Consider the following 288,358-nt stretch of genomic DNA (forward strand, 5'->3'; position numbering starts at 1 on the left):
GTTTGTATGGCCTCTCAACAGATACCCCTCTGTTGTGGTTGCACCTATGGTACAGCTATCTGTACCGCTGAGGCACACAAGCCTCCCCACCAATAGCAAGGTCCATAGTTCATGGGTGGGGGTGAGGTGGTGGTGGGCGGGGTGAAGTACCAATTACAAATGCCTATTAGGCCAACTACAAGCAAAAAGCTTTATGTCAGAAATAGTTGCACATTTCATTCATACGTTCCAGCTTCTCAAACATGATTTCGAAAAGTAGTAGTACGAAATTTTTATATAACTTTGAAATCATGATATTCTTCCATAATTTGTGTGCTGTCCCCGTTTCTTTCCCTTCCTCGTTCGAACAAACAATCTTGTAGTTACTAATTCTGTAACTATTCCTCCTAGTGTCAAAACTTATTCTCCAGTTAGCTTCACTAACCCAGCCAGAATCAAGGGTTTAGTTATTCCGTGTTTATTCTCTGGTTAGACGTTATTACATGTTCGTGCAACGCGTTTTTCGCGCTACTCCCAGAATAGAAATTAAGCGGCTGTTACTGGGAACTGTACAACTGGTCCTTACTAGTGTAGCGGTCTGGCCAAACATTTTGTATCAGAATTTCATTTTCTTGGATATGCCGCGAAGATAACATAATCCTTCTTGCCTGTTACTCCTGTTAGTCATTTATTACCACTCTGGTAGTCTGGATATATGGATTTCTGTAGTAATTATAACAATGCTGATCATTCACAAACCCAGTCAACCACATAAACAAACAGCGATTGGCATTCACTGGTGCGACTTAGTTCTGCTCAGTTCGTATAGCCACTTCCCGATCCATCTGCAGGAAAGTTTACATCTAGATGCAACAGGGATGACATAACGTACACTATGAATGCACTAAAAATCAATTAATCATTCATTTAGAAATAAACTTAGAATATGTTCAAAAACCAACAGGGGTGCATTTCAAAATCATATGAACAATTGACAGACCAACATACGCTGGATACTAGGCACTTTGTGAAACAAGGTTTTTTTCCTGAAGAATATGAATTTGGTGTTCCCCCCCCCCCTCCCGCCCTACCGAAATTGGCAGCTGGCGCTGATAAAAGTCCCAGTTAGCCCACAGTGAATCTTGCAGCCTGCGGGCAACAGTAAAAATTTTCTGTGTAGCATCTTGCTGCTACTGCTTATACAGCTAAGAGCTACATTTCTGTAGCCAGAGAAGGTACTACACATGCCCGACTCAACTGCGCATGCGCATGAGCCCGCTCGCAGTTGCTCAAACGAATCTATAGCCTAGTTTACACGACGACACAAGGTTGCATGCAATTGCGCTACTGGCCACGGCGGATGAGCGCCGCGCAACTCGTCTGTGAAACTAAACACTTTCGGCGTGTTCCAACTTTGGCGACACTAGTTGCATGAGTTTTGAGGTTATGTGTGTTCATAGAGTGAAGACAAACTGAAATATGCAGTGAGAAATGGAGAATAATGTTCGCGTTTTGGATACCTATGCTTTGCATAGGTGATTGTGAGATTTCAGTGAGGCTGATTACAAAAATAAGCAATATACTGCTGCTCCTGAGACCTTCACGTGTGACCAAAACAGAAAGTTTGACAATATCTGAGCGGCAGGGCAAAATTTATTGACTTAGAAGCAGATATACAACCGAATTAATAAAAAGTCAACAAATATAATTCTAGCTGTGGAAATGCTCTCGTCTACAAGACTAAAACCCCACTCTTTCAGTTGGCCGATTTTTTTTTTTTTTGTTGACGAGTATTGTAGACAGGGGGGAAGCCTATACAAATCAAGAAGCTGCATTCTTTATTCAATATTCATCTATTTAACACGTCGCTCCCCATTCACACATGTTTGTAGTTTGAAATACTGTCACTGTACAGATCTTCAAGAGAGTAGTTTGGAAACCATTCTCTTGTTAATGCCCCCTGTTCGAATAATTACTGCTGTTAATGTTAATAATTATTACTGTCAATGTTAATAATTATTGGTGTTAACGAAAAAGTGTCATCACCAACAAATTCGCATCTTATTATAGCATGCCGAGTGTTCTCGATGGTAATGCACGCAATGTGATATGTAATTTCAGCTCTGGCGACAGCGCTTCATGCGTTACAGTACCTTTATTGCTTATCGCATAATTAACTCTATTTGGAAGAAACGTGAATAGTTCTGGTGACATTCTATGGTAATTATAAGAACTTCTTGGATATTCCGTTATAAGTTATTTCAGCAAGGATGCTGAGCAACCGAATTGACGTCTCATCCAGTCACGAATCGAAATACTTTTATTATTTTTTGCTTTTGCAGCGATTCCACGTAACAAGCTTTAACACCATCACAACTACTGCGACGTGCAGCTACCAAAACGTTCGCTTCAGACACGACTCAGCGAGCCACAAAACGACGAAACTGAAGTGTATACTGGTGTCGCCGTAGCTACAGTCATATATGAAACCACTTGCGTGCAACTCATTCCACGGAACGAGTGGCGCCACCCAATGTCCTTGTGAAAAGTAGGCTTAATGTAAACAGTTGTGACATCACGCTCATTGGGGGCAATTTGTTGTTATGGATCATTGTCTAGTCTTCCGAAATCCTTTGACACATTTTGCTGTTGGCAGATGCTTCTATGAACACTGTGTTTTGTTGTTCTGTGTTTTATTGCTGCAGTATTATTCTGCAGTAGCAGGAAACAGTAACATCCTTTGTTAGAGTATTGTTTCTTACAAGTCAAAATTACAAAAATTTAACTGAAAACTAAAACAATAAAGTTCCCGGAATTCTAGAAAATTCCCAGGTTTTCTCCTGGAAGAAAAAATTCCCGGGCTTTTCCCGGATCTCCCGGTTGTTCTGGGTCGTATACACCCTGTTGATGTATAGAGAGGCAGCATCAACAGTGGTGAGTAGGCACCCAGGAGGTAAAGGGGTGGAGATGGTGAGGGGATCGTGAAGGAAGTGGTTAGTATCTTTGATGTGGGAGGCTAGATTTTGAGCAATTCTTTGGAGATCGTTGGCCAACGACAGCAGAAATTCTTGCAATGGGAGCACAATAGCCAGCTACAACAGTGCATCCAGAATTGGTGCGTTTATGGATGTTGGGAGCATGTAGAAGATGGGTGTGTGGGCTGTCATTGGTGTGAGGAGGGAGATGACGGAAGAAACTGTGGATTTCAGTAACCATTGGAAGTTATGTTGGATTTCTGGGGTGGAATCAGTCTGGCAGAGTTTGTTGATGGAGGTGTCAGGCAGTTGACGAAGGTCTACTGCCAGGTAGTTACTGCGATTCATCACAACATTGGTGAAGCCTTTGTCTGCAGGGAGAGTGATTCGGTCAGGGTCTATTTTAAGGTCATGTATGGCTGACCTTTATTGTGCTGAAAGGTTAGTTCCATAGAACGAGGCCTGGGGGAAGATGGTTTAGGCAATTAGAGGTAAGGAATTCCTGGAAGATGACCAGGGATGGTTTGGTGGTCGGAGGTGATGGTCACAGTTGGATGGTTATATAAAGAGGCAGATGCAGGGTTTAATGTTGTGATTAGATTGACCCTGATTGGAATGATTGGTAGCAAAGAAATGTTTCCGCCATAGGGAATCGGGGAAGGAGAGTAGGTCTTTGACAAGTGTTTTGGGTTTGCTCTAGATTTTCTGGAGTATTGGGAGGGAGATTTGGAGGATGAAGTAAATTGATAAGGTTAGCTATGAAGGGTCTGGGTGCTGTCAGCAGTTGAGAAAGGGGATTCACATTGCATATGATGGGTACTGATGATTAGTGGTGCCCCAAGGCAGGAGTAAGATGTCAACAGGTTGGGCAACTTACGGAGGTAGTCTCTGGAATGTTTTCCAGGTGTTGGACTGCAACGTTTTCATTTTTTGGAGATGGGACTTGTGTTGTGAAGACTGCACAGTGATAGTATCTTGTGGAGGAAGTAAAGGTGGTTCTGGGACACCTGTGCCAAGGAAGTGTTGTTTCTGAAGGACCAGGTTTGGGAGGGGCAGGGTCTGGCAGAATCTGAAAAGGTGATATTTGCTGTGAAAGGAGGGGATTTTTATGATTAGGCCACTGGACAGAATTCCATGGCTTAGGCATTATTTGAGGAACAGGATGTGTGATTAAGTTTTATCCAGGGAAGGGGATACTTTTCTGAAAAGGTGAAGGTAGATGGAGCAAGGGTCAGTTGGCGGTGGGGATGGTGTTAGGAAAATGGGAAACAATGCAGGAAATATGAACATGAAAGTGTTATTTGATTATAAGGGAAACTGGATAATAATCCATGAGTTTGGTGAGTGAAATGGATGGAAGAAATTGTGCTGTGATGAATAGGATGGTTTTGTGGCATGAGGAAATTTGATCGACCAAATGATTATCATATGACGGAAGAAAATGGAAAGGCATAAGTTTCTGACAGGAGCAATGTATGAGAAATGTTGGGTGGACTCAGAGGTCAAATATAGTAATTAGTTGCTGGGAAGTATTCAACTGTGATCCACTGAACAGGTGTTACGTAGAAGAGCATGTGATACAATCGTAATGGCTGCAACTGGTGCAATAGAGTGCCACACAAGTCATGCTCAAATCCGAAACACTGTTGTCAACCTTTCCACCAAAAATCTCAGTCCTACAGAAGTTTCAGTTCTATACAAGGGATCCACTGTCAGCCATGAATCCAAGTTAACCTACTCTCATTCTCCTGATCCTTACAGTGAAAACACTTTTTTGCCACCAATCCCTTAAGCCAAAGCCAACCTATTCCCAACACTGCCTCGCCCCTTTCATAAATCATCCAACAGTTATTCTCCCCCCCCCCCCATACAACTAACCAACCCTGGTCACCTTTTAGTAATTCCTTACCTCCAAACTGGCTGCACTATCTTTCCCCAGGTGTCTTTGCAGGAACACTGACCTTTCAGCACAATACAAGACACACAATCCCGACCTAATCATCCTCCCTGCAGACAAAGGCTCCATCACTGTAATCTGGCTTCCATCAACTGTCTGACTCTTCCATCAGCAAGCTCTGCAATAAATATCCCATCTTAGGAGTCCAATATAACTTCCAATCACTATTGAAATGCATATGTCCTTCCCAGAACCTCTCCACTGAACCCATCTCCCTCCTCATCCCTGCAATCCGCACACCCACATTCTACATGCCCACCAAAATCCACAAACCCAACAATCCTGGATGCCCTGTTGTAGCTGGCTGTTGTGCACTGAAAGAATTACTGCTCTTGTTGATCCACATCTTCAACCAATGTCCAAAATCTAACCTCCCACCTCAAAGATATTAACCACTTCCTTCACTGTCTCACCACCATCTCTACCCCTTTCCTCCCTGGGTGTCTGCTCATCACTGTTGGTGCCACCTCCCTATACACCAACATGCCTCATGCCCTTGCCCTTGCTGCTATCAAACATCACCTCTCCCAACATCCGTCAGACTCCAACCCCACTACCTCATTCCTTACACACTTTAACAACTATGTCATGACACACAACTACTTTTCTTTTTAAGGAAAAGTACACAAACAAATCTGTGGTGCAGCCATGGACAACAAAGTTGCACATTCTTATACAAACCTGTTTATGTTTCATACAGATGAAAACTTCCTAGCCTATTCTGGGTCTTGTGCATTGGCAATATCTTCATTGTCAGAGTCCAAGACAACCTATCATCATCCCTTCACAACTTCAACACCTTCTCTAACACCCACTTCACATGGTCCACCTCTCTGATGGCTCCAGTCACACCTCTGTGCACAATGTACCCACAAACCACACAGAGTACCTGCATTTTAACAGCTGCCATTCCTTTCACACCTCAGAATCCATCCCATACTGCCTGGCCACCTACAGACAGCAACGAAAACTTTTTTGTCCAGTATGCTGAAGATCTCAAAAGGCCTACACAGACAAGCACTACCACCAGGTCTAGTCCACATGCAGATTTCCCATGCCATATTCTCACACATCCCCATTCTTTCTACCAACTCCAAGAATCAGTTCCAAAGCACCACCCCCTCGTCACCTGATATCATCATGGACTCGAACAACTGAGCTTTATCCTTTGTCAGGGCTTTGGTTATCTCTCATCATGGCCTGAAATGAGTGACATCCTACACAATATCCTTCACAGCCCTCCTAAAGTGGTGTTCTATCACCATCCCAACATACGCAACATCGTAGTCCATCTCTAAATCACTTCCAATCCCAACCATTTGCCACAGGGATCATATCCCTGTGGAAGACCAAGATTCAAGACTTCCCCAATCCACCTATCCAGCACTTCCTACTCCGGTCCTGTCACTGTCTTGTCTAGCTCGATCTGAGTCCATGCCACATGTGAAAGTAGCCTTGTCATATACCAACTCTGCAGCAAATACTGTACAGATTTTAATGTTGGTATGGCTACCAACCAGCTGTCCTCAAGAATGAATGGTTACAGCTAAACTGTTCCAAAACAAAATTTCCTCTTCTTCTGTCCTGTCATGCCCTCCCAATACACACCCATGTGCCACTCCCAAAATTCTCAGACAACCCTGCTCCACGTGCTTAGCTAGTGTAACGGACACCACTCCCTCCAACATTCCTAGGCAGAAAACCAGCAGCCTCCCTCTGAGCTGCTAACCACCCACCCCCAAAATCTCTTCTGCCTCTCTCCTCCTTTACTCACTCCATGTGACACAAACCCTACCACAACTTAGTCCACTTGCTGAAATGCAGCACTGGCTTTGTGTGCCCAGTTAGCACCCTATAGCAGCACAGACATGTGTGTGTGTGTGTGTGTGTGCGTGTGTGTGTGTGTGTGTGTGTGTGTGAGAGAGAGAGAGAGAGAGAGAGAGAGAGAGAGAGAGAGAGAGAGAGAGAGAGAGAGAGAGAGAGAGAGAGAGATATCTACCAGAACTTTGCTACAAAATTATACTTCCATATTTCTACAGTTGACAGATTCCTCAACTTGACATTCATGGTGAATGTGATTTATGAAACATGGAGTACTGGTAGGCTAATGGCGACTTGTAAGTAGCCATAAAAAAGTTCAGTTTCTGACATTCTTTTTAAAACCTTCATAATACAGACTTTTAAATAATTTTCTTGAAAGAGAAAATACTGAATATACTAAATTTTTCCTTTCTTTTTCCCTGAGAGTTGGGGAGCTTTCTTCTGGGTACAGGCACTTGTGACTGCTGATTACCCACTTACTCATTTAATTTTACTATCAATTTACAGATGAAATGACTTTCAGCTCGGGTATTGTTCCATGTATTCCTGCAGGACGTATGTAATTAGCACTGCTAGAAAAAAATAGCAGCGCCAAGAAGGAGTTGTGCAACATAAACAAAAGTTGGTAGGCAACTTTTTACACCTGAAAGATGATATCTATTCAAATTTTGCGCCAGTCACATAAGAGTGGTGCTAGTAGCACCACTATGAGAATCCAAATCAAGTTTGCTTTAAATGCATGCTATAATGATCATGAGTGTTAGTTACCTTTGAGATTGGACATGGTGAATTAATATTAATCTTAAATGTCTTTAAGGTAATGAAGAATCATTATCAACACCTCATTGAGTTTGAATGAGGCCATTTAGTAGGGCTACAAGAAGCTGGTCATTGCTGCTGTGATTTTGCAGATAGACTTGGCTGGACTGTAGCCACTGTACATGATTGCTGGTAGTGGTGGTCGTTGGAATGTTTAGTAACAAGAATACCAGGCTCTGGACAGCCACGTGGCACTACTGAGAGGAAGACAATCATGTTCATCTTATGGCTCTGGTGCATCATACTGCATTTGCAGCAGCAATTTGAGCAGCAGGTGGCACCACAGCGACACAACAAACTGTTACAAATTGGTTACTTCAAGGACAGCTCTGAGCCAGACGCCTTGTAGCATGCATTGCATTGACCCAAAATCACAGACTTTCATGACTTCAGCGGTGTCAAGTGAAAGTTGATTGGAGGGCAGGCCAGAGATCAGTTGTTTTTTTCTGATGAAAGCTGATTCTGTATGCCGTTTGAGGGCCTGTAACCAACTCATCTGCATCATAGACACACTGAACCTACACTTGAAGTTGTGATCTGGGGTGTAGTTTTGTATGACAGTAAGAGCACTCTTGTGGTTATTCCATGCACCCTGACTGCAAATTTTACACCACTCTGGTGATTCCATCTGTTGTGCTGCCATTCGTGAACAGCATTCCAGGTGGTGTTTTCCACAATGCTTGCCCACATACCACTGTTGTAACCCTACATGCTCTACACAGTGTTGCTATGTTGCTTTGTCATGATCATTCACCAGCTCTGTCTCCAATTGAGCACACATATAATCAGACTTGTCCAGCATCATCCACAAACAACATTAACTGCACCTGTATTGAAATAGCAAGTGCCGCAGGCATGGAACTCCATCCCACAAACTGACATCCAGCACCTGTACAGCAAAATGCACCCACATTTGCATGCTTGCATACAACATTCTGGTGGTTCCATCGGTTATTAATGTCCTAGCATTTCACATTTGCAGTGGCTTATCTCATACTTACACTAATCTGTAATCTTGTGATGTTAACCACTTAAATACGTTGCCTAGAAAAATGTGTTCATAAAATCTCAATAATTATTTTTTGGCATTGTAATTTTTCTTTGTATCAGCGTATTTATCCAGAGAACTTATTCTGGATCAGTGAATCAAAATATTAGTTTTAGTAACTTATTCATTGAAGGATCATTTTACAATTTTATTATTTTTTGACAATGTACCTCATTGTACATAATAATGTAAATTCTTCTTCTTTGCTGATACTTATTGATAATACATTAGACCAATAATGAGCACAATTAACACTAACGGTCTTCCTGTTAATTACAGTAACACAAGCTTTATTCCATTTCACACAACCTCTACAGATGAAGAAATGTAGAAAAATTAGGTGACCCGCAGACAGCTAGGGTGGATACTTCAAAATATCTGGACTTACATACTGACAGTAAACTAAACTGGTCAAACCAAATCCTGGATCTGTGCAAAAGATTGTAGGTATTCTGCAACTTATGCTTTACTCATTGTTCCCACAAATGTATGGAAGCCATTAATTCAAATTATCATGGTTATTTCTGGAATTTGGGATCTTATGGAAATTAGCCACTGATTAGATAGCTGCTATCTGCACAGAAAAGAGCCGTAAAATTCATGATTATGTGTCACCAACGAAATCGACACCAACATCGATATGCATTCATCTTTGGACTCTAAGCATTATTTTTGGCTGTTCCGCCATGTTCAGTTGAGTTCTTTGTGATCCTTGTATGTGTTAAGGTTAATAAATGAACTATTGCTAAATGGATGTGATTATTGGTGCAACCAACCCAGTAAAACTCCTCACTGGTGACCCCGAGTTGTAACGCCTTCCGTTTTCGCCGTTTTACTGTGTCCACGACCTCTGCATCGGTTATTTTAGCATGTATTTCATCAACACAGCATTCGAATAACAACTTCGGCCCAGCGCTTAACTCTGGATTTTGTGATCAACATACATCGTGTTGCGGGCGATGTACACTCGCCAGGACTGCAACACGATGCCTTTCACTCGATGATTTCGCCGGACGTTTTCGAGCCTGTGACAATAAGTGAGGTTAGGAGTGCGCATGACTCTGGATATCAAACGCCTTTGTTCCTGCCACATGTGCCTTCCCTCATCGACTGTCCAGTTACCTCTTACGGATCTCCGTGCAGTGCGGGACCAATGCCGATTTCTACAACTGCTTTGTAGGACAGCCTAATACCGCCAGGACAACGATTTGCCACGCCGCAATTCGTGCAGTACCATGCAGATACCTGCCACGTGGCCGGAACTGCTTCGTTCACAGGTCTACCTCCTCAGCATCCGACCACACCCGCGCCTGCCTCGGTTCAGCATCAGCACGTGCCTTCCTACTTCCATATCTTGGCCTGCAACAGGAACAATAGCTTGTTATCTGTGCCTGACGTCCACCTCTGTCCCCCTCAGTGTTTTGTGCCACGACATTCACCTTATACACACACCATTTTGAGTAGAGTGACTATGAACAGTGAACATTCACACATTCCGTCCCATGTTCAACATAATTTCCCATACTGTGCTTCTGGACAGCCCGCACCTCCGCAGTCTCCCTGCAACACAGGTCGCCCCGGCTTTGATCATACGTCGAGCTTTCCGCGGGCTAACACGTGTTCTCAAACTTTTTCTCACCTGTCGCCCCAGGACCAGCTCCAGTCGAGCTTCCGCTACCATTCTTGGCACATCTCAGTGCGTCATCCGCATCAGACTTCTGAGACGCGTCAATCCAAACACACCCGTAAAATGCTGAGCTTCGGCAATTGTAATCGACACATTACAGTGTCTCACCCACGTCTGCGTTCCGCATCGAAACGTATCACGCTGAACCGCAACATGTCACCTTCACACTGCCACCTGAAGAGCTGTCGTTGCCACATCCCCTGGAGGCACTCTCTCCTGCAATACTACAGCAACAACAGCTCGATTCAGGCAGTGCCCCAAGGAACTCAGCCACGGCCTACCTGACAAGTCTCAGGTTTAGGCTCATCATCCTGCGGCTGGACACGGCTGGGCCATACTGTGCCGACTGTTCTGCTCGCTTCAGGAAGCAGTAAACAACCAACCGGGACTTCAACGGGAACCACTCACGGTCACGCCCCCTCCTGCAACCGAACCTGCTGCGGCCACCGAATCTCGGCCGCCGCCACTGGCAACGAACTTTCTGCAGGAAATGCAACCGCACTACCCATACTGTTACTTCCACACACAGTTTGGTGAGGCGGCACTGAACTGCAGACGACCTTGCTACTTCCCAAACGCCAATCGCAGGTAGGTCTGGGTGCCGCCTCCTGCACACAACATGACAGGCACCCCCAGTGCTCCATTCTGTCTGGGAACGATCGGATAATTGGGGACGACTTTACATTAAAGACATTTCGTCGGGATACCTTTTCCTAGTGGACACAGGCGCTGATGTTTCGCTGCTGCCTACGTCCTTAGCGTCGTTGAACATCCACCCTCATCATACTTCACTACAAGCCGTGAATTCAACTAAACTACAATGCTAGGGTTCAACTTCCCACGTCGTCTCACTCTCTTGAAACTGCAAACTCGAGTGGACTTTTTTTAGTGTGCGAAATTGACGAACCTATACTAGGCATTGACTTCTTGTGGCACCACAAACTTTCACCGTACCTAGTTTGAAACACCGTGTTTCATCATCCATCCAAGACTCACGTCCCTGTGCTCCGTCGAGCAACCCCCTCCCCCCCCCCCCCCCCCCCCTCCGTGACACATCAGTCCAGGCTCCTCTAATTCGTACATGCTCGTCTCTGTTGGCGATGTTACAAGAAACCATGCACAAGTGCCTTGTCGAGATTGAACGTGTCGCTCACCTACACAAGGAAAACTTCGAGCTCTCCCTCTGGCTCCAAAAAACACAGCTCCAGCAAAGGAATTACAGACACTACATCAAGGTCAGTAAGTGCAGCGAATCTGCTTGCAATCCCAGCAATCGAGCCTCCGTGTGTTTACCTCCCACTACCCCTCAAAACTGTGCTGCTGCCATAACATGTATTGACAGTTCCACAGGACCACACACTCCTAACACGGCTGTGTTTTACACTTGGCTGGACACAAGTGCGCATGCGTGATGAGTGTCACGTGTTCCTGAACTGACAGCTCCTACCCCGCCCCTCCCAGACAGCACCTCAGACAATGTAACTTCGGCTCCTGTGCGCCACCATGCCACCGTCACTGACAACACGAACAGTGCACTTCTGCCAAGCATTTTCCCCATGACCATGCTGCCACAGGTTGCGCCCTCGAACAATGGACTCACTAAGGCTCTCAAGACCTACCGAGCTCACCCGACCACGGTGCTACTGCTTCGGGCCGGCGGCCATTTTGTCACGTTGACTCTTGGGACACTTCCCCGCCTCGGCTCCCGTCGGATCCGCTGAGTGGCTCCGAACACCACGATCACACCTCGCCTGCCCCGCCCGCCACACATTATAAACAAACCGTCTCCCGTGCCGCCGGCAACATTTCTGTCGTCACCAATGGCACAGTTCACAAGCTTTGCCTCACGCCAGGTCCCCTTATCTCCAGTAAACCACATCGACTTTGTCCCGAGCGCCTCTCCGACCTTAAAAATCAGATTTCTGAACCACTAAGCTCTGGCGCCATTGAACCCTCTGCCAGTAGCTGGTCTACGCCCATACATATGACACCCAAGAAAGATGGGTCCTGGAGCATATGAGGAGACTACCGTCGACTAAATGCACGAACAATTATGGACACCTACCCCATACTCAACATTGGCGACTTTACCAGTTCCCTTGCACGTGCGACCATGTTGTCTGTCATTGATTGCAAACGAACCTACCACCAGATCCCCATGGCACCTGAAGACATCGAGAAGACAGCAGACACCACCCCACCAGGGTTATTTCAGTTTCGATTCATGCCCTTCTGTCTGAAAAACACAACCCAGACCTGGCAACACTTCATCAACGAAGTGCTACTCGACCTAAAATTCTGCTTTGCATATCTTGATGACATTCTTGTGTTCAGCTCCTCCTTTGAGGACAACATTCGACATGTGCAAACTGTTATGAACACTCTTGCGGCAGCAGGCATCGAGACCAACAAGGACAAATTGCAGCTACAACAAACCCCTGTCACTTTTCTTGGTTTTCGGGTCTCTGCCGACGGCATTTCACTGCCCCCTGAGAAAGTACAAACAATACAAAACCTACCCAGACCTTTGTCATTCAAAGAGCTCCAGCACTTTCTGGGGACGGTTAATTATTATCGCCGACATCTACATTGGGCTGCGGAGTTTCAGGCTCCACTGATGGGCGCCTTGGCAGGCACCAACACTTCAGGATCTCAGCCCGTTCCATGGACCGCTGCTATGACTGACTCTTTCACTGCCTTCAAAAATCTTCTTGCCGAGGCCTGAATCTTCGCGCATCCTCAACCCAATGGGCAACTTTTCATCACCACAGGCACGAGCGATACTACCATCGGCGCTGCCCTTAGCCAGGCAATCGACGGCCAAACTTCGCCTCTGCAGTTCTTCTCACGCAAGCTCTCCACTGTACAACGAAAATATTCCACATTTAACAGGGAGTTGCTCGCGGTCTACGAAACGATTAAGCATTTTAAGACTGACGTTGAGGGATACCCCTTCTATGTTTTAACGAAGCACAAACCCATGGCTGTGACCATTACAAACCCGCCAGCTGACCTGCCTCCTCGCCACTTCAGATACATGGACTTCATATCACAGTTCACCACCGATGTCAGACACATAAAGGTTGCTGAAAATATAGTTGCTGATTTCCTTTCACGAGGCGACGCCATCCATTCACTGTTAGACCTCTCTGAACTGCCTAACCTCCAATCCGCTGACGAGGAAACACAAAACCTGATTACAGACTCTACTTCTTCACTACACTTCGTCTGCATCACCTTCTGTACTGGTAGATAGGACAGCTTGGTTGTGGAAGTGGAAGGATAGACCACAACATAGACAACAGTATTCACAATTACAAGCCCCCAAGCTTTAATGATCTTCCAGCAATAAAGGCTCTTAACAAATCTCAATTAAGCAAGGACATAAACTTGGTTACAAACATATGTTAACCTTCAACCAGTAAATAACTCCCATAAAGAATTACCAATCAGTAAAACGTAGATAAAGGACTGCTTTGCAAGAATGCTTACATTAAGTAAAATCATGAACGCTAAGGTACAAATTTTATGTTAAGCTTCAACAGGTGGATAACCCCAATAAAGAATTATCATTTAAATAAAACATAGATAGGAAAATGCCTTACCAAAATGCTTGAATTGTGTAAAATAACGAAAAGCTGAGTTACAACTTTTCTCACAAACTACTTAGGAATTTACAGCAAATAAACAAGTTTGATCTGTTTAACCAGAAGGTAACTGCCAAGTGCAAGCCACCGAAGCCACTCAGAACGAACGACCGCCCCAAGGCTGGTCATCAACCGACATCGTCACGGCCCAGTGGCCACCGTGCCGAAACAAACCAACGTTTCGGTAAGCGACCGATAGCAACACCAGAGTAACAGTGGCTGAAAGTCGGCATTCGCCTTACGAAACTCAGCACACCCTGAAGCGGGAGCAGGCACAGCTGACTAGCGGCCATACAACCGCGAGCACACAAATCTCACGCCGCCCGTACTAACGCGGTAAATGATAGCGAGCGACAAGACGCCACGCACAAAGCAGCAACCGTGCCTACCCCTCAAACACAGAATCTACCCTGTCTCCTTGTCTATGGTAATACAATTTATAGCACACAAGAAACGATTTAATAGTGGCATTAGTTCAACGCAAGGTCAGTTAACAGTTTGATCCAGTAAAGATTTACCCACGCATTTACCTTCAAACCAACTTCCGGAGCACAGGCGGAAATTAGTAAACTTGGCGTAAGTTTTTACCATACCGATAAACAAGAAATCAAATTAAACAGTAGCCAAAATACAGTCATGATACGCAAGCCCTTCAAGACCTTGCTATCTTACAGTTATCATTAACGGCGAAACATACACAAATGAATGACAAGATATTCACCATTGAAAGCAAAAAACAACACACCACAAAGGTTAAATTAATTAATTTGCAGACGAGCCAGTCACTGAAAGCTCAGTTCCACAAGATTAGGACTAACCTCACTCGGCAGCAATACATTTGTGTGTGCGATAACTAGGTTGCCCAAACAGGACTCCAAAACCCAAAACAACAGGTCACACGTTAGCTGTCTTGTTCTCGGATACTAGCCACCAACGGGCTAAGACCATCGCAAAGAAAAAATCTGAAATTACAGCTGCCTGCAGCAAAACAAATGAGTCAGCGTGCATGAACGTAAAGCACAAGGCACTGTTCCAGCCGGAGCGTAACCTTTTCAATGCACATACGGACAGAACAACACACGTGGGCATAAAGGGAGCAGCAGATGCGTACCAAGCAAACTATACTACCACCCACAAACCGGAGCAGTGCTGCCGGAGCTGGTGTCTGCTCGCTGGACTGCCGCAACTCTCTGTCCCCCGGAAAGCGATGCTGACTGCCGCCTTGCTCAACGCTCCCTTCACGGCCGTGCACAACAACCCTTCTCTTGTCGCCACAGAGTGCCGCCCCAATGTCCGTTCTCCCCTGCTGTCCGCCCCAGACTCCCGTACTCCCACTCACTCCCTCGTTAGGACCCGCTCCGACAGGAGCATTTAGTGCCACTTAGTGCCACCCTCAACCAGAGGAGTAATCGATAGCGTCTTGCGCCCGAGAACCGCGCCACGGCTCACCTTCCCTGGCATTTCTGGTGATATCTGTTGTGACGACAGTACGGGCACGTTACGCCCCCTCATCCCAGCCACGCTCCGTCAAGCTGTCTTCAACGCATTGCGTAATTTAGCCCATCCCGGTGTTCGTGCGTACGCCCGCCTCTTAGCGGAGCGCTTTCTGTGGAGAAATGTCAGCATGCACTGCCACCAATGGGTACGTTCCTGCGTCGCGTGCCAACGCTGCAAAGTACACAAGCACACTTCAACGCCCATCGGCGCCTTTTCAATCCCTCCTGGGCGTTTCCAGCATATTCATATTGACATTGTCGGCCTCTCTCCCCCTCTAGCGGCTTTCGTTGTGTTCTCTCGTCTATCGACCGAACAACTCACTGGGTCGAGGCTGTCCCCAGTATTACGGCAGAAACTGTTGCTCGAGCTTTCGTCGACTCATGGGTATCGCCTTTCGGATGTCCAGCTGTCATCACGACTAACCAGGGCAGACAATTTGAGTCGGCCCTGTTCAACGGGATAGGTAACATTTGCGGCATCAGGCGCATCCGTATTACAGCATATCACCCGCAAAGTAATGGGCTAGTCGAACGCTGGCACCGCACTTTCAAGGCGGCTCTTCGATGCCACGACTCTCTGTGGACGGAGGCCCTTCCCTTTGTGCTACTTGACATTCGTGCGATCTATAAGGAAGACCTCAAAGGCACAATATCGTAAGACAATGCTCGAGCAAAATTCGTCTTGCTACTTTCAGTAGGCCTACCCCATAGTGTCAGAGCGAAAACCTTATGGTACTACAAAATTCATAATGCCACTTTTGTTTTCTGCTGACATATTTTTCGTTGTTGTGAATACATAATTTTATCTACGAACTGTCACATTTTCATAATACTTGAGTATGGTACAGGACATGAACTAAATAAGACCTTCTCGAAGTAAAAAAAAAATGGCTCTGAGCACTATGGGACTTATATAACTACTGTGGTCATTAGTCCCCTAGAACTTAGAACTACTTAAACCTAACTAACCTAAGGACATCACACACACCCATGCCCGAGGCAGGATTCGAAACTGCGACTGTAGCGGCCGCCCGGTTCCAGACTGTAGGGCCTAGAAACGCTCGGTCATGCAGGCCGGGATTCTCGAAGTCAGAAGTCAGTAATATCCTACTAATTCGTGTTAAAATAGGCACAATTGTCTTATAGACACTTCATGCTTTATTAAGATAGACTGTCGTCATAATGTTTCTATAGTAAATTGAATGTAATTTGTATTAGTACGGTGAGTATTTTAATTGCATTTTCCACTACTTTATTGAATATAATAGTAATCATCAGAAAGAAATTAAACAGCAACAGTATATTCTTTCAAAATATCTAAAACAATCTCACAATGCTACAGTAGTTTGCAAATTCTACGCCTGTAGAAATCTACTGGTTCTAACGATGTCATTAAACCAGTGTAGTTTGAAGAGCATTTTTGTCTAGAAATGAGTTGCTTTGGTGGTTGATCGATCAGAAGTAAGAAAGGTAAAAGTTTACGGGTATGCGATCAGAGGAACAAGTGCCTGAGAGATGGCTCCCCTTTCAATCTCCTGGATAGTTTTGTTTTTCAAATCAACAGAGTGCTTTATCATGGTGTAAGTAGCACACGTGATGTAGGTTTGTCGGTCGATTTTCTTGCACTGTGACCAAAGGTGTCTCAATTGTTGGCACGAAATTCTGGCTGTGATGGACACATCCTTGGGGAAGGATTTTTAGCGCAAAACACACTTTTGTAGCTATCGGATGGTAATTATTATGTTCACACTACTCTTTGCTTGAGTTTAGATCTTATGATAGGAGTCGGCCCTTCATGTCTTCTTAGGAAATTAACGATAAAGGCATCATAACTCGTCACCAGCAACAGTATTGCATAGGAATGCTCAGTGAGCGACCTCATGACGTTCAAGCAAAACTGCAATAAAAATAACTTTGTTGATTTTTGTTGTTTCGAGTTAGAGGGTACAGTACTCCTACGCCAGACTTCTGAACCTTGCCTGTTGAATGCAAATGTCGCATGATAATTAAACGGTAATCCATCACTTATATCAGTAGTTGAGACTTCCTTAATGTGGAAAATTATTCATACAGGAAGGATCTTTGTTAAAACAAGAATATCTTTTCTTGGCGTATTTTTGCCAAAAGCGCTCGCGCTACACACAGTTCACATCTTTCGAGCTGCTGCTTTTGCATTTACCCCTCTAATATACCAAAAGAAAATACTGTTGCAGATGATGCACCTTTTCTTCACTTGCGAGCCAATTTTACAATGCTTAACCGTACCTTCATGATTTTAAACTATGCAACCTCCAATCTTTAACTGCAAGATGGTAACTAGAACTTTAAATTCGAAAATGACAGCTGATACACACACTGACAGCATCGCACTACGTTCACCTGGAAGGCGCCCTATTCCAGGCGGCGGGCGGCATTTGGCCGGTGACCGGTGCAGCGCGAGGAAACGCTCGAGTATAAGCTGTTCTGATCGCGGCACAGCCACGAGCTGTCCTGCGAAATTGCTTCAGGAAGTATTTGTTATTACTGGTGGGTAGAATGTGAAGCGAACTATGTTTGATTTTCTATCAGACTCGTAACTGTAGACGAGGGCCGAAATGTAGTTAAAAAAAAAATACATACACTTGGATGCGAACACGCATTTATAAGTTTAAAATGGACGACGATTGCCACTAGACCAGGGGCTCAGATAACACGTCAGCATCTCGGAATTAGCCAACACTTCCTCCTGACACGTCCACATCTTACCGCGTCGCCAGATTGTGCAGATGCCCGTTCATACCGTTGTCAAGGGCGGTCAGTCCTATTGGCCACTCTAAGTGAACGACTCGGACTTTGTCTCTGTGGTGGCCGGCCGCCGGTCACTTTTTTTGTCTAAGACTGTATATGGCATGCAAAGAACTCCTTGAAAAACAGCCAGCTAATCTGTATCCTGGTAAAGAAGCTTGTGAATTGTCAAATTATTTAGAGTCAAATAATTTAGAGTCAACATCTATAAGCAGTTCACTCAAAAAATGGCTCTGAGCACTATGCGACTTAACTTCTGAGGTCATCAGTCGCCTAGAACTTAGAGCTAATTAAACCTAACTAACTTAAGGACATCACACATATCCATGCCCGAGGCAGGATTCGAACCTGCGACCGTAGTGGTCACTCTGCTCGAGACTGTAGTGCCTAGAACCGCACCGTCACTCCGGCCGGCGTAGTTCACTAACTTTATCTCTAATACCTCTTATATTTTGATGAAATATGCTAATTCCTTCTCTGCTTGGAAACATGATGTCCTCTGAAGGTGAGCCCTTAGTTAGAGGGACTTCCTTTAAGCAGGTATACCTATCAGCTGACTTCAATCTAAAAAAGGTTGAAGCTCTAACACCAACTACTACAGAAATTTTTTTCCATGAGTGATCCCACCACCACCCACTACACTGTCACTTATAAGCTTTGCCAGCCTCCCCTTCCCATATCTATTGAGGTGCAGGCCATGCTGAGTGAAACCTGATCTACTGATAGACTCAACTGTCACCACTGAAATGTGACCCACGCCCTCTGCTATCAGTGCCTTCTCCAGCCCCATGTTAACATGCCTGACAGCCGCATGAAGATGAGGCCAATCATGATGCTGAAACAGTTGCACTAAATGCACATTAGTGTTTCCAGTTTGAGTAGCTATCTTACCAGGTCACCACCTACATCATATTCCCCATTTCTATCAAGACTGTTCCCTGTTCCACCCACTATCACTACCTAATCCTCCTCCGTAAAATTCCTACATAGCTCCCCTATGGTGTCAGTCACCTGAGCCAACCCTGCACTAGGCTTCACAATGCTAGTGACCTGGTTCTCACTCCCCCACACTTCCTGCAACTGCTGACCCACACCTCTACCGTTCAAACTATCTAGCAGCAGAACCTTCTTCTTTCTATTAGACTTTGCAACTGACATAAGCTTCTAACTCCTGAGGACTGCTGCATGTTCCCTACACCTACAGCTACAAGAGGCTCCTCTACACTCAACTCTGACAGTTGGTTAAATCTATTGCATATATGCAAGGTATAACTGTCTGAATACCTCCTCTTCCTAGCTGCCTTCTTGCCAACTGCCAGTTCCCAGTTCCCATTCCCCAGCACCCTTCACCCTCCTCATCTTATCTAGTTCCTCCTTTGTGTGTTATAACTGCACCTGAAGGGCACAGATCTTATGCTCCTGCTCCTCTATCAAGGTATTTCTACTTCAGATTCTACATTACCAGGAGACGATCTCACTAGAATTCCCACTGGCTTCCCCACTGCATTCCCCCCAATGAAAATACTTTCAACAAATCCCACACCAGAACCCATTACTCACAAACCTATGACAGAGCCCACACTTACCACTCATGGTAAAATTTTACAGTTACTGAAAAAAACTATAGGGCTACATTACCTAAGTTCAGTTGCACCAGTAGAATTATTTATAGAACTAACAACAGCGGTCTCAAAATTATCTCTCTACTAAGAAAGCAACCACTTGTATTAATACTACTAAACCACAACTAATACCACTACCAACAAAATTTCACAAAATTATTAGCTAAAACCAAACATTCAAGAGGCCACTGGAACACTCAACGAAGTTAGAACACTGAATGAAAATTTTACTGAAATATTTCACTAGAAACAATAAGAAATATCAGCTGAAAACTAAAGGTGAATAAAATAAAATGACTTCAACTTGAGCAAACCACAGTACCAGGTTGTGAGGCCAGAAGGGTGGTAATCATATGGTGAGCCTGAAACAGCAGGGTTGGTTATTGCTGAATTTTCCTCATCCTGCTATAGCACTACCTCTAATTTGTACATAAGGCAGGTGTATACCACATTAGGGTCACCAATTTGGCCACAGGGTTGAGTATTGGCCCGTCCTACCAGTTAGCTGCTTAGTCCACAATAAATAATGTACAAACAACATCTCCTTTGCTGGGATGACAAGGAATTTATTCATTTGTAGGTCAAGTCATGTAGAACATCTTTTAGACACAGTGGTCCTGGCAGCTAGGGTAGAACTAATTGGATAGAATGAAATCAAACACTCGCATGAAACACTCATGCACTACACTGTACAGAACTGCTGGCTGTGGTTGGTACACGCTGAATATCGTGTGCTTTGCCTGCAACATTCCTTCTGGCTACATATCACATGATGTAGTCAAAAATGTTTACTTTGCCCAGGCAGAATTATAATTACAACATGGTGCAATATTATCTGAAAACTCACCTATCGGCATAGTGTGTTTCACATTACAAATAAGAATTGTGTTGCTGTTGTCTTCAGTCTGAAGACCGGTCTGATACAGTGTTCCATGCTAGTCTATCACTAACCAGCCTCAGCCTCTTCATCTCATGTGGCAGCTTGTGTCAGTTTGAACCCACTTACTGTAATCAAACTGTAATAAAAAAATAATGTTTACTGCCGCATTTCCCTCTAATACCAAATTGGTGATCCCTTGATGACTCAGAATGTGTTCTAAAAATCAACTCCTGTTTTTAGTCAAGCTGTGTCATAAATTTCTTTTCTCCTCAGTTTTGTTCAGTACCTCTTCATTAGTTACCAGATGTACTGCTCTAACCCTCAGCATTTCTCTGTAGCAGCACACTTCAAGTTTCTGTTCTCTTCTTTTGGAACAGTTTATCATATAGCTGTCACTTACATACAAGGCTACACCCAACATGAATAATTTCAGAAAATATCTCCTAGATTAATCTTTTACTTGTTAACAGATTTCTCTTTCTCAGAAATGCTTTTTGTACTATTACCAGACAGATTTTATTCCTTCTACTTTGGCCATTGCCGATTATTTTGCTTCCCAAATAGCATATCTGTATCTGCATTATTACTACACAGTTCACAATTAAGTGCTTGGCAGAGGATGCACAAAACCCCTTTTAGACTATTTCTCAACAGCTCTACTCTCAAATATAATGTGGGAAAATGAACAACTAAATCATTCCATGTGACTATAATACACCATCTTCTGTGTCAATGTTATTTATTTATTTAAGAAATGTAAACAAGAATCTCCAAAAAGTTATGCAGATGACCTTTTTATTGTTAAAATATTTTTACTAGTTATATCACAAGGAACAGAACTTGCTTGTGAGTTGGCTTAATGCTCTTAGAACTCTAGCACTACTCTGTAGAGTTTGTCCTTGCTATGGTAGTATCAAGAATAGTCTCACTTTTGTCTTGTGCTTTGACTTCAAAGAGTATGTGTATCTGCATTAGCCTCACTTTGTGGAGTAATCATATTGTTGCTGGCAGCCATTAAAGTTTGTCAGAAGTTGATTTAATTTCAATGGCAAAATTAGTGTCAGCAAGTTAATACTTCACCTCCAAACTCATGAAAAGGACTCAAGAATATATGTTCTTTAGTGAAAAGATATAAACACTGTCAAAGGCCTTAGAAAGGTCACAGAATATACCAACAGAGATAATTTATTATTGAAAGACTCTAAGATTTGATGGGTGAAGGAGAAAATAGCTTGTTCTGTTGATACACCCTGGGTTTGAAATCCGAACTGGCTACTGTTTAATACCTTATAATGTGTGAAGTGTTCAATAAGTCTTTTCGTAACCAATTTCTCAAGAATTTTAGAAAAGGTTGTTAAAAGGGAGATAGGCCGATAGTTGGTAATGTCGGCTTTTTCACCTTTTTTAAAGAAAGGATTGGCAATAGCATACTTCAGTCTCTCAGGAACAATCCCATGCTGGATGGATTCATTGAATATGTGAAATAGTATTTTGCTTATCGACTTATAGCACTCCTTCAGTAATCTTGAAGAGATACCATCTATGCCAACAGAATTCTTGCTCTTCATCTCTCTAATTATATTCTCAATTTCATGTACTGTAACAGGAGACACTTTAATCTGATTGGTTTTTTTATTAATAGCTTTTTGAAGGGATAACATGGCTTCATTAACAGAACATGTTTTTCCAGTTTGTACTGCTGATGCCAGGAAGTGGTTGTTAAAAATGTCAGTGATTATTTCAACAGTGTCATGAATGGTATCACTTGTTTTAATTTTTATTGTGTTTTCTGCAGCACAGATTTAACTGTTTCCCTTTTTATTATGCCCCACATGGTTTTAATTTTGTTATTAGAGACATCAATTTCTGATTTTATAGAAATACTCTTTGCCCTTCTTAGAACTTTTTTAAGGATAGAGCAGTATAGTTGTAATGTTTTTCCTTTCCTACATTATATCTGGATTTGAGTGAGGCATACAGATTCCTTTTCTTTCTGCAAGATGTTTTAATGCCCAGAGTTAGCCAGTTTTTACTAGAGTAGGTCTCGTGTTTGGATTTGACTGTCCTTTTAGGAAAGCCCGCTTCGAATAGGCAGATAAATTCATTTAGAAAAGCATTGTACTTGTCATTAACATTGTCAAAGATCTCAATCTGGTCCCAGTCTACTTCTTGTAGGGAATTACAGAAGCTATTGATAAGACTGTGTGTTTATTACTCTGAAAGTTTTACTTACTATGTTTTAATGATGTCCACTCCAGACACATATCATATCCATGACACTCTCTCCTCTGTTTCATGATAATACACAATGAGCTGCTCTTCTTTGAACTATTTCATTGTCCTCCATCGTCCACGAGGTAAGGATCCCATACCATGCAGCATTACTATATCAGAGGGCAGAGTAGGCAGTCTCTTTAGTAGATTTGTTGCATCTCCTAAGTGTGCTACCAATCAAACACAGTCTTTGGTTTGCCTTCCTCACAACACTTTCTATAGGATGGTTCCACTTTAAACTGTTTGTTATCATAATCCTTAGGTTTTAATTTAGATTGACAGCCTTTAAATCTGTGTTATTCATCATGCAACCAAAATTTAACAGATTCTTCTTGGTACTCATATGAAGGACTTCACATTTTTTATTGTTCAGGGCCAATTGCCACTTTTTACACCACACAGATATCTTGTCTGAATCATTTTGTAATTTGTATTGATCTTCTTATGACTTTACTAGCTGGTAACCAGTCTGAGAGGGCTGTGTGCATTGTCTCCTAAATTTTTCACATAGATTAGAAACAGCAGAGGGCCTATAGCACCTCCTTGAGTAATGCCAGATGTCATTTCTGTTTTATTTGATCACTTCCCATCAATTACTATACACTATGTCTTTTCTGCCAGAAAATCACAAATCTGTTCAAATAACTGAGATGATACTCCATGGGTCAGCAATTCGATTAGAAGCTGCTAGTGTGGAACACTGTCAGAAGCCTTCTGTAAAACTAGTAACATGGAATCAACTTGAGATCACTTGTCAATAACGCTCATTATTTTGTACAAATAAAAGACCAATTGTATTTCACAATAATGTTATGTTCTGAATCCAAGCTATATGTCAAAACTCATCTATTTCCTATGTGTCTCTAAGTTTCCTATCACCATTTATTGTACTTGTTTCCCTGTTTCAGTCAGTTGTTGCCATATGCTGCCTTTCAAACTCTCAACAACTCTCTGACTCCTTCAATTTATTCAACTGCTCTTCCTTTAATCAATATTTCATAATACAAAAGTAAATAAAAAATGTGAAGGCCCAAAAACCCTGAAACAAGGCACAATATGATCGAGGGAGTTGTATAGTGTGGTAGCCCTCTACCGCCCTCCATGAAAAAGGTTCCCATTTTTACCTGAAGGGGGTGCTTTTGAAGCTGTAAGAGGTGGAAAATTTTGCCCTCTAGAAAGTTGTAGAATATTGCAGAACATTCAAGAGGATTCAAGAACATTCCATAACATTCCAGAATGTTCTGGAATGTTCCAAAATAACACGGGATGTTGTGGAATGTTTGGGAATAGTCTGGAACATTCAGGAAGATTCCAGGATGTTCAGGAACATCCCAGACGATTCTACATCATTGTGGAACACTCCAGAACACTCTTGAATGTTGTGGAATGTTCTGGAACATTGTGCACCATTCAATTCCTTTTTGGTATGTTCTGGAATTCCTCACTGATAGTGTTACCCATTGGTATGGATATATAAATCAAGACCCATCATGGATTTGAAGGTCAGTTTCTTATCAGGGACAAAGGAAGATACCGAAAAAGCTGTACAGTGAGTGAATGAAAACAAATAGTGGAGTGTGAGTAGTTAGAGTGATACAGTGACTGATCATAATCTAAAATAAAGTGTGTAAATTGTACTTGGGAAAGTCCAGGATGGAATATAACAATATTAAGAAAAGGAAAGTTGCTACTCACCATTTAGCATGAGTCGCAGATAGGCAAAACAAAAATATTGTGACAAATAAATAAAGCTTTTGTCCATTAAGGCCTTCATCATCAACAACACACACACACACACACACACACACACACACACACACACACACACGACAACAGTCTCTGGCAACTGAAACCACACTTTGAACTTCAGCAACAGTTCATGATGGGAGTGGCAACATGGCAACTGGGTGGGGATAAGGAGGAGGCTGGGGCAGGGAGGGGGAGGGATTGTATGGTGGAGGTGGCGGACAATGAAGTGCTGCAGGTTAGACAGTTTGTGTGATGGTGGAATGACGGCTGTGTAGTGCTGAAATGGGAATAGGGAAGGGGCTGGACGGGTGAGGACAGTGACTAACAAAGGTTGAAGCCAGGAGGGTTACGGGAACATAAGATGTATTGCAGGGACAGTTCCTGCCTGCGCAACTCAGAAAAGCTGGTGTTGGTGGGAAGGATCCATACGGCACACGCTGTCAAGCAGTCATTGAAATGAAGGATATTATGTTTGGTAGCGTATTCAGCAACAGGGTGGTTCAGCAACAAGGTGGTCCACTTGTTTCTTGGCCACAGTTTGTCGGTGACCATTCATGTGTACAGACAGCTTATCAGTTGTAAATAGTCTTCATGGGATTGCTCCCGAATCACGTTGTACAAATTCAACAATATATCCATAGAGCAACTGTCTGACATCTTCAGGTGGTTCAGCCTTGCTCGTGGCTAGGTACGACTGAAGGAATGTGCATATCGACGCCCCGTTTTTAGAACACGCATGCGAAGAAAGTGTGTATGATGCTGATGTTCATCACAGCATTCTTCTACTGTGTGGCATGTCTGGCCTATATACGTTGTCCCACACTGACAAGGAATCTTGTTCACATTGCATTTCCTCAGTCCAAGGTCATCCTTAACTGAACCCAACAGGTTTCTCAGTTTTTCAGATGGTTGAAAAACACACTTAATTCCATATCTTCCAAGGACCTTCTGATTCTTGACAACATGGCACCAAAATACAGCAAAAAGGCCAAAATGGTGGGTGTCTTTGTATCTTCGTTCTGCTCCATACATTGAACTCGCCTGGCCCTGAATGCATTATGTATCTGTCTCTCAGAATAACCGTTTTGTTGGAACACTGTCTTCAAATGTTGTATTTCACTCAACTGGCTCTCAGGATCAGATACCACATGTGCTCTATGAACTAACGTACATAATGCTCTACCGCATTGTGCAGGATGAAGGCAGATTGTGGCGTGCAGATATAGATCTGTATGCATTGGCTTGTGGTAGATGCTGTGTCCCAAGGTTCCATCTGCTTTCCTTCATACCAAGACATCAAGGAAAAGTACCATCTTTTTCTGGTTCTATTGCGAAGTTTATATTCAGATGGAGCGAATTCAGATGATGAAGAAATGTAGGCAGAGTATCAAGTCCATGTGACTACACCACAAATGTATCGTACACATACTGCAGAAAACCAGAGTGTTTGAGAGTGTCTAACTTTTTCTGCGATGTCCTGCATAAAATAATTGGCCACCACAGGAGACAGAGGGCTTCCCATGGCGACACCATCCACTTGTTGAAAATATTGGTCTTGAAATAAGAAGTATATTGAGGTAAGCACGTGTTTGAAAAATGCTACTATGTCCTATGATCCGGACCCAGAAGAAAACTTTGGAACTCATCAGGAAGAGCTCAATTCCAGCGAAATTAGTTAAGGGTTTGCGTCAACAGGCTGCAGTTCCTCCAAGACTCTACAGTCTACCCAAGAGCCATAAGAATGGGGTGCCTCTCCGTCCCATTGTAAGTAATATAGGAGCACCTACTTAGTTTGTTGCCAAATACCTGACATCACTATTGCGACTGCTTGTAGGCAAGTGCGACCATGTCATTCAAAACTCTGAAGATTTCATAGGTCGCATGAAAACCCTTAGACTGCAGTCATCAGAGCTGTTATTAAATTTCGATGTTGTCTTTATTTGCAAAGATGCCCTTGCAGGACTCTTTGGAGAGCTCATTAGCGACAAGTTTGAGGAGGACATAGTAGCATTATTCAAACACGTGCTTTTTTCAACATACTTCTTATTTCAAGATCAATATTTTGAACAAGTGAACAATTAGGCGGTGTCACACTGGGAAGCCCTCTGTCTCCTGTGGTGGCCAGTTATTTTATGAAGGACTTTGAAGAAAAAGCACTACAGTCAGCCATTCTCAAACCCTCTTGTTTTCTGCAGTATGTGGATGATAACATTTGTGGTGTGGCCACATGGACTTGATACTCTACCTACTTTTCTTCAGCATCTGAATTCACTCCATCCGAATATAAACTTCACAATGGAAGTAGAAAAAGATAGTGCTTTACTTTTTCTTGATGTCTTGGTACGAAGGAAAGCAGATGGAACCTTGAGACACAGCATCTACCGCAAGCCAATGCATACAGATCTATATCTGTAGGCCACAAGCTGCCTTCATCCTGCACAATGCAGTAGTGCATTATGTACGTTAGTTCATAGAGCACATGTGGTATCTGCTCCTGAGAGCCAGTAGAGTGAAATACAACATTTGAAGACAGTGTTCCGAAGAAACGATTATTCTGAGAGACAGATACGTAACGCATTCAGGTCCAGGCGAGCTCTATCTATGGAGCAGAATAAAGATACGAAGACACCCGCCACTTTGGCCTTTTTGCCGTATTTTGGTGCCATGTCGTCAAGAATCAGAAGAGTCCTCAGAAGGTACAGAATTAAGTGTGTTTTTCAATCATCTACAAAACTGAGAAACCTGTTGGGTTCGGTTAAGGATGACCTTGGAGTGAGAAAATGTGGTGTGCACAAGATTCCTTGTCAGTGTGGGACAGCGTATATAGGCCAGACATGCCACACAGTAGAAGAATGCTGCGATGAACATCAGTGTCATACATGCTTTCGTCAACTGGAAAAGTCGGCAATTGCGGAACACTGCCTGAATACAGGACATTGTATGATTTATGAAAAGACGGAAGTTTTATCCCCGGCATCTTTCAGGGACTGCGTCATTAAGGAAGCAATACATATCTGTACAACCGATAATGTCATCAACAAGGATCCGGGATTTCAACTGAGCACAGCCTGGAACCCTGCATTGGCTGCTATTAAATCACAATGCGAAAATCAAGATTATTTGATAACAGGTCCATCATAACACTGGCCTAGAACGGCCATTGGTGAGTAACATCTGGGCACGAGAACCACTGTGCGATTTTTGGCAGAGGGAGTTTGAATATGGAAAATCACTGTACATGCGAGACTTCTGCGGCTGCGCATTCTTCGTGCGCGTATTCTAAAATTGGGGCGTCGGTGTGTGGATACAGTCACTCGTACCTAGCCTCAAGCAAGGTTGAACCACCTGAAGATGTCGGACAGTTGCTCTGTGGAAATGTTGAGGAATTTGCACAACGTGATCCGGCAGCAAACCCGTAAAGACTATTTACAACATATCCGTCGAGCAAGCTTGAAGAGTCACAGCTTGTTGGTTGTCATGCCCATATAGAATGCAGCACAGTGTTTGCAGCTTAGCTTGTAAATTACTGGTTTCACATATAGCCCTGCCTTTGATGAAACAGGTGATGTTGGTGACCAGATTGGAGTAGGTGGTGATGGGAGGATGTAAGGGACAGGTCTCGCATCTAGGTTTATTACAGTGGCATGAGCCGTCAGGTAAGGGGTTGGGAGCAGGGTTTGTGTAAGGATGGATGAGTATATTGCTTAGGTTCAGTGTATGGTGGAATACCACTGTGGGAGGGGTGTGAAGGATAGTGGGCACGACATTTCTCATTTCAGGGCAAGATGAAAGATAGTAGAAACCCAGGAGGAGAATGGAATTCAATTGTTCCAGTCCTGGGTGATACTGAGTTACGAGGGGACGCCTGTGTAGTGCTCGAATGGGAACAGGGAAGGGGCTGGATAGGTGAGGACAGTGACTAACGAAGGTTGAGGCCAGGAGGGTTACGGTAATGTAAAATGTATTGCAGGGAGAGTTCCCACCTGTGCAATTCAGAAAAGCTGGTGTTGGTGGGAAGGCTCCATATGGCACAGGCTGTGAAACAGTCATTGAAATTAAGGATCTCATGTTTGCAGCGCGTCCACTCATTCTCTTAACTTCTCTACTTTTCTGCTACTACCGCACCCCCAAAACCTCTCCCCTGCCTTCCATCTAACATGCAGCACTTCACTGTCTGCCATCCCCACCATACTAACCCTCTCCCTTCCTGTCCCAGCCCCCTTCTTACACCCACCCAATCACCACTTCCATTATGCACTAGTGCTGCTGCTCGCAGTGTGGTTTCAGTTGCCTGAGACTGTGGTAGTGTGTGTGAGTTGTGTGTGTGTGTGTGTGTGTGTGTGTGTGTGTGTGTGGTGTGTGTGTGTGTGGAGAGATAGATAGAGATAGAGAGAGAGAGAGAGAGAGAGAGAATTTGGTCCTATCTGGCAATTCAGCATCTCCGCTACATGGGGGAGTAGCAACTTTCCTTTTCATAGTACTGTAAAGTGTACTTAGTGCATTTGTTAATAAAAAGTTGATTTGATTTATATTATAGATGATATCCAAACATAAAAGAGGAGGAGATCTTGCCAGTTCTGACGCAAAATGGCAAAAACAAAAAGAACAGTGAAAAAATGAACCAGGCAGACAGTGCAAAGCATGTTCAAGTTTCCAACAAACGAGAATGAGCATCCTGAGAAGCAGATGAACTGAAAAACAACAAAATGAATGTATTGAAGAATTAAGAATTGTAAAGAACTTGTGCAGTGAGTGGATAAAAGCAAACAGTCAAGTGTGAATAGTCAATGTGACACATTGACTGCATATGAATCAAAAATAAAGTGTGAAAAGTTTGTAAAGTGTACTTAGTGTATTTGTTAGAAAAAAATTAATTTGATTTATATTTTAGACAATCCAAAACATAAATGCAGAGGAGACCTTGCCAGTTCTGAAGCAAAATGGCGATAATAAAAATAACAGTGAAAAAATGAAAGAGACGCAGAGCGAGAATGAGCACCTTGAGAACTACCACACAATCTCATATCAATTCCCTGACTGAAGCTGGGTACACCAGCTAGTTTTCGGTATTTCTACAACTTTTAATCCATAGTTTATAACCAACTAGCAACCTACTGAGGCTTTGCACAGGTAGCACTAAGTATCTATGACTTAATTATTTGTCTGGTATAGTTTTATGGCCCACTGCAGAGAGTTATGATTAAAATTCAGAGAATAACTTTAGGAAACTTAATATTATAATTTTCATACAACTTAAATGACTAAAGCAATGCAGGCCAGGAACGTTCTCAGGAAATAATCAACAAACATCATCACAGTTTAACCAACTTGCACAAAACATTTAAAAATATTATACACAAATCTTCCTCTCAAATCAGGCTATTTACTCTTGAAAACTGAATCAAACCCCTACAGCAGCCCCTGTGATTAGTCTTCTCATACATACTGGAGGCCTTTAATTTTTAATTTATGGTGATAATTTATGCTCAGAGTCCACATCTGCCTCTGGAAATATTTTCAGGTGAAAAATCTACTTCCAAAATCTTGGTCCCCTAATTAAATAATCTCTTTCAAACATTCCAGTGTCTCAGGTCTCTCCCATCTATACAAACATGAGTGCTGGGTGTATTACCATGACCCCAAGGCAAAGGAGCAAAGCAAGCAGTGGAAAAATGCAGATTGATTGGTGCCAAAGAAGGCAAAGAACCAACCACCAAAAGATCGGGGGATGCTGAGTGTTGTCGTCGTCCCCCCCCCCCCCCCCCCCCCTTCCTCCCAGACAGTGATTGTGTGATGCTAATAGATTACACTCATGAGGGAAAACTCTCACATTAGCATAAACCTGAATGTCCTGACAAGATTATAATAGGATGTCAATATGAAGCATCATAGGAAACTGTCCAAGAGGCTGTTTTTGATCCATGATAAACCCTAATTGCATTTCACACAGGTCACAGTCAGACATGTTGCTTCTTTGGGATATAAAAGTTTGCCCCCCCCCCCCCCCCCCCCCCCGCCCTCCTTCCTTCACAGCACCCAGGGATTACTTTTTTCTTCAGATGAAGAAACTATCATGCAACATTCCCAGAATGATGACAAGCTGATTTTCGATGCAGCAAGTTGTCCACAACCAGGTAGCGCCAGTGAGCTGTCCGTCACAATTTCACTGCAGCCAATGACAGCAGTGGAGGCTGTGCAAGCCAGACAAACCATGCCCAGCAAGACAGAGGGTGCACTACCTGTGTGCGTGTGTGTGCTGGTTGTGCAATGCTGGAAGTGTGCAGTGTAGTGGAGACATAGTCCATACACTTTGCACTGGCTTAATTTGAGACAGATACAGCCATAGGCTATACCAAATGTTGTGCCTAGTGCTTGCCCATTTCTGTCATATGAGATACTGGTGGCAACCAGAAGGAAAGGGACCATTATTCTGGATTGTATGGTGAGACCCAAACCACACCAAATTTTAAAAGGAGGCATGAGAAGTGAGGTAGTAGGCATCTGGATTAAGGTGGTAAAATGAATGACAAAAGGTTAACTGCCGAAACACTGAACTCTGAAGAAGTTTATTTCCGAAAGAGGGTATACAACGGTTTTTAGAGGAGGGGAGAGGTGACCATAGGAACGCAAAGTTTAGCTCATAGAAGTCTAACTGATGGCATAGGGGAGCAGAAAAGGAACATGTTAGCAGTACAAGAAGTAGTGGGCAAGAGAGAGCAGTGTCTTTGCATAGTCCCTTGCACATCCGCATCAGTGCGACCTAGTGACTGCTCTTATGCCATCCTGTTGGTCATGGAAGTTTAACAAAATTGTCTGAAGGTGTCTCTTGTTCATCACCCCTCACTGTGACAACTGTAGCACATCAGCATTCCATGCTGAAGGTGTGAGACCATGGGCAGCTGCCCAGAATTCAAGCTAGCTAAAATGTCTCAATAAATAGAAAATACTTTTATTTTTAAAAAATCTGTCATGTCTATCCTGTCCAAGCAGGGGGCACCCACACAAAAATCTATACAGACTTGCAAATATTCCAACTACGTACAAAATACAAGTTTGAACAGTGTTACACATTGATAAAATACTAACATAACATTACATTTTATATTCTGCACAAACTAGAATAGCAACTGCTAGTCACCAGACTGTCTTTATTTTCTCTTCCTGCTTGAGTACTATGTTATTCAAATAATGGCTTTATAAATGTTATTTCATAAAATAAACATATATATTTGAAAACCATGGTATAAGAAAGTCATGCAGTGGCTAAACTGCCCTGAGCTAAGAGTTTCAAGTTTGTCATTGAGATATAACACAACTGCTTTTTTATCTAGTTTACCAAACATATAAAACTTTCTATTTATTTTAGTTGCCCTGTGTACTTTGGTAATCATTGTTGCTACAGCTGTCTGGTCACTGATACCATATTCGATGTGTACATACTCAAAGAGATCAGGTCTGTTTGCTGTCATTGGCTCTGATATATTTCCATCCTGAGTGGGGTTCTGAACCATTTGTTCTATGCAGTTTGCAGAGAAGGCATTTAGTAATGTTCACAGGATGTCTTGTGACAGCTACCACTAACAAAAGTTTAACTATTTGATTGTTGGATGATTAAAGTCTCTTCTGATGTTTTCAGTATGATTGGGGAACTAGCATTGAGGTTTTCACTAACGAAGTGAGTCTGGTACTCAGTAAAATGATACAATTGCAATTTTATGCCCAACCCTGATACTGAGGCTTGCCATAAAAGTCTTGCATGTAGCTTCAATTTTTGTCTCAGTAGGTTTTTCTTGTATACTGCATCAAATACACCAGCTCTGATTCCTGTTAGCCTTTCCATTTGATATAAGGGGTTTATCTAGAAAGTAATTTGCTGCATTTTCCTTTTTTTAAAATTTATTGTTTGGATAGGTTCAGCTAGTTAAAATTCTTTGAAGTATGACCCTTCTGCATCAATACATTTTTGCCAGTGCAGTTTCCATGCATCATAAACTTACTGGCACTCTTCAATTGGGATTCCCTCAATATGCTTTCCTTTGAGGCCCCTTTTCAGCTGAGGAAATAATAAAAAGTCCACCAGGCCTAGGTCAGGGCTGAAGGTTGGTTGTGGCATTATTGACACGCCAGTATGGCTCAGGTAGGCCATGACAACAGAGTCAGTGTGCTGTTGCGATGCAGTTTCCACAATGCGCGGGACTCCTTTTGGAAGTGGGTGTCCCTAGTCTCTATGATTGTATCTGGAGCACTGCCTTGCAAAACAGAGCACTGACAGTCTTGCCAGGAGGTATGAACTCATGGTGCTATCTCCCATGCATTTAAAATAAAATAAAATAAAAAACAATGGGCCTGGACCTCATCCAAGATTTGCTCATGTGAACCTTCTTCTGGACCTCTGACAACACTGTGTGCCATTTTGCATTCTGCCTCTTTGAATTTACTATAAGATCCATGGCTCACTCTCAGTGATCACATTGTCCAGCAAATTGGGATCAGCTTCATTGAGTTGCTTGATTTCTTCACACACTGCCACTCGGTGTTGCTTTTTCACACCAGTCAAAAGTTTGGGCACCAGTTTTGCGCAAATCTTCTGCATGGACAACCCTTCCAATAAAATCCCACACATAACCATTTTGAATAATTCCAATGTTTCTGACATCAAGCAAAGACTCATTCAATGATCTGAATTCAGTGACTGGGACACAAGAGTTTCATGGTTGTCAATTCACAATGTTAACAGGTGTCTCGCTAGAGCCTTGTCAGTGATCTCCTCCTGACCTTCTCTAAACATCTTGTGGCACCTGTTTGACTGTGATCTGCAAATGCAACCATCACCAATGACTTTCTTAAGCAATCCAAAAGTTTCCAGCAGCATCTTGTTGAGCTTCAAACAAAACTTTACTCCATAGCATTGCTCTAAAGATTTCTCCATCATAATTTTCATGTGGCCACTATGTTGAAGTTCACAGAAGAAGCTGTCCTAGACCTCCAACGGTTTGGAGACAATTGAGCAACCTACTGCTGGAAAGCTAAGGGTTCCCTTCACTTTCCCCAACTGGTCAGAGCACTCAGCAATGTATAGTTCCATCACAAAAAATTGTGATCCTTTACTTTTTGGACACATCCTGTATGACAAATTTTCCCCCAAAATTCACTGCTGTCAACTTCAGGTTTCAAACAACTTTCTGTATCTTGTGTTATGTGACTTTCACTGCATTTTAGGAACAGTTCAAATTCTGACCCTTTGCTGCCAGTACTCCGGCAGTCAACCACTGGGATTTCAATACTCTTTCCAGTGCAGGGTGTGGCTCACAAAATAGAGAGAGATATTGTTTGTCAATAAAACATTATCAAGTTAAGGAAAAGGGCAATGAAAACCTGGTGATAAAAAATGAAATCAAACAGGCTTGAGACAGAGTGACATATCAAAAAAGGTAAGCTACAATAACACAATAAAAATACTGTTATTCTACAAATCAGTGATGACATCTTACTAGTTTTGGACAAATAGTATTTGATCTATTTTTTTATTAGCATTTTTTTCTGAGCTTAAACCATATGCAATAGAAAGAATGGTGCTAATTACCACATTAAATTATTACACTGTTTTTCATGCTGCTTGAATAACTGTGATAATGAAGAGTTCACCACATATTTTAACACTAATCAGCTCCTCTGCAGCTCTTGGTTGATGAACTGAAGCTTCTTCACAACCATCTTGGCATCAGTATCTGTTATGCTGTTATATGTTACCAGACGTATGTGCTCAGTGTCCAAAGACAAAGCTTTGACAATTACTGCTTCCTTTCCTAAATACTCTGCCTCTTCATCAGTAACCTGAAAAATAACGTTTTACAATGAGAAGCAAGTGTGTACTAAAATATCATTGCAGCCTTAAATAAGTGAGACTATGATGTGGCTCATTGGTTGCTGAAAGTATTTTAATTGCTATCACTTTGACAGTACAACATCAGAAATGATGTCCCTTTATAAAAATCAGTTTCTTTGTAGCTTCAAGCACAACTGGCTACTATATCAGGTCTTCCATTGAAAAAAGATCCACTACTAGGCAGTGTAAAACTTGCTACATACTTTGAGTAGCTTTATCAGACAATATTTTAACTGTTCTATTAGTATGACTGTCTAAGCATCATATGTTAATAGGAGGGTGATCTTCAAGTGCCACCAACTACACTCCTGGAAATGCAAAAAAGAACACATTGACACCGGTGTGTCAGACCCACCATACTTGCTCCGGACACTGCGAGAGGGCTGTACAAGCAATGATCACACGCACGGCACAGCGGACACACCAGGAACCGCGGTGTTGGCCGGTGAATGGCGCTAGCTGCGCAGCATTTGTGCACCGCCACCATAAGTGTCAGCCAGTTTGCCGTGGCATACCTAGCTCCATCGCAGTCTTTAACACTGGTAGCATGCCGAGACTTCGTGGACGTGAACCGTATGTGCAGTTGACGGACTTTGAGCGAGGGGGATAGTGGGCATGCGGGAGACTGGGTGGACGTACCGCCGAATTGCTCAACACGTGGGGCGTGAGGTCTCCACAGTACATCGATGTTGTCGCCAGTGGTCGGTGGAAGGTGCATGTGCCCGTCGACCTGGGACCGGACCGCAGCGACGCACAGATGCACGCCAAGACCGTAGGATCCTACGCAGTGCCGTAGGGGACCACACCGCCACTTCCCAGCAAATTAGGGACACTGTTGCTCCTGGGGTATCGGCGAGAACCATTCACAACCGTCTCCATGAAGCTGGGCTAGGGTTCCGCACACCGTTAGGCCGTCTTCCGCTCACACCCCAACATCGTGCAGCCCGCCTCCAGTGGTGTCGCGATAGGCGTGAATGGAGGGACGAATGGAGACGTGTCGTCTTCAGCGATGAGAGTCACTTCTGCCTTGGTGCCAATGATGGTTGTATGCGTGTTTGCCGCCGTGCAGGTGTGCGCCACAATCAGGACTGCATATGACCAAGGCACACAGGGCCAACACCCGGCATCATGGTGTGGGGAGCGATCTCCTACACTGGCCGTACACCTCTGGTGATCATCGAGGGGACACTGAATAGTGCACGGTACATCCAAACCGTCATCGAACCCATCGTTCTACCATTCCTAGACCGGCAAGGGAACTTGCTGTTCCAACAGGACAATGCACGTCCTCATGTATCTCGTGCCACCCAACGTGCTCTAGAAGGTGTAAGTCAACTACCCTGGCCAGCAAGATCTCCGGATCTGTCCCCCATTGAGCATGTTTGGGACTGGATGAAGCGTCGTCTCACGCGGTCTGCACGTCCAGCACGAACGCTGGTCCAACTGAGGCGCCAGGTGGAAATGGCATGGCAAGCTGTTTCACGGGACTACATCCAGCATCTCTACGATCGTCTCCATGGGAGAATAGCAGCCTGCATTGCTGCGAAAGGTGGATATACACTGTACTAGTGCTGACATTGTGCATGCTCTGTTGCCTGTGTCTATGTGCCTGTGGTTCAGTCAGTGTGATCATGTGATGTATCTGACCCCAGGAATGTGTCAATAAAGTTTCCCCTTCCTGGGACAATGAATTTACGGTGTTCTTATTTCAATTTGCAGGAGTGTATAAAAGGATGACACACTGTGCATACCTGTTACTGTTTCATGCATACAACAGAACAGCTCTGGAAGTGAAGCATGTCTTGAGGAAAATTTTGCATTGGGCATAGGATAGTACCAAACACTGGGAACTCCAGGTACAAATATCAACAATGTAGGAAAAGACAAATTGCTACTTACCTTAATTGACATGTCAAGTTGCAGACAGGCACAATTTTAAGGCACTTAGCACTTACACAAAGATTCTTACCACAGCCTTCATCAAAATACACACACACACACACACACACACACACACACACACACACACACACACACACACACACACGACTGCCAATTCCAGCATCTCGAGCTGGAATGGTTTGTGTGAATTGTGTTTGTGTGTGTCTCTTTTACTGATGAAGGCTGTGGTAAGAAATAGTGCCTTAAAATTGTGCCTGTCTGCAACTTGACATGTCTTCTTTAAGGTAAGTATCAATCCGTCTTTTCCTACATTGTGTGTAGTATATTATATTTGAAGTGACAACATAATAGTACAGCATGACTTCTTACAAGCCATCTGATGCACTGCAAAACACAACAGTCATACAATTTTGACAGCTGCATGGCAGCAGAAGCAATAAAACTGAGAAGTGTTTAAAGACTGGAAATGATTGGAAGTGTTTAAAAACATAGAAATAACTGGAGGATATGTTATTAAAGTTTGTTCACTACAGCATGTTTACTACCCTACATTGTAGAAGCTATGATATGTTGTACAAATCACAGTAACAGAAACTGTATGGTTTAAAGTAACTGTTGTTTGAAACTTGTGTAGACTTGTTCCCATGTGATAAACCTGTCCATTGTGCTGCAAACACAAGAGAGTGCTTTATTCAGACCACCATCAGCTTCAGCTTACTTTCATCACTTCAATTGTTACAATTAATAATGCTATCTTTTATAGTTTCATAGCTTATCAATTAGATTTAAACAACGAAACCTATAAAAGCCAAGCTTACAGCAAAGGTTATTAACTTGAAAATGCTACTTTGGATAAGGGGAAGAACTGTGTAGAGAATATTTCTCATTTGCTTTCTGAACTGAATAGGAGGCAACTTTCCCTGATACACATTCTTCTTTCCAAGAATGTGCTTGCCGTCAATCTCTGCTTGCCTCTTTTCTTCACCTGCCTATCCATCCATCTCTTCCTACACCATTCAACCATCTTTCCTCATTTGAACTCCTTACACCTTTTGCTACACTTCTTCTCCATCCAAGCTCAATCACTGAAATCTTTCCTTCCTTTGCTCCCCTAACTTAACCAATGCATGCACCTACTTGTTCCACTCCAACATGGTCTTTCCTGACTCTCTCCAATTCCACTGTTCTCTCTTCTCTATCTGTGACCCTTTCATTTCCCCACCATCTACCCCAGCCAGGATCATTACTCAGCCCAGCCAGGGAGCAGCATCATGAAACAACAGTTACTGTGTGTGTATGTTAGCCGTGAAAAAAGACTTTGCATGAAGATATGAAATTTTCCATTTTTCCATGTGCCTTCCTGCTGCATAATGCCTCCTATTTTGCAAACAGTGATCTCTCCTCAAATACATATCATCTCTAAATCTGAGATATTTATACTTATGTGACAATTAAAAGCTGGTATTTTGGTTCATTCAACATTCATTGCACAATTTCAGAAATATAACTACAGGTTTTGAAATTAAACTTTATCACCTTCAATTTAGGTACCCTTATAATCAGTGAATAATTTTAGTTTGTTACACTTTAATTAAAATACTTTGTGACATACTTTTCAATGAGTCAAGTTGTAAATAGCAGGTGTGCTGCCTATCTTGCAGGCAGAAGCTGCTATGCAAGCTGCATAATATTGGGGGGAGGAGAGGGGGGGGGGGACTAGGGAAGCCAGACCACACACAGTAGTGGGGAGAGGATTGGAAGGAAAGGAGAGCCAAATACACACTGCCATCTCTACAGCTGCCTGTGGCTACCACCACTGTCCTTCCCAACACCAATGAAGATGGTGACAAGAATCGTTAAGTACTTTTTTTCATGCACACACAACTATCGATCATGTGAGCTCATGGCATATTGTGTACAAGCTGGCAATTAGTCTCCCTACTACTCATACCTGTCTGTCACCTTATACAAATAAAAATGGTGAAGTCCCAGAAATCTTCTCAAAAGAAATAAGAAAAGCTAAAAATGAAATGCAGAATGCCAAAGCAGCGGGTCATGATGGCTTGATGTTTCAAATATGTAAGCTTGTTGGTGATGAACTAGAACTTCTGACTAAAATGTTTATTGCTTTTATACAAAAAGGCACCGTGTCCATCTCATGGAATAAAGCAAAAACAATCCTCTACACAAAAAGGGAGCACTCACAATAACTGTCCTGTTGGTGTATTCACTGTTATCTATGAAGTTTTGACAAATCAAATCAATGCTGTTGTAGAAGATGCACAACATATAGAGCAAGCTAGATTCTGCAGTGGTTGTACATCAATTGACCATACACACACCAGAGTGAAGTAATTAGTCAAGCCAATAAATATGAAATGCCACTATGTGTGGCTTTCACAGACTTTGAAAAGGTTTTTGGTTCTGTTGGGCTCATTGCAGTTATACAAGCATTGACTCAACATGTGGAAATAAAGTAAAGTACATAAATATATTATATAATATCCATGGCTTCTGACAGCATAGGGAAACACATGAGGAAGCTGTGGGACCCAGTCAGGATACATTTGAGCCAAGTGAAATTGTATTCAGCAAAGAAACAGTGAAAACTGATATTTTGCAGTTAGTTTTGGTAAAGATAGAGGAAATGGAGACAGATAACAATAGTAAATTGAATAGGGTGCAAGACCAAATGGATCAACTTGGTAATCAAGTTTCAGAGTTGATGTTTTAGAAAATAAATTTATTGTTTTCGAAAATGAGCTAGTAAGTGAATTGGCAAAATGATCAAAGAATGTTAATGATGTCAGAGTTGAACAGAAGACCGTAGCAGAAAAAATGGAACAAAACATCACCAGTTTATACCAAAAAATTTTAAATGTTGAAAACAATATGCAGAGTAATATAAATGTTTTAGACAAAGAAACTTCAGCAGTTCAGGAAAATTGCATTCACAAAAATCTGTATTCAAAGAATGGTATTATGTGGTCCAACACTCCAATCAAGTTTTCCATCAGACAATTTACATCCAGTGGATTTTTTGCACCACTGTAGAGATAGTTTTGTCTTAGGCATGAGTGGCCATCAGAAAACTAAATTTGTTAAAAGTTAATTAGTGCTGAAAATCTAATTTGTATATAATAATAAAGTGTGATTGTGGTTAGTACAACTATGATTGTTACAAGAAGACAAAGCTCTATCATGGATAAATTTAAATTTAAATCAGTGGTAAACATATAAAGTTTATAAAAGAGTTTTTTAAATAAATTTTTATCTGAAGTTGGACAGAGGAGAATTAAAAGTAAAATTTTTAATGGCCCTAATTATACAAAATAGAGGCAGTACTTTGAAAGAGTTTTGTAAGAATCAACTTATAAAACTAACACACTTTGTCAAACCATATTCCAAAATGACATTTATTGATGCATTTAAAAGGAGATCTTCAGAAAGGTTGCAGTGGGATTTACTACATGGACTTGATGATTGTCTTCAACAATTTTTACCATATGTTGACAGGCTCAATAGGGCAGTAGAAAGAAATATGTACCAGAACAGTCAGAATGATAGAAATCACAATGGGAATAACTACAGAAACAGAGATAATGGTACCTTCTGTTGTTGTTGTTGGGGTCTTCAGTCCAGAGACTGTTTGATGCAACTCTCCATACTACTCTATCCTGTGCAAGCTGCTTCATTTCCCAGTTCGTACTGCAGTCTACATCCTTCTGAACCTGCTTAGTGTATTCATCTCTACAATTTTTACCCTCCACGCTGCCCTCCAATACTAAATTGGTGATCCCTTGATGCCTCAGAACATGTCCTACCAACCGATCCCTTCTTCTGGTCAAGTTGTGCCACAAACTTCTCTTCTCCCCAATCCTATTCAATACCTCCTCATTAGTTATGTGATCTACTCATCTAATCTTCAGCATTCTTCTGTAGCATCACATTTCGAAAGCTTCTACTCTCTTCTTGTCCAAAATATTTATCATCCATGTTTCACTTCCATACATGGCTACACTCCATACAAATACTTTCAGAAACGACTTCCTGACACTTAAATCTATACTCGATGTTAACAAATTTCTCTTCTTCAGAAACGATTTCCTTGCCATTGCCAGTCTACATTTTATATCCTCTCTACTTCGACCATCATCAGTTATTTTGCTCCCCAAATAGCAAAACTCCTTTACTACTTTAAATGTCTGATTTCCTAATCTAATTCTCTCAGCATCACCCAAGTTAATTCGCCTACATTCCATTATTCTCGTTCTGCTTTTGTTGATGTTCATCTTATATCCTCCTTTCAAGATGCTTCTATCAAGATCGAAATGTTAATAGAGAGAAAAATTTTGAAGACATGAATAATGGAAATACCCACGGGCATTTTAATAGGAAAAACAATTATAGCAGTAACTACTTGGGAAATCGCAGTTTGCCTCAATGGAGGTCCACAGTTTTGGGGTGAGGAAACACAACAAGCACAGGACCCCAAGTTGCACTTGCAATTAGACAATAATAACAGTGTTAATGATATGGCACAGGTATCTGAAGTTGATCAGAAGGAATATCAGATTTTTCATTTATGTTTTGATCAAAAAGTTTAGGCATACTATGTTTTATTATGGTGATGTAGGTACTAATTACGAATGAGAATGTGTGAGTAGTGAGAATTTTGATGTGGTATGTACTAATGATTTCTACTCTTGGTTGGAAAACAGCGTTATTAATGTTTGTAAATCAGGTGATGAGTGTATTGGATCTGAATTTGATGATATTTTTGATGTAGATGTGAATGAGAGCTGTGAAATGACTGAGGTTTGGTAAGTCTGAGGCTGGTAGCTTATTGAAAATGAATGTAGGTGAGGCAAGTGACTTTGATGGAGATAAGACTTATGTTGTTGATGAAGTAATTTTGGAAGAATATGATGATGGTGAGTATCAGGTATTTGTGGAGTTTAAGAACAATGAAGTTTCAGGATTATTTGTGAATGATGCTGATAATACAGATAAGTGAGTCATGGAATACCAGTCCAGTCAAAGCAGTTTTTTGTTAATATCATGCAGAGTAATGATCCAAGCAGTAACAGGGTGTATACGCAGAAAAGGGGGAGGGGGAAAAAAAATGGATTTCCCAGTTAAAAATACACTTTTTCCCGAGTGAAAATATACTTTTTCCTTGTTAACTGACAGTGTATTTTCTCTTGGAACTGTATAGCTTATAAGCCCTTTGAATGATTATGGTTTTATACACGGGCGTAGAATTTCGCGGCGCTTTAGAAAACTAAACACAGAAAAAAACGTGTTTTGGAAAGATCTTTGATGTGCAGCAACATCTACGCTGCATATTTTTGTATTATGAAAGTATAAATTCGAATTCCACCAAACACCGCACTTACTTTCCGAAGCATTGAAATTGAGATTGTGATGCGCCTTTGTAAGCCAGTCATGGCCATGTCACGTGATCTCGCTAGCCGATCACAGCAGGTATTCAGTGCTTGGGACACATGTTGTCAACGAATAGCAACATCACTGTTAAGCAGCGTGAACACACAAACAGAAAAAGTTTAAGGTTTAAATTAATATACATAGTGTTGCTACACAAAATGCAAAGCTTTCACATGTAATATTGATCTATAAGATTAATACGATGCAAGAGCAGCTAAGCTTTCACATACAATGGCGGTCTTTTATGCACATATTACAATTTAAGATATATCACACACAGGTGCCAGTAAAATTTTTAATAATGTAAATGTCTAATATTCTGGGCTTGAAATTCGTCTAAATGGCTCATCATCAAAGAGATGACTTTTAAATGAGAGTCAAACACTCTGTGATTTAAGAAATTCATTGTACATTATCGCACATAGTTACAGTGTAACTGCCAGAATAGGAGGCCAACTTTGATGGTAACAGTTTTCAAACCATCATTCGGAATATTTTCCCGCGACCTGTTAGAAACAGGTTTGTTTCTGCATTTGCCAGAGTGTGCCAGATGATGACAGGCGTCGCGGTGCTTGCGCAGCTACGATGTCGTAGCCAGCCTGTATGTTCATAAATGTAAAACATTAAAAGATCTTACATTGTGTCATAAAAGAAACAGACATCAGAGGATACTCTGAGAGGATAGGAAATTCGTGACCCATATCAAAATGTACACATTTAAAATGCACATTTGTATGTCCAGATTCCCAGTGAAGCAGACCACGACCTGATGTTAAGCTTTTCAATGTGCTTTTTGGGATGTAAATTTTCTTGGAGTACCAGTACTGTATTATCTCGTGTTTGGTTCTTTATTGTGGCATAATGCCAAATGTGATAGAAGTTGAAAATGTACACTTGAAATGCAGTGAACAGTGTGTGGAATTAAAAATAATTTGTTTCAAATATATTGTCTGCCTCAGCGGAAAAGATTAATAGAAGAAACTTTCTTTGCTAAACCGACAAAAATAACTCCATTGTTCTGCAAGGCAATTAATGTTTGACTGTCAGAAAAGCGGGAATAAAATAAAATCTGTAACTAATAACACATTTTAGCCTTCCGTAATTATGTGAATGTATTGTAATTCACTTGGTAGCTCCCAGCCACAGGAATCTGTTTTGTTTTCATTTGATGTGAGAGCAGTAAACGAAGAGGAAACAGCAAAATCACAAAATGTAAACACGGGTCATGTGGAGACTACCCACTTCCTCACTATAACTCAGACTGCTCTGCACATCAGCACAGATCCATGATATTTCCGAACCTGGGCAATACCCCGCCACTCTCTCGAGCGTTTGAGATAGGACGTCAAAAAATTGAATTTTCAAAAATATGTTCATCTTGTAGCGCACATCTTTCTGAAGAGTCTGATGCATAAAACATATGCGTTCAAGGAAATGTAAGACATGTTATTTGTCTTAAGTGTGCCAAAGTGCAGTGCCTTGTCTCCTCACACAGGATTCTTCTATTGCACATCACTGTATTTCACTATTTGGAATTGAAACGTGAATATTCTGTAATGGATGCCATCAAACCATATTCAGGACAGTGGAAATTAAAGTGTCCTGTGGTGCCTCTCCTGCACCCTTTGTTTCCTATCAGCTCACAACTTGCTGCTTTGTGTGACATAAAATTAAATACAGGATACAAAAAAAAACAATAAAGACATGAGACAAGCAAGAAAGTACACATTTCTTCAATCCTTAGCTCCTAGCATTTTTTCTCTCTTTCCTTTCTGTGAAAGAATCTATTACCTCATCAAAGTTCGTCAAACATTTTACTACATGAAAAGTCGAAATGTCGTTGTCTAATACTGAAAAAGCTGTTAATACAAATAGGACCCAAGACTGCTGTGGTTTCCCAATCTGATTACATCTATTTTGTCTCTGTTTCCTAGATAAAACAAAATAGGACTTTCTAATACTGCAACAATTGTAATACACACAAATAAACGACACTGTTTTGGCACAAACGGTCTTTTTTGTAATGACAGAATATAATTCACAAAGCACCAATATCAAATGCCTATTAGGCCTACTACAAGCAAAAAGCTTTACATTAGGAAATAGTTTCACACTTCATTTATACGCTCCAGTTTCTGAAGCGTGAGATTGAAAATTAGTAGTACGAAATTTTTATACCTACTTGGAATCGTCACATCGTTCCATAATTTGTGTGATGTCCCTGTTTCTTCTCCTTCCTCATTCTAACAGTCTTGTTGTCACTAATTCTGTAACTATTCCTGCCAATGTCAAAGCTTATTCACAGGTTAACTTCGCTAACTCTGCCAGAACCACCGGTTTAGTTATCCTCCGATAATTCTCCGGTTAGGCATTGTTACATGTTTGTTCAATGCATTTTCCATGCTTCTTCCAGCATAGAACTTAAAGCGGCTACTAGCCGTGGACTGTACAACTGGCCCTTACTAGTATAGCGATCTGTCCAAAAATTTTCTGTCAAAATTTCATTTTCTTGGATGCACCGAGAAGGTAATATGTAATCTTTCTTACCTGTTATTCATTTATTTCCACTCCTGTAGTTTGAATCTATGGATTTTGCTAGTAATTGTAACAATGCTCATCATTTGCAAACTCAATCAACCACACAATCAGACAGCGGTTGATATTCATCCATTCGGCCTTACTATGCTCAGCTTGTATAGCCCCCTTTGTAGAAAAGTTTGTTTCTACATGCGACGAGGATTCCCCTGACAGAGACATGTACACTATGCACGCATTCACAAATCAATTTACGATTCATTCAGAAATCAACTTAGAATGTGTTCAAAAACTGACAGGGAGGCGTTTCGAAGTCATATGAATAATCGATTCTCTAACGTTGGCTGGATGCCAGTCGCTTTGTGAAACAAGGTGTTTTCCTCAAGAATATGAATTTATATTCCCACTCACATCTGCGTATATTCTTCTGGTCTGTGAACATTGTTGTGAATTTTTCAAGTCAGCTCACTCATCGTACACTTCAACTCTCAATATTTTCTCTTCTGTTTTGAAAATTTTGAAGCTGTGCCTTTATGGATGTAAACTTGCAATGTGTGATTCTAGTAGGTTTATATTGTCACTGCAATTATAGTATAGTGTTGTAATGTTGTAGTTTTGACTTTGTATCAATTGTCTTGTGACAGAATGTTCCACAGTTCTGAAAATCTGAATGCCATGCCCTGATATATGTATAAATTGTGACTTGTATACTAGATATTTTTCTGTAATATGTTATGTAACAGATACTTCAATACACCTGTATTCCATCTTTTGGCATCATTTTGTACACCATTTGGCAAACTTGATAGTAAGTCACAAAATATTGCAAACATATTGTTTCAATATTTTGTGAGGGGGATTTTGTAAAGGGACACCTTCCTCTAGCATTACCTTTCCTCAACAGAAGTAATCGATACTAAAAATATTTTTTTGAGTTTTGAATAGGTCCTAAAAAAAATCTCATGATTTTCTGCACACTGTGTTGTAATGCAAGCTACAATACCTAAAAAGAACTTACTTCATTTTCTTTTTGTTACAATCAATATGTACTAGCTCCTAATGTAGAGTTGAAATTATTTTCTATTAGAAACATGTGAAATTATGGAATATTTGTCACATTTAAAATTTCTATTATTAATTACAAAATTTAGTGCAAGTTATTAAATTTATTTCTGAATTCATTTGTAATTTAATAGAAGGTCATTTGTCAAGAAACTTTGTAAACCCTTTGGAATATTGTTAGTACCACAGAGTAACAGCGGGTATGCCTCTGATGTCATCGGAGGTGTTTTTGGTTTTGGAAATATCAATGTAATTTTCCATTTTGTTGAAGTGGAAAATTGTAAAGACAGTGCGATACAGAAAAATGTGAGACACTAAAAATTTTCAAGTAAAACAAAAAATATAGCAGAGGATTACTTTGAAGTTATTACTTCAATTGGAACCATGAGAACCTATAATGTCAAAAATTTCAGCTTCAAGAAAAAGCTTATTAAAAGAGTTAACCATAAAGACAGTGACAATCAACAAATGATGTGAGGGAGGGGTAGATTATAGACCTATATAGGTAACTAATGCAAAATTTTGCACACAGGACATCAGTAGTAGCAATGCATACAATAATAAGTATTTGTATTTTATATTAAATTATAGGCTACATGGGTGATGCTATATTTACCTGCTCTAATCGACTGCATAGTTCTGGTGCTTTAATTTTTCTTTCAACATTGACCATAATAATATTTGTGTGGACACTTGCTGGGTCAATATGGATATATTTGCTTCCAAACTCTGATACACCTGTAAAACAGGATCAGAAACAAAGTGATTTAAAATGATATTACAGCTCAATCCTTAGGATACTCTAATGTGATTCAATAAACAACAACCACTTAAGGCAGATGAGTGCCATAAATGCTATTGTGAAATGGAGTATCAATTTTTTACTTTCAATTTCTCTAGTTCCTATATTTTGTTATTATATGCAAAATCCAGGATGGAATGTAACAACGTTATGCAAGGGATAGTTGCTACTCACCATATAACAGAGACACCAAGTCGTGCATCGGCTCAACAAAAAGACTGACACAAAGTGAGCTTTTGGTCAACAAAGCTTTTCTCAAAAACATACAACATACACTCACACATTCATGCAAACACAACTCTCACACACACATGACCACAGTCTCTAGCTGCTGAAGCCAAACTGGCTGTCTGTGACTCAGTATCTCTGCTATATGATGAGTAGCAACAATCACTTTCATAATATTTTCATTAGATGAAGCATATTATGTCTAACTATTGGGTGCATTTAGCTTATAAAATTGACATTCAGCAAAAGAACTGTGGAAGGGAAAATCATTTTTGAGCCGGTTTCAAGTTTCTCCATGATAGTAGGATGTTACTTGAAACAAAGGTTATATTTTAAATAAATTTCACGTTAAAAGTATTCTGGGATAAATGAAACACAATGTTTGTTTCTAAAATGATGTGAGAGAAAGATTGTAATAGCTTTTGGTCTCAAATAATAATTAATAAAACCAATATTTGGATGTAAATTAAAACAAAATGACATTATTGCATTACATGCTGTTTTTACAACAAATTTATTTCAAATGACAGAGGTAATACATATGAGGTATTCCTAAAGCAATAAATTACAAAAATGCTACAAAATAAATTAGTTCTGTTATGTAGATACATGAAAATTAACTGAAAGAACAGAAAAAAATGAAAAAGTGGGGGTTACACAGGTACAGTACAATGAAATCATACATTGTCACTGCATATTTATTATAAACATGAAAACTAAATGTTAGGAAGTTCACACTTTCCCAAAAGTTCTGGTAAGCTATATTGTCCCCTTTTTCCAAACAGTGCTTTCACATCGCACAACAATATCATCAGCATTTGTGACTCTTACGTCAGTTTCAGGTGTAAATATACAAATGCTTTGGAAGACTTCCTCATTGTTCCAAGGGGGTGGGGGAGTGGATGGGGGGGGGGGGGGGTCAGAATCCTTTGCAACTTGTGATGGACTGCAGTATTTCAGGTATCTCAGTCAGAGAATTGTCAGCACTAAGTTATGTTTAAGCCTCAGAATCACAAAACACCAAAATTTGAGGTGTACCACTATTGAAATAAAGCCTTCATACTAAAATTTATTAACAATGATAAAATCAAAGTCCAGTTTTTGAGAAGAGTAACACACAAGTCAAATTATTTTCATTTCCCTAACATTAATGACACTACTGTAAGGTCATTTCATGTCAAAGCACCCTTCATAAGAAAATATAAAGTTTAAAAGATCTTAAAATGTGGCATATTTTTCTGTAGCCAAAAGGTCATGGAAGCAGAAATTAATGTCAGCTTTCATTATATCCTGGCTTGAAAGGTGTAAAACAGTTACAAACTTACTATTAATGTCAGGGAAAAAAATTGTAAAATTTAATGTGAAATGTTGGCAGCCCTACAGACTAGTGTCTTTGAAGTTGAATGTGCATGTGTTGTGCATATTCTCTCTGGATAATTGTGAAGCTGTAACTATGGTTTTACATTTATAATACAGGTAAATAAGCTCTGAATCTTAAAAAAAAAGAAAATATGGAATTTCTATCACACCTGCTACACAGAAATAGACATTTATTTGTTTATCAGTTTAGTTTCATGTTATGTAAAGTTGAAAGTATGTAAAAGTGAGGTTAGTTACATGGGCCTTTTTTTTAGTGCTCAGAGCCATTTGAATCATTTTTTTTGTAGGAACACACTATCATGTCAAGAAATGCATTTCGGGTGTGACATGTCAAAGTGTTAGAGCTGTTACCGTGATACCAGAACTTTGTAACAAGTAAATTTTACTGTAACAACAGACACAGTTATTGTTATTGTTGATATTATTGTTGTGATTGTTATCATTATCAACCAGCTGAAAATATTATTCTTGTAATTTATTATAGGACAAGCATATCATCCACTGAAAGGTGCCGCAGGTTTAGGGAAAAACTGGAGCAATCTCCAATTTAGTATCAGGCAATGTTAGAAAAGGATTGCAAAAGAGATAAGTTACATAGAGAAAACAATAAAACTGCCTTGCAGGATGATCAAAAGAAACTTACACTTAAATGTACACAAGATAGGGAAAGACAAAGCAGGCATCGAGAAAAGAATAAAATTTCTGCTCAAACTCCCATTTCGCCTTGCATTTTGTCACCCTCTAAATCATACATTTCCAAAAGACCACTTGGGAAGGCATTAAACAAGATGAAGAAAAGCTTACCATGCAGCCCAAGTTAACAAAAGGATGTAGTGACAAAGCTGCCTGAAGTTGCAAATAAACGTAAAAAAGATATGTACAAGAGAGGGAGTAAGTTTCTGAGTGCAGGTACAGACAATAAAATTAAGAACTTCTACCTTCATGATGACATAAGCTGTAAAGAACCAGCAAGAGAAGATGTGGTTTGTGTCAAGAACCCTGAAACTGGAGACCGAGAACAGAAAATGATGACAATATCTGAAGCATATGAACAATTTATTCTTGAATATCCAGAGTGTCAGATAAAAAAATCAAAATTCTTCTCTCTTCGTCCACCTTTTGTATACCCTGTGTCATTTATGCCACATAATGTGTGTATTTGTCAATACCATGCAAACATACAGTATTTGGTTGAAAGCATTGCAAGAGAAACCAATGCATTTCCAAGTAGAGCACAAGATTTAGTTAGCATTCTTGTTCGTAACACAGAAAATTATAAGTGTATGTCCAGTGCCTGCGAAAAGTGTAACACTTAAAATGCTAAGAGCCTTGTTGATGAAGAAGTACTGAACAATGAGCTTGAATGGACTCAAGGAAAGATGTTGAAGGTCGCCCTCAGTGTATAAAAACAGTTAGGACAGTTTTGAATGCCCTTAAAGAAATAGAAAAACAGCTTCTGGGATTCAGACTGCACTGTTATGTTAAAAAGAAACAGTCAAAGTACTTTGAGGAAGCAAAAAGTAAATTTCAGTAATCAAGATTTGCTTTTGCAGGTTGACTATGCTAAAAATTATACTTCTGTTTGTCAGGGTGGGATCCAGAGTGCTCACTGACACCAACAGCTGTGGCCTGGATTAAAGATGGCACCATACTCAACTATGTCATTGTTAGCTATGACTTGTCCCACAATAAATATTCAGTTTGGACAATGCTTAAGCTGCTTTTTCAGGACCTAAAGAGAGAATTTCCTTATCTTCAAAAGGTCAAGGCTTTTTCCGATGGTTGCACAGCACAATTCAAGAATCACTTCTCTTTAATAAATGTTACATATTTACAAGCTGACTTAAGCATTACTGGTGACTGGATTTTTTTTGCCAGTTCTCACGGTAAAGGTGCAGTTGATGGCATTGGTGGTACCGTGAAAAGAACAGTGTGGAGAACTGTAAAATCATGGAGGGTTACTATTAACACTCCTTATGATTTTTAAAGTGCTTCAAGGAGAAACTGAAAGGGATTACAACCCTCTACTTATCATCTGAAGAAATTAATTCAGCAATGGCTATGTTGGATAATCGTTGGAAAGACTTACAGCCTATTCCAGGATTGCACAAACTCCATTGCATTATAGCAGTTAAAGAGGGAGTTATAAGGGTTTCTGCTACATCTGCCCAAGAGATTACAACAGTGATATCACTTCATAACCATGAAAATTCACACAATTCGATTTGTAGTGCTGATAGTGAAGAATCCTTGAAACTTACTATAGGAGACTTTGTACAGTCAGAATTGACTGTCACTGGAAAGTCCTGTTTGAAGAAGAAATACTTTGCAGAAGTTCAAGTTGATGAACAAGCTGAGCAGGTCTTGCTGAAGTATATGCAGCCCAATGGGAAATGCTGGATTTGGCCCACAGAAGAAGACATATCTTAGGAAAATATTTCAGTAATCTCATAGAAAGTAAATCCATCCAAGCTGTTGATAACAGGGGACAGTTTGTTTTTCAGTAGTATATTGATGTATCTATATGTCACACCCGCAACATGAAGGAAAAAAATAAGTTGTCTTTTGGAAGTGTCTGGGAATAAGTTATCATATCTTGCATTTTATTACTCCTTTCTTCATTGTGTAAAAAATTATCCACCATTCTGATTCAAAAGTAGAAGTCGAAATAACTAAAGAACACGGCTATGTGCAAATGAAGGATAAAGTTCTGTCACACCTGCAACACTTCTTCACAATTTTTTTAGCAGGTTGAGTGTAAAATTAAGAGCTAAAATTTTTACAGGCACTTAATAACATGCTATTCCATTCACTAAATTAAAGTTAGCCTTACTCTGACACCTGAAGTACAAATAAATATAACTTTATGTGTGAAAAATGTGACAAAATGTCAGACCCTTAACAGTGGAATGACCCTGTAGTATTTTACAACTTCTTTGAAAATTATCTAAACCAGTTGAAACCAAGCAATCACATCTTGTCTCTAAAATAATTGTTTTTGTCACATTTTTGGCACTGGATGTTCATTAGCATCATGCATATGTACATTTAACGCTAAATTATTTTGCTTTTCATGATTAATACACTGTATTCCAGTAATTGCTATTTTGTTCATGTGTACATAGCTTATTTTCACATTTTGGCATCTCTAGGTCAAATCCCCTTTACCATGGGTCAAAACTCCCATAATTCAGGAGCTTTGACTTATATGTCAGCCACTAGACTAAACTGATCTAAAGTTGTTTCTGAACAATGGAGAACATTTTTATAAATCAGGTAGGTACTGGGCATATTCAGGAATTTGAATTCAGTATTAGACAGAAATCAACTTAAAACAAATAGACTTACAAAATGCATTTTAGAAAGTTTGTCGAACTTCCCTTAAGTCCCACATTGTTTTTATTATAGACTGATGATGTTAATGCAGAATTAACTTCCAAGCATACTACACTATTTACTGATTACATAATATAATGTTGTCACTAATTATCACACTGTTGTGTACTTAACATAAATAAAATGAATGAATAACATAAAAATAAGACCACCTATGCCTCCAGTAAGTGAACTGTTCAATAAGAACAATATTGTCATATATGTATAAAGAAATTGTGTCAATTTCTGCCTCTCATCACAAAAGTTATATAAAACAAGGAAGAGCTATCAAATGCAAGCACTATAAAAAGTTAAGTGTATACCGTAGCTAAGAGAAAATTTTGAGTAGAATACACATGTAAACTACGTCTCTTGTAAGCTGTCAGCTGCAAGTTCTATTCTAAGGGGCCTCATCAAATCAGCCAGTAACTTTGCTTCACTTCTACCATATAATTCTTACTTTCACTCAATACTAGAATATGAAATTATATATGGACAAATGCATCCTAAAGTACAAGCATTCCAGAATATAGCATGTAATTTGAGATAAGATGATAGCTGTTCAGGAAATTTCATATCATTACTCTACAGATTGTATTTTTTTTAAATTGTGATTTATTCATTTCACAATGTATATTTACTATCCATATTATTAGGGTACAGAAAACACATTAAATCTAAAACATAGCTTCACTGTTATGGAACCACACCTAATGAGGGGCAACAACATCTCAATAATAATGTAAAATACTTATTTTCAACCAATAAAGACTAACGAAAAACTTAATTTTGTCAAGTTTATCATTTATCAGTTCCTTCTCTCTCCTGCATGCAAAAGATCTGGCTTCATGTTTGGAATGTTTTGTTCTTGCTATTTGATGTGGATTTTCATCCCCATACATTGAATGGTTTGCACATTTAATTTTAAAGAATGAGTGGAGAGCATAAAATTATCTTCATTTGTTTGTTATGCAAATAGTTCAAGCAGTTCTTAAATAATTCAGATTTGCTGTAAACAAACATGACTATTTCATGATGCATAAAGTTGCTGGTTCAAAACAGAAATTGATAGCAGTGAGATTTCTGGGGAAATTTTAGGTATACATTGAAAGGTGATGTTATTTATCACAGCAGGCAAGAAATTCCAGTCCACTGAGACAGAAATTGCAGCTGCATGTCAGACTGTTTGGACAAGACTCAGACGTCAGGAGTGGGGATAAAATGATAACTGGATCCTTCTACACTCGCCAGACTCAATTTCTGATGTAACTGAAAACATTAGAGAAAACCTCAGTTCACTTATATGTAAGTTCACCAGTCATTTTGTAATCACTGATGGAGACTAACCATCTAACAATTAGTTGGGAAAATTACAGTTTTGTTAGTGCATAATAAGACATCCTATGAAACTTTGCTAAATGCCTTCACTGAAAACATGTAGTTAGAAACCCCACTCATGATGAAAATATGTTGGATCTAATGCCAGCATATAGACCTGATCTCTTTGACGATGTTCACATTGAAACTGGTATCAGTGGCCAAGATGCAGTTGTGGCAACAATGATTGCCAAAGTACAAAGGACAAGCAGAAAGATACACATGTTCAGTAAACTGGATAAAAAATCACTAGTATCACATCTCAATGAGAACTTGAAACATTCAGCACAGAGCAGGTAGTATGTAGAGGAACTATAGCTCAAGTTTAAAAAAAGAGTCAGCCAAGCACTGGGTAGATATGTACCAAGTAGAACAGTTCATAATGGGAAGGAACCTCCATGCTACACAGTCACTGTAAAGAAACTTCTAAAGGAACAGAGATTGCTGCATAATAAGTACAAACAAAAGCGTAGGACTATAGATAGAGAGATGATGAATGAAATGAGTTTGGCTGTCAAGAGAGTAATGCATGATGCCTTCAATGTCTACCATAGCAGAATTTGGACAAATGTTCTTTCACAGAACCCAAATAAATTGTAGTTGTATGTAAAGGCTGTTGGTGGTACCAAACTTAGTGTCCTGTCCCTAGTGAATGAGGGAAACTGAGATGGAGGGTAGCAAGGCAAAATCCGAAATCCTTAACTCCATTTTCAAATGTACGTTTACAAAGGAAAACCCATGAGAACCGCCCCAATTTAATCCTCGTACCACTGAAAAGATGAGTGAAATAGAAATTAGTGTAAGCAGTGTTGAGAAACAGCTGAAATCATTACAATTTAACAATGCTTCTGGACATGGTGGAGCACTGTTAGATTCTAAACTCAATTTGTGGCTGAAAGCCCCTCTTCTAACTATCATAGATCCCTCAAACAAAAAATTGTGCCCAGTTCTTAGAAAAAATCACATGTCACACACCTCTACAAGAAGGGCAGTAGAAACAATCCAAAAAACTACCATCCAGTATTGTTGACATTGATTTGTTACAGAATCTTAGTACATATTTGGAGCTCAAACATATTGACCTCTTCAGTGCCAACCACCATGGATTCCAAAAACATCAATCATGTGAAACCCACCTTGCAAGCTTTTATGCTTACAGTCAAAGGTATAATCTTTTGAGGTATCAAGTGAAATTTGTGACTGGATTGAGGACTTTTTGTTAATGAGGACACAGCATGTTATCTTGGATGGAGAGTCATCAGAAGTTGAAGTTATTTCAGATGTGCCCCAGCAATGTGTGTTGGGACCCTTTGTATTCATATGTATACTAATGACCATGCAGAAATATTAATAGTGAAATCACAATTTTTGAAGACAGTTTAACTGTCTATAATGAAGTACTGTCTGAAAGACGCTGCATAAATATTCAGTCAGATTTCAAATCTGTGCAAAGATTGGCAGATTGCTTTAAATGTTCAGAAATGTAAAACTACACACTTCACAAAATGAAAAAATTTAGTATTCTATGACTACAATATCAATGAGTCACTGTTGATATTGGCCAACTCATACAAGTACCTGGGTGCAATATTTTGCAGGGATATTAAATGGCATTATCACATAGGATCAGTCATGGGTGAAGCAGGTGGTAGACTTCAGTTTATTAGGAGAATATTGGGTAAGTGCAAGCAGTCTATAAAGGAGATAACTTACAAATCACTTGTGCGACCAAGTTTACAATATTGTTCAAGTGTGTGGGACCCTTACCCCATGGAACTAACAGGGGATATTGAACATATACGTAGAAGGACAGCATGTATGATCACAGGTTTGTTTAATCCACGGGAGAGTGTCACAGAGATACAGAAGATACCAAACTCTTGAAGATACATGTAAATTATCTCGAGAAAGTCTGTTAACAAAGTTTCAAGAATCAGCTTTTAACGGTTGCTCTAGAGATATACTACAACAACCTATGTGCCACTCACATGGCGATCATGTGGATAAGATTAGAATAATTACTGCACACACAGAGGCATTCAAACAATCATTCTTCTCTCACTCTATTTATGAATTGAACAAGAAAAAACCCTAGTAACAGGTAGAATGGGATATACCCTTTGTTAGGCACCTCACAGTGGCTTGCTGAGTATAGATGTAGGTATACATATAGATGCTACTGGTAAGAATTTTTAATTAGTAGGTGATATAGTTTCCTTCAACGTGCAGCACATATGTGCCTAAGGATTTTTTTCTGGCAGTTTCAATATGTGAAAGATGTTTGTTCTGGCATAACCACAAGGGCCAGTATGAAGAAGATGCAAAATGCAAGAGCAGAGAGGGCGGTGAGGAAACAATGGCCAATGATGTGCAGAATTGGACCGTGCCGCACCAAGGGTGACACTTGGAAGAAGGGAATATAAATGCCACTCCCGTTAGCCTTGGCCTCTCAGATCAGCATTGACTTGCAGGTCTTAGTTATCAGTGACATGTGTCAACTTGCCTGGACATTTCACATATCAAGGACTCTAAATTATATTGCCAGTCGCACCTCATTTGCGACTACTACTTGCAAATCTCCAAAGTTAAGTATTGTCAATTGCTTTATAGAAATAAAACTACTAATGTCATTTGTTTGAATTGTTGTACAGCATTCTGAGAATGCTGCAACCCATGGGCACCCTATTAGCAATGAGTGGGCAAGACCCCACAATGTTGGTTTTCGCCAAAAACCAATACTGTCCTTTCTCATATACACATGGCATAGCCTTGTCATACAAAATGTGTAAGTTCACCAAATTTGCTGACAGTACTAATATTGTGGTAAACAACAAACATTCCACCAATCTAGAGGCTCATGCTACCAAATTACTCCTTGAATTCCTAACCTGTTTCAAAGTAAACTCACTTTCTATTAAGTCTAAACAAAACTAATGATATCCAGTTCAGCTCCAATTACAAAATCACTCAAGATATACTTATTGTACATGACAGTCAGTAAATACAAAGTGTACAGTGCACCAGATTGTGAAGCCTTCATGCAGACAGCAAGGCCATTTGGGAACATCATGTCCTTCGGACCTTAAAAAGGTTGTCCTCAGCTATCTTTGTCATTAGGACAGTCTCACATATTGGAGACATTAGTGTCACAAAGTCCACTTGCTTTGGGTACTTCGAGTCAGTTATGTGCTATGAAACTATCTTCTGGAGCAATTCACACATATCAAAGAAAATTTTCATTCTACAGGAAAAGATCATCTGAATTACTTACAGAGTTTCCCTGAGAACATCCTGCCATAAACCTTTTACGAAACTAGGGATACTTACCATTACTTCCCTTCCCAATACATTTATTCCACAATGAGATTCGTGGTAAACAATCCTGTGCACTATGAAATCAATTAAATTTGCTAAAATCACAACACAAGAAGATAGGCTGACTTCCTTTGTGATTTCAAAAATCTAACTCAGTTACAGAAAGTTATACAGTATTCCAGTATTAAAATTATTAATTGCCAAATAACATAAAAATTATATGTGAATTAACAGTGCATTATTTAAAAATAAAATAACACTGTACCTACTTGATACAACTTTTTATTTATTGCATGAATTTTTAACATAGGCATAATAGACTCCCTAGATTTTCATTTTTATAGTTTGTTATGTATTGTTACAGATACAGTAACTTCTGTTTGTTTCTAATTCTATGTTTTTATTTTTCCCACAACTACACTCCTGGAAATGGAAAAAAGAACACATTGACACCGGTGTGTCAGACCCACCATACTTGCTCCGGACACTGCGAGAGGGCTGTACAAGCAATGATCACATGCACGGCACAGCGGACACACCAAGAACCGCGGTGTTGGCCATCGAATGGCGCTAGCTGCGCAGCATTTGTGCACCGCCGACGTCAGTGTCAGCCAGTTTGCCGTGGCATACGGAGCTCCATCGCAGTCTTTAACACTGGTAGCATGCCGCGACAGCGTGGACATGAACCGTATGTGCAGTTGACGGACTTAGACCGAGGGCGTATAGTGGGCATGCAGGAGGCGTACCGCCAAATTGCTCAACACGTGGGGCGTGAGGTCTCCACAGTACATCGATATTGTTGCCAGTGGTCGGCGGAAGGTGCATGTGCCCGTCGACCTGGGACCGGACCGCAGCGACACACGGATGCACGCCAAGACCATAGGATTCTACGCAGTGCCATAGGGGACCGCACTGCCACTTCCCAGCAAATTAGGGACACTGTTGCTCCTGGGGTATCGGTGAGAACCATTCGAAACCTTCTCCATGAAGCTGGGCTACGGTCCCGCACATCGTAAGGCCGTCTTCCGCTCACGCCCCAACATCGTGCAGCCCGCCTCCAGTGGTGTTGCGACAGGCGTGAATGGAGGGACGAATGGAGACGTGTCATCTTCAGCGATGAGAGTCGCTTCTGCCTTGGTGTCAATGATGGTCGTATGCGTGTTTGGCGCCGTGCAGGTGAGCGCCACAATCAGGACTGCATACGACCGAGGCACACAGGGCCAACACCCGGCATCATGGTGTGGGGAGCGATCTCCTACACTGGCCGTACACCTCTGGTGATCATCGAGGGGACACTGAATAGTGCACGGTATATCTAAACTGTCATCGAACCCATCGTTCTACCCTTCCTAGACCGGCAAGGGAACTTGCTGTTCCAACAGGACAATGCACGTCCGCATGTATCCCGTGCCACCCAACGTGCTCTAGAAGGTGTAAGTCAACTACCCTGGCCAGCAAGATCTCCGGATCTGTCCACCATTGAGCATGTTTGGGACAGCACGAACGCTGGTCCAACTGAGGCGCCAGGTGGAAAAGGCATGGCAAGCCGTTCCACAGGACTACATCCAGCATCTATACGATCGTCTCCATGGGAGAATAGCAGCCTGCATTGCTGCGAAAGGTGGATATACACTGTACTAGTGCCGACATTGTGCATGCTCTGTTGCCTGTGTCTATGTGCCTGTGGTTCTGTCAGTGTGATCATGTGATGTATCTGACCCCAGGAATGTGTCAATAAAGTTTCCCCTTCCTGGGACAATGAATTCACGGTGTTCTTATTTCAATTTCCAGGAGTGTATTTCTGTGAATTAACTGTACTCATTTGACACCCTAGCTTCTCACACACATTAACAGATCTACAAAATATGCACATAAAAATAAATAACAGAAGATATAATATATTAGAGCATCCTTGTCAGTAGCAGTGGCTGCTTCACAACTTATTAGACAGATACTCGCCAAGTTTATTCTAGCCTAAATTCTTATCTAGATTTAATCCCAGCAAGGAATATCAGTGATTCAGGAAAAGACAGACTGCTATGACACATCAAGTTGCCGACAGGTACAATTAAAAGACACTCACATATAGCTTTCGGTCATAGCTTTCTTCAGTAAAAGAGGCACACACACGCTCCCACATGCACACATGTTCCCACAGCAAGTACACCTCATGCACACATAACCACCAACTCCAGTACCTAGGGCAGGAATGTAACATCATGTGGTATACAAGCAAGGGAAAGGAAAGGGATAGTAGTGTATGGGTGAGGTGAGAGATGGACACTGTCTGGTGAAGTGTGTATGGGCAAGACTGCCAACAGGCGCAGTTTCAGGAGGTTGTGGGGCACAGAGGTGGGGAAAGAAGGACCAAAAAAGGAGAGTAATGGGGAATGAATTGGCAGAGGGCTACAAATAAACAGAGTGGTAGATGAGAATGGGGAGGGGGTGTCAAGACAGAGGGGGTGGAAATTATTGGGTGGAGGGTGTGGGGACAGTATGTTACAGTAGGTTGAGGCCGGGATTATTATGGAAGCGGAGAATGTATTGTAAGGGTAACTCACATCTGCACAGTCCAGAAAAGCTGGTGGCGGAGGGAAGGATCCAGACAGTTCGGGTAGTGAAGCAGCCATTGAAATCAAGTGTGTTATGTTCAGCTGTATGCTGACCCACATGGTGGTCTACTTTCCTCTTCACCACAGATTGGCGGTGGGCAACTGGTTGGTGGTCATACCAATATAAAAAGCGATGCAATGAGTGTGCAAAATGGCTAAGCAGGTATGGCTAGAGGACAAATATAAGGATGTAGAGGCTTATCTCACGAGCGGTAAGACAGATACTGCCTACAGGAAAAGTAAAGAGGCCTTTGGAGAAAAGAGAACCACTTGCATGAATATCAAGAGCTCAGATGGAAACCCAGTTCTAAGCAAAGAAGGGAAAGCAGAAAGGTGGAAGGAGCATATAGAGGATCTATGCAGGGGCGATGTTCTTGAGGACAATATTATGGAAATGGAAGAGAACGTAGATGAAGATGAAATGGGAGATAGGATACTGCATGAAGAGTTTAACAAAGTACTGAGAGACCTGAGTCAAAACAAGGCCCCGGGAGTAGACAACATTCCATTAGAACTACTGACGGCCTTGGAAGAGCCAGTCCTGACAAAAATCTACCATCTGGTGAGCAAGATGTATGAGACAAGCGAAATTCCCTCAGACTTCAAGAAGAATATGAAAATTCCGATCCCAAAGAAAGCAGGTGTTGCCAGATGTGAAAATTACTGAACTATCAATTTAATAAGTCACAGCTGCAAAATACTAATGCGAATTCTTTACAGACGACTGGAAAAACTAGTAGAAGCCAACCTTGGGGAAGATCAGTTTGGGTTGCGTAGAAATATTGGAACATGTGAGGCAATACTGACCCTACGACATATCTTAGAAGAAAGATTAAGGAAAGGCAAACCTATGTTTCTAGCATTTGTAGACTTAGAGAAAGCTTTTGACAGTGTTGACTGGAATACTCTCTTTCAAATTCTGAAGGTGGCAGGGGTAAAATACAGGGAGCGAAAGGCTATTTACAATTTGTACAGAAAGCAGATGGCAGTTATAAGAGTCGAGGGACATGAAAGGGAAGCAGTGGTTGCGAAGGGAGTGAGACAGTGTTGTAGCCTCACCCCGATCGTATTCAATCTTTATATTGAGCAAGCAGTTAAGGAAACAAAAGAAAGATTTGGAGTAGGTATTAAAATCCATGGAGAAGAAATAAAAACTTTGAGGTTTGTCGATGACATTGTAATTCTGTCAGAGACAGCAAAGGACTTGGAAGAGCAGTTGAACGGAATGGACAGTGTCTTGAAAGGAGGGTATAAGATGAACACCAACAAAAGCAAAATGAGGATAACGGAATGTAGTCGAATTAAGTCAGGTGATGCTGAGGGAATTAGATTAGGAAGTGAGACACTTAAAGTAGTAAAGGAGTTTTGCTATTTGGGGAGCAAAATAACTGATGATGGTCGAAGTAGAGAGGATATAAAATGTAGACTGGCAATGGCAAGAAATGTGTTTCTGAAGAAGAGAAATTTGTTAACATCGAGTATTGATTTAACTGTCAGGAAGTCGTCTCTGAAAGTATTTGTATGGAGTGTTGCCATGTATCGAAATGAAACATGGAAGATAAATAGTTTAGACAAGAAGAGAATAGAAGCTTTCGAAATGTGATGCTACAGAACAATGCTGAAGATTAGATGAGTAGATCACATAACTAATGAGGAGGTACTGAATAGAATTGGGAAGAAGAGGAGTTTGTGGCACAACTTGACAAGAAGAAGGGATCGGTTGGTAGGACTAGTTCTAAGGCATCAAGGGATCACCAATTTAGTACTGGAGAGCAGCATGGAGGGTAAAAATCGTAGAGGGAGACCAAGAGATGAATAAACTAAGCAGATTCAGAAATGTGTAGGCTGCAGTAGGTACTGGGAGATGAAGAAGCTTGCACAGGATAAAGTAGCATGGAGAGCTGCATCAAACCAGTCTCAGGACTGAAGACCACAACAACTACAACAACAACAACATGCAATGATTGCAGCTAACTGTTAAATGACATGGCTGCTTTCACAGGTGGCCGAGCTGCTGACAGGGCTGGGACAGGAAGTACTGTTATGGGTGGGTGGAATGGGCAGGCTTTGCACCTGGGTCTTCCACAGAGATATGATCGTTGTGGCAGGGAGTTGGGATTGGGAGTAGCATAGTGATGGACTAGGATGTTGTGGTGGTTGGGTGGGTGGCAGAACACCACTCACTTTAGGTGGGGTGGGAAGTTTCTCAGGTAGGATGTCTCATTTCAGGGCACAACAATAGTTAATCAAAACCCTGGTGAAGGATGCGATTCAGTTGTTCCAGTCTCGGGTGGTACTAGGTGATGAAGAGGCATCCCTTTGTGGCTGGTTCTTGGGGGTGGTGGGAGGATTGTGGATATGAGGGAAACAGCATGGGAGACCTGTTAGTGGACTAGTTCAGGGGATTGTGGTTATCTGTGAAGGCTTTGGTGAGACCCTCAGCATACTGAGTAAGGGTTTTTTTTCATCAATGAACCTGAAGTAGAGTATGGGTTTGGTGTTTTGGGAGACTAGGAAGGTTTCCTCTAGATAGCCCATAGAAAGGTTGGAGTAGAAGGGTGCCACATGGGTGCCTACGGCTGTGCTGTGGTACTGTTTGTATACCTTCCCTTCAAATGAGAATCAGGTGTAGATTAGGATAAAATTAGTTAGGTATATGAGGAATGACGTAGTGGGTTTGGAGTCTGAAGGATATTGAGAAAAGTAGTGTTCAACAGCGGTAAGATGATGGGCATGAATGATGTCGGTGTATAGGGAGGTGGTATCAACAATGACAAGTAGGGACCCAGGAAGCAAAGGGGTAACAGTAGTGGAGAGTTGGTGAAGGTAGTGGTTGGTGTCTTTGGCATGGAAGGCTAGATTATGGGCAATTGTTTGGAGGTGTTTGTCATTAAGGATCGAAATTCTTTCAGTGAGGACACAATAACCAAAGACAATGGGGTGTCCAGGACTGTTGGGTTTGTGGATTTTGGGGAGCGGTGGGTGTGTGAGGTGTCTTAGTGGTGAGGAGGGAAATGGATTCAGGGAAGATATTCTGGGAAGGGCCTAAGGCTTTAAGCAGGGATTGGAGTTTGGCAGAGTTTATAGGTGGAGGAGTCAGATAACTGGAGGAGGCCATCTGCCAGTTAGTCACTGCAATTCATAACAGCAGTGGTGAAATCTTTGTGTGCAGGTAGGATGATTAGGTCAGGATTTGTTTATTTCTTCTACTGAAAGGCTGGTGACTTGGGGAAGGATGGTGAGGCTGATTTGGAAGTAAGGAAGTCCTGAACGGTGACCAGGGAGTGGTTAGGTGGGAGGGGGAGGATCATGGTTGGATGGTGGTATGAACTGGAAGAGGCAGAGTTCAGTGTTTAATTAGGGTGGTTGGGGTGGAGGAATTGATGGCAAAGAAGTTCTTCCATTGTAAGGATCAGGAGGAGAGTAGGTCTTTGACAATACCAGAAATATGTTTATGTTGCTACATCTTTTGCTGAAAGCTAAATATTAAGCAACGTCAGTGCGTTAACATAAAGTGATCTGCCAGGATAGCCGAGAGCACTAACGTGCTGCTTCCTGGACTTGGGTAGGCGCGCCGGCCCCGGATCGAATCCACCCAGAGGATTAACGACAATGACTGGTGTGCCGGCCAGTGTGGATGTGGTTTTTAGGCAGTTTTCCACATCCTCCTAGGTGAATACCGGGATGGTCCCCACGTCCCACCTCAGTTACACAACTCGCAGACATTTGCAACACGTCCACACTATTTCAGGATTTACACTAGACGCAGACACCTGGGGTACACTAATTCCGTCCTGGGGGGATATGGGATGGGGGCAGGAAGGGTATCCAGCCACCCCTTAAAATTAACCATGCCACATCTGTACTTAACCCTGCTGACCATGCGCACAATGTGGGTTAAAGGCAGTAGCAAAAGTGCATTAACATAAAGTGCACATTTTTCTCATTAAGAAACGAAGAACCATAGTAATCTAATCTACACATAAGAGAAGGCAGAGCAACATGCCACCAATAGTTCATTCTGAATGAATGTTGGTGTTTAGTGCATGACATGGAAGCTGAATGCAACAGGGTATCCTAAAAACTCAAGGAGTCTGTTTGAGGTTCCTTCTAAAAGACTGCCAGACTGTTGTATTTGTGGACTAAGTGCAGTTCTGTTTTAGAATTACCACATCCACAACCACACCACATTTTCTAGAGAGGTTAAAATCCTCTTCTTCCATTTTCTTCCTCTATAACATATTTCAACATGTCACTTTTTCCATTGGTATGAACACTTATTTCACATATGTCAGTAGGATAACACACATCTTTGTCATCCTTCATCTGAGCTACCAGCCAAATCTGAAATATAACTCACCAACAGTCACTATTCCCTTACATGTATTTCCCTCTCTGCTTCATATTCCAAAGACAGTATACAACAGTCAGATGGAATTATTAAAATTATCATAACTTTTGTCCTAATACCTTGAAAGTGACCAAGACCTCATCTACCAGTGACTTGCTTATCATACCTGTAATACCCACAACACTGGTAACACTGGGAAGTAGCATCTCCTATAACTGCCTTCAGTTAATGAATGACCATAAGACTTGTGTTGCTCCCAAGTTCTACTAAAATGTCTATCAATTCCTTGCATGTTCACCATTGTCACAAGCTTGTAACAAACAAACTTTCTTCCAGTAGCTCTTCCCTCACATTAGTGTTTCAGTCAAAAGCCATTATTTCTGTTACTATGGACTAATTCCGTACACCTATGAGTATTATGTCCCCTCTCAGAAGCCAGTTGCTTCCCTTATGACTACCCTTTTATACAGTTATTTTTGTCTCATATTCTACTTTTGGTTTTTATTTTCATCTTCCAGTTTGGATATTGAATATTCATTTCTAGCACCACTGAAATCCCTTCAGTGCAGTGAATTATTACCACCATTCTCTCCTTTACATCTGTTCCAACCTCCTACATTTTCAAAAAATTTTTCTTTTGTTTTCTTCCATTTTTTGTAACATGTCCAGTTGCAAAAGGAAATCTAACAGCTTATCAGCTTGAAAACATTGTCCCAATAATTGTTCTCACAGTTTTGGAATAATCATGAGATAACAACCTCATTTAAACATCCACACTTTAAAAGTTCATCAAATATTGCAATTTTTTAAGATCATACCATAAGAATCTCCTACAAACACCCCACTGAAGACCACATGGCACTAAAGTTAACAATTAAAGGCACAATTTCTTTTTCACTCCATATGACCAGTATCTGACTTTAAATGACATTTCAAACTGATTATAAGTTTTGAACTCTTCAACTTTTATCAAATCCAACTGCTTCCCCTTACTGTGGTCTACTATGAATCTTCTACTCCTTTCTTTTTTCTCCTATTCTGCATTTCAAAATTCTGTCTAGGTTTCTTTAAAAGCTTGTAAAATTAATACTGGATGAGGTTCTCCTTCTGGTTTTAAAGTAGGAAGTATTAGGATGCTTATATGCCAGAATCTGATTGTTTTAGAAAGTGATTGTCTCCCACTAGTTACTTTTAGGAGGGATGTCCAACACCCTTTCTTCTACTTTTATGGTGATGATCTTAACTATATCATGATTTAATGTTCTCCTCTACAGCCCATATGTAATTACACCCAATCTGGTAATATACTGATTAACATGGGTTACTTGTCTACTTTCATCCATATCTAGTCTACCTTCAACTCATCACCGTGTCCTCTTTTCAAACTTTCTGCATGATAATTTGCAGTCATGCTTCTCTTCCAGCTAACACTGCTGTGTTCTCATCTACTTATAATAATAATAATAATAATAATAATAATAATAATAATAATAATAATACTATCGTATTTAACATCAAATGATTCACTGCGTAAGTATAAAAACAGCAAAGAATACAATTCTTGATAGACAACATGATAATACATTCTTCTGAAAACATCATTGTTAAAATACAATAAGATTATACATAAATGGTTTATTGTTATTTACATTTTATAAACTCTTCTTACTCTGCGTGTAACTATGATATTATTCTAATGTGCAGAAAGGGTTTTATAAAAGGAAAGTAGGGTGCAATTCTTCCTTGAGAATGGTTACTTTTGGCAACTATGTGTTCCATACTTCTAAATGGGCCTCCAAACTCACTCAGAGAAACTGATTCTGCTTTTTGTTTCTAATTTATCCATATGTCCAGTTAACTGAATTTGATCTGCAGAAGTAAGGCTGTGGGTACCGGGTGTGAGTCGTGCTTTGGTAGCTCAGCTGGTAGAGCACTTGCCCATGAAAGGCAAAGGTCCCGAGTTCGAGTCTCGGTCGGGCACACATTTTTAATCTGCCAGGAAGTTTCATAGCAGTGCACACTCCACTGCAGAGTGAAAATCTCATTCTGGAAACATCCCCCAGGCTGTAGCTAAGCCATGTCTTCGCAGTATCCTTTCTTTCAGGAGTGCTAGTTCTGCAAGGTTCGCAGAAGAGCTTCTGTAAAGTTTGGAAGGTAGGAGATGAGATACTGGCAGAAGTAAAGCTTTAGGTACCAGGCGTGAGTTGTGCTTCGGTAGCTCAGTTGGTAGAGCACTTGCCCGCGAAAGAGAAAGGTCCCGAGTTCGAGTCTTGGTCGGGCACACAGTTTTAATCTGCCAGGAAGTTCCCAGAACATTATTTCTGGGTCTGAAAGTTTACTTTAGTTGCAATATACTGTTTATTTAACTTCTTCAAATGTCCACCTTTCTTCTGTGTGCAGTGGTCCTGATCTACATGGCAGTACATTTTAATGACTGTTATGCACTTTCTGATCTTGTTGCTCAAAGTTTCTATTCCTATACATTGATACATGTCCTTTGATAATAATGCCCAAATTCCTTTAATAGAATTCCAAGTTCAGTAATATGTATATTTTTCTACTTCCCCCTTCTTCCTTAAAACGTTTTGCTGTCCTTGGATTCCAGAATAAAACATGTTATAACTTACTTAATGAGCAAAAATTTTCAGGGAACTTTCCCTCTTTGAACAATAGTTTCCTACTGTTCCTTCATTTTCAAGTAATTTACTATTATTGTCAAGTTCTGTATCTTCTTGATTAACAATCACTTCTGTTCAGGATGTATTATGCAGTTATCTAGATGTCTACTGTTTTTATTTCCATATTTTCTGATACACACTTCCACCATTTTTCACTGTATCTTTCTTATTACTCTCCTTTCTCAGTAGGTGTTACAAATTTGGTGACCACATATGCAGGTTGATCTTAGATTTTCAGTAGCGTGTGAATCTTCTTTTTCTTCTTCTTCTTTTGCTTGTGCCTTACTCCCATGTTTCACAGGGTTGGCATGGTTAGGTTCAGACTTGGCAAGGTTAACATGAAGGGGTGGCCATATACCCTTCCTGTCGCCACCCCATACCCCATGGGATAGAGTTAGTGTACCCCATTGCTCTGCGTGTAGTGTAATCCATGGAATAGTGCAAATGTGCAGATGTCTGCAAGTCATATAACGGGGGCGGGATGTGGGGACCAGCTCAGCAGTCACCTAGTGGTAGGTGGAAAACTGCCTTAAAACCACATCCAGGCTGGCTGGCACACAGGCCTTCATAGGCCACCTGGTGGGTGGATTCTATTCAGGGCTGGCACGCCTAACCAAGTCCAGGAAGCAGTGCATTAGCACTCTCGGCTACCTTGGCGGGTTCAGTGGCATGTGAATCAATATTTAATATTGACCTTAAATGCCATGATGTTCTATAAGACTTACTTCTTCACCAAAAATTGTCCTTCTAGTTCATGACATGCTTTTATAAATCCTTCCACAGATATTATATGGTTTTGTGTACAATAAAGTCCACATTATTCAGGAGATATTTTCTTTTAAATTGAATCAGTAGACAGCACTTTGTGTATCCAAACAATGTTTATTAATGTGGAAGGAATAACAATTCTCTTTATGTGCTTCAGATGGTCATTGATGTGATTCACATTTCAAGAAGTCTCCAGCAAAAGTGTCTCAATAACATGCATCTAGAGTTCTTTCAAATACAGAAATTAATATAACATAGCATTAAGTTTTTCAACATTAAAATCAGTAACTCTTGTCTGATGCTAGGTTTACCTAATTACAGAGATGACTCAAAAGCCCTTTCAGAATATGCAAACAAAATTTTCTAACCAACATATTGTACCATTTCTAAGTACCATTATACAATAGTGGAAATAAGTTGTAAACAAATTTTCACTCCACTACAGATAGTAACAGAGAACAATAGATCATAGTGATTTTTATAACAAATGTCAATTCAACTATAGACAAGATCAAACAACATTAGATTAGAGGAAACAGCAGTCCATAAAGCTACAGGCAGTAAAAAAATAAAAAACACACACACACACACACACACACACACACACACATCATTCTAAATTGCTGCTGCATATAAACACATTTAATTCACCACAGAAGAGTTATAAGTACCATTGGCAATGAGAGCTGCATTAGCATGGTCTTGTGTAAGTCTGTCAGAGGCAGTATCCAGTGCCACAAGGCCTGCTGCTGCTAGCACACCCACTTGCCGCATTCCCCCTCCAAGGGCTTTCCGTAGGTACCTTGCTCTGAAACACAAAATATGTTGCTCAGAATACAGTTTTTAATGACACACTAAAGCATTATTTTAAACAGTTCTCAGTATTGTATCCAGTTTGAGACTGAAAGCATTTTACTAATACTCACATCAGAAAACAGGTAAGCCAACATTTGAAAATAATTAACTATTTTTAGTTTTATTTGGTTGAGCTCAGGAACTATTGGAGGGTTTTTGATACAGCTTTTAGTGATGGACTGATTCATGAGGTAACTTTGTGTATACCACTAGATATTACAAACAAGTCATGGGACCATGTTCATGTGAAGTTGAGACAGGTCACTAATGACAAATAACCTTTCCATTTCCCATAAGAAAAATTTGTCAAATTTCAGAGCAAATGCTTACAGAATTGCTAACTGTAAGTGGTTGGCACTGGGACTGCATCAGTGAATTTGATGAGAAAATATCACATTGAAAAAAGTGTGAATTTCGTTATTACATTGCGGCAACTTTGTGACAAATGATAAGAAAATCACTCAATTGTCAATAAAAATATTTTGAACAGGTACTCTACTGCCAGGATCACAAAAAAAACTTTCTGTGTAACTGGGATTCAGTATCACCAGATGAAGTCAAATACAACAGATGGATTATAAAGTTCAAAAGATATGAAGTATCTGAGAGGATTCAATAACAACTGAGCTGTAAAAACATACTAGGTCACAAATTATGAATAAATTACAACAGTTGGCACAAGAATTCTGGAGTCCAGTGACAAGAAAAGCACATCAATACAGTCACTAATTTAAAAGTGTTGTTAATACCTGTAGAGGCACCTCACTTCAGTCAGAGATGTACAATATATTCTCAATGATACATTTGTTGCAGCGAGAGGGGCAAATATACTGTAGAACAAGTAAATATCAGGTTATTTTCCAAAGAGGATGATTCTGTATAGGACAAAACATATCTCCATCCATTAACAAAGGCCAGAGCTGTAAGAAACTAGAAATGTGTACTGCTATATCTGGACTCCAGAAAAGCTTGGGGCCTCTAGGGGAACAGATTAAGATATTACTGAAAACATCAGTAAGCATAACATCAAAAGTTAAATTTAATTTTATCCTTTTCTGACAGTGTTGCTTCTGTGGCTATATTATTTTGTAAAGTAAAAAACAAATCACTTTCAGACACAAATAAGGATTTTTATTTCAATGGACATTTTGAGCCCTGGCGGCTCACCTTCAGGTGCTTGACCCATCTACATTGTTTCTCAACTTCAGGTTAATACTGGTCCTGTTGAGATTACATAGGTATATTACAAAGTTGCCCACTGAAACTACAACCACTACCTCACTTAAAAACCAGATAACCACTACAGGAAACAGTACATAATTTTTTGGTGTTTTCTTAGTTTTGCAAAAAATGCAGTCACACAATGTGCTACCTTGCAATATATGTATGTTCCCTTAACAGCACCAGTATAAGCATGAAGTCAGAAAATGATGTAGACTGATCAAGCACCTTGCAACAGTTCTTTATTTCTTCATTTCTTGTCCTTGGTGTCAACATGCAGCATTGATACACAGTCTAAAAATGGGTTGTGGAAGTACAACACTGACTAATTTAAATGATGTAGCCAAAAGGTGCACATTTGCGTTTCACAGTACTTTACTTTCACTGTTCACAATCCCCCAGTAATACATAGTTATATGTGGCCTATGCACTATTGTTTAAACTTTCCATAAGCCTCATTAATAGTTTGCAGGTGAACCTCCACATACTGCTACAATAGTTTACTATTGATCATCTACAAGCAATAAAACCTAACCACAAATTTCACAGTACTTGAAGAATAGAAAGGTACATATGGAGCACAAACTGTCGTTGTTTTAACACCTGGCCTGATTGTATTACACTTGTTTCATGGATGCACTGTTGTTGATCTAACCAATAACAGTTTCCTTGTCTGAAACTCGGCCATGGACTGACTGTCTTGGGACCAAAAATCAGGCATTCAAAGTCTTTGCCATGTAATTCCTGGTGCATAGAAATATGGTACAGGTGCAATCAGTGTTGATGTAGCATTCTCAACAGCAACGTTTTTGAGATTCCCGGTTCTTGCACAATTTGTCTGCTACTGATATGAGGATTAGCCAAGACAGCAGCTAAAACATGTACTTGGGCATCATCATTTGTTGCAGGTCGTGGTTGACGTTTCCACATGTGGCTGAACACTTCCTGTTTCCTTAAATAATGTAACTATGCGGCGAACGGCCCGGATACTTGAATGATGTCGTCCAGGATACCGAGCAGCATACACAGCACACGCTTGTTGGGCATTTTGATCACAATAGCCACACATCAACATGGTATCAACCTTTTCTGCAGTTGGTAAATGGTCCATTTTTACACGGGTAATGTATCATGAAGTAAATATCATCCACACTGGCGGAATGTTACATGATACCATGTACTTATACATTTGTGACTATTACAGCACCATCTATCACAAAGCAAAAAAAGAGGTCCAACTAAAACGTTCATATTTCTTTACGTACTACACAAATGTGTAATAAAAAATGAGGGTTCCTATTTTTAAAAAAATGCAGTTGAGATCCGTTTGACCTATGGCAGCGCCATCTAGCAGGCCAACCATAGCGCCATCTGGTTTTCCCCCTTGAAGCTAGATGAGTTTTGTTCTTTGTAGTTTTTTTGTTTGATTCTTATTTCATGAGGTATTTAGCCTGGTCTCTATAAACGTCCGCAGCTCATCGTCTTGTGGCAGCGTTCTTGTTACCCGCACATGGGGTCCCGGATTCAATTCCTGGTGGGGTCAGGGATTTTTCCTGCCAGAAAATGGCTGGGTGTTGTTATGTCGTCTTCATCATCATCATTCATCCCCATTATGGTCGGAGGAAAGCAACGGCAAACTACCTCCACTAGGACCTTACTTAGTACAGTGGTGCGGATGTCCCGCATCGTCCCCTATGCTCCTCGGAGTACGGGACATCCTCATCATCACTATCAATGGACCACTCTGTATATCCTCACAATAACAATAAGTGCTGAAACTACACATTGTTCAAAGTTAAATTTATAGAAATTACAATGAAAATTTAAATCATTAATTTTACTGAATACATCGAAAAATTCATTCCTTTCTTCTACTACAAGGTTTAGCCCAAATTATTTGTTTAAATGATAAAATTAACATATATAGTTACACAAACAATACTTTTGACAAAACTGTTAATTATTTTTGAATTAATTAAGGGATGGCTTTGCTAACACGTTTTTGAATAGATCCCAATAGATCCTTTAATGTTTATAATTAGTACAGAATTTATATTTGTTTATATGTCAACAATAGAATTTAGGTTAGGAAACAATTACTGATTTCACCATGTAGCAAAAGACACTAACTAGGCATAATTGAAATAAATTAGAAAACCAATTACATGCATAAAACTATGCACAAAATTAGATCTGCTGTTATATTTTTTAAGACTAAGGGACAAGATTTCTCTTTTATAAAAATGTAGATTATATTCAAGTATGTTAATGGTAATTAGTTAAACCTGAAAAAACGAATGTAAAGACACAGATGGCAAAACAAGAGGGGAAATAAAAATATCCCAGCTAGATTCCTACCAACCTGAAGGGCTCCCAGGGCTTGAAATGCATTGTGCATTGGAAGAAAAATCACGATTTTAGAGGGTTGTTTGTTTTTTATTTCACAAAAGTTAAATTATTAGGTGAGATTCCAGAACCATTTGAATTGAAAACAGAGAAATAAGGGATATACTGTGGCCAAGATACAAGTGGACCACCCTGTTGCTGAACATGCTGCAAAACATGATATCCTTCATTTCAATGACTGCTTCACAACCTGTCATATGGATCCTTCGCACTAACACCAGCTTTTATGAATTGCGCAGTCTCCCTGCAATACATCTTATGTTCCTGTAACCCTCCTGGCCTCAACTTTTGTTAGTTGCTGTCCTCACCCATCCAGCCCTTTCCCTGTCACCATTCCAATACTACACAGCTATCATTCCACCTTCACACTCAGTCTTTTTACTTCTCTACTTTTGTGTTATTTCTACCCCCCCTCCCCCCTGCCCACTATCTAACCTGCAGAACTGCACTGTCCACCACCCCCACCAAACAGTGAAAGTAAAGAACTGTGAAGTGCAAATGTGCACCTGTCAGCTCATCATCTAAAGTAGTCTGTGTATGAGGGTGGAGGCTTCCGATAAATTTTGTACTGAAAGTAGAGTTAAACTTGAGAACCAAATTGATCAGATTACAAATGATTTAAAAAGTGGGGTAGAAACCAAGTGTGCAGTAGTGATAAAGGAAAAACTGGAAAATTAAATGAAAATGTAGATTCAAAATTGACTGAAATGGAGATAAATGTGGAAGAGGTCCAAAATCTAAAGCATAGAGAAAGTGACAGTGGGTCTGATTCTGACAGTAGTTGTAATGATGATAGCAATGATAAATCCAGTAGCGATCTGGATGGGGTATTTGAATTTATTATTGATAATGATGGCAATGTGGTAAGTAAAAAGTAAGTGTGGCACTCTGTAATACGAGGGCTATTCAGAAAGCACGGAACATTTCCATCCGAGGTCACTAAGCACCCGCCGATTGCGTATATTTTGGTATGTGCATGCTCGGCAGCTCAGTCTGCATCCATCCGTGGCAGCGCAAACATCTCTGCACATCTGGTATTTTTCGGTATTCGAATTTGAAATGTGTCGATATTCGAATTTGAAATGTGCACTGCAATTGAAAATGACACCAGTTGTGAGGTGCGGTCTGTGATAGTTTTTTTGGCAAAAAACCTAAAATCTATTGAAAATTCTCATGAACTGTGCAAAGAGTGCGGAAACAACATAATGAGCGAATGTTCCATCCATAAATGTTGCATTCAGTTTAAAAATGGCAGAACCAACATTCATGATGAAGAGAGGAATGGATGCCTGAGCATTGTGACTGACGATCTTGTCACTGAAGTTGGTGAAATGATTCGTGAAAACTGTCGCTCCACAATAAAGAAGCTTTTGCTTTCTTTTACACAAGTTTCATGGACTTTGTTGTTGAAATTGTCACTCAAAAGCTAGGCTATCACAAATTTTGTGCACAAAGGGTGCGTGGCTCACTGGCTGAAGTCTTAGGCGGCAAAATTTTATGACGAAGGTATTTCAAATCTCATCCACTGCTATGATAAGTGCCTCAATGTATATGGTGACAATGTGGAAAAGTAGTATGTCAGTCACTCTTTCAGATGTATATAATGAAATGTATTTATTGTCTTAGTTTTTTTATGCCAAAACATTTCCTACTTTCCAAATAGCCTTCGTAACAGCAAGTGTATGAGGTATATATGTTAAGTGTTTACTGGACATTGGTAGTGATTTGAATGGCATTTCACAGGCATTTTTTTGAATATGTTAAGAACACAGAGGTTATAGTGATGATGCTTGTGTCTGGAATGAAAATTATTGGTGCTACTGTTAAGTGATCAAAGAGCGTGAAACAAGAGGTACTATTAACTGTGGAATTGGCAGGGCAGCTGCTGGAGTGCATTTTTGTGGTGATTCAAAATCTCAGCATTGAGGCAATATTTGGGACTAATTTCTTGTGAAAATAGCAAGTAGTAGATAATGCTTAGCCCAGCTGTTTGTCTCATTTTCATGTTTCCTGAGACAGTCAAACTCTTTTCCTCTCCTATCTGTAGTTTTTAGGTGAATCAGATACATTCTATCTTTGACTTTCATGTGATTTTGTGCAGGAGGATGATTTAGTAGAGGAATATTTTAGACAAGATTTCTCAAGTATTATTCATATACATTATGTTGTGTTAGTTATAAGTAAGGGAGTAAAAGGATGGAAGAAAGTAAAGTGGTACCATGGTTAGAGAATTACTGTCAAACAAAGAGATAAGGTAAACAGAAAATGAAAGGTGTCAGCATGTGTGGGGGAGAAGGTGCAGATTATCTGAAAACTGTAACTAACATCTGAAGTAATCAGCTCGTTGGTGCAGCAGCAGAGGCAATATACAGTAAGAACCATCTTGAATATTAGGTCTTAATATTAATTCTGGTGTGATAGAAGTGTTTGCTTTCACTGCAATTAGTAGATGGAGATAACTATCTACCTGTGTCATGGCACAGCCTTTTCTAACACTAAGTAATTCCAACTATAAACTTAGTTGCCTGGAGTAATGTGTGTGGAAAGAATAAGCAAGGTTTGTATGTATATTGCCCTTCAGGCTGCTATCTTAAGCAATTTGATGGAATAAAGTGAAATAATAGTTTTTCTAAGTGATAATTTTGTCTGACTGGTAATGAGAGTTAAGTTTGCTTTAGCATAAGGACCTGTTACTGTGGAGTGTTTTTCAGTAGAATCAGCTTTGCATTAGATAAGCAGGGCAGGTGTTTATGTATTAGTTAATGAGGTAATAATGAAATAATAATGTAATGAAAAATCTTAGGGTCTTAATGGTTAGGGAGCCTGTCTCTGATGTACTGATGTTGTATAAGAATGCCCTCCACTAGCTAACAAGGGAAGAAAGGTAAGTAAAATAATGGAGCTGACAGATATGATTAATGAAAAAGATAAATGTATACAAACAAATGTGGTGTAACTATATTGGTGATCTAATTTTGAACTAGACAACATTGGGTACTGTGTACATTGTGCAATTCGCGACACTGCAGCTGGGAATGAGAGCGTAACAGAAAGAGCAATATTTTAGTGAGGGAGAAGTCATATAATGCTGCATTATTGGATCTATAGGTTATCTGAAAACTTCTGTTTGTGTCCTGGGGAATTATGAGCGTGGAATGGTAATACTGGAACGAAAAAAAGTAATTTTGCTGATTAACTGATAACTGAAGTGCTAGAATGATGTGAATATTCTGACAGGTCAACTATTTGGTAGCATTTTGTAATGATTTAATTTTCTGGTTGAATGAGAGTAGTGCTCAGAGTTGAGTAGAGGAGTGGGGCAATGATTTGGTACAACTTCCATCCCCTTAATTCTGAATTGAGTAGTAATTAAGTTATGTGGTGGTGATTCTATTCTTTTTTATAACACAATGATTAGTAAAATTATGCTACAGCACATCTTGAGTTTTTGGTATTTTGAAAATGGAAAAGAAACAAAAGTCTTTCAAGTTTGACCAGTTTCAGACACAGTTACGACTTAGAATAATGTTTTGTATTGTAATGTGCACTTGATTTTAAATTTTTACTAGTCACCACCTTCTGTACTACAGTCAATTTTAGTGCTAATTATTGTGATGTTATGAGGGCTGTGCAACGTACCTATTTATGAAGAAATGAATATCATTTTTAGTGTGAAACATTTTTTCTTAGAAGTTAGAAGTAAAAGTAAGTGTACTAAAGTAAGGTATTTTGTCTAATTTTTTCATGTACTGTGGCAGAGGAGAAAGACCTCCAAGGTAACTGATATCAGTGCAATTCCTTACTAACTGCCACTTGGACCTGTTGAAGGTGTGGACAACTTGGTGAGAAAACATGTAGAAGCTCAAAAATCTGAAAGTGCTTGTGAAAAATACTAAACATTTAGCAAGTGAAATTTTCTGCCTACAAGTAAACTGCAATGCACAGTGTAATTTAACTTTTTGCAACCCATAAGGATTTATTCTTTTAAGCAAGAAAGGAATTGTACAAAGTGATACGTATCATAGAATGTAATCTTTGTTTATGCAAAAAGGACATCACTTATGATGAAGATGCCTACTTTAATTAAAAGTATATCTTGTGGATATTTTGTGCCAGCGTACAATACAATATATGTAAATATTTTGTATGGGGATTTTCATATGGCCAGTTCATATAAGTATAAACTTGAAAAACCATATGTACTGCACTTTTGATAAGATTTTGTAGATAATATTTATTGTGTGTAGATTGTTAAACCCAATGCCAGGGGTCACTTGTCATCATTGAACTGCCCAGTTAGCTACTTCTAATATCTATTTGGTCAGTCCAATGAGGGGGTGATGTGATGAAGCTAGCTGGAATTTTTCGGAGTAGGTATTAAAATCCATGGAGAAGAAATAAAAACTTTGAGGTTTGCCGATGACATTGTAATTCTGTCAGAGACAGCAAACGACTTGGAAGAGCAGTTGAACGGAATGGACAGTGTATTGAAAGGAAGGTATAAGATGAACACCAACAAAAGCAAAATGAGGATAATGGAATGTAGTCGAATTAAGTCGGGTGATGCTGAGGGAATTAGATTAGGAAATGAGACACTTAAAGTAGTAAAGGAGTTTTGCTATTTGGGGAGCAAAATAACTGATGATGGTCGAAGTAGAGAGGATATAAAATGTAGACTGGCAATGGCAAGGAAAGCGTTTCTGAAGAAGAGAAATTTGTTAACATCGAGTATTGATTTAACTGTCAGGATGTTGTTTCTGAAAGTATTTGTATGGAGTGTAGCCATATATGGAAATCAAACATGGGCGATAAATAGTTTAGACAAGAAGAGAATAGAAGCTTTCGAAATGTGGTGCTACAGAAGATTGCTGAAGATTAGATGGGTAGATCACATAACTAATGAGGACATATTGAATAGAATTGGGGAGAAGAGGAGTTTGTGGCACAACTTGACAAGAAGAAGGGATCGGTTGGTAGGACATGTTCTGAGGCATCAAGGGATCACCAATTTAGTACTGGAAGGCAGCGTGGAGGGTAAAAATCATAGAGGGAGAACAAGAGATGAATACACTAAGCAGATTCAGAAGGATGTAGCTGCAGTAGGTACTGCAAGATGAAAAAGCTTGCACAGGATAGAGTAGCATGGAAAGCTGCATCAAACCAGTCTCAGGACTGAAGACCACAACAAGAACAACAACAACAACAACAACAACAAGGTAAAATTATATTGATTGTCTTCACAATATGCAACTGTTCTTCTATACAAAGTGATTTGACAATAATAACAAAAAAATTAAAAATAATATATGTGCCTACTGTATTTTGAAGTACTGTTTAACATAAAAAAGTTATGACTGGAACTTACATCCACTTACCAGCATTCCTGAACAATTTGCCAGGATGAGCCATTGAAAATTTCTTCAAACTTGCCAGGCTATGCTAATTTTTGCCTGTAAACACCACTGCTCTTTTAAGTGACTGAGTAACTGGGTGGAGCAGTGCATCCTATCACAGCCATCAATCACATTTAACATAATTTTGTAAACAGAACTGTGAATAGCAACTCTCTATTTGTGTGTGTGAGTCACTGGAGTGAATGGTAACCTACTAATATCAGTCTGCATTTACAATGGCTACTGCAGTCCTATGTTGTTACTTTGTGTATTGTTTCTAAGTTGAATTTGGCAATAATCAGAAAAAGATCAATATTGGCTCAACTTGCACCAGTTTCTTTGCTCTCAATACCATGCAATGAGAAGCTCTAGGTTACAGTGCACATATGATTAACACTTCTAACCTGGTCACAAAAGTAGTATCACCAAGCAGTAGAGAACCAACTGGAGCACCGAGACCTTTGCTGAGACAGAGTGACACAGAGCGGCAGCCGCTGGTCAGCACAGCAGGGTGCACACGCATCTTTGTCGCTGCATTTAGCAAACGAGCACCATCCACATGCACAGGTATGTCACGCAGGGCTGCCTGCTTCCACAACTGTGTGTACACACAATGGTAGGAATTACTATCAGAAACACAATAACTTTTTGTGTTAAGTGACAAGCTACGATACTCTATTGGAAAATGAAAAAAATAACACCTCTAAATGCATAACACAGAGAAACTATAACTGCATAGACACTGATAACAGGAAGTAAATGTGGTGATTTAAATGCAGTGCTGTGAATGTAACACATAATGATTGTGAGAATACTAAGGTCTGTCTGGTTTTATCTGACTTCATGACCACGTTTATTTGTTTATTCAACCTGATCACATTATGATCTTCAGGTCCTCTCTCAATTCAAACCAGGTCTTACAGTTACAAATTGTTTCATATTACAATATAATTAATAATAATAATAATAATAGTACAATAGGAGTGAAAGGATAATTTGAACCAGATTTCTAAGTACCTAATATAGAAAAAAATTCTAACATTAGTCAGCTTGAATGATTAATCTTGTTAATGCTGTTCCTTTTTCAGTGCTGTGAAAATAAGTGTTTCCGTCTTTCCTGTGGTGAATTGTGTGAATTATGTTGGATTTTATTCATCTCATGACCTTCATTTGCAATCCATTTGGTTTGCATACAGGAGACATGTCAAAAATGTATAATACAGTTACAATTGTTTTACACTAATATATAACAGCACTACAATAAATAATAACACTATAAGGATTTCCAGTTTGTCCTGCATGAATTCATCCACTGAGTAATAACATTTCAGTGTCAGTACCTCATATAGCTTTCTTTTAAGTAGACCTAAATTCACCTGCATCAATTTATTCCCTTTTAATTTATTACAAATTTTCATTCCAATGTATTGAGATCTTTGTGCATACAGTGTGAGGCAGTGAGTGGGGAGCATACAATTTTCTTTGCTTCTAGCATCATATGACAGAAAAAATGGTTTCCCTCAAATAATTCATCTCTGGTGTAAAAAATATAATAATCTCATATATGTATGGGGATGGCAGAGCTGATATTTTAAGTTTTCTAAAGAATTGATGACATGGTTCTTTATTATTTGCAGTGCACATATTTCAAATGATTTTTTCCTCTCTATTTTTTAGTATCTACACTACTCTTGTCAATTTACCTGAAAAAACAATATCATACCTAATAATAGATTCAAAACAGAGTATATGATACTTTTCATTTGTCCATTGCAAATGCAAAGCTGCTCAGTTGGTTTGCTAGATATTCGATGTGCGCCTGCCAGCTCAAAGTTTTATCTACATTTAAATGTAAGAATTTGGCTGAGTTAACTTCTTTTATATCTTGGTTGCTGTGAACAATCTTAACCTGCTCACATTTTGACTGTCTGGTATTGAATTTCATCATGCGTGTCTTAGAAATGTTTAGATTCAACCCCACTGAAACCAAGTCTCTGAGGCACTGATCACAGATTTTGAATTTTTTTTCTGAATCCTGATCTTCAACTAAGACAGAAGTCTGGTCTCTGAATAGAACTGATGGGGAACTGATATTTAATGGTAAGTCATTAAAATAGAAGATAAATAGGAGTGAGCCTAATATGGAGCCTTTGGAACAGCTTGAGATATTTTTTTCCCAGTCAGAAAAATAATATGCACCATTTAAAGAGGTGCCAACTCTTTGCTTTCTGTTTTGTAAGTAGGATTTAAGCCATTGTAGGGCACTGCCACTAATGCCATACTTCTTAAATTTGTAAATAAGCAATGCATGGTTTACAGAATCAAACGCCTTTGAGAGATTTTCAGAAAAATCCTCCCACCTTATTTCTCTTGTCTAATGATGTACTTATTTCCTCAATGAAACTATTCACTGTATCTATGGTGTTTTTCTTATGCTGAAAACAAAATTGATTGTTTAGAATAAGAGAATATTTTGCAGAGAAGGTTTTGATTTGGGCAACAGCATGTTCTTCAAATATTGTAGATATTACTGGGAGAACTGAGATAGGATGATAATTTCCCATGGTCTCTTGTAATCCCTTCTTGAAGAGTGGTTTGACTTCAGAATATTTCAGTACCTCTGGGAAACAGCCCTCTTCAAAATATTAATTTATTATTTGAGCTGTATTATTGAGCTATATTATTTAAGCTACTATGATTTCCTGTGCATTTGTAACTGCACATTATTTTCGAATATCTATTATAGGCCATTCTTTCACCATGATTTCTTGGCATCCATTCATTTTTCAATTTCTTCCAGTATACCCTTTAGACCTAATCTAGCCCCATACCTTTATTTTTAATGCAGTCAGCTCATGTGTATCTTACAGCTAACTATAGATTATTCATTTTTTGTGCCTGGATTCTTTGTTTTTGTTTTCCTGTCAGGACCCAACACTCTGTTCCATAAACAATTGTAGGGATTGCTCTGGTTCTATAAAATTTTTGTAACTGACTCAACTCTGGCTCTAAAGTTCTTTAAACTGTACTGCATAAATTAAAAAAAATGATTTAATTTTGCAGTCAGTGTCATTGCAATTGTCCATGTCAAACTACAACTATGGAACAGATTTATTCTAGATATATGTCTTCAACTAACAAGGGAATGGTCCAATGGGACATGTCAAAACCTAACCTGAAATTTTTTATACAAGAAGAAGACAACGAAAGAAATGTACTGCCAACATTTTAGCTGCTAAGAGGCACTGTAAGTATTTTGTAAAAAATGTTGAAGTTACACATTTTTTCCATGCAAAGAACAGCTTATAACAGCAGTCTGTACAGCCCTGCCCACCTGGCACATGACTCAGCGAATCGCTCACACAGTGCCATGTAGCAGAATTATCCAGAGTTCACAGACACCAATTTTAAGCACCTGAAGCTTGGTTTACAAGGGAGCAAATGGAAACAAAAGCGTGCAAATGAGCAGTTGCAGAAAATTCACTACTATTTGCTTGTATATGGGTAGAATTCTAGAGGGAATGGAAGAGAACACAATGTAGCAAACATTGCCTATGAATGCTTTGTTACCAGTTTTTAGTTTTTGCAGCTAATATTTGGCGTACAGGATGCAACTTTATCATGTTAGAGTGACAATGTGAAACTTTGCTATTCAGTGAGGATTATTATGCAAGGCAAGTGCACTGTTGTAGATGGAGTATGCCATATGGGGCAGGGAAGGAAGAATTTAAGTGTCTAAATTTTTATGGAAGCATAACATATGTGAAGATCACGCACTTTACATGTAACTGCATCTCCATCTCTCCTCAGCACTGGTCCAAACTTTTCCTTATATGCCAGCTGCCATTTTTCCCTGGTTTCTCATTACCATTAGGGGAAATTTATAGGCAGAACACTAATTACCAACATTGAGCATCATCTCAAGAGGGGCCACAGCTAGGATTTCCACTATGTGTGTATGGTCTAATGGTCATTTTCTTTTTTCCGCCTAAAACAAAAATATTCTAGTGGCAAAGCATGCACTTCATGATCCAGAGAGCGTGGGATCAAATGTCATTCAGACCACAACTTTTTCACTATGATTTTTAACTGAACATTCACTTGTCACAGATGCTGGAGTGGCCATAAAAGACAAATGGTTTAGATTCCACATTAAACTGCAGTTCCAAATAGGTAACTGGGGAAGGTAAGGGAGATGTAAGGAGCTGCAGTGGAGTCCAGTTGAAAGAGCTGCATGAGGCCTGCCAGGTACACCAGACAAAATTCACGTTTGCTCACACTTGTTAGCTTGTTTGCTCTGGTGAAAACCTGGCTTAAACTTTACAAAACAATTTTTGAATAGTTTCACATCAACAGTTCAATTCTTGCACATGTAATTCTGATAAAAGTGGCTAGCAGAGAATATAAAATCATGGCAGTGTTTGATGTCTCCGATGACTTCCATCAATGAGGACTTGTAATTTGTTGAAATGAAATGTATCTTGCAGTACTACATGTTATAACAATTCCTGTAGGTCCATTCCTTATAATAAAGTTCGAATATGTACATTTGAGTATAAGTAAAACAGTTCTTTGTTTAATCTCTGTGTTGTTGTTGTTGTGGTCTTCAGTCCTGAGACTGGTTTGATGCAGCTCTCCATGCTACTCTATCCTATGCAAGCGTCTTCATCTCCCAGTACCTACTGCAGCCTACATCCTTCTGAATCTGCTTAGTGTATTCATCTCTTCGTCTCCCTCTATGATTTTTACCCTCCATGCTGCCCTCCAATACTAAATTGGTGATCCCTCGATGCCTCAGAACAGTTCCTACCCACCGATCCCTTCTTCTAGTCAAGTTGTGCCACAAGCTCCTCTTCTCCCCAATTCTATTCAATACCTCCTCATTAGCTATGTGATCTACCCATCTAATCTTCAGCATTCTTCTGTAGCACCACATTTTCTTCTTGTCTAAACAATTAAAATCGCTCAAAAGAGGAAAGGCCGCTGGTCCTGATGGGATACGAGTTCGATTTTACACAGAGTATGCGAAGGAACTTGCCCCCCTTCTTGCAGCGGTGTACCGTAGGTCTCTAGAAGAGTGAAGTGTTTCAAAGGATTGGAAAAGGGCACAGGCCATCCCCGTTTTCAAGAAGGGACGTCGAACAGATGTGCATAACTATAGACCTATATCTCTAACGTCGATCAGTTGTAGAATTTTGGAACACATATTATGTTTGAGTATAATGTCTTTTGTGGAGACTAGAAATCTACTCTGTAGGAATCAGCATGGGTTTCGAAAGAGACGGTCGTGTGAAACCCAGCTCGCGCTATTCGTCCACGAGACTCAGAGGGCCATAGACACGGGTTCACAGGTAGATGCCGTGTTTCTTGACTTCCGCAAGGCGTTTGACACAGTTCCCGACAGTCGTTTAATGAACAAAGTAAGAGGATACAGACTATCAGACCAATTGTGTGATTGGATTGAGGAGTTCCTAGATAACAGAACGCAGCATGTCATTCTCAATGGAGAGAAGTCTTCTGAAGTAAGAGTGATTTCAGGTGTGCCGCAGGGGAGTGTCATAGGACCGTTGCTATTCACTATATACATAAATGACCTGGTGGATGACATCGGAAGTTCACTGAGGCTTTTTGCAGATGATGCTGTGGTGTATCGAGAGGTTGCAACAATGGAAAATTGTACTGAAATGCAGGAGGATCTGCAGTGCATTGACGCATGGTGCACGGAATAGCATTTGAATCTCAATGTAGACAAGTGTAATGTGATGCGAATACATAGACAGATAGGTCCCTTATCATTTAGCTACAAAATATCAGGTCAGCAACTGGAAGCAGTTAATTCCATAAATTATCTGGGAGTATGCATTAGGAGTGATTTAAAATGGAATGATCATATAAAGTTGATCATCGGTAAAGCAGATGCCAGACTGAGATTCATTGCAAGAATCCTAAGGAAATGCAATCCGAAAACAAAGGAAGTAAGTTACAGTATGCTTGTTCACCCACTGCTTGAATACTGCTCAGCAGTGTCTGATCTGCACTAGATATGGTTGATAGAAGAGATAGAGAAGATCCAACAGAGAGCAGCGTGCTGCGTTACAGGATCATTTAGTAATCGCAAAAGCGTTACTGAGATGATAGATAAACTCCAGTGGAGGACTCTGTAAGAGAGACGCTCAGTAGCTCGGTTCGGGCTTTTGTTAAAGTTTCGAGAACATACCTTCATGAAAGAGTCAAGTAGTATATTGCTCCCTCCTACGTATATCTCGCGAAGAGACCATGAGGATAAAATCAGAGAGATTAGAGCCCACACAGAAGCATACCGACAATCCTTCTTTCCACGAACAATACGAGACTGGAATAGAAGGGAGAACCGATAGAGGTACTCAGGGTACCCTCCGCACAAACCGTCAGGTGGCTTGCAGAGTATGGATGTAAATGTAGATGTAGATTTATCGTTCACATTTTACTTCCATACATGGCTACACTCCAATCAAACACTTTCAGAAACGACTTCCTGACACTAAAATCTATACTCGATGTCAACAAATTTCTCTTCTTCAGAAACGATTTCCTTCCCATTGCCAGTCTACATTTTATATCCTCTCTACTTCGACCATTACCAGTTAGTTTGCTCCCCAAATAGCAAAACTCCTTTACTACTTTAAGTGTCTCATTTCCTAATCTAATTCCCTCAGCATCACCTGACTTAATTCGACTACATTCCATAATCCTCATTTTGCTTTTGTTGATGTTCATCTTATACCCTCCTTTCAATACACTGTCCATTCAGTTCAACTGCTCTTCCAAGTCCTTTGCTGTCTCTGACATAATTACAATGCCATCGGTGAACCTCAAAGTTTTTATTTCTTCTCCCTGGATTTTAATACCTACTCTGAACTTTTCTTTTGTTTCTTTTACAGCTTGCTCAATATACAGATTGAATAACATTGGGGATAGGCTACAACCCTGTCTCACTTCCTTCCCAACCACTGCTTCCCTTTCATGTCCCTCGACTCTTATAACTGCCATCTGGTTTCTGTACAAATTGTAAATAGCCTTTCGCTCCTTGTATTTTACCCCTGCCACCTTTAGAATTTGAAAGAGAGTATTCCAGTCAACATTGTCAAATGCTTTCTCTAAGTCTACAAATGCTAGAAACATAGGTTTGCCTTTCCTTAATCTTTCTTCTAAGATAAGTCGTAAGGTCTGTATTGCCTCACGTGTTCCAATATTTCTAAGGAATCCAAACTGATCTTCCCCGATGTCGGCTTCTACCAGTTTTTCCATTCGTCTGTAACAAATTCGTGTTAGTATTTTGCAGCTGTGGCTTATTAAACTGATAGTTCAGTCATCTGTCAACACCTGCTTTCTTTGGGATTGGAATTATTATATTCTTCTTGGAGTCTGAGGGTACTTCGCCTGTCTCATACATTTTCCTCACCAGATGGTAGAGTTTTGTCAGGACTGGCTCTCCCAAGGCCGTCAGCAGTTCTAATGGAATTTTGTCTACTCCCGGGGCCTTGTTCTGACTCATGTCTTTCAGTGCTCTGTCAAACTTTTCACGCAGTATCATATCTCCCATTTCATCTTCATCTACATTCTCTTCCATTTCCATAATATTGTCCTCAAGAACATTGCCCCTGCATAGATCCTCTATATACTCCTTCCACCTTTCTGCTTTCCCTTCTTTGCTTAGAACTGGGTTTCCATCTGAGCTCTTGATATTCTTACAAGTGGCTCTCTTTTTTCCAAAGATCTCTTTAATTTTCCTGTAGGCAGTATCTATCTTACCCCTGGTGAGATAAGCCTGTACATCCTTACATTTTTTTCTCTAGCCATCCCTGCTTAGCCGTTTTGCACTTCCTGTAGATCTCATTTTTGAGATGTTTGTATTCCTTTTTGCCTGCTTCATTTACTGCATTTTTATATTTTCTCCTTTCATCAATTAAATTCAGCATTTCTTCTGTTACCCAAGGATTTCTACTAGCCCTCGTCTTTTTACCTACTTGATCCTCTACTGCCTTCACTACTTTATTCCTCAGAGCTACCCATTCTTCTTCTACTGTACTTCTTTCCCCCACTGCTGTCAATTGTTCCCTTATGCTCTCCTTGAAACTCTGTACAACCTCTGTTTTAGTCAGTTTATCCAGGTCCCATCTCCTTAAATTACCACCTTTTTGCAGTTTCTTCAATTTTAATCTGCAGTTCATAACCGATAGATTGTGGTCAGAGTCCACATCTGCCCCTGGAAATGTCTGTCTTACTATTATATAATCTATCTGATACCTTTTAGTATCTCCAGATTCTTCCATGTATACAACCTCCTTTTATGATTCTTGAACCTAGTGTTAGCTATGATTAAGTTATGCTCTGTGCAAAATTCTACCAGACGACTTCCTCTTTCATTTCTTACCCCCAACCCATATTCACCTGCTATGTTTCTCTCTCTCCCTTTTCCTACTCTCGAATTCGTCACCCATGACTATTAAATTTTCATGAATAATTTCTTTTATCTCATCATACATTTAATCAATTTCTTCATCACCTGCAGAGCTAGTTGGCATATAAACTTGTACTACTGTAGTAGGCATGGGCTTTGTGTCTATCTTGGCCACAATAATGCATTCACTGTGCTGTTTGTAGTAGCTTACCCAAATGCCTATTTTTTTATTCATTATTAAACCTACTCCTGCATTACCTCTATTCGATTTTGTATTAATAACCCTGTATTCACCTGACCAAAAGTCTTGTTCCTCCTGCCAGCGAACTTCACTAAATCCTACTATATCTAACTTTAACCTATCCATTTCCCTTTTTAAATTTTCTAACCTACCTGCTCGATTAAGGGATCTGACATTCCACGCTCCGATCCATAGAACGCCAGTTTTCTTTCTCCTGATAACAACGTCCTCTTGAGTAATCCCTGCCCGGAGATCCGAATGGGGGACTATTTTACCTCCGGAATATTTTACCCAAGAGGACGCCATCATCATTTAACCATACAGTAAAGCTGCATGCCCTCGGGAAAAATTACGGCTGTAGTTTCCCCTTGCTTTCAGCTGTTCACAGTACCAGCACATTACGGCTGTAGTTTCCCCTTGCTTTCAGCTGTTCGCAGTACCAGCACAGCAATGCCGTTTTGGTTATTGTTACAAGGCCAGATTAGTCACTCATCCAGACTGTTGCCCCTGCAACTACTGAAAATGGTGCTGTCCCTCTTCAGGAACCACATGTTTGTCTGGCCTCTCAACAGATAACCCTCCATTGTGGTTGCACCTAAGGTACGGCCATCTGTATCGCTGAGGCATGCAAGCCTCCCCACCAACAGCAAGGTCCATGTTTAATGGGGGGGGGTGTAGTCATCACAAAAATGCAAATTGTCTATTCAGTGACAAAAACAAGCGTTTTTCTTGCACCAGGCCCACTGGACAAAGGAAAAACTGATGCGGTCAGATGCTTCACAGTAACCACTAGTTTTATTTAGATGGAACTGGGATGGAGTCAGAAATGGTCCCAGCTGTTATTCTGCATACTGTGCTGTATACCAGGAATACTTGATCAAATTCATAAAGCATGGCAAAGAAAACTGGTAATACACAAATTAATGAAGCTGATGAATACTTTTCTGCTTATAAACCTGAAATGAGAGAGTGGTATCAGAAATTATGTTGTCTGATAATTTCCTGAAAAATGCTTTCCACTATCAAAAAAACTCGTTATCGAGAGGTTGAATCATCCTAGTAGTTCCAGGTGGATTCCACGTTACATCTACAAATTTTTTGTCATCCTCCACAAAAACAGAGGTTGTGTCATGTTTGGACCATGAATCCAACAAAAGCAATAAATTAGTCTCTGCAGCTGGTAGGAATACATTTCGAATTAAATGTTGAAAATTATTCTTTTTCATTTTTCCAGCTTTTTGCAACCAAACAGTACATTTTTTTTAAATTTTTGGTCCTAATTTACCTTGCAGTTCTTAAGACAGATATCCAGCTGTGGAAACAGTAAACTACTCATACTTATCAGTGGCATTATCATATATGAATATGTTGTTGCATTCATTAATTGGGCAAACAACTCTGCCATCCCTCCTCCCCTCTCCCCCCACCACAAAATGAAGTGTGGTTTGCATGCAGTTCTTTCATGAAACCTGAATGATCAGCATTATAAACAGCAGTTGCGGGGATAACAGCAAGTTTCATCTTTATGTCAGCTATGAATTTCTCTATACTATTGTCTATCACAGGCAGCTGCTCTAGATGTTTACATGACATAAACTTGCCAATTTTGTGACTTCCTATTCTGTACGATTTCTGTGTAGCCAGGTTGATGAAGCCTGGAAATTACCAGTGTCCATGTCAGATGCAATTTGGATATCCCAGCCTTGTACATCTCCATCGGTAATGGTGGATAGCCTCTCAGGAGTAGTTCTAAGGCTTTTGAACAGTTTTTGATTCAGATGGTTTTGGGTTTCTATTTGGCACATATTTCTTACTTCATATAATTCATTCATCCATTTGTACAGTTCATGCTCCAATTTTATGAAACAAAAATGCCTTTGCTCACTGCATAACTTCAAGCATTTTTTCCCCTTCTTCATTTAACTAATATTTTGCTGCCTTTTCTTTGTCACTGAAAGCTGCTACAGCATGTGATTCTTTGAGGCTTTGAAGGTAATCTTCTTCAGAACTGTTACTGGCACAACTGATATCATCTGAACCATAATTCATGGAATTGTCACAGTTATTTCTTATTTCTACCAGCATATCCACAATTTCAAATGAAATGTCAATATCATTAGAATGTATGTCACAGAAATCAACTAACAAATGACACATATGTACGTCCTCAAGAGAAGTAGGGGATTTCGACTGGAAACCACATTCTTCACATTTCATCATTGCTAAATTGAGAATGTTAATTGGATTCAACATTACTGTGAAACTGGAAGAAAAAAAGATACTATTAGTATGCATGCCTTATGAAAGTACTATAAATATTAATTCAGCTTTATCTGTATTGTCAATACTTACCAATACTGCAAAAAGCAACTGATAATTTGTAATAGATGTTAATAGAGTGGCTAATTTGAAAATAATAACTGTGTACTGTAGTGACAGAAAAACTATCAACGAACAGTAACCTGAAACATCCTTTACAAATTACAATAGGATTGTGACAGTTTCCTGTTTACAAATGTACTGCTGACCTCAGCAGTGTGCCTACCTAGTTGTGCATGTGCAGTTCCTACAGCATCAGAGTTAGTAGTAGTTTTATTCATCCGTAGACCTCTTTTTACAAGGATATAGGACATGTCAAAGTATTTACAAGTGTAGACCAATTTAAAATAAGACACATACATTTACAGACTTCAAGTTAGAGACAATCATTAGATTTACTCCTGGTATACAATACCTTTTTTACAAACACTTACAAACACACACACACACACACACACACACACACACACACACACACACACACACACACACACACACACACTAGTGATCTCTGGGCCATTTTCTGTACCACAACTTCCCATTTTCTATCCTGAAAAACTGAGTCAGCATCCCTCTATAATGAGTGAGATGTTGAGCTCAGAAAGAGGAAGAGGCGTTAGTATTGTGCTATGCATAGCTTGGGGGTAAGTATTTCCAGAAAGAAAAAAAGAAGGAAAAAACATAATGTGAAGGTGTTATGCGGCATGTTGGATGTTTTACAATCATTATTATTATTATTTATTTATATAACATTTTATTATGAAACACCTACTCCATTTTATCTAAGTAATCCCTCAAAGTATAAAATGTATGCATAACAGGTACTTTTTAGCTGCCTTTTTAAATAAGTGTATTTTTGCAGTTTCTTCAGTCTCTTTTGATAATTTATTGTATAGTTTTATTCCTTGGTAGAAAATGCTGTTTTGAGTTTTATGTTTATTTTTTCTTGGTAAATGTAAATTGAGTCTAGCTCTTGTTGCATGGTCATGGACAGAGCTGTTTGCGCAGTAATTAACAATGTTGTATTTGATGTGTACAACTGACTGGTAAACGATGAGATTCCAGATTGTGTTATAAACCAAACAAGATATTATATTGTAGAATCTCTGAAGCAAATTGTTAATCACTCCTTTTCCACAGGAACCTTTCCAGATCTTCTAAAGATTGCAAAAGTAACCACCTTGCACAAAAAGGGAGCCACAGACAATGTTAACAATTAAAGACCTGTAGCACAACTTAGTGGCTTCTCAAAGATCTTTGAGAAGTTCTTTTATAATAGGTTGCTACAGTTTGTTAACAAAAACTCAGCATGGCTTCAGGCAATCTAGATCCACAACCACAGCAGTCTATTAATATTTGCACTCCATTCTAAAATCTGTAGATGAAAAGGAAATGGCTACTGGAATATTCCTGGACCTATCCAAAGCATTTGAAATTTTAGATCATGGTATCCTACTACGTAAGGTGGAAAGAAAGGGAATTAGAGGTATTCCAAATGAATGGATTTGATCATATCTTACTACCGGCAACAAAAAGTTGTTCTGAAACAAGACACAATAACTGAAAACATTTCAAGAAGAACAACATACACATCAGAAAAACTACCATCAAATATGGTGTGGCACAAGGATCAACATTAGGTCCTATCCTCTTTCTTTTGTTTATTGATGACATGAATGACACTGTCCATGCCAAACAGAAAACTTTATTTGCAGGTGATACCAGTATTTTGATTACAGGGCCAGACCAAAAAGAGCTTCAATTAACTACAGATACATCATTGCTGGAGCTAACACACTGGTTTGAAAAAAATAGACTTACAATTAAAAAAATAGACTTACAATTAACACCGGGAAAACAGTGGCCATGAACTTTCATACATCCCACTATAAACAACAAAATGAACATGCATTGAAAATAAATAACAAAACTGTAAAATTAGTTGATGATGTTAAGTTCCTAGGAATGTATCTGCAGAGTGATCTCAAGTGGAATACACACATGAAAGCTCTTACAACCAAGCTATCGTCAATCTGTTACATGCTATGGATACTAAGCACAAGCTGTGATAGTATAGAAATAGTAATACGGGCATGTCACACACATTTCCAGTCAGCGATGTGATATGGAATATTTTGGGGGAATGCACCCTGTAGTCAATCTTCCTTCTTGGGTTAATGGAGCAGTTTCCTTATCTAATAAAACATAATCTATTAGGACTAAAGGAGAACATAACCCCCACTCCCTTCCATGCCTACACACACACACACACACAAACTGTGCCCCTACATTGTACCAGTTGGACAACAATGCTAGGATTACATTAGTGTGTGATGCAGGCAAAACACCCACAACTGGCACTACATAGTGTCATGAAAGCTGGTCGTGACCATGCTGTTTGGGATTTGCGAAGCATCTGAGTAACAAAGGCAAGAGGGCAAATGTAGCAAAAGATGCAGATGGCCAATAAAGGAGAGACAAAGTAGGTGTAATTCGTGAGATAGTAACAAATGACAGACAATGGAAGGCAGCCACTAAATGCTACAAATATGTAGGAGTGTTCTGGGAGAATGTAAATAATTTAGGAATAAAGGAGACCATTCACTGAATAGCAGAAGCATTGAGTCATTAGTCAAAAGAAAAAATAAAACTTGCTACCTTACAAAATACACTAATAGTCTTGTCGCAGTGGATACACTGGTTCCCGTCAGATCCCAAAAGTTAAGCCCAGTCAGTTGTGGCTAGCACTTGGCTGGGTGACTGTCAGGGATGCTACACCCTGTAGGTAAGCAAGGTGTGGTTAGTCGTTGTGAGGCCAATTTAGAAGCTACTTGATTGAGAAGTAGTGACTCCAGGTCACAAAAACTAGCTACAGCTAGGAGAGTGGTGTGCTGACCCCATGCTCATCATTATGTGGATCTAATAGCCTGAGGATGACATGGCATTCAGTCAACACCATTGGGTCTTCTGAGGCCTGTTCAGACACAGTTTTTCGGAATACATGCGTGACTTTTGTGATACGTTGTAGTACTGATCGAAGCTGCTTAGACTGTGTCCAATGCTAATGCAATCCTGGCATTTTTGTCACACTGGCATAATGTAGGCCACAGGTGTGTGTGTGTGTGTGTGTGTGTGTGTGTGTGTGTGTGTGTGTGTGAACAGCTCAATTAAGTATATATTCTGAAAACCAGCAAGTTTTCTTTCTCTTTTGTGTGTGCCTATTGGCGAGTCTATGCTTCTGCTATTCCTTTTTTATGCCTAAATTATTTACATTTCACCAGAACTTCCCTACAAAATGTAATCTATTATAGACCCGTTCATTTTTATGTCCCTTAGTGTTAATGTATGTTTTTATATTTATAGAAGCTACTAGTAACTCTAAAAGAGTTGTTTGTCATGTAGTCTACAAAAATTTGTCCACTAGTGTTATGTCTTGCTTCTTAGTTCTTTCCTAAAAAATTTTAGCTGTTGTTTTCCAGTTCTTACACTGAAGTCTCCCAAAACAATAAAACTATTTTTTATGAGTTTCATTTATTGTTACCTGAAGTTTTTCATAAGCTTCTGTTGTTCCTTCATTTCTTTCTTTTTCAGGTGCATATATGGCAGCTAAAATCATCCATACTGTTAATTAACTGTAATTAAATGTTGTTATTCTTCCACTTGAGATGTGTGACGTATTTTCCATTCCTTCTATATTACAACTGTAACACCTGTTGATGCTTACTTCATACTGAATTGAAGTTTCTTTAATTCTTATTCTAATTCCCACTCTTTGTTGCCAAGTCCTCCTAGTTTTTGTTTTTTTATCAATTTGAAAATTGCTTAGCCTTTCTTGTTTGTTACTTTAGTGGAATTCCCAAAGTCAGGCTGCCTATTTTTTTTATTCCTTGAAGTTTATAAGTTGGTTAAACGTTCCTCAGTCACATTATCAGTGCTACACAAAGTAATAAAAATGGTGTGATCTTTGGTCATTTCTACAAGATCTATTTGCATATTACCCCCACAAAGCAGGACTTTATCTTCCACCACTTCATTTATTCAACAATGTCTGCCACTGAGGTATTCACTGTCACTCTCGCAAGAGGCCCTTACAAGGTACTACTAGTCAGGCCAAATGGACCATGAATTTTTTTGAAGAGGTCACTATCACTACCCACTTTGTCTTGGTTTGTGATGGGCCCAGATTGCAGGTTGTTAGTGTTAGTGATAGTAATACTAATACTACTACTACTAATAATAATAACAATAATAATATGTCGGTGAAGCCATACAAGAGAACGGACTGGAGAAAGTTGCTGTGGGGGACCAGATCTCAAAAATGGAGAGAGCTTAGGGATAACTAAAAACATTTACAACAAAAAGTGCATCTCTTGGAATGACAAAATGAAGAATTACAATGCCGTGGTAAAAACAGAGTGCCTGTATGGTAGCGAATACCTCTCATGAATTACAAGTTAGAAAAGCTGGAGAAACTAGAAAGAAGAATGTTACAGAACATCATGGGTCCAACCCAGGTTGAAACTGGCTGGAAACTTCGGAGCAACGATGAAATTTACAAAAAGGTGGGGAAAATATCTCAGAGACCATGGAAAAGAGGACGTTATCATTTCTAGGACACCTGTACAGAATGGACAAAACCAGACTAACAAAAAGGATACTCGACTACCTGTGGGAAAAGAAGACAACAATGATATGGATTAAGGAAGTTTGTAAAAATTTAGAAAAGTTCAACATTTTTGGAAGTTCAGATGTTCAACAGGGATACATTTTGGACTATGATTCAAAATTTGGAAGGATTTCAAGCCGAAAGAACTAAGAAGACTGGAAGAGCCTGGATGCATGAACAGAAGCAACAGTGCAGTGTTCATATGAAGGAGTACTGAAGAAAGAGGAAACTTCAGACAAAGAAGAAATGAAATTGTAGCATGATCCTAAGTGGTCAATTCATAAATAAAAAAATAAAAAAATAAAAACAAAGAAAACTGTGAATTATTAGCTAAATATTTCGAGAAACTATTAAACTGCAACAAACCAAAGGAGAGGCTTCACACCTCAACTGCTGAAATGAAGCCTCCTGAATCAAGGCCATCAGATAAGGAAGGATTTTTCAACATATGACGAACAGAAGAAATTCCAGGGGATTTTAAGCTTGAATTAATTTATTCTTTACATTAGAAAGGAGATAAAACTGATGTTGACAACTACAAAGGAATATTACTGCCACCAGTTACATACAAGATTCTTTCTACAGTGCTACATAATAGTCTAGAGAAGCTGGTAGGTGACATGATTGGTGAACATCAAGGAGGATTTCAGAATGGAAAGTCATGTGTGAAGCAAATCCCGAGTCTTACGCTCGTAATCTGAGACAGAATATTAAGATGCATATCCCATGTCACTAAGTTTGTGGACTGTAAACAGGAGTATGACGCTGATGACGGAGGACCTCTGCTTTAAATATTAAAGAGTTTAATGTGGATGATAAAATAAAAAAGCATAATTTGCCAAACATTAATCTACATAAAATTTAAAGTTAAAATTTTAGCTGAAATATCTGAAGGTTTTGAAGTACAAACAGGCATTAGAGAAGCAGATGCTGTATCCCCTATTTTGTCCAACAGTATTCTTGAACACTTTGTCTGAGAATAGCAAGAACAACTCAGAAGGAATAGAGAAAATGACCACATGCAATTCGGTTTAAAAAGAAGAAACTTAGAAATTAGCTTTTGTTGATGACCTTGCAATATTGCCTGGAGTCATAGCAATGACAACAAGAAAAATCAATATTTTGAAAAGAAATGCAGAGAAAAACAAGCCTTCAAACATCTCAAGCAAACCAGAATATATGACAAACATAAAAATGCTCTAAATTTCATGAACACAGATTACGGAAAAATACTAATAGTCAATAATTTCAAATATCTCAGTCAGATAATACAGATGAATGGCCATGATGATGAGAGACTAATAAACTCTGTGCAAGGGAGATCGAAATGGCCTTTCAGTTAACTAAAGTTCTGTACAATAAGAACTCTTATCTCCTCTCAAACAGTTACAGCACTATTCTCTATTAATAATATCAGAATATTTCCAAGCAGCTGAATGCCTGGATTTGACTAAGGCAAGAAAATAGAAAAAGTGGAAAAGAAAAGAGTAAAATCCCAAGAAAACTTTGCAGCCAATAAAACATGAAGTGAAGACAAGAACTGGCACAATGAAGATCTGCACATGAAAATGGAAGAACTAAGTGTAATGGTGAGAAAATGTAGAATGATGCTTTATGGCCATCTGCTCTGAATAAAAACATGATACGCAAGAAAATTTCCAGACATGTCAACCACAAAAAACCTCCTAGCTGCAAGTGGCTCAAAGAAATCAGAAGTGATCTGAAAGAGATGAAGATTGAGAAACATGACATTGCAAAAAGAATTATGTGTCAAAAGAAAGTTTTAGATTCCCATCTCCAGAGAAAACTGAAAAAGAAAAGTGGAGCAAAGAGCTCAAAAGTTTATAAACAACAGCACTTTGATTGAATGAAAAAGTATTGGAAAACATGGATGTTGGTTGGTTCTTTACATGATCCACAGAGGGTCAAAATCGAGAAGAAAAAGAGCTGTGCCTGCAGAAATGCTAATGTAAACACAAGAAAGGGTACATAAGTATAGTGAGTTACAGGAAACAGAAGTTCAGGTTGACTTATCCCGAAAGGGGCTTTGGAATATGGGAAAGATCTGGTGGGAAAGGAAGGTAGTCAGTTGTGATTGGGTAAAAGATGCATTCAAAATCAAAGGCAGACACTACTGTTGTTTTAGGAGAGAGATCATTAACTGTTATTTTAAGCCAGCACTGTGATTCAGTTTTCTTATACATTGAGGGAGATAATTTCAAAATCACGTTCATGCTACAGAAATAGATTGACAGATGTGTTGGTTGGTTAGTTTGGAAATAAAAGGGACTAAACTGACAGGTGTGTAATAGTGTGATCATCTATAATGACCTTGTTGTTGATGTGATGTTAAATACTAATCCTCTTCTCATCTGTGTGACAGTATGAAATGAAAGTATTTTGCTCTGCTGGAACATGTGTATCTGCAATGGTGAACACACAGGAAAGTTAAGGTTGAAGAGAAGTAGGAGGGACTGTATATTTTTTATGGTGGTAGAACAGACAGAGTATGCACTGATAATTGATCATCTCTGTACTCATCTGCAGGTGACTGGGAAATCTGTGCATAAGATGGTGAGATATTATCAAAATTACAAATGTCACAGACATAAGCACATTAGATAAAACAATTAGTTGCTCCAAAAAATATCAAGCTGATACCATGTGACACTGCTGGTAGCCTAGGTGTTTTGCCACCCTAGATGAGAACTGAAAAATTGTGTACCCCCTTTTTTACTCCCCAATATCATCTCCCTCTCTACCACCACCAACATCCAGCAGCACAACAATGCAGATCTGCGAGCCTCAGACACCCAGAGACAGACATATACAACTCATTTTTGTATTTGGGATGACAAACTGCACTTTTACTCCCTTTAGATATACTGAAAAAGAAGTACAAAACCTAGCTTGTGAATAAGTGGTAGACTATCCACAGCAAATAATAAGAGAACTAAAAACGTCAACAGAATCACTCAGTACAACTGCTGCTTGACAAATGATCTGCAGAGAGAAAAAAGGAGGGAGTTGGGACTGAGGGAGGTACAGTATCAAGTCACAACATGATTGTAAGCCAGTGTATGTGCCCAGCTCCAGTGCTTGATGGTGATAAATCAAGGTTGTGTTTGTTTTCATTTCATACTCAGTAGCAGCTGTTTCAGTTTTGAAGTAGGCAGAGACAATGTGTTTGCATTCATCAGAGTAAGTAAAAACTTATTAAGTAACTGTTCCATCTGCTTTTGAAAACAATTCAGTGTTTTAATTTTTCTTATTTTTCAGTTTTTCCTCCTCATTTGCTCAATTCTTGCGCAGTTTGGTTTGAAACTAATTTTTTCTGCTCTTTGCTGCCCCTAAAATTTTGCTGCTCTAGGCAGCTGCCTAATCTTGCCTATTGGTAAAAAAGCCCTGGCCTCTTATTTTCCCTAGATATGCTGTATCAGCTGAAACTGCTCATTGATGAGTAGATCTTGTAGAGCTACCAAATTATGAAGATGTAAAGTGCTATGTTTCACCCACTGTTCCAAATAGTTCCAGATGTTTTCTATCAGATTAAGATCAGGTAGCTTAGTGAGGCAGTTAAGGTTCAATAGGGTATCTGAGAGTTTGTCAGACTAGAAAGATATGAATGGAATGCTGGATGTTGTTATCTTGGAAGTGTTCACAGCTTACTCATTATGAAGATGCAGAAAAACCAGCCTGAACTACACGTCCAGCCTGAACTACACCATCCACACACAGTGGGTTCATCATCCCCATCTACAGACAAACTCTGCAAACAAGTGTTAAGTGCATGGAGACAGTTCTCACCGTACCACTTATTGGGGATTAATTCCATTCCATTCATATATGGAGTATGGGAAGAACAACTGCACACTAGGCTATTGATGTACTTGACACCTTGCTTTGTTTTAAAAAAAAGCAAGGAAAATTGTAACTAGTCAAAGTAACTACACACCTCTAGTCAGCTACTGTTCAGTTCATGTGTTTTTTGAAGACATGTAGTTTTGTGTGCCAGTCTCACCTGACTCTCAAGAGTCCACTGCATGCAGTTCCATGAGCAATGTTTGCTTGGAAACTAATTGAGATGAACCTATATTCACTGACAGCAACAGTTCATGTTAGATTTGAAACTGATTGTCATTGACAAAGTGTAACACTTGTTTTCGGTCCTTGTCAGATAAGATCTTTTTACAATCATTGTTCTTACACCATGTTATGTGCCTTCAAGTGGCTCACTATTCCTTGTAGACACTTTCAACAGTCCTTATTGACAAACCAACAAATCTGGCAACTGGTCATGGACCATACTGTCTAAGGCCATGGAGAGAACGAGAAGAAGAAAATGGAGCAGTAGTCAGCAGGTAACAACAGAATGTACTTCTTAAGTAGCTGCCCTATTTCCAAGCTGCTGGCTAAACACTTGTGGTCAATGGATGGTGAAAGATACCTGTCAATGCAGGCTGTAACTAATCAATAATAAGCTTGACCAAAAAGCCACATTTTTGTATGTGGTACAATAATGTTATTAGTAAAGTGCAACACTGGGTCAGTTAGTGACAGGAACAATAAATTCATCTGCTGCATTTACTTTACATACCTCTAGACCAGGGCTTAACGAGCCACTGACTTCGAGTGTGAATACTTATGCCTGCTCAGGGTCCTACCTGTGAGTAGGTAGTGGGGAGTGAGGGAAATGCATGTGCACATTGTGTTTGCAACAAACACAGGAGAAGAGGAATGTGGGAGGGTCAGTTTTAACAGTGACATGGCCTAACAACAATAACAGAGCAACGAGCATTGTGTAACACTGACAATGTCTTCACACTTCAGTGTGTAGTAGGAGGAATATTATCTTATGAAATACAGTTCATTTTTCAAAATTGTCTTCACTAAAGGGCTTCTGTATTAACTTACACTTCAAACGCTATCAACATATTCCACATAAGCAAGAATTTCAGTTTTGATTTAACAATGTAACAGCACTATAGGGCAATTTTCATCCGTTTTTCTCTCCATATTGAGTGAATATTGATTATATTCACACTGATCTGCATCTTGAAGTGAATAATCTGTGATGTGACAGGGAGCAGGGAGACAAACTTAATAACAAGAGAAAATTCTATATTTCTACAAGAATTTCCCTCAGGATCACTTTCATCATTTATAGAAGAAGGCTGCTGGTGTAATATCAATATTTGGCTCCACATATACCTGTGAACGACTGTTTTCAGTGATGAAGAACAATAAAATGTTTGTAAGAATTCACTATCCCACTGTAAACTGAACTGCACACTTCTGTACAATGAACGCAAACAATTACACTGAATATATATGTTCTTGTAAAATGGAAAATGACCAAAAAGATTTAATGCGCAAAAGTTGATTAAAATTATCTCTAGACCAGGGCCCAACAACCCATTGATTTTGAGTGTAAGTACTTACTCCTGTTCAGACTCATATCTGCAAGAAGAACAGCAGTGGCCTGGTGGGGAGTGAGGGAAATGTGTGTGCACACTGTTCTTGCAACTAACACGTGTAATGGCTGATTAATTAATATAAGAAATGTGCAACTATTTAATAATAAAATTATGTGGCAGCATTATGCTTTCAGTTAATTTATTTAACTTATGACACTGATATGCCTCTTACTGTGACTTAAATGTTTCTGATTGCAAAATTAACTAGCCTCTCACAAGTCTCCACATAGCTCCCCACTATCTACCCTGTGCAGTAACAACGGAGGGGTGAGGGGCTAAGGTACTTGAAGCCCTAGACTATGCAAATAGGACAGCTAGTCTGTGTTAATCTGTTGATGTATGACCATATCTAAGTTTAGAATTCCTCACAGATTTACTGTCTGTGTCTTTCACCCACTTTTAGGTAATATGATATTCTAGGTTGGGAATAAATTGTGTGTTGTGTGTGCTGTGTCCATGAGATACATATACCATGTTTAGCTCATCTGTTGGCCAAGGAAAATATTTTCTTCTAATTTTTCTGGTATTTTGGGAGGATATTTGTCACACAGTCGAGCAAGTGTATCAGTAAGTCCAGTTTGTTTGTTGTTTGTGTTCAGAGAAGGCACAAAAGTTGTCTTCCAAACTATTTCTTGTGCTTCAAACATAAGTTCAGACATACTGATGCTCCTATCTACATGATAAACATAACCTAATGATGCGTCTCTGCAAGTAGTTGGAAGTGTTTTATTTCTTAGGCACACAAATGTGTACATCATGGAAATTATGTAATTCTATGATAAACTACATAGTTGAAGCAAAATGCCTAAGCTATGATGAAGATGACAAAAAACAATTTTGATTTTGGCATTGCAAGCCACATACTTATCTTTTTTGGAAAAGGGGAGGGAGTTATGAGAAATCAAATGGAAAGAGTAACACAAGTTCTACAAGAACAGCAAACTAAAGACAGTAAGATAGATGAAAACCTTACTCACCAAGAAATTGCAATAAGAAACACTTACAAAAGATACAGAAAAATGTGAGCTTTTGGAACCAGTAGCTCCTTTTTCTGACAGAATGGTTCAGTGGGTGGGAAGAGGGAAAAGGACTAGTAAGGTTTAGGAAATGGGAAGAGTTGTAAAAAAGTCATCCCGGACCTTATGTCAGGGAAGACTTCTCATTCCATCCAGTATGCCACCTCTGAGCCAAGGTTTAGGGAAAATTTTCCATAACTTTTCCTATTTCATAAAACTGGCCAGTCATTCATTTCCTTTATCCCTCTTTGTAACACTTCAACTCCTCTTGCAGAAGATAGAGCCACTGGCTCTGAAAGCACATGTCTTTCTGCATCATTTTTATATGTTTTTTTCCTGCTGCCACTTGACAAATAGATTATTATCTTCCCTATTATAATACATTTTGAAAGATTGATTATTTTCAGTTGTATAAACTAAAAACTGTGTATCAAAAATTAATATTAGTGCATCAAGTAATTGCCCAAGTTAACATTTAGTTGACAGTTATTGGGGAATATGTGTGGTTGTCATGATGCAGTACCCTGATGCAGAAGACCAACACTGAAGTTCTCAGAGTTATGACAAAAGTTCCAAAATAATAGTATTTTTAGTTTTAATTATGATAATATAGGAAACATATCAGGTGTGGGTATATTGGTGAGCTTCCACCAGATGGCTGCACTATCCAGCAGTGAACACAATAGTACCCCAAGCATTTCTCATGCTTGTTAGGTGCAACTATAAGTTGCTGTACATTATTTTTGAACAAAAATATGTTATTATTATTTAAAAATTCTCATTTCAGTACTCATTAGTTTTATGTAAATGCTCTCTGAATTGAAAGAAATGCCTATTACTCACCAAACTTGCACTTACATGAACAGTATCTTTCTTACTCTAATCATTCTCCATTACAATATACATCCCTTCATCTACCATTACAAACATTAAATATCCAGTAACACAACTGTCAATTTTAAACACTTTACCAAGCAAAGATACTAAAACATTCGTACATTATTTCACCATTAGTAACAGTATTGTACTAGAGGTTCTTAGTGGTCATCAGCTCTTAAATTCTGAATGAAAGGGAAGGTACAAGTAGTAACACTACTGTTCTGTGATCACTTGCTGCTTCTACCTTGTTATTCAAGTGCTTTTCAGTCATGTAAACATTATGTAACAGAAACAAAATAAAAATAAAATTACCAACTCAACTGAGTATTTAAACTGAGCAGAAAGCATTGTATTTCTACTACTGTGTCTAACTCATTTTAATATTTGCTTAAAAACAGTTCACACAAAGTCCATCCCCCTTTTATTCTCTGAGAGGTTCATCATTTGTAGAGTCTGAAACTGTATACTGCAGACATTGGCAAGGTACAAAAGAGGACAACCTTACAACAGAACCTTTGAACAAACTTCTCAGTGAAGGATACATTAATCGTTGTTGTTGCCTCAAACGACATTGAAAAAACTCTGAAAGAATTACAGAGGAATATGATGGGTTCACAAGAAATGCATACTGAAACTAATACAAAATGAATGTAATAATTCATCCAATACCTCTTAGCATGATTCCCAAGACCTGAGTTGAAAAATGAAATTTGTCAGTCACGTCATGTTAGATAAAACCAATACTGCTACAAATGTGTGAAGGAAGAGAGTATCTGTGAATTTTGAAACTGCATAATTTTCAAAACTGCATGATTGGAAAGTAACAAATATGCATCTCACAGACTCCATCTAAACAAATGAGGAACAATCCACATTTGAAACAGGCTTGCCTCTTTCAAACACACTGTGAAAGTATAAAAACCAAGTATAGAAATAAAACAGACACAAACAGACAAACAGGTAAAAAGCAACTGTCTTGAAGTGAAAGTGCCAAACAAAAAAAGACAGACATTATGGACCAGTACCAGCATATAAACAGAAAAAGAAAGAATCAGCAACACACTTACTGAGCTAAATTTGAAACCAACCAAGACAGTCATTAATGACCATATGGATGAAAAACGACTGTAATAAAGTGAAAATTGGCATCATCTCAACAGAAGACAGGCAGATTCCAACATCCAGTGAACCAAAAAGCCACAAGTTGAATACCAAGAATACCATCCGTGAAAAAAAATGAGCTAAGTGGTCTAGCAAGAAATGATATAATCACTGCTCCTAATTTCAAATTGCTCCATCCGAATGTTCAGTCACTGTGCAATAATCTTAATGAAATATAAATAATGTTAAATGATCTGAATGATATTTCTGCCCTATGCCCTGCCAAAGACTGGCTTAAACAAGATACATCCTAAACGAACGAATTTCAAGCCTACAATTCATAGTCAATAATTTAAAAAGGGAAATAGCTGGACTGAAGAAAGAAATCGGCGAAGTACAAACAGTGAAAAATTCGTGTGAGGTGAAACAAGATACACGTCATAAATCATCCGAGAGGATAGGAGTGTCGCAAAAAGTTCGGTCTCAAATCACGAAAACTGTTAAAAGTGTTACTTTCTTAGACAAAAATAAATATGATGTCTTGAGTCATAACGAGTGTACAACTGATCGTGACATTGTAAAAACCTGCAATTCGGACACCAACAGTAAACTTGGAAACAGTGGTAAGGGCAAAAACGTATCATTAAGGAAAAAATGTGGTATTCTCTTGCTTGCCGACAGCCACGGCAGAAAGCTATCAAGCATGCTCCGAGAGAAAAATTGAGAAACGGCAGTGACTAGCATAGTGAAACCTGGAGCGGGAACACACCATGTCGTTGACACCGATCTTCAGATGAACACAATACAGGATAATGACTTTATAGTATGTATAGTGGGTTCGAATGACATAGCTAAAAATGAAGCTGATGCCTGCATTAAAACGCTACAGAACTTTCTAGAAGTGAATAAATCTAGGAACACAATAGTAGCCACTGTGCCTCATAGACACGACCTAATCTACAGATCATGTGTTAATAAAGAAATTAGGAAAACTAACATCAAAATTAAGAAACTGTGTGCTGAATACGCAAAGTGTGATGTACTGGACGTAAGTAAACTACATCGAAACCTACACACCAATCACGGAATGTACCTTAATTACAACGGTAAAAGTGTTATGTGCGATCACATCAGTGAATTAATTAAAGAAAGACTATTACGAAATAGATCTGTCTATCAGCTTCCTGAAAGACTTACAGTTACAGGCAAAAATGAGGAAAGCAAATTCGACAAGTAACAAAAATCTAGCACCAGTAATAGAAAATCTAAGTAAAAGTAAATCATATAGTGTTCTAATATGTGGTGACTGTAATATAGATTTTCTCTCTGAAAGCTCTAGCCATCTAAGCATTAAAATATTTATGAACAACTAGAACCTAGACCTAATGGTTAACACTCCAACCAGGATAACAAATCACAGTACCACTTGTCTGGATCAAGTGGCAAGCAATATAAATTGTACTGTATCATCTGTCAAACTAGAATTTTCAGACCACAATGCATTAATTATGCAGGTCTGGTTGCAAAATAACAGTCATGAACACAATAAAATCACTGTACAGAGGAGAAACTTCAATAAAACCCACATGCATACTTTCCTCTTTGATATACAAAATGAAAACTGGCAAAATGTATATGAGGCTCAAACAGTAGACAGCAAATATGAAGCATTCTTGAATATTTTCTGTTATTATTTTAATTGCCACTTTCCCTTACAAACAAAATGTATCAACAAAGATAGGAAACTCTCCAGCTGGATCACCCCAGGAATCATTAGATCATCACAAAGAAAAAGGGAACTTTTTTTACATTAGCAAATCCAAACTAGGCAGTAGTGAAGCATTTAAGTCATACTTTACTCTATATAAAAAGATATTAAGGAACGTAGTAAATGCAGCCAAAAAGCTACAGAATGATAAGTGCCTCAAATTGTCATCAAATAAGAGCAAAAGCATGTGGCAACTTATTAATATGAATACTAATAGAGGAAAACAACTACAAAGTGATATTAGCTTAAAAATAAATGGAAAATTAGTCTCCAGTGGGAAAGAAACAGCAGAGGAATTCAATAACTACTTTACAGAAACAGTAGAAAACCTGGCTAACCATCTTAAAAATAGCTGTCCCTTACAACTAGAACCAAACTTACGCTCTGAGACTCTATTTTTAAGACCTACATCTGAAACTGAAATAGAAAAGACACTTCACAGCAGAATTTAAAAAAAAATCATCTGCTGGACAAGAACAAATTCCATGCTTCCTCCTTCACAATTGCAGTAACTTTATCAGTAAACCCCTAGCCCATATAATAAACTTCTCATTCCTGAATGGTGCATTTCCTGGTATGCTCAAAATTGCAAAAATTATACCTGTCCACAAAAAAGGAAGCAGAGAGGATCCCAGTAATTATCGACCCATTGCACTGCTTTCAACTTTTAGTAAAGTATTTGAGTATATAATGGCCACAAGAATCATGTCCTTTCTAGACAAAGAAAATATCCTGTCACCTGCTCAGTTAGGCTTCCAAAGTAAGAAAGCTACAACTGATGCAATACAAGAATTTCTAGATCATGCACTGGAGCTTGTGGACAAAAAACTCCCAGCCATAGGTGTCTTCCTAGATCTAACAAAGGCCTTCGACGTGGTTAATCATAGTATAATTTTGCAAAAAATGCATTCCTATGGAATAAGAGGAAATGCCTATGACTGGTTTAAAAGCTATCTGGAAGATCGACAGCAGTATGTCGAATTAAATGAAACTAAGCTCTCAGGTACAGCTAGCACTGTACATTCCTCCATGCATACCATAAAGCAAGGCGTTCCCCAAGGCTCCGTTCTGGGCCCCTTGCTGTTCTTACTTTACATAAATGACCTTCCTCACAGCCTACCAAACACAAAAACCCTTTTGTTTGCTGATGACACCTCTATACTCATATCTGCACCCGAACAAATTCTCCAATCTCATATAGATAGGACCACAGATCAAATAAGTCGATGGCTTCAAAGTAACAGGCTGCTGCTAAATGCAAAAAAGACAATTGGAATAACCTTCCACACGGCCCAAAACAGAAATCCATTACTACCAACTATGTCACTGGAAAAAAATAATGTTAAACTTGAAAATGAAATAAAATTTTCGGGCGTCACTATTACTGAAAAGCTCACATGGAAAAGGCACATTGATGTTACCACCACAAAACTTAGTAAAGTATGCTTCATGATTAGATCAATAAGGAATGTCACTAACACAAGTACCCTAACCACAATGTACCATGCACTCTTTCATTCTGTACTTAGCTACGGAATCATCTTCTGGGGCCAAAATTCTGAATCAATTAAGATATTCAAACTGCAGAAGAAGATAGTCAGAACAATTATGTTCAAAAAACAAAGAGACACTTGTAAATCATTATTTAAGAAACTAAATATTTTGCCCCTCCCATGCCAATACATACTAGAATTATTATTCTTTACCAAAAAAAGTATCAACAAAATTAGCAAAAATATGAATTACCACGATTATGACACAAGATCAAAAACCTCTCTAAGAATACTTACCCACTCAACAAAACTGTACAGTGATGGTGTCAAGTGTATGGGAATAAAATTATATAATCATCTTCCAACTTTTATACAAGAAATCCAAGAAATAAATAAATTCAAACAGACAGTGAAGTCTCTTTTAATAAAAGACTGCTTTTATACCATCCAGGAATACTTGGAATCAAAATTGTCTTAGTGCATGATAATGTATCAAAGCTGAATGTTGTTAAGTCAATTTTGTCACATCATGTAACAATTCTCTGTAAAGCCGTAACTTTAAGTAACATAATTTTGTAAGTAATGTAAAATAATCATTCTTCTGTGTTCTTGTTTACTGTTTTAGACTCCTGTAAACTGTATATTTGTATTGACTTATCCCATATCAGTTGTACAAGCCATTGTACTGATTTGATCTATGGGACAAATAATAAATAAATAAATAAATAAACATTAAAGACAAAATACCTCTCTCAGCTCAAACTTGGAGGCATGTTTTGTAGGACAATGTAAAGTCATGGTGTTTTCTATAGATATATGAAAAAATATTGAATTGAACAGTATTACCAAATAGCATATTTTTTCCAGTGCAAAAGATATAAAACTCTATATAGTTGGATTACCAAGGCAATATACAATTACTATTTGCATTTACAGGTCACCAGAAGGAAATAAAAACTGTTTCATAATAACATGGTGAAACTTTTGGAAGAAATTCGCTCTCCTAAGAAAAATATAACTCTATGTGGTGACTTCAATATCGCTTTCTCAGAAACCAATAAATTCAAAGATGATATTATAAATTTACTACAGTCACTCAGTGTAAGTTCAACTGTAATTGACCCAACTCAAAAAACAACAACCTCTGCATCTACCACTGTCCACATTTTGACAAAAACATGCAAATCTGCTTTTAACATACAAGTAGAAAACTCAGTATTATGAAAAGGATAGACTGCTGCTCACCATATAGCAAAGATGTTGAGTCACAGACAGGCACAACACAAAGACTACTAAACACGTAAGCTTTCAGCCAGAAGGCCTTCTTCTGTAGTAGACAAAAGCCCCTTGCACACATAGCCAATTTATCATTCAGTGAAGGAGCTTTTCCAGAAAGGCTGAAAATTTCAAAAGTGAAGCCATTACTTAAAAACAGCGACAAGTATAAGGTAAAAACGATTGCCCAATATCTCTCCTCCCAGCATTTTCAAAAATATTAGAAAAACTGACAAAGCACCGAATCAACAAATATCTAAATGACCATAATTTACTAAACAGAAATGAGCATGGCTTCCAAGCACGTGAAAATACCGAAACAGCAGTAATGTGCTACACTGAACAAATAGTCAAAAATCTAGAAAAAGATTATAGTGTAGTAGGAGTAAATGTAGACCTCTCCAAAGCTTTTGACACTGTGAACCAGGAGGTTCTTTTAGAAAAATTGGAAGTGTTGGGTATACATGGGATAAGAAAAAACTGGTTTGAATCATACCTAAAAAACAGAACACAGGTTGTAGGACTGACATCAACTTACTCCAACCACAAAATAAATTCAGTATCAGAGGCAAAAAATGTAGAAATAGGAGTACCACAAGGCAGCATCCTAGGGCCCATATCGTTTCTTGTCTATATAAATGATTTTCACACCTCAGATGATGCAGCCAAAGCAATAATATTTGCAGATGATACTAGTGTGATAATAAGTGCACCAAAGCAATTGCTACCAAAAACTCCTGATAAAGTACTAAATTACATCCACTCTTGGGTCAGTGCAAACAGGTTGACATTGAATGTAAATAAAACAAATTATATGCAGTTTGGGAAAAGATGTCAAAATGTAAATCTTGATCTGGTGTGGGGTAACAAAGCCTTGGACAGAGTGACATCCGCAAAATTGCTAGGGATTCATGTGCACGAAAACTTAAATTTTAATGACCACGTAATGAAACTTGCAAGGAAACTTAATTCAGCCTGTTTTGCCCTCAGAATTATTGCAGACGTTTATACCTCAGAGGGTGCCAGAATGCCATATTTCAGCTATTTTCAATCTCTTGCCACATACGGAATAATATTTTGGGGTTCCACAAAAGGGCGCCTAAATCAAATTTTTTTGTTGCAGAAGAGGGCCATCTGAATAATAACTCACAGTCATCCACAGACACACTTCAAACCCATATTCAAAAAACGTACTTACAATACCATCATTATACATATACAAATGTGTATTGTATGTCAGGACCCACATTGCAGATTTTCAGACAAATGCCGACTTTCATAACTACAATACCTGTAATAGTGCAGCACTCCATACTCAGCGAACAAAAAGAACGAATACACAAAGGCATGTGAGCCATATCGGGCAAAACTGTACAACACACTGCCAGTCAACATCAGGCAGTTAGAAGATGATAACAAATTTAAAACAGAATTTAAAAAATTTCTAGCAGAACAATGTTTTTATTTTGTAAAGACTATGTAGATCAATAAATTTTTTCTGATGACATTTATAAAGGCAAAATGGAAAATTCTCTACCTGTATCTAATCATTCATTACATTTACATACTTAAAGGACAGCTGCTGTGTGGTGTAAGTACATACTTAAGCAGTGTTGTGTATATAAGGACTTGCTGTTTAGGGAGGAAAAAACTAAAGCCTTATGAAAAAAAGACTATGCATTTAAAATAATAAGCAGGGATGTATATAGGTTATATTAATTTCATTGTATTATTATTAACTTCATTGTATTATTATGTTTTGTACTTTTTACGTATATATTGTTTGAGTCCCAATATTTTTAAATGGCTTACATGTACCCTTGACGAAATCCAAACAATACTTATTGTCAACGGATGGATAAATAAAATAAAATAAAATAAAATAAAATAAATTGTTGTTGTTGTTGTGGTCTTCAGTCCTGAGACTGGTTTGATGCAGCTCTCCATGCTATTCTATCCTGTGCAAGCCTCTTCATCTCCCAGTACCTACTGCAGCCTACATCCTTCTGAATCTGCTTAGTGTATTCATCTCTTGGTCACCCTCTACGATTTTTACCCTCCATGCTGCCCTACAGTACTAAATTGGTGATCCCTCGATGCCTCAGAACATGTCCTACCAACCGATCCCTTCTTCTAGTCAACTTGTGCCACAAACTCCTCTTCTCCCAAATTCTACTCAATATGTCATCATTAGTTATGTGATCTATCCATCTAATCTTCAGCATTCTTCTGTAGTACCACATTTCAAAAGCTTCTATTCCCTTCTTGTCTAAACTATTTATCATCCATGGTTCACTTCCATACATGGCTACACTCCATACAAATACTTTCAGAAATGACTTCCTGTCACTTAAATCAATACTCGATGTCGACAAACTTCTCTTCTTCAGAAACGCTTTCATCCCATTGCCAGTCTACATTTTATATCCTCTCTACTTTGACCATCATTAGTTATTTTGCTCCCCAAATAGAAAAACTCCCATACTACTTTAGGTGTCTAATTTCCTAATCTAATTCTCTCAGCATAGCCCGACTTCATTCGACTACATTCCATTGTCCTCATTTTGGTTTTGTTGATGTTCATCTTATATCCTCCTTTCAAGACTCTGTCCATTCTGTTCAACTGCTCTTCCAAGTCCTTTGCTGTCTCTGACAGAATTACAATATCATCGGCAAACCTCAAAGTTTTTATTTCTTCTCCATGGATTTTAATACCTACTCTGAACTTTTCTTTCATTTCCTTTACTGCTTGCTCAATATACAGATTGAATAGGATCGGAGAGAGGCTACAACCCTGTCTCACTGCCTTCCCAACCACTGCTTCCCTTTAAAGTCCCTCGACTCATAACTGCTGTCTGCTTTCTGTACAAATTGTAAATAGCCTTTCACTCCCTGTATTTTACCTCTGCCACCTTCAGAATTTGAAAGAGAGTATTCCAGTCAACATTATCAAATGCTTTCTCTAAGTCTACAAATGTTAGGAATGTAGGTTTGCCTTTCCTTATTCTTACTTATAAATAAGTCATAGGGTCAGTATTGAATCATGTGTTCCAACATTTCTACAGAGTCCAAACTGATCTTCCCCGAGGTCGACTTCAACCAGTTTTTCCATTCATCTGTAAAGAATTCGCTTTAGTATTTTGCAGGTGTCACTTATAAAACTGATAGTTCGGTAATTTTCACATCTGTCAACACCTGCTTTCTTTTCTCCAAAAGTCTCTTTAACTTTCCTGTAGGCAGTATCTATCTTACCCCTCATGAGGTAAGCCTCTACATCCTTACATTTGTCCTCTAGCCATCCCTGCTTAGCCATTTTGCACTTCCTGTTGATCTCATTTTTCAGACGTTTGTATTCCTTTTTGCCTGAATCATTTACTGCATTTTTATATTTTCTCCTTTCGTCAATTAAATTTAGTATTTCTTCTGTTACCCAAGGATTTCTACTAGCCCTCGTCTTTTTACCTACTTGATCCTCTGCTGCCTTCACTATTTCATTCCTCAAAGCTACCCATTCTTCTTCTACTGTATTTCTTTCCCCCATTCCTGTCAATTGTTCCCTTATGCTCTCCCCTGAAACTCTGTACAACCTCTGGTTCTTTCAGTTTATCCAGATCCCATCTCCTTAAATTCCCACCTTTTTGCAGTTTCTTCAGTTTCAATTTACAGTTCATAACCAATAGATTGTGGTCAGAGTCCACATCTGCCCCTGGAAATGTCTTACAATTTAAAATCTGGTTCCTAAATCTCTATCTTACCATTATATAATCTATCTGAAACCTGTCAGTATCTCCAGGATTATTCCATCTACACATACTTCTTTTATAATTCTTGAACCAAGTGTTAGCTATGATTAAGTTATGCTCTGTGCAAAATTCTACCAGGCGGCTCCCTCTTCCATTTCTTAGCCCCAGTCCATATTCACCCACTATGTTTCCTTATCTCCCTTTTCCTACTCTCGAATTCCAGTCACCCATGACTATTAAATTTTCGTCTCCCTTCACTACCTGAATAATTTCTTTTATCTCATCATACATTTCATCAATTTCTTCATCACCTGCAGAGCTAGTTGGCATATAAACTTGTACTACTGTAGTAGGCATGGGCTTTGTGTCTATCTTGGCCACAATAATGCATTCACTGTGCTGTTTGTAGTAGCTTACCCAAATGCCTATTTTTTTATTCATTATTAAACCTACTCCTGCATTACCCCTATATGATTTTGTATTTATAATCCTGTATTCACTGGACCAAAAGTCTTGTTCCTCCTGCCACCGAACTTCCTTAATTCCCACTATATCTAACTTAAACCTATCCATTTCCCTTTTTAAATTTTCTAACCTACCTGCCTGGTTAAGGGATCTGACATTCCATGCTACGATCCCTAGAACGCCAGTTTTCTTTCTCCTGATAATGATGTCGTCTTGAGTAGTCCCTGCCCGGAGATCCGAATGGGGGACTATTTTAGCTCCAGAATATTTTACCCAAGAGGACGCCATCATCATTCAATCATACAGTAAAGCTGCATGCGCTCAGGAAAAATTACGGCTGTCGTTTCCCCTTGCTTTCAGCCGTTCACAGTACCAAAACAGCAAGGCCATTTTGGTTAGTGTTACAGGGCCAGATCAGTCAATCATCCAGACTGTTGCCCCTGCAACTACTGAATAGGCTGCTGCCCCTCTTCAGGAACCACACGTTTGTCTGGCCTCTCAACAGATACCCCTCCTCTGTGGTTGCACCTACAGAACGGATATCTGTATCGTTGAGGCACGCAAGCCTCCCCACCAACGCCTGGTTCATGTGGGGGGGGGGGGGGGGGGGGGGGCAATGCAGCTCACACACGTGACCAGTGTCTCTGGCTGCTGGGGTGAGACTGTGAGCAACTGATCCCAATCTTATTATCCTACCTGCTGATAAATGCTCCATCATTGTTGTTTTTAATTGCTAGTATTACGTGGCAGAAGGACCCCGCCAGCAGTCAGATTTGTCTACCTACGAACCCTATCACAGTGACATCATTCCAGAAATTCAGTAGGATCTCCAGTTCTCCAGTCTCTCCTCAAATCCTGGATCACTGTAATATTTTTTAAAGGTTGTTGGTTCTAATGTTAAAGCAAAAGGAAATTTTTAGCTAATTTAGAATTTCAGTAATTACATTTAAATATTTTGAAATATTTTTATATTCATAATACTTTTGCATGATACTAATGTTTCAAAGATGATTGGTTTTAATGTTTTAAGAAAAATAGTGTGCCTGCATAAACTAAGTAAACCAGTAAATGTTCAGCTATGTGCTCAGCTGCTTACCACACCAGAACCATTGTGTTCTAGCTTGACCAGCTTCAAAGATTACCTTTCCCTTTTGAATCCTTAAGAGATGGTATCAATATCCCTGTAGTACAGTTAGAAGCAATACCTGTGCCATACATCCTCCCACCATCACCTACTCCAGTCCAGTAACAAGAATTACCTATCGCATCAAAGGCAGGACTATTTGTGAAACCAGTCATATGATCTACAAGCTAAGCTGCAACAATTGTGTTTCGTACTTTTCTTGACAACCAACAATGTCCGCTGACAAACTGTTGCCAAAGAAAGGCTGGGCCACTCAGCTGCTGAGCACATAGCCCAACACAATGTTCTTCATTTTAATGACAGCTTCACAGCCTGTGCCATCTGGATCCTTCCTACCAACACCACCTTTTCTGAATTGTGTAGGTGGGAACTGTCCCTGCAATATATCCTGCATTCACATCGCCCTCCTGGCCTCAACCTTTGTTAGTCATTGTCCTTCGTCCGCCTATCCCTTTCTCTGTTCCCACTCCTCAGCCCTCTATTCTACAAGTGCACCCACAGTATCTTTACTTCCCTCCTTTTCTGCTGCCCCCCCTCCCCCTCCTGCCCTCTGAGCTCAGTACTGCACCTAGCTGCCATACCCTCTCCCCACCTTGTCTCTGTATGCTCCAACAAGCAAACTGTACTGCCTCACACCTTCCACACACACACACCCTTCCCACAGGTATCCCTCCCCCTCCCTGCCCTAGCCTCTTCTTTACCTCCACCACCCAGATATTACTACTCCCAACATGCTTAGTTGCTCACAGTCTAGCTGTGACAGCCGGAGACCGTGGCCATGTGTGTGTGAGCTGTGTTGCAATGAATGTGTGTGTGTGTGTGTGTGTGTGTGTGTGTGTGTGTGTGTGTGTGTGTGTGTGTGTATGTGTGTTTGTCTATTTCAGCAGAAGCTCTTCTCGATGAACTGGATTTTTCAAATGGACTGCCTAATAAATTTTCTGTGGATACTGATGAGTTACCAGATGCTATCATCAAAGCTAGTACAACATTTATTGTAGAATCTCTAGCAAACATAGTAGATTCATGATTTGAAAGTAGTGTATTTCCAAAAAGTCTTAAAACTGCAAAAGTGACACCTAAAAGGGTACAAAATGTGAAATTTCTAATTATATGCCAGTTTCAGTTTTATCAGGCTCCAGAAAAGCCATGAAAAAAGTGTTTCTTAGAAGATTAACAGGCTTCTTAAATAAATAAAGGTTGATAAATGACTCACAAGATGCGTTCACAGCTGTAAAAACAACCCAGCCAGCAATCTTTACCTTTTTAAATGAAATATTAGAAGCAGTGGATGATAAGCAACATGTATCTGGATTATTTACTGATCTTAGAAAACACTTTAGTGCTACTAATCTTGAAATTCTTTTGCATGTGTTAAGTAATTATAGAATTAGAGGTCAGCCTGAGAGATGGATCCCATTACACTTCAATAATCATCAACAAATTACAGAAATGAAATAGAAAGATAGTGGTGAAAAATGTGGTTTTTGTAGAAATGAGTGAAAATATGGAGCCTAGGACCAGTCCTATTTCTGCTGCATGTAAATGAGTTGGCTGATAAAATACATGATGGAACCACAGTACTCTTTGTAGATGACACAAATATTCTACGTAAATCACACAGTGAGGAAGATCTGCATGAAACTGCAACGCTGGTTTGCATAGCTTAGCACAGTGGTTCAAGCCCAATGGACTCATTGTAAAATTTGAAAAAAAACCGTGGAAGTTAACTTTCACATCATGTAAAACTTCCATTCTGTGAAACAAGTTTTTGCCATTGGAGGAAAAATGTCTCAAATGTCAGTCATACAAAATTTTTAGGCATGCATCTCCAGGAGGATTTGAAGTAAGAGATACATCTTACCAATCTGGAGAAAAAACTGAAAACACTAACAAATGCTGCAAGGATTATCACTCAAAACATAAGCTGCTCATTAATGGTGACAGTGTACCATGGCAATATGTAGCCACTGCTGATGCATAGAATGATTTTCTGGTGAATTTCAAAATTTTTTAAAAACATTTTATTTATAGAAAAAGATAATCAGGGTGATAATGAAAGTTAAATGCAGGGGCTGTCTTATTTGTATTTATATGAAATGCTAAATTTTTCAAAATGGAGCATCTTAAAAAAAGAAATCCTATTCAAATGTAACTATGATATATATGCTTATGAAACTAGGCAGAAGCTGAACATCTTAAAAAAAGAAATCCTATTCAAATGTAACTATGATATATATGCTTATGAAACTAGGCAGAATCTGAACCTCCACATAAACACAATAAGCACAAACTTATACAAACAGGCATATGTTATACTAGAGTTATGTCATATAACCATATGGCTTCTTAGTTAAAATGCCTACCAACATTAAATACATTGAGTGTGAAGTTGAAACATTCTTGCCTGACCATTCCTTCCACGTTGTTTGTGAATTTCTGGAAAATCATAATAAACTTCATTTACCAAATATTGTTAATATTGTGTTATGGTATTATGTCATTCCACACTATAATTTAGTTTGTGTTTATCATGCTGTCTCACTTACTAACCTCTTCTTTCAAACTTAGAAGAAATTTAATATGTCAATTTGTCATTTTTTACTACCATGCACTTTGTGTTGACCATGTAGTCACAATGTCTACTGAAAATGTAAACTATGTTTACCTTTGTCCTATATCATGTGTACAAATGATGTACTAAAAAAAGTGATTCTGTTCAAGCAAACCAGTTTTATTGATATATTTCATGATAATATCTGATTTTCTTCTGATTGAATGCTTCTCCTTAAGACTAAGCTCAAGAATTTGGTTGTGAGCATTGTTTAGAAGCATGTTATCTGGATATAAATAACGGATGTTTTACAAGATATTGCCAGGTGTCGTCAGATCTCCAAAGGCCAACGTACACCAACTTCATTGTGACTGCCTTACAGCAATTCCTATCTGCTGCCTGTTAAGGAAATGCAGTAATGCACATGAACAGAACTATACTTGCTAATTTTCAACTCAAAGTCATAAAGATTCACCTAGGGAAAGCAATAATGAAACCGTAATTTAAAGGAGCAATAATTCCAGTCAACAATATAATGAAAAGCACAGTCACTACTCACCGTATAGCGGAAATGCTGACAAAGGCCTTGTTGGCTGAAAGCTAGTTGTGTGACAGTCTTTTTGTTGTGCCTTTCTGTGACCCAGCATCTCTGCTACTTCTTGAGTAGCAACTATCCTTTTCATTACATTGTGACATTCCATCCTGGATTTTCAATTGTTCGAATAATTTCATTCAGTACAATGAGAAAGTTTCAAAATCTTAAGCATTAAAAAGCAATGTACGCATCATTGTAGAGTACTGAATCGGGCCATTATAGTAAAATTTATCTGTAATCTATAGTATATGATTCACTGAAAATAACAGTAATTATTATGTAAGGCAGTTGACTTATCACATCCTTTTGTATATAATTAATTGAAAATGCTATACTCAAGTGCAAGGGTCAAATAAAATATTGGTTAGTTGACATTTAATTTTATAATCCCATGGTCATTCAACAAACTACAGAACTGAACCTTTCAGCATACAGCTCCAACCTGTATTACAGCATAAGTACAAAGATATATACCTCATCGAGCCATTCCATCGGTAGAACTTTCCCACCGCATAAGTTGTGAGTATTTTCAATACAGATGAGAGCAGTGACTGGCTCATGGATGTCTTCATTCCTTATTTTCATCTGCATTTCATCCAAATCAAAAGTTCCATCTGGTTTATTTTTAACTGTTGTCACTTGAACCCCTGCAATCTGAAAGATATTATTCTTAAAGTGGTAAGAAATAAAGATGTCAGATTATGTTTGAGTGGTGGCTTTTCCAGCACAACTGAGACTGAGACGTCTTTCCGGCAGATGAGAATATACAGGAAAATAAACTTTTTTTCCAAATTTCTCAGTCTTCATCAAATCTGTGATGCTGTATTCAGCTGAAAGGTTGACACAGACCCAGCTTCATATTCCAAACATTTCATACACTATCAAGCATGAAAATTGAAACATCCTTTTCTGTTTACATAAAGTATTCTAAAATGTGCATCAGTAATTTTTAGAGCAGGCATTTTTTATTGTTTCAAAACTGGGCAGTCTTGTCAATAGGGAGTAGGCCATGGTCCATCTATAAAACACAATTTTTCTCATTCTATTAATTGATGTGAATTATTTACAATAAATGCTGATTGACAGTTTGAAAAAAGTGTATTTTCTATTTTTTATTGTCCTGAACACTTAATCATTCAGATGTATAGGACATATGTAGACAAATTCACATAAAACAAAAAGTTCAGCAACAGAAGTAAGATAATATTTTTGTGCTAAGTTACAAGTTTAAAAATTAAAATCCTTCTATAAATAAAAGGTGTTGCCCAAAGGGAATTTTTTTCAGCTTAGCTTTGATATCTATCAGTCCCCTATCACTGGTTAAGTGATCGAAGATTTTGGTAATCACATTATTCATCCTTTCTGACCTATTATCAATTTCAGTTAAGAGTACTGAAGAACCATTTTTCCTGGTATCGTGATTATGGATGTCACTACTGCTTCTGTACTCTTATTATTTACAATAAAATTAAAGAGAAAAGCTATGGACTATAATGCTATACTTAAAATATCATCATGATGACCTAAAGAAAATACTGCTGGCTTATTCTCCATATTTTCACCTGTACTCTCTTATGGAATTGTCTCTTGAAACCTACAGTAAATAAAATGTTTATTCAGCAGAAATGATCAGTAATAATATTGTGTAAAGTAGATAATAACACATTTTTCAGAAGCCTTTTTAAGGCTCTTGTACTTTTTAAACAATACACTTAGTCCTTAATGTTTTTTGCTGCTCACAAGAAAACCATTTCCAGCTGAACTGTGATTTGGACAATCACAGTATAGACACAAAAATAATTTTCGAATAGATTTTGCCTTCTTGATTATAGTTCAGAATGGAATTATGTACACTGATGGGAACATCTTCAACAAGTTGCTGTCTAAGATAAAATAAGAAATTGGGAGTCCCTATGAAACCAAAAGAAAATTAAAACATACCTCATTGGCCACACTTTGAACAAACTATCTGAGTACCTAGATTCAAGGATTTAAAAAACTTTTTTTAGTTACATTGCAAGTAGGAGTGTTTGATGTAAAGCTGCATGACATGTAGTAATATATGAGGTATAGTACAGTGTTTCCTGATGCACGCAAATTTTCTTTGAATAATATAATTGCAAGTAAATATTAAGCAACCAATAACAGATGAACAGCAGTTATCTGGTATAATCAACAAGGCAACAGGGCATTTTCTTTGTAAGAAATAAAATACAATAAGAAGTAAGAAAAATAGAAATAAAAAAAAAAAGTAGTAGCTTTCTTCCTCATTTACTTGGTTAAATTCATGTGGCGTAAATATGAATAGTGAAAAGTGATATAGTGGTAGAATATTGAACATATAACTTGTATTTCCAGATTGATGCACTACAATATGGAATAGAACTTAAGCTGGAATAAACATATTGACTTCCTATCAGATAAACTAAACAGTTTTGCAATTGCAATGCAAATATTAGCAAATTCCACTGACTTAAGTACAGGATAAATTGCTTATCATAGTTATTTTGAAACTGTCATTATATATGAGTTAATTTTTTGGGAAGTTCAAGTAGTGTATCTCGAATACTGAAACTGCAAAAGAAAATTGTCTAATACATATGTACCACTCAGCACACAGTCTTGTTACCCATTATTTTGTAAACTACAAATCCTCTTTCCTCCATATAAATTTATGAAATGATAGTCTTTCTACACAGCAGACAAAAATTATGTGAGACAAATCATATTAACCACACATATAACACCTAAAATACAAATAATTTTATGCTACCCACACACCAGTTGAAATTATATGCGCAGACTCCACAGTATATAGTGATGGCGACATATAACAATACAATGGGCCAAAACATATTTAATAAGAAGCCAAAAATTTTAGAAACAAGGCTACAGCAGATTCTCTGGGGGAAATGCTACTATTCAGTAGAAGACTTCATAGAGGATAAAATGATAATTTGAGCAATGGGTAATTAATTGTTCGATTTTATTGTATGTATGTATACCAAAATTGTATTATTATGATGGTGCTGTTTGTTAACATCAGCTACTACTACTACTACTACTACTACTACTATGGTGAAATTTTACCACAGTTGATGTATCATCTGAATCAAATGATTTAGATACTGTATGTTATGAGACAGGTAAACCACAAATCACAAACACATAGAGAATCATGTAAGTATAACAGAAAACAATTTCTTTTTCCCATTGCTAGTAAAGCAATAAAAAATTTCACACCAAATCTCAAACAATGGAAAATCCAAGATGGAATGTAACAATATTATGAAAAGCAAAGTTGCTACTCACCATATAGTAGGGAAACTGAGTTGCAGATATGCACAAGAAAAAGACTGAGGAAGTGAGTTTTCAGCTGACAAGGCCTGCATGGAAAACACACATTTCCATTTGCATGAGTGTCTATGTGTATATGTCATCTATTTTTCATTAATGCCTTGTTGCGCAAAAGCTCACTTTCTGAGAGCCTTTTTGTTGTTGTTGTGGTTGATGATGATGATGATGAGGATGATGATGATGTTTGGTTTTGTTGGGTGCTCAACTGTGCGGTCATCGGTGCCCGAGTCTTTTTGTTGTGCCTATCTGCAACTCAGTATCTCTCCTATTTGCTGAGTAGCAACTATCCTTTTCATGCTGTTGTTGTCGTTGTGGTCTTCAGTCCTGAGACTGGTTTGATGCAGCTCTCCATGCTACTCTATCCTGTGCAAGCTTCTTCATCTCCCAGTACCTACTGCAGCCTACATCCTTCTGAATCTGCTTAGTGTATTCATCTCTTTGTCTCCCTCTAAAATTTTTACCCTCCACACTGCACTCCAATACTAAACTGGTGATCCCTCGATGCCTCAGAACATGTCCTACCAACCGATCCCTTCTTCTAGTCAAGTTGTGCCACAAACTCCTCTTCTCGCCAATTCTATTCAGTACCTCCTCATTAGTTATGTGATCTACCCATCTAATCTTTAGCATTCTTCTGTAGCACCACAATTCAAAAGCTTCTATTCTCTTCCTGTCCGAACTACTTATCATCCATGTTTCACTTCCATACATGGCTACACTCCATACAAATACTTTCAGAAGCGACTACCTGACACTTAAATCAATACTTGATGTTAACAAATTTCTCTTCTTCAGAAATGCTTTCCATGCCATTGCCAGTCTACATTTTATATCCTCTCTGCTTCAACCATCATCAGATATTTTGCTCCCCAAATGGCAAAACTCCTTTACTACTTTAAGTGTCTCATTTCCTAATCTAATTCCCTCAGCATCGCCCAACTTAACTTGACTACATTCCATTATCCTCATTTTGGTTTTGTTGATGTTCATCTTATACCCTCCTTTCAAGACTCTGTCCATTCCGTTCCACTGCTCTTCCAAGTCCTTTGTTGTCTCTGAAAGAATTACAATGTCACATTTCTTCTCCATGGATTTTAATACCTACTCTGAACTTTTCTTTCATTTCCTTTACTGCTTGCTCAGTATACAGATTGAATAACTTTGGGGAGAGGCTACAACCCTGCCTCACTCCCTTCCCAACCACTGCTTCCCTTTCATGTCCCTCGACTCTTATAACTGCCATCTGCTTTCTGTACAAATTGTAAATAGCCTTTCGCCCATTGTTTTTTACCTCTGCCACCTTCAGAATTTGAAAGAGAGTATTCCAGTCAACATTGTCAAATGCTTTCTCTAAGTCTACAAATACTAGAAACGTAGGTTTGCCTTTCCTTAATCTTACTTCTAAAATAAGTCGTAGGGTCAGTATTGAATCACGTGTTCCAACATTTCTACAGAATCCAAACAGATCTTCCCCGTGGTCGACTTCAACCAGTTTTTCCATACATCTGTAAAGAATTCGCTTTAGTATTTTGCAGGTGTGACTTATAAAACTGATAGTTCAGTAATTTTCACATCTGGCAACACCTGTTTTCTTTGGGATTGGAATTATTATATTCTTCTTGAAGTCTGAGGGAATTTCGCCTGTTTCATACATCTTGCTCACCAGATGGTAGAGTTTTGTCAGGACTGGCTCTCCTAAGGCTGTCAGTAGTTCTAATGGAATGTTGTCTACTCCGGGAGCCTTGTTTTGACTCAGGTCTTTCAGTGCTCTGTCAAACTCTTCACACAGTATCATATTTCCCATTCCATCTTCATCTACCTCCTCTTCCATTTCCATAATATTGTCCTCAAGAACATTGCCCCTGTATAGACCCTCTATATACTCCTTCCACCTTTCTGCTGTCCCTTCTTTGCTTAGAACTGGGTTTGCATCTGAGCTCTTAATATTCATAGAAGTGGTTCTCTTTTCTCCAAAAGTCTCTTTAACTTTACTGTAGGCAGTATCTATCTTACCCCTAATGAGGTAAGCCTCTACATCCTTACATTTGTCCTCTAGCCATCCCTGCTTAGCCATTTTGCACTTCCTGTCAATCTCATTTTTCAGGCGTTTGTATTCCTATTTGCCTGCATCATTTACTGCATTTTTATATTTTCTCCTTTCATCAATTAAATTCAGTATTTCTTCTGTTACCCAAGGATTTCTACTAGCCCTCGTCTTTTTACCTACTTGATCCTCTGCTGCCTTCACTATTTCATTCCTCAAAGCTACCCATTCTTCTTCTACTGTATTTCTTTCCCCCATTCCTGTCAATTGTTCCCTTATGCTCTCCCCTGAAACTCTGTACAACGTCTGGTTTAGTCAGTTTATCTGTGTCCCATCTCTTTAAATTCCCATCTTTTTGCAGTTTCTTCAGTTTTAATCTATAGTTCATAACCAATAGATTGTGGTCAGAGTCCACATCTGCCCCTGGAAATGTCTTACATTTTAAAACCTGGTTCCTAAATCTCTGTCTTACCATTATATAATGTATCTGAAACCTGTCAGTATCTCCAGGCTTCTTCCATGTATACAACCTTCTTTTATGATTCTTGAACCAAGTGTTAGCTATGATTAAGTTATGCTCTGTGCAAAATTCTACCAGGCGGCTTCCAATTTCATTTTTAGCCCCAATCCATTTCACCTACTATGTTTCCTTCTCTCCCTTTCCATAGTGTTGAATTCCAGTCACCCATGACTATTAATTTTTCGTCTCCCTTCACTACCTGAATAATTTCTTTTATCTCATCATACATTTCATCAATTTCTTCATCACCTGCAGAGCTAGTTGGCATATTAACTTGTACTACTGTAGTAGGCATGGGCTTTGTGTCTATCTTGGCCACAATAATGCGTTCACTATGCTGTTTGTAGTAGCTTACCCATATTCCTAATTTTTTTTATTTATTATTAAACCTACTCCTGCATTACCCCTATTTGATTTTGTATTTATAACCCTGTATTCACCTGACCAAAAGTCTTGTTCTTTCACTGTCTGACTGTTTTATGTAATTTATATGATTAGGGAAGTCTTATTGATCATTTCTGTTCTATAATGGTTTACTGAAAGTTTCTGTCACATAATTGTGTACCAGACTAGGAGTCAATCTCAAAACCTTCACTTTCATGGGCAATCTCTTATCAAATAAACTAGTTAAGACCATTTGAATTTTCTCATTTTGAGATGACAGAAGGAGCGAACTGTTTTACTTGCTAAAAACTTTATACAGTCCAGATCACATAAATATTTCTTCATTTAAAATGACTGGTTTTGACAGACTTTGCTGTCATCTTTAGATCTGTAAGGAAGTGCATATGCATGGAATGTGCCTCATAACATTAGTTAATACGTAATATTTGAGGTAAAAGTTTTAGTTTGGTATTACAAAAAACAGAAGTGGAACTGTATGCTTACATACATTGAAGAATCTTTTTGTTATGAAACCTTTTATACTGTGCTGTTTTTTATCCACATGACAACTTTGTATGAGGTCCAACTTAAAATGGACGCATTTTGAAACAAAAAAGTTATTTTATGGTGCATAAATGTAGTTCCACTTCTGCTTTTTGTAATGCCAAACTATAACTTTTATCTCAAATGTTAGTTCTTAACTCATGTTATGAGACATATTGTTTTGTTTGTCTGGAATTTACTATGTAAGATGTTGTGGTTTTTAAAGTTTTGTCTTATCTATTGACTGAGTTAAAATCTATGATATACCATATAGTTGCATTCTGTAATGGATTAGTAGTTTAGTATTTGATACATACATGCCTTGAGACTATATGAATAGATCCTTTTTCGATATTGAAATAGGAGAATGTTCATAATTTTTAATGCAAAAATTAGGAACTTTATCTTAGCATACGTGTGTGTATTACCTTATTAGTCCATTCTTTTCATTGCATTTAACTCTGAATATTAATGTTTCATATGTGAACACTTTGTAATTTCACGTGAAATAAATCCCATATAATTGATTTTAGAATGACTAAGGAGAACATATCTCAGGTGATGTGAAGGAGATATTGAACAGCAGATTTAGTGCACAAAACAATGTTTCAGGATTTGATGTGAATGCTAGACAGGAAGTTACCTATCCGTTCGAGCGTGTGATGAGAACTCTAGGGAGGGAGCTGAAAGATGTGGACAGATCCACTCCCCACACTACTGTATGACTGTACCCTGCTGGACCAGTCAAACAAGAGATTGTGGGTGCTGGGTAACATACTTCAGCAGCTGTCAACTGGATCTGTGTTGACTGATATTTGCGAATTGTTAGCCAAGACTGTTAAAGACAGTGTTATTCAGCATATATGCATGTAGGGAGATTGACTTTCCAGTAATTATGTAACTTTACATCAGTATGTATTCTTTTTTATCATTTGTAAATGAATCTTCTCGGTTTTTATGTATGTAGATTGGTTCTATGAACAATTAGTAAATAGTAAATTTACTAGTATTTACAATATAACAAGAAGTATACATGTCTGCTTTCATACTCTGACTTTGGTTCACAGGCTACTGGATTGTGTCATCATTCAAAACTAAGTTACTCTCTGCATATAATTGGACTTATTGATATGATTATGAGCTTTATCCATTTTGTTGTGTCGAAACTTTTTTGCCGGTTTGTATCCACTGCGGTTCAGATTCATGGGTCGGTCTCCACATCGTAAACTCAGGCCCTGGTATTTTTCCATTATTTTTTCTCTCATGAGTCAACATAGCCTTGAATACTCTGGTTTATGTGGCTGATTGATTTTGTACTATATGCATACCTATGTTAGAGTAAATTTTTGCTGGTCTGTACCCATCATTGCGAGATTTTTGAGTCATCTCACTTGTCATACACTTAGGCTCTGAAATTTTTTCTCTTCTCTTTTGAAGATTTTGAAGATTTGTCAGTATAGATCTTAACTTAAAATTTATAAGTTCTAGTAATTTACACAGTCTCTGCAATTATTTCTATAGTTTAGTGGTGTAATGTTGTTTTGACATTATATTATTTGTCTTGTGACAGTATGTTCCACAGATCTGAAAATCTGAATGTCATATCCTGATATATGTATAGATTATGATTTGTATAGGAGATATTTATCTTATGTTTTCCGTAGTATGTTATGTATCAGATACTTCCATACATCTATCTGATATCCTGGGCATTGTTATGTAAACTGTTTGACATACCTTGCAATCTGTCACAAAAAAATTGTAAACACCCTGTTTCCAAATTTTGTGAGGGGGTATTGTAATGGGTCACCATCCTCTAACACTAACCAATACCATGTATACTCTCAAATCTGGTATAAGTGAACATTCTCAGCTGTTTAACAGTTAAAAATATAATTGATACACTATATAGTTTAAAAATAGTTCCTCAAAATATAAGAAAGAAGAGCTGCTGCTTTCTCTGTAAGAAACAGCTGACACAGACGGAAATATTCCTGATGTGCTCTGCTTAAGTGAACATCACATGGAAGCTACAGAAATTAATCAGCTACATTTAAATAGTTATAAAATTGGTTCTTCCTACTGTTGGAGCAACTTAAGACAAGATGGAGCAGCAAATTACATACACAGTACTATTAGGTCACAAGTTATAGATGTATCTAAATACTGTATTGAACAGCACTTTGAATGCTGTGCAGTCAGATTAGAGCTTGGAACACAGTTCCTGATCATAGAAACAGTTTACAGGGCACTTGTGGGAAACATTCAAAAATTTCTCTCTCAGCTAGAAACAGTTCTCACTATTTTATAGAAACAATAGTAATGTCATTGCACATGGTGACTTTAACATAAACTTACAACAAATAACAATCAGAAACTATTAGAACCACTACTGTCAACATTCAGTCTGCTCCCCATGATCTCCTTCCCAACAAAAGTATATGGGCACAGCAAGACAGTGATTGATAATTTGTTCCTAGATCCCACAAATTACAATGAGGTAATGACACAGGCAGTAACAAATGGACTGTCTGATCTAGACGGTCAAATGACAACCCTAAAACTTGCCAGCAGAAAAACAGCACATGGCCATTCTGGCCAAGTTAAACATGTTAGAACAATAAACGCTAAATCTACTTGCTTGTTCAGAAATAGTTTATGCTATGAACAATGGGAGGAAGTATACCAGGCTGACACAGTGAATGAGAAGTTCAACTCTTTCCTGAACTTATTCCTTAAACATTTTGAAGCTTCTTTCCCACAAAGACAGATTAAAATCAAACCAATCTGTAGTAAAAGAGTGGCTAACTACTGGCATAAAAATATCATGTAACAAAAAGAGAGATCTGTATGTACAACAGAGGGCTAGTACAGACCCTGCAGTAAAGTTACATTACAAGAAATACTGTAAAATTCTAACAAGTGTAATAAAGAAGCCCAAACAGTTGCATTATGCACAAAAAATTAGCAACTCAAACAATAAAATAAAAACCATATGGCACATCATAAAAAGTGAGACAAATAGGGACATAAAACCTGACAATAAGAACCACAAAGTTGCAGCCTCAGATTTCAACAATTTTTTGCTCACTATAGCGGAAAAAACAGTGAACCATAATAAACAGTCTCACACAGAAGGTATTGAACTACTTGACCACATGCAAACAACATCTAAAGTGGCACTTCACTGTAGAAGTACAACTCCTAAAGAAATTGAAAAAAACATAAAATTTCTCAAAAACTCAGATTCCTGAGGATACAGTGGCATATCAAGTAGAGTCTTAAAATCATGTGCAGACTTAATCAATTATATATTGTGCTATTTGTGCAACCAATCTATGGAAACTGGTGTGTTCCCAGATAGATTAAAACATGCAGTAGTGATGTCAATCCACAAAAGTGGAGCAAGGGATGAAACATCCAACTATCGGTCCATCTCTCTGCTGCCAGTGTTCTCAGAGGTATTTGAGAGAATAGTGTATGATGGGATTTATAGTCACACTACACAAAATGGCTTACTGGCTCCTACACAGTTTGGTTTTCATAAGGGCTCCTCCACAGACAGAGCTACATTTAACCTAACAGATGAAATTTTATGTGAACTAAACTACAAAAGGTATCCAATGGGGATATTTTGTGACTTTGCCAAGGCATTTGATTGTGTAGATCACAATAAACTCTTAAAAAAGCTTCCACATTATGGCATTAAAGACAAATCTTTGGCTTGGGTAGAATCATACTTACAAACAGGAAGCAAAGGGTCATCTTAAGGGGGACCGAAACAACATTAAAATCAGACTGGGGAAATATAAAGTATGGAGTCCCACAGGGCTCGATTCTTGGGCCACTAATTTTCCTGATCTACATTAATGATCTACCAATCACAATTAATAACAGAGCAAAAGTAGTAATATTTGCCGATGATACAGGTATCCTCATGAAAGGACCCAACTCCACAATGCAGGATACCACCATGACAGTCTCTACTCAAGTACACAAATGGTTCATTGCGAAGAGCCTAACCTTAAATCTTTCAAAAATCAATATGATACATTTTCTAACAAAAAATTAAAAAAAAGAAAGTTCCTGAAATACATGTTAACAATCACACAATTAATGAAACCACACATACAAAATTCCTAGGTATACAGACAGACAGTCACCTGAGATGGAAAGAACAAAATGATCAGCTGGTCAAGAAACTTAGCTCATCGTGCTTTGCACTAAGAGCTCTCCATCAGTTAGTAGACAGAGAAATAATGTTGTAGTCATATTTTGCATATTTCTATTATGTACTCTCCTATGGCATAATCTTTTGGGGAAATGCTGCAGGTTTTGAAAAAGTCTTAAGAATACAGAAATGAGCAGTGAGACTAATATGTGGGTTCCCTAATGAGGCATCTTGCACAGGTCTCTTCAAATTTCTCAGGATACTTACCATCACAGGACAGTATATATACTCACTAATGTTATTTGTAGCCAACAACAGGGAATTGTTTAAAAAAAATTGTGACATCAACAAGCATGACATAAGCCAGGTGAAAATTTTTCAAAAAGGCTCTACAACTCTCACTAAAGTACACAGGGGAGTTACAGAGTCAGGTATAAAGGTCTTCAATAAGCTCCCAATCAATATAAAAAAGGAAATAAATAATGTACAGGTTTTCAAAAGGAAACTAAACCTATTCTTCATTGAACAAACTTTCTATAAAATGAACGAATACTTATAGTTATAAGGTATAAGAGTGGGGGAAACTGCCTAAGAAAAGCACTCCCTTGAAGATAAAGTGTGATGCTGTTACTTGTAGTTTACTGAAATTGTGGTGATAAAATGTAAATTTATCTATGTCATTAAGAGAAAATGTGAACTCGCATGTATACCACACTCTTGAGCATTCACTTAAACCTCTTCTTAAGGAATGCAGTTAAAATTTGTATTTAATCCAAACCATAACCATGAAGCAAAATCACCTGTTTATATATGTCAGTAGCATAAAAATATGCACTGTTACTTATTCTACTATTTTAAACAGTCACCTACATTGTTTTTGGCATAATGCAGACTTTAATACTGCATGGAAGTAATTGTTCTTGGTAAATAAACAAATGTCTGTGCAATGTGATGTATAAATGTTCATGTACTACTGTATTGTATCAATTGACTTGTCCTATAACACTTTCACACTGTTTGTACAATATATAATCAACAGGACCAAATAAATAAGTAAAAATAGACTTCATATGATTTTCTATATGATGGGTTATGTTTCAGGCAAAAATATGTAAAGAGAAATTAATTTGTCAGTACTCTGTATGTACAGTTAAAATTACTCTCCTTTTAAAAATATTTGAAATTACAAAATTTCTGGCATACTTAATTTCATATTATTAATTGCACAATCTAACATTAATTATTAAATTTATTTCTGGATAAAAAAATAGTAAATGTTGTGTGACTAGGGCCTCCCATCAGGTAGACCGTTTGCCAGGTGCTAGCACTTCGGTGACTTGTGTGTTGATGGGGGTGAAATGATGATTAGGACAACACAACACCCAGTTCCTGAGCAGAGAAAATCTCTGACCCAGCCAGGAATCGAACCCAGGCCCTTAGGATTGACATTTTGTCATGCTGACCACTCAGCTACTGGGGGCGGACATTTCTGGATTAATTTATCCGGTAATTATATATTATGGTTAAGATTCTTCTTTGATCAAGAAAGTTTGTAAACTCTTTTGCTTTGTAAACTCTTTGGAATATTCTGAGTACAGCAGTATGTAGGCAGCAGAATGATATGGTATTTATGCCAGGGCCAAGCCGAAACGGTATTTGTGTAGATGAATTTTGAATCTTGTTAACAACAATGTGAATTCATGTTCTGAAGTGGAATTGTGAAGTCGGTGTGATACAAAAGAATGGGATAAAAGAAAAGAATATTCAAAGCAACAGGCAAACCATCAGTTATTCAGTTCAACAAGAACCCACAACATTATAAAAATTACAGCCTCAGGAATGTACCCTAGACGCAGAACTTGGAGCCAACAACAATGATATAATGAAGGTAAGTAAAAAGTTTTTCTTTCATAATCTTATGCCTCTTGAAGCTTTCAAAATTTGTGCAAAGACAGACAATTTTAATAGTGATGTTTGGGAGGGTAAGATTACGCACTCCATTAATGAAATCCATGATAGGTACAGTGTGTGGTGTATTAGCTAAATTCAGTCCCTTATTAACAGGTTGATGACAGTGCATGCTGTTCCATGAGATGACACCAATTTTTGTATGGTTGCAAGTTTCTCAAATTTCTTTGTTGTACTATTGTATTGCTATTGTGAAATTGCAGTTATACAGGGTGAACATTAATAAAACCAATCAACTGAATGGATGGATTACTGACTGGAAATAGAAGGAAAAAGGTCCCATAAACATGTGTCCAGAAATGTATCGTTGCTATGGTAGATGGTGCTGGTGGTGCCACCATGCCCTTAGTAGCATAAACGTTGTGGTGAGTATTTCTGTCTATTCTCCGCATCAAGAGCTCACTTCCATTCACCACAAAGATTATATCTGCTGTCATGGTTGGAGGTCTTCTCATATAATCTTATTTCCACAGATTCTTTAATTAGAGAATGCCAGTGATAGAAGCCTGGGACAAAATTTTTGCTTTGTCAAACAATATTTTGTGTCTGTATGGCTGCACTCAGCAACTGCAGATTTCTCCACTTTTTGATTTGTAATATACCATTGATGATCTGAACAGTACAGGTGGACTGACTGATGTAATTGCTTTTGCACTCACAAGGAGTGTTATAAATCCTAGTCTAAGACTATCCTTAACAGAGCATAGCATCTCCTATATCTTCTTAGGAGGTCATAAAATAGGTCTGACACCTGTTGCCCTGTAAAGGACAGTCCTGACCTCGAGGTCCCTGGATTTGCAACATTCCTTGTGAGCTTGCAAGCAATTACAATGGTCAGTCAATCTGTAACATTTCCAATCACTATGCAGAACATCAACAGTACCTCAAAAATTGAGAATGGGAGAAATCTGCAGGTGCTGAGCATGGCCTTACACACAAACACAAAATATTTTTGACCAAATAAAAGTGCTTTCTCAAGTTCCTACACAATGGGATTCTGTAATTTAAGAGGCTTTACGAATAAAAATGTTTGAGAAGAACTTCAACTGTACAGCACACATGATCCTAGTGGAGCATGGAAGTGAGCTCTCAATGCAGAGAAGAGGCAGAGATATTCATCGCAATATTTACACTACTACGGGAACAGTGGCATGACCTGTACAGACACTGACAACATCTGCACCAGCGTTACACAATTACCGATGGAACATAAGCCATCTATGGGCTATATAATTTCACCACAGCAGATATTTAGACAGCCAGGTGTTCCTGACAAAGAGAATGGAGGTAACCATCGCAAACTCGAAGTTTTGCTCTGAACTGATGGGGCAAGAAGTCCAGGAATGTTTTATACAAAATTATTAATTCTTTTTGCAAATTTAAAATGACATTAAAATGATAATTGAGATTCAGCTTTTGTCTTGTGTTGATTGAGACTTTCCCAATTGATTAGTTGTAGAAATGGTTTTCAGGCGAGACATCAAACATCATCATTAAATCCCCAAAATATTTTGTTAGCACAATTTCATGACATTTTCAGGTATGATGGCCTATGACAGATTACAGTCATGCCCAAGTGACTGCCAACTCCAGCTTCGGGCCGGAATGCAACCATCACATCGCCTGGCCCAAGATGCTGGAGTTGGCAGTCATGTTTACATGAGGTGTGCTTGCTTGTGTGTGTGGAGGGTGTGTGTTTCTCTTTTGCTGATGAAGACTGTGGCTCAAAGCTTTATGTAAGTGTCTTAATTGTTACTGTCTGCAACTTAACATGTCTTCTTTACAATAAGTTGCAATCTATCTTTTCATACATTGTTAACCATGTATATAATTAGGGAATATATGTATTGGTATGTCAGCTTTACGCAATTTTCTTCCTGAATTCTTCTGTAGAATGAGTCACATTGCCACATGGGATTAAGCCACAGGACAATACTGAGTGCAAAGCACACTAGCTGTTGCATCCGCAGGCCATTACAATGAGAGAAATTTCTAAGTGCAAAGCAGCAGAGCTGAGCTTTTTGGTCATATGCTGCTGTCAACTCAGTTTGTTATTTATCTGCACACCAAGGAATTTCAAACATGGAATTTCATTTATTGTGAATTTCTGGTACCTGTAATTCATTTCTTTATTTGCATTAAATAGTTTTTGTTTATCTTCTATTGGTAGTTCAATAATTACTTTAATACACTGGAATTTTTCGATGAAAATAGTTGCTTGCATCTGTAACAACAAAGCTCTGTTTACAAAACACCACTCTATGGCATACGGGTTTACAATGAACACTGCTGCTTGCCCTTTAGTTAACATAAAGTGTGGCTAATGAGGTATTTTTTAAACTTTCTTTTAAATTGGTATGGCTTCCCAATCTAATTACCTTATCCTGAACACTTTGCAATTTTCTGCATATCAGTCACTACAACTTATGGTGTATCTTTACATAACAGATGGTGATTCAATGAGAGGACATACATGTGCTGCTGATCCCTGCTCATATTTGTAAATATGAGACTTGTCACCAGCTATGAGTTCAGTTCCTCTTCGACTGCAATGAACCATAACTGAAACACGAAGGAAGTATGCAAGCAAAAACACATGAACTGTCAAATGGTACAAAAATGTATGTCCTCAGACATTACGCACAAACTTTTATTGAACTTACTTGCAAGTAGATTGGCCATAGTACCACTGGGGACAAATAGTCCAGCTTCTTTCCCAAATAATGCAGCTGCTCTTCGTTCCAAAGCTGAAAGTTTTAAAATTTCTGTGATTTCCTATCTACATCATTTTTCACAGTACTAACATAGAAGTCTGCTTGCAGGAAAATACACGAAAATAGTTGCAATGGCAAGTAGGTCGATTGAAATATGAGTAACTCAAAATCAACAATTACTGTAACACTCATACTAAGTTTAATAGAAATCCAGAAAAGTTATTTGAAGTACAACAAATTAATCTCCACTTGTGCTACATGTTGCAAATGAACCAACCAGAATGAAAGGGAGCATCCTGTGTGCTTCACCACCTGTAAGGCTCATTGTACAAATCCACTCTCAACAACATACCACAATTACTTCACTGAAATTTGGAAAGTCAGTTTACCACAATGTTGCATACAAAGCTCCAGTTCCTCATATGTACTATTGTTTATTGGAACTAGATATTTCTGCAAAGCTCTATGTCCTTTTGTCAGACTGTGTAGCTGTCTTCAGAGTCATATATATTGGCTTACTTTCAGCAATAAGAATAATCCTACTCCAGGTCACATTAGTACTGCAACATTCAAAAACTTATTTGATATGATGATGTACACAAATCTACAGGCCCTGGGATTTAGCACCAATTTTTGTAAACATAGCCACTTCCTATTTTTTGTTACTGTTTCTATAATAGCATGATACTGTTTCTATTACAGCATGATACTTTCATCCATGTAGATCTATCTGTTCAATTTCTGTAATTTCAGAGCAGTTTTCTCAGAAATTTAACACATCTGCTTTCAGATGTAATTGTATTTATTGTACAACTCTGTCTTTCAGAAAAAAACTCTACTGGAAAAGAATGGAAATCACCATGTTACTATGTATACTGTTTTGGTCAAATTAGATCCTATTATCATATCTACATGCAAGTAACAGCTTATTTAAAAGCAATCACATACAGACCAACCCAAACATAGTGCAGCTAAATGAGGGGTGATACATTTGTCAAACACAGCTATAAATGCTTGTCTTTCTAGAGCAACTCTCTTCACTCTCATTTATTTGTACCACATGATGTTACATCCAAAACTTTTTAAGCACACGATTTTCTCACTAATGTGAGGAGAATTCTCACCAGTATGCACAAATGATTAATTTAACTTCATTACCCATTGTTACCTACACTCTCAATTGTAATTACATTTTTACATTTTTTGACAGGTGACATTCCTGAGCTCTGTACATGGATTAAAAATACAAATTAACATTCCTAATAATTGATGTCCAGAGTACTGGACCAGTTCTAAAATTTTACTTTCATGACCATATGTGTATCAGAAGTACAAAGTGACTGACAGCTAGCTGCTTACAGGACACCTACCATAGCAACAACTAATCAGAGCACAGTTATCAATCACTCTGCTACCTCTGGTGCTGGTTACCTGTCAGCTGCAGACGAAAATTGCTGTCTATAACACAATTGTTGTGGTTTGTTCTTATATGTTTTGTTTCTTCGTGTCATATATCTCCTTTAGTGAATTAATGAAGTTAATAGCATAATTGCTAATGAAGACTATTATGATCTTGCAACAAGAACAGAATACCAAACATCCTGCTATAGCACTTAGCAATGAATTTCTTGCAAATAAACTTTCAGATTTGCCAGCGGATAACACTGTGCAAGTCCCACAATATTTCATTGACCCAACTGTTTGACATATTCAGGAGGCGGTAGTTGCTGACATCACTGCTGCAAAATAAAACTGGTGCAATTGTGTAGTGGCATCAAAATTTATCAGGCCAAAAGCAGGAATTAAACATGCTCTGTTGGATGGAAATTATGGTCTTAGTGCCCCCAGCTGGGAGCCAGAGAGAGATTCCCCGCATGTGCACTGTGGGAAAGATTGTGCTGCTGGACATGCCAACAATTAAAAGTTCTATTAACTCCTGGCAATGCGCCTTGTCGGGTAACAAACGCATCAGAGGATCTTGTCTCTCCTGTTTCAATATAATGACAGCCAGTGCTGGATACCAGGCAGTGCTTAGCTGAAATCTGGTATCCATTTTATTAGCACTGCCTGCTGTACAGATATGTATGGCCTCTTGCACAATGTGGTAGAGTCTTACGCTCCCTGGTATATAGAGCACTTGTGGGCTGACATGTAACCTACAACACCTAACAGTGTTCTATCAGAACAGTTATTCTGATAAGCAGATATGCAATGCATTCTGAGATAAGCATATTCAATGTAGGGATGTAAATGAAGATACTGAGGCACCTGGTCCAGTGGTTTCCTTGCCATGTTTTAGCACCATGTTTTCAGGAACAGAAAGATTCTTCAGAGACACAATATAAACGTTTTTTTTGTCCACCAGTGAAACTGAGGACTTTTTTGTGCTCTGTCAAAGAGAATTTTGGCCTTAGAAAATGCAGCTTATGTAAGATCTCATGCACCTGTGGGAAATCTTATACTGGGCTGTTATATTACACTGTGCAACATTGTTGTGTTGAACACCATCAATTTACACACATGGGCCAACCTGATAAATCTGCAATAGCAGAGAATTTCCTAAATACAAAACATTGTATGTTTTACAAGAAGACTCAAGCTGTATCATTCTGAGATTTTGGTTTTTAAGGGGGCCATAAATATCATTCTGGACCAATCCTATCAACAAGGATGTAAGATTTCATCTAAGCACTATCTGGAATACAGCAGTTGCTGCCATTAAATTAAAACAGGAGAAAGAAGATCCTCCAATGTACAACCTGACACAGTGCATTGCCAAGAGTTAATCCTGCTGTTAACCACCGGAGTATTCAGAAACACTGTCGTTGCACACAGTGGACATGTGGAGGGCCTCTCTTTGGTTCCCAGTAGTGGACAATATGAGAGCCTTCTCTTGCATGCATAATCCATGTTCCTGGCTCAATAAATTTTGATGTTGCCATGTGATTATCAACAGCTGCATCTTGCAGCAGTGATTACAGCAACTACCACCATCAGAACATGTTGAACAGTTGGGTCACAAAATATTGTGGAAATTGCGTAACATTATCCAGCACCAAACCTGAGAAGTGTATTCTTAACAGCTCTGTTGGGAAAACCTGAAGAGTCACAATGAATTTCTTGTGCAGCATGTGGAACATGAAGTTGAAGAATCAAAAATTGTAGTAATTGCTTGGAATCAAATGCATGCTGTCATAATGCTACATTTGCAAACAGATGAAAATGGCCACAGTGACCAAAACCAACGGAGGTGATTGAAAATAAAAGTGAAAGTTACTGAAATAATGAGCAACCAGTTGCATGGAAAAAATTTATTTCCTTAACTGGTTTCAGTCACTTTGTGACCTTCTTCAGAAGGTTACAACTATTGTCTTATTTGCAAGTGTCAACAATACGATGCAGGCAGCATATGCTGTGATCATGTTGGTCTTAGCTCCTTTTTCTTTTGATGACTGTTTCAAAAAATACATCTACAGTTGCTGAAGATGGATAAAATATTTAAAAAGTGGAACTGCTGCACAGCTATTTGATTTCAGGGCTTTGAAATGAGTTATTCATGATCTTAATTCTTTCCTTTCCAACCTTTGCTTCCTACTTCTGCTCTTTACTGTCAGACTGCTCCTGTACTAGTTGTGTTGTACAAATACTGTTGCCTATTTCCAAAGCACTCATGACAGATAGCAATGTACAATATGGAGGGGCACCCCACCATTTTCAAGGGCAGAGTATTGGTTGGTGTTGAAGTCATTACACGACTGCAGGTTCTAATGAAGTGATACTGTATTTCGCCACATCTGATGAGTACTGACTCTATGCCACTGTTGTATCAGTAGTCAATACATTGTCAACATTGTGGTAGATGGTGTCCCCTAACAAGAATGGCCCAGGACACAGAGATTATTGCTAGTTCTGTGAACAGAAGAAAATGTTTGATCTGAATTTACCACATCAGCTGTGACTCATAGCTTAGCTCGAGGAGATTACTTCATTCACTCATTCTCCCATCCATTGCATTTCATAAATCCTGTTATGCAGGAGAGCTTTCAGGAATGAGAAACAGGTCAAGTAACCTATAAAAAGGCAATGATGGTCACTGCAAAGCTACTTCTCTATAGTGCATTAAGATTAGCTCATAGCCACAACACAAGCTCAGTTTGTAAGCTTAGACATTTATCAGAAGGACACAAAATTTGTAATTGTAGAAATATACTAATATGTACTTAAATTAAAGACTATTTTTATAAGGCTATGCTGCTGCAATGCATTTCCCAATACCACATACAAAGAAATATTTTATGGTGTAAATATGTTAATATTACTGTAGTTGACATAGGATAAAAATTAAACATTTAAAACCATGAATTTAGAAACAACTACATATAAAAAAAAGTTAACTGATTTTAAAAGCACTTCCATAGCAGAACTCCCCAGCAACAACAACCAGAAAGTAAATCAATAAAAAGAAAGACATTTTAAAGCAAAGGTCAGTAATTCTACTTTTTTTAAAGTCATTTAAAAACATTCAGTCTTTGTCCTGAAAAAATATTCTACATATTGTTGATTACATTTGTGATGAATTTGTGAGTGCATAATATGAGTGACTGTAAGTTTAAGACAATGTTTCTGCAGTGAAACAGCTGCAGACCTATTCAGCTACGATGTGGGTTGAGTCTGGTACAGGCCAAGTAACACGTAAAAGGGCAGCGATGGCCACTGCAAGATACTTTTCTATAGTGCATTAAGATTAGCTCATAGACACAACACAAGCTCAGGTTGTAAGCATAGACATTTATCAGGACACAAAATTTATAATTGTAGAAAAATACCAGTAAGTACTTAAATTAAAGTCTATTTTTATAATGCTATACTGCTGCAAAGCATTTCCCAATACCAAATACATACAAATATTCTGTGGTGTAAATATTGTAATATTACTGTAGTTGAAAAAGGATAAAAATTAAACATTTAAAACCATGAATTTAGAAATAACTACATATAAAAAAAGTAAGTTAACAGGTTTTAAAAGCAATTCCATAGCAGAAGTCTCCAGCAACAGCAACCAGAAAGTAAATCAATAAAAAGAAAGACATTTTAAAGCAAAGGTCAGTAATTCCATGTTTTTTGGAAAGTCATTTAAAAAGCTTTCAGTCTTTGTCCTGAAAAAATATTCTACATATTGTTGATTACATTTGTGATGAATTTGTAATTGCGTAATATGAGTGACTGTAAGTTTAACTGCAATTCTTTCTATCAAGAACATATTGGGGGCATTCCTTCTAGTACTCCTGATTGATGATTTATTCTTCTAAGGTGGGTTTAGAGTGTCCTTAAAGACAATCTGTATCATGTGCACCTCAAATTGAATATAATATGCTTTTCATTCCTTGGGGAATTTGCATGCTTTTATTCTGATGAATTAGCCTTATGTGCATTCCTGCTGCACTATTGCTAGAAACCTTTCGAATGATTCATGAGAATTAGCACAAATACTCTCAACATCACACAGAGAGTGATGCAATACCAGTGCATTGTATGGAAGGTGAGGGCATATGTTGCACCTTGTCTCTCTCTGACTGTTACTGTTGTACAAAGGAATTACAAGGAAACAAAACAAATCACATAATCATATAAAAGTTCTGTCCACGCCGAATCTGTCACTAATTCCCATGACAACAAAACATCGCACACTACTTTCATGAAAATTTTATGATAATGTATCACTTTAAAAAGCCTAAGATTCAGTTACTTCACTGAAATATATGCACATACATACCTTTCACAGTAGGATCTTCTTCATAAACATCATCTCCAACTTCTGCATTGTACATTGCTTCTCTCATTGCCTTAGTAGGTACTGTTAATGTATCGCTCCGCAAATCAATCACATACATATCCTGGAACTTTAAAATTTGTTTTTAACTATGAAAATAGCATTTCATAACAGTAATAGACATTCCAGGAAGAAGCTATACATAAAATAAAGAAAATTAAATCACTCACCTAGAGCAAATTGATGCATGGAGCACAAAGACACATAACAGAAAACAGTAGTCACACTAGCTTCCACACTAGCTCTTTTTCTAGCAAAAGCACACACATTAACAAACACACTACACAGATGTTCAGTTGTTGGCTAATTCTTATTAGTGACAAATGTGTCAGTTAATATGACAGGATCAGAAATCTGACCTATCACATAGCACATAAGTTGTCATGTTGTTGCTCCTATCAAATCTTTGGCAAAGCCAATTCTTAATAATGTTTGAGACATCTGATGATTGATTGCAAACCTGAAAACTAGTTTTGGCACATAAACATTTTATAATGAAGTAAGTCCTTAGAACATCTTTTTCTACCATTGACGAAGAGATCGATACCATAGCATTTTCTTCATATTATAAACACATTTCCAAATTTTGACCAAATCAGGTATACAAACAAACACTAATGACTTTGTCAGTGCAGGGAGGTATAATCCATACTATAATTAAACCAATGTTGTCCCTGAATAGAAAAATGTCATATCTCTGTAAAATAACTTCTCTACAATTTTTGTTTTTATGTTCAAAGGAAAAGTATAATGAATTATAACTTTATTTAAATGTTTATTACTGCATACAAACTGAAGGCATTATTGCATAACCACATTCATGTTTCTAAATCACATCTAATACTCACTGATTCAAAGATTGATTAATAACCAAATCTGAACAGCTTACTTAAAGACATAAAAATGCCAATTTTTCCTATATTTTCAGTTATGTGCATTATTATAAAAACTAAGTACAACTGACCAAAGAGTCATATAATTCCAAGAATCACAGCTATTAAAATAAAATTGTTGAACTGACTAGTAAATGTGGTGTTACCCACATATCGGGAAGAGTCTGGTTTTGTATACAAAGAATGGGAAAATGCTTTGTCAGTAGGTGAGAAAGAGATGTCAGTGGTGGAAGCTAACTGTTCATTATGCTTCGACACTTGGTCATGTTGCACAACAAACTGTCTTTTTACAAATTTTGACATACAGGGTGATCCATTGGTCATGACCGGGCCAAATATCTCACGAAATAAGTGTCAAACGAAAAAACTACAAAGAACGAAACTTGTCTAGCTTGAAGGGGGAAACCAGATGGCGCTATGGTTAGCCCACTTGATGGTGCTGCCATAGGTCAAACGGATATCAACTGTGTTTTTTTTTTTTTTTTTTTTTAAATAAGAACCCCCAGTTTTTATTACATATTTGTGTAGTACGTAAAGAAATATGAATGTTTTAGATGGATCACTTTTTTCACTTTGTGATAGATAGCGCAGTAATAGTCACAAACATATGGCTCACAATTTTAGACGAACAGTTGGTAACAGGTAGGTTTTTTAAATTAAAATACAGAACTTAGGTACGTTTGAACATTTTATTTCAGTTGCTCCAATGTGATACATGTACCTTTGTGAAGTTATCATTTCTGAGAATGCATGCTGTTACAGCGTGATTACCTATAAATAACATATTAATGCAATAAATGCTCAAAATTATGTCCGTCAACATCAATGCATTTGGCAATATGTGTAACGACATTCCTCTCAACAGCGAATAGTTTGCCTTCCGTAATGTTTGCACATGCATTGACAATGCACTGACGCATATTGTTAGGCATTGTCAGTGGATCATGATAGCAAATATCCTTCAACTTTCCCAACAGAAAAAAATCCGGGGACGTCAGATCCGGTGAACATGCAGGCCATGATATGGCGCTTCGACGACCAGTCCACCTGTCATGAAATATGCTACTCAATACTGCTTCAACCGCATGCGAGCTATGTGGCGGACATCCATCATGTTGGATGTACATCACCATTCTGTCATGCAGTGAAACATCTTACAGTAACATTGGTAGAACATTATGTAGGATATCAGCATACATTGCACCATTTAGATTGCCATTGATAAAATGGGGGCCAATTATCCTTCCTCCCATAATGTCGCACTATACATTAACCTGCCAAGGTCGCTGATGTTCCACTTGTCGCAGCCATAATGGATTTTTTGTTGCCCAATAGAGCATATTTGCCAGTTTATGTTACTGATGTTGGTGAATGACACTTCGTCGCTAAATAGAACATATGCAAAAAAATCTGTCATCATCCCGTAATTTCTCTTGTGCACAGTGACAGAACTGTAAGCGACATTCAAAGTCATTGCCATGCAATTCCTGGTGCATAGAACTATGGTACGAGTGCAATTGATGTTGATGTAGCATTCTCAACACTGACATTTTTGAGATTCCTGATTCTCGTGCAATTTGTCTGCTACTGATGTGCAGATTTAGCCATGACAGCTGCTAAAACACCTACTTGGGCATCATCATTTGTTGCAGGTTATGGTTGACATTTCACATGTGGCCGAACACTTCCTGTTTCCTTCAATAACGTAACTATCCAGTGAACGGTACCGACACTTGGATGATGTCATCCAGGATACCGAGCAGCAAACATAGAACACGCCCATTGGGTATTTTGATCACAATAGCCATACAGCAACAAGATATTGACCTTTTCCGCAATTAGTAAACAGTCCATTTTAACATGGGTAAGGTATCACGAAGTAAATACCATCCACACTGGCGGATGTTATGTGATACGATGTACTTACACATTTGTGACTATTACAGCGCCATCTATCACAAAGCGAAAAACGTGGTCCACCTAAGACATTCAAATTTCTTCACATATTACATGAATATGTAATAGTAAATGGGGGTTCCTATTTTTAAAAAAATGCAGTTGATATCCATTTGACCTATGGCAGCGTCATCTAGCGGGGCCAACCATAGTGCCATCTGGTTTCTCCCTTCAAGCTAGACGAGTTTCATTCTTCGTAGTTTTTCCATTTGATGCTTATTTCGTGAGATATTTGGCCTGGTTACTATCAATGGACCACCACGTATGTATATACTGTAGTAATGAGGAGATGGCATAGCTTTTGAAAATAAACAAATGGAAAACATCTTGTTTCCAGTTGAATAACAACGCACCACCAAACTTTTGAAAAAAGCTGGAGAAAGCAGAAGCAGATTGGTGCACCAAACAGTTAAGTATGAGAATTCAAATTCTTCAAGTGAACGTATTTATCTCATCATATAATTACAAGCACTGACAGATAAACAGGTGTACTGTCATCATTGTCAGAAGAGATAGCCAGGATCTAATACTTTTTATATCTCTGAGGGGTTAACAATTTCTAGTGCATCTCATGGTGTATAGAAGATCTCCTTTAATAAAGCTGTGGAGCACCAAGTGTTCAAGATTTTAAGACTAATTACTGATGCTCCATTATTGAAAGCACTTGCCCGAGCTGATGCAGATCAGGAGGGAGTAGGGAAAGAATGCAAGGAAGGGTTAGCGAGAAACAGGAAAGTCTTTGGATGCATGACTATGCAGCTGCAAAACAAGATAAAAAGAGTGGAGATGGCATAGCAAAAAGAGATGTAGGAAGAGGGAGAGGGATAAAAGGACAGAAAGGTGAAGATGAATAAGGAGATATGGAGAGTAGAGAGAAGGGAGAAGGATTTAAAAGGAGGGAGAGAGGGAGGAGGGAGAAAGAGATAGGGGAGGGCAGGAGACAGAGGGAGAGAACTTCGACATGAGTAGGGGGAAGAAGAGTGGAGGGAGAAGGCAGTGCACGATCTGGGTGGAAAAGAAGCACTGTGGACAGAAGAGTGAAGGGAAAAGGTAAAATGAGGCAGTGGGAACACGCTAGCAGGGGGACTGCAAGAGTGCAGGAGACAATTCCCACCTCTATAGTTCAGAGAAACTTATCCTGGAAGTGAATATCCAAATTACCTGCAGAGTGAAGCAGCTATTGAAGGCATTTGTGTTGTGGTGTGCAGCATCTTCAGCAACTGGATGGTCAAGTTTATGGTTTGTCACTGTTTGGTGGTGCCCATTCATGTGAGTAAACAGTTGGTTACTTGTCATGCCCACATAGAATGCTGTACAGTAATTGTAGTGTAGCTGATGTATAACATGGCTGCTGTAGCATGTTGCCCAACCTTTTATTGTGTAGGAAATACCTGTGACTGGACATCAGTAGATATCTGGACCAACCACAAGTGAATGACCCATGGAGTGCAGGACTGGGAGTAGGGCTGGAATTGGGATGGACAAGGTTATTCTGCAGGTTGAGTGGGTGGCAGAACATTACTCTGGGAGGCATAGGGAGGATTTTGTGTAGGATATTCCGTACCCCAGGGTATCAAGAGGTTGTCACAGCCGTGGTACACAATTTTCTAACATAACCTTTTTTTTATAGTAGTAGCTGATATCAGGATTAATCCTGAATCTGGCATAGCTGAAAATTCTTGGCTGTTTCACTGAAAGAATTTCATTTGATTTTGTATGTATTGTATTACATTTCAAGCTAAAATGTATAAAATGAAATTAAATTGTTACAATCTATATGTACTAATGGTTAAAATTATTTTTCTTTTAGAAATATTTGAAATTAGAAATTCTGGCATACTTAAAAGTCATATTATTAATTGCACAGTCTAACACAAATTATCAAATTTATTACTAGACTCATTAATAAAATAATGATATAACTTGAAGATTCTTCTTTTGTCAAACTCTTTGGAATATTGTTAGTACCACAGAATGTAGAGGAGTAGTGGACATGCCTCTGATGGAATCGGTCAGATTTTTATGTTGTGCCATAACACTGTGAATTTGAATACTGAAGTTGGAATTGTAAAGGCAGTGTGACATGCAAAAATGTGACGAAGAATAAATTTTAAGAGTAATACAGGCAAATCTTCAACAGTTATTCAGTCATCTGGAGCCCACTAAGTCAAAATTTCCGCCACAAGAATGTACCCCTAGATGCAAGAACTGGAGCCAACAACAAGAGAAAATGAAGATAAGGAAAAAATATATATATGTTGTATATATTACGCATCTGGAAGGTTATGAAAGTAATGAAGACACTGGAAAACTTAATGGTGATGTGTGGGAGGGTAAGATTACATGTGGTTGAGCTGTTTTTCTGTACTGTTTGTGCTCTTTACTTCTTGTTGAGTGACCATGCAGTAGTCATATGACCAATTAATCAACTCTTTCCTGCTATCCCCTCCTTGCATCCTCCCCACATCCATCAGCTCTGGCAACAGCTTTCAATAATCAAATATCAATAATTAGTCTTGTCGTGGCCACAGGAGTGTGTGTTAGGGAGTCTGTGAGGTTGTGTGTGTGAATGTGTGTACTTTTGCTATAAAAAGAGCTAGTACTCAAAAGCTAGTGTGATTGCTGTTTTCTGTTACATGTTTTTGTGCTCCACACATAGATTAACTATAGATGACTGGTTGGAATCCCTTTAAAAAGGCATTTCATTATTTTTGTAAATTATGCAATTAACTATAGCAAACAAAAGAAAATTTCTAAAGCATTCATCATGCTGGTGTGCATAGTCAGAGAATATACATCATCACACAATGCTGTAGTGAAATAACAGATGTATCTGGACTATATTTTCAGTGCCATCATCACTTTTTGTGTAGTCTGTTTCCCTAGCAAACTGGCTACATTACTCTCATGCTCAATTAATCAGAGACCCTTATGTAGCAGTGTGTCACAGCCCTCACCATTCAGATGACAGCAGCAAAACATGGTGATAAGGACTTAACTGAGACATTTAAAAACTTGGTGGTAAGGCCTTAAATGAGACATTTAAAAGTGTTCTGATCTATGACCTCTCAGCTGATGCTCATGGCTGAGACATGTCAGACTCAATTTCAAGGTGTGTACATATTGCCTGACAAGTGTCCCAGATTTGGGCTCTACCCTAGTATGTACCACGACATATAAGCACATATGAGACCCAATTGTGTGGAACTCATTCAAAATGGGTATAATAGAGGATACTTGTACACAAAGAAGGGTAGGGCGAACGGTGACAAATTTATCTGGCCATCAGAGAGCATCACTGAAATGCTGAAAAAACTGAGCTAAACACTTGACGATAAATGCTACCTTGCTCCAAAAGTCCACTTATGAAGTCCCAAGAAAAACTATTAAGTGAGGAATTTAAGAATGTAATCCTCTTTCATCCTGTCATTTCACTAATGTGATGAAAATGCATTGTTGGATATCTGGAATACAGATGAATTGATCACAGCTTGAAACACACAGTAGCTGATTCTCCTGAGATATCTTTCTGCTCTGCAAAGAACTTTCTTGAATTTCATGGTAAAGTCTAGGTATGTCTTGCTGTGGAGTGGCTATACTTTATCAACCCATTACTGCTCAGCAACAAACATTTCCTATGTCTCCAAACAATTACCAAAACATCTGAATGGCCCTTTATTGTACTTCCAATACTATGGAAATCTGACCTTTTTTTACGATGTCCAAGTATGGTTGCCACGTGTCTGGTTTTAGCCAGCTCTGAACCATGCCTCCCCGCCGCCACCCAAGCACCTGCCCAGTGTGTTGATCAAGATTCAACTCCCCCTCTCACGCCTCTTTGCGCTCGCTCCATAGCCCCACCTGCAGCAGCAGCACTGCCACCTCGAAGCATGCCTCTCTGGCACACTATGGACAATAGACAGCCTCTATGCACACCGCTCATGCCCGCCTCATGCTCAGCACTTGTAAACTGGCTCTGAGCCAGTGTAAACATATCAAAAATTTGACTTTTCTGCAGCCATTCCCTTCTCAAGCAGACAGATACACTGCTTCCAGGCCATGCACCCCTAATAACTCTACCGACACCATGCCCCGCCCATGTGCAGTCATCGAACATTCAGTTAACACCATCATGAACATAACTGTTCATTGCACAATCATGTCCGAGGACCCACCTATTTGCCACAAGGCTCGCCGCCTTAACCCACTCTAGTTACATTTGGCTCACCAGCAAATACAGGAATATCTTGAGGCAGGAATTTTACAGCCCTCCAATAGTAACTAGTCATCACCCACACACCTCACTCCCAAACAGGATGGCTCCTTTTGTATGTGTGGTGATAACAGACGCTTGAACTCTAGAACTGTGATGGTCAATTACCCTATACTGAACAATTCTGACTTCACTCACCTTCTCAAGAGTGCTACAATTTTCAGTGTGCTGGATTGAAAATGTGCTTATCACCAAATCCCAGTTGCATCCGAAGATATTCCGAATACAACAATTATCACTCCCATCGCATTGTATGAGTACCATTTCATGCCAGTGGAGTTAAAGAACACCACCCAGATGTGGCAATGCTTCATAGAGTCTCTCTTGCTCCACGTCAATTTCTGTTTCGTTTACGTTGACGATATCCTGATTTTCAGCAAATCTGTGCAAGATCCCGAACGCCAAATCACAAGGATGCTCTCATCAAATGGAGTCAATATCAACACTGACAAAGTGCAACTGCACCAAAAATCTGTCCAATTCCTGGGGTACACAGTCTCAACCGCCAGTATACAACCCCCTAAATTTAAGGTGCAATCAATCTTATCCATGCCACTCCCTACCTCGTACAAAGAGCTCTGTTGGTTTCTGGGGACAATAAACTACTACCATTGTCATTTGCCTGCAGCAGCTAACACCCAGTTTGCCCTCACTAACGCCCTCACCAGCAAGCAAACTTCAGGGATGCGCACCATTCCATGGATGGTACCAACTCGCAGCCTTCCAGGCCCTGAAAGACACTCTCACAGGAGCTGTCACCCTCACTCATTCAATCTTGGATGCTGAACTCTTTATCACCGTGGATGACAGTGATTCCACAGTAAGCACAGTCCTGCAACAATGCCACAATGGCGTGGTCACACCACTTCAGTTCTTTATGAAGAAACTTTCATTCATCCAACAAAAATACTCAGCCTTCGACTGCAAACTTTTAGCAGTTTATGAGACGGTGAAACACTTCTGCCCCAATGTTGAGGGCTGACCTTTCCACATCCTGACCGACCATAAACCAGTTGCAGATGCCATACGAAACCCTCCTCTTGACCTCCCACCTCTCCCCCCATCACTTTCGGCATTTCGATTTCATCTCTCAGTTTTCTACTGACATCCAACATGTCAAAGGTGTTGACAACATCATTGCAGATTTCCTTTCCCGCATTAGCACCATCTCAACGGTTGTTGAACTTTCCAACCTCGCATCCCTGCAGAACCAGGTTGAAGATAGATGGCAACTTCCTAACAGCTTTTCTTCGCTGTCTTTCACCAAAGCAAAATTTGCGGGCATCTGAGAGGAAGTCTGGTGCGACTCTTCTACTGGCACTCTCCAACCCCTCATCTCCACCCCACCCTCCACCTTTCTCTAGCACACCCCAGAATTAAGTCATTGACACCCCGTGTGTCTGAATGATTCATGTAGTGAGACATGGAACACGATTGTCTGATCTGGGCCCTGAAATGCATCAAATACCAGTGCAACAAAGTCACAAGGCACACTGTTCCACCTCTCCACAAATTCGACATCCCATCCTGTCTCTCCATCGCATGAAACCGGCACACCTCGACCCAGCGTCTTTCGCACCTGGCAACATTATGCAGCCTCCCAGCACTGAGGGCTCGCACTCAAGCTGTGACCCCTCTGAGCTGCAGCTGCAGCCCTCACCCGAACATGCGTCTGCATCACCGTCAATGCTGTTCCTTGGGTTCTTGTCTTTTGTCTCCAACTCCACCTCCATCTCCCTACCCCTCTATTCGTTCTGCAACCAGACATCCCACCCGAACGTGTGGAGAACATCACCATCCTCATCGACGACAACCACATCTTCATCAAGCTGCAAGACAATTCGCCCCCCCCCCCCCCCCCAACCGGGGACCCAGGTTGTCAGACGATCACTGGCTCCCACCCGCTCCCATGTGGGGTCAACCACACACTCCCCAAACTACGGTAACCCCCTAGGGAGGGTTACAGTTCAAATGTTGCCAGCCAATCATGTGGGGGACACAGTCTCTCCCCACACTGCTCCATCCTCACGCACAGGCCGATGCCTCATCCGCCCAAACCACCTACAGGAGTTCTACGTTGACCTCCCAGAGTGGACCCTGCCACAACAACTTCCAGAGATGGACATCCTCATCACATAATTGCGATCTCCCTCACCACCTTCACCACTGGACACGCCCCATTTCCACTGCACTCAAACTCTGCTCCCCACTGCAGGGAGGGGTGGCCTGTGTGGTGTTGACGAATACGAGTGACATATCACTGCCATCGCAAGTTCTTTGACTCTGTTAACCTAATGGCTGATGCCATCTTGCCAATTCAGTTGGCTATACGACATGTTGTAATGTATACGTTTGTAATGAAATGTACTGAGTCTTACAGAAATGAGAGTGTTTCCTTGGCCTACAACCCAACCAAAATCCCACAGTTTTTTTACTTTGTGTAATGAAGAACTTTCAGTTATTTTGTCATTAGATTATCTTATTAAGGAGACTGAGTAATTATATTAAAAACAAAGATTCCAAGACTTACCAAGCGGGAAAGCGCCGGCAGACAGGCACATTAACAAAACACACAAACACACACACAGAATTACTAGCTTTCGCAACCGATGGTCGCTTCTTCAGGAAGGAGAGGGAAAGACGAAAGGATGTGGGTTTTAAGGGAGAGGGTAAGGAGTCATTCTAATCCCGGGAGCGGAAGGACTTCCCTTAGGGGAAAAAAAGGACAGGTGTACACTCGCACACACATACACACACATATCCATCCGCACATACACCTATGTGCGGATGGATATGTGTGTGTATGTGTGTGCGAGTGTATACCTGTCCTTTTTTTCCCCTAAGGGAAGTGCTTCCGCTCCCGGGATTGGAATGACTCCTTACCCTCTCCCTTAAAACCCACATCCTTTCGTCTTTCCCTCTCCTTCCTGAAGAAGCGACCATCGGTTGCGAAAGCTAGTAATTCTGTGTGTGTGTTTGTGTGTTTTGTTAATGTGCCTGTCTGCCGGCGCTTTCCCGCTTGGTAAGTCTTGGAATCTTTGTTTTTAATATATTTTTCCCATGTGGAAGTTTCTTTCTATTTTATAGACTGAGTAATTAAGAAGACTGGGCACTCATCTGCTGCCATAATCACCAAATTATAACACTGTTTACCTTTTTTTTAGTTTAAACAAGTTTAAAATCGATTTCACAAAAAACTGTAATTGATTTATTAATAGAGAAATGAAAATACCCAACTGAGTCTGTTTATATAACATAGGTAGTGTGTGTGTGTGTGTGTGTGTGTGTGTAAATGTAAAAGTAATACTACACCAACATCAATCAGGTAGTAGTGCTCATGTATCATAAATAAAGTGTACTGAAGCACAACTCACATCAAAATTCATAACAAAGACTTCTTCTGAAGGGTTCTGATGGATAAGTTCTGTAAGTTCACGCTACACATTTCTATAAAATCCATCCACTCAAAGGTGACAACTGACACACTCATTCACAGCACACTGGATAGCTGGGCTAGCACATATGTGCACTGCTTGGTAATCTCATTGTATATTTTCACTATTCTAGGGTAGTGACATAAGGGAGAAACTTAGTATGGTAAGACAGTGTTGAAGATAAGTGAACTTCGGAAACAGGATGCAACATTATTAAAGTTTTACAGTGCACCATATCATCACAATTGATATATTAGTGATGAGATTGTACAGACCTGTCATGTTGGGTCTATGGTCTGCCCCTACAGCTCTTACGGAACGTTACTTCTGTCAATCAGTGAATTTTACTGTGACATAGTGGTGTACTGAGTAATTTGTTACAATTTTCACTGTGTCATGAAGTGTTATGTTATAATTTTTGCTGTAACAAAGGGCAAATTATTAAACTTTTACTCATATGGGGCAATCTGTAGCAGTTTCACTGTAACTGGTGACGTTTTTTTGTTTTTTTTTTTTTTCGATTTTTGCTGTCACAGAGGCAGTTTGTTACAAGTTTACAGTAACATGGGGCTTTTCCTACAATTTTTGCTGTAACATGGAGGCAGTTTGTTACAATTTATCTGTAACAAGGTGCATTTGTTACAATTTCAATGGAATGGGGGGGGGGGGGGGGGGGCATTCTGTTGCAGTTACACTAAAACATGGACACTACTAGTTACAATTTTGCTGTTACATGCAGATGCATGAGGTGAAGTGCCATGTAGTTTCCACTGAGCAACACACAAATTGTACAGTTTATTGCAATATTGCCACTTTATACAAAATATTTGAAATCCAAAATAATTCAGAGTAGCTCTCATAAAAGTCAAACTCCGTATGACCGTGGATAAGTCTAAGTTCAACAATTATCAGAAGTATTTCACTACATTCAAAGACATTTCAATGTCCTACAACCCAGCAGGCTTGTAGAACTTATTGAAGTCTGCAAGTGTGGTCATTTCAGAATACATCTCCTGAAACTGTCATGGCCACCAAACACCTCCTGCTCAAGTGTGCTTATTGAAGGGATCATATCGGCATTCATCGAAAAATGATTTACAAATTCAATGCAAGCATTTAAGCTGACAAATAGATGTCCCACTACCCCACCCATTGAATATGAATACAAAAACAAATGGTTCAAATGGCTCTACGCGCTATAAGGCTTAACATCTGAGGTCATCAGTGCCCTAGACTTAGAACTACTTAAACCTAACTAACTTAAGGACATCACACACATCCATACCTGAGGCAGGATTCAAACCTGTGGCCTTAGCATCAGTGCAGTTTCAGACTGAATCACCTAGACCCGCTCAGCCACAGCGGCCGGTGAGTATAAAAACCAATCACATATTGCTCACATTACAGATTTCTCAGCTATCACCATTTAAAAATCAGCTGCAAATTAGCTGACTTATGAATAATGTAAAACACTGTTTATGTGAGGAATCATTTGAAAATCACTTAAAAACGCAATACTAGCCTGGAAACTAGACTGCTTTCTGTTTATAGGATAAATGATAGGACTTTAATTTTCATCTACATTTATATCAAATTTTCATCACCCCAAGACACACCAACAACAAAAATCAGTGTTAGTTGAAGTATAATTCTGAAATACATCAAAAAATGTGTGTGGTTATTTTGGTAGAGTTAGTTGAGACTGTGACATGAATCTGCTACTGTAATAGTACTACCAACACCACCACCACCACCACTACTACTACTACTACTACTACTACTACTGCGGCTAGTTGGGAACCTATTTGAATTTATAGTATGAATCGACTGCTAATGCCTAACTGAATTCATCATGGGAGCTACTGTTTGAATCTATGGAATAGATCTTCATGAACTATTACAGGACATTCTACAACCTTATTACTGACTGTAGAATAAGACTCAAGTCATGCTAGAGTGGTTTGAGGAGCACTCATGTTGATGTCTTAGCCATTAAATTTGTCTGATTTGAATGGGTCTGGGATGCTATTGGACATCAGGTCTATGTACAAAATTTATGGAAAATGTGTTATCACATAATTCTTGAGGGAGCGTACTCTTATATTTGAACAACATCAAATACTGCATAATATACTTGTACTGTAGTCATAAGAGTCACAGACTATGTTAAAAACCCTAAGATGAAAAAATACTAGCATACAGCAAAACATGAACCTACTTCCTTCAACTCCATAATCCATGTCTTTAACCACTATGCTACACCAAAGACATGCACCTTTTTTATACAATGTCATTCATCCTAGTATCTCCTGAAGGCTTTTACCACCAATGCATCATTAACAGATGTTTTAATTATAAGACATTGTACCAAGTGTGACACGTTTGTGATAAATGTTCAGTGGGCTGCTGCCCTGAAATGGCATACCGCAAGTTACAATACAAAAACAGAAAAATATTATTAAATCAATACTGTGTCTGTCATATGTCATTTTGATATCACTTCCCAGTAAGCCAACTGTGAACCTGATTTCTCCCACTGTGGCAGTCTAAATGCTGTCATTATTCTCCTCGCATAGCCACAAATGAAGCTACTTTCTGAAGTTTACATTTATGAAACCACACATACAAAATTCCTAGGCATCCTGATAGGAAGCCAGCTACAATGGAAAGAGCAAACTGATCGGTTGGTCAAAAAACTTCCAAAAAAACTGTAACAAGCATAACACAAGACTCTGCAACTCTCACAAAAGTCCATAGGGGAGTAACTGTGTCAGGAATAAAAGTACATAACAAGCTCCCATGAATACAAAAAAGGAAATTAGTAACAAACAGATATAGAAAAGGAAACTAAAAACATGCCTCAGTGAACAAACTTAGTACAAAATGAATGAATTCCCAGAGTAATAAGACATCCTTTTGAGTAAAAATAGAAGAAACCCTTACATTATATAAAGAAAAGTTCTCTTAAAATAAAATATTTATTTATGTCGTGAAGACAAAATTGTGTATTCGTAACACAAATTATAATGATAAAATGTAAATTTATCTATATCGTAAGTTAAAATGTGCACTACCATTTATGCTACACTGTGTCTACACTATTAAGTATTCACTTGAAATTACTTTACTTATGTGCTGAAGATAAAAATGTTATATTTTAATTTAAATCATAATGACAAAATGTAAATTTAATTATTTATTTGTGGCACTGGGATAAACATGTGTACTTCCATTCATTCTGCTATTTTAAGCATTCACTTAAACTTATACCAGTAAAATGCAGGTAATATTGTCTGCAACCAATCATTCATAGAAAATAAGTATTTGTGTAATAAATAAAATGTTCGAAAAATTTTATATTGTTTCACTTGACTTGTCTTAAATTACTAATACATCTTTTGTACAATATGTAATCAACAGGACCAAATAAAAAATCAAATTACATCAAAGCAAATCACTTCTTCTGCCAGAACAGACCACAACAATGGCCATCAGTGCAACCATTTAGTGGGTATGTCTGTATGTGAGACAGCTCATATACCTGCAGCATTCACCATAGGCAGTGCTGCTAAGTGCTATGTCTAGAGGTGCCCTTAGATGACTGCCAGAGAAGTGTGAAAGGGGCCATACAGACTGCAAAGACAAGATTAGACCTCATGATGGCCACACACAGGCATTTTAGTAGTGTTCCTTACAGCACTCCATGTGTAGATGGGTCAGGAAGAAATCAAATATGTGGTAGGGCAATGGGAAGAACCCTCTGCCATCCACTGCTCAGTGGTTTGCTGCCTATGGGTGTAGGTGTAGGCATTATGAGTCTAACGTACTGTTCTTCATTATGTTTTAATTATGTCCCTGTTCAATTAAAGGCTTACTCTTTTCTGTGTAGTTACTGATACCCCATTCTGGTTTAAGGGGGGAAGCTGAGCTCATTTTGATCGCCAACAAATACTCCTTCTTGATTATGATTAACTTCATTAGCATTATTTAAAGTATCTGCTGATCAGAAAATAATGCACATCACTTAAAGTGTTGTCTGTCCATATAGGGTAGCTGTAAATCATGAACCATTTAAAGGTTTCATTTATCAACATTAAAAAAAAAAGAGGGGGAGAGAGAGAGAGCCTGAGGTGTTAATTGTTATAAACACATACATTCTAAAAGCCATATTGCTTGTGAAAAGACTGCACCCAAACACTTATTCAGATTTCCACCAGTACAATACTAGAAATAAAGAAAGATTTTACATTGGCAGCCACAGAACAGCGCTTTATGAAAGGGGGCCATAGTACGCAGGTATAAAATTAGCTAATGCACTGCCTAGTGCAGTCATGGCTCTTCCTACAATTAAACTGAAACATCAACTTAAGAAATTTTTAGTAAAACACCCTTTCTACTCATTAGAAGAATACCATACTTATATGAAGAACAACAAATGCTTTGTGAAATTATGTGAATAGAAATCAGTAAACATCTTATTGTAATTTTGTTGTAAATTAATGACGTATTCAGAAGAATGTGTCTTGCCTATTGTACAAATAACTTTAATCATTACTGTTTCTTTGTACATGTGCAGTGTACCATTCGATGTTGAATAAAGCTATTATTATTATTATTATTAGAGAGAGACAGAGAGAGATCAGTTCTATGAAATACTTATAACATGCATAGCGACTGTTAGTTTAAATGAGATACAGCAGATGCTGGGAGTGATACACCAGACAGACCATTTGAGAACACAGTGCACATCACAAACACTTGTGTTTGGGGAAACTTCTTATGTTAAAGAAAAGTAAGGTGAAGGGAGGTATATACATGAGAGATTTACGTTTTCACACTTTTTTGCTCTCCAATATGAAGCATTTCATCCAGTTATATCTATCTTATGAGGAGTATTCAATAAGCAATGCCACACATTTATTTCTGAAAGCAGGTTGGTTTTATTCTTGAAAGTAAACCATATTTTTCCTCACTCTTTCGGCTATAAAATCCTATTTTTTGACATAATCTCTATTCGCTGCAACCACCTTGCTGGAAGGGTCTGTACGTCACCACAGTACAACTCTACTGGTCGACATCAGAGTCAATGTCTTTTTGCATCAATAACCTACTCATCATCCACGTACTGCTTCTGGCAAAGTGCATGCTCCATCTGACTAAACAGACTGAATTCAGAAAGTGCACGAACTGGGCTGTAGGGCACATGAGGAAGAACAGTCCATTGAAATTTTGTGAACTTCTCTTGGGTGCATGGACTTGTGTTGACACCTTGTGTTGTCATAGAGAAGGAGAAACTCATTTGTATTTTTGTGATGATGAACATGCTGAGGTCATTTCTTCAGTTTCCTGAGGGTAGCTCAAAACACTTCAGAATTGATCACTGCACAATGAGGGACGTCATCAAACAGAGCAATCCCTTCTTCAAAGTTCCAGAGGAGCATCACCATTGCACTACTGGCTGAAGATGTGGTTTTGAACATCGTATTTGGGGGAGAGATGGCGTGTCACCACTCCACGGATTGCTGTTTTGTTTCTGGTTCAATGTGATGAACCTATGTTTCATCACATGTGATGGTAATTGACAAAAAATTGCCGCGATTCACCTCGTAACGTGAAAGCAAGTTTTCACGGATTGTCCTTCATTGCTCTTTATGGCCTTCTATTAGACAGCGAGGAATGCAGTGGGCAAACACCTTGGAGCACAGACCTGGTGCATGAGTGTGTCAGAACTACCAACGGAGACATCCAGTTGAATAGTGAAGCTTTTGATTGTGATCCGTTGATTACCTTGAAAGACAGTGTCTGTACATTCTGTGTGTGGCCGGCTGGCACATGGGACGAAGGACAAGTCTGTGCGACCTTGCTGTGATGACAGACGCCATTCCCAATGACTCACCAAGCTTTTGTTCACTGCCAGGTCTCTGTAGACATTCTGCAAGTGATTATTAATATCTGCAATCCTCTTGTTCTCCACCAAAAGAAACTCAATGACAGCTCTCTGCATGGTACAAACATCCGTTACAGATGCTATTTTGAAGGCTATAGGCCTATGTTTCGGCATAAAGTCAAGCGCTGGCGGGAACGCAGAGCAGATATGGCTGTGAGACGACATCAGCCAATTGCACCCGGACTGACCACTATCTAGGACAACAACCCGACAGCAGCGCCCTCAACATGGAGAGAACAAATTGCCGCACCGCCAGACCGTGGCCCAGTTGAAGATCAGTAATTCTGTGACTTCCATAGTGACATCAAGAGTAGGCACTTATATAGCAGCGACTTAGGAACTGTATTACGAATTGTATGTACTGAAGGGATTTCTTGTTTGTCTGTTGCCCTTTGCTTGCGACACATCTCTTTAATACAAAGTTAAGTATTGTAATCATTTTAATTTGTAATAAACGTCATTAATACACTCCTGGAAATTGAAATAAGAACACCGTGAATTCATTGTCCCAGGAAGGGGAAACTTTATTGACACATTCCTGGGGTCAGATACATCACATGATCACACTGACAGAACCACAGGCACATAGACACAGGCAACAGAGCATGCACAATGTCGGCACTAGTACAGTGTATATCCACCTTTCGCAGCAATGCAGGCTGCTATTCTCCCATGGAGACGATCGTAGAGATGCTGGATGTAGTCCTGTGGAACGGCTTGCCATGCCATTTCCACCTGGCGCCTCAGTTGGACCAGCGTTCGTGCTGGACGTGCAGACCGCGTGAGACGACGCTTCATCCAGTCCCAAACATGCTCAATGGGGGACAGATCCGGAGATCTTGCTGGCCAGGGTAGTTGACTTACACCTTCTAGAGCACGTTGGGTGGCACGGGATACATGCGGACGTGCATGGTCCTGTTGGAACAGCAAGTTCCCTTGCTGGTCTAGGAATGGTAGAACGATGGGTTCGATGATGGTTTGGATGTACCGTGCACTATTCAGTGTCCCCTCGACGATCACCAGAGGTGTACGGCCAGTGTAGGAGATCGCTCCCCACACCATGATGCCGGGTGTTGGCCCTGTGTGCCTCGGTCGTATGCAGTCCTGATTGTGGCGCTCACCTGCACGGCGCCAAACACGCATACGACCATCATTGGCACCAGGGCAGAAGCGACTCTCATCGCTGAAGACGACACGTCACCATTCGTCCCTCCATTCACGCCTGTCGCGACACCACTGGAGGCGGGCTGCACGATGTTGGGGCGTGAGCGGAAGACGGCCTAACGGTGTGCGGGACCGTAGCCCAGCTTCATGGAGACGGTTGCGAATGGTCCTCGCCGATACCCCAGGAGCAACAGTGTCCCTAATTTGCTGGGAAGTGGCGGTGCGGTCCCCTACGGCACTGCGTAGGATCCTACGGTCTTGGCGTGCATCCGTGCGTCGCTGCGGTCTGGTCCCAGGTCGACGGGCACATGCACCTTCCGCCGACCACTGGCGACAACATCGATGTACTGTGGAGACCTCACGCCCCACGTGTTGAGCAATTCGGCGGTACGTCCACCCGGCCTCCTGCATGCCCACTATACGCCCTCGCTCAAAGTCCGTCAACTGCACATACGGTTCACGTCCACGCTGTCGCGGCATGCTACCAGTGTTAAAGACTGCGATGGAGCTCCGTATGCCACGGCAAACTGGCTGACACTGACTGTGGCGGTGCACAAATGCTGCGCAGCTAGCGCCATTCGACGGCCAACACCGCGTTTCCTGGTGTGTCCGCTGTGCCTTGCGTGTGATCATTGCTTGTACAGCCCTCTCTCAGTGTGCGGAGCAAGTATGGTGGGTCTGACACACCGGTGTCAATGTGTTCTTTTTTCCATTTCCAGGAGTGTACGATTTGCTTGAATTTTTGTCTAGCGATCTGGGAAAGCATGTCATATACGACGAGTTAGCAGGTTACAACGCTATATATAGTGTCGCCATTTATGAGAACTGTAAGGGCTGAAGCAGGAGTATCATGATGTCCCACAGCAAGTTCTCCAATTTTTCAACCGACATTGGCCGAGGAAAAAAGTGTGATGCATTATTAATTGAATGTCTCTGGACCGATCATTGACTGTAAATGGTTATGTTCAGCTACTTGGAGACCATTTGCAGCCGTTGATGTTCCCAAGCATCAATGTCATGTCAGTGGGCCACAATTGTTTGCGATTAGTTTGAAGAACACTGTGGACAATCTGAGCGAATGATCTGGCCGAACATGAATCCTATTGAATGCGTGAATCCTTCAGTGACTACTGGAGCAGAATATTGCCAAATGATCTCTCACAAAACCCAAAGGCTATAAGTGGCGCCAAAGCTAGCGCCCAGTTCCTTTTCAGATGTTCTTTTACAAACGAAAACGCAGCTAAACTGCCCCACCTTATTGCTCGTACCACTGAAAAGATGAGTGAAATAAGGTTTAGGGTCACTGGTGTTGAGAAACGGCCGAAATCATTACAATAGAACAAAGCTTCAGGGTCCGATGGTATCCCTATCAGATTTTATACTGAATTTGCGGCTGTTTTAGACCCTCTTCTAACTATAATCTATTGTACATCCCTCAAACAAAAAGCCGTGCCCAGTTATTGGGAAAAAACACACGTCACACCCACCTACAAGAAGGAAACAGAAGCGATCCACAAAACTACCTTCCAGTGTCCTTGATATTGACTTCTTGTAAAATATAATAATATAGAAATATTTTGAGCTCAAACATTACGAGGTATCTCAAACAGAATGACCTCCTACATGTCAACCAGCGTGGATTCGGAAAACATCAATCGTGTGAAACCCAACTCGCAGTTTTCACACATGATACACTAAAAGCTTTGGATCATGGCAGTCAGGTAGATGCAGTATTTTTTTATTTCCGAATAGCATTTGACTCAGTACCAGATCTACGCTTATTGTCAAAAGTACAATCATATGGGGCATCAAGTGAAATTAGCGAGTGGATTGAGGACTCTTCAGCAGAAAGCCACAGCTTGTTATCTTAATTGGATAGTCATCATCAGGTGTAGAAGTAACTTCCGGTGTGTTTCAGGGAAGTGTGCTGGGACCTTTTCTGTTCATGATGTATATTAATGACTTTGAAGACAATATTAATAGTAAAATCAGGCTTTTTTTTGCAGATGATGCATTTATCTATAGTGAAGTACTGTCTGAAAGAAGCTGCATAAATAATCAGCCAGATTTTCATAACATTTCAAAGTTGTGCAAAAATCGGTAATTTGCTTTAAATGTTCGGAAATGTAAAACTATGCACTTACCAAAATAAAAAAAAATGTAATATCCTGTCACTATAATAACACTGAGTCACAGCTGGAAACGGTCGACTCATACAAATACCTTAGTGTAGCACATTGTAGGGATATGAAATGGAATGATCACATACACTACTGGCCATTAAAAGTGCTACATCAAGAAGAAATGAAGATGATAAACAGGTATTCATTGGACAAATATATTATACTAGAACTGATATATGATTACATTTTCACGCCATTTGGGTGCATATATACTGAGAAATCAATACCCAGAACAACCACCTTTGATACGCCTGGGCATTGAGTCAAACAGAGCTTGAATGGCGTGTACAGATACAGCTGCCCATGCAGCTTCAACACGATACCACAGTTTATCAAGAGTAGTGACTGGCGTATTGTGATGAGCCAGTTGCTCAACCATCATTGACCAGACGATTTCAATTGGTGATAGATTTGGAGAATGTTCTGGCCAGGGCAGCAGTCCAACATTTTCTGTATCCAGGAAGGCCCGTACAGGACCTGCAACATGCGGTCGTGCATTATCCTGCTGAAATGTAGGGTTTCGCAGAGATCGAATGAAGGGTAGAGCCACGGGTCGTAACACGTCTGAAATGTAACGTCCACTGTTCAAAGTGCCGTGAATGCGAACAAGAGATGACCGAGACATGCACCCAATGACACCCCATACCATCATGCCGGGTGATACGCCAGTATGGCGATGGCGAATACACGCTTCCAATGTGTGTTCACCGCGATGTCGCCAAACACAAATGCGACCATCATGATGCTGTAAACAGAACCTGGATTCATCCGAAAAAATGACGTTTTTCCATTCGTGCACCCAGGTTCGTCGTTGAGTACACCATCGCCAAGTGTAATGTGCTGGGAATACATAGAAAGATAGATCCCTTATCATTTAGCTACAAAATAGCAGGTCAGCAACTGGAAGCAGTTGTTAATTCCATAAATTATCTGGGAGTACGCATTAGGAGTGATTTAAAATGGAATGATCATATAAAATTGATCGTCGGTAAAGCAGATGCCAGACTGAGATTCATTGGAAGAATCCTAAGGAAATGCAATCCGAAAACAAAGGAAGTAGGTTACAGTACGCTTGTTTGCCCACTGCTTGAATACTGCTCAACAGTGTGGAATCCGTACCAGATAGGGTTGATAGAAGAGATAGAGAAGATCCAACGGAGAGCAGCGCGCTTCGTTACAGGATCATTTAGTAATCGCGAAAGCGTTACGGAGATGATAGATAAACTCTAGTGGAAGACTGTGCAGGAGAGACGCTCAGTAGCTCGGTTCGGGCTTTTGTTAAAGTTTCGAGAACATACCTTCACCAAAGAGTCAAGCAGTATATTGCTCCCTCCTACGTATATCTCGCGAAGAGACCATGAGGATAAAATCAGAGAGATTAGAGCCCACACAGAAGCATACCGACAATCCTTTTTTCCACGAACAATACGAGACTGGAATAGAAGGGAGAACCGATAGAGGTACTCAGGGTACCCTCCGCCACACACCGACAGGTGGCTTGCGGAGTATGGATGTAGATGTAGATAGATCGCAGGCGCTCCTGTCTGTGATGCAGTGTCAAGGGTAACTGCAGCCATGGTCTCCGAGCTGATAGTCAATGCTGCTGCAAACGTCGTCGAGCTGTTCGTGCAGATGGTTGTTGTCTTGCAAACGTCCCCATCTGTTGACTCAGTGATCGAGACGTGGCTGTACGATCCGTTACAGCCATGCGGATAAGATGCCGGTCATCTCGACTGCTAGTGATACGAGGCTGTTGGGATCCTGCTCGGCGTTCCGTATTACCCTCTTGAACCCACCGATTCCATATTCTGCTACTCATCATTGGATCACGACTAACGCGAACTGCAATGTGGCGATACGATAAACTGCAATCGTGATAGGCTGCAATCCGACCTTTATCAAAGTCGGAAACTTGATGGTACGCATTTCTCCTCCTTACACGAGGCATCACAACAACGTTTCACCAGGCAACGCCGGTCAACTGCTGTTTGTGCATGAGAAATCGGTTGGAAACGTTCCTCATACCAGCACGTTGTAGGCGTCGCTCTGAAAAGTTAATCATTTGCATATCACAGCATCTTCTATCTCTTGGTTGAATTTCGCGTCTGTAGCACGTCATCTTCGTGGTGTAGCAATTTTAATGGCCAGTAGTGTAGATTCAGTTGGGGGTAAAGCAGGTGGTAAGTGTACACTGACGAGCCAAAAATTTATGACCATCGCCAGTGGAACAGAGGCGAATGGGGAATCATTCTAGTGGCGATAAGTGGCGCAAATCCGGAAATCCGCCGACTTAAGCGACTCTGACAAAAGCCAGACCGTTTTGGCCCAGTGCCTAGGAGCGAGCACCTCGGAAATGGCGAAGCTGGTCGGCCGTTCGCGTTCTACTGTCGTCATCATATATGGAAAGTGGTTGAAGAATGCTGAAACATGAGTAGGCGGCAGGAAGTTGGACATCCGTACCTCACCACAGAACATAGGAAGCAAAGCCTTGCCCACTCTCTAAAGCCGGATAGGTGGCGATCTGTGGCAGATCTGACGGCAGAGTACAGTTCTGGTGCAGGTAAAAGTGTTTTGGAGCAGACCGTTCAGGGCACAGTGTCGAACATGGTGTTCTGCAGCAGAGGACTTCTATGTGTTCCCATGTTGACCCAACAACATTGTCATTTGTCATTACAACGGGCACGGGATCATTGAGATCGGACTGCAGATCAATGGAATCGTGTCGCCTGGTCGGACGAATCCCATTTATTGTTAAACCAGGTCAATGGAAGTGGCCAGATACGCCATCCTTCAGGCGGACAGCTACTCGAAACATGCAGCGTGCCACGGACAAAAGCTGGTGGAGCAGTATATGTAATGGAGGCTTCCAAGGGCCCTGCGGTAGTAATCGAAGGCACCATGACAGCTGTGGTCTACGTGAACATTATTAGGGACCACCTGTAATCTCTTATGCTTGATGTCTCCCTCAACAGCGATGGCATTGTCCAGCAGGATAATTGTCAGTACCACAAGGGCAGAATCGTACTACAGTGGTTTGGGGAGCATGAAAGTGAACTCACATAGATGTCTTGGGCATCGGGGCTCCAGGAAATAAATGTAAGGCATGCTATTTAATCTTAAGTGTGCTGAAGTGCAGTACCAGGCCTCTTCACACAGCATTCTTCTATTGCACGTCACTGTATTTCGCTCAGTGGAATTCAAACGTGTGTATTTTGTAATTGAAGGCATTAAAGCTATATCAAGGTCAGTGGGAATTAAAATGTCATGTGGTGCTGCTCATGCTCCCAGTCGGCCGTTTTGACATCCTACCCATATTTTTAAAATAAAATATTTAAAAAATCGTAATTAATACTGGCTGGGAATATTTGTGAACTGAAAATTCATACTTTTATTGCATGCTATCAAATAATATTCTCTTTTGAATGACATAAAATTAAATATAAGAGACATAAAGCCACTAAAGGTAAGAGACAAGCAAGACGGTACACATTTTTCGGTCCTTAGATCCTATCATTTTTTTTATCTCGAATCTTGATACAGCTTTACACGTGGTGCTTCCCTTTCTGCCAAAGAATCTACTACCTCATCAAAGTTCGTCAAACGTTTTGGTACATGAAAAATCAAAATATTGTTGTCTAATACTGAAAAAGCTGTTAATACGAATAGTACCCAAGACTGGTGTGGTTTCTCGACTTTGATTACGTATATTTTGTCACTGTCTGCTAGATAAAACTAATCAGACTTTTCTAATATAGCAGCAATTGTAACAAACGCCAATTAAGCGAGACTGTTTTGGCACAAATGGTCATTTTATGTACCTCATTTACAAAAATAACACGACAGGATACAATTCACTAAGTACAAATATCAACTACCTATTAGGTCTACTACAAGAAAAAAGTTTTATGTTAGGAAATAGTTTCATAGTTCATTTATATGCTCTAATTTCTCAACCACGAAATCGAAAAGTAGTAGTTCGAAATTTTTATGTAAATTTGGAATCGTCTTATTCTTCCACATAATTTGTGAGATTCCCCGTTTCCTCTCATTCCTCGCTCTAATAAACAATATTGCCATCACTAATTCCGTAACTACTCTGGTCATTGTCGAAACTTATTCTCCGGTTAACTTCACTAATCCGACAGAATCACGGATTCAGTTACCCCGCGTTTATTCTCCGATTACGCCTTATTACGAGTTCGTACAGCGCGTTTTCGGCGCTATTTCGAGAATAAAGTTGAAGAGGCTGCTGACCGGGACTGTGCAGCTGGTGCTCAGTAGTGTAGCATTCGGGAAAAACTTGTGTCAATTTCATTTTCTTGGATACAACAAGCAGCTAATATATAATCTTTCATACTGTTATTCCTGTTCCACTATGCTACTCTGAATCTATGGATTTTGCTAATAATTAAAACAACGGTGGTCATTCGCGCACACAACAACCGCGTAGACAAACAGCGATTGGCATTCACCGGTTCGGCTTTACTCGGCTTAGCTATCATAGCCCCGCCTCCTTTTGTCTGCGGGAAAGTTTTTTTTTTATGTCTAGATGTGACGAGGTTTCCCCTGGCAGAGATATCACGTACATTACGCACGCATTCAAAAATCAACTTATGATTCGTCAGAATGTGTTCAAAAATGTTTAAAAACCAACTGGGATGCGTTTCAAAAATCATATGAATAATCGATAGACCAATGTGCGCTGGATGCTAGGCGCGTTGCGAAGCAAGTTTTTTTTTTTCTTCAAGAATATGAATTTGGCGCCCCCTTAAATTGTCGCCCTCCCCCAAGATCCGGGCCTGAGTCCATGTCACACGCTGGGCAAAAGGACGTCCGACACATTATTAGGAGGTATCCCCCACTTTTGCTCCTCAGTGCATACATAGCTCAAAATCAAAATTAGTAAACCTAACAACTGCAGAATTATTATGAAATGAAATTAATGTTTTTTGCTTCACAATTTAATAACGCTGAAGTAAGTATAGCGCAGCTCCTGCAACTCTATTTCAGTTAATAATGCGTTTCATTCATTTACATTGTATTTGTGAATCGTAACATAAAAAGGTCCAAGGGAAAGAAATTGTGGCACCAGCTACATGCTTGAAACCGCGCACTTCGGCACAATGAACAAAGCATGTTACCAATGCCAAAACATTAGTTCGCAAGCTTCTTACTCACACCACCGTACAGTACTTGGCGCTCATGTATTAGATTAAGTGGCTTCAGGGGGCCAGTGCGTGTGAAACGTTGCGCATGAATGTCTAAAAGCTGCACTTTCAGACCGTCGTATCCGCGAATTATAAGACTTATGACCCAAATTTTTGAACGGGATCGAGTTCTGGGGCTGAAACCGTGTTAGTGTGGTTTTTCTTTTCCTTAGAATATGAGCTGAGGTTGGAGATGTGCGACACATAGCGAATTAGTAACATTCTTGGCAAAGAAAATGGTATCTAGGTTTTGCTCTTACCTTGACTTGGCTGTCTCTTATTTTGAGAAATAGTGCACAAACTGCTACAAGCATTGAATATTACTGCGAAGTGCACAATATTTATATATTATGTATCAGGTAGTGCTCTTCAGTTTTCATTTTTGACATTATATAAAATGTAGTTTAATGTCCCACAAGTATTCCCATAGACAACAGCATCGTCCGCGAACAGCCTCACAGTGCCTGCAACCTTATGCACTAGATCATTAACATCAATCGTAAAGAGTAGCGGCCTTGTAACATCCAGTTCGGTACTTGCGAAGTTACCTTTACATTTTTCGATTTTGTTCCGTTAACGACGACCTGTCGACCTCTAACTGCAAAGAAACACTGCGTCCAGTCACAGGTCTGGTCCCGCACTGGGCATGTCCGTACTTTGGACAGTGCGAAACTGCGTCCACATCTACTGGAGCAGATGGGAGATGCTGATTTACCGATCGTGAAATGTTGTGACTAATTGATTTTGGAAACATTTATTAACATTTTAAACGTATTACACACAAATGCATGCTCTCACGGCAATTCCATTAACAAAATATTCTCAGTTTCGAAGCGGCGTCAAGCGGTTAAATGCCTATGAGCTTATTTAAACAAACCCTGACGTCGTCGTATTTTTTACACGGTGGAGAATATTTTAACCGTGCGGACGGCGTCGCGATGGGGAGTCCGTTAGCTTCAGTTATACTCAACCTCCTTGCCTCACTTTGAGGACATCGCCACCGACACGGCTCCTGCAAAACTCAGTTGTTTTTAGCGCTACGTCGACGATACCTTCGTCATATAACCTCATGGACATGAAAAGCTGAAAGAGTTCCTGGAACACATCAACAACATCCACGACCACATAAAGTTCACAATGGATGTAGAGAGGGGCGGCCTTGTCAGCAGTGAAGCCAATGGGAGTCTAGGAGTCCACACGGATCGTCACCTGCTCGCCACCAGAACAGAAATCGTCTATTCTGAGTACCACGGTTTATCGAACTGAAACCACCTCAGACGCCGAAAAACTACTAAGGGAACCGCGCCACTTACGCAAAGTGTTCAAAGAAAACGGTTACAACAACAGACAAATGTCGCAAGCAGTTTCCTTTAAGTCGCGAAAGCAGAAGGCCTCCGAAGAAGACACGAAGAAGATTGCGGTTTTGCCGTTTGGTGGCTCGCTAACCTGGAGGATTAGACGGCTCATAAACAACCATAAAATCGACACGGTCCTCAAGGCCCCAGCAAAGATCCGTAAACTTTAAAGTCTGTGAAAGATGATGTAGGTCTCAGAACACCTGGAATATACAAAATACCGTGTGGGTGTGAACAGTTTTGTCTGACGGACTGTCTGCACTATTGAACAGCGCCGTATAGAACATGAATGATGTTTTCTTCCACATCTACACCATCCCGAAAAATAAGTTGTAGCGTAGCACGACCAACGGCTTCTGGGACAGCGTAATAAATGTAGCAATAGAAATGAAAAATCGGGCACCACCCTCCTCAGTAAAGACGAGGATTCCAGCTGAGTGCAGCCGGCCGCTGTGGCCGAGCGGTTCTAGGCGCATCAGTCCGGAACTGCGCTGCTGCAATGGTCACAGGTTCGAATCCTGCCTCGGGCATGTATGTGTGTGACGTCCTTAGGTTAGTTAGGTTTAAGTAGTTCTAAGTCTAGGGGACTGATGATCTCAGGTGTTAAGTCCCATAGTGCTCAGAGCCATTTGAGAGCGGCCTGTGATTGGGGAGTTGAAGCGAGCCCGGCCGTCGCACCACCAAAACATAGCCATGTGTGGTGCGGGACTGGGCACCAGTGACGTCACTGGCGGCACCGGCATTCACACGACAGTCAACTACTTCACAATGCCAGGGGAGATCTGTGACAGAAGCTCGTGGGCAGTTAACCAGCTGACGCCGCTCGGAACCCGAGGATATTTTATTAACCTGGCTCAGTAGTCCGTACGAATGGCTCCCAAAGCCAAGAAAACAACTGATTATTCCTTTGCAAAAAGCGAAGAACATGTGAAAAAACTGGAGTAAACAATTTACAGCAAGTTATAAATGAGTCAGTTTTCTGAAAACCAATTACATTAATGCTTTGGCTCGAAATCTACCATGTCGCACATTCTATAGACTATGAGCTAGATAAAATTCTGTGTACTAATGTATCAAAAAATGTATCCTATCTTTAAGACAACTGGTGACTGTGGAAAAGGTTTTGCTGCGACTGAAACAAGAACGTTTCCATAACTCCAGAGTGTTGGGTATAATCGGGGGGCAACTCGTTTTAGATTGTGATGCAAAAAGAGACAGCCAGAGTTACAGCTAAAATGGATGTTTATTTAGTCGATGACCAGTTTCGGGCTATGCCCAGTCTCAAAGCAACAATGTTTGCCAAGCAAAATGTCCGTGCCAAATAGCAGTAAATAAATTGCGTGTCATAACGTGTCAATAAACATTAGTTGGGACCATACACATATGCACCCATTTTATTTACTGCTATTTTGGGCAACATTTTACTTGCCAAACATTGTTTGGTTTGAGAATGGGCATAGTCGGAAACCTGTCACCGATTTAAATAAACACCCATTTTAGTTGCAACTCTGGCCATCTCTTTTTGCATCACGAAAAAAGAACACCCCCCGCGGGACAAGTCCAGAGAACTGCCGTGTAAGACTGAGGTCTCCACACGCAGGCTCCGTACCCAACGAGAGCGAGTATGGGGAATCGACAGAAATAAAATGAGAGCTATGTTTTAGCACCGTCCTGTAAAATTTCGCAGGTGCATTGACTTGAGGTCATAGCAAAAACGCACATGCACCAAAACAAATGGTGGGAAAACTCGGGAACTATGTGAGAATCAAACATACGCAAATTCTACAGTAATGTTAAAGTCATAGAGTTTCACACTGTGATCGCGGACAGAATTGTAGACAACCATTTCTGGAAGTGTATGAGAACTCTGTAATGAATGTGAAGTCTGTACTCCAGATTCCAAGGAGGGGGGAGAATCTTCCCTCCTGCCCCCTCCCCCCGTTTTGTGGATGCCTATGAATGATTCACGCTTTGTATCACCGAGCGACACAAACACAGAAAGTGCGACAATCGCCGTTTCTCTATAGGATCAGCGAACATGACGAGGAAGCCCAGTTACGTGTAATGCTACCCGCATAATACAACTTCAGTGCTTTTGCAAAGGATAAAGGGGTTATTAGTACGCGATCGCCGCCTATATCACTTATCAGTGGCTGTGGGGTGGGCGGGCGAGGTCAGGAAATACGACGGGAACCGTCGCCTCTTTGTAACAGGGCAGCCAACACACTGGATTCAGCACTGCATTTACAGTGCCTGCTACAGCACTACGGACTGTTGTATTGTTTAGTGCTGTGGTCGTCAAACTGCTGCCCGAATTAAATATTCGTGCGGCCGGCAGTTTTCAGCCATATTTCATAATAATTTGCATCTAACGCCTAACAGCTGAATCCGGAAACGTTCACTAACCATCAGAGGTTTCGAAGAGCGTAGCTTTCTGCTCAATAATCACTAAAAATATTTGCATTTAGATGTGCTTAATTTTAATTGACATGGGTGAATTCGGCCATAAGCTAAGAAAAGCTGGACGCTTACCTCAGGGGCAGGGCGGTACGTAGCGCGGCCGGCGTCCGCAGGGTTAGAATTCTATCTTCCAGTTCTGACAACTCACAGGCGTGCGCAACTCGTGCCGATCAGCTACTTTTGACACGGAACTAACACGGATTAATGCATGCGCATTACAGGGCATGTCATCATCAAGTGCGGTACTTACTTGCAGCAAGGAGCATTAAATCAGTTAAGGCTTTTAAGACAGTGCAGTGCGTAGAGGAAAACAACTGCCAGCTTGCTGAGGTTGGCATCAATCAGAAACAGACCACAGTCGACACGACGTGTTCCAAACGGTGCCAACATGCCACGATCAGTCCCCTTATAACACTCTAATTTATGTAAGTTACCAATTAATAATTTCATTCGGTACATATGCGGCCCCAGGTGCCGCCCCACAGTATCACTGACGGCTTCTCAGAAAAATAGTCTGACGACCACTGGTTTCGCAGCTAAGCTTGGCAACGGGCGGAAACATTGTGTACCGATTTCCACCGATTCCTTCGCTTCCAGAAAAGAACCAAATAGGTTCCACCAACCGACTGCTCTCTTTCTATTGACGGAATCTGTTTTCGTCGTTAACAAATCTGTTCAAGCAGCATATCTCCTCGTTGCATTAATCTCAGATTCTGTTCTGTTATAGGCAAGCGGAGACCTTTTCGGTGACAGCGAGGCGCTGTGTACCTATATGTTATGGTCAGGGCATGGCGCATGATAAAGATAGTACCCCCCCCCCCCTCCCCCACCCCCTGGCTATTCTGAGTCGAGCCGCTCACGCGGAATCTTTGCCAAGCCAAGCGGGGCTGACTAAGGCTGTGCTCACAGCGCCAGCCACCGACAGCAGCCCCCTCGCGCCGTCGCCAGAGGTCGCACGGTAACAATGGCCGACAGCGTGTGTCAGCGGGATCAAGGACGTTGAAGTTTATCCTCACCCCCGTGGGCGGAATGGATGCCACGACACCTCTCTGGTTGGAGAGCTTTTTCTGTACAGAAATCTTACACCTGGGTGCTTGAGCCTTAATCCGCCCCTTATTAAAACGACCCCGAATTTACGTGGATGAGCTATAAAGGTAAAGTAAAGTTCCGCGTTATGGCTCTGACGGGGCATTCGGTTCCGACCGACCGCCGCGTCATCCTCTTCCAGTGGCGTTATCGATGGCGTTACTGTGAGGGTCGGAGGCCGCATTTGCGGGAGGTGGAGGGGGGGGAGTGCTTGACAGTGCCGGGAAACGAAGCAGCGCTGGTGACTCAGCTGCGGAGGAGGACGAATGAGCTACATCTGTTTCGAGGGGGGTATGGCGTGTACCATGTATTCTTTCCTCAGCTACTGAAGTGCCCAGGCAAGTTTTGTGAATGTAAGAAATGAGGATCTCTCTTCTGTAGCTTATTCACGATGACTCATGCCAACGTTGAAAAAGCAGGATTACAAGCGCTCTGCATAAACGGCCAGGATACCTGAGAGCGCTAACGCGCTGCTTCCTCGACTCAGGTAGGCGCACCGGTCCCGGATCGAACCCGCCCGGTGGATTCCTGACGAGGGCCGGTGTGCTGGCCAACCTGAATGTGGTTTTTAGGCGGGTTTCCACATCCCGCTAGATGAATACTGGGCTAGTTCCCACGTTCCGCCTCAGGTACACGTGTTGAAGACATTTGAAACACACCCACACTATTTCACGAAGGAAGGGCATCCGGCCATCCCTAAAACTAACCTTGCCAAATCCGTTGTAACCACGCCGCCCTGCGATCGCTGCGGGACTATGGCGTAAGCGAAAGCAAGAAAGAAACAAGCGCTCTGCATAGATTCAAATAAATTCAGCAAGGAAGGCGTGTGTAGTGGTATCGCGGCCCGAGCCTGTGCGAGGTTCAGCAAGGCGGACATACACTGAAGTGCCAAAGAAACTGGTCGAGGAATGCGTATTCAAATAAAGGCGCTGCGGTCCGTATAAGACAACAAGTGTCTGGCGTAGTTATTAGATCGGTTACTGCTGCTGCAATGGCAGGTTATCAAGATTTAAAAGAGTTTGAAGGTGGCGTTATAATCGGCGCACGAGCGATGACACAGCATCTCCGAGGTAGCGATGAAGTGGGGATTTTTCCGAACGAACATTTCACGAGTGCACATTGAATATCATGAATATGCTGCCAGAATAAGATTCTGCAAGAACGGGACCAACGACGACTGAAGAGAATCGTTCAACCTGACAGAAGTGCAACCCTTCCGCAGATTGCTGCAGATTTCAATGATGGGCCAACAGCGTGCGAACCATTCAACGAAACATCGTCGATATGGGCTTTCGGAGCTGAAGGCCCACTCATTTACCCTTGGTGACTTCACGACACAAAGCTTAACGCCTCGCCTGGACCCATCAACACCGACATTGGACTGTTGATGACTGGAAAGATGTTGCCTGGTCGGACGAGTCTCGTTTCAAATTGTATCGAGCGGATCGACGTATAGCGGTATGGAGACAACCTCATGAATCCATGGACCCTGCACGTCGGCAGGGGACTGTTCTAGCTGGTGGACGCTCTGTAATGGTGAAAGGCGTGTGCAGTCAGAGTGATATGGGACCTCTGATACATCTAGATACGACTCTGGCAGGTGACACGTACGTAAGCATCTTGTCTCATCAACTGCATCCATTCATGTCCATTATGCATTCCGACGGACTTGGGCAATTCCAGCAGGACTATGTGAAACCCGACACGTCCCGAATTGCTACAGAGTGGCACCAGGAACCCTTTTCTGAGTTTAAACACTTCTGCTAGCCACGAAACTCCCCAGACATGAACATTATTGGGCATATCTGGGATACCTTGCAACATGCTGTTCAGAAGAGATCCCCACCCCCTCGTATTCTCACGGATTTACGGACAGCCCTGAAGGATTCACGGTGTCAGTTCCCTCCAGCACTACTTCAGACATTAGTCGAGTCCATGCCACGTCGTGTTGTGGCACTTCTGCGTGTTCGCGGGAGCCCTACATGGTATTTGGCAAGTATACCAGTTTCTTCGGCTCTTCAGTGTATGTTGAAGTATCACGGCCCGGCCCTGAGTTATTCGCGGTATATTGCTGTTCGTTAAAGTTGAGCCGATCAGCGGCCTCTCAGTTGTTAAGAATATCGTCTATCTACTTTGTGACAAGGTAGATTAAGAATATTATCGTTACTCGATTCACTTGCAGCAGTTTAAGCTGTCTTTTTAGATGACTCCAACCACCCACTCGGAAGTCATTAAATATTCGGAAATAAAGAGACAAATATTAGAAAGAAGAAATAAAAATTTTATTGCAGATCGTTTTAGTCATAGCATTTCAAGTTGTATTCTTAAGTTACGATCTTACCACACACTCGGAAATCGCCACATATTCGGAAATAAAAGAGTCAAATATTAGTGAAAAGGCAAAATATGAATTTTTTTGCTTATCGTTTCAGTCTCAGCAATTAAACCTGTACTCATAGGTTCCAGCCTAACCAGACGCTAGGAAAACGCCACACATTCACAAAAAAAAACAGCGAAATGTTTTTGAAGAGGAAGAATATGAATGTTAATCCTCCTCATTTCACTCGCAGCAATTTAAACTTTCTCTTAGGTCCCCGCCTAACCACACACTCGAAAGTCGGCACACATTCACAAATAAAGAGCCAAAAATTTATGAGACGGAAGATTATGAATTTTATTGTTGCTCATTTTAGTCGCAGCAATTTAAGCTGTCCTCTTTGGTTTCTGCCTAACCACGTACTCGGAAATCACTAAATATTTATTTCATCCAACGTTCTCAGATCAAACTAAATGTAAATGACATCCAGTATTGCAGAACATAATTGTATTACATTCATGAGGAAGAAACAGAAAGTATTAACAACGCTAACGTGAAAAAATTGCGTATAACAGGATGCGAACAAACAAGTTTCGACGCTAAAAACCGTGACATTATTCATTACGCTAGCATTTAACGATGTGACGTTAAACTCCGGTCTTAGTTATCATATTCTATCTTGAAGGCTTGTATGATCACACGTTATTAAATGACATTTAATGATAACGTGAAGGTTGGTGATAAATTTTCAGTGCTCCGCTACTCTGAAACGGCAAACTGCAAATTATAAAACAAGTATGTATCATTCTTGAATTGCAAACTATTAACGATAATAACTCACTCCAAGAGAGCACTCTATATGAAGGCATCAAGCGTCAATGAATCATTACACGACATTAATTATAATAAATATAATTATATTTATAATTATAAATATAATTCCAGGAACGACGCGTTTTTGTAAATCTGCGGTACGCGCGCATGAAATCTTGTGAGAGGCCTGTATCGAATGCTAATGAAGGTCGATAGCCGTTCATGCGGTCAAAATGACGTCACATTTGGGGGAACTGTTGTGAAACGAGCGTTACCCGGATCGCTTAAGTTAAAAATTAGCTAACAACGAGGACTCGGTTACGAGAGAGACTATCGTAGATCTGTATATGATTCTGATGCTAATAACTGTCTATTTTTAGAAATAGGTAGGATCTGAGAGTTAAAGAAGCCATTGGCGTAAGTCTCAGCGAGAATATACTGATATGTTAGAAGTAATTCTACCAGTCTCAATTATTTCCAGAGGTTTAATTTGTGTAAAATGAGTTTGTGCCAAGCTTCTATATAGGAACTTCGGACGTTTGGTTAATGATGTTTGATGCTGAATCTGCAAGTACGGTTGAGAAAATTCGGGAAATATTTCCTGCAATTAAGATAAATCTTCTTTAGGGCTATACATCATATAACCAAATGCGAAATGAATATCACCGAATCAGGATCCGAGGATTCTATATAAATTCCTGTTTATGAACAGTAAATTCAAACACGACAGGAGATCACAGGCGGCTGCTTCTGCACTACGAGATCGACGAGTTTCCAAAAATGCAGTTTTGCTATTGTTGGCAGGTCACAATTTTATTTCAGCACAGTAGGCCTCGCTACATTAGCCTGGACTCTGGTTAATTAACGAGAATAATTTCACTTAGTTGCGAGGTTAATTTTTATCAGTGTAGAAGTAATAGCCAGAAGACGTTGCAATTACATATCCTTAGTACTCCAAAGTTTAATTACTTCAGTCAAACATTAAGTGTACCTTTAACATATCACATACATAGCACCATACAAGCTAGTGTGACACTTGAATGTCAATCAGCCTTCAATGATTGTCATTCAGCATATGTGCGAAAGACCAACATAAATTTTAGAATAAGATACTCTTACCACTTAAAGCACTGAAACGTGGAAAAACACGCCCTACATTTGCAAACCATCTCATCTAACATAATCACCACTCTTCTGGTATAAAACACCAGTAAGCAGCACTAATTACTCGTAGAAAGCTGATGCTCACCTAACGACAAACCAAAAAAGATCCACTACAGGCACTTCCAGCATCATAATGGACATAAGCCCCATTTCTCACTAGAACACATATTTTTTTTTAGGTTATAATCTAGGCCTAAGATTACCGATACAGATTTTGCAGCCGGCAGCGGTGACCGAGCGATTCTAGGCGCTTCAGTCCGGAACCGTGCGACTGCTACGGTCGCAGGTTCGAATCCTGCCTCGGGACGCCCAACACGACTGTTTCCAAGAAGAATCTCGCGCTGCTGGAAAAACTCTTTTATAAGAACAGTTACCGTGCGCCAGTAGCCCTGCAGAAGTTCGGACGCTTCAGGGTATTAAAAAAGGCATTGGTCCGATGTCTAGTAAGGGTCTGGAGAAAATTATTACAAAATTAGGAAAGACAAGTTCTTTTGAAGTTCTGTACGGCAGAGGAAGGTTAACAGTTGATCTGATGTCTGTCGGATATGTGGTCACAGCATTGCACGATGGGTCGACGGTGGTGTGCAAACATGGAGTGCACAGGGAATTGCTCGAACGTTGGACAGGCCTGCGACTACGGTGCATAAAATCCATACAAAATCACTCATGTTCAGGAGTTGCTTCCTGTTGACCTGCCAGCAAGCCAAACGTTCTGGAATCTCTTACTCGCGTGGAAGAAGACAATGAAGGGCCATGGAAAATTCTGTGGTCAGATGAAGCCCATTTCCTTCTCCAAGGACAAGTCAGTACACAGAACTACAGAACATGGGCAACGGAAAATCCACACGCACGTCAGCCGGTGCCACTTCATTCTGCAAAAATGACTGGGTGGTGTGGGTTGACAGTATCGTTTCTCCAACTTTGCACAGGTAGTGAAGCGGCTGTTGGTTCAAATGGCTCTGAGCACTATGGGACTCAACATCTTAGGCCATAAGTCCCCTAGAACTTAGAACTACTTAAACCTAACTAACCTAAAGACATCACACACATCCATGCCCGAGGCAGGATTCGAACCTGCGACCGTAGCAGTCCCGCGGTTCCGGACTGCAGCGCCAGAACCGCACGGCCAACGCGGCCGGCGAAGCGGCTGTTACAGAGTCATTTCGGAAATGCTACAATTATCAGCTGTGAAAAACATAAGGCACGCACTGCGCAACGCATTCTGAACGCGACCTCCGAGACACTCCGAACTGATGTGGCAGACGCTGTTTCTCGATTTCAGCATGTGGCGGCATACTGAACATGTCTTGCTCCAGACTCACGACAGTTGCAAACCGAAGTCATTTCGCTTTATATACCGGTTTTGGCCTCATGACACTTAAAAACCGATGTCAATTGACTTTTTACGCGTTTTTTGGCCTCAAGAGAATTAAAAACTGATTTTTCCCATCCGATGTGGTACGATCTTTCTTGATGGTTGGGCCTTTGTAAGCAAGAACTTGTGCAATCAAGCACGTTGAACAGTGCGGATGGTGCAATATGCAGCTCAAACCGCAACCATGGTATTGCGATTAAATTTGCCATTTGCACCCGAGCCCATTTACGTTGAGACATTTCCAGCACCATGTACTGGCAAAATTTTTGTTTTTTCCCATGACGTTTCCCCCTGCGACAATAATTTGCTGTTCAAGTTAGTCTGAGCAGTGGTTCTCTTTCTACAGCGTTTAGAAGCTGGAAGTTTAATTGTGGACATCCTGCATGTTTTACATGTGGGAACGTCGCCCCATTCGACCGCAGAAAACAAATTGGTTTGAGTTCCGCCGGCCGTCATCCTAACTCTGTAGTTCAGCAGTTGACATCGAATGCACAGACACACACACGTCCCGTCGACAATGAGATCACTAAAGACGGAGCACAAGCTCGGATTAGGGAAGGATGGGGAAGGAAATGGACCGTGCCGTTTCAAGGGAACCATCCCGGCGTTTGCCTCTAGCGAGTTAGGGAAATCACGGAGAACCTAAATTAGAATGGCCGGATTAGCGATGATGAATAAGTATTCATAGCTGTTAACGAATGAAGTTTAGAGTCCATGTTCGCTGGACTTTTTTTTCTTTTTTCCCCGAACTGTGGTAAGCAAAGAGCTTGCAGCAGAAGAGATTTTGCTGGCCAGTGTGGCCGAGCGGTTCTAGACTCTTCAGTCTGGAACCGCGCGACCGCTACGGTCGCGGGTTCGAATCCTGCCTCGGGCATGGGTGTGTGTGATGTCCTTAGGTTAGTTAGGTTTAAGTAGTTCTAAGTTCTAGGGGACTGATGACCTCAGGTGTTAAGTCCCATAGTGATCAGAGCCGAGAAGAGATTTTTTTTCACAGTATCGAAGGTAAAAATGTGATCATAGTTCTTAAGGCACGCATTTTAGAGCTCATGTTTACTAGACTTGACTTCTTTCCTTGGAATGATTGTTCCCTTCATATCCCTGAATACGACTTTGTCCCATTGTTCAAGACTATTGAATCGCGAATGTAGACTGTCCCCTACACGACATGACTTTTGAACCTACTGCATATGTAGAGATAGTTTAAGACGATCTTGTAGTGACTGAGTAATTTTGACAATATAGCTGTGGGCAGATATCTGGCGGATATGCGAAGTATTTCAAAGCTAGGTTAAAAATGTTTCTCTTTAATAACTGCCTCTATACTATTAGGGAACCTCTGAATAGGAAATAAAAAGTAATTCTTAATTTTTACGGAAAAAATCCGTTAGTGGATTAATGTATGCATATAAATATTTTTTCATCATACGTCGGGTGTCGCTGCTAGGAATCGCCAGGCACATTTTCTCTGGTGTTTCGGCAGATGTTTACAGTTTGGTTTTAGTATAGTGTAGCTGGAGTCAGCATTAACAGTTACCGTCCGTCACGTCTTTCATGCAACGGCCATTATCGACAGAAAGCGTCGTTCCCCATTACCAACAAAATTATTTTTAAATAGGAATTTCACGTGCCCATTCGATAGAGAGCTCCCTGACTAGACTAGCCCGACATTCGTTTCACCAATACGTATAAACAGAAACAGTAAAACACAAAGAATAGACAGTATTCCAGCAGCAACTCAATATCGCTGCCTGCTTTGCGGCAGAAATCAGAGCGGGCCGGGGTAATGCTGTCGCTGTAAGAGTACTGGTTACGCTTTGAGTTTTACTATCCCTGTTAATGCATATCGATAAAACGAATATCGCCCTCGACTAATCTGGGACAGCGCTATCGAATGCGCACATGAAACGCCGCTTTAAAAAATGTTTTGTTTGTGACGGGAAACAAACCGACACTTTCCGCAGTCACTAGGCATCGCATGAAATAAGCGAGGAGCGCTATTTATTTTTGATGACTCCAGCTACACATTGCACAAACGAAATTGCAAATATCTCTCGAGCACTACAGGAAACGGTCCTGGCGAATCTCAGGATAGACGGCGAGATAAGCCATTGCAAATGTGAAATTCTGGTACATTAACAGCCGGTGTCAACGCTATAATGTTGAACGCAAGCATGCAAACGTGCATGAATTATGTTTTGCAGGTGCCGGATGTCAGTTTGCGGGATGGAGTTCCACGCCTGTTGTACTTGGTCGGTCAGTGCAAGGACGGTTAAAGCTGTTTGTAGTTGACGCTTGAGTTGTCGTCAAATGATATACCATACGTACTGAATTGAAGACAGAACTGGAGATCGATCTGGCCAAAGAAACATGTGGACACTTGTGGAGCATACTGGGCTACAACAGCGGTATGTAGGCGAGCGTTATCCTGCTGGAAAACACCCTCTGGAATATTCTTCCTGAATGCCAGGACACGGGTTCGAATCTCCAGACTGACGTACAATCCTGCAGCCAGGGTGCGTGGGACGACCACATGAGTGCTCCTGCTGTCATACGAAACCCCACCCACACGATGACTCCATGAGTAGGTCCTACATGTCTAGCGCACAGACAGGCTGGGTGCAGGTCCTCAGCTGGATTCCTAACCAACACACGGCCACCACTGGCACCGAGGCAGAACCGGCTTTCATCGGAAAACAACAGGTCTCCACCCTGCCCTTCAATGAGCTCTCGCTTGACACCACTGGAGTCGCAAATGGCAGTGGTCTGAGGTCTTGCAAAAGAACTGCTTCTAAGTGTTGCGATCTTTTTCTGTCAGTGTATTTTGCGTATCAAGTTGTTCACACCTGTTTTACGTTATAGCACTATATGTGATATAATAAGAAATGCATTAATATCAAGGCCAAAACAAAATTTTACTATCACTATGGATATGAAGACATTTCACTATTTTCTCAGAACTAGATATGAATGCTGTTTTACTGGCTGGTAGATGTTCACATGCAGAAAGTGATTCCGTGGCACTCGCGTGGTAAGGAACGTACTGAACTGGGCCCGGGCAGCGCCTATGGGAAATCAGTACGTAATAGAAAAGGTAGTCGGTAAAAGTCTTCACTTTGTCCTGTGCTGTCGACAGCTTGCATGCATTTAAATGCGCATCTAAGAACTATTAAACTCGTCTGAAATACACTGGTGTCCAAAATTATGGCAGGAAACGGAAATTTTGCAAGGCCGCGTTTATTTTGCCACAAAACAGTATAAACAGGTGATAGTTCAAATGGCTCTGAGCACTATGGGACTTAACATCTGTGGTCATCAGTCCTCTAGAAGTAACCTAAGGACATCACACACATCCATGCCCGAGGCAGGATGCGAACCTGCGACCGTAGCGGTCACGCGGTTGCAGACTGAAGCGCCTAGAACCGCACGGCCACACCGGCCGGCCACGTGATAGTACAAGTAAAGTAGAAGCAATCTAAAGAATACAGAACATAAACAACTGCAATACCCATAACGGTAGACAAAAATGTTCTTCGCTTTTAGCAAGATAACGGAAAAACGTGTTTAGTAACTGCTTTAGTGGCACTGTCATCGATAACATCATGCCGTGGAGGTACTGATTGCATCTTGCCACTAGTGTACTTTACATATGACCGGAATCTCTTTCATGTCTTGGGCATCAAATTCGCCTGATCTCAGCCTGATGGAATACCTCTTTCGGCGCCAGCCCACAAACCAACGGCCGGCAATTTACGCGAATTGCGTAAGATGTATCGTAGACATCTGGTACGACATACCTCTAGAAACGTACAAAGGAGTTGTCGAATTCATGCTGTATCGCGTTCCCAAGGTGCCCCAAGACGCTACTAATCAGGTAGTCACAATGATTTGGCTCTTCAGGGCAAGTTGGGGAAATTCAGCGTCCACTAAGACTGCAGCACTGCCACAGTGGGCCTTTACAGGATAAAAGTTCAAACCTACCTTCCAGTCGACGCCGAGGTTAAGCCACATTTCAAGAGGGCAACGTGGTTGTATGGTAAGATAGGTATTAAAATAACTACCAACCACTAATCTGATAAGACATTTTTAAGCTTTTTATTATTTCTCACACCACTGATTTCGAACACCTAATGTCGAACAAAATGTCTAAAATCAGTACTAGCAATTTCTTGGTTGGTAACAGTTTTAAAACGTGTACTTGTTTCCAGCTCAAGCTCGAATTGGATTCGCAGGGGAAGGTAATCGGTCATGTTCATTTCGTAGCAATCATTCCAGTATTTGGAAAAACCACGGCAAACCAAAATCTAGATGACCAGACGGGAATTTGAGTCCTACTCTTCGTAAAGCTAGTACAGTGTTCTAAGCCCTACGGCATTTCTATCGCTTCATATTTGTAAGAGTTTGTATTTTCAGTGAGTTACATGATCGGCATTAACTTGCATATACCCGGAACGAATGGGTTTGCAGTGATATTTTCATGAGCACGACAAGAGGGTTTTACTTCACAAGCAGGATACTACGCTCTCCCCAGTTTACATCCTTACATTCAGAGAACTTACCTATATATGCATCCAAAACTATGCTCCCTCTGAAGTGCATGGTAGAGGGTACGACAGTATTTTAGGATGCATCGCACTTGGGTTTTGTACGCAATCCCACTATGGGCCGACGGTATTTTAAGTCTACAGCTTGCTTTACCTATAACCGAGCTATGTGATGACTCCATATCATATCCCCTAAAATTGTTGCATCCAAATGTTTGTGAAAGTTGATTAATACCAGATGTGGCTCATTGGCTCATTCATATTGCAGTCATAGGATACTACATTGAGGTACCCAGGAGGAGGTCTTTATTTTAAATTCAGGTATGAAACGGGAGACATTTTTTATTCATGTCTGGTCTACGCCTGGCGCCCTTTGCGCTCTTTTCAGTGGTATCACAGGATAATGCTACACCGTTTAACGGCGCACGAAAGCACTCAAATGGACGCTGTCACTCCAGTACTTTGAGTGAATGATGTATCTCGTAGAGTAACAAGGACTGCATACACCAAACACAGCCTTAGGGGGAGATGTTTCCAAGGTCAAAAAATGAGCCCTGGATAGAACCATCAGAAGATATAAGCTCTCATCATTGTGGAAACCAGGAAGTCTGAGAAATCTCTTAACAGACAGCAGGCAAGAACAAGATCCAAAGAATATCTCCAAAAATGGAGATTCCCAGTACTATCGAACTGTGATGAGGTCCGGACAATTCAATAGCATTCCGTCTTCGGAGTGCCCATCGGGACCATCCGACCGCCGTGTCACCCTCAAGTGAGAATGCGTAGAGGAGGGGAGTGTGGTCAGCACAGCGCTCTCCCAGTCGTTATGATGGTTTTCTTTGACTGGAGCCGCTACTCTTCGGTCGGGTAGCTCCTCAAGTGGCATCATGAAGCTAAGTGCACCCTGAAAAACGGCAACAGCGCATGACAGCGCGGATGGTCACCCGTCCAAGTGCCGGCCTTGCACGACAGCTCTTAACTTCGGTGATCTGACGGGAACCGGTGTATCCACTGCGGCAAGGCTGTTGCCCCGGGCAATGCAATATAAGTATTTTGCCCCTCAGGACCTCATCTCAGCAGTTGAGGTCATTCACATCTGGGCTAAACTGCTGTAACTAAGATTTGGTAAATATTTAATTCCTTTTTTTGTTGTTTGCTATACGTGTAAGAGGGCGTATAGATGTACTGGTCTCTTCTATTTCCACAACTTGTGCTCGTATTTTTCATTTTGATTTGTAATCTCCTGCTTCTTGCACAAATAAATCAAAGCCTTGTTGCAGCTGACATTAATTACAGGGTTCAGTAGGAAACTGTGTTCTTGTCAATTGAAAACGCATGTTTGGATCAGAAGGTATTAATTTTATCCGTGGTATCGCAACAGTTTTCTCGGTGTCAATCATCTGAGCATTAGTTGTAAATTTACTGAATTTTTTTACAACCATGTGCGCTCCATTGAGGCTAGTACGAGCTTGTACGACGGGCAGAGACAACGGATTACCGCAGTGACCATGGTTATTATCTATGACAAATTATCCAGTAAATAAGTAATTTAAAACAAATAAAATTATATTTGTAATAAGATAATACGAAAAGGGAGTATCTTATTCGTGATTGATGACTTAGCTTCGTAAAATATAGGTATGAAGTTGGGCGTACATGTTGCCCTTTTGCCTATGATAGTTATAAGTCTCTTTTTATGTTAAATTTTCCACAAATAATAAGTTTTAGAGCAAAATAGATATGCAACGTCAGAAGCCCCTTAAGAAGCCTTTTAACGATACCTCGTTCGTCCCTGACGATTAGTATGTGTTGAGAAAAAGAGATGTTGACTTGAGAAATAATATATATGATGACTGAATCATTTTCACCATCGTACAGTAAGTGTAATTTTCATCCACTATTGTGGTACTGTGCAGGTGCACCGAGATAACCACTGAAGCAATTTATGTTTTCTCACATCAGAGGCCAGCAGTTAACAATTAATTAAGTAGGCTCTGTCAGTGGTCGTCAAACAGCGGTTATCAGCTGTATTTTATAACAATATGCGTCTAACAACTAACAGCCGAATCAAAAATGTCAACTAATATCAACAACTCTTGAGTTCAGTTTTCGTGCTCACTAAGAAACAAAAATACTTGCAACGACAATAATATTTTATGACGGGCTTAATTTTATTTGACGTTGGTGAATACAGCAATGAGCTAGATGAATTTGGCCATGAGCTAGGTGAAGTCGGCCGCTTACCACAGTGGCAAAGGGATAGATAGCGTGGCCACTGTGGGGTTAGGGGTTGCAAGTGGTGCATGTTTTACTGTTTGTGTTCCAGGACTGACAACTCACGATGTGCGCGATTCGCATCGATCAACTGCTATGGAAATATTTCATACAGAAGTAATATGAATACGTGAAAGTGCATTACAAAGAGGATAATCTTCAAATGCAGTAGATATTTGTAGCAAGAAATGTGACATTAGTTTTAGCCTGTTTTAATACCACACACAGAGTATGAGAAAAATTAGATTCAAAACATTACTAAAAATTTGTGTTCGTGTCTCATATCAAATAATGCATTTAATAATAAGTACAATTACTGTTATTAATCAATTAGTCATCTGCTTACGCAGTCAACACAACGGGTCCCATTGTAAGGCAATTACAGTAGCACAACTTTGGATTCGCTGAGGGAAGCAGTAATATGAAGCAGACAACACTCAACACGAAGTGTTCCGAATAGTGTTGATTTTTAACGACCAGTACTTGAGGGCTGGCGGTCAACATATCGCACCCTTAATATAGCTAGGCTGTTTGGGACTCGTGAAATACTAATTTATGTAGTTAACAATTAATAATAATATCAGTACATATGCAGCCCGACGTGCCACCCTAGAATGTTAGTAACGGTTCTTGTGCAGAAAAAGTTTTAGGACCACTTCTCTAGACACTGAGAAAACTTATAGTGTACTTGAATTTCAGCCGCCTCAGAGTGTACCTACAATGCAACGACAGTACAGAAAAATTTTTCACAAAGACGAACCGAGTGCCGAGTAAACGTCGCATAATGCCTCTGTGAGGGGCAAACAACAGGTCGCCGAGCAGTGAACAGGCCAGTCTGGGGTGCCAACATCTGGAATGCTGCAATATCGACTCACACGTCAGCTCGGGACCAATTTGTGGATTTCATCTACTAACAAGATGGTGCTCCGCCTCACCTCTGTCTCAGCGTTCGTGAATTCTTAAACACGACACGGAAAACAGTGAGTCGGTCAGGGGGAAACTGATTAAAATTCGTCCTTGGTGACTTTAATGTCTGTTAGATACACAAACAAGTCTCACACTGAAATGTGAAGCTCAAGCAACAAAAACAGTTATGTAAGTACCAGCCGTGACAGCCTTCACTGTTTAAAATTCATGTCAAGGCTTCCACATTTGTCCGACTTTAGGGGAGTACGCACACGCTCTACTGACAGCGTTAAAATTGCAATATTTATGACCCATTAACTAAGAAACTTTGATAGATAGAGACGTGAAACATTTACCAACTATTGTACAACTACTTTTTCGGTTACTGAACCAGATTCAGAACATGCAGATGAATATACAATCTCATTCTGGAAACCTCCCCCAGGCTGTGGCTAAGCCATGTCTCCGCAATATCCTTTCTTTCAGGAGTGCTAGTTCTGCAATGTTCGCAGGAGAGCTTCTGTAAAGTTTGGAAGGTAGGAGACGAGATACTGCAAGAAGTACAGCTGTGAGTACCGGGCGTAAGTCGTGCTTCGGTAGCTCAGATGGTAGAGCACTTGTCCGCGAAAGGCAAAGGTCCCGAGTTCGAGTCTCGGTCAGGCACACAGTTTTAATCTGCTAGGAAGTTTCTTATCAGCGCACACTCCGCTGCAGAGTAAAAATCTCATTCTGGTAATATACAATTAGTTATAAATTTTTAAAATTATGTTCATTTTTTTAAAACTACTCTTTTGCTTTCACTAAACGCAAAACTGTTAGCTATAGATGTACTTTGTTGACTTATTAGCTACAATGTGCTGAGAGGTAACAACATGTAAAATTAGGTATAGTTCCTGTGATAATGGGAGCCGTAGTGTACTGGGGCTCCTGGCGTAATTTTGGTACCAAATTGATATGTAAATTAATTAAGCTGATCAATTAATTATCCCCACCCCACACTGTCACCCTCACCCCCGGATGGCATCACGTGTTTTCCTCAGCCCGTACATGGGCCCCGCCCTCTCCCCGCCACCCCTATTTGTGAGAACTTCGAATAGTGGCGGGAATTTTGAATTTTGGCGGGAATTTCTTTGTCCCAGGGCTGTGCTGGCGTCCCACCCCATCCTCCCCACCCTAGAATTGGGGGGGAATTAAAAATGGCAGTGCCCTTTTGGGGACTCGAACTGTGGTCCTTCTGGACAGATAGCCCAAGTGAATCCCCCTACACATGGAACTGAGCACATGCTGGAGAGAAAGATTAGGTTAGTGTACTTTAGAGAACAGAAGCTTTCGAAATGTGGTGCTACAGAAGAATGCTGAAGATTAGATGGGTAGATCACATAACTAATGATTAGGTATTGAATAGGACAGGAGAGAAGAGAAGTTTGTGGCACAACTTGACCAGAAGAAGGGATCGGTTGGTAGCACATGTTCTGAGGCATCAAGGGATCACCAATTTAGTATTGGAGGGCAGCGTGGAGGGTAAAAATCGTAGCGGGAGACCAAGAGATGAATGCACTAAGCAGATTCAGAAGAATGTAGGCTGCAGTAGATACTGGGAGATGAAGAAGCTTGCACAGGATAGGGTAGCATGGAGAGCTGCATCAAACCAGTCTCAGGACTGAAGACCACAACAACAACACAAATTTATTTATTTTGGTTGGGAAACTGAAGTAAACATGAGTACTAATTACATAATTAATCATAAAAATCTGTCCTAGTTCCACAACTGTATGCATCATGCTACACCAGGAGTATCTAAAATCACAATACAAATGAAAATTGAGAATGTCATACAACTGATGATATCCTAATGGAAAAAATTTTACAATATCATTCGAAAATAGTGGCAGACATACTCAAACTCTACCCTTCACCTGTAAGTTGACAGGAAAAAGGTTGGGGTGTAAAGTACTATCTTTATTTTCTTTTCGCAGGAAATCTGTTCAACTAAGGAGATGCTGGTGTTGTAAACAGGGGGATTTAATAAGCATACAGCTGAGGACTGTATCTATCACTGTTTAGTGCACTGCAGACACCTCACCCTGCTGCCCAGGTAATCGAAGCCAATACATGCTACTACAATTCATAGAAAAAGCTTCACTGCTCTAATTACACATCGAAGTTGTCGTGAAAAGAAAAGCAGCACTCGTAGAGAACGGATCATAATGTAACACATGTAAGGGGAAAATCGCCGTCCCAAAGTCTGCAGCGCCCCCTCCCCCCCCCCCCCCCCCCAAAGTGTCAGCCATGAAAACACTGTACTACAACAATTATATTTAACGTCAACGCCCCTTATAATAGAGCATCTATTAAAATAGAAAACACAATCGCAACGGCAATAAATCTCCTGTTTCCACGAAAACAAGAGCAGACCATTTTCTCTTAGTTTTGTGACCAAGTTTTTACATTTGACTGCAGGATACAATTCGCATCTCATTTTGCAACATTCAATGAAATGCACTACCACCGATGACAGATGAACAAAATTCAGAGGTAAGGTTATACACCCCCTATACTCGTCGGCCCTGCGTAAAATCGGGGGAAAAAAAGAGACTTCATCTACTTTGCTACGAAAACTACCAATCACCACAGAATGTTCTCGTTGTTTCGAAACTGTCATTGGAGTAAAGAAAAAGCGAGAATTTGAACTCCAAAGAAAAAGTAACTATGTTAAGCAATTTCTTTCAGCTTGATAGACAAATCACACGCCCTGCGGGTGTCTCTCGCTTTCAAATCAGTTTCCGTAAATAAAATGTCATGTACATGTGTATTGAGAATACAATCGTTCACGCATATGCTCACATGTCGGAAAAAACACAATCATTTTACGTTTGACAACAACAAACTATAATTCAAGAGGACTTTGATATTTTGTACACTGTGGCAGGTTCCGTTTTACCAATGCAAGGGTATATTAACGTTTACGAAACAAATCTTGAAAGCCTGTCTTGTAACAAAACCTGGCATAAAATCTTATTGCGTCTCTCTCTCTCTCTCTCTCTCTCTCTCTCTCTCTCCCTCTCTCTCTCTCTCTCTCTCTCTCTCTCTCACTCTCTCTCACACACTCTCTCTCTCTTCCGTTACATCGAAATGAAATACCGTGTGCGGGCTTACATTTGACGGTTTTGATCCATAACTCCCCTCTACCGAGCTGCATGTAAAATTTCTATCATAATATAGGCATTCAGTCCAATAGCAGAGCCTGTTTCACACAATCTATTCACATGTCTAGTTTCCACAATGAGCTATAATTCAAGTGGTGTCAACTTTATAATTAGAGGTTATAAAGTATGAAAGAACATAGAACTTGCGATAATACCTATTGTTAAGTACGCAAATATGACGATAATAGAAAAACAGTCTGATTTCACAAGAATGGATACAGCTGATTTGTATTAATTTTATGAGCAAAATCGGTGTAGTTTTGAGAGAACCATCTGCATCCAAACTTTAACCAGTTATACCACCCCTTGTAATAGAACCTCCTATAAGATTTTACCATGTCTCTCTCTCTCTCTCTCTCTCTGTCTCTCTCTCTGTCCTTGACCAGTCCTCCCTGCAACACCAATCTTATCCATGGCACCCATTCAAATGCACAAGCTCTGTCCAGATATGTGCATGTAGAGGTGGTTAGCACCTCTTATCAATGTATAGTAGACATGAGAGTTTTGAAGTGATATAACAGATGGTTAAGAAGAAATTTGTGGTTTATACACGATGGCGGTCCAGAGGGATGGAGTGTGAAACATTTCAGCCGGCCGCGGTGGTCTCGCGGTTCTAGGCGCTCAGTCCGGAACCGCGCGACTGCTACGGTCGCAGGTTCGAATCCTGCCTCGGGCATGAATGAGTGTGATGTCCGTAGGTTAGTTAGGTTTAAGTAGTTCTAAGTTCTAGGGAACTGATGACCATAGATGTTAAGTCCCATAGTGCTCAGAGCCATTTGAACCATTTGTTTGTGAAACATTTCACGTAAATCAACTGTGCTGTCAATTCTGAAACATTATTCCGCTGTCTGGAGCAAGTACCGGGAGGTACCAGCACGAGAGAAATGATTACAGGGCATAAACACACATTCCTATGGTTACAAAAGTTCTGCACCTAAAAATGCTACATTGTTAAAGCCATATGGTTTCCGAAGTATTAGTTGTGCAGAGAGCAAGGCTCTTAATAATCTAATGCAGGATATATTTGACCAACATCAGGTATACAAGCATCATTAAAAGACACAGCCAGTGTAGATACCTTGAAGCTGGTGTACCATGCCCTGTCTGAGTCTGTCTTGGCCTATGGCCTAATCTTCTGGAGAAAGAGCTCCGATTCTCTCACAATTTTCAAGTTACAAAAACAAGTAGTAAGAATAATGAAACGTAAAAAAAGAACTGAACACTGTAAACCACTATTTCAACAGATAAAAATCCTGCCACTGCCATGCCTCTATATATTGGAACTAGCTTGTTTTACAGTACAGCACTCGGACGCCTTCGACAGAAACGCAGACCGCCACACAAATGACACCAGAAACAAAACACAGTTACAAATTATAGCCCACAATACAAAATTATATGCGAATGGGGTTAAATGTATGGGCATTAAAATATACAACCACCTTCCAACAGACATAAAAACAAGCAAAAAACGAAAAATAATGAGAACTAAATTAAAGGAATTGCCCTGTACTGTGATAGTGTCACGCATAACAACAAGGGGTGCAAGCCCCCTCCACGAAAAACACGATCACAACCATATCACCACCGCCTCTGAATTTTATTGTTGGCACTGCACACCCTGGCAGATAGCGTTCACCAGGAATTCGCCATACCCACACCCTGCCATCGGATCGACACATTGTGTACCGTGATTCGTCACTCCACACAACGTTTTTCCACTGTTCAGGCGTCCAATGTTTACGCTCCTTACACCAAGTGAGGCGTCGTTTGGCATTTACTGGCGTGATGTGTGGCTTATGAGCAGCCGCTCGACCATGAAATCCACGTTTTCTCACCTCCCGCCTAACTATCATAGAACTTGCAGTGGATCCTGATTTAGTTTGGAATTCCTATGTGATGGTCTGGATAAATGTCTGCCTGTTACACATTACGACCCTCTTCGACCGTCGGCAGTCTCTGTCAGTCAACAGATGAGGTCGGCCTGTACGCTTTTGTGCTCTACTTGTCCCTTCCTGGGGATGTTTAGGAGTGAGTAAGTCTCGCGTACAGACGTATGACATAAGTGACGTCCAATCACCTAACCACATTCAAAATCCTTGAGTTCCACGGAGCGCCCCTTTCTGCTCTCACGATGTCTAATGACTACTGAGGTCGCTGATATGGATTACCTGGCATAGGTGCCAGCACAATGCACCTAATATGAAAAACTTGCGTTTTTGGGGGTGTCCGGTTACTTTTGGTGACATAGTGTACATGTGACATCTGTCATCTCTCCTACAGACCACTCTAGGGAATGGCTTAAGTCTTATAAACGCACTGATTCTCCTCCTTAATACTTAAGGAATAACGTTGTTTATGAGAGCCAACCGTAATTCGGTAATATCTATACTCGATTGCATCTGTGAGAACATAGTTATGGATTGAGATACACTACTGGCCATTAAAATTGCTACACCACGAAGATGACGTCCTACAGACGCGAAATTTAACCGACAGGAAGAAGATGCTGTGATATGCAAATGACTAGCTTTTCGGAGCATTCACACAAGGTTGGCGTCGGTGGCGACACTTACAACGTGCTGACATGACGAATGTTTACAACCGATTTCTCATACACAAACAGCAGTTGACCAGCGTTTCCTGGTGAAACTTTGTTGTGATGTCTCGTGTAAGGAGGAGAAATGTGTACTATCACGTTTTCGACTTGGATAAGGGTCGGATTGTAGCCTATACCCGTTTATCATCTGCATTTTTTCTTGGTGTAGCAATTTTAATGGCCAGTAGTGTAGCTGAAAACCTCAGCCTTCTAGATCGAAAATAATTAAGTAAGTCACTGCAAAACGATTGGCTTTTATTATGTTTGCACTATTAACTTTGAAATAATAAAAAGTACACTTCTTCAAAAAATGGTTCAAATGGCTCTGAGCACTATGGGACTCAACATCTGTGGTCATCAGTCCCCTAGAACTTAGAACTACTTAAACCTAACTAACCTACGGTCATCACACACACCCATGCCCGAGGCAGGATTCGAACCTGCGACCGTAGCAGCAGCGCGGCTCCGGACTGGAGCGCCCAGAACCGCACGGCCACCGCGGCCGGCGAGTACACTACCAGCTGGTATTATTTGATAAACAATACTTCAAATTGTTCAGAAGAGAGAAAATATTATTAAGAGATAATAATTCGGAAATGTCACTTTTAGATCAATTACCCTTAAGTCCATGAGGGACGTGTGTGTGTGTGTGTGTGTGTGTGTGTGTGTGTGTGTGTGTGTTGGAGAAACTGGGTGAGGGAGGTTGTCTGAAAGTATCAGTGGGTCTGCCACCTTCACCTGCAAATGTTTAAACCTTGGCGATACAAGAGACTGCTTGGGGCGCCACAGGCGCCGTCAGTACAGAATTTGCACACAGGGGGTCTCATGATTAACAGCGAAAACGAACAATTCCCACGACCACTAGTTTTGGATTTATTTTTAAAGGTCTTACCAAAGAACGGCAGCTAAAAGAAAGGGGCGCCCGTCAGTTGATACGTTGCATATGTGGAAAATGGAAGAGGGTGGGCGCCAGTTAATGTCGCTTGTGAGTAAATATGTCCTCTAACCCTCCCCGCATCAACAATGTTTTGGGACAGACATATAAGTTGGAATTTCAGTCACCATCTTAAAACGAGTTGGATACGATCGCAGCAAAATTTTCTCATTGTTCGAAGGAGATAATAATCTATTTGATATACTAAAATTTTTGTGACTCATAACTGTAATACATTGCTTGACAACTGCTAAGGAACGACTTACACTTGCTACCTAACAACAGCGCATTGTTACGGAACACAAGACCAGTGATAGTTAAAGAAACGTAGAGGTCGGGACATGTTAACTGCAGCGAGGCCTGCGCACGCACAGTTTATGCAGTACGGTGTTTGAAGGAGGTTGTTGTGGAACCGATTGGTGCAACATTCCGTGTGGTACGGTGACATGTCTGCAAGACATTATTTGAGGCCGGCCGTTGTGACCGAGCAGTTCTAGGCGCTTCAGTCTGGAACCGCGCGACCGCTGCGGTCGCAGGTTCGAAACCTGCCTCGGGCATGGATGTGTGTGATGTCCTTAGGTTAGTTAGGTTTAAGTAGTTCTAAGTTCTAGGGGACTGATGACCTCAGATGTTAAGTCCCATAGTGATCAGAACCATTTGAACCAATATTTGAGTGCTTACGATTGTGGACGAGCAGCTGGAGGCTCGAAGTCGATAGTGTGGTCACATTAATGAGTGTGTCCGAAAGTGTCATCTCGCGATTTAAAGGTAGAAATGCTTTGCAAAACCATATCGGTGGTCGTAGACGGAACATCATTCGGCAGGAGGACATATACTTAGCCATAGTGGTGAAAAGTAACAGCCATATCACTCCGAGGCAGATCGCTGCAGACCGGTAGTGCTACACGTGTGCTCCGGCAGAATCGGGCTGGTTTGTACTCTCGGAAGCCTGTTACATGCATCCCACTTCAACCACCCCATCGCCGAGAAAGAGTTTATCGGTATAAGGGAGCACGTTGGTGGCAGTCAGCAACCGTGGTACGGAGTGATGTTATCCGTCGAATTCCGGGCCACTGTGACAGGTGATTCTGGCCACCAGTTAAGTGTGAAGAGAGAGGGGGCACCACGTCGCATACCACAGTGTGTTGACGAACGTCATCGGTATGGTCTAAGTGTTACGGTGTGAGCAGGCATTATGTACAGTGGCCGAACACCACTTCATATCTTTTCCCGAGATACCAATACAGAAATAGATATTGCAGGCAGGTTATTTGGATCATGACCGTCTGTTCAGGGGTGCAGTAGGTCCCGACTTTATGTTTATGGACGCCAATACTCGCCCACAAAGGATCGCTGAGATGTCGGACACATTGAAATGTGAAGGTACTGAACGTATGGAGACGCCTAGGTAGCTCCTGACGTATACCCTAGAGAGCATGCCTGGGATGCTCTTGGAAGACGTTTTCTTAACGAATATCCTCTTCCCGAACCGTGCAAGAATTTGAAACCGACTTGACAGAGGAGTCGGACTATATCCCCCAAGAACTCCTCAACAGTTAGCAGCCAGCATAAATAACAGGTGCAAAAGATGCATTAATATTCAAGGGGAGCATATTCCGAGCTGAGAGTCCGATATCGACTTTTATGTAAGGAGTCTGACCTGCAGGAACATGAGAGTTATTTATTTCTGTTTTCTGCTTTACCGTGTGGTTTAATTGTACCATTCGCTTATAAATATTCCACTCCACCTCTATTACCTATGTACTGTGTTTAATGTTGTCCATCAATGCCTATGATTATTCCTGTCCAACAATGTCTCTGTTCCTCAGGCCGTGTCCTACGTGAGCGACAGAAGCGACCGACAGCGAGCGACTTCTGGATACGCGACACTCCAGCGTCAAGCAGCAGCATCGGGCGAATAGCTCGGGTGTTCTGTGTACGAGCGACCATGTCGCGCTACAAAGATGACTGCTTAGAACCAACCAGCTGTTTCTATAAAACGGCGCACATAAACTGGATAAAACTGTAGCTGGAGATTAAGGTAACAGAATTAGGTTTGCTTAAGAAAATAAAGCGGAAAGTAAAGATGTGCATGACATTTACAAAGGGAGGAATCTCCATGGAGAATTTCATAAATATCATCAACGACGAAGATCACCCGACAAATTCTTCAAATACACATGAGCGAGCAGAGGAGCGCTCTACTATCGCATCAATAAATTAAATACGAGTGTTTTTGCACAATCAAGCACCTTTAACAGCCAATAAATGCACAAGAATAACTGACTACATCACTAATTACCCTAAATACACCAGTAAATATACAAATAGAAACACGACAAGTACGGGGTAGCTGTAGTGTAATGGTAGCGTAAACAGTCTGTAAAAGAAAAGCACACAAAATTTTTGAAAAGAAAGTCAAATGTTTTGTGTAACGATTTCTCTAAAAGTATGAAATAAAAAATATTAGGGAAATTATGAAACGTTTTGTGCACCTCATTTTCTGTTCATGATTTCGAGCATCATTCAAAGACACATAGAACGTTTCTCTGATCTACTTATTTCTTTTACACATATCATTTCATAAAATATTTGATTGATTCCTTTCATTTTTTATTTTCAAGCTTTATTCAGAAAGCATGATCTTACTGACTCTTCGTTTGCCTTCCTAACGAACTTGATTCGAAGGAAGCCTTTTTGACATTTAAATACTGCACCAATTTATCTTTTTATGTGCAAACCAGCTGGGCCTTGAACAGATGAAATTTTTGACACTTCATTTACATAGCTTGGCAGCAGCTTTCCATGAAATATTACAATTTTTCCTCACCTCATTAATTAAGTTCTCGTTAATTATCCTGATCAGTTTCAAGCAGTTAAATATTTTCATGCAAAAAACTAGGCCTCACTCTGGTCATTTTGATACCCCGTTTACCTACTTCTCTCCCTTTGTTTGGCTATGAAAATCCGAGCAAAACCTCAATGGTGTAATTTATAGGGAGTGTAGTTTTCGCTCTGCTCACGCGTTTACAAAAACGTATAGAATGTTAATCATACGATAAAGTAGTCCTTTCTGCATTTTGTCATTTCCAAACATCGTCATTTCGATGTCTTGAACGATTTATGAGATACAACGATTTTTACGACCACTTGTTTCCCAAAGCACAGGAAAGATTCGGACGCGCCGCGAGAGACCCGTCCGCGGATATATCAATGAGGAGAGATATTATCCCGGCCTCAACTTTAAATACAATTTCGATATATTGGTTACATTTCATACGAAATAATGTATGGCCATAAATGAACTATACGGAAAGTCTACGCAATGTGATTTTACTTTCGCAAATTCTTAAAAATTTCGTACAGCCATGTACCCAATTTCGTGCAGCACACTAACTATTGCGAATAACGAAAATAAATTCAGACCTTTATCGTTTAAAGACATCAAGCTATAGGATGCGGAAGAATCAAATTTTTTCACCGAATAGTTTTCTTAAAATCTGATGATAAGTATTTCATAGCTGCCGTCGTGTCCGCTCCTCTGTTTTGCCGAGAATACACGTGGCGCTCTCGCTCTCAGTCGCGCGTGCTGCAGCGACAAGATTGAAACACGTTTGAATTCAAACGTCGCCAGGTGCAGAGGGAGACAGGCAGTGGCACAGGTGTCGCTCACGTAGGACAGTTCGGTAACTATACTTGCGGTTGTATTTTGTCGCCTGGAGCTGTCGCTCGCTGTCGGTCGCTTCTGTCGCTCGCGTAGGACACGGCCTTAGCAGTTGTCAAGCTATGCAATAAACTCCCAAAAAACACACACCGGTCGCTGCAGATGGAGTAGAACTAACAGCAGGCGTTGATCCGATCCTCCACCACTAGCGTAACTCGTAAAGTGAAACTGTTTGTACGTGTCAGTTGGTTTCATGGAATCAGGGCAGTAATATGGGTCAATGGGAGGATATGATAGAATGGTAGGAAGGGTCTAAAAAAAATGAAGATTACGGCTTAACGTACCGTTGACAGCGAGATCATTAGAGACGGAGCACAAACTCGGATTTTTGGAGGATGGTGAAGATTTCAAAGGAACCATCCCGGCATTTGCGTGGGCCGATTTTCGGGAAATCGCAGAAAACTTATGTCTGAAAGGGCGGACACGGATTTGAACAGTCGCCCTCTCGAATGCGAGTCCATTGTGATAGAAAGGACCTATCGTGTTCGAACACACGCCATAATACACCGCGGACGAAACTACTAGATTTGTTGGTGTATCGACGCACGCGTCCAAGGTGTCCACAAATAACAGAGTACCACTCTCAGCCATGTAATTCACTGTGGCAGCAGTGATCTAAAAAGATTCTAACGGCACAGGCCAGAGACGAGTGTCCCGCGTAATCAATAAGAATCGGCTGAAATGCAACAGGAATTGCTACTATCGGTGAATGCAGCATCTCAGCCACTTTCCGAGCGACCATTGCCAGGGAAACTGCATGCAGTGGAGTCTGGAAACTCGCAAACGACCCCATTACTCATTAGGCGTACAGCAAGTTTTCTATGGATTAAACAACAGAGACATCGGACAGTTGCTGAACTTAGGCGCGAGTCGTTGAGGGCGCCAACGGCGCAATTACGCGTTTCGCCCGCAGTGTATGGATGACTTCATTCAGGCCGGAAGTACTACGTGGTTATAATTAAAGTGCCGCTACTCACAAGGTCCAAAGTGGACTGTAACTATCCTATGGCAGCAAAACTTGTTAGATATTCTAATGCATTAACGCGGGACCGATTAACAGTGGAAAAACTAAGTTTCACTTTCGGCCACCAGAAGCAAATCTGGCGTTGTGAATACAAGAAAGACTTACTGTCTCCATATGTAGTAGATTAGGAACGGCACATGGGCAGAAAAGATCAAATAAGTGAGGAAGGCCAAACGTTGATTTTATTAATAACCGCCACTTACGCAGTTGGTTCAATATTAGCGCTGGAGACGTCGACAAGATGCTGAACCCTAAAAAGACGTGATCAACAATTGTTCGCAGCAGTTCCGGTGGAATCTGAACAACGTGTTCCTGTACACTGGCCTTCAGATCGGGCAGAGACCGAACGTGTTGCATTAGGGTTGCATTAAGCAGTCTTTCACTGGGCGAGTGACATGAGGTGTTGTCCCATCTTGAACTAAAGCAGCGCTTTCCAAAGCAGGAATCACATGCTATACAAGGAGGTCTCGATAACGTGTAGACGCCATGATACACCTGATAGACCTTCTGGGTGTATTCTCTTCAAAGAACGGACCGAGGATAAAAGTGCTTCTGAATCCACAACACACAGTCACATACGGCGAGAGAATTGACTCTTCGTGCAGAATACGCGATTTTATAGTACTTCAAATTCGGCAGTATTTACTGTCCCTTTAGTGGAAAATGTGCCTCGCCACTTCACTGCATATTGCCTGGCCAGATGTCATCAACATAGATCTCTTCCAGAAACCAAAGAGCAAACTCAGAACGTTCCTGCAGATCTTCAGGTTTCAGTTGGTGCACCGCCTGGATCTTCTACAGGCACAAGTGTAAAATAGATCTCAGAATTTCCGTACTGTTCATCGTGGGATGGACAATCCTTGTGACACTACCCAAGCACTAGCACTACCTAGGGCACGTGCTGCATGGCCAGTTACAGCAACGGCAATCTCGTCAATAACTCCCACAGGCATAGGACGCCTTGCTCTTCCAGGTTCCACACGAATCTCACCCGTGCCTTCGAATTTCATTGTCTTCTTCATTAAACCATTTAAGGACATCGGGCCTCGCCACAGACTTTCCAGTCGGCCGTTATGGCTTGCCAAACGACAGGGTGGACGTCATATTGTCACAGGCACACTGTAAGATTTGCGGCTGGTGGCCACAATTGGAACTAATCTTTCTGCGGTGAACATCGGTCCTGCATTAACGCATTAGCATATACACCACGTTTCGCTGTCATGTGATAATTACGGCCCACACAGGACTTCCGCGAGTAGCTTCACTTTAATTATAGCCACCCAGTAGTTCTATGGCGTTGTAGAAGTGTTTTTCGTAGCCCCACTTAAGTTTATTCATTCAGATTATCGTCGTTAGCACGAATCGGGGTATTCATTTCAACATTCTCGGTGACCACGTATTTCCAGTTCTTCGTCTTTTTGATAAGTGTGCTGTCGACTCTTTCATCCTCCAAGGCCGGCCGGTGTGGCCGAGCGGTTCGAGGCGCTTCAGTCTAGAACCGCGCGACCGCTACGGTCGCAGGTTCGAATCCTTCCTAGGGAATGGATGTGTGTGATGTCGTTAGGTTAGTTAGGTTTAAGTAGTTCTAAGGTCTATGGGACTGATGACCTCAGATGTTAAGTTCCATAGTGCTCAGAGCCATTTGAACCATTTGAACCATCTTGCAAGATGAACTGTGTTTATAGCGCTGCACACACACGTTCCTCGTTTGAGGACACTCTGTCAGCCCATCGCACGTCGGCTGGCTCGTTAAATCCCCTGATCTTCATGCAACAGAAAATGTCTGGAACGATTTGGAACAATAAGTGGAACGCAGCAGTCAGTATCGCCGAAATTTGGTAGCGCCACTGGATATAATCACCAACGAACCCTAAAGCTGGATACGGCATGCATGACGAAACTTGTGATCTCTCTTCCTCGTTGAACTGAGATCATTATTAAGGCTACATGCAGTATTACGTGATGTCTCCTGGGAGTGACTAATTTTTGTCCGGCGTTCTTATGAACAGGTAACATCGGACGTGAACACAGAGTGGATATCTACAGAATTAAAAGAGGGACTACTTGTACCTTGACTTTACAATTTTATCCGTATGACTGCTAGGCTCCACAGTATTATCTATAAAACTCGGGTACATGGTGCATTAGTAAATCCAAGTCACTTATTTGTGAAAAATATAAAAAAAACTTTGGTTTGGAAAGTATTATCGGCGAGTTAGCTGTCTTGGAAATGGGGATCACTTTTGGAATGAGGAACCATGAGGCCCTCCGCTGCAAAGTTGACGTTTTAACAGGTAGGCGGAACTCAGTTACTCAAATACTGGCGATCCTGCCCGGTGCACACCACTGGTGTTCCCGTAGTTTCCACTGGAGCACCAAGAACCACGTGACTCTTAGCATATACGTGTGTTAACTAGCCTGCGGCCCTCCCTGCTCCCAAACACTAGAGTAGCCTTCGTAATGACACATTTCATCATCAGCAGTAAATGCTTTGCAACACGCACAGAGAACTCTCCACTGCTGGCGGTTGTGGAGGAGACAACATTACATTGGCACCTGGCAAATGTAATATTTACCGAAAACTTTGCGACTATCTGTCATTCTATGCAATACAAACTGACATGTTACGACAGCAATCCCAAAAAAAGGTCTTCTGTTTTTTGGTGGCGTAGAGAAACTGTCAAAATGGTTGTTGGCCGCTATTTTGGTGACGAGACACTGTTAATATGATTGTTGCCTTCGCTTCCTTTACAACCACAGACCCGCGCACGCGCTTCGCTCTGATGCTCATTGTTAAGTCTTGGTGAGGCAGACATTCAAAGTGGAGCTCCCGCTGAATGCGGTTATTCGAGTTTTGAATGGAAAACGCGCTAAACCAGTGGAATTAATCGCCAACTGCTGCAAGTGTATGGGTAATAACGCATGGGTGTCAAAAACGTTCGCAAATGGTGTAGAGAGTTACAGCTGGTAGTGCTGAAATTGACGACGAAGAACGGAGCAATAGGCCATCAATTTCTGACAAGTCATCGCGAACATTATTGAAATAATGCGTAAAGATCGGAAAATTACTCTGCTCCCTGCGTTCTGGCTCCTCAGGTTTTCCGAAACACCGTCTGCAGGATTTTAACTGAAAAGCTGCAATGTCAGAAGATGTTTTCCATATGGGTAAAGCGTGTGCTGACAGAAAAGTATAAACAGCAACAAATTGATTCTGCTTGCGAAATTCATCGTCTCTATGCAGACGAAAAGGACAACTTCTAGGACTCGATTGTCACGTCTGACAAAACCTGGGCATTCCACTTCACACCTGAGACAAAACAACAGCCACGCGAGTGGCTGCATCCGTCTTCGCCCAAGCAGCGAAAATTCAAAGAAACACAGTCTGCTGGTGAAGTCAGGCCAGCTGCGTTTTGGGACCAGAAGGAGTACTCTATCTGGATGGTGTTAGGACAGCAACCAGCCACAAATTAACTATCAGTTCCTTTATTCAAAGGGTACCGTTAACGGTTTCGAATCGTTGTGATTCATCCTCATACGGTTTACATGCTTTCTTTATGACATGTGGTGTGTTTTTTACATATTAATTGTCCTAAAATATCACTAATACATAATTATAAACACGCCACACACAGATGGTTGCGTTACAGACTTTCGTTGCATGTGACTTACGTGAAACGTCGGTTTCGAATGTTTGTTTTCATAAAATTCGTTCAGCAGATGTAAATGCGTTCCCACTGCGTTCTTATTGTTGCACACGTAAATTGTTCGCACTGAACACTTAAGATTTGTCACTGAGATGATTTCTACTACGCACTACATGTTTTGATACATACAAAGAGCTTATAAACATATGAGTATCACAGATGATATGATATATCGTAACATTTGACGATGATGTCCTCTGTTTGGAAAGGATCATATATTCATTTAAACAACTGTAATGTCTTTTACACTAGTACAGAGACATTGAATTTTTTTTTGCGCTAGTACAGAGACATTGATTTTTGAGTTGATATTGCTAAAATAATTATAAAGTTTTTTGTATACATATATATTTAGAACTGTATAGGTAAAATAGTGTATTATTTAATTATATTTAGCATCATGAGAATTGTAGTAACATATAAATTTGCTACTTGATCTGCAGAAAGGTGTACTAATATTATTTGCTTTGGAGGCTGGAAAGTAATTTTTGGAAATTTTTCAGGAAAGGAGTGTTAGCTAACTCTGTTTGTTCGTTAAGGATATAGTCCGTGGTGCTCTTTGTGTGTGTGTGTATTTTTAATTCTTCTAATATATTCATAGTGGCTCCTTTTTCAGCTAGATGCAAGGTTTTTAAGTTGTCCTTAATGTTTCCCACTGAATGGTTTTCTTCAGCAATATCGGCTGCAAATGCTGATTTGTTCAAGTTACCAAGTCTGATAGCATCAATATGTTCTTTGTATCTAATTTCAAAACTTCTGCCTGTCTGTCCAATGTAGAATTTTGGGCATGTATCATATCATCGTCAAATGTTACGATATATCATATCATCTGTGAAACTCATATGTTTGTAAGCTCTTTGTATGTAACAAAACATGTGGTGCGTGGTAGAAATCATCTCAGTGACAAATCTTAAGTATCAGTGAGAACAATTTACGTGTGCAACAATAAGAATGCAGTGGGAATGCATTTACATCTGCTAGACGAATTTTAAGAAAACAAACACTCAAAACCGACGTTTCACGTAAGTCACATGCAACGAAAGACTGTAACGCAACCATCTGTGTGTGGCGTGTTTATAATTATGTATTAGTGATATTTTAGGACAATTAATATGTAAAAAAACATACCACATGTCATAAAGATAGCATGTAAACCGTATGAGGATGAATCACAACGATTCGAAACCGGTAACGGTAGCCTTTGAATAAAGGAACTGAAAGTAAATTTGTGGCTGGTTGCTGTCCTAACACCATCCACATTTGTCTTCAAACAACAGCCACGGTCTCCACCATGTCATCATATGACAAAATAGCAGTACTCTATCTGCCTGCAGGGACAACAGAAGAGCCTGACAGCTACTGCGAACAGCTGAAAAAACTCAGAAGTCCGATTCAGAACCGGAGAAGACGAATGTCGAGAATGGGCGTAAGTATTATCCACGGCAAAGCCCGCCCACGCGTCGCCCGTCAAACAGTCGATCTCCTTCAAAACGCTGGTTGGCACGTCATCACCAGCCCACCATACAGTCCGGACTTGGCACCCAGCGACTATCACCTGTTCCCTAAGTTGAAGGAACATTTGTCTGGACGGCGGTTCCGCTCCACGACGAGGTCAAACATGAGGTTCAATACTTCCTGAAGACCATGGCGGCGAGCTGGTATGACATGGGCATTGCAAAACTGTTGGAATCTACAAAAATGCATCGACCAAAATGGCGATTACGTAGAAAAAGAAAACATTCTTCGAAACTTAAACATAATGTAATTATTACAGAAAATAAACTGTTGTTTGTATAGTTAAAAGTATTGGAGACCTTACTATGGGACTGCCCTCGTAAATCAATATCCGTCTTCTTTGTCGGGACAGTATGGCACATGTGCACCCATATCGTGTGGCTGACTGATTGTTACTCATGAATTGTCGGAATTGTCTTGTAACGGACGATTATCGCAAAGAACTGGGACAGGAGGGAGGGAGGGTAGGGGTGGAACCCGGTGGCAGCACATGTCCTGTTCTTCTCAATTTTTACAAATAGGCCACCCATGTTTCAGCTTCAGCGTTTCCGTCTGAATAAAGGAACATTTCATCAGACACAGCACAGAGCTTTAGGATTAAGCTCGGAATGTTGGCACACAGTCACCTGATCAGCAGTTTCACGCCCACACTTGCCTCACACTTCTTTGTACCAACGGTATGTACCAATAATTCATCCCCCCTTTGCCTGTTCCACTCATGAATGGCGCGTGGGAAGAATGATTTGTCAGAAAGCCTCTGTATTGGCTCTAATTTCTCGAATTACCTCATCGTGGTCACTTTGTGAGATGTACACTATGTGATAAAAAGTATCCAGACACCTGGCTGAAAATGACTTACAAGTTCGTGTCGCCCTCCATAGGTAATGCTTGAATTAGATGTGGTACTGGGCCAACCTTACCCTCGACGACAGCTTCAATTCTCGCAGCTTCCATTCTATCAAGTACTGGGAGGTTTCTTGAGGAACGGCAGTCCATTCTTCACGGAGTGCTGCACTAAAGAGAGGTATTGATGGGGACTGGTGAGACCTGGCACGAAGTCGGCGTTCCAAAACATCCCAAAGGTGGTCTATAGTATTCAGGTCAGAACTCTGTGAAGGCCACTCCATTACAGGGATGTTATTGTCGTGTAAGCACTCCGCCACAGGCCCTGTATTATGAACAGGTGCTCGATCGTGTTGAAAGATCCCTGAATTGCTCTTCAGCAGTGGGAAGCAAGAAGGTGCTTAAAACATCAATGTAGACCTGTGCGGTGATAGTGCCATGCAAACTACAAGAGGTGCAAGCTCCCTCTATGAAAAACACGACCACACCATAACACCACCGCCTCCGAATTTTACTGTTGGCACTACACACGCTAGCAGATGATATTCACCAGGCATTCGCTATACACACATCCTGCCGTCGGATCGCCACATTGTGTACTTCACACAACGTTTTTCCACTGTTAAATTGCCCGATTCTCATGCTCCTTACACCAAGCGAGGCGTCGTTTGACATTTACCGGCGCGATGTGTGGCTTAGGAGCAACCACTCGACCACAAAACCCAAGTTTTCTCACCCCCCACCTGTCATAGCACTTGCAGTGGATCGTGATGCAGTTTGGAACTCCTGTGTGATGGTCTGGGTAGAAGTCTGCCTGTTACACATTACGTCCCTCTTCAACTGTCGGCTGTCTCTGTTAGTCAACAGACGAGGTCGGCCTGTACACTTTTCTGCTGTCCCTTCACGTTACCACTTCACTATCACCTCGCAAAAAGTGGGCCTAGGTATGTTTAGGAGTGTAGATATCTCGTGTACATACGTATGACACAAGTGACATCCGATGACCTGACTACATTCGAAGTCCGTGAGTTCTGCAGAGTGCCCCATTCTGCTCTCTCACGATGTTTAATGACTACTAAGGTCGCTGATATGGTGTACCTGGCTGCAGGTGGCAGCACATTGCACCTAATATGAAATACGTGTGTTTTTGGGGGTGTCTGGATACTTTTGATCACATAATGTATGTGGGAGGGTGTAATATGTTGTCCGACTCTTCCCAGAAAGGGCTTTCTCGGAATGTCAATAGTAAATCTTTTCATGATACACAGTGCCTCTCTTTTAACGTCTGTTCTGGACTTTGTTGAGTATCTCTGTAACCCTGTCGCGCCGACCAAATGACCCCGTGACGAAACGTGCCGCTCTTTGTTGGATCTTCTTTACCTGTTCTATGAGTCCTACCTATTAAGGGTCCCAGATTGATGAGCAATACTCAACAATCGGTCTAACAAGGACCTTGTAGCCTCTTCCTTCACGGATGAGTAACTTTATCTTAAGATTCTTCCTATAATTTCAGCGTGATATCTGCTTTTCCTGTTATTTGTTCTATGTGGTCATTCGATTTATGATCACTCTGGATAGTTACTCCTAGATATTTTATGATAGATATTGTTTCCAGCAATTTGTCGCCAACAGAGTAGTTGTACAGTCGTGGATTTCTTTTCGTGTGTGTGCGTTCAGGGTCAACTGCCAGAGCCCGCACCACTGATCAACCCTTTGCAGGTCATTCTGCAAATCTGTACTGTCTTCAGGCATTGCTGCTTTCTTATTGACAAGCACGTCGTCTTCAAATAGTCTTTAAGAGCTTCCTACGCTTTCTTTAGATCGTTTATATACACTGTAAACAGTAACGTTTCTATCAAACTTCCCTGGGCTGCTCTGGAAACCACCTTTACACCAGTCGATTTTGTTCCGTTAAGAGTGACTTGTTCAGTTCTACCTGCAAGGAAGTCTTGAATCCAGTAGCAAATCTGGTCCAGTTCTCTGTAAGCTCGTGATATTTTCACTAAACGGCAGTGCGGGGTTGTGTCAAATGCCTTACTGAATTCAAGCAATACGGCATCTACCTGAGCGCCGTTTCTACAGCGGTATAGATCTCATGGAAAAACAGAGCGGCCTGTGTTTCACAAAATCTCTGTTTGTGGAATTCATGTTGGTTTTGAAGAGGACATTTTCGTTCTCCGAAAACCTCATAATTCTTGTGCGTAAAACATGGTCCATAAATCTGCAACAGATTGATGTCATCGATGTAGGCCTATAATTAAGTGCATCTGTCCTACGACCGTTTACCAATAGGACTCGAACTGGCTAGTGCAATAGCTGCCTCGACTATGGTATCGAGTTTTAGGCAAGTGCGTAGTTGTTAATTTGCTAAAGCTGTATTCCACGCAGTCCAGAACAGATTTGTCTCTTTGCTCAAAATATGTGTAGTTTAATGTAAGGGTAGGCTTTCGCGGCCGTTGTCACAGCCAATAAAATTCCTCTGGGTTTGAGGCCGCATTGTCATCTGTAAAATTCCGACGTTTCGGCGACTGTTGCAAGGCGACTTCCTCAGGGTGTATTTGCTAACTGCTGAATGAGCACTAGTTTGGATACTTACATACTACGGAGGAGTGCTGTCATTGGATGTGAGGGTGAGGAGGTCTTTGCATTCGCGTTGTCATTGGTGAAAATGGGCGTGTTCCATTGGAGTTCCCTTTACTGCTTGCCATTGGTTGAAATCTGCGAATAGGAGACTGAGCGGCGACTACAGCGTAGAGTTGTTTACCAACTGCCTAGTATCGACTAGGCCGCGTCAGCGCTCTGTTTTCCCTCCACCTTTGTGCCCTACGGCGCGCCTGTTGCTATGCGAGAGCTGTCCTTCCGTAAAGCTGTCACAGCTGGCAGCCAAGACGATGGAAGTCGGTACCTGTCTTCTCTATTCATATTGTCGGGTCGCTTGGCTATTTCTATAGCCTCTCTAATCTTCCTCCTCAAACTAAACGGCTGTTCCGCCAGTACGCGGGCCTCTCAAAATTCGATCTCCATCCTGCACTGTTCCTGACGTTCTACCACCGATGATTTGTTGTAGTGTTTGAGGCGGATATATCTCTCGTGTTCATAAACTCCGGCGGCATGAAACTTGTCAATTGTATCTTTCGTCGAGTCCAGAATGTCTTTTATTTTGTTGTTGCTACAAAAAATCGGCTTAATTCCTGCCCGACTGAGAATTTTGCCCAGATGTTCAGTAACCCATTGTACATATGATAGCATGACGGTGATCTGTGCTTCGTTCTGCATTTCCCTGTTGCCCTCCACCTTCTACATCAACATCTACATACATACTCCGCAATCCACCATACGGTGCGTGGCGGAGGGTACCTCGTACCACAAGTAGCATCTTCTCTCCCTGTTCCACTCCCAAACAGGACCGAGAGAAAAATGACTGCCTATATGCCTCTGCACGAGCCCTAATCTCTCTTATCTTATCTTTGTGGTCTTTTCGCGAAATGTAAGTTGGCGGCAGTAAAATTGTACTGTAGTCAACCTCAAATGCTGGTTTTCTAAATTTCCTCAGTAGCGATTCACGAAAAGAACGCCTCATTTCCTCTAGAGACTCCCACCCGAGTTCCTGAATCATTTCCGTAACACTCGCGTGATGATCAAACCTACCAGTAACAAATCTAGCAGCCCGCCTCTGAATTGCTTCTATGTCCTCCCTCAATCCGACCTGATAAGGATCCCAAACGCTCGAGCAGTACTCAAGAATAGGTCGTATTAGTGTTTTATAAGCGGTCTCCTTCACAGATGAACCAATCTTCCCAAAATTCTACCAATGAACCAAAGACGACTATCTGTCTTCCCCACAACTTCCATTACATGCTTGTCCAACTTCATATCGCTCTGCAACGTTACACCCAAATATTTAATCGACGTGGCTGTGTCAAGCGCTAAACTACTAATGGAGTTTTCAAACATTACAGGATTCTTTTTTCCTATTCATCTGCATTAATTTACATTTATCTATATTTAGAGTTAGCTGCCATTCTTTACACCATTCACAAAGCCTGTCAAAGTCATCTTGTAACCACCTACAGTCATTCAACGGCGACACCTTCCCATACACCACAGCATCATCAGCAAACAGCCGCACATTGCTATCTACCCTATCCAAAAGATCAGAAAACAACAGCGGACCTACCACAATTCCCTGGGGCACTCCGGATGATACCCTCACCTCAGATGAACACTCACCATCGAGGACAACGTACTGGGTTCTATTACTTAGGAAGTCTTCGAGCCACTCACATACTAGGGAACCAATCCCATATGCTCGTACCTTAGTTAGGAGTCTGCACCGAGTCAAACGCTTTCTGGAAGTCAAGGAATATGGCATCTATCTGATATCCCTCATCCATGGTTCGCAAGATATCATGTAAGAAAAGTGCGAGTTGCGTTTTACAGGAGCGGTGCTTTCTAAAGCCGTGCTGATGCATGGACAGCAACTTCTCTGTCTCAAGGAAATTCATTATATTCGAACTGAGGATATGTTCGAGAATCCTGCATCCTTCGGTGCCATTGTTTTATGTATCATCCGAATGAAGTAGCCATTAGCTCCAAAAATGGACCAAGGGTTCTGTAGTTCAGCTTGCAGGTTGTGTTCATCACTGATCCTGTAGGCTCTCTTAGTTAGAGTTTGCAGGGCCGAATTCTTTTGCGTAGGATGGTGGTGGAAGCATGCATGCAGGTACCTGTCCATGTTGGTAGGCTTCCTATAAACTCTGCATCCAAGCCTCCCCTCTGGATTACAGTAAACTTCCACGTCGAGAAAAGGCAATACCCCTTCTTTTCCATCTCCATGGTAAAGTGAATTTTGCCGTGGTGCTGGTTGAGATGTTCCTGAAAGTTCTGAAGCTCTTCTTCTCCGTGTGTCCAAATAACAAAGGTGTCATCAACATATCGTAGCCAGCATTCTGGGCGTAATAGTGTGGACTGGAGTGCTGTTTCTTCGAACGCTTCCATCCAATGACAGCACTCCTCCGTAGTATGTAAGTATCCAAACTAGTGCTCATTCAGCAGTTAGCAATACACCGTGAGGAAGACACCTTGCAACAGTCGCCGAAACGTCGGAATTTTACAGATGACAATGCGGCCTCAAACCCAGAAGAATTTTTTTTTACTATGTTTAGTTTGTCACTTACCAAAAAACCTTTGCAGCCAAAACGCTGCAGAAGAGAATTTGTAAATTGGTTCATGCTGACCCTGCGCGAGTTTCAGGGAAACATTGGCAAACTGAGAATTCATGAGTGAATAAGTGGCCTTTTCAGAACGATCAGGTTGGAGGTACTGGTAATGGCAGTGGTTCGACTGCTGGACTGCTGAACATTTTTAACACCACGCACATAAAATGCACGAACATGGAATGACACTAACAACACATTACATTTACCCTTTAGTAACAGTACCTTACTTACCTTTGATGCTGCCATCTGAATATACAGACCCCTGTGGTGTAAATTCTGTTGCCGGCAGCGAACCAAAAGTTTCGGCGCGTATCTCGCAATACGTGTGATCATCGACACACCTGTAATTGTGAACGAAATTTACACTACTTAAAAAAGGTAACAATGAAATGAATGAGCATTGTGAGGTCTTAGTTATGGATAGATGTAGTTACTGTTGATTTCCTGAAAATTAAAAAAAAAAAGGTAAGAGACCAAATACTACTCAGACAGTTCCGAACACCACCGACAAAATTTTCAAAATTGTCCTGGTAATTCTTCTGAGTATGATGGTATGAGTGAACGTGGCTTCCTGTGGCTCGTTACAGAGTAATAATCGATCCGTTAGGCCTTTTACCGGAAAATAGCTGCACAAGAGTGAAAATGCCTATAATATGCAATCACCAAAGCTTACAACACAAGACGCAGAAGAATGCAGTAACACTCAGATGCAAAAGCACTGTGATGTGGTTTCCGTCGCTTCAGGAACAGCTCAGCGTAGCATGTACATCTAGATACATACTCCAAAAGCCACCGTACGCTGCGTGACGGCAGGTACCCTGTACCATCACTGTACTCCGTACGCCGAGAGAAGAGCTTCGGCAGATGGCAGCGCAGTTGCCAGTATTCGACATGGGCGGGCAGTGGGCCAACAGCGGTCGCCCAGCACTGCGACAACACTGGGGCGTTGCCGCGGCAACGTAAACGATCTGATAGGCGGTCGTGGATGACCAGAGCACGCGCGCCAAGGCCGTGTCAACTGTCAGAGCTCTTCTCTCGCCGTACGCACTTCCTTTCCTTCTCCACTCGCAAACAGAGCAAGCGAAAAATACACTCCTGGAAATTGAAATAAGAACACCGTGAATTCATTGTCCCAGGAAGGGGAAACTTTATTGACACATTCCTGGGGTCAGATACATCACATGATCACACTGACAGAACCACAGGCACATAGACACAGGCAACAGAGCATGCACAATGTCGGCACTAGTACAGTGTATATCCACCTTTCGCAGCAATGCAGGCTGCTATTCTCCCATGGAGACGATCGTAGAGATGCTGGATGTAGTCCTGTGGAACGGCTTGCCATGCCATTTCCACCTGGCGCCTCAATTGGACCAGCGTACGTGCTGGACGTGCAGACCGCGTGAGACGGCGCTTCATCCAGTCCCAAACATGCTCAATGGGGGACAGATCCGGAGATCTGGCTGGCCAGGGTAGTTGACTTACACCTTCTAGAGCACGTTGGGTGGCACGGGATACATGCGTACGTGCATTGTCCTATTGGAACAGCAAGTTCCCTTGCCGGTCTAGGAATGGTAGAACGATGGGTTCGATGACGGTTTGGATGTACCGTGCACTATTCAGTGTCCCCTCGACGATCACCAGAGGTGTACGGCCAGTGTAGGAGATCGCTCCCCACACCATGATGCCGGGTGTGGGCCCTGTGTGCCTCGGTAGTATGCAGTCCTGATTGTGGCGCTCACCTGCACGGCGCCAAACACGCATACGACTATCATTGGCACCAAGGCAGAAGCGACTCTCATCGCTGAAGACGACAGGTCTCCATTCGTCCCTCCATTCACGCCTGGCGCGACACCACTGGAGGCGGGCTGCACGATGTTGGGGTGTGAGCGGAAGACGGCCTAACAGTGTGCGGGACCGTAGCCCAGCTTCATGGAGACGGTTGCGAATGGTCCTCGCCGATACCCCAGGAGCAACAGTGTCCCTAATTTGCTGGGAAGTGGCGGTGCGGTCCCCTACGGCACTGCGTAGGATCCTACGGTCTTGGCGTGCATCCGTGCGTCGCTGCGGTCCGGTCCCTGGTCGACGGGCACGTGCACCTTCCGCCGACCACTGGCGACAACATCGATGTACTGTGGAGACCTCACGCCCCACGTGTTGAGCAATTCGGCGGTACGTCCACCCGGCCTCCCGCATGCCCACTATACGCCCTCGCTCAAAGTCCGTCAACTGCACATACGGTTCACGTCCACGCTGTCGCGGCATGCTACCAGTGTTAAAGACTGCGATGCAGCTCCGTATGCCACGGCAAACTGGCTGACACTGACGGCGGCGGTGCACAAATGCTGCGCAGCTGGCGCCATTCGACGGCCAACACCGCGGTTCCTGGTGTGTCCGCTGTGTCGTGCGTGTGATCATTGCTTGTACAGCCCCCTCGCAGTGTCCGGAGCAAGTATGGTGGGTCTGACACACCGGTGTCAATGTGTTCTTTTTTCCATTTCCAGGAGTGTAAGTGTCTGTGTGCCTCCGTATGAGCCCTAATTTCTAGTATCATATATGCGTGGCCCTTACGCAAAATGTACGTTGGTGGCAGTAGAATCGTTCTGCAGCCAGCTTCAATATCAGTTCACTAAATTTTCTCAACAGTGCTCCTCTAAAAAAATCGTCGCCTTCCCTCCAGGAATTCTCACTTGAGTTCCCAAAGCATCTCCGTAATATTTTCGTGTTGCTCGAATCTGCTGATAACTGAATTATTTTGGTGTCTTCCTTTAATCTGACCTGATGCGGGTCCCAAAAACTAGAGGAGTACTCAAGAATAGGTGTCACTAGTATCCTACATGCTGTCTTCTTTACAGATGAACCACACTTTCCCAAAATCCTCCCAATAAACCAAAGTCGACTATTCGCCTTCGCTGCCACAACCCTCATATGCTTGTTTCATTTCATGTCACTCTGCAACGTTGCGTCCAGAAATTCAAACGGCGTGATTACGTCAAGCAGAACACTACTAATGCTGTATTCGAACATTATGGGTTTGTTTTTCCTGCTCATCTGCATTAACTTACATTTTTCTGCATTTACAGCTAGCTGCCATTCATGACAACAGCTAGAAATGTTGTCGAAGACATCTCATCCAATGACATGCTGCTCTTGGACTGCATTCAGTGGTCAGCTCTTCATCAGTAAATCTATCTGTACTGTTGCGTACAGTGAACACTGTAGGATAACAAGCCCAAGATGGAACCAAACAGTGCTGAATGCAAGCTTGAGGGTGAAGAGTAAAGTGGACGGTACTGTTACCGACAGCAAGTGCCGCGAGTGAGTGAAACCAGTTTGTTTTCAAACAAGGCTTTTATCGCACACCGACGATATTTGCACTAATATGCAGATTTTTTTCAGTGCAATTCACGTACAAAAATAAATAGGTGTCAGAAGTGAAACGAAATTCAATTACTCCACAACGACCCACTAGACCACGAGTCTCTTAGATGTTGTTGTTGTTCTGTTCTTCAGTCCTGAGACTAGCTTGATGCAGCTCTCCATGCTACTCTATCCTGTGCAAGCTTCTTCATCTCCCAGTACCTACTGTAACCTACATCCTTCTAATCTGTTTAGTGTACTCATCTCTTGGTTTCCTCTACGATTTTTAATCTCCACGCTGCCCTCCAATACTAAACTGGTGCTCCCTTGATGCCGCAGAATATGTCCTACCAACCGATCCCTTATTCTAGTCAAATTGTGCCACAAATTTCTCTTCTCCCCAATTCTATTCAATACCTCCTCATTAATTATGTGATTTACCCATCTAACCTTCAGCATTCTGTAGCACCACATTTCGAAAGCTTCTATTCTCTTTTTGTCTAAACTAGTTATCGACAACGTTTCACTTCCATACATGGCTATACTCCATACAAATACTTTCAGAAAAGACTCCCTGACACTTAAATCTATACTCGATGTTAACAAATTTCTCTCCTTCAGTAACGCTTTCCTTGCCATTGCCAGTCTACATTATATATCCTCTCTACTTCGACCATAATGAGTTATTTTGCTCCCCAAATAGCAAAACTCATATACTACTTTAAGCGTCTCATTTCCTAATCTAATACCCTCAGCATCACTCGATTTAATTCGACTACATTCCATTATCCTCATTTTGCTTTTGTTGATGTTCATCTTACATCCTCCTTTCAAAACACTGTCCATTCCGTTCAGCTGCTTTTCCAGGTCCTTTGCTGTCTCTTGACAGAACTACAATGTCATCGGCGAACCTTAAAGTTTTAATTTCTTCTCCATGGATTTTAATTCCTACTCCGAATTTTTCTTTAGTTTCCTTTACTGTTTGCTCAATATACAGATTGAATAACATTGGGGATAGCACATGCATTGAATAATAACAAATGAATAATAAAGTGTTAATTGGAACCCACATGTAAACAGCGGGAATTTAGCTTTTACGAGTAAAGAAACACGGCAGCAGTAAGTCTGGTGGAAGCATGCAAGAAAAGTCGTTTCAAAGTAAATCGTATTACTCAAACATTGCTGAGCAAGTAGGCTCTTTTGACATTCTTGCTAACGAAACTTACCCGCTACTACAAGAATCGTTTAGGCCGTCCGCACACAGAACGACTAAAAACGAACTGAACGGGCATGTGATGTACATAGGCAACGCAATTCCGCACACGGGGAAACTCAGAAATAAGAAACGGCAGTTGCCGTGTGTGAACATGGAGTAGAGGGAGAGTATTGTTAGTTGCACCCGAGCATCTTTTGCTTACACACGGCATGTCGACCGCAGATTCAAGCTCAGAGGGAGGTTCTCTATAACGAAAACGAAGAAAATTCTGGATTCGTGGGTACATGGAAAGAAATCTAAACTGCAGACTTTATGTAGCAGGCACAGAGCTGTAAGAGACAGATTCAAAATTTGTAGCTTTTTATAGAACTAATAAACAGTGCTCCACTAATTTGGCGTAGTTGATTTCTTTCACCATAACACAGCGTTACTTTTATTTTAAAAACTAAAGTACCTCGAGATTTATATACTGGTACACGGAAATGGAATAGTGGTTTGTGCTCGTTAAATGATGTGCATGTGAATACCACTGTGTTTACATGTACCGGAGATTTGTGGCTTTTCACTGTTCGGTACCACAAGACAATGTAATTTTACAGAACGACAGAGGCAGTTAGTTGCACAAAATTTGTTTTGAGTTTTTTGAACATTTTCTTCCATCAACGAGCAGTTTTCCTGGCCAAGACAAGGCTATTAATAACCAAACATAGGCCTTAATTTGAGGAAGAAGTTTCTGAGGATGCACGTTTGGAGCACAGCATTATATGGCAGTGAAGCACGGACCTAGTGAAAACCGGAACAAAAGAAAATGGAAGCTTTTCAGATGTGGCGCTACACACGAATGTTGAAAATTAGGGGGACCGATAAGTTAAGCAATTAGGAGGTTCTCTGCAGAATCGACGAGGAGAAGGTACGTATGGAAAACACTGACAAGAAGAACGGAAAGGATGATAGGATATATGTGTAGACAGCAGGGATTAATTAACTTCCATGGTAATACAGGAAGCTGTAGAGAGTAAAAACTGTAGAGGATGGCAGAGATTGGAATACATCTACGAGGCGTGTTTTTTTAAGTAAGTACCGTTTTGAAATAAAAAAAGACGTGCTAAGATATCTCAATAATTTTATTTTTACATGAAAGCCTGTACCTTAATCTACGCACTGACGCCATTACAGTCTGATCTTTCCTTGTTTACGTAGTGTACTGAGCATTTAAGATGCCTCCGATAATCGTGAGTCCCACCGACTGTGAAGTACGGGCTGTTATAAGATTTCTTAGTGCTAAAGGCGTAGGTTAGGTTAGGTTAGTGTTTTAACGTCCCGTCGACAACGAGGTCATTAGAGACGGAGCGCAAGCTCGGGTTAGGGAGTGATTGAGAAGGAAATCGGCCGTGCCCTTTCAAAGGAACCATCCCGACATTTGCCTTAAACGATTTAGGGAAATCACGGAAAAGCTAAATCAGGAGGGCTGGAGACGGGATTGAACCGTCGTCCTCCCAAATGCGAGTCCAGTGTGCTACCACTGCGCCACCTCACTCGGTGCTAAGGGCGTAAAAGCGATCGATATTCATCGTGAGATCTGTGCATTTTACGGAGAAAACATTATGAGTGATGGAATGGTAAGAAAGTGGGTGAAAGCATTTAAAGATAGCCGCACAAATGTGCATGATGAACAACGAAGTTTGCGTCCTTCGGTCGTTAATGAAAGTTTGGTGCACGAAGTGGGCAATAAGGTGAGAGAAAACAGACGCTTTACGATTTTCTCTTGCGAGATGACTTTCCTAATGTTTCGCGTAGTGTTTTGTATGGCATTGTGACCGAGCACTTGAAATACCGAAAATTGTGCACACGTTGGGTACCGAAAATGTTGACGGATGTGCACAAAACCAAACGCTTGGACAGTGCATTGACTTTCCTTGAGCGGCACAACAACGACGGTGATGATTTCGTAAGCCAAATTGTTTCGGGCGATGAAACATGGGTGGCCAAAGAAGCACCAGAATCAAAGCAACAGTCCATGGAAGGTAAGCAAGGGCCTCGTTTTGCTGCAAGACAATGCCCATCCGCATGTGGCGAATCAGACCAAAGATCTCATCACATCATTTCGATGGGAAACTCTAGATCATCCTCCGTACAGCCCCGATCTTGCGCCCAATGACTACCATCTGTTCATACACTTGAAGAAACACCTGGGCGGTCAGCGTCTTCAAGACGATGACGAAGTCAAAACAGTGGTGATGTACGAGTAGTGGTTAACAAGTCTGGCGGCAGACTTCTATGAGGAGCGTATTCAAAAACTGGTACAACTTTACGACTAGTGCCTCAATATTGACGGATATTATGTAGAAAAGTAGATTAAGGTACAGGCTTTCATACAAAACTAAAATTATTGAGATATCTTAGAAAGTCTTTTTTTAATTTCAAAACGGTACTTACTTTAAAAAAAAAACGCCTCGTAGCTAATAAATGAGGACGTGGATTGTAACTGCTACTCTGACAAGGGAACCTCCCCATCGCACCCCCCTCAGATTTAGTTATAAGTTGGCACACTGGATAGGCCTTGAAAAACTGAACACAGATCAATAGACAAAACAGGAAGAAGTCGTGTGGAACATTGAAAATAATAAGCAGAATATACAAACTGAGTAGTCCATGCGCAAGATAGGCAACATCAAGGACAGTTTGAGCTCAGGAGCGCCGTGGTCCCGTGGTTCGCGTGAGCAGCTGCGGAACGACAGGTTCTTGGTTCAAGTCTTCCCTCGAGTGAAAACTTTACTTACTTTATTTTCGCAAAGTTATGATCTGTCCGTGCGTTCATTGACGTCTCTGTTCACTGTAATAAGTTTAGTGTCTGTGTTTTGCGACCGCATCGCAAAACCGTGCGATTAGTAGACGAAAGGACGTGCCTCTCCAGTGGGAACCGAAAACATTTGATCGCAAGGTCATAGGTCAACCGATTCCTCCACAGGAAAACAAGTCTGATTTATTTGCTGGATTCATATTGCCCACGGAATACATCTCACGTATTTAATGCACTCTCGTCCAAAGTAGCGAACAGCCACCTGCCAGCCAGGGAGCCTCGTTAGCAGGAATACTCTCTCTTCCGTGCGCTGTAGTCGACTGACGTCATGTGTTTCGATGTTTGTTTAGGTGTAGCGTCCCCATACTACGGCGCAGTTACCTCGCATCGGATGGACGCGCAGATAATAATTGTCTGAAAATAAAAAATTAATCTTTTCACTCGAGGGAAGACTTGAACCAAGGGCCTCTCATTCCACAGCTGCTCACGCTAACACGGGACCACGGTGCTCCTGAGCTCACATTATCCTAGTTGTTGCCTATCTTTCGCATGGACTACTCAGTTTGTATATTCTGCTTATTTTTTTCAAAGTTCCACAGGACTTCTTCCTGTTTTCTCGATTGATCTGTGTTCAGTTTTTCAAGGCCTGTCCACTGTGCCAACTTATAACTAATTCTGAGGGGGGTTAGATGGGGAGGTTCCCTTGTGAGGTGAAGAGGTTGACACAGGAGAGGAATTCGCGACCAGAGGACTACGTACACAGAATACTACACATGCCATATGAAATTCTTTTCCCTACACACACCTCATTTTTCTATCAAATGTCTCCTGCAGTAGCCTGGGAGCTTGTAGTCGTATAAAATGAGACGTTTTCCGACTTCGCGTGCAAAGCTATTGTTCACAAGCTATTCTTTTATCTTCAAATTAAACCAGTAAGAGCTGAGCTCTGTCCGGATACGACGCAACTCAAATCGCTTGACAACGCGGGCGCCGAGTCGCTGGAAACTGGTTGTCAACGCATTGAAAGCGATTGATTGGCGAGTCACGTGCTCCATATGCGGCGTCCTATCTAACAAGACAGGAAGTGTTTCCCGTATCAACTCATGTTGGCAACGATTTGGGTTTGAGTCGCTCCCTGCGCAGAAACTGTAACAGCGATCGAAACTATAAATGTATCATTTAAATTAATAATGTTAACTCTATGTTAGAAGCTAACGGAAAACGTCGCAAGTGCCACTTAAATTTACATAGTGAACATGTATGTTGGGTCTGCAGTTAAGCAGCATGACCATAGCGTTTACACGCGCAAACATGCAAACTCACCGACCTCTCGCGACTCTGGGTCGTCACACGAGGCAACTGCTGCCAAGACCGGCGCGCGGCAACAAGATAACACACAAGGAAGTCACCACTTGAGATTCCCCCACCCGGTACCCCGGACATAAAGGTCAAGTTTGCTCGCTGAAAGTCGATGTGTACTTTACAAAACAGAGCGGATTGTCAACACATTCGAAATTGCATTTCAAATGGCAGCATTCACACAAGCCGGCAAAGACACAGAACGGAACGTAATAATCAAGTTTTCTCGGAAGAAAGTTTAGATGTTGACGTTGGTAGTAGTGATGGAGAGTGACGACGCCGCGAGAGGGGGGGGGGGGGGGGGGGGGACGATGTCGTCGTCTGCTACCATGAAAGTAAATTGACTCATATTACAGTACTGGATCTCGTGCCGTTGCATTTTATTAATCTTCATTTTCTTCTTTTGCTGTGTTTTCGTGATACAGTGCAATTGCTCATGGCGACTTGGAGAGACGAGAGGCGAAAAAAGCTGTAAGTTTTTTTTAATTTGACGATTTGCATGACACGTGAGCGGAAAAGGCCCGTAGCATTATACGAAAAACTTTGTTTTACTTATCTTGAAACAGCTGAGGCCGCAACCACTACATCCGTCACTCAACAACTAACTGAAAAGTATTTACATCTGCACTCCGGGAGTCTCATAACCTTCTATATTGACAACACAACCAATTTAACTACCTGCATGAGCCTAAAGGACTACGTGTCGCGCAAAGGGTTAAGACCTGAGCGGAGAAAGTGTATAAATAAGAACATAAAATTATGAATGAGCTGTCATTAACCCTTAATTGTCAACCTGGGGTCCGACACATACCCAGCACATTTAGTTTAGCTAAATTTCTATGAACAAAGTTGGAAACACTGCCTGCCGTCTAGCAACCCTCTCTCACATCTATTTATTTCCGGTCACCTGTTTTTAATTCTTGTGCTCCTCATTGTTATTAGCGTTTGACAGTTCTTTATTGGCGGGGAGTTTCTGGACCCTCACATTAACATTTTCGTTACAAGACAGTGCCGAACAAGTAGGTATAAATTCGCATACTTATGCTTAAAATGGCAAGGAAGTATTTTCTTTGGGAAATTGGATTCGGCTTGGTGTAATATCAAATAAAGAATTGTGCTGAATCATCAGAAGAAGACTGCTGCATCGCTGAATATTTAGTTTTTGTTGTGTGAACATAACTGTAGGTATTATCTTTTATCTAATGTAATAAAATGCATTATTTCTTCAAATAAGCATTAACTGATTCAATTTCACAATTTATTTGGTTGCCTCTACATAAATTTGTATTAAATAACCCAGTTATTGATATTATACATATGTAGCAACATTAACAGATCATGGCGATCCACTGGATCCCACGTTACCACCAGTGTAAAATAAAGACACGTTAACAAAGGAACGTTCAATAACCTGTTTTCACAGTGAAAATGTCAATTGTTTAAAGTAGAAAAATTTAGTTGTTTTTATGTTGTTTGGTACTTAGAAATAAAAAGCAAAAGTAATAAGGTAAACAGACTCTATGCATCACCTTAAAAAACATTGATGAATTTGTAAGTATGTATTCTCGCTAGAAAATAAATGTCGGTGCTTTGAAATGCGTGAACTACGGGTACACTTTCCTGCTGTTCCACTTCTCAGCAGTTTACAGTGCAAACTTAATACCTAAAACATCATTTATGAAGTTTTCTTTGACAATTAATAAACTTCATCACTAGCAGCTCCTTAACTGTAAGCCTGTTTCTCACTCTCTATAGCAAGGGTGGTGAATCATAGACTAACCTTCGCCGTTGGGGACTGGGCTAACAAGGGTACCTCACCGATTTGATTACCCAGACCGGGTGTGTAGCGTACGACTAGGGCCTCAGCATCTGTAAACACGAAGGCGCAGCTCTCAACCGTTTTCGAGAAAATCGAATTTGAAAAGTTTAGCTTTGTAGGCTCATTATTATTAATAAGCAGTTAGTTACATAATCAGAAGGTCTGGATTGAATCTCACTGCCGACACTTCTTTTTATTTCCCACGGAATTCTAATAAGATGAAACGTCCATACACTGCACGACATACTGTCACATTACCCTGAAAACTGCATTTGTTGGGAAAAGATCAATGGCTCGTTTGGATCAAGGGGGAAAGTTTAACTGATGAGTACATACGAAAATACAAAAAAAAAAAACATTATGATAACATCTTCACGGTTCGACACATTTACAGCAGTACTGTACAAGAATTTTGAAACCAACATCTTGTGAAACAACATTTTCTTTTGCTCCTCAATTCATGGAGAGGGGAAACGAACGCGGGTTTGTAGGATTTAACTTCCCAACATGGTGAGAGTCTGCCAATGCGCCGTGTTAAAGTAATCCCTCCAAAATGTACCCTGCTGGTGCAGCCTTGCTACGTTTATTTTTACAGTTAGGTGAACTTTATAGAACGACTGCAGCAGCACATACATCAAAGAGCAAAATAGAGGGAAGCCTCTAGAGAAGATTGCATAAAAATTTAATCAGTCATGGATGGTAACTACAGTTGTCTGCACCCATATTCGGTGATTTGCTTTGGTGTGCGTGGGTCGCTGAGAAACTGTGTGATAACTGAGAACCGTTTTTGAATGTAGACCACGTTTGTTTTGCAGCAGACACATTGAAAAACCACGCACATGCAAAAATTCGGCGTTCATTACAAGTGCTGTATGTTGCAATAAATACTGTTTTCCATGTGATTCTTGAAGTTTTCCCGGCATACCTGAGTCTCTGCTCCTTCTACATTCTATAAAGCCCTGCAAATCCTTGAACGCCAAGCACTCCACCTCGCTTTCCGTATCAGTCTCCCGCCCCCTACGAGGGTTCTTTATGACCTCATCCCCTTCCCACATCTCCTCCTTTTCCTTGAACACATCTGTATCCTCTACACCATCCTCTACAGCCTTGATCCCCCTAATCCCCTTGTGTCTCCTTTCCTCTCCACTCCGCACCTGCTTCTGTGCTTTTATCGATGTGTTCCACCCTCACTCCATTTCCACACCCTCCCCCTCCTCTCCCATAGGACCTTTCAACGTCTCCCCACTACGGTTGATGTGCTTTGACCTGATATTTATACTTCCTTCCAATTCTGACCCTCTTCTTCCCCTCCCCTCCCTCCTACTCCCCTGTCCTTCTCACTTCTCCTTCCCAGTCATTGCGCCCCCACCTAAGCTCCCCCCTCCCTGTCTCCTGCCCTTTGGTGTGCTACCGGCTCCCGCCCCTTCTGCACCTTGCTGCCTCCCCTCCTCTACTGACCCCCTTCTATCTTTCGCCTCTCCCTCCTCTCTGACCTTCTCTCCCCTAGCAGGACCTTCCAATTTTAATCCAGTTACACTGTCATTTTTTGGTGCTCGTCCTGTATGTAACATCAGTGTGGTGTGCTACGCCTTATCGAGTATCCTTTGAACTATACGTAGATTTTAAGCAAATGTGTCTCTCGAAACTACCTCTTTTTTGTATATTTTGACTCCCATTATTTCCCCTTCTCAAGTGTAAACTTAAACTTTTATCCCCATATTTTATGCATGTACCTTTCTCCTGTGTCTCTCTTGGCTGAAGAGCACCGAATTGTGCCGTTGGCAGCCCACTCCAGCACCCATGAGGCAGTGGTATGAAATAACAATAAAGGAAATAGAAAAAACTAGCAGACTCTAGTGGCGGACACTCGCCTGAAGACGTCTGGACGGTTGCCAGCCGAAATATTGTGGCAAAAAGTCAACATTATTGGCCTGCAATCCCGAAACCACATATAATTCAGTTTTCCATGTTTCTACAGCCAGCATCATCCTCATACATGCACACATTATACTTGCCACAAATGTAGATACACTAATATAAAGAAAATGATTGTACTGATTTGTATGAGAGTTCTCGTGTATCCTTGTTTTACTTCCAATGTCCTAACGAATTTTTTTTTCTTCTTTTTTAAGGTTACAGATTACGAAACTAATAAATCAATCATGAAATACTTATCATTTGTACAGCCGTAATAAATAAGTCGTTAGAATCACGCGCGAATGAAAAAAATTACCAGCAGCGAGTTTCGATTTACAGTCTTTCGGATCATGAAGCTAAGCGCTTATTCATTCAGCTACAAACCACACAAAGTACACTACTGGCCATTAAAATTGCTACACCAAGAAAAAGTGCAGATGATAAACGGGTATTCATTGGACAAATATATTATACTAGAAATGACATGTGATTACATTTTCACGCAATTTGGGTGCATAAATCCTGAGAAATCAGTACCCAGAACGACCGCCTCTGGCCGCAATAATGGCCTTGATACGCCTGAGCATTGAGTCAAACAGAGCTTGGATGGCGTGTACAGAGACAGCTGCCCATGCAGCTTGAACACGATACCACAGTTCATCAAGAGTAGTGACTGGCGTATTGTGACGAGCCAGTTGCTCGGACACCATTGACCAGACGTTTTCAATTGGTGAGAGATCTGGAGAATGTGCTCGCCAGGGCACCAGTCGAACATTTTCTGTCTTCAGAAAGGCCCGTACAGGATCTGTAACATACGGTCGTGCATTATCCTGCTGAAATGTAGGGTTTTGCAAGGATCGAATGAAGGGTAGAGCCACGGGGCGGAACACATCTAAAATGTAGCGTCCACTGTTCAAAGTGCCGTCAATGCGAACAAGAGGTGACGGACACGTGTAACAAGTGGCACCGCATACAATCACACTGGGAGATACGCCAGTATGGCGATGACGAATACACGCTTCCAATGTGCGTTCACCGCGATGTCGCCAAACACGGTTGCGACCATCATGATACTGTAAACAGAACCTGCATTCATCCGAAAAAAATGACATTTTGCCATTCGTGCACTCAGGTTCGTCGTTGAGTACACCATCGCATGCGCTGCTGTCTGTGATGCAGCGTCAAGGGTAGCCGCAGCCACGGTCTCCGAGCTGATACTTGATGCTGCTGCAAACGTCGTCGAACTGTTCGTGCAGATGGTTTCTGTCTTGCAAACGTTCCCATCTGTTGACTCAGGGACCGAGACGTAGCTGCACGATCCGTTACAGCCGTGCGGATAAGATGCCGGTCATATCGACTGCTAGTGATACGAGGCTGTTGGGATCCAGCACGGCGTTCCGTATTACCCTCCTGAACCCACCGATTCCATATTCTGCTAACAGTCATTGGATATCAACCAACGCGAGCAGCAATGTGGCGATACGATAAACTGCAATCGCGATAGGCTACAATCCGACCTTTATCAAAGTCGGAAACTTGATGGTACGCATTTCTCCTCCTTACACGAGGCATCACAACAACGTTTCACCAGGCAACGCCGGCCAACTGCTGTTTGTGTATGAGAAATCGGTTGGAAACTTTCCACATGTCAGCACGCCGTAGGTGTCGCCACTGGTGCCAACCTTGTGTGAATGCTCTGGAAGGCTAATCATTTGCATATCACTCCATCTTCTTCCTGTCGGTTAAATTTCGCGTCTGTAGCACGTCATCTTCGTGGTGTAGCAATTTTAATCGCCAGTAATGTATATAAGCACATCGCAACTTTTGAAATTCGATGTTCTCTAAAACGGCTGTGAGTTGTATGCGTCTTCCTGTTCACACATATTGAAGTCCTAGTCGTACCCTACGCATCCTGCCAGTATGAATCAAATCGGTGAGAGAAATTGCGTACGGTCCCCTTGTAACCAAAATGACGTTGAGCTGATGTTCCGGTTAGTGTGAAGACAACACCATCTGACAGAGACATCGTCTGCGTTCATTCCGATTAGTTGACATCTATTGTGCATCGGCCTTCAAGCTAGATTTACGCGCGCAGTTATAGTCTTACATAAATTACTCGTAGTTGGCACTGCCTGCGGCTTTGTAGAGCCAAGTACGGAGCTGAAAACCTGCATGCTGCCGCCAGAGCACATCTCCCTCCGTGGCGATAGAAAATCTCTTTAAGGCCTCTTTCTCCGACAAAAATCTACTAAAAAATCTCAAATTCACGTGTGATATAGATCTCTGTAGGGTCTCTCCGATTGTCAAAAATCTCATTCCTAATTTTAATTACAGGCAAAGTTGCGGCAATACAGATGAAATTTTCGCGTTCGTAAACAGCTTCAAATTTGTGATGAAATATCTGAAAAACTATTGAACTCTCAGCAGTACTTTTTGTACCGTTGATTACCTTCGTTATCTTGCTAGGTAATCAATCTTTACAAAGTTGCGTATTGCATTGTGATTCCTAGATACAGGCTTCTGAAAACGGCGTTTTTATGCAGTTGTGCGAATATTTAACTCGTAACAAGTATGAACTTCAAAATTTCTGTCTCCTACAAGAAAAGCGTCAGTATGAAATTTATATCTACATCGATACCCCTCAAGCCACGTGACGGTGTGTGGCGGAGGGTACCTGCCTTGTATTCGAGTCTCGTATTGTTCGTGAAAAGAAGGATTGTCGGTATGCCTCTGTGTGGGCTCTAATCTCTCCGATTTTATCCTCATGGTCTCTTCGCGAGATATACGTAGGGAGGGAGCAATATACTGCTTGACTCCTCGGTGAAGGTATGTTCTCGACACTTCAACAAAAGCCCGTACCGAGCTACTGAGCGTCTCTCTTGCAGAGTCTTCCACTGGAGTTTATATATCATCTCCGTAACGCTTTTGCGACTGCTAAATGATCCTGTAACGAAGCGCGCTGCTCTCCGTTAGATCTTCTCTATCTCTTCTATCAATCCTATCTGGTACGCCCTGTTTCCTATAAAAATAACGTAAAACTTCCGAAATTCACGTAAGGAGCCGCGCCTACCCTTAATCGCCTATTTCGTCTAAGTTTACGGCATTGCATACGCAGGGCATGGCCAGAAATGAAAGTGACAGAACATGATCTCCAGATGGCCAATCGTTCAGAAAAAAAATAGCACTTTTGGTGCGGGTCGTGCGAGACGTGAGCCATGTAAGTTATAGGGCAGTTCGCAGGGCAGCATTCGGCACTGCGGAAAAAGAGAGTCGTTAGCCGTACCCTATGCGAAATTTTTTTTACCATTCTAAATTTTTATGTTGCTTACAACGCAAATAAACCGAAATAATGTTCAAAATGTTGTATTTATTAATATTTTCATAAAAGCTATGTAAAAGAAAGGCAAAGAAAATTTTGGCATCGCAGATAAACTTACAAGAGGTCACATCCCGAAAAGTCTGCATCCACATTGCACCTTGCCATTATTTGGCGAAATGACGCGTTAAACCGTCGGCGTAACTTCTAACATCAACGCTGAGCGTGCCGCGTCCAACGTGCTGCTGAATGATCAGACGCGATGCGACTTGTGCAAATGGTAAATGTGCCATGCGCGATCGGAGAGCGCTCCATTAGCAGTTGTCGGCTCTATCTGGCTCGCAAATCACACTGTTTACTAAATGGACACGAATAAAATTTCTACGTTAGTTCTATTAAACCGCACATTTTATGCTTTCTCCATCTACATTTACATCTATCTTATACTCTGCAAACCACCGTGAGGTGCATGGCAGTGGCTACGTCTCGTTGTAGGAGTTATTACAGTTTCTCCCCATTCCATTCAATGTATGGAGCACAGGAAGAATGATCGTTTGAATACCTTTGAGCATGCACTTGTGTTGTTGTTGTTGTTGTCTTCCGTCCTGAGACTGGTTTGATGCAGCTCTCTATGCTACTCTATCCCGTGGAAGCTTCTTCATCTCCCAGTACCTACTGCAACCTACATCCTTTTGAATCTGCTTGGTGTATTCATCTCTTGGTCTCCCTCTACGATTTTTACCCTCCACGCTGCCCTCAAATGCTAAATTGGTGAGCCCTTGATGCCCCAGAACATGTCCTACCAACCGATCCCTTCTTCTAGTCAAGTTGTGCCACAAACATTTCTTCTCCCCAATCCTATTCAATACCCTCTCGTTAGTTATGTGATCTACCCATCTAATCTTCAGCATTCTTCCGTAGCACCACATTTAGAAACCTTCTATTCTCTTCTTTTCTAAACTATTTATCGTCCATGTTTCACTTCCATACATGGCTACACTCCATACAAATACTTTCAGGAACGACTTCTTGACACTTAAATCTATATTCGATGTTAACAAGTTTCTCCTCTTCAGAAACGCTTTCCTTACCATAGTCAGTCTACATTTTATATCCCCTCTACTTCGACCATCATCAGTTATTTTGCTGCCCAAATAGCAAAACTACTTTACTACTTTAAGTGTCTCATTTCCTAATCTAATTCCCCAGCATCACCCGACTTAATTCGACTACATTCCATTATCTTCGTGTTGCTTTTGTCGATGTTCATCTCATATCCTCCTTTCAAGACACTATCCATTCCGTCCTTTGCTGTCTCTCACAGAATTACAATGTCATCGGTGAACCTCAGAGTTTTCATTTCTTCTCCATGGATTTCAATACCTACTCCGAATTTTTCTTTTCTTTCCTTCACTGCTTGCTCAATATACAGATTGAATAACATCGGGGAGAGGCTACAACCCTGTCTCACTCCATTCCCAACTACTGCTTCCCTTTCATGTCCCTCCACTCTTATAACTGCCATCTGGTTCCTGTACAAATTGTAAATAGCCTTTGGCTCCCTGTATTTTACCCCTGCCACCTTCAGAATTTGAAAGAGAGTATTACAGTCAACATTGTCAAAAGCTTTCTCTAAGTCTACAAATGCTAGAAACGTAGGTTTGCCTTTCCTTAATCTATCTTCTAAGATAAGTCGTAGGGTCAGTATTGCCTCACGTGTTCCAACATTTCTACGGAATCCAAACTGATCCTCCCCGAGGTCCGCATCTACCAGTTTATCCACTCGTCTGTAAAGAATTCGCGTTAGTATTTTGCAGCTATGGCTTATTAAACTGATAGTTCGGTAATTTTCACATCGGTCAACACCTGCTTTCTTTGGGATTGGAATTATTATATTGTTCTTGAAGTCTGAGGGTATTTCGCCCGTCTCATACATCTTGCTCACCAGATGCAGCATGCTGCAGTTATTCTAGTCTTATTCTCTCGATCCCTATGTTAGCGATGCTTAGGGGACAGAGTCATCATTTAAAGCCGGTTCTTGAAGGTCTGTTAATAGACTTTCTCGGGGTAGTTTACGACTATCTTCAAGAGTTTACCGGTTCAGTTCCCCCAATATATCTGTGACACTCTCTCCCAGGTCAAAGAAACATGATTTCGTGCTGCCCTTCTCTGTGTACATTAAATATCCCCTGCTGCCACCCTGTTTACATGGGGATCCCGAATCCGGATATCGTAAACCGATTTTCCAATACCGCTTCTGGGTGGTCATGTAAAAATTCCAAAATCGATTCCGGAAACCCGTCTCTGGTTGCCGGTTTTCCAATTCCGCAATCGATTTTCTTTCGCATGTAAACCGACCAGTTTTGGAACATGCTTTGGATGTCAGATTGTCAGATTGTTTTTAATAATTTTCTGCTGGTTTGGACCGAGTGGCTCTTTGTACAGTGAAGGATAAGTAGAAATATTAGACTGAAGCAGTGTTTCCAAATTGAGTTTCCTAAATTTCCCTACAGTTGACAAAAAAATTCTCTAGAATAATGCTATTTTGGCAATTTTTCCACAAATATCTTAAATAATAGTTAAAAGGAATAGGTATGTTTATCATCAGTATTAGCAGCATGAAGAGGCTGACGTATACGTCCAGGGCCGAAAATTACGTTACATGTCAAAAAAGTATACTACATGACCTACAATTTCTAATTTGTAAATAAAAACGGACACATTTGCTTTCTTCATGTTTTTTTCATTGTCCTATAGGTTTACCATCAGATACCACAGAAACTTTAGAAATAGATAAAACAGCTATTTTGTGACTTAGTGAGTGACAAAAATATAGTTACGGTGGCATGATTTAAAAATTTTTAATATCTTAAACATCTACTAGCACAAAATACAAATTTTTTCTGCCATAAAAATTATAGAACATTGATGTATTATCATAAAGGTATCATGTTACACGGTATTATGAATGAAATTATGTGATGTGAAGGCCTACTATAGTTATTGTACTAATGCAAACACTGTTTTTCATCATTTACATTGGAATAAAACAACAATAAAACCAGTATGACAGCTTTTTTATGCCAGAAGTGACATGACACCGACATCATTGTGAGTATTATATAAATCCTCTGACTTAAATTTGGTAAGCATTTTAGTGCTTAGTTCGAATGTATTAGAATCTTCATTCTTCCAACTGTAGCGCACTCTAATTATGTGATCTGCTGTGCTTGTGTGCATCCTGTTTCTCAATTTGTCTTTTACCACATTCATTATAGTGAATGCTCTATCCACCCTAGCATTGGAGAATGGCAGGATCAAACTTCCTGCCACCAGTTTGCTGATTGTTGAGAATTTACGTTCTCTAGTAGCATCTTCAAAGGCCGACACTTCACCCCAAAATGCCGCTGTTGTTGAAGTGACCTTGTTCCATTGTTGGAAAGGGAGAACTCGCCACTGATAGCGCTGTCAACGTTGTCAGCTCCAAGTAATTTTTTAAATTTGGCCGTTATATCCCTCACATCTGGCCGGACTTGGCTAGTAGCCGAGTCAGATGTGAAACAGACAATTTTTTCCAATTTTGAATTCTCGTCTGAATTTCTTGGCATAATTGACAAAAATATGATACACACCGCTCTTTTATAGCTCTTAACTCTATTTGGTCAATACCACCTCTCACTTCATTGTAACTAAATCCTAAACTGATGCATTCAGCATTCATCACATTGTCCCTGAAATTGAAGCATGTCAAAATCTTGTCTTTTGGCATTACTTAATCGTTCTGGGGGAACAAAAATTGACGGACAATTCAGCGGCAAAGTATGTAGTTCTGATAACAGCTTAAGAAGTTCATCATTATCAGCCTGAAACATACAACTACAATGCGTGATTGCTTTTAGTGAGTGTTTCAAAATATAAGATATAATTTATTGGGTTTTGATAACAGCATAAGATCTAACTGACCAGCAGCACAGCACCTTTCTTTATCCTAGGCCAATTTGAAATGAAGCTCTAAAGCATCCCACTGATCTAAAACTTTAATAATGGCTTCTATGGAAGCCAGACAGCGCCTCGCTGACAACTTGTCTATTTCGAGCGGTTGATTTCCGGCCAGTGTTTCATGCAGCACAGAATATTCAATTTGCGTCTTGGTATTGCACGAAAATAGGTTGTGAACTTCTCTGACGATGTATTCTAAATGCTAGGGTAATACTTTGTAAGCATTTTCTGTGGCAAGATGCTGTGGGTGTCACACACGTTTCACAGTAGTATGATGGGACAGAGATCATTTCAAAATTGAAGAGAATTAATGATGCTCTACTGCCGTTATAGCTCCGTCCACACTTCTACTTATTAATTTGAATCAAGGCTATTTGTAGGTAGTTCCTTTTTAAACACATTACCTAAGAGTCAAAATCACTACCTTATTTCCGACAGTCTATTAAATATTGTTATTATCTTTTTCGTGATTTGACTAAAATAATGCACAATGATGCACAACATTTCCTTGGTGTCAGTGGAGGTACTCTAATCTATTATCATCAAATAAGGACCATCGCCAATGTCTTTTAGGAGATCCACAAGCAAACATGGTGAAATCACATCAGTAAACAGCCCTGCACATTTAGTGTGATGCAACTTCATTCCACTGAGAACAGTAGACGAATTGTCCAACGCTGGCAACAGATTTCCTAGACGGCCTACTGCTGATACCGAACAATGCTTCGCAATGAATGGCGCCACTTCCAGTTCTGCAATTTTTCTTTCTCTAGGTATATTTGCACCATAAAATGTTGTTAATTTTGAGTTGCTGAAAACGACTTGTGAAAATCTGAGACCTTCTTACAATTTGCCATGGTTACACACATCTTTTCTATGTGTTTGTAGTGTGCATTTGCACAATTTGCAAAACCGCTTTTGTTCTATCGCCTTTTGAACATGTTAGCCACCCTGAAACAAACACGAAATTCACCTTATAGTAATTACCCAGAAACAGACAATTTTTATTTATGGCGACGAGGGTGTCCCGGAAAAATGTAATTAGTTTTTCTCGAACGCATTTCCTCATAATTTAAATAAAATTGTAAATAAAATTTCGTAGACATAGGACTATGGTAGCCAACGGCCTTCCTGCAGTGGTAACACCGGGTCCCGTCAGATCACCGACGTTAAGCGCTGTCGGGCTGGGCTAGCACTTGAAGGGGTTACTATCCGGTCTGCCGAGAGCTGTTGGCAAGCGGTGTGCACTCAGCCAGCACCCCCTATAGAGGTACTGACTCAGCCCTTGTCAGGCAAACTGAGCAGCTGCTTGATCGAGAAGAAGCGGCATCAGTCTCGTAAACTGACATACGGCCGGGAGAGCGGCGTGTCCCTCCATATCCGCATCCATTGACGCCTATGGTCTAAGGATGAGACGGCGGCCGGTCGGTGCCGTTGGGCCTTCCAAGGCTTGTTCGCACGGAGGACTATGGTAACTGGTGCCGACTTGTACTGAAAAATGTCAGCACATGCTAAGTAAGGCGAACGCGCTCTATTGCGCTGACGTGTTTGGAAACATTTTTAGCATTGCCAATAAATGGAGTGTTGTCAAACAGTGAACATGTCAGTCGAATTACAGTGTGTTAACTGTAATTTACCCTTGCATTGTTGGACCATAAACTATGCTATATGCTTCTGCGAAAGCAGAAGTCACGCACGGAAGTACAAAATCACTAAAATGTTGTTAGTAAACGGAAATGAAATCGTCGATTAGGCAGTTTTATTTTATACCAGTAAAGCGAGTTTAACTGTCAATGAAATTGCAAATCTCACTGTATGCTTGTCAGGTCCTTGCATAATTGTGTAAAGTTTGGCGAGAGTAACAAAAGAAAATGCACAAAAAACCCAAAACGCATTTGAGCAACGCCGACAAGAGTCAGTCAACAACTTAGGTAATTTGTTTGACTCTGCACACGTCGATGCGCTTCAGTTAATGAAGACAGGCAGGTCTGATCTCTTAGCTGGTGTGTACAAAAAATTGGCTAAAAAGAAAAAAGGGCGTGCTCAGAACTATTAAGTAAAACGACGTGCTAGATAGTTTCCCAAGCCAACTCCTTCGACGTCATCTTATAAACCGCTACAAAAGTCTCATCCCATTCTAAGAAAACGACATGCTTTTACAAGAAGATTTTCCAACTCTTTTCGAGAACATATTTCTCTGAACCTGTAAAACAATTCCGCAGAAAAATTTCATTACTCCAAAATTAGTAGCATTAGTTAGCTACTATAGTCCGATCCACGAACATGGCGTTTCGCGCAGGTCGATACAAGACGGCGATTGCATTGTTGACGGTGCCAAGCGACAGCTGCGGTACGTGCATACACTTGCTTTGCTTGTAATGAAAGCGCGTGTCCCGCAAATAATGTATTTCGCTTGCTTATGTAGTATTTGTCGCTTACCACCTCCGTCAGCCATGACAACTCGCGACAAACGGAATAAAAATTCACTAAATAACTTGCTACGACCACGTTAAACGGTCGCACTGTGTAAAACATCCGGGCGCTCAATAGATCGTTGGAAGCTCATTGGCTGTCGGAGAACGCGTGATGTACACTATGTGATCAAAAGTATCTGGACACCCCAGAAACATACATTTTTCATATTAGGTGCCTTGTGCTGCCACTTACTGCCAAGTACTCCATACCAGCGACCTCAATAGTCATTAGACACCGTTTAAATACAGAAGGGGTTGCTCAGCCGAACCCACGGAACTCTAACGTGGTCAGGTGATTGGGTGTCACTTGTGTCATACGTCTGAACGCGAGCTTTCCACGTTCCTGAACATCCCTAGTCCCACTGTTTCCGATGTGATAGTGAAGTGTAAACGTTAAGGGACACGTACAGCACAAAAGGGTACAGGCTGACCTCGTCTGTTGACTGACAGAGACCGCCGACAGTTGACAAGGGTCTAATGTGTAACAGGTAGACATCTATCCAGATCACCATCAGGATCCACTGCAAGTACTATGACACTAAGGCGGGAAGTGATTAAACATGGATTTCATGGTCGACCGGCTGCTCATAAGCCACACATCACGCCGGTAAATGCCAAATGATTCCTCGCTTAGTGTAAGGAACGTAAACGTTGGACGACTGAACAGTGGAAAAACGTTGTTTAGAGTGACGATTCACGGTTCACAGTGTGGCAATTTGATGGCAGAGTGTGGATATGGCGAATGCCCGGTGAACATCACATGACAGAGTGTATAGTGTCAACAACAGCCGGCCGCGGTGGTCTCGCGGTTCTAGGCGCGCAGTCCGGAACCGTGCGACTGCTACGGTCGCAGGTTCGAATCCTGCCTCGGGCTTGGATGTGTGTGATGTCCTTAGGTTAGTTAGGTTTAAGTAGTTCTAAGATCTAGGGGACTAATGACCACATCAGTTGAGTCCCATAGTGCTCAGAGCCATTTTTATCAACAATAAAATTCGGAGCGGTTGTGTTATGGTGTTGTGTTTTTCACGGAGGGGGGTCCCATCCCTTGTTGTTTTAGTGGCACTATCACAGCACAGGCGTACATGGATGTTTTAAGCACCTTCTTGTTTCCCACTGTTGAGGAGCAATTCGGGGATGGCGATTGCATCTTTCAACACGATCGAGCACCTGCCCATAATGCACAGCCTGTGGCAGAGTGGTTATACGACAGTAACATCCCTGCAATGGACTGGCCTTCACAGAATCCTAACTTGAATTCTATATAACACCTTTGTGATGTTTTGGAACGCCGACTTCGTGCCAGGCCTCACCAACCTTTATCGATACCTCTCCTCAGCGCAGCACTCTGTGAAGAAGAATGGGCTGCAATTCCCCAAGAAAGCTTCCAGCACCTGACTGAACGTTTGCTTGCGAGAGTGGAAGCTGTCATCGAGGGTAAGGTTGGGCCAATAGCACACTGAATTCTAGCATTATCGATGGGGGGCGCCACGAACTTGTAAGTCATTTTCACCCAGGTGTCCGGATACTTTTGATCACAGAACAAGCCTAAATTCGGTCGCCATCGTTCGTGACTCCAACTACAGTTATGTACGAAATACTCAGTGTTTCTGCTTGAAGCTACATTTTGGTACTTGGATAATACTGATGAATTTCTTACAAGTAAGCTGTCGAATTCATACAGAGTAACGGAAAGAGCATGCGGAAGCCATAAAAGCTAATTTTCGAAACGGGATACGGTACCAGTTATTCTAACCGTTCACTGGTATGTCAAACTTTTGCCCGTTTTACACGATGGGAAATCAAAAGAAGAATATCTTTCAACAGTTACTTCACAGTTGAATAAAGAAAACTTACTGCCGTGCCAAGGATGGAAAGCTCTTTAGGATGCCAACAGGTGCAAGCTGTTTGTAAAGCAGTTGTAGACTGATATCTCGAAAATTAAAGTGCAAATTCTTTCTTTTGATACTACAGCTTTTAATATGGGTCATATCGATTAATGCACCTGTGTGATCTCGAAAAAAAAAAATCAACAGTGATTCGGTTATTTTTGCATGGAGCCCATCACGTGTATGAATTGGTGTTAAAAAAATTGTACGAAGTAAAACTCAGTCAAATAACAACAATTCCGATATTCCACTCCACATGTTCCAACATTATTGGAAAAGTGTCGTCAAGATAAAATATAGTCCCATAAAGAAAACCTCGCATTGCGCCTGACTGTGTCCTAAATCGACAGTCTGCTTCAGTTTAAACGCACAGAACTGAATAAAGAAGTAGTCCGAGATTATTATCAAGAATCGACAGAGATTACTGCGATATTTTGAAGCGTAGATACACCGAAAATTTAACATTCGACTTAACGTGCAACATACCAAGCTCGATGGTAGGTGAGAGTTATTTATTCCTTAAAAATATCATTAGTTTGTGTTCATTGCTTAATTACGAGCAAGGAAAAGGCAGCAGCGCTGTCAGACGTTTACCTTTTCACCGTGACATCCTACGTCAGGCCATGCATTCAATCTATTTAGGCACTAAAAGCACCCTACCAAGGTTCAAAAAATGGCTCTGAGCGCTGTGGGACTTAGCATCTATGGTCATCAGTCCCCTAGAACTTAGAACTACGTAAACCTAACTAACCTAAGGATGTCACACAACACCCAGTCATCACGAGGCAGAGAAAATCCCTGACCCCGCCGGGAATCGCCCTACGAAGGCTTCTGCTTTTTGACGTCTATGGCAGGCTTACGTAAAAATTGATACAAGCATCTGAAAAGCCGCTTTACAATAGAAAGACCAGTGTTTATGGTATTTTGCTGATGAAGTTTCTGTCTTGTGACAGTTCAATAATGATGGTTGAAAATTTAACGAAAGAGAATTTATCAGCCCATGGTAAACGTTACATCCCATCGAAGGAAGAACTTTTGATTCCACTGTACTGTTAAGTTGTCTCTTTAGATTTCTGTTTAGATCACTATTTTGTTAAGTGACTTTCTCTTTTTTTATGTTAGAGAAATACATCTACGAATTCATTCAAGTTAGAAGCTAGTCATTGTTCGATCGCCTTAAAACTGATGACTGTTTTTCTACACTAATGCTGTACTATGTGATCAAATAATGCTTTTTTTTTTCAAGAAGCCAGAAAAAAGGTTTCAACGCTTAGGATAGTGAACGATACAGCTAAAGAGCAGTCACCCTGATGCAAGACCAGCGCTTAATTTTAATATTTTGGGTGCCGGAAGCTCCTAACGCACCTCTTCAGCCACACAAACTGCCCACCTACAAATAAAAATCACAAGTTTAGATTTATGAAAACTTACAATGAGAAATCGTTTTTTACAGAAAACTGTTCTCAATCTCAGGTTTGTAAAACATAATTTCTTATAATCAAAACAAAAAATCACAAGATTTAACATAAGCAACAGGTGCTACCGTCTATTCCAATAGCAGTCTCACTTCGCTATCTACTTCTGCTTGACATATCGGCCCAAATCAGTAGTCTACAAGAACCTGTTTTCAACTGCTGCCAGTCGCAATGTTCAGTCAACTGTATTATAGCTGCTCGGTTAACGTGTGTCCATTACCGATAATTATAGTGAAGATATTTCATCACATCGCGCCGGTCGCCCACTGACACATTCACCAGTGCCGGCGCTGCGGCTAATTGTTGTTACATTGCGATTTAATACACGTATACTATTTTAAATTCCGACGAGGACTTGTCCGTTCAAAATAAATTCCCAGGGAGGTGCCGGCCGAAATTAAAACCGTGTACAAACTTTCATCATTTAATCACAGTTGAGGAGGAAATGGAAGTTTTTGTTATGTTGCGTACAATAACGCCACAAAACTCATCATTACCGCAGAAAGCCAACTATGAAAAGAAAATTTAACAACTATTGTTTCTTACATGCTAAACGGTAAAACAGTAAAAAATGGCCACATAGGTGTTTCACTTATCAAAAAAGCATCAATTTCTAGAATCCTTCTACACTCAGTGCAAATTATCATGTCTCGTCTTAGGCATCTAAGTCAGCACGTGTTACCATAATTAAATTGCAATAATATTTATTATGATAGTTATTAAGGTCAAAAATCAAAAAAGTCTCAAGAATACTTTAACCAGAAACTTAACACAATAAAAAAACTAGCCATAAATAATGAATTTGACCGCAACTCTATTAATAAAATTTTAGGTAAAAAGACGAAAAAACAAGGCAGGTCCCTACTGTCCCCAATGAAAAACACAGACAAACAGGAAAAGAAACGGTGCAGATTACCTTTTATAGAGAAAACATCAAATAACATAAGTAACATCTTGAACGCAAAGGGTTTCTCTGTGTTTTTCTATGTCCCTCAGACAATAGGTGGTTTCTTGTTCCAACTATCACAAAAAGTGGAGCTTATAAAATCATATGCCGGGAGTGTTAGTCTTGCTACATTGGAGGGACGGGGAGGTCAATTTGTACCAGGCTTAAGGGACACCACAGAAGCAGGAGATTGAGGAAGCCTGATTCAGCCTTTGCAGAACGTTGCCTTAACAATAATCACAGATACACAATAGATGTACAAGTCCTACACGCAGAGGAAAAGGGGACTAAGCTCGACCAATTAGAAATTTTAGAAATTATAAAACAGATGCGTATATCCCCACATCTATTATTAAACGAGCAAACCCAAGTTAATTATTCACCTCTTTGGGATGAGACCACAACCCCAGGATAGAAGCAAAACTTTGTCAGCTGATGCATAACTTCAGTCCGGTCATTGTAGTATAATCGGTGATTGTGTAATAATGGATGTAATTTGTTTTAAAAAATGGTCATTGATGTGTACATTAAGCTACGAATCGATACCTAAGAAGTTACCTAAGAAGTTGAGATTGTCTTGTCATCACGTTTACCTATGTATTATCATCTTTGGGAATATGTAATGTACTTGAAAATAGGCTTATAACCCGAAACCATGGCTGTGCAATAACATTGATAATAAATTGTGAAACAAGGCATAAAACAGTATTTGTTTAGTTAATTTACAATGTTTCACCAAGAACCCACAGTTGATTCAATTAAAATGAAAAAAAAATCAAAGTTATATGTATTCAAATTTGCGAAAAAAATTCCACTTATGTATTAGGACACCCTAAGGGCAACTCCAAGCAAGCAAACAGGGCTCTCAAACGATAATTCCGAAGTCTGGACCACAGACTAAGCCAAAGACCGCACTGCACTGCTCTCTTCTGACCAACGACAGTGAAAGAAATTTACGTGTGTTTTCGGTAGGCCTGTGGTGGGTGGTTTGGTCCGCTGGTCAGCATCGTCTGGTACTATCGTCATCAGGTGCTTTAGGGAGGGAATCAGATTATTCACCCAAAACGAAAACAAGCCCATATCACCAGCAATCCAGTTCCCATTAATACATAATTACTTCTTACATTAATGGCATGCAAAAAATACGAAAACCCACAAAGCCAACTCATAATAAATAAATAAATAAAAACACAAACCAGGAACCAGTAACCAACCAGACATATTTTAACGCTGTACTAAGTACCCACTGAGCTCACTCAATAAGCAGTGTGGGAATGGTAAGATATCGCAAGTAGTAGGGAGACGGCGGCACGAGTCCAATTTTGATATCAAACTGATATGCAAATTAACTGAACTGATCAATGAATCACCCTCCCCGACCACGCACAACGCCACCCCCGGATGACGCCATGTGTTTTTCTCAGCCAGCACGTGGTTCCCAGCCCCCTCCCCCTCACAGACCCTCCCCCCTCCTGTCCACATCCCCTCCCCCTGCCCTACATAACGTTAAAGAAGATCTATTTAAATATTTTTTTAAATTTTTATTTATTGTCTTTTCTGTAAATATTATAACAATTTTTAAAACAGATGTATGTAAGCTATAGGAAGAGATAACGTGGAAAAACAAAGAACCGGTTCACCTTCAGTTTTTTTCTTGACGAAAAGTCGCTTTTGTTATCTGTGAGTCGAATTGTAAACACGTTTGAGAATGTGTTGTGTGCAAAACGCTGAATAATTACCATATAAAAACGTATAGACACTGTTTTTATTGACGTTCAACGAATCCACAACTGTGGAATCCGGGGAAGTTATTTCATGGAAATTTTCTTTTCAAAATCTCATATAAGATTGGGCACCGACCTTCGATACGACGCTGCATAATAACTGAGGTACGTGAATGCAATTATCTACTTCCTTTTATGGCCACCATATTTAATTTTGTTCTTAGGTCATAGTAAGTGCGACGAGGAACCTATAAACATTTCCCTTTCACGAACTAATACCATATTTAAAAGGAATTTAAACAGGGAAAATTTTGGAAAAGGAAATGTTGTTTAACTTCTACCAACCAAAAGATCTGCTGACGTAGGAGTGATCGTAAGGTAAGAATAACAGCACGAATACGCTTCTGTTGACAGTAAATGTGGGCTAGTTTCTCGTTGTCCTGCCACACACGGCGTAGAAAGCATTAATTTTTCCAAATTTTTTTTACTTGAATTTGCGTAACACTTGGTAGTTTTATTACACGAGGATATATCAAGATGGCGGATCATTTTCACTGATTGCGAGCGTAGAAGTCACTTACTAGTCTTCTATTTCACTAGAGACATACTTTACGACATTGAATTTCACGGACGTTGGTTGGTTGGTTGGTTGGTTTGGGGAAGGAGACCAGACAGCGAGGTCATCGGTCTCATCGGATTAGGGAAGGATGGGGAAGGAAGACGGCCGAGCCCTTTGAAAGGAACCATCCCGGCACTTGCCTGGAGCGATTTAGGGAAATCACGGAAAACCTAAATCAGGATGGCCGGACGTGGGATTGAACCGTCGTCCTCCCGAATGCGAAACCAGTGTCTAACCACTGCGCCACCTCGCTCGGTTTCACGGACGAGCGGGCACGTCATCTGTGATTTGTTTCCTTGTAGAACGAGCCGCAATATTTCGGCCCCACGCTAATTTACGGCTGTATACAGCTATGGTGAAATTACGATTACAAACCAAAACGATGGATAATTCATCCGATGAGGAATCAGTTGTTCAACCTATGCCTATCACAGAAGTAAAAACATTGCAGATACTGATAACGCAGTCGCAGCGAGTAGCGGTACTCAGTCGCAAGTGACAGACGATAATAGGTCAACTTTGGAAACTGTACCAGATTGCGCAAATGTACAAGATCCTGTAGAGCCAGGCATTATGCAGATGTTTAGAGTAATGCAGACAGATTTCATGTCACAATTTCTAACTCAGACAACAACCCACATTAATACGCAGATAGGAAATGTCACAACACAGATAATCAACGTCACTATACAGGTAGACAATGTCAACGTCACAACACAGACAGCGAGTGTAACCACTCAAATGAACAAGCTAGACAGTGATGTTAAAAACCTTACTGACATGCACAATAATCTGAAAACACAACTGACACAAGTAAAAAGAGAGGCAGCGGATCAGTTAATATAAGTGGTACGTGAAGATTTAAATTTCACGAATCAAGATATTAGTAATTTGAGAACCACAGTTAAGGATTTGCCAGAGCAGATACGTAAGTTAACTAAACATTTTAATACTATGAATGTACAGCAAACCGAGCTCAATACAAAAATGCAGGAAGCTGTAAATCAAGTTGAGGGCATAACAAAACAGCAGCTTGAGAGCTATCTAGAAGAAAAAGACACACATAAACTGTACTCTAGAAACAGAGTTACAAAAAGCGAAAAGTAGCAAAATGGAACAAGTATACACGACACAAAACATATCTGTAGTTAAACTGCAAACTGGCATAGGCCAGATATAGAAAATTGTGACACAGGACTTACCAGGCTCGCAGAATCAAATAGTCGATCAACTTAACAGGAAACTTAGTACAATGAAAGAAAGACACCAAGACGCAGAAGAAGAACTTGACAGCATACCCACAGGTAAGAGCAATAGTGCAATTAGTGACTATATTACCCCGAATCTACATGTGTGCTTACCAAATTATGAGAAGTGCGGTAACCAACGACACAGTGATGAAAAAAAAGAAAGAAACAGCAGATAGCTGAACCCACTTTGTCAGCAGTTTTGTTAGAAGAGAGTCTTATAAAACACCGGCAATTTCAGGTGTTTATCTCTGGAAATAAATATGTGCATTCGATATTTTTATAAAGTCATTCAACAATGTATTGCCTAAAACTTGGTCGGAACAGCGAAAGATACAATATGTTACGGGTTACATCCAAGGCGATGAAGCATTATGCACGATGGAAATATCAGAAACTTGTCAGACATTGGAACAGTTTGAAAACGCATTTCTTTCAAAGTACTGGTCACATGGCGGTCACGAAAGATTAAGAAAAGCCCTATTCAACCTTGAACAATATAATCCAAAATATGGATCACTGCGAAAATATTTTGAGAAATATTTAAATAAGACGAGGTTCTGGGACGAGCCAGTGACACACTGACATTCTACGCATTCTGAGACCTGAACTACAGAGTCACACCAACCAAAATAATGTCCGTAGCAGCAGTGGCAACCAGCCCACGAAGCGCCAGCCGCAGAACGGCGTCAACAATGCAGCGCGCGCGGCTGAGTCACGACCGGCTTTTCTCAATCCCGCCTCAGCAGCGCATATGCCAGGCCCGAGTTCGGGAGGCAATTTTACTAATAACTATAACCAAAATTTTAACTCAAGGTATAAAAGGAAAAGAAAAGTCGGTGACAGAAACTACTCTGGCTACTCCGGTACCAGGAAAAGAAACTGGAATAGAAACGATAACGGGGAGCAGTGGGCTAACGCTTACAGCCTCAATTTAGCAACAAAACGGCTGACCCATGAAACATGCAGTGGCAGTACCCGATCAGTAATCAACCCTATCAGTCACAAGCGCTAAGTAACATTACGCCTATAAACTCAGGGCAGAATCATGGTCGGAATGCGCAGCAGAGGAACACGTCGGGAGTGAATATTATAGAAGTATCAAACGGAACACCTACAGACAGTAATAATGGGCGTTAAATTAAACGTGGCCTCATTGTGCTCCCCAATGTTGGCCATGGAGAGTCGTGGGGGCGATCCATGCTACCACGCTAGTAATTTGCTAAGGTATCAAGATGAAGCGGACATGCGTGATTTGTACTTTTCAATTCAATAAACTTTACCAACAGCCATACACTTTCAGTTATTTCATACTATCCCGGAAGTAACCAGTTCCGGCAATTCATTTTGCCATCTTCAAGCTCTAAGAGCTTTTTTTCCAAATCAACGAACTTATCACATAGCGCCATAAAACTGGATACCGTGAGTTCCAATCGTGTAGCTGGTTCATACGAAAGCGTGACAACCTAGCTCCTTCGAATGAAGCAGCTGCACAACGGTTGGAACTCATGACATCCAGTTTTATGGCGCTATGTGATAAGTTCGCTGATTTGAAAAAAAGCGAATGGAGATTGAAGATGGCAAAATGGATTGCCGAAATTGGTTGCTTCCAGAATAAAACAAAATATCTTGAAATGTACGGCTGTTGGTTAAGTTTATTGAATTGAAAAGTACATACCAGCCGATGTCCCTTGGCCGTAATGGACCAACGGAGATTGCTTGATTTGTTGACCAATGAGGAAGAACCAGATCTGTATGAAGAAGATTGTATATTGCAAGCTAGTTTACAGGCTGCAGTAGGAAAAGTACCTACTCACATCCTTGTGGATAATGGTGTAAAAATTAGTGTGATGTCGAAAGCATTGTTTTAAAGAGATTGACAGTCACACAGCTTTGTCACCCTATCCAGTGCAGAATTGTAAGATATTAGGAGCCATGGGTGGAAAATCTAAGCTAATTAAGGTACAAACCATGGTCGAAATATAAATTGAAGATATTGTTTTTCAGTCAGTTTTTCTAGTAGTAAAAGGGCTGACGAAACGGTGTATTTTCGGCAAGGATTTCTTAAGGGCAAACTGTGCATACATTGATCTAGAAACTGGCAAGTGTCATCTGTTTATTAGTGGGAAGAACTCTACTGTAGATCTGATACAGGTCAAAAGTAGGAACGGCAGGCTTCGTCAAACTACGAACATACAAATCTTAAAAGTCAATACATTTCGATGCCATGACTCGAATTAATTGTGGTGTCAACAAGTACAGCAGGACGAATGTGAAAATAAAATATCGGAATGCACAGAAATCTCTCAGCAACAAAAGAATGTGAAATAATTTGGGTGAAGGTCACGGTTAAAGCACGCTCAGACATAGTAATTGGATGTCTCTATAGGCCCCCTGGCTCAGCAGTTGTTGTGGCTGAGCACCTGAAGGAAAATTTGGAAAATATTTCGAGTAGATTTCCCCACCATGTTATAGTTCTGGGTGGAGATTTTAATTTGCCGGATATGGACTGGGAGACTCAAACGTTGATAACGGGTGGCAGGGACAAAGAATCCAGTTAAATTTTTTGAAGTGCTTTATCTGAAAACTACCTTGAGCAGTTAAACAGAGAACCGACTCGTGGCGATAACATATTAGACCTTCTGGTGACAAACAGGCCCGAACTATTTGAAATAGTTAACGCAGAACAGGGAATCAGCGATCATAAAGCGGTTACTGCATCGATGATTTCAGCCGTAAATAGAAATATTAAAAAAGGTAGGAAGATTTTTCTGTTTAGCAAAAGTGACAAAATGCAGATTACAGAGTACCTGACGGCTCAACACAGAAGTTTTGTCTCAAGTACAGATAGTGTTGAGGATCAGTGGACGAAGTTCAGAACCATCGTACAATATGCGTTAAATGAGATGGAAAGAGCCACCGTGGTACAACAACCGAGTTAGGAAACTGCTGCGGAAGCAAAGGGAACTTCACAGCAAACATAAACATAGCCAAAGCCTTGCAGACAAACAAAAATTACGCGAAGCGAAATGTAGTGTGAGGAGGGCTATGCGAGAGGCGTTCAATGAATTCGAAAGTAAAGTTCTATGTACTGACTTGGCAGAAAATCGCCGGCCGCGGTGGCCATGCGGTTCTGGCGCTGCAGTCCGGAACCGCGGGGCTGCTACGGTCGCAGGTTCGAATCCTGCCTTGGGCATGGGTGTGTGTGATGTCCTTAGGTTAGTTGGGTTTAAGTAGTTCTAAGTTCTAGGGGACTTATGACCTAAGATGTTGAGTCCCATAGTGCTCAGAGCCATTTGGCAGAAAATCCTAAGAAATTTTGGTCTTATGTCAAAGCGGTAGGTGGATCAAAACAAAATGTCCAGACACTCTTGACCAAAATGGTACTGAAATAGAGGATGACAGACTAAAGGCCGAACTTCTAAATGTTTTTTTTTTTTTCCAAAGCTGTTTCACAGAGAAAGACTGCACTGTAGTTCCTTCTCTAGATTGTCGCACAGATGACAAAATGGTAGATATCGAAATAGACGACAGAGGGACAGAGAAACAATTAAAATCGCTCAAAAGAGGAAAGGCCGCTGGACCTGATGGGATACCAGTTCGATTTTACACAGAGTACGCGAAGGAACTTGCCCCCCTTCTTGCAGCGGTATACCGTAGGTCTCTAGAAGAGCGTAACTTTCCAAAGGATTGGAAAAGGGCACAGGCCATCCCCGTTTTCAAGAAGGGACGTCGAACAGATGTGCAGAACTATAGACCTATATCTCTAACGTCGATCAGTTGTAGAATGTTGGAACACGTATTATGATCGAGTATAATGACTTTTCTGGAGACTAGAAATCTACTCTGTAGGAATCAGCATGGGTTTCGAAAAAGACGGTCGTGTGAAACCCAGCTCGCGCTATTCGTCCACGAGACTCAGAGGGCCATAGACACGGGTTCACAGGTAGATGCCGTGTTTCTTGACTTCCGCAAGGCGTTCGATACAGTTCCCCACAGTCGTTTAATGAACAAAGTAAGAGCGTATCGACTATCAGACCAATTGTGTGATTGGATTGAAGAGTTCCTAGATAACAGAACGCAGCATGTCATTCTCAATGGAGAGAAGTCTTCCGAAGTAAGAGTCATTTCAGGTGTGCCGCAGGGGAGCGTCATAGGACCGAAGCTATTCACAATATACATAAATGACCTTGTGGCTGACATCGGAAGTTCACTGAGGTTTTTGCAGATGATGCTGTGGTGTGTCGAGAGGTTGTAACAATGGAAAATTGCACTGAAATGCAGGAGGATCTGCGGCGAATTGAATTTCTCAGTCACATAATTTCGCCCGCAGGGATAAAACCTGACCCTAAGAGACTGTTGGTGATAAAGAATTTCCCAGCACCTTGCACAAAACGAGAGCTAAAGACATTAGTAGGTTTGCGTTCATTTTTCCCTCGGTTCATACCAAACCAATTACTCAATATCCCTGCGTTATTAGGTCTATTAAATGAGGACAGACAGCGGATCTGGATGCAACAGTCCAAGCTGATTTTGATGATATAAAACATGCTCTGGTAAATCCCAATATTTTAGGACATTCTAACATGAGCAAAGATTTTTATATATTTTTTTCGAAATTAGGAGCATGTCTGTTTCAGCTAAACGAAGGTGGGGGTACCGACAATGTTAAATTAATTAGTTTTGCTAGCCGCACACTATCAGAATGTGAATGCAGGTATTCCACAACAGAGTTAGAAACCCTTGCTATTGTGTGGGCATTTAAGAAATTTAATTATTAACTATTTGGCAGGCATGTACGAGTCTTCAGTGACCACGACATTTACTCACTTGTAGGCTGTTACATAATCGCCTTGCGCGGTGGACTTTGTTTTTGCAGTCCTATAATTTTGAAATTATGTATGTGGGTGGCAAAGACAACGTAATCGCCGATGCACTGTCATGGTTACACGAAGGTTTGCCTGAGTTTGAAAAGTTGATAGAACAAAACACGGAATTTAAGGTTATGCTTATGAAGGACAGTGAATTTAGAAAATATTTTTGGATGTGTGTAACTAACAATATGGCGAAATTGCAGGAAGAATTTGAGCTGTGGAGGAAAGACAGATTTCAATTGAACAATAACCCACCTGCTCCTGTACGACAACATTACCAGTGGTATAAAGATGTATTATTTCATAGCAGAAACCCAAGCAGCGATGTGTGGTGCGTTTGTACACCCGAAGAGTCTGAGAAAAGTTTAATTTGGCTTACTCATTTCATTTGGGGACACTAGGGTGCCCGCAAGTTCTGTAATTATTTGAACATGTACTGCTATTTTCCCAATATGCTTCGACTCACACAAAAAATTTTGCAAACCTGTATTGTTTGTCAGAAGGCTAAGCATGTCAACCTGAACTGAGGGGACAGAGTTACATCGTATTTTACCTTAAAAGAAACCCTCGAGCGAATATTTATAGATGCTACGGGACCTTTACCCTCTGCACGAGGAGGTGTGAAATATATAATTGGTGTAAATGATGTATTTTCAAAATATGTGAAGCTGTATGCCACAAAAACAACTGCAGCTAAGCCTATTATTATATGTATGCTAAATGACTACTTTCTGTCTGTCGGGAAATCGCAGACGATCTTATCAGATAATGCAACCAGTCTTACATTTCATGTTTGGAAACAATTTCTAAAAGAGCTGCGGGTCAAACAAATTTTAATATCCAAATATAGCCCACAATCCAACCCAATAGAAAGAATTTTTCGTGAACTGAATAGGTTTATGAGGACGTATGTGGCCAACAAACAGTCTAAATGGATGGATTACTTAAACGTATTTGAACAGGTGGTAAATAATCTTCCGAACTACGATTTGAACAGGTGGTAAATAATCTTCCGAATTACAGTACAACATTTGCACCGTCGGATTTAATATACAATAGACAAGGAAACAATGAATGGGTGAACCCCATCCCGTTTGTTCCAAGACAACCCGTAGATTTAAATGAAAAGGTAAGACAGCTATTGATCACTATTTTATAACAAGCTAAAAGCCGTAAGCAACACTTTTGACAAACAACTACATGGTGTTACCAGATTAGTCGTTAGAGAAAAATTTTATTTAAGACCTATGTGAAAACCTCTCTCTTAGCCAAGAAAAACGTTAAGTGGCAAATAAGGTATACTGGACCGTAGATTACTGTACACATTCCGTATGACGGATGTTATTTAGTAAAATCAAAGGACTCCATGCACCATTTTTAAGTATCAAACTTCATATCTATCAATGCACACGAGTGAAATAAGTAGCCTATGGTAAAAAGAAGGAATACGATTAAGGTAAAGTAAGTATATTTTATGCAGCATTTCAGTGACTGTGGACACAATACAGAAGCAAGTTAGGGCATATACATTAACTGATGACTAGCAGTGTTAGCACAGGGGGATACTTGGAAGGTTTGACTGAACAGTTTATAATGACAGTGGTGTTTTAGTTTTAAGTTTATGCACGAAGCATACCGGAGTGAACAATTAGCACAGAACAAAGTAGCTGTAAGGCTTTTTATGCCACTTGTGCATCAAGTTTCTAAGGTACAGGGTATGTTACAGAAAATACTGGACCCCCTAAGGTACTGCATAAGTATATGGTCACGCAAGTACATGCCATGTTGCCGACAGAATATTTTTTTTTCTGAGATACACACACCACTAAGCATTATCTATGGATACATGGAACAAAACGGTAGCCTATTAATTTTTTTGTATGCTCCGATGATTTCTGGCTACTAATGAAAGTTTAGCGTGGTATATACCATGCACTTGACAATCTAATCAAAGTAAAGTGCATCTATACAGTAACCTATGAATAAAAAACTAGTGTGAGCTTACTGAAATACAAATAATTTTTCAGCTTCACACACACGTTAGAGTGCAAATACACTGTTAAGGTACGATTTGTAAACGTTATCTGAGACAAACGTAACACCCTCTCCTATAATAATGAAAGAAATATGTACGAGATAAGTTACAGGAAAGTGACCGGCAGAGAAATTAGATAATGCCGAAACAAAATAATTCTTTACAGGTGGCGTTAGTCGAGGTGGTACGAGACTTCAACCGGCGATGAGAGGCAACTAAGTTACACTAATGTCACTATGATTTACGATCGACGTTATAAAATATTACGAAGATCACTGAGAAATACACTACTTGACTCTCAGTAACATCAGAGGTTTTAGTATTTTGTCTTTCCTTCGGCTTGAGGTACTAAGAATCTATGCCGACTTTAGAGGAATACATACACTGATTTTCTCTTACGTTTATAATATTTTATCCAATATGTGTTGACGATATTTTGCGGAAGAATTGACGTAAGAAGTGATTAAGGTCATGTTCAATAAAAAAAAGATTGTGCACATACCAGTGATACAATGATGAACACACGAACTTGAAAACATGTAAAAACACAGACACCGACTTACACTGTGTGATCAAAAGTATCTGGACACCTGGCTGAAAATGACTTGCAAGTTCGTCGCGCCCTCCATAGGTAATGCTGGAATTCAGTATGGCGTTTGTCAACCCTTAGCCTTGATGACAACTTCCACTCTCGCATGGATACGTTCAATCATGTGCTGGAAGGTTCCTTGGGGAATGGCAGCCCATTCTTCGCGGACTGCTGCACTGAGGAGAGGTTTCGATATCGGACGGTGAGGTCTGGCACGAAGTCGGCGTTCCAAAACATCCCGAAGGTGTTCTACAGGATTCAGGTCAGGACTCTGGGCTGGCCAGTCCATTGCAGGGATGTTACTGTCGTATAACCACTCTGCCACAGGCTGTGCATTATGGGCAGGTGCTCGATCGTGTTGAAAGCTGCAATCGCCATTCCCGAATTACTCTTCAACAGTGGGAAACAAGAAGGTGCTTAAAGTATCAATGTAGACCTGTGCTGTGATAGAGCCACGCGAAACAACAAGAGGTGCAAGCCCTCTCCATGAAAAACATGATCACACCCTGAACCCACTGCCTCCCAATTTTCCTGTTGACACTAGACACGCTGTCAGATGACGTTCACCAAGCATTCGCCATACCCGCACCCTGTCATAGGATCGCCACATTGTGTACCGTGATTCGTCACTCCAAGCAACGTTTTTACACTGTTCAGTCGTCCTATGTTCATACTCCTTACACCAAGCGAGGTGTCACTTGGCATTTACCGGCGTGATGGTCGCAGCTCGTGGTCGTGCGGTAGCGTTCTCGCTTCCCACGCCCGGGTTCGATTCCCGGCGGGGTCAGGGATTTTCTCTGCCTCGTGATGACTGGGAGTTGTGTGATGTACTTAGGTTAGTTAGGTTTAAGTAGTTCTGAGTTCTAGGGGACTGATGACCATAGATGTTGAGTCCCATAGTGCTCAGAGCCATTTGAACCGGCGTGATGTGTGGTTTATGAGCAGCCGCTCGGCCATTAAATCCAAGTTTTCTCCCCTTCCGCCTAACAGTCACAGTACTTGTAATGGATCCTGATGCAGTTTGGAAACTCCTGTGTCATGGTCTGGATAGATGTCTGCCTATTACACATAACGACCCTCTTCAACTGTCGGCGGTCTCTGTTAGACTACAGACGAGGTCGGCCTGTACCCTTTTGTGCTGTACGTGTGCCTTCACCTTTCCCCTTCACTGTTGCATCGGAAACAGTGACCTAGGGATGTTTAGGAGTGTGGAAATCTCGTGTACAGACGTATAACACAAGTGACACCCAATCACCTGACCACGTTCGAAGACCGTGAGACCCGCAGAGCGCCCCATTCTGCCCTCTCACTATGTGTAATGACTACTGAGGTCGCTGATATGGAGTACCTGGCAGTAGGTGGCACCACAATGCACCTAATATGAAAAACGCATGTTTTTGACGGAGTCCGGACACTTTTGATAACGCAGCGTAGGAAGCAGTATAGCGTACAGCAGCCAAGCTTCATTATCTATCTGTTGTTCATATTACCTAGCATTTTAATTTTTGTGTTTATGTGAATTTAAGTACAGTGATTTGTTTGTTTATCTGTTTTTATTTCATTCTACTTGTTTTTTATATGTGTACAATGCGTTGTTACAGTGTTGGGTGGCGTAAAAGGTGGAATTTCCCCCTCCCAACAGTTAAGTCGCGGGTGGGAGTATTTTGCCTCATTTGGAGACAATCTTTAAGAGCACTCTTTGTGCAGACATTATATGCTAGAGTCATTTCGGTGGTTTTGTGCATTTACAGCAATATCGCAAATTAGAGGGTTGCTGTATTCCTAAATTACGCATTCTCTTGTGCCCGTGCGGTGTTGAGTTGTAGTCGCGACTGAGAAATAAATGCAAGAGACACTCATATCGTAAGAGCGCATTCACCTACTAGCAATTTGTATTTTGAACTATAAAGAGCAGCGCCAATACAAACGAAGTCTTGTAAGTGATTATCGGGAATCAATGTTGATCGTGGGCATAAACTCATATATACGAGCGGATACTATGATAAGCTACGACACTGAACGTTCAAGTGGTTAGGGAAAGTGAACATTTTTGCGAGTGACGACATATTCAGTGGTAAGTGAACACTACGGACAAGCGTAAGTGAGAAAAGTTTTCGTATCACGAACCACTTACTTCGAACTGAAAAAGACTTGGTGAATTAAGAACGCTTGCTGTGTCACGAGTGTTGGTGCAAAGACGCAGTGTGCTGTACCCGCGCTTAAAGAGAAACACGCAGTACTTACCCTTGTGCAGCGAATCTGGGAGGTGCCTATGGTTCCGTTCTGCAGACACGGAGTTTTTGAAAAATGGAGACAGGTTTAGTGGCCTTGCTGATACCGTAAGCGCGTCACAAAACACTTTGAAAAGGCGAACTGCGTAGCGCGCGCGTGGCAGCTAACCGGCGAACGACCGCTTTCTGGATTTCAAACCGCGAGTTCACTGCGCCGATGGTGATTGTTGCGTAGGCATCGCGCCGCGCTAGTGACGTATTATTGACTGACGACTTATTGCAAGAGTGCAGCTTAAATCCAAAGGTGAAACACAATATTAAATGGACCCTCACTAAAACAAATAAGAGAGGAAATGTGAATAATAGAAGCCCGAAAGAAACCAGCACCAGTAAAGCTCATGATATCTGGCCCAAGTCCCGAATTAAACACGACACCCAAGTTCAATGAACCTATCCATGGACCGTACCCGCGTACTTAACGTAGATAAGTATATTAGAATTAAGTTAACTTGACTATTAATCCACTACAATTTTACCTGCTTCATGTAAGTATGTCTGTGATTAGAGGATGATATGAAACACAGTAGAAAATAAAGGAGTAATGAGAAATAGTGAGCGGATCCGGATACAAAGGAAGACAGCCTTGGCAAATATATAATATAATATATAATATATAATATAGATTTGCAGAGTTGCTACCACTCCAGGCATGCCTACCAAACATTCAGCCCGGGTCGTCACAGTGAACACCGCAAAGAATGTTACATATTTTCTTATCACATGAATAACGTGAACTGTAATTATATAGCAACCAAAAACTTGACAAATGGTCATATAACACAGTTTCTTTTCGTGTTTAATGTGATGTATGTATGGATGTATTTTGTACAGGCGATGATGTTTAAATTAGCAAATAGTACGCAAGTTTCTGTATTTTTTGAGTGTATTAGTTGGGCTCAAGACCCGAAAACAAAAAAAACAGTATTTTCTTGAGGACAATACGCCCAAGGGATCGGTGAATAAGAGCTATTAAAATAAGCATTTTTTAAAATTTTTATTTATTTTCTTTTCTATTTTCTGTAAATATTATAATAATTTTCAAAGAGATTTATTTCCAAAGATGTACATGGGCTGTAGGAAGGGATAACGCAGAGAAACAAAAAAAACCACTTCATATCCAGTTTTTTTGCTCGACGTAGAGTCGTCTTTCGTTAACTGTTATTCGAATTGTAAACACGTTTTACAATGTGTTGTGTGCAAAATGGTGAATAATTATCATACAGAAACGTATCGACACTGTTTACATTGGCGGTCCAACGAATCCACAACCTTGGAATCTCATGAAGTTATTTCTTGGAAATTTTCTTTTCAAAATCTCATATAAGATTGGGCCCTGATCTTCGATACGACGCTGCATAATAACTACGGTACGTGGCCACCATATTTAATTTAGTTCTAAGGTCATAGTAGGTGCGACCAGGAACCTGTAACTGCTTTCCTTTCACGAAGTCCGATCCAGTATATTTCCTTAAAGATAAAATGAATGTATTTTTCCCCCAACGTTTCTTTACATAGGCCACAAGGGACATGTCGTGCGTACCTCTGAACAAAGTGTACGTTCGCGAATTTCACATAGGGACATGTGTAACTAATCAGTATAAATATTTGAGAAAAAAGATTATTTTTTACTTGTGATCTCATTTTATCGAGAGTGTACGTTATCTCTCATTCTTACAGCCAGGCCGGTGCCACATTTTAGTAACTTTTGTTCCATATCTTAACCGCACCGCCGCTTTACGCAGGAATTTATTAAGCAATTTGTCGGAAAGCTTTCTGTTTCCAAATTGCTGCGCCGACTGGCTGAAATGTACAACAATACACATTAGCAGAAGCAAAAGGAAAACTTACAACCTATTGGCGGGAATTTCGAATTTTGGTGGCAATTTCTTTGCTCCAGGGCTGTCCAAACGTCACATCCCACCCCCACCCAGGGATTGGCAGGAAATTATAAATGGGGGTGCCCTTTCCGAGACTTGAACCCTGATCCTCCTGGACACAAAGCCCAAGAGCACCCCCTAATACAATTACACCACCAGACGCACTTTGAATTGATGGGAAATTAAAAACGGAGGTGACCTTTCCGGGAGTCGAACACTGATCCTCCTGGATGGAAAGCTCAAGTGCACCACGCCAACACAATTATACCACCAGATGCGCTTGGAATTGACGGGAAATTAAAAATGGAGGTGCCCTTTCCGCGACTCAAACCCTGGTCCTTCTAGACGGAAAGTTCAACTGCACGAGGCAACAAATGGAAACTGCCCAGATGCAGGAAAGGAAGATTAGATTAGTGTACTTTATTTACTTTGGCTGGGAAACTGAAGTGAAGACCGCTCCTAATTACATAATTAATCATACAGATCGGTCCTAATTACACTAGTATATCCATAGCGCTACACAAGGACTGCCCAAAATCGCAATACAAATCAAAAATTGACGATAGTAGAAAACTGGTGTTATCCTGCTGGGAAAAAATTTCACAATACCGCTCGAAACTAGTGGCAGGCGCACTCAGTCTTTCACCACAGTAATGGGTGAAAATGCTGCGGTGTAAGGTACTATATTTCCTTTTTTTTTTGCCAAATATATTCAAGTGACGAGGTGCTAGTGTTGGACAGAGAGGACTCTGATTAATGTATTACCTGTAAGCATACAGCTAAGGACTCGCTGTTTGATACCAGAGTTGGCTGCAGACACCTGCTCGACAATCACCCTGCAGCCCAGGTAATCGAAGCCAATCTACACTACTGCAACTGATGGAAAGAATGCATCACTGTTGTAATTACGTTCCGAAATTGTCATGAAAAAACCAGCACTCGTAATGAACGAGTCATAACACTACACATGTACTGGAGAAAATCTTCATCGCAAAAGATTGCAGAATTTTTGGCAGTTGAACATGCGTTCTCGTTTATGTAAAATTCCAAACTGCCGAAATTCGAGGCCCTCTTACCTCCCCTCACCCCACCCTCCCTCCCACTGCCAACGGGAAGAGGGGCAGGGGGGGGGGGGGGGGACGGTTTACAGGCCTTCTCAAACCGTCAACTGCTGTCGCCGAGTGCCTTGTGGTTTTTCTCTGACCAACAACGATCACCTCATGGTCGTTGGCATTGCCCTGCCATACCCCTGTGGACGCTGGCTACACTCAGTCTGTCTTGAGGTGACGGCCCTTCACCAACACAAAAGGCAAATTTAGCGGCACCACGCCGCCTCTGCATCTGTGTCAGGAGACCACACACACACACACACACACACACACACACACACACACACACACAGGACTGTCCCAATACCGCTGTTCTGTGATGGAGATCAATTGTATTTAACATCAATGCATCTCTTATAATCGAGCATCTATTAAAAAGGAGAACACCCTCACGACAATAATGAATGTCCTCTTTCCACGAAAATATGCACTGATAATTTTCTTGTAGTTTTATAGGAAAAATCGGCTGCAGGATGCAGTTCACCATACACATATACACCCTGTGTAAAATTCGTGGAAAAAAATGGCTCTGAGCACTATGGGACTTAACATCTGAGGTCATCAATCCCCTAGAACTTAGAACTACTTAAACCTAACTAACCTAACGACATCACACACATCCATGCCTGAGGCAGGATTCGAACCTGCGACCGTAGCGGTCGCGCAGTTCCAGACTGAAGCGCCTAGAACCGCTCGGCCACAATTCGTGGAAAGAAAGAGACTTCAACTATTTTGCTCTGAAAATTACTGATCAAGACAGAATGTCCTCGTTGTTTCGAAACCGTCATTGAAATAAAAAATGAGGATTTAAACTCCAAAGAAAAGCGTCTATGTTAAGTAATTTCTTTCAGCTTGATGGACAAATTATAAGACTGAGAGCGACTCTTGTGTTCAAATAAGTGCCTGTAAGTAAACTGTCACGTACGTATGTATTACTAACATTTCAGACATATACCATTAGAGAACACAATGTTCCACACTGTTGGCTCACGCCTCAGAAAAAAAAACAATCATTTTTATGTTTGACAATGACATACTATAATTCAAGGGGATGTTGCTGTTTTGTACCCTTTGGCAAGTCTCGTTTTACCAACCCGGAGTACAAATCGTGAAAGCCTTTTTTGTTATAGAACATCCTATAAAATTTTATGGTTTTTCTCTCTCTTCTGCTACAGCGAAACGAATGACTGTATGTGTGTTTTCATTTGAGATTTTTGCTCCATAACTCCTGTTTACTGACATTGCGGTAAAGATTCTAATCACACACCAGATTCTTGTATTCTGGTTTTGTAAGGAATCTGCCCATCACATCTTGTTTTACGCAATCTACTCACCAGCTGGGGAAAAAAGCGCTATCATTTCTAGGTTCAACAATGAGCTACACTCCTGGAAATTGAAATAAGAACACCGTGAATTCATTGTCCCAGGAAGGGGAAACTTTATTGACACATTCCTGGGGTCAGATACATCACATGATCACACTGACAGAACCACAGGCATATAGACACAGGCAACAGAGCATGCACAATGTCGGCACTAGTACAGTGTATATCCACTTTCGCAGCAATGCAGGCTGCTATTCTCCCATGGAGACCATGGTAGAGATGCTGGATGTAGTCCTGTGGAACGGCTTGCCATGCCATTTCCACCTGGCGCCTCAGTTGGACCAGCGTTCGTGCTGGACGTGCAGACCGCGTGAGACGACGCTTCATCCAGTCCCAAACATGCTCAATAGGGGACAGATCCGGAGATCTGGCTGGCCAGGGTAGTTGACTTACACCTTCTAGAGCACGTTGGGTGGCACGGGATACATGCGGACGTGCATTGTCCTGTTGGAACAGCAAGTTCCCTTGCCGGTCTAGGAATGGTAGAACGATGGGTTCGATGACGGTTTCGATGTACCGTGCACTATTCAGTGTCCCCTCGACGATCACCAGAGGTGTACGGCCAGTGTAGGAGATCGCTCCCCACACCATGATGCCTGGTGTTGGCCCTGTGTGCCTCGGTAGTATGCAGTCCTGATTGTGGCGCTCACCTGCACGGCGCCAAACACGCATACGACCATCATTGGCACCAAGGCAGAAGCGACTCTCATTGCTGAAGACGACACGTCTCCATTCGTCCCTCCATTCAAGCCTGTCGCGACACCACTGGAGGCGGGCTGCACGATGTTGGGGCGTGAGCGGAAGACGGCCTAACGGTGTGCGGGACCGTAGCCCAGCTTCATGGAGACGGTTGCAAATGGTCCTCGCCGATACCCCAGGAGCAACAGTGTCCCTAATTTGCTGGTAAGTGGCGGTGCGGTCCCCTACGGCACTGCGTAGGATCCTACGGTCTTGGCGTGCATCCGTGCGTCGCTGCGGTCCGGTCCCAGGTCGACGGGCACATGCACCTTCCGCCGACCACTGGCGACAACATCGATGTACTGTGGAGACCTCACGCCCCACGTGTTGAGCAATTCGGCGGTACGTCCACCCGGCCTCCCGCATGCCCACTATACGCCCTCGCTCAAAGTCCGTCAACTGCACATACGGTTCACGTCCACGCTGTCGCGGCATGCTACCAGTGTTAAAGACTGTGATGGAGCTCCGTATGCCACGGCAAACTGGCTGACACTGACGGCGGCGGTGCACAAATGCTGCGCAGCTGGCGCCATTCGACGGCCAACACCGCGGTTCCTGGTGTGTCCGCTGTGCCGTGCGTGTGATCATTGCTTGTACAGCCCTCTCGCAGTGTCCGGAGCAAGTATGGTGGGTCTGACACACCGGTGTCAATGTGTTCTTTTTTCCATTTCCAGGAGTGTATAATTCAAGTGATGTCTACTTTATAATTTGAAGCTAGGAAATGTGAACTAATACAGGACAGGCGGTAACACCTATTCCTTAAACAGGCAATTGTTATGATAATTAAAAAATAGTCATGATTTCATGAGAATAGATGCAGCTGACCTTTTTAGTTTTATGAGTAAAATAGGTGTAGTTTTGGGAGTTATATCTCCATCCAAGTTTTAACCTGTTATATCAGCCCTTATAACAGAACCTCCCATAAGATTTTACCATGTCTCTCTTCCGATACATCGAAAAAAGCAAATACTGTCTGCATGTTAACTTCGAGCATATTACTTATACACTTATTGTCCCACTTGAGCACATGGCCAGTGCTCAAAGTGGCTTGCAAAGATCCGCAAGTTTTGTTGACTGTAGCGGAGGAAGTCAACATCCAGCAGACAACCACAAGATAGGATTCCTGTATTGGTCCTTCATAAGCGGTTTAAGACATTGTTTTTTTCGGTGTAACACATCCAAGCAATGTATGAAAACAGTTTTGTACACCGCCATACACTTTGTTTTTCTACGATGACTTTGAAGTCTCTGTCAGGTGCTAAAACGATATTAACAAGTTTGGCTCTCACAGAAAGCTGAACATCACATGGTGTAAACTATACAGCTCCCACGACACATAGCTCGGTAAAAATAAAACACAGAGGCAATGTTTCTCTTTGACAAAAATATGGAAGACATCGCAACATATGGAAACTGGACGAGTTTGGGGCATTGCAGAGCGTTTGCAACAGTTATCCAAAGGTCATGACTTACACAGTTAATCTCATCTTCCACAGTGACGGAGTAGCACATGTCATGGTGTTCCATTTCGCAGAGCATTGTTTCCTCATTTTACAGTCATGCACACGATTACTGTTCTGGGTTGACCAACGCCAGAGGGTGCCATTCACAACATATGCGAGCTAGTAGAAATAAAATGAGGTACTGTTACCTTATTGGTGAAAGAAAATAAAAATATATGGAGGGAATCACAGCATATGGCAGTACGACGAGTCTCCAGCAATGAGGAACGTTACCAAACAGCTGTCTGAAGGTAATCCAATGCTCCACAGTTTAGTAGGCTAATGTATAAGACACGCAAATATCCCCGTATAAAATCAAACAACGCTTGGGAGTGCTGGCAATATGACCATAAACATACAGAAAAATATTTAAAAATGGCATAAAATCGGTAAAACTCGAGGACAACCTGCTATAACTACGACAAATTGATGGAAAATACGTAAAATTGGGGGAAATAGACGAAATATCTAAAGCCACGAAAAAGCTTGCTACATTACGTAAATTGATGGAGAATACATAAAATTAGAGAAAAAGTACTACGAAATGTGGGAAATCGAGATAGTTTGGGAGTACCAGAATACTCAAGACCGAGCAAAGCTTCAAAATTGTGCTCTGGCTGCATTCAGTTTTGACCCTTTCCGTCCCCCTGTAAACTACGCGGGTTTTCGTATCACATGCTTCAACAAAGGCGACACAAGTATTTCACAGAGGTCTCATATTAAAGCAGGCAAAACATATGCATCCCAATCCGTAACTGTGTTCTCACACCTGCAGCCCAGTGTAGATGTTACTGAATGATGGCTAGTTCTCACAAAAAATGTTATTCCTTAAGTATTAAGGAGAAGAAACAGTGTTTTTGTTAGACTTAATCCATTCCCTACAGTGTTCTGTAGAAGAATAGACCAATGTCACATGTATCAGTTTTAATAGTATGAGGGCACGGGGGGGGGGGGGGAGGGGGAGGGGGGAGTGCACTTGAAAGATGTCGTGTTAGGACGAAATTGCTATATTATCCTACACATGAACAAAGCTACCTAACATCAGACCAGGACTTTTTAGTGCAAGAGCAACGTTACCAGACTATGGTGGTGCTTCTGAAAGCAGCAATAAGACTGCTACATCTCCTTTTGCTACTGACCGTGGTGCTTACTCCCTTGTAAGAAATTACTTCTTCTTCGTGTGCATTTTCGTGCAGCACGGTGTGTTTTTCCTCGCTCTTTTCCCTAGCGAGATACAGCCACATCCATCAAAACCAATGCTGCTACTAACTATAAGCACGACTGATGCAGGAAGTGTGACTGAGGGTACTTAAAAAGAAGTGTAAAATCCATTAATATCCCAGGAGGCAGAACAGTAATCTGCTATTTGATTAGAATCTTTATAGACATGTAAGTAGAGGGGAGTTATGGAGCAAAAATGTCAAATGAAAGCACACATACTGCAATTCATTTCGATGTAGCAGAAGAGAGAGAGAGAGACAGTAAAATTACAGGAGTTTCTTTTACAAGACAGCCTCTCACAATTTGTTTCGTAAAACCCATTGTGATATATCATCTGGTAAAACGAGGCTAGCCATAGGGTACAAATCAGGAACATCCATTTTGATTATAGCATGTTGTTGTCCAATGGAAAAATGATTGTTTTTCCGACATGTGAGCCAACGGCGTGAAAGGTTGTGTTCTCTAATGGTATGAGTCTGAAATGTTTGTAATACACATGTGCATGACAGTTTATTTACAGACACTTATTTGAACATGAGAGACGATCTCAGGTGGTTTAATTTGTCCATGAAGCTGAAAGAATTTGTGTAGCATAGATATTTTTCCTTTGAAGTTTAAATTCTCGCTCTTTCTTTGATGATAGTTTCGAAATAACTAGGACATTCTGCGCTGATCAGTAATTTTCGCAGAAAATAGTGGAAGTTTTTTCCCCCAACTTTAGGCACGGTGGACATGTGTAGGTCAAATTGCATCCTGCAGCCGAAAGACAAAACTACACCGACTTTGCTCATAAATTATTATTGTCGCGATTGTGTTTTTCGTTTTAGGGGATGTTCGATTATAGGAGATGCATTCACGTTAAATACAATTGAACTCCATCACAGAACGGCAGTGTTGGGGGCAATCTAGTGTGCATGGTCTCCCAACACAGATGTTGGGGCGGCATGATGTCGTTAAATTTCCCTTTTGGGCCGGTGAAAAGCCATCGCCTCAAGAAAAACTGCTGGGTGCAGCCAGCGTCCATGGGGGTATGGCGGGAGGCCGGGCGCGATCAGCGAGCGGGAGGGGATGGCTGTTGGTCACAGAAGAACCATATGATCGGTGACAGCAGTTGACCGTTTGAGAAAGCCTATACCCCCCCTCCCCGCCATCCCTGTAGGTGCAGGGAGGGAGGTAGGGAGAAGAGGAATGAAGAGGTGAGGGGAGAGATGACGGGAGGTAAGCGGGCCTCGAATTTCGACAGCTTCAGATTGTACATCGAGGAGAACGCACGTTCAACTACCATACCTTCTGCAATCTTTAGGCAATGATTTTCCCCAGTACATTTCTTGCATTATGACCCATTCGTTACAAGTGCTGGTTTTCTCACGACAATTTCGGTGTGTAATTAGAACACTGATGCATTGTTTCCATCCGCTGTGGTAGCGTGTATTGGCTTCGATTACATGGGGTACAGGATGATTGTCAAGCACGTGTCTGTAGCAAATTCTGAAGTGAAACAGCAAAGGATACAGTTCTTAGCTGTATGCTTACAGGTAATGTACTTCTTAAACTCCTCTCTGTCCAATACCAGCACCTTGTCTCTTGAATATATTTGCAAAAAAAAAAAAGTAAATAATGATAGTTCCTTATACCCCAAACTTTTCTCCACCAGCTTGTAGGTAAAGGGTAAAGTTTGAGTTCACCTGCCACTAGTTTCGAGTGGTATTGTGAAGTTTATCTGAACAGGATAACAACAGTTGTATACCATCGTCAATTTTTGATCTGCATTGCGATTTCGGCAGTCCTTGTGTAGAGCTATGCATATAGTTGTGTAATTAGGACCGGCCGAGTGGTTCTAGGTGCTTCTGTCTGCAACCGCCAGACCGCTAGGGTCACAGGTTCGAATCCTGCCTCGGGCGTGGATGTGTGTGATGTCCTTAGGTTAGTTAGGTTTAAGCAGTTCTAAGTTCTAGAGGACTGATGACATCAGATGTTAAGTCCCATAGTGCTCAGAGCCATTTGAACCATTTTTGTGTAATTAGGACCGATCTGTACGATTAATTATTAATTAGGAGCTATCTTTACTTCAGTTTCCCAACCAAGGTAAGTAAAGTACAATAAAATTAGAAGGAAGGTCAGCATTGGCCGTAATTTTGATGATTTAACAATGAAATCGATTTTCGATCACATAGTGATCATCTGCAGTGCTGGAAGTTAAACATTTCACATAGCGATTAGTGAATAAAAAAACAAAAGGCCACAAGTACACCTGATAATAAACCAACTGTTGGTAAGAACATACCTTTAGCATTCGAATTAAAGTTCGTAGGCACTGGTGTCTAGGTATTAGCAGTAACAGAAGCTATGCAAAGATCACAATAACTGAAGCCGCTGTTTACATTCACCTATACAGCAGACCTAGGTGTGACAGGGACTTGTAACGCCCTCTATGTAACATGTCTCACGTGAATACTTGACATTACTTTATTTGGCAAGAGATTACTACAAAATACCGAATGTGCACATGAAAATCATTAATTGAATATTTCAAATTTCAAATTGTACATTAAAAATGCATAGCAAAAAGGAAGGGGGAAATATACATCTTGCCAACATACACTGGCGTGTTAATTTCAAAACAACTTAAAAAACATGCAAGAATAAAAATGAAGAGGTAAATTATAAGGTTTCAGATTGCAGGACTCTTCATCTTCTCTTCGAGAATTGTCGATACAATTGTCGAAGCGTTAGGTATTGCAGCAGACGTCGCCGACACCAATCAGGCAGCAGCGTCAGCGCCAGTTCCAGCGACCGCAGCAGCGCCAGCAGTTCCAGCAGCGCCAGCAGCAGAACAATTTCCAGCAGACCAGCGGCGGCGGCAGCAGCAGGGGTGCAGCACAGCCCCGGCCAGCCCAGCTCAGCATGGCGACAGCGGCAGCGGCAGCAGATGCGGTCCAGTCCCTCACCACCTCCAGCACCGGATCTACATCCTACAGCCGCCCTCCCGTCAGCAGCAGCGGAGCGGGGCTTCGACCCCAGCCAGCGTCTTCGTCTTCATTTTCCTCTTCGTCGTGTGTGCTTCGTTGTCGTTGTCCATTTTCGCCCTTGTCTGTTTCTCCTGTTCTGTCCCCTTTCCCCTTCACCATGACTACCCCTACCACCACTGCAACCACCACTGCCATATTCTATACCTACCCCTCTGCCACCACCACCACGATTACTTGGTGAGCAGTCACAGCCCTCCTGCTCCTTCTCAACGAACCCCTTGTCCACTCCCGATCCCTTCCTTCCACTCCTCCACACTGTTACATCAACGTCTGTGGTCCCCACTAGGGTGATCGCCCACAGAGCTGTGGCCCACGCCCCCGTAGCAACGACGCTGGGACCTGCCACCTCCCGTCATCTCCTGGTCGCTCCCATTGCCCGAGCCTCCTCTCACCCTTCCACTGCTGTTAAGTGCCACAGCGCCACCCCAAACCTCCTCAAATCCTAAAAAATCCCAGCCTCTCTCTCCCCCCTCCACCTGGAGACATGGACGTCACATCTCCCACAACTTCATCCCCCACCCTCCCCACAGCCTTCTCCCCTCCTCCTACCCACCACTAGATCCTCTCCAACCCTGACCCATCCCTCCGGGAAGCTTGTAACCTCACTATGCTTCTTTGAAAGTACTACCCCAGTGCCCCTATCTCCCTCCTCACTCCTCGTAGGGACTCTGACCTTATCTCTTCTCCCAGCCCCACCCTCCATACTGGTATCATGTCCAGAATTCCTCGCACCAATGTCTCCCTCATCGCTGTTCCTTCTTCATCATCCTCCCGACAACACTAACCTCCACACCGCCCGTTGACCCTCACTGCCGTGATCACTTGGCTTAGCCTGATGATTGCGGAGGAGGAGGTTTTGTCAGAACTCCAGACACATTGGCACCTTGAGATCCATGCCACCTGCCACAACCACAACGCCACCAGCCACACTCACCTCATACTGGTGTTTTCTGAGCACGCCCCCTCCATTGGCCATCTCCTTAAAGAGGGCCCTGTTATTTTGCTGTTTCATAAATGGTACAAGGTTGACCTCTCCCGATCCCCACCCCAGTCCGTTCGCTGCCAGAGATACCTCCAATAGAACAAGCACCATACATCGGAGTTCTGTGAGGCCCCTGTTTGCCTCCACTGCAAACAAGTACACTTCCTCCAGCTGTGTCCCAATCTAGAGTCCCTCCCACCCTGGAACACCTGTATCCTTCCCCATCCCACCTACTCCCAGAAGTGCAAAGGCCGACCCCCCCCCTCCACTCCCAAACTCACTGTCCCCATCCGCCCTCTTGATGACCTCACCACTCCCAGGAACTCCCTTCGCCCCCCCCCCCCCCTACAGCCGAGGACATCATCCGTTTTGTGACCATTGTCCTCCAGAATGTCCATCCCTTTCAACACTTTCAACATCCCCTCCATCAGGTCTCCTTGTGCAGCCCATTTCTGTCTTCCATCTCAATAACTTCGCCACCTACTCCCATAACCAGGACTGCTTTACTTTCTCCTGTCTTGACACCCTCGTTTAAATCTCACCATGGATTGACAGCACTGTATCCTGTTTAACAACATCTGCTCCCTCCCTACCAATAAGAACCTCCTCGTGCACACTCTCCTTACCCACTGCTTGGACGCCTTCCTCCTTAATGAAACATTTCTCCAACTCACACATATCGTCAGCACATCTCCATATCACCTCCACCGTTCTGACAATCCCCACCAGATAGCGAATGTCGACGGTGCCATTGCTCACCTTAGCCATATCCCTGTTCGGCTCCAACCCCTCCTCCCCAACCCCACTGAACACCTAATCCTTAGCCTCTTCTTCCCCTGCCTTACCATTACCTGTACCACCATCTATGTCTGTCCTGCAGCCACCATCTCATTTGACTTCCTTTCCCACATTGACCATACCTTCTCCTCCTATGCGATTGCTGCCGACCTCAACATCTATAGTTGTTCTGCCTCCTAGCTCTGGTGGTGGCATTGGTTCCTCACCTCCTTGCAATGTGATCTCCTTCCCCTGCCCTGAATCCAATACCACTCCCAATGTAGTGCTGGCCTCCCCCAACATTCTTGGATGTATATATTAGTGGAAGTCCTAGGCCCCATCACTTGTGACCATCTCCCTGTCCTCCTTGCCATGCCAGATGGATGTAACCCCCATCTCGCTCCCTGCAACAACCTTCCCCCTAAATATGTCCATAATTACACCTGTGCCGACTGGAATGCCTACTGGGCCAACCTCAATACCCACGTTGAAAGCCACCCTCTCACCTAACACCAACCCGAAGACATCACCCATGCTGCCTCCTTTCTCCAGCAGACCTTGTCTGAGGCCGTTGAGGCTCATGTTCCCACTACCGCTATTTATCCACCTTACCCCCAGAGGCTGTCCTCCTCCTGCGAGAATACCATCGTCTCTACCATGCTTTCCTCCACACATGAGACCACGACACACTCCAACACCACTGGCAACTCCAGAGACACATTCGGAATTAGCTCATGACCAAAAAAACGCTGGGACTGGTGCCAGACCTGCACCTACCTAAACCCTATCCTACGAATAAACTCGTCTAAGTACTGGTCAGCCTTCCACTGTATTACTGGATCTAAACACTCTCTGCAATATCTCCGCCTCCATAATAACCAACATTTCCCCGAAAACCTTAGTAAAGCCAATCATTTCGCTTCCTACCTTTGTGATATCCTAACAATCCCCAATGATCTTCTATTTGATGACTCCCTCTTCCCTGATGTCCGTGAATGGACTGAAACCTCTGCCTCTCCACTTTCCCCTAGCATCCAGTACTTGGACAACCTCCCACACACAGATCTCAACAACCCTATCACCACTCAAGACATCAAAACCACACTTCACATAAAACGCAACACCGCTCCCGGTCATGACCGTGACACCTACTGCCATCTCTGCAAAGCTCCCATTTCCTTCCTCACCATCCTGGCCACACTCTATAATGTGGTCCTGTCCACCGGCTACTGCCCAGACCTGTGCAAAACCTCCCAGATCTTAATGTTCCCCAAGCCCACCAAACCACCCTCTGACCTCTCCTCCTACCATCCTATCAGCCTCACCTTGGTCTTCAGCAAGTTCTTGGAGTCCATCTTCACCTGACAAATCATCCAGCACCTCCACCTGCACTGCCATCTCCCCTCCACCCAATGTGGCTTCTGACCCTCCTTCTCTGCCGAAGACCTCCTTCACCTCACTCACCTCCTCTCCGAACAACTCAATTCCCGTCACTCTGCCATCTTCCACAACTCAATTCCCGTCGCTCTGCAATATTCCTCTCCCTTGACCTCGAATTTGCTAACGACCGTGCATGGCATTTCAGTCTCCTCTTCAAGCTCTAAACCTTTGCCCTTCCTATTAATTACATCCATCTGATCGCCTCCTTCCTCTCCCATCACCCTTCCTATGTTACCATCCACAACACCAATTCCTGCACCTTCTACCCCTCCATGAGTGCCCCAAAGTTCCGTCCTCTTCCCTCTTCTCTATACGGCAGATATGCCATCACCCCAACCTCCCATCCACCTCCTCCAATATGCCAATGACACAGCCTTCCTTGCCCTCACTCTCACCCTTCAATGCTCCCAACACGTTCTCCAATCACATCTCGACCAGTTCACTGCTTGGTGCAACCAGTGGTTGCTCAAGGTCAATGCTTCCAAAACCCAGGCAATCATCGTAGGCAAAACCACCCCTCTTGGATTTCTATCTTACCATCTATGGCCGCCCCATTAACCTCATGCCCACCCTCAAGTACCTTGGTGTCTCCCTCGACCACCTCCTTTCCTTGACCCCCATCTCTGGACAGTCCAAGCCATGGCATGAACCTGTCTTAATCTCCTCAAACTCCTCTCTGGGCGAATAAGGGGTTTGGACCCCTCCACAACCGTCCACACTTATAAGTCCCTCATCTGCTCCATTCTTTGTTATGCTGACCATGCCTGAATATTCGCCCCTCCTACGTACTATAAATCCCTTCAAATCCTTGAATGTCATATGCTCCACCTCACCTATTGCACCCGTCTCCCATCCCCCACGTGGATCCTTTATGACCTGCCTCCTTTCCCACACCTCCTCCTTTTCCTCAAACAGATATGGCTCCTTTACACCTCCCACAATCTTGATCCTCCCCACCCGCTTGTCTCTCCCATCCTCTCCCTCCCAACCCACTGCCGTGCCTATACTCTTACAACCCACCTGCTCTCCATCTTCACACTCTCCACACCCGTGCCCGAGATGGCTTCCACCAACTCCCCCTTCCTGATGATGTCCTCGTTTCTTTCGTATACCCCTCCTATCAGACCCAATCCTCCCCTTCTTTTCCTTCCCCTTTTCCTCCAAGGCTCCCTCTCTGCTTCCCACCTTCCTTTTTCCCTCCCATCTCCTCTCTCCCAGTTCTCCCACTTCCTCCCCCCTCCGAAGGCTTCCAAACCCTCCCCTCTGCCTGCCTTCTTCTCTACCAATGGCATCCTCCCCACCTCCCTCCTACCGTTCCCTATTCACTGTGGCAGCCGCCCCCCTCTTTCGTGCAGTAGTGTGTCTAGTGCGCCAAAGATCGTCATCCATGTGCTACAGTGTTCTCTTCATCTATGTGCATCAGTGTTTCTTCTTCAGTGCTCCTTCATTCGCATGTGAAACTGTTTGTCTACGTTTGTGTGCAGTGCTGAACTTACTTGTACCACCAGTGCCTTCCACAAACGGCTTCTTTTTGTTTCTTATGTATGTCTCCTGTTTTTACCATTCATGTATGTCTGTTTTTCTGTCTCCGAGTTTTTTATCTGTTATTCTGTGGCCAAAGAGCTTCATAGATAGGTCACTGCCGGCCTACCTTTTGTAAGGTGTTAAAATTACAATAAAGAAAGAAAATAGGACTCTTCCCCTTTTTTATTTTCCCCCTCATAGGTCCGGGTCCTCTCCTCTCCCTCCTTGTGCGAACAGAAACCAGACTGTCGCCTTGTTTTTTAATTGCTCCTGTCTACTTCTTTCGTGTCTTCATCTGCATCATCGCAGTGTTTTTATATTTTAAATTCCACCATTTTACCGCTTTTTACAATGTCACCGTTTGATCGCCGATTTTTCTTGTTTGTTTCTATTCTCATTATGTTTTTTAACTTTTCTGTGGGTTGCTGCCAGCCCGCCCAATCCCCCTCTGGGGGGGGGGGGAGATTGAAATCCAATAAAGAAAAAAAATTACAGGACTAGTAAAAAAGAAAAATATACAAATAACATGACATCAAATGTAACAGAATTTGTTATGGCACAGTAACAGCCATCTGGCGTCGGAAGGCAGAGGTGCAAAATTCTTAATTTATGCAAAATATAACATTGACACCAAGAAGTCAAATACATAAATAGTGGTGATTGTACAATATGCCAACGATTTAACAGGTCAAAATGTCATGAAACGCAATAATCTTTATTAAAAAAATATGGTGAAGACTAACAATTTTTAATCATTTTTAACGACACAATCCACACATATCATTTGTCCCATTTGGACATGTTAACACGTTAGAACTGTTTCTGAGGCTTAATTGCAAAACATCATTGAAATTTTTCGCAGAATGGTATAAAAGCACATGGTGGATGCAGAGATCGTTTAGCGCACGCTTCAATAAGGACTACTGTTACAAATTGCGAAGAATTAATGATATGTTGGCTAGAGACACAAGTGTACGAAATACACTAGCCTAGTAGAAACCTCCACTGCCACACCTATTATTTATAGAAGAAAAAAATCTTCATATGATACAAACAGAACTCGGGTATAAGGAAACAGTGTTCTCTTTAAAGTATAAAAGCTTTGTCCCAAAAAATACATCACACTCTGTTTATACACTTTTGCACAAGCACTGGGTGAGAACCCATCATACATACATTAGCAGTTGATACAACAGAAATGAAAACTGTCAAGCAAACGGTTTTTAATACTCATATGAAGGAGATAATTTTATTACATGTCTTAATGCAGCAGTGGGACCCCTTACAACATAAAAGCTGATTTTGAAAGTACCCATATATCCAAAGTAGGCCATAAAAATTATTCTAAAATACAAGGTGTGGGATAAGTAGTAATATACATCGTACATCCAGAAAAAACGTCATAACTTGGGAAAGGTAACAGTACAAATTATTCCCAAAACATACATCGTACTGTAGACAAATTACGACCAGATTATACACTTTTTCAGCAATTACTTCATAAAGCAATTAAAATTTAGTGACAAACTAGTAACATGAAATAATGACATGAAAGTGATGAGGATTTAAATTTCTTGTGTATTGGGAAAACATATAAATTTTTATAACCAAACGCTTTATATGTAGTATGCATGTATTTTGTTAAAGGCTTATTATGACTGTCAATTATGTAACCTGACCACCAGTTGACAAAGGTTATTAAAAAACAATCTCTATAAAGAACCCTCAAAAAAATTTCTGTACATTAAAATATGTTGACTAGTGAAAAGTGTGGATAATGTGGTTCAGCCATTTGGGTCACATGTATTACCTAGTAGGTAAGAACAAAGTTAAAGTAATAAAAATATTGTAATGCAGTTATGAGGTATGTATACATGGGCAGTATCAGAACCCTTATTACAACACGTTAATGAAAACTCATTCAAATGGCAAAGGATTTGCTAAGTTACATGAAAAATAATTACATATAAGTGAAAATAGTTCCTATTCACTTCGTGTCAGGGGTTAAGAGATGTCGACTACTGTGAAAACTATGTTCCAATAGGCTTCCTAAACTTCCAAAATTGGAAGAACAAAAGGGAGAATACTTTTGAAAAAACTAAAATTAGTAAACTTTATTGGTACAAACCAGAACATGTGTGTCTAGGCATTGAGATAGCTAAAAAAGAAGCTAACGTAAGTGATCTCATAATGACTACGACTAAAGCGTTGTACATAAGGGTTTACAAGCGACTGATTTTGGCATCTTCGGCGGAACTCGTGTCGAGTGCGACCCTTCGAGAATTGTTGCCACATTTGTTGAAGCGCTAAGGTTTTCAGCAGACACAGCAGAAGTCGACGGCACTTGACCCGCAGTAGCAGCAGCAGCAGCAGTAGCTGTAGCAGCAGCAGTGACAGCGCCAGCACCAGCGTAGCAGCGCCGGCCAGTTCCAGCAGCGCTGTCAAGTTCCAGCAGCCCGGCGGCAGCGGCCGCAGCAGCAGCAGACAACGCGGCCCAGCCCATCGCCGCCCCCATTAGCGGATCTTCCTCCTGCAGCCGCCCTCCTGTCGGTGGCAGCGGAGTGGGGCTTCGAACCCAGCCAGCGTTTTCGTCTTCGTCGTCATGTATGATTCGTTGCTGTCTTCGTCCATTTTTGTTCCGTTTTCCCTTGTAACCCTTGCCATGACTACCGCACCACCACAGCCATCGTCTACACCTCCTCATCTGCACCGCCACAAAGATTACGTGGTATACACAGTTGCCCCCCCCCCCCCCACCCAATGTATCCCCCAATTCTCACCCTTCCCACTTCTGTGCCCTTCATCGCCCCATCCACTGCTCCTTTCCCCCAAGTCTCCTCGTCTGATCCCTTCCCTCCACTCCCCCACACTGTAACGACCACTCCTGCAGCCCCCACCAGGGTGGTCGCCCAGAGGGCCACAGCCCACACCACAATAGCACCAACACCGGGACCTGCCACCTCCCGCCATCTCCCAGTCGCTCCCATCCCCCAAGCCTCCTCCCACCCTTCCGCTGCAGTTAAGTGCCTCAGTGGCACCCCCGCCTCCTTAACTCCTAAAATATCCCAGCTTCTCCCTCCTTCCCCCTCCACGATGCCATGGATGTCTCAGCATCTGCCACTTCTGCCCTCCCTTCTCCATTGCCCCTCCATCTCCCATATATACCTCTTGTCCAATTCAGATCCTTCTCTCCTTGAGGCCTGGAACCTCATCCTGCTCCTCCGCCAACATTTCCCAGGAGCCCCTATCTCCCTCCTCACCCACCAGTAGGGACTCAGTCCTCACCACCTCCCCTAGCACCACCCTCTGTACCGTCATCCTTGCCAGAATCCCTGTTAGTCACTTTGGCCCAAATGCCTCCTTCACCTTTGTCTTCCCACCAAAACCAAGCCCCGCTTCGCCTGCCAACCTCACTGCCGTGATCACTCGGCTTAGTCCGACGATCATGGAGGAGGAGGTGTTGGCAGAGTTCAAGGCCCATCCCTACCTGGACGTGCATGCTGTCTGCCAGATCTATAATGCTGCTGGCCCCACCCGCCTCATGCGAGTCTTTTCCAACCACGTTCCCTCCATTGACCTTCTCCTAAAAGAGGGTGCCCTCCTGTTCCACCGCCAGTACAAAGTTGCCACCTCCCGTTCCCCTCCCCAATCCATCCGCTGCCAGAGGTGTTTGTGCTACAATGCACATCAAACATCTGAGTGCCACAAGATCCCAGTCTGCCCACACTGTAAGCAAATTGACTTCCTTTCCCACATCGACCATACCTTCTCCTCTTACGTGATTGCCACCGATCTCAACATCCATAGCTGTTCTGCCGCCCAGTTCTGGTGGTGGCATTGTTTCCTCACCTCCCACCAAGGTGAACTCCTTCCCATTCCGCAACACAGCTGCCCCGAATCCAGTACCACTCCCGATGTCATTCTGGCCTCCACCAACCTCCATGGCTGCATCACGGTGGACATCCTCGACCCTATGGGCAGCGACCATCTCCCTGTCCTCCTCACTCTATCAGACAGTAGTCGCCCCCACCCAGACACTCACATCGACCCTCCCACGGAATATGTCTATGACTATTCATGCACCAACTGGAATGCCTATTGGGATACCCTCACTACTCGGTTCGATAGCCACCACCTCGCCTACCACCACCCTGATGACATTACTCATGCTGCCTCCTTTCTCCAGCAGACCTTGTCTGACGCCGTGGAGGCACACATCCCTACCATCGCCATCCACCCACACCACCCCAACTTACCCCCACAGGCTGTCCTCCTCCTTTGTGAATCTCACCATCTATACCGTGCATTCCTTCACACATGGGACCAGGACAAACTATATCACCAGCAAATCCAACGACACATACGAAATTTGTTCGCGGCGAAGAAATGCCAGGACTGGAGACAGACATACACCCATCTTAATGCTACCCTGCCTATTAACTCAACGAAGTACTGGTCAGCCTTCCGCTACCTTACTGGGTCCAAAACCCCCCTACTACACTCTCTTCCATAATGACCACTCCTTTCCTGATAACCTTAGTAAAGCCAACCATTTTGCTTCCTACCTTTCTGGTATCTTTACCATCCCTGATGATCCCCAGTTCAATTAATCCATCTTCCCTGATGTCCGTGATCGAACTGACAACTCTGCCCCTGCATTCGCTCCTGGCTCTGGCTTCCAGTACTTCGACAACATTGCACACACTGAACCTAACACCTCAAACATCACTCAAGATATCATAGCTACACTATGCATGAAATGCAACACTGCTCCTGGTAACGACCGTGTTACCTACCATAGCCTCCATGAAGCTCCTGCCACCTTCCTCTCCACCATGGTCAGACTATAGAATGTGGTCTTGTCCACCGACTTCTATCCCACCCTGTGGAAAACCTCCCAGATCCTGATGTTCCTCACACCCGACAAACCACCATCCGCTGTCTCCTCCTACCATCCCATCAGCCTTACTTCAGTCTTCAGCAAGGTCCTGGAATCCATCCTGACCCACCGCATCCACCAACACCTCCACCAGCACCATCTCCTTCCCTCTACACAATGTGGTTTTCAGCTGTCCCTCTGCATGGATGACCTTCTCCTTCACCTCACTCACCTCCTCTCCGAACAACTAAATTCCCGTCGCTCCACTATGTTCCTCTCTCTCGACCTTGACCGTGCCTACAACCATCTATGGCATTCCGGTCTCCTCTTCAAGCTCCAAACCTTTGCCCTTCCTATTAACTATGTCCATCTGATTGCCTCCTTTCTTTCTCACAATCCTTCCTATGTCACCATCCATAAAACGGTTTCCTACACCTTCCACCCCTCCACTGGTATGCCCCAAGGTTCCATTCTCTCCTCTCTTCTCTACCTTCTTTACACGCTAGACATGCCACTGCCTTCACCCCCCTTACACCTTCTCCAATATGCCGATGACACTGCCTTCCTTGCCCACACCCCCACCCTGCAACGCTCCCAGCACCTTCTCCAATTCCATCTTGAGTGGTTCACCACTTGGTGTAACCAGTGGCTGCTCAAGGTCAATCCTTCCAAAACCCAGGCGATCATTGTAGGCAAAACCACCCCTTCCTTCCATCTCCTAGATTTTTATCTCACTGTCTACAGCCATCCTACCAAGCTCACCCCCAAAACTCAAGTACCTTGGCGTCACCCTTGATTGTTGCCTCTCCTGGACCCCCCATCTCCAGATGATCCAAGCCAAAGCACGCTCCGGACTCCACCTCCTTAAGCTCCTTTCTGGCTACACATGGAGTCTAGACCCCTCCACACCTATAAATCGCTCATCCGCCCCATCCTCTGTTATACCCATCCCACCTGCATCTCAGCCCCTCCTACCTTCTACAAGTCCCTTCAAATCCTGGAACGCCATGCGTTCCGCCTCGCCTATCGCATCCGCCTCCCATCCCCCACATGGATCCTCTACGACTTAATTCCTTTCCCGCACCTCCTCCTCTTCCTTGAATGGATACGGATCCTTTACACCTCCCATAAACTCGATCCCCCTCACCCACTTGTCTCTCCCATCCTTTCCCACCCCTGTCTGCTGCCGCGCCTGTACACCTAGATCCCATCCACTCTCCATCTTACCACACTCCATACCGTTACCCAAGATGGCTTCTGCCAACTTCCCCTCCCGGATGATGCACTTGTATCCTGCATCTACCCCTCCCACCAGATTTAATCCTCGCCTTCCCCCTCCTGTGTTTTTTCCTCAGCGCACCCTCCTTCCCTTCTCTTCTTCATCACTTCCTCCCTCCTCTCTCCCTCTCCTCCCTGGGCTTCCACACCCTCCCATACCCTCTCCCTCCCATCTTCTCTCTGCCTGGCATCCAGGCATCCTTCCCCCCTCCCCCACCCTGTATTTCTCTGTGGCAGCCCCCTCCCTTTTTTGTGCAACAGCGTATTTATAGGACGCCAAAGACCGCCATCATTGTGTTAGTGTTTCCCTTTGTCTTAGTGCAATGGTGTTTCTTTATCAGTGCTCCTACATTCATGTGTTCAACCGGCTGTGTCCTGTGCACTGAGATGAACTTCCCTGTGCGAACAGTGCGTTCCGTGAACGACTTAATTTTTTTTCATTTATCTGTCTCATGTTTTTATCCTACATGTACATCTGTTTTTATATCTTCATGCTTCTTGTATGTTTTTTTTCTGAGGCCGAAAAGCGGCGTGGCTGGCTGCTGCCGGCCTACCTTTTGTAAACATTTAAAAAACAATAAAAAAGATTGATTTCGGATCGCCCATTGTGATGACTGGCCATTAGTTGGCAGCCTTTTTACACAGGAAAGCATGGAAGCATTCCCAAAAGCGCGTGCTTCACGAAATCGTTTGATTGTTAAGTACCGCGATATCTGGAGACTTCTGATGGCAAAAAATCTCCATCTCTTCCATAAGGTCGAGAAAGTGACCCTTTTCGCCCTTATGCAACAACTTCAATTGAGATGTCAAATCTGGGATTGTATGTCCAGTAGCTGTCAAATGGACCGCGAAATTCGATTTTTCCGCAATATCTTTCCTCACAAGTGCTACGCGTTCACAGAACCTCGTTTCTAATTTTCTTCCGGTTTGCCCTAAGTGACCCGTGTTACACATGGCACACATAAGCTTGTAAACACCTGATTCGTGGAAGTAATTGCGCTTATGCATGTTATTCATTAACCCGCCTAGTCAGTCTGCAGTTGAGAAACCTACTTTAATATTCTTCTTCTTCAATACTATAGCTATTTTATTGCCAATACGACTATAAAATGTGATGAATTTCTGGTTTTTTTTTTTGCTTCGTTTATCACATTCTGGCCTAAATTGTCTTTTCTATATTTTTTGGAGACCATCCCATAAATGTCCATAATATATTTAAAGGGTAATTATTGTTTTTTTGCAATCTGTTTGACTACAATTAACTCTTTCTCATGGTTTTCACTGGATAATGGTAACCGGAACATACGATTAAATGCAAAATGGAAAAACGCCTTTTTGTGTTGGTCTGGGTATTGTGAGCCGTAATCCAAGACGATATCGGTAAATGTTGACTTTCTGTAAATGTCAAATGTATGTTTTCCATTTTCTCTTCTAGTGGTTAGATCTAAAAAGCTAATGACTTCATTCTTTTCTTTTTCACCTGTGAAAGTAATCTTGTCGTGTAGACCATTAAATGTACTCACGGCTTCGTCAAAATCAGACTGTCTGCCATTAATTAGCAATAGCGTCCCATCCACATATCTATAATATTATACCATCTTTTCAGATAAGGTGGGAAAACATTTTAGTAATTTCAGTTCTAGATAGTTAATGAGGATGTCTACCACAATCCCTGACACAGGGCTTCCCATGTTAAGTCCGTCCTTTTGGACATAAATTTTGTCTTTAAATGTAAAGTAATTATACTTTAAGCAGAATGATAACAGTTCTATGGGCTCATTGATTTCCGCACTGGGCATACTTCTGTGGTTTCTCAGAGCAGCGTCAATAATTTGTACTGTTTCCTCAATGGGGATATTCGTGTATAAATTGACGATGTCTAACGAAATAAATACCATAGTGTCTGCAATAGGTATATCTCTTATTTTCTCTACTAATTGGGCACTATTTCTAAACGAGAATTGCTACTCAAATTTATAGTGTTTGTTCAATATTGTTAGGCATTTTTTCACAATGTTCACCAATGCCCCCCCCCCCCCCACTCCCGTTGACCAAAGGCCTAATAGGGTTAAACTCCTTTTTGAACCTTGACTTGTGATTCATTACCTTAAGATACTGTATCTCACAGGGGCTATCAAATTTGAAAATGATTTAAGTTTCTCATTTAGCTTTCTTTGAATCTCATTCGTTGGATGTCTATCAATTGATGTGATGTTGTTTTCTTGAAAAAATTGTAAAGTTTTTTCTACATACAGTTCTCTTGTAACAATGATAACGGAGTTCCCTTTGTCTGCCTTTGTGACACTTTGCATTACCTTCCTGTACTTTATTATTCAAGATTTTTTATATCAAACGATCCCTATTGTTCTGATTATTTTCTTTTTCTACCTCGTTTTTAATAGCTTTCCTACCGCTACAGCCATTTTACTCTTTTCTACCTTATTTATTTTACAAATGTCCATTGCGAATTTTGTCTGCACTAGTGTATTCTTAATTGCCCTATTATCCAACTGTTTATGTGCGTCGTATTTTAATACATTTCTCAAAAGTTCATTTTCCTCTTGATTGAATGCTGTGTCGGTTAAATTTTTAACTCTAGCATAGAAATCATATTTATGTTCGCCATCTAACACATGTCTTTTTCCTTGCCCCACTAGCTTAGCTATTTTTTGACCTGTTTTGCTCTTACTTCGTTAACTGCATTATACACAATGTCATTCACTCTTGAGAGTAACAAATCTAACGTTAAAGGAGATCCAAGTGCAGCCAAGTTCGTGTGTGCTTCAAACAGCTGAGAATTAATAACACCGTTCTTTTAAAAAATAATTTCGTAATTTCACTTCTCATCATAACCACCTCGCATATTTATTTTATTTTTCTTTTTTCTTTTTTTTTTTTTTTTGCCACTTTGCACATTCGTCTTCGTCCATTGAAGTAACTTTGTACATACTATAGGCTAACATTTTTCTTGTTGCACGCCTTGTTGAACAGGATATGTTGACCTGTTATCACCAACTTGATTTTTAACTTCTTGTATTTAAAATACTCTGCACATGCCCAACTAGGCAAAATTTTATTGATTGGCGACTCCATAGAGTGCTGGGTGCACAACGATCATATGATAAATAAAATTAGAAGGGAGATCAGCAGTAACCATAATTTTGATGATTTATTAACAGCAAAATCAATTTTAGATCACATAATGATCATCTTCAGTGCTGGAAGTTAAACATTTCACATGGCGATCAGTGAATAAGAAACAAAAGACCACAAATACACCTGAGTGTAAACCAGCTGTTGGTAAGCACATACCTTTAGCAAACAAATTAAAGCTTGTAGGTACTGGTGCTATAACAAATTCTGTTATATTTGATGTCATGTTATTCATATATTTTTCTTTCTTTTTTTTTTCTTTAATGTGATTTCACTCCCCAAAAGGGGGCGGGCTAGCAGCGGCACAATATGCCGCTCTTCAACCAAGAGAGTTACGGAAAAACGTAGTCACATGAGAAAAGAGTACATAACATAGAATGGTATAGATTGGTGAATAAATAACAAAAACAGATGTGGTAGAGTTGAAAACAACATAGATGAGTGCCACGCACATGCGGAGACTGTGCACTGTGAGTCAACACGAAAACTAAGAAACACCACAGTGGGAACACAAATGAAAGATGCTGGCGACACTGTTGCTGGTGATCGATCGTAGCACTGCACACAGTACTGGAGTAACAGTGACACAACAACGAAAATGTTAAAAATCACTGCACCGAAGGAGACCTACCACTGCGTGGAGGGTAGGAGGGGGAGAAGAAAAGAGAGGGGGGAGAGACGGTAGGGGGAAACCAGGAGGGGGCGGTGGAGGGGAGAAGGAAAGGAGCTGGAAGCCCGGGGGGGTTGAAAATGAGACAGAAGGTGGTCGGCATGGGAAAAGGAGGAAGAAGGGAAGAGGGAGAGGGAGGGAGAGAGAGAGAGGGAGCCCTGAGGGAGGGGGAAGGAGGGATTAGATCTGGTAGGAGGGGTAGATGGAAGGCACGAGGACATTATCCAGGAAGGGGAGTTGGGAGTCGGCTGAAGTCACCTTGGATGAGGATATGAAGTGTGTGGAGATGGAGACCAGGCAGGACACTGTGGTACAGGCGCAGCAGTGGGCTAGGGTGGGAGAGGATGGGGGAAACCAAAGGATGGGGGGATCCAGTTTGCAGGAGACATATAGGATTCGTATTCGTTCAAGGAATAGGAGAAGATCGGGGAAGGCAATCAAATCTTAAAGGATCTGCGTGGGGGACGGGAGACAGATGTGATAAGCAAGGCGGAGTGCATGGGACTCAAGGATTTGGAGTGATTTGTAGTAGCTGGGTGGGGCAGAGATCCAAGTGGGGTGGGCGATAGGATGGGGCGGATAAGGTACTTAAAGGTATGTAGGATAGTGGAAGGGTCTAATCCCCTTGTTCGACCATAGAGGAGTTTGAGGAGACAGAGGCGGTTATGTGCCTTGGCTAGGACTGTGAGGAGATGGGGGGTCCAGGAGAGGTAGCGCTCGAGGGCAATGCCAAGGTACTTGAGGGTGGGAGTGAGGGCAATGGGACAGCCTTACATGGTAAGGTAGAAATCCAAGAGTCAGAAGGAGGGGGTGGTGCAGCCTACAATGATTGCCTGGGTCTTGGAGGGATTGATCTTAAGGAGCCATTGGTTGCACCATGCAGTGAACAGCTCAAGGTGGGACTGGAGAAGGTGCTGGGAACATTGGAGGGAGGGGGCGAGAGCAAGGAAGGCAGTGTCATCAGCATATTGCAGGAGATGGATGGGTGGTGGAAGCTGTGGAATGTCCATCACGTATAAGAGGTAGAGGAGAGCAGAAAGGACAGAGCCTTGGGGCATGCCTGTGGAGAGGTAGAAGGTATAAGAGTTGGAGTTGTGGATGGTAACATAGGAGGGGTGATGAGAGAGGAAGGAGGCTATCAGGTGAACATAGGTGATGGAGAGGGCGTAAGTCTGGAGTTTGAAGAGGAGGCCCAGATGCCATACACGATCGTAGGCACGTTCAAGGTCAAGGGATACAAAGATGGTGCCGCAATGGGAATTGAGGTGAGTGGAAAGGGGGTGTGTCAGGTGGAGGAGGAGGTCATCGGCAGAGAAGGAAGGTCGGAAGCCACATTGGGTCAAGGGAAAGAGGCGGTTCTGGTGAAGGTGGTGGTGAATGTGGCGGGTAAGGATGGACTCCAGGACCCTGCTGAAGACCGATGTGAGACTGATAGGGCGATAGGAGGAGGAGGTGTCGGAAAGGGCTTTATCGGGTTTGGGAAACAAAGATCCGGGAAGTCTTCCACAGGACAGGGTAGAAGCTAGTGGAGAGGACAACATTATAAAGGGTTGCTAGCACTGTAAGGAAGGAGAGGGGGTTTCTTTGAGGTGGCGGTAGGTAATATGATCACGACCGGGAGCCGTGTTGTGTTTGGTGTGTAGTGTGGCAACGATGTTTTGTGTGACGATGGGGGTGTTGAGATCAGATGATGGCGTGGCCTACAAGTACTGGAAGTTAGGAGCAAGTGGGGTGAGAGTGGTGTTAGGGCAGGCCTGGATGTCAGGGAAGAGGGAGTAATCAAATCGGGGATCATCGGGGATGGAAAGGATGTCAGACAGGTGGGAGGCAAAATGATTGGCCTTACTGGTACCAAATGATTGGCCTTACTGGTATCGTCTGGGAAAGGGTGGTCATCGTGTAGGAGGGGATAGTGGGGAGAAGGTTTCGTGCCAGTAAGTTGGTGGAAGGCTGACCAGTATTTGGAGGCAGTGAAGCATTAAGACAGGTGCATGTCTCTCGTAGGATGGTGAGGGTGGATGGCTTTGGTGGGGACTTTAATTTTAACTAGTCCTCTAATCAGGCAGCTTATAATTTACCTGTTGATTTTTATTCTTGCATGTTTTTTAAGTCGTTTTGAAAATAACGCGCCAGTGTATGTTGCCAAGATGTGCATTCCCCCTTCCATTTTGCTATCTGTTTTTAATGTACAATTTTAAATTTGAAATATTCAATTAACGATTTGCAAGTGCACATTTGGTATTTTGTGGTAATCTCTTGACAAATAATGTAATGTTAAGTCTTCACATGACACGTCACATAGGAGAGGGCGTCCCAAGCCTCTGTCACACCTAAGTCTGCTGTATAGGTGACTGTAGCGGCTTCAGTTGCTGTGATAGTTTCATAGATTCTGTTACTGCTAATAATTAGACACCAGTGCCTACAAGCTTTAATTTGAACGCTCAAGGTATGTGCTTATCAACATTTGGTTTATACTCAGGTGTATTTGTGGTCTTTTTTTTCTTATTCACTGATTGCTATGTGAAATGTTTAACTTCCAGCACTGAAAATGATCATTATGTGATCGAAAATTGATTTTACTGTTAATAAATCATCAAAATTACGGTCACTGCTGATCTTCCTTCTAATTTTATTTACCATAAGATCGTCGTGCACACAGGACTCTATGGAGTCGTCAATCAATGAAGGACAATAATGTAACCTTCCTCTCCTGCGTCTGGGCAGTTTCCATTTGTTGAGGAGTGCACTTGGGCTTTGCGTTCGATTCCCACCAGACATGGCACTGCCATTTTTGATTTCCTGCCAATTCCAAGCACTTCTGGTGGTGTAATTGTGTTAGGGGAATTCACTTGGACTTTCTGTTTGGGAGAACCAGGCTTTGTATCCCGGAAAGGGCACTGCCGTTTTTAATTTCCCGCCAATTCCCGGGTGGTGGGTGGGGTGGGACGCCAGCACAGCCCTGGAACAGAGAAATTCCCAGCAAAGATTCGAAATTCCCGCCAAAATTTGAAGTTCCCGCCAAAAGTCGAAATTCTTGCCAATAGGATAGGTGTAGGAGTGGGAGGGAGTCAGACAGGGAGGGGAAGGGTGCTTGGACACACGTGCTGGCGAAGAAAAACACATGAAGTCATCCACGTATGGGGCTGGGTGTGCTCAGGGGGGGGGGGGGGGGCGTTAATTTAATTATTTGCATATGAAGTTGATATCAAAGTTGAGGTTGTGCCGCCAACTCCCTACAACAATCACACAACATTATTTTATTCTAAAAATAAAATGAAAATCGCTTCTTTGTAGCCTTTTAGACTAAATTGAAACTCTGTTTTGCCATCAGTTAATTACCTAGAAACTGTAGAAATTCAGAAGCTTACCAGAAAATTGTGTTTCGGCTTCCCATGCAGGCCGCTATCTTCGCATGCTAAATAGTTTACGTAATAGATACGTACTTCCTCTTTTTCAGTTAATGTACCCTAAACATCACAGCATCAGCGAAGACAACAACAAATAAAACACCCAAAAAACACTGCTACGTACATGTAAACCCGCAACTTTCAGCAGCTTTGTTCGGAATAAATTACTTCTTGAAACTTCCTTGCAGATTAAAACTGTGTGCCCTACTGAGACTCGAACTCGGGACCTTTACCTTTCTCCTGAGGAGAGCTTCTGTAAAGTTTGGAAGGTAGGAGACGAGATACTGGCAGAAGTAAAGCTGTGGGTACGGGGCGTGAGTCGTGCTTCGGTAGTTCAGATGGTAGAGCACTTGCCCGCGAAAGGCAAAGGTCCCGAGTTCGAGTCTCGGTCGGGCACACAGTTTTAATCTGCCAGGAAGTTTCATATCAGCGCACACTCCGCTGCAGAGTGAAAATCTCATTCTGGAAATTACTTCTTTTCTGAATGGAAGAAAGAGTCAAAAACTGACGCTATATTGTTGTACTTAAGTTTGGAAAACTGACAACCACTTGTCAAATGTCGGTCGAAATCATTGCTTACTATGTTTCAGACCAACAAAACCGTAAATCATAATCGTTAATCTCTCTTTAGTTCCTTAGGAGAGAAATAAAAATTTGTTCAGGCACTGCATGGCCTGGTAGCTTCGACTAGCAACGTTTGAACACGCTACACTTACATCTATATCTTGCAGCCGTCGATATAATGCTACTAACACCAAACACCAGAGAAGGGAAAAGGAAAGGTGTATCGATGGTTTGCAAGGAAAGAGGGGGAGGGAGAGGGGGAGGGAGGGAGGGAGGGAGGGGGAGAGGGAGAGGGAGAGGGAGAGGGAGAGAGAGAGAGAGAGAGAGAAATATCAGAGATTGCATTAGTAGTATGGTTACGCAAAAAAATACTTCCTCAATTTCCCCACTGCCGTAATTTTTTCCCCAAAACATTTCTCCAAAGTTGTCGCTTCACCAAAAATTTTCTTCAAAATTAGGAAAAAAATCCCAATCTGGAGACACTACTGACTGAGGTATGGAGCGAGGCGCGACGGCGGAGGATGTCTCGTTTACTTGTCGCCCCAGCCATGTAAACAAACATATACTCTCCCATTGCTCAAGAAATGCATATGTTTTAGGTATTTTGTTGTTGTTCCAGTGAGAATAAAACTTTCATACACGCTAAAGCTTCACAAGTCTTAAGTTTCTTTGTTAATCACTGTGACACACATTTAACCCAGGTAGTGCTTGCGGCGTCCGCCGCTGGTGGTCTCGGGGTAGCGTTTTCGCTTCCCGAGCACGAGGTCCCAGGTTCAATTCTCGGCGGCGTCAGGGATTTTCACTTGCCCCGAGACTGGGTGTTGTTGTGTCGTCTTTATATTCATCATTCATCTCCATTACGGTCGGAGGAGGGCCACGGCAAACCACCTCCATCAGGACCTTGCCTAGTACGGCGGTGCGGGTCTCCCGCATCGTCCCTCCTATGCTCTGTCAATTTCCAGTTCTTCTGTAGAATCTCATTGAACAGTGGTATTCCCTGGGGCCAGTCGTGCCGGTATGGAAGTGTTATTCACCACATCTGAATGCGGCTCCCAAAACTGGATTTCGTAAACTGATTTCCCAACACCGCTTTGGGTTGCTAGTATAAACACCTCAGAATCGAATATATAAGAAACTATCAGCCTCTATTGCGGTAATGAAACCAACCTTTACCTAGGTTTCAGCCCAAATAATTGATCCTTCTTCAGAAGATATACCTGAATCTATAATTTGTCTAAGAGGGCATGGTCTAGAAATAAAATTAAAACAGCCTAGACAGGGCTTCCTAACGTGTGGCCCGCGGAGCCCTTAGGGTTCCGCGACCACCTTTCACCAAATCGTGTAAAATAATGAGTAAAATTATTGAATAAAAATGAGAAAATCAAATTGATCCCTTTTTTTGTCGTGTGAGAAACATGTGTACTTTTACTTCAGGTCGTATTCCCAAGCAGCCTTTGCGGTTCCTAAGGGAGAACTAATACACAGTTTAGTGCCGGAGAATGCAGCTTCTCTGATCGATTGTTTCGCAACAATACGGGGGTCGTTTGTGCGCCGGCTCACGGCGCTAGATGCGCTGAAACCTTTTACGCATGCGCGGAGCGAGCTTTGTCGACCAATCACAACGCTCGCTGGCACGTACGCGGCCCCAGGCATCATTAAATGTTAAACTTGCTTTGTCAGTGCACTACCTGCTTTATAAGTCGATTTCAAGTTGTTTTCATTCGTCTCTAAACCAAAGACTATTGATACTTCGTTGACATGGGGGGGGGGGGGGGGGGGGAGGGGGTCATTGGGAGCATGGCTATTGCATTAAGGAGCTTTCAATTCCCATAGCTTTCGCTCTGAAATTTAAAGTTACTGTGCTCTTGAATGACTAGGGGTCCGCCATGGATTTTCGACTGAAGAAGGGGTCCGTCAGCTGAAAAGGTTGGGAAGCCCTGCTCTAGAAATAAAATTAAAACAGCCATGCCCTCTTAGGCAAATTATAGATTCAGATATATCTCCTGAAGAAGGTTCAATTATTTGGTCTGAAACCTAGGTAAAGGTTAGTTTCATGACCGCCATGAGGCTGATAGTTTCTTATATATTTGATTACCATGATTGCTGACTGTGCTGCAGTGCTGAAAGTACAAAAACTTCAGAATGGATTCTGTAAATCAGCTTCTAGCTACCGGTTTTCCAGTTCCGCTATCAATTTTCTCTCCCTTGTAAACGCAACCGGTTTGGAAGCGTGTCAGGTACCGTCTTGTTTTTAAAAATTTTCGGCTAATATGGACGGATTGGGTTTTTGCACAGTGAAGGATAAGTAGAAACATTAGACTGAAGCTGTTTACACCTCGTCTAATTGAAGAGTTATAGCGATATGCTGACTAGATCAGAACCTGTTAACAACTGTTTTCCAAGCGCCATTTCTAACTGGGCTAGCAAATCCGCTTCAGACCTTAACATGTAAACACGACAGCGAAAACCGATTTCCGAAATTCGTTTTTTGGAAGACGTGTCGCATGTAAACGTAATGTGTGTGTACCAGAGTAAACCACAGCAATACGTCCGGGCGGTGCACGTTAAATGCGCCGGTAATTAGCGGATTTGTTTTATTACCGCAGGACCTTGCTGGTGATGTGCCTGCACCGAGGCCGAAGCATAAACCTCCATAATCGTATGTGACTGTGCGCGAAGAGAAGCCAACGACGTCATAACAAATAGGGGGCAGTGTACACATTCACTTGTCCCCTCTGACTGAAGTCGGCTGAATTCGGTCCGTTCCGGAATGTTAACGGACGTTGTCAACATTAGCTACGTAAGGGTATTGTGCGCCATAACAATTAGTAGCCGTTATGAATATAATGTTGATGCTTGTGCGGTGTTGTGCGTAATGATTGTTAATATTATTTACCGAAACGATCGAAGAGTCTGTACTTGGTACCTGAGCCTTCTAGCGTCTCGCCATTAACTATTGTGTTACCTCTGTGACACATTACCCCATAACGCGATTGTTTCTTTTATAAGCCGTAAGCTGGATGCAGTGGCCGGCCGAAGTGGCCGTGCGGTTCTAGGCGCTGCAGTCTGGAACCGCGAGACCGCTACGGTCGCAGGTTCGAATACTGCCTCGGGTATGGATGTGTGTGATGTCTTTAGGTTAGTTAGGTTTAACTAGTTCTAAGTTCTAGGGGACTAATGGCCTCAGACGTTGAGTCCCATAGTGCTCAGAGCCTATTTTTTGGATGCAGTGGGAGGAAGAGGCGAGCCTTGTCTCAGCAGCCAATGTGCTAGGAGCCGAGCGCAAGCCTCCGCTCCCAGCATCCTCCGCTCAGGGGCCATGTAAAAGTGTGCTATCAGTGTAGTACATTGTTAACATTCGCGTCCAACTCAAGATGAACAGAGCGTAACGATTCTGATCTGCTGCAGACGATGCGCAAATTTGTGAAACTGCGCTTAGGAGCCGCGAGCCTCTGAGGCCTATTCACTGATCAGCTCATGCGAGTTGGCTCGTGCTTACGCACCAAGCAAGGTGCCGCAGTGATTTGCACACTTGACTCTCCTTCTGGAGGACGAGATACAGATCCGCATCCGACCATCCCGATTTATGTTTCCCGTGATTTCCCTAAATCGCTTCAGGAGCTCCTTTGAAGGAGCAGCCGATTTCCTTCCCCATCTTTGACTCATTCCGACCTTGTACTTCGTCTCTAACGACCACGATGTCGACAAGAGGTTAAACCCCAATCTTCCTCCCTTCATTTCTTCCTTCCTACGCCACAGCAGGAGCAACTGACCAGATCATGGCGGTTGGAAGAGGGTGGGCCGGGGGTGGGGGGTGGCGGGAAACAGACGCCGCATAACGGGGGTGGGGGGTGACGGGAAACAGACGCCGCATAAGCAACTTCTCAGTCTATTCTACGGCCGCTAACGTTAGTTCTATGGAGTCTTATCACCTCCAATGGCTAATTAACCCTTTAGTGAACCGTGGGTAACATGCTTCCCACTACAATGAAATCGCTCCTAGTCCCGTGGGATTCACAGTTCCCACCTCTGAACGGTGCTACCACATAGTGAACAGTAAAGGGTACTACTTACAATCGGAAGTTCCCACCGTTTTTGCTGTACCTTCGGAGCTACCACATAGTGAACAGTAAAGGGTACTACTTACAATCGGAAGTTCCCGCCGTTTTTGCTGTACCTTCGCGCAGAGGCATTTTATAGCTGAGTGTTACTCTGTAGACGAGGCTTTCAGTGCTGTTTGCGTGACATTTTGTGATTTTTTCCTCAAAGCTATAGTATAAGGTAAATACTTTTGATTTACCTAAATTTATAAAGGAAAACGTAAAATTGGAATTAGGAGAATTCCAGTTTGAAACAAAAGGAGACATTTCTGCAGTAAAATGGGTGGATAACCGTGCAGTAGCTTTCCTGTCCTCAATTCATGACCCACGAGAAACAGCCACAGTGAAAAGGAAAAACAAGAATGGTACTAGTACAGAGATTTCTTGTCCTGAAGTTGTGGCAGAATACAACAAAATAATGGATGGTGTCGATAAGTTTTATCAATTACGAGAAAGAAATGCTATTGGCAGATGTTCTGTAAAATGGTGGCACAGAATATTTTATTTTCTGGTGGACGTTGCTGCAGTGAACAGTTTTATCCTGTGGAAAATAAGTAAAAGAGAAAGTTGACAGCATGACCAACTCACATACAGGATCCATCTAGCCAGACAATTGATCGCTGGCTTCTCATCCCAAAAAACGAGTGGACAAAAACCTGTCTTTCTGGCAAAAAGGGGTAAAGTACCGGAAGATTTTCGTCATGTGGCTGTAGGGGAGCATCAACCCATTTTAGGAGAAACCTACTGGATGTGCCGTCATTGTAGTACCAAAGCTGCGGAAAAGAGCACTCGCTGTGTTTGTACATATTGTCAGATACCACTTTGCATAGACCCATGTTTCAGAAAATTTCATGGCAAGTAATTGTGAACAATCATTGTAACAAGAGAAGTAAATTTATCAAATAAATATGACATATATTGAAAAAGTTGTTTTTGTCATTTAACTCCAAGGAAGGGCAGTGGGAAGAATGCTTCCCACTTTGTTGCGTGACGTCACTTTCACAGTTGGAGCAAAGTTGATATTCTTTTTGATAAACATACCTATCTGTTAACTACTATCTGCTCTCCATTCATTAAAAAAAAACTGCTCAATAATTTTGCCCACGAAAGGGTTAATGTCTTTAGTACCGATGAGAAATGAGCATGAAATAAACTTCCTTTTCTTTAAATTTTGTAGCTAAGAAAATGAAGCAGCTAAGAACGAGATTTTTTGGTTGTCCAGCTGGATACAATCGTCGAATGCCATTGATATTACGGCGAATAACCGCTCCGTCATTGCTGATGCAATGGTCTGTCCGCTCTCGGCCTCTAGTATTTACCCCTCGCGTGTCCAGGTGCGATTCTGTGCGCCGACGGCGCGCAGCGTGTCCGGTGGTCGGGGAAATGGGGCTGCGGTAGGTGGTGGTGGGAGGGAGTGGGCCAGTATGTCTTCGGCGACGGTGATGGAATGATATCGTTATTGAGTTGGTAACCAGTGTCCCTGTTGACGAGGTTGTCCGTTACACGAATTTCTATGGCCTCTTTGAAGAGGCAATCCTAGTAGTTACTTGTGAATGCCAGTACTTTTGTCTCTTCATAATTCGCTGTGTGACCAGTGTATATACAATGTTCTGCTAGTGCAGATTGACTTGGTTGGCCTCGGTGAGTGTAGTGTTGGTGTTCTTTGCTTCAATCTCCCAACGTAAGAACCGTTTGGCTGATATAGGATTTGCCACAGCCACACAGAGTTTTGTATACACCCGCTTTCTTGAGGCCAACATCATCTTTCACCATTCCTAATGTGTCTTGGCTGGTGGATGGATGACTGTCGATCTTGTATTGCCTCAATAGTCTGTCTACTTCGGACGACAGGTTGCCTGCAAATGGGAGAAACGCCAGACCTTTTCTCTCTTCTTCCGTTTGTTCTTCATCTTGGTCCCTACTGCACTTCTATTGTCGGAAGGTCCTTTGGATTTGGCAGCTGATGCATCCATTCTTGAGGAACACAGTCTCCAGGTGTTTGAGTTCCGATGATAGGTTTTGTTCGTTCGAAATCGTATGTGCTCTGTGTACCAAGGTGTTAAGCATCCCATTTATCTGAGCCAGATGGTGGCAGCTGGATGCATGGAGGTACAGATTAGTGCATGTGGCCTCGCAGTACATACCTAGCGAACTATCTGACCTGCACTGCGCCAGGACATCAAGAAAGGGTAAGTGTCCGTATTTCTCTATTGCCATAGTAAACTGTTGTTATTACGAATGGAATTTAGATGTTGTAGAAATATTTGTAGTTGATTTTTTGCATGTGGACAGATTATAAATTTATCGTCCACATATCAGAAAAAACATATAGCTTTCAGTTCAACTGTTTGCAGGGCTACTTCTTCAAAACTCTCCATGAAAAGGTTGGCTTCCACCAGAGAGAGAAGGCTCTCCATGGCCATTCTGTTTGTCTGCTCTGCTGTTGAAGACAAAGTAGGTTGATGTTAACACACGCCTGAAAAGTCGTCAGTTATGCCCCGAATTTCTCCCTGGTTAAATTGATAGAATTCTCCAGGGGGTTCATGAAAATAGCGACTCGACATCAAAGCTGACCATAATGTCGGATTCGTGTGACGTTAGCTTCTTTAGGCGGGCAATGAAGTCCATCGAATTCCGGATGTACCGCACACAATTGCCGACGAAAGGTCATAGCAGGACCACCAGACGCTGTGCAAAAGGGTATGTTAGTGCCCCTATATTGCTAAGTATCGGTCGCATTTCTTCCGATATGTGGACGACACATTTGTAATCTGGCCGCATAGGAAAGATCAACTACAAATATTTCAGCAACGACTAAATTCGATCCACAATAACATACAATTCTCTATGGAAATCGAGAAAGATGGACAACTACCCTTTCACGATGTCCTAGTACAGCGCAGGTCAGATGGTTTGCTAGGACACTGTGTGTACTACAAGGCCACACACACTGACCTGTACCTACATGCTTCCATCTGCCACCATCCAGCTCGGCTAAACGGACTGCTTAACACCATGATACACAGAGCACATATGATTTTGGACATACAGAACCTACCAACAGAACTGAAACAGCTGGAGACTGTGTTCCGCAAGAATGGATATGGCAACTGCTAAATCCAAACGGCCTTCCGACAACAGTAGCGCAGTAGGGACCAAGATGAAGAACAAACGGAAGACGAGAAAAAAATTCTGGTGTTTCTACCTATTTCAGGCAACTTGTCGTCCAAAATAGGGAGACTATTGAGGCAACACAAGATCGACACAGTTTTCCAACCACCAGCTACAATGCGCGCCTTACAAGGAATGGTGAAAGACGAAGTCGGCTTCAAGATAGCGGGCATATACAAAACTCTGTGCAGCTGTGGCAAATCCTATATCGGGCAAATGGTTTGTACCGTGGAAGATTGATGCGAAGAACACCAACGCTACTCCCACCTGGGGCAAACAAGCCAATCAGCCCTAGCGGAACATTGCATAAACGCTGGACACAGCGAATTATGACGAGACATAAGTACTGGCATCCACAAATAACTACTGGGAATGCATCTTCAAAGAGACCATAGTAATTCGCGTAACAACCTCGTCAACAGGGACACTTCTGACCATGTCGATTTAGGTTTTCCATGATTTATCTAAACTGCTTCAAGTAAATGTCGGGATGGTTCCTTTGAAAGGACACAACCGATTTTTTCCCCGTTCTTCCCTACTCCGATAGGATGGATGACCTTGCTGTTTGGTTCTCGTCCCCTAAAACCAACCAACCAAGCAACAGGGACACTGGTTGCAAATTAAGTAAGGCCTGGAAACCAAAACTAACCTCTATCAAGGAGCAACGGTGCAAGCGGACACGAGATCGTTCTGCCACGGATGCCGAAGACAAATTGCCCCCCCCCCCCCCCCAACCACCTACCGCAGGTTCTGCTTCCCCCCACAACCAGACATGCCGCGCACTGTCGACGCACGTATTCGCACCTGGACCCAAAGGGATGAATACAAGTAGCAGAGAGCAGACAGACCTCTATGTCGCTGACACAGTGCTGTACACCTGCAGCATGAAAACGCCTGCTGCACGAGGGGACAGGCATCCTGCTTCTGCAGGACATTCGCGAGATTCTTCTGTGAAAAAGCGGGGCAATCCCACAACTGGTTCATCCGTGTCCTGGGCCACGAAACACACCATTGGCCAATAACATGTTGGCTTCTCGCAACAGACAGAGAATATCAACACCACATCACCTAACAACAACTCGTACAGGTAACGTTCTTTTCTTTTCTTCCCCACAGGAAGAGCATTTTTATGCTTACACTGCTCAACATGCTGAACAAGAGACGCTCGGTAATAGCGACAGTGGACAGACCATCACGCAGTCAGCACTGCGGATCACTTTGGAGCAGCTCCCAGATGATAACAGCTCTGTGACAGTCGCGAATAAGCTGTGATTCGCTTAGCACTGCACTGCAAAAGGGGTAGCACCTGGACACACTCGCGAGTACTTTCCATTCTTTCTACTGAAAGCTCCAAGGAGTCTACACAGCCCTACTTTGTCGCTTTTTACAGGAAGAAGACATCTCGTCCTGGCTACCATCTCTATGTGTAGACAGTGTAGGAACATCAACGTGGGCATGTGGTTCCCTTTCACGAAAGAGCACAACTGTTGTGCTTTCATGGATAGCAAAGTGTCGTGTGGAAGGGCTCATCCAAATTCCTGGCCGAGATGCCAGAAGGAGAAAATCGCTTTTGCCATACGAGATATGTGACGGATCAGCGTTTAGCGGAACGTTTCATGCCAGAGCTGCCTCCCCACTCCCAGCCTCCGAATACTGCCAATTTGGTGAGGACTGCTCTGAGCAAGCAAACGGATGAGGCGACCATGGCTGGCTACCAGTGCCAAACATAGTGATGTTGTGATGCACTGTCTCAGCGTGGGAGGTAACCTTTACCACTTCACAGTAGATGAGGATCTGTGACACCTGCCCGTTGACCACCACCGCCACTTGGCCAAAAATTGCTGCCTGTACAGTGATTGGCAACAAGCCAGCAGCACCAGCTACAATAGCGATCATTGCAACAGCAGCAGCAACATCAGAGGCAAATGCAGCCAATGCGACATCAGCAGCGACAGAGCTGTAGCCACGCCCAATTAGGGTGTGACAGCCGTACAGGTGGGGACTACAGTCGAAGCGACATGTAGATGTCATAAATCTCCCAGAAGTGCAATGCCACAGTTGTAGAGGAATCCTCCCCCACCCAGCCCAGCAGGCTGAAACAGCAGCAGCCAAGGGTGAAAAGGAGAGGTGGCGCATCCCTGCGTCAACCTGATGGAGACAGCTTCATCGCTCCTGACCAGAAGCACACTGACGGAGTAGTTGAGCTCTGGCAGCTGCAGCTGGCTGGTGTGGAGACTGCAAACCACTACGGTGACATGCCAGAGCCAGTCGATGAGGACAAGACTATGCTGTCACAGCTGAAGAAACCACCTTGTCCACCACTGATCATCATCTGGAGGTCAGGTTACACGCCCTTTCACAAGAAGATACACTCTGTCGCAAAACCCTGTGGCATTCGCAAGGGACGTTCCAACGTATACAAGGTCCAACCGGACACAATCGGTGACGACTGCAAACTCATGAAGCTTGTGGAAGACCAAATTCGGCATATTTTCACCATAACGCCGAGCCACAGAAGCAGCTGAAACTGGTCTTCCGCTACCTTCCAATGAAGATGGAACCGGATTTCCTGAAGCAGCAGCTCGACGCTCAGAGCTTCCCTGTCCACTCTGCAGGCCTGATGAAGTGGCCTAGGACACACAAGAGTATGCCTACGTTCCTGGTTGTCCTGCCCGACACATCAAAATTTTCGAGGTAGAAAACTTTGCGGACTTTTCGGTGAAGGTTGAGCCTCTTCATGCATAATGTAGGAGGGCTCATTGCTAATCCTGTAAAGGCAGATCAATGCCACATGCCAGCCTGCTGCGGGAAGTGCTCTGGATCGCACCAGACAAGGGAGTGCAGCGAGAAGAAGGAAGACCTGGAGACTTGCTGCAACTGTGGTGAGTCACATGTGGCAATCCACAGCGGCTGTAAGGCTTTGTGCTCCAAGACAGGCACCAGACACACCAGACACGTTCAGCTGGGACACACCTTCGAGGACACCACCACGGGGAGAGAGCCACCCATGAACACCACACCTACTATGTCACCTGCGTCACAGGTCACATGTGGACGTCACGTGGAGCAATGCACCACCTTGTGGCGTGTACCGCACACGCAACAGCCAATGGACATCACCCCAGCAGCGGAGAACGTCGCAGCCACCAAAATGGAACTCACTACTCTTCTGTGGGCACTGATCCATCTTATGCAAAAAATTCAAACACTGTGACTCTTCAGGCTTTCCCGGCGGATGTGTTGTAAATAGTCTTCACGGGTGTGCCGCCGGATGACGTTGTGCAAATCCCACAATATTTCTCCGGAGCAACTGTCCGACATCATCAGGTGGTTGAACCTCGCTGGTGGCTAGGTACGACTGACGATACCTCACCCTCTCGAAACCTGGACAGCAAGCTACACTGCGATGCACAGCGCCTCTCCTGCAGAGTCTGCCACTTGAGTTTGATAAAGATCTCCGTAACGCTATCACGCTTACCAAATAACCCTGTGACGAAACGCGTCGCTCTTCTTTGGATCTTGTCTATCAACCCGACCTGGTACAGATCCCACACTGATGAGCAATACTCAGGTATAGGTCGAACGAGTATTTTGTAAGGCACCTCCTTTGTTGATGGACTACGTTTTCTAAGGACTCTCCAAACGAATCTCAACCTGGCACCCACCTTACCAACAATTAATTTTATATGATCATTCCACTTTAAATCCTTCTGTACGCATACTCCCAGATGTTTTACAGAAGTAACTGCTACTAGTGTTTGTTCTGCTGTCATATAATCAGACAATAAAGGATCCTTTTTTCTATGTATTCGCAATACATTATATTTGTCTATGTTAAGGATCAGTTGCCACTCCGTGCACCAAGTGCCTATCTGCTGCAGATCTTCCTGCATTTCGCTGCAGTTTTCTAATGGTGCAACTTCTCTGTATACTACAGCATCATCCGCGAAAAGCCTCATGAAGCTTCCGACACTATCTACTAGGTCATTTATATATATTCTGAAAAGCAATGGTCCCATAACACTCCCCCGTGGCAGTTACTTTAACCTCTGTAGACGTCTCTCCATTGATAACAACATGCTGTGTTCTGTTTGCTAAAAACTCTTCAATCCAGCCAAACAGCTGGTCTGATATTCCGTAGGCTGTTACTTTGTTTATCAGGCGACAGTGTAGAACTGTATCGAACGCCTTCCGGAAGTCAAGGAAAATGGCATCCACCTGGGAGTCTGTATCTAATATTTTTCTTGGCCTCATGAACAAATAAAGCGAGTTAGGTCTCACACGATCGCTGTTTCCGGAATCCATATTGATTCCTATAGAGTAGATTTTGGGTTTCCAGAAATAACATGATATGCGAGCAAAAAACATGTTCTAAAATTCTACAAAAGATCGATGTCAGAGAAATTGCACGTGTAATTGACATTTTTTTTTAAATATGGCTTTCTTTAATTTGTCAATACTAAGCTTGTGTTACAAGAGGCTTAATTTAATTTTTTATACATTACTACAAATAAGCAAGAAATTTGAACGTGGATGTTTCTATAATGCACTTTCTCAAAACATTGTTACTTTCATGTTAATGGTGTCAATATTAAAGCACAATTTTTGCCAAAAAGGCTAATCATATCAAGCTGTAAATATAGGCAGTATTAACCAGATCACAACTTTGCAGTGGTAATGGAAAATCCTCAGCTATTGTGTAATGGAAACTGTTGCAACCAGAGAAGCTGAGGAAGAGCTACCTATCAGGAAGTGCCAAATGGAAAGTGTGCAGGTTATTATAGGTATGCTTCCTGTTCCAACACTTCTGTCTCTCTCTCCACACCTTTCCTTACCCTTCATAACATTAGTATTCTCCTTAATACAGCTCAGTGCACTTCCTTCAGTGAATGGCAGGAACTCCCAACAAAACATCTACAAGTTATACACGTTACATTGACTGCATTAAGACCACGATGTAGCAGATGAATCACTGCATTAGTGAGATGGCCGTATTGTTTTATACTGAATGTCAACTCGACTGAGAAAAAACATTATAAGCTACGAAGTCACCCCTGGTCTGTTCACTGCACTTACAATGAAACTTGTTATTCTCATGTGTTGTTGCTGCAGCTCATCAGCAAGCATGCACACCTAAGGCAGCAGCAGTGCATGGTAGATCAATAAATATTTCCCCTTCTCACATCCCTTTTCCTCATGGTGACCTTTGTTGTGGTCGTCGTCGTCGTCTCCTCCTCCTCCTCCTCCTCCTCCTTCTTCTTCTTCTTCTTCCTCTTCCTGTTCTTGCTTCCCCAGTGCCTCTAAGACGCTGAATCTCAACTGAGCTTTGACAAGTATTATATTGGTCTGATTTTTATGAGGATTTTTTCAGATAACAAGATATTAAAAAAAGAAATTTTTTGAAAATGTTAAGCAAAATTTCAGGCCTATTGGCAGTTGATTTTAATGTTACATTTTTTCAGGTCATCAATCCAATCTTACTAGAATGCAATATTCGTAACAAGACAGTATTAGTGATTACAGACAACATTGCAGTTCTGAAAAGAAGTGCCGAAATATTAATGATTGGACATTCATTCTCTTTTGCCCACTGTATCAACTTAACAGTACAAGATTGTTTCAAAGTAGAATCATTTTCCGAAATTTTATTGAAAACTAAGGCTATTTTGACTTTTATTTCATAACTCTACACTAGCGAATAATAAACTGCGCAATGCTCAAAGCAGAGCGAACAACCAACGACTGACTGCGGTACAAGAGGTGCCTTCTCGATGGAGCAACTAAATGCCCAAAAGAATTTCGGAAGTACAAAGTGAGCTTGCGATTGCGATCAATAAAAGTTCAAATACACCGCCTGCCCTCGCAGCAGAAAACTACTTAGCTATAAAAGAGACAATAAGTCTTCATTAAAATTCTGAAGTAGCAACAACAACAATCTCATATGAGTCATATGTCAATACTTCCTTAACTATATCGCTCATATGAGGTATTTTTTACAAAGTTGTCAGACTTGTGTAGCACTTTAACAACTAATGGAGTACGAAGTGTTCTGGATTCCTGATTAAATCAGTCGAAAGAGAAACCATTTAACACACAGACGTTGAATATGCTTGCGACATTATTAGAGCCTAGATTTAAAAAATTTGCCTTCAGAACATTTCAAGACGCAGATAATGCTGCTATTTTTGCATCAGCACCAATAATAGTACCTGAATCAAAAGCATCAATGAATAGCCCTAATACACCTTCTGGTACATCTATGAGATGATCTACTTTTTTGCTCAATTAGCAACAGCATAACGTCGATGATTTACGTAAGTTAGTGATTCTACAATTGACCTAAGTCAATATTTTGAAAAACATGTAACAATCAAGAATGTTTGTGTATTCTAATGCTGAAGAAAATCTAATAGTATGTTGCTTGTAATGGAAACTAAATATTTTGCTGCCCAACGACTTCAGTTCCTGCAGAGAGGGTTTTCTACAAAGCAAGAGGAATAAATAATGAAGAACCCAACAGGCTAAACGTAAAGGTGTTTACTTTTTATAAAACAAATTTTGCATATCCTGTAATGATATATTTTAAACAATAAAAAATTCTCAAAGCTTTTTCGTTTGAAATACCTACCGAAACAATCGATAGTTAATCGATATAACGAAAGCTTTTAAAAACACTACCGATAATGCCGTATATGTCAACTATCGGTGTGTAAGTACACTAGTCTTGCACCCCTGGTCGTTGTAGAAAACATTTTTGTTATGAAAAAGTACTTTTAAAATATAACAGAAGTACATTTCAGTTTGCTAGGCCCAAAACTATGAAATCAAACAATAAAAGACTTTTCTATCTGTGATTAATTTCTATCAGAAAAATAAATCAACGTTGTTTAGTTCATGATAAAAGTAACTGTATTTAACCTGTTTAGTTTTGTCTTCCTCCATGTCCCCGAGCTACATCATAATGGAAGCTAATGCTGGAACTTGGCAAAAAAGAAGCCATGTAAGCACATCGAAATTAAAAATGACAATCAATAAAAAAAATAGCCATGATAACACCAGATTAAATAATAAGCCAACGTGGGGTGTGACATCAAGAAAATTTGGAGTACAGCTCGAAACTACTGAAAAGATTTTGAAACTTCAGTAACACGATGGAGAAGACTTTGATCCTAATCTCACCAACGCAGAAGAAACGGAATTCGACAACTGCAGAGACAAGGAAGAATTTAACAAAACGACAGAGAAGAATTCGGAGTTCAGACCAGACTACGAGAATCTAGTTAATATAAAACAATCAGAACTGAAACATCAAATCATGTAATTGGTAATTAAGGTTTATTTGAAGACTTTATTAGTTGTAAAATCACGAACAATTAGTGAAGTGTAATTATTTAATTTTGTATATTGTAAATTTTATTGTAACTAATCTGTGATTCTTTTTGGTTCATGTACCTTTCTTGAATTAATTCATGATTTCAACATAACTTCACTCAGAGAATATTTTTGTCAATGTAGGTTTATCTAAATACTGAAGTACTGCTCGTGAAATTGCTCATGGCTACGAAAGGTTAATACGCTGGTATTTGAAAACTTGTCTTTTTGCGTAGCATCTTCATCTTGATGAGCTGGTGCAGTAATATAAACTACTAATTAATTCATAGCAAGATATTTTGTAGTTAGTATTAAGTAGTTAGAACAGTGTGAATTTTCCTAGTTAGGTGTGTGTTGACAGCGATAGGGAATAGATTTATTGAGTGAGTTTAGTGGGACTTTTGGCGATAGTACATTGTAATTCCCAGGACAGTAGGCTACCGGGTTCATATGGTAATGGTTATGACCAGAAGAGTAAGGAAGGATGCCAACAGGCTTATAGATCTCGGATCACAAGAAAATTTAGCACATTTTGCTGAGAATGAAACAGAAAGAATACATAAATCGGGAGTTATAAGAGTCAGTAATCCTGACTCATGGAACCCAGGTCCCTCTGCCTCGATTACTGAACATTATGAACCTAATTCAGAAACAGTTTTACTCGGTAAGGTTGAGGAACACACAGAATCAGTTGCAAAATCAGACGACATACCTATCTGGATGGCTTCTGATCTGTTTACACCTCTTCCAATGAGATTAGATGAAAAATAGGAAGGAAGCGATAAGCGGTTACCTCGATGAACTAGCAGAGAAAAGTTTAAAAAAAGACAGGGAAAAAAGTACTGAGGAAGTGAAGCAGAAAATTCGCAGAAAGAGATAAAAAAATCTTTGACGACTTACATCAGGTCCGCTCTGAGTTGGGTGAAGTAAACAGGACGCACGAAAGTTTTCCAGCCCAAGTTTCTCAGTCAAAATTAAACGTTTCCAAGAGACACAAACTAAGATTGAAAAGATTGTCGATTCAATTCCTGATAAATTGTCGCACCTTTAAGTAGAAACCAAGAAAAATGTAGATGAATATCTTGTGAAACAAAGCCGAAAGTGGGAAGATGAGATGTTCAGAAATGCTTAAATTAACAACAAAAGTGAATTCCGAAATAGCTTCTGCAATTCAGTCAGCAAATAAAGTTTCAAACAACGATGCACAATCCATGATCAAAGATTTCAAACAAAATATTGGCAATTGAAAGATAAAATAGAACTTGAACTTCCTAAATGGTAGGACGAAATTAAACAAAAGCTTGAAACATGTAAAGTGACGTCTCAGTTAGTAACAGCAGAGAGTAGGGCATTTTTCCAACGAAGGCTGCAGTCAGTGTTTCTGATGTTGGTGGATCCCACCAACGACTGACACAACCTAATCCAATCGTTTCAAATCAGTACGGCACTACATGCATGGATGCATTATAGCCGATCTCATCTCCCCAATGTACAGACTTTGGATGGCAATTGGTGAAATTCAAATCAGTTCGTTTACTTTAGTCAAATCGACAGACATTTTTGCACATGGAATGTGGAGCGTGAGAAACTGGGAAGTCAAGTCCAAGAAAGAGTGGGTTGTGGCATCCTGAGGGTGAAAATAACAATCTGGATATATTTGGGAATCTATGGACTGGAATCACAGGTTTAGTCAAACCTCAAACAGGCAAAAAATTTTAGGCATGGATTATAACTTCAAAAAATAGTTTGTTGAAGTGAAATGAGTGGTGTATCTATCCTTCATGCTTACAGTTTCACTACTGGAATTTTTTTGCGATAGATTTCATTAGTTTCCTACAAATTAATATGACTGCTTGTGGCATTTTATGGCAGTAGTGTAGTGATTCTGTTGATATGAAGTGGTTTGCAAATGCAGTCCACAGTATGTATTTCCACTTATTTGTGCTTTAGGTTGTCAGAGAATATTCTGCTACACTTTATGCTTGTCTTACCCTTGTATTCTAAATGACAGTCATTGAAGGTAAATTGACATACATCTGCACAACTTTAAATAAATACAGGGAAACAGAGTGTTTATAATTTGTTTTTCAAGATGGCCATTAATTATCTTGAGTATATAACAGAACATTTCTCCCATCATCTCATATATTCGTATAACTTGTCTGGTTATTCCTGTAACTGAGGACACAGTCTATAGTACTCGCCATGTCTTTTAAGAGACAGGAAAGTTCATTCACATACATTCGGCATCTCTTTACTGGCATAAGCCGCTATGGAGCACTAGTATCCAAGCACAGAGGGTTCGTGGTATCCACCTCACCCTACATAGAATGCATTCTAACTTAACCTAATCCATTCTCATCGACCGTACCAAAAATATGACAAAGGAAATTGGACGCCCTATGACCACACTGTCGGCCAATGTTATCGGGTGACCTCCAGCAATGGTGTCTGATGGTCACTGGCAACGCCACTGTGAACACAGCCTTAAACAATACAGAGTGAAAATTAATTTCCTCAGTACAGATACAGCAATGAGTATATTATGCCGAGACCCTATTTTGAAAGCATAGATGAGCCAAAAAGTTGCTATCCGCATCTGTCATTACTGAAACTTGAACAGAGCATTATTAAAAATCGATAATTCCAGACTTATTCTTCGCAGAAGAATATCCCACATCTGATTATATTTATAAAAAGTTTTAGGAATATCTTTCCACAATCATCATAAGATACAGTTAGTTGTGTCGCACATAATCGGCAATGCTGTTTTGTGGGCAAATGAAGTTGTGGATTTGTGACACACATACGAAGGTTTCAAACACAGATTCAGTCCACAATTTTGGTGTACTACCAAACAGGAGAAGTTGAGAAAAGAGTTTTGTAGTCCTGAAAAGTACAATCCCAAGAAAGGTAGCTCACAGAAATATTTCAAGCACTACATTAATAAAATACGTTATTAAGACAAACTTGTCTCACTTCGCAAAGTGCTGTGAATATTGAAAGCTAAGTTACCTGTCAATGTTTGATGAAAACTGATTTATGTACCAGATATGGACCATGAATACTTTTTATCAATA

The 288,358-nt window shown here is 41.3% G+C and overlaps 1 protein-coding gene across 4 annotated transcripts; it reads right to left on the bottom strand.

Annotated features, from left to right (window-relative positions):
- Positions 1 to 31,665: 31,665 nt before the first annotated feature.
- Positions 31,666 to 241,107, bottom strand: LOC126334613 (uncharacterized). Of its 4 annotated transcripts, none has more exons than XM_049997020.1 (10): positions 241,055 to 241,107; positions 201,384 to 201,493; positions 134,980 to 135,106; positions 129,156 to 129,239; positions 128,966 to 129,054; positions 113,980 to 114,159; positions 76,737 to 76,930; positions 67,129 to 67,265; positions 46,188 to 46,309; positions 31,666 to 34,572 (listed from the first exon to the last, which is right to left on the bottom strand). In XM_049997020.1, exons 2-10 carry the CDS (start codon positions 201,483 to 201,485, stop codon positions 34,402 to 34,404), a joined length of 1,206 nt encoding a protein of 401 aa, XP_049852977.1. In that variant the 5' UTR covers positions 201,486 to 201,493; positions 241,055 to 241,107; the 3' UTR covers positions 31,666 to 34,401. The 4 variants fall into 4 exon arrangements, with proteins under 4 accessions (XP_049852977.1, XP_049852978.1, XP_049852975.1 ...); XM_049997021.1 differs by lacking the exon at positions 241,055 to 241,107 and adding an exon at positions 209,855 to 209,923; XM_049997018.1 differs by lacking the exon at positions 241,055 to 241,107 and adding an exon at positions 209,859 to 209,914.
- Between the last annotated feature and the right edge of the window lie 47,251 nt (positions 241,108 to 288,358).

The sequence above is a fragment of the Schistocerca gregaria genome, chromosome 2 (assembly GCF_023897955.1).
Source record: "Schistocerca gregaria isolate iqSchGreg1 chromosome 2, iqSchGreg1.2, whole genome shotgun sequence".
In the NCBI taxonomy this organism is placed as follows: domain Eukaryota; kingdom Metazoa; phylum Arthropoda; class Insecta; order Orthoptera; family Acrididae; genus Schistocerca; species Schistocerca gregaria.

Coding starts and splice junctions, on each gene's coding strand:
- LOC126334613 (XM_049997017.1), bottom strand. CDS start 202,045: ATGTCGAATACTGGCAACTGCGCTGCCATCTGCCGAAGCTCTTCTCTC. Junction 135,107..201,383: donor TTCAGATGGCAGCATCAAAG/GTAAGTAAGGTA, acceptor CAAATTTTAAAG/TTCCAGGATATGTATGTGAT. Junction 114,160..128,965: donor AGCAGGGATCAGCAGCACAT/GTATGTCCTCTC, acceptor AATATCTTTCAG/ATTGCAGGGGTTCAAGTGAC.